Source organism: Panthera tigris, chromosome B4, assembly GCF_018350195.1.
Source record: "Panthera tigris isolate Pti1 chromosome B4, P.tigris_Pti1_mat1.1, whole genome shotgun sequence".
NCBI classification, from domain to species: Eukaryota; Metazoa; Chordata; class Mammalia; order Carnivora; family Felidae; genus Panthera; species Panthera tigris.
The window spans coordinates 118,226,253-118,514,610 of record NC_056666.1 but is presented as its reverse complement, the minus strand read 5'-3'; the positions used below and the strand labels follow the sequence as shown (position 1 = coordinate 118,514,610).

The window sequence follows — 288,358 nt, the reverse complement described above, 5'->3', positions numbered from 1 at the left end:
CATAGTAGATGACAGGTTCATTGGAGGCTCTAAGGAAACATACTCAACTTTACCTAGAGAGTTCTTGGAAGACTTCTCAGAGGAAGCAACAGTTGAGATGAGACGTTAAGGATGATGAGGAGCTCACCAGGGAAAGCCAACAAGAGGATGGAGAGGAAGGGCATACTCTGTAGAGAAAATGGCAAATGCAAAGTCAGGTATGCACCATGTGGTGCCTGGTGGGAACCACTAATAATAGAGCATGGATGGGGGGTTAAGAGGAGGAGGAGACTGATGAGTCTATTGGACGTCAGCCTGCCAGTGAAGAGAAGCCACCGAAGGGATCTTGAACAGAGGTGATGTGATTATATTTGTAGCTGGGAGAGGTCATGTGGTACAACGTGCATTCCTCATCCACTGCTCTATTGTTTGTGTTTAAAGACCACCCCGTCCTTCGGTTTCCATTGCTGTTCCTGCAGGGCTTGATCTAAACTATCACATTTTCTAGGCCAGTGAGCTGAGGAAGGCTGAGTTTAAGGGTCACAGACCAACAGGTCACCCACTCCTGGCTTGTCATAGCTAAACATTTTTAGGTTGTATCATAACTGTAGTCCTTTTATGGGCCACTTCTTCCTCCTGAACACTGCTCACAAAACCAATGAGCTGTTGATCATAAGCCTAGACTTGCCTTAACAATGGATGCAGTCCCTGAGTATGTTCATGGTCTGGTGGTGTGGGTCCACTCACTGAGACACCTGTGGGTCTGCTCTGTGTCCCAGGCTGGCATCACAAAAGAGTGAGACGTGCCTGCCACCATCTGCAGACACATAAACAATTCCAAAAGAGTACAATAAATATCACAGTAGAGAAACTAAAGGAACAGAAAGGAGGGAACAGAGACCAGGAAGCCCTCCTGCAGGAGACGGCATCTGTGTCTCCCAAAGGAGGAAGCAAAGAAGGGCAGACAGGGATGTCAGAGTGCAAGGCAAATAGACAAACAAGCTATTGAGAACCGCAAGTGCTTCAGGCCCAAGCATGGAGAAGGAGGAGAGAGCTGATAAGGGAAGGAGCCGAAGAGATCGCAGGGGACCTGGGCCTCCAGGGCTTGCACACTGTGCCACCAGAGGGTTTTGAACAGGGAGAGTTAACACAGCCAGCTCCACAGAAAGATTGTCATGAGAGCAGAGTGAGTGTGTTCGAGAGGGACAAGATGGAGACAGGAAAACTACCTCTGTTTCCCTCTCTTACTGAGCTCGGACAGTGATACCAGCAACAAATACGGAGTGCTGGGGGGCACCTGGGGGGCTCAGTCAGTTGAGTATCTGACCCTCAATTTTGGCTCAGGTCACAATCCCACAATTGTGGGAGCAGGCCCCATGTTGGGCTGTGCTGAGCGTGGAGCCTGCTTAAGATTCTCTTTCTCTCTCTCTCTTTCTCTCTCTCTCTCTTTCCCTCTCTCTCCCTCTCTCTCTCTCTCCCTCTGCCCTTCTTCCTCTCTCTCTAAAATTAGAAAGGAAGGGATGAATGGAAGGAAAGAAGGAAGGAAGGAAGGAAGGAAGGAAGGAAGGAAGGAAGGAAGCACTGTAACAAAGTTAACATCTATGGATCCAAGAGACAAAGATGGGTCTAAAGAGAGGCAAAGAGGCAAAATTGCTGGAGGTTGGAGATTCAGTGGATGTGGAGATGTATAAGAGGGCGAAGTCAAGGATGAAAAAAGATGGGCCATATAGTCCACAGATGGCAGAGTTTTTCAGTGGGTGCCACTGTTGTGAAATGGAGTTACACTTTTGGCTGCATTTGAATGCCATGTTGCTGTTGTATTACCCTCAATGTGCCTTCTGCTCCTTGGCTCATTTTTATACCTGGTCAAAAAAATGAAACTCCTTTTATAAGCCCTGTGCAGTCCTGCAAATTATTTTCACCTCTTTTTTTCCTTCAGAACCTATGAGGAAGTTTAGACAAGTGGCAACATTCTCGTTTTATAGATACAAATCTGTCATGCACAAAACACAAAGCTAGTGTGGCCGAGTGGGGTTGGAATCTTCACCCTGTTCCCTGCTTCTAGCCTGCATTGTCGGCTTTGAAGATACGTCATTAGATGATGCTGTTCCCAGCAAAGTGGAATTCATTTTTTGGTTTTCAACAAGCAGCCATTGATGACGATCTACGGCCAAGTGCAAAGTTTTTCTTGGAAGTTTGTGTCTTTTAAATGTGTTGTCTGCTCACAGTGGCTCTATTTTGGAATAGCTCACATTTATGAAAGGCTCACTGTATGCTTCATGTAGTATTAATCCATTTAACTATTTAATTCTGTGAGATAGCTACTGATGTTATCCCCTTGTTAGACAAGTGAACTAAGGCACTGAAATGGTAAGTAACTTGCCCAAGGTCGCCCGGCCACAGGCGTTTAAGCTGGAGTTTGAACCGAGGCATAATGGCTTCAGAGCTTCTCACTTAGCTTAGAGCAAATACATGAAGAGTGGACAAGTCTAGGACATGATCATTATTTTTCGAAACTGCTCAGGAGCATGTGTTTAAAAGATTTTTTTTTTTTTTAACTTTGAAAAGAGATTTCTGAAAGCAGCAACACCTTCACAGTGGCATTCCAGATCCTTTTAGAATCGGTCATGACCACACTGGAGAGAGTTCATTTATACAGAAATAGTTACAGTCAAGTTGGACCTCATTGAAGATGGCATCGGAGAGAGAAAAACGGAGAGAAACTGTCCCTACCCCAGAATAGTTCAACTGTTTTAATAGTTTTATTACTAAATTTGAGGGTTACAGTTCGTTAGGGCAAAATCCAAAGATGAGTAAAAATCAGCCCTTTTGCACCTGAAAAATTATTTTGGGGCAAGGCATATAAGGTCTCTTCATTATGACATGGTATAAGTCATTAAAATCTCTGTTTTGTATCAGCATTACAGTTCAAATATACAGCAAAGGGCTTCTAGGTGCTTTTCAGTGTTATTAATTTCTAGATTCTTTCTCCTTTTATGTGTGCATTTTTACAAATATTTTCCAAATGTATTTCCTTTTCTAAATATATAGAGTCTTATCCGGGCACCTGGGTGGCTCAGTTGGTTAAGCATCCAACCTCGGCTCAGGTCATGATCTTACAGTTCGTGAGTTCAAGCCCCATGTCAGGCCCTGTGCTGACAGCTCAGAGCCTGGAGCCTGCTTCAGATCCTCTGTCTCCTCCTCTCTCTGCCCCTCCCCCCACTCATGCTCTGTCTCTCAAAAATAAATAAATGTTAAAACACTTTAAATATATAAAAATATTCGTTAGCTTTTATTTTTCTCTGTATACAGATCATTTTAACCAAGTTTCTCATTCCTTTGTCCAATAAATCTCCACGTTTCCTGTCTGCCATTCTCACTCTTCCTTTTTCACACAACATTAAAAAGAATATTCTGTCTACCATAAAAGCAGGAGCCTTTGTGTCACCTCTTAAACACCTTCCTCCTAATGAGATTGATTGCAGTGTATTGTTACCCTTCATTTATTACCTCCTCAGTCCATGTTCAAGCCAAAGTCACTTAGTTTTGTGAAGGAAATTGTGTGAGATGTTCTTCCAAATGCTCTAATAAAATTCAAATATATCACATCTGCTTCATTCCCTTAAACTAGTAATCTTGTAATTCCATCAGAAAAGCAATCAAATTTGGCATGCCTTTTTTTTTTTTCCTTCATAAAGCTCAGCTTCTTATTACTTTTGGGTTTATTTCCTCTGGATGTTAACAGATTTTTTATTACTCTCACGATATTGCACACTTGCCAAATTACAATTTTCAGGGTCACTTTCATCGTTTGAAAATCAGGGCTCTCTTTTCCTTTTGCCTCCTTTTGTGGTGCATAAATATTTGGATTCCTGTTGATTCTACATATATTAACCAGATCCATTACTTACAGAGGATGGCAGTAAACATGAGGAGAAACAGGCAGAGGATGACCTCCCTGCTGCCAGCTGTCTGAAGCCACCTTCCCACACCATTTCCAAGTCATCCTGGCTGACTTCATCATCTCCCTCTTACTAGCCACCAGGTCTCAGCTCCATTCCTGGGTTCTGTGATCTATACCCTGCTTTCCCCTTTACATGTTCTATTCACATTAGCTCATCTGCTTTTGCTGCCCTTTAGAAGAGAACTCACACCTAGTTCAATCTGCTTGGTTTTCTTCTCTCATGTTTCTGTTTGTTGACAAGTAAAGTTATTTTTACCTCCAGGACTATGACTGTCTTTCAACCACCCATGGAGTATTATTTGAATTTTTGCTTTTTCTATTTCATGATGAGGGCGTTGTTTTCAGGTTGGATGCTGTAGGGCCTGGTTCAGAATAGCAGCCCCTGTGATTCCTTCTCTTGGGTCTAACCAGGCCACACCCAGGTATAGCCCTACTAGATTGTATTATCTTGTTCTAAGGTCTCTACTTCTTTTTTTCCATTTTCTCATCCTTAATTACTTTCTTCACTGTTTATAAACTCATCAATAGGTACTTTCTTTCTGTAGATTTTATTATGTTATTTTTTAGCTTTGTATCACTTAATACTTTTCTTCCCTCAACAAATACAACTATACTTCAAACTGTGTTGGGGACTTAATTATCTCATGCTTATTCCTGGAGAGTGGAGATCTTTTTATTTCATTTATTCATTCATTTATTAAACCAACATTTTTTTAATGTTTATTTATTTTTGAGAGTGAGAGAGACAGAGTACGAGTAGGGGAGGGGAAGAGAGAGAGGGAGACACAGAATCTGAAGCAGGCTCCAGGCTCTGAGCTATCAGCACAGATGCAGGGCACGAAATCACAAATCGCGAGATCATGTCCTGAGCCAAAGTCGGACGCTCAACTGACTGAGCCACCCAGGTGCCCCTATTAAACCAACATTTAATGAGTAAGTACCTCCTGGTGGTCAAGTGGTCAGATACTGGGCTACAAAATGATGCCTCCTTTGCAAACATTCACAGGATCAGGAAGGAGTCAGCAATGGAAACAATTCTAACGCAGTGTGATGCGTACTATGATGGTGGTATATTTACAAGGTCCAATAGGGGTGCCACCCTGAAGAGATGAAGGCTCTCAAGAAAAAGAATCTAATTGTAGTTCTGGGGGAATCAGGATGAGTTTCATAGGCAAACAAGAGAGAAGGGAAATGGTGTTTCATGGGAAGATGTAGTCTTTCAAGATGGGTACTCTCAACTTACTCTGATTCCTCTTTCCATATCTGCCCATCTTTATATTATTGGCAGATCAAGAAACTAAAAGTCTGTGGGAAACACAGGCACAGAGGCCGAGGGAAGAAAATAAGTACTACATTTCTGTATGAGTTTATAAGGGCTGCTGTAACAAAATACCACAGACTGGGTGGCTTAAGCAACAGAAATTTATTTTCTGACAATTCTGGAGGCTTAAGATCAAGATCAAGGTGACAGAAAGTTTGGTTTCTTATGAGGTTTTCTCCTTGACTTACAAATGGCTACCTTCTTACTGTGTCCTTACATGGCCATTTCTCTATGATGTTTATGTCCTAATCTTTTCTTCGTATAAGGACATCAGACATACTGGATGAGGACCATCCTGACAACCCCATTTTTACTTAATTACCTATTTAAAGGCCCTATCTCCAAATACAGTCACATTCAGAGGTACTGAAGATTAGGCTTCAGCATAGGAATTTGGTGAGGGTTTGGGGAAGAGACACAATTCAGCCCATAACAGTTTGTATTTAGTCTGTAGTAGTGTTTGAACTAATGGTATAACTGGTTTTCAGAATCACTGGACTTAACTAAAAGAATATATGATGAGCTGTTATCTGTTGAGCAAAGCTGTTTAAATGTTTTAAATTTATTCTAAGTGTTACTATAAATACCCTAGATTTCCCATGTAGCTCCATTTAGAATTAAAATATTACAGAAGCCATACCTCATTAAACACTAAACTTTGTCCCTAAAGGCCCAAGACACATGACAGTGTATGAACCCTTTCAGTACTGCTGTGGAAGCCATATCACGCTTATAATCACTGATGAATGATTATGCTTTAAATTGCTTAATCTAGTAATTTGTTCCTACTGTAGAGATAAATTCATTTATCTTTATTTAGATGGATCATTATATAGAATTTCAGTGTAGATAAGAATATAGTTTGAGAAAAAAAACAGCTTCTCAAAAATGTAACTGCTTCTTGGATCTCCTTTATGGAAAAAAAATTATGTATATATTTTGTTAGATATGAAAGAATTTGAAATGTCTTTGCATTTTAGACACTCACAATTTTTCTAGTGTTGCCTGTGGTGGTCTGACAGGAAAGCTGTGTAATGATCAGAAGATGTCAATTCTAATTTTCACTGGGCCATTCACTCCTTCATGATTTGTGCAAGGCATTTAATTTTCCTGAGCTTTTGTTTTCTCCTTGGTCAAAAGCATGTGATTATATATATCAAACTTATTTCATATTTTATACTCCTGTGCATTTTTCCAGTGTAGGAATTATGTTATTGAATTAATATGCAAGACAATGCTTAGATTTTAAATATCAGAACTTAGTTTTAAACGTTAATATAAATCTTGCGTTATGGTAGAAGAGAGAAAATTGTGGATGATAGTATTTATATGGGCAGAAAGTAAGAATGCCTTGCCAAGAAGGAATTGATTTAGAAAAAAATTTGAAATTCAAAAGGTGTCAGATATAAGAAACCTCACAGATCACCTATGTTGCATGAAGAAATGGTTTAAAAATTAGACCATTAAAGTCATTCTTAAGGTAAAGTGAAAAAGATGTCTTTGAGGCAAATTTTGAAAGGGAAAAAGACCTGGGCCCAGTTCAAAGAGGTAGGAGGAAATTTAGATCCATTGAGGAAGGAAGAAATGAAATGATGACACCTTCAGTGCCCCTACCCCAGGTCTGAGTCATCAAAGGAAGGACACAGGTGAGCACAGAGGAAGTGTCCTCTTATAAAATCTCCCATAAGGGACCATTGTTGTTATTGTCATGCACAAGTATTTTGTAACCACCACTGGCTCCAGCATGGAGTTGAGCGCAACACAAAAGAGGTCAGAGTCCTGCTCCTGCCTCCTGGATGCTGACGCAGATGCTCAAGGGTGTGATGGCTATCCAGACTGGTGGACACGGACAGCCAAGTGTTGGCGTTTGTTGAACAAGCCTTGTTAGTAGTGGGAAGTGGAACTTGGTTAGGGGACCACCACTTCCATTTCCAGTTAATTGGGGAAGATTGAGCGGATGGGGTCGAACAGCAGGGCCTGAGCCTGTTTGCTCATCATCTCACAGCTGGACTCACAGCTGCCCTAACATCTCCTCCCAGGCGCTCCTGAGCTCTGTGGCTTACTTAAATAGGAAAGAGAAAAAAAAAAGGAAGGAAGGATGGAAGGGAAGGAGAAAAAGAAAATAAAGAACACATATCCCCCAAAACCTTTTCTATTTGGTTCCTTTCTGTCTGGCAAATGACTTCTGGGATAGCCACCTTTATTGGATTGTAGACCTGGCTCTGCCCACCCCTCACCCCTGCCTGCCCCTGAGGACAGTTGCCAACAGTCCTTTCTACTGCTGAGGAAGCGTGGAACTGGCTAGAATCAACATTTGTATGCTGACCCTGAAAGCAAGCAATAAAACAATTAACATTTTTTTTTTTTTAGTATTTCTCACATGCTGGGTTTCTTCTAAGCACTTTAGATGTGTTCTCATTGTATCTCCCTACCACCTCTAGAAGCTGGGGGCATTAGTACCTTTCTGTTACAGATAAGAGAAACCAAGGTGACGGCTCTTATAAACTCCCTGCAGAGCACAGGTGACCAAGCGAGGGCTGGGGCCCAGAGTGTCCTTCTTACTTACCTACACACAAAGTGAAAATGATAGGCAGAGCCCTGCTGTTGACAAGACTACTTTCTGGTTTTCTGGATATTTTAGCATATTCCATCATGAGCTCTTCACATGAAGCAGAAGGTCTCATTATGCCCATTTTACAGAAAGAAGTGATACTCAGAGGAGTTAAATGGCAATGAGTGGCTAACTAGCCAAACTATTAGAAAAGAAGTAATGGACAAGGTTTCTTTTTTGTTTTCAAACTCAAATTTCCCACACAAGACAAAAGTTGGCAAATAACGTATTTATTTGTGTGTGTGCATGTGCACGTGTGTGTTATTTTGTGCTATTTGTAGCTCAGAATCAGAATATTGTGGAACTTTAATTGGATTGATGGTTTTTCATCCTATTAAAGATGGTTGTCACAATTCTGGAGACATCTAGATATCTGGGATTTGGGTTATTTTAATTTTTATCAGAACTGGGAATTAAACACCGAAAGATTGGGCCCTGGACGTGTATCTTTGGGACGTAGCTACATCCAGGGATTCACAGCTCCTTTGCCATCCGGGTTGACACAAGTCTTGTCCTGACTCACAGTCCTTAAACTCCTCAGTCAAAAAGTTCTCTTCCCAGGAATGTTTGGATCCATGACTGTCTCTTGCATGGATGAAAAGTGGGGCCAAAGGCAGAAATCTCCTCCCCCAGGCCTGAGTCTAGTCACTTCTCAGAAAATATTTATTGAGCACCGTGGAAGGCACCGAGGTTATAACTAACGATGAAGAAAGCATGAAAATTCACATCCTCGTGGGCATACACTCTGAGTGTCCTTGGGGACATGCCACAGGAGAAGCGGAAGGTGCAAGAATTGCTCTGCTAGAGAACAAGCCACTGGAGCCACTGTGTTGTACACCTGAAACGAAGGTCACATTGTATGTCAACTATACTTCAATTTTTTTTTTTTTTTAAAGAGAGAGAACAAGCCTCTCTGGGACACGCTGAATGGGGCTCCTGACCAATCATCTTTGTGCCCTTGGGCACACTTAACATCTCCAGAGCCTTTGTGTTTTCCTTCTACAAAAGAGGTACACAATATGTCTCTGAAAGGACTGTGTGGAAGATGAAAGGAAAGCAGCACATCAAGCTGACAGAGTGCCTGAGACATACAGGGCATGGAGTAAAGGTTAGTTCTCTTGCGTCACAAGAATGTTTTTGTTCCAGTGCAGAGGACTTTCCTATCACAGTGCTCAGTTGGTAAGAGATTGGATAACTAGCAAGAAGTCATCGTAATAATTGCCCCCATTTGTCAAGCATTTATCATTCAGGACCAGGTCACATGCCAAGTGTGGCTACTATGTCAGCCCATTTTGCAGACTTCTGCTCTGCTTGGGTTCTTCTCTTCCTTCCGGAAGATAAGCAGCACATTCAGGGAAGTCTGTTTCCTGTGTATTTGGTATTTTTTTCCCAAGAGATAGTTAGTCATGCCATCAGTATTTGAGATAGTTTGGGAAGCACTTTGTCTACACAGCCAAAGATTAATATCTGAATGCTCTATGTTCATTTAAAGCCATTAGATGGAACACCTGGGTGGTTCAGTCAGTTAAGCATCTGACTTCAGCTCAGGTCATGATCTCACAGTTTGTGGGTTCGAGCCCCACATCCAGCTCTGTGCTGACAGCTCAGAGCCTGGAGCCTGCTTTGGATTCTATGTCTCCCTCTCTGTCTCTGCCCCTCCCCCAATCACGCTCTGTCTCTCTCTTTCTCTCATAAATAAATAAACATTTTTCGAAAAATCCATCAGATGGTTTTTTGGTTGTTGTTTTTTGAGGACTTCTTTCCTGACATGTGCATCCTGCAAAAGATTTTGAAACTATGTCTCAGCAATATGCACCATCCATGGATTCTTCCACCTCCAGACAGCTGGATTCCTAGTCTGGAACATGAGGCAAGCCACTCCTGGGACGTTCCAAGCAGCCCACACCTAACACCAGTGTTCCCGTTCCATGCGCAGCCCACACTTGGCGCCTCTCCTCCAGCCCCCTCGGGCCCAGGGTGTGCTCTGCCATGAATTACAGTTTTATTTATCTGAGCCTAGGCCTTTTTCCCTCTAGAATCAGAGCACCCAGAGCTGCTGAAACATCAATGCAGAATGCATTTTAATCAGTGGTGTGAATGGAGACAAAAGGAGAAGACTGTCAAACTGAGGCATCAGGGGAAGATGTTCTAGCAGCTAAGAGAAGGTGGGCCCTCGGGAATAAAACACCCAAGTGGGATTCAGAGTCCGCTTCTAACTCAGGGGGTGCAGAGAAGGCTTCACCTCCTGTAAATGGCAGCAGCATTGAGAGGTAATATCCAGAAAGAGAGCTGACTTACAGTCCAGGAGACATAATTTGCTTTACGAAGTTTATGGAAGGAATGAAGATGACAGCTGCCTTTTTCCTACTGGTAGTTGCTGATTGCATTTGGTTGTATTTCATTTTGATTCAGCTCCTTCCTGTCTGTATGATATTACCGTTACATTTTTATGCCATTTCAGATTTTCTTTTGTTGTCACATGTTGGAAATGGATTACATTCTGCTTGTCTGTGAAACCACAGAGATTGTTTTGCAGGGAGATGGTCTCACACTGTGTGGACTGAAGAGTACAAAAGAGATCAGGTGCCAGAAAAGTCTGTTCTTGAGATGAGGTTTATTGTAATGGCTCTAAGAGGGATCAGGGTAATCCATTTGACCCGAAAGCTCATCCTAACCCGTAGTGACAGGAACAGCACAAAACATTACCCGGCTTCTCTGGATGGCTGCCTTGTGGTTACAGATCCTGCTTCTGTAAGAAATCCCTTTTCACAGGAAGTCATATGCAGTTTCTACGTTTATTTTTTCCCTATCTAATCCACCTGTATAACCTCAACTTTCCACATGGGGATTATTCATAAATTCGACAAATGTTTGTGTAGCGCCTCCTATGTGTCTAAGCCAAGTGCTATATAAATATATATAGAAAAAAGCATGCACTCCACCCTTGCTTTAAACCTAGTGGAGAGACGAAGAAATAAAGAGACCATGGAGCCACGGTATGAAATTGCTGCAGCTTTGGTGGAAGCGTAGTGGAGGGGACCTCAACCAGAGAGAGGATGGTCAGGAGAAACTTTCTGTAGGAAGTGATGCTATAGGGAGAAAGGGAGACAAGGGTGGGCTGGCCAGGCCATACTTCTTCCCAGGGGGAAGGTTGCACCTAGTGGCGAAGGAAGATTGAGAGAGTGTTCCAGGCAGAGGAAGCAGCATCCACAAAGGCGCAGGGGCCAGAGAGAACACAGTATGTTCAGTGAATCTCAGGTCACATGGCCAAGCACCGAGCATAGGTGAAGCATGGCAAGAGATGACTCTGGAGCAGTGCACGAGGAGAGGGTCCCTAAAGCCTGCTTGAGGACTGGGCACCTTGTGGAAAAACCATCATAGGTACACTGGGGAAGCAGTAAGGCCAGGATAGTTGCTTCCTTTGAGCACCATAGAGTGTGGGGGAAGATACTGGCTTTTATGGCTACCAAAGTGAATAATGCTGATGGTGTAAGCTCAGCATGCTTCCAGGCTACCTCCAAGAATATAGACTTATGTTTAAGATAAATCTGGTGCAATGCATGCACGGGTAGGCAATAAGAATATTAAAAGATATTTACCCAACCCTTTTGCATCATCTACATTACAATTAGCTCTCTGTCAAGATGACCATGGAAAAAGAATTCACTAACATATGTACCTCAAGAATTTCTCCAGTTACCCATTTAGCATTTTATTCCTCACTTGCTAATGGGCCTGTTTGTTTCTGTTCTGGTTCGTTGTCAGTGGTCCATAGTTGATATGAAAAAACAACACATTTTGTTTATCTATCAACCAAGTGGACATGACAAGAAGAATGACAGATTTTATTTATATAGAAGAATGCCCCTTTCCCCTCCTCCTCACAATGTTGAACCTATACAACCAACACACTTTGTTCCTCACTTGGCTCATATTCTGAGCCATTTGGGTTTTACAGCCAATAAGGAACATCGGCACTCTAATTTTCATGGCTTGTGTCTCCTATTCATCGCGCCTGTGGAGAGCCCATTAGCAGCAGAGGTCACAGAGGCTGGGGTCCCGCAGAGCTGCAGGAAAACCCAGCTGTTATGTTCTTCTCAGGTGAGAGAGGACAGAACCTCTTTGTTATGGTTATTATGGTTAATAAATATTTTCTAATAGGATGAGGGGGGTGAACTACACTCTCCCGAGCATAAAAACTATTACACAGGGCGAGATTGGAGTTGCTTGTATCCTTGAAGGTCTTTGAAAAAGCATATCTTTATGACGACACAGATAAGTCAAGGACCTAAGAGTTTGGTGAAAACCCGCAATGTCGTGAATGGCTTTCAGACTGCATTGGAGGTCATGTTGAATGATCTGTTGGTTTTCATGTAGGAACTATGTTGGGTCATTAAATGCAACTGTCTGTGGTCAAGGTTATTATTTTGTACTGTGGCCAAAGAAAGGTCTCTGGGAACATATTCCTATCAAAAATCTCAGTTTGCACGTCACATTTCAGAACTCTAAATGAGTCTTGAATGTGTATCACTGTATATAAATAAGATGTAAAGCAAGATTCTTCTGAACAGTTTTTTGGTGGGGAGCGGGAGAGAAGGGGATGTACCTTATTGATTCATGCTTGAGACTGAGAGCCTATACTCTTTGGTTATATATTTTCTTCAATAAACAGGTTTTTTCAGACTGCCAAATTTGTTCCTATTAATCCATTTCCCCCAATATCAAAAAGTCACTCATTGCTAAATGGCATTATTTGAGCAAAGGATTTTGTGTAAAAATGTCTGCTCAGTTTTAATGATGAAATTTCATTGTCTTGTGGTTGTAAAGCTGAGTTCCTCCTACTAAAATAAACAACAATTACATAAAATGATCTCTCAGTTTTTCTTTTTGAATAAGGATCATAAGGATAGCTGCTAGCTGTCTTGAGCACTTACTCTGTGCTGCTCACTGTTGAGATGCTTTGCCTGTATCAGCACATTTGATTCTCATCCAAACAGTCCTTTGAGCTAGGACTTCTGAGTATTCCCACTTCACAGATGAGAAAACCATAATACAGAGGGTTCCAGTAACCCTCCCACACTGCTGGGAAGCGGTGGGACAGAGTCTGAACTCGGTCTGACTGACCCCACGGTCTGTGCTCTTGCACCATGCCGAGACCAAGTCATCAGTCTTACATTAAGAAAAGGAAACTTCGATATCAGCATAACCACCCCAAAATCTTATTACACCAAGGGATGATTCAAGCAATTTAGAATAAAAGAGAACTGACACACATTCTTAACCTTTAGAAATTGATACAGCAAATTTGTCTCTCAAAAATCATTACTGTATTTTTAAAAGAAAATTAAATTTAAAATATTGATAGCATTTTAAACATGTGGAAACAGGAAAGTCAGGATTTTTTTTTAATCATCTGTCACAGTAGAAAGCTAACCTCAAAATTACATGTTATCTTATGTCACTCTTTTTCAAAGTGTGAATCTCAGATGCTGTGATTTGCAGAAAAAAAAAAAAAGTGGCATATCAGAACTCAGAAAACCCAAGATTCACTACTGGCTTTTCTGTTAACTCTGGGTGACCTTGAACACATCACCCTCCGAGTCTCCGTTTCCACAAACTTAAAACCTTTTTCTTCCAGTAATCAACAGAGTTTGTGCCAGCTCTAATATTTTATGAATATCTTCAGACTAGAAATTAGTGCAGAACTTTTACATGCTGTCTTAGAATCAAAACTAATTATGTTCTTTTTTAAGATGATTCTTGTGGGTTTTATTTTTTCTCTTGATGAGATCAACAGCTGGGCAGACATTTTTTTTCAAACATTGTTAATTGGTCACATTAACTCTACCATCACAGTAGATTTTTGGTCATTTGCTGGAGATGGTAAGGTCTTCTCTTCCTCCTCCAGAAGACACTGTCAGATCCCGCACATAGTACAGAGCCATATGGGAACCATTAGAACAACAAGCAACAAGGATGTTCCAAGAAGGTCCTCCCAGAAAATTGATAAGAGAAATGCCAAAATCAGGATATGAAGCCTGATACAACTATATTAACAACATCTCCACTGAGAGCTGGAAATTATGAAATAGCATAACTCCAAAAGAGAAGCTGTGTCAACTTTACTGAGAATTTTACCATAGCTATAGAAATGTAATGAGACTCTAATGTGAAGATATGGGATCCTTCCCACCTAACCTAACCCTGGAAATGAGAGGGGTTGGGAATGGGAGAAACGGTGAAGTGAGTCAGATCTGTCAGTGATCCTTTTTTTCTAATATTTATTTATTTGTGTGAGACAGAGATTTAGAGTGCCAGCAGGGTAGGGGCAGAGAAGGATGGAGAGAGAATCCCAAGAAGACTCTGCACCATCAGTGTGGAGTCCAACACAGGGCTCAAACCCATGAACCATGAGATTGTAACTTGAGCTGAAGTCAAGAGTCAGATGTTCAACCAACTGAGCCACCCAGGTGCCCCTGTCAGTAATCCTTTTATGGACTTAAAACCACTCTGTTCCATTGCCCCTTCACCTCTGGAAAAAAATAAAAATAAAAATAAATAAACAAATAAGTAAACTCATGTCAATGAAAGGGAAATGAAAGCAATTTTCATTGTTAGGCCCTTTAGTGGATAACCAGTTTGAGGAAGTCTTTGCCAATGCACCATTGACATTGTGGTTTTCTTCTTCCTTTGATAGGCCTACAGCATCCTGCTCTTTTTTTCCCCTTCTAATTCTGTGCACATTTTAAGTGCAGGCTGTAGCATGCTTCTTTATCAAGGTGTAATTAAGACATTAGTATTCATTCAGTTAGCGCAAGGTGTGCCTGTATCTCCAAGGAGCAGAGATAGACAACAAAGGGTCAAACTTACTGAAATAAAAGTATGGCATCTTTTCTTAAATTTCAAAGGCCCTGAGTTTGGCATTTATGTGAAGAGCGGACATAAGACAGCATCAGCATACAATGAGAAATCCATGGTCCCTTTCAACTTCCTTTGTTCATAGAATATATTTCAGTGTGTGTGTTCAGCATCCAGGTGTATTAGGACACTCAAGACTGTAAAAACTCATAGGTTTTTAAATCTTCAAGATTGCAGAAATTGCATGCATACATTAACAGAACAGGTTTTCAAAATCATCTTGGAATGAAGGAAAACGTGAGTAGCCTACAAGAAACATATGGTTCGAGCTGTTCATTCCATTTGCATTTGTTTCTGAGAGCTGTGCTTATTGCAGCTTATAAAATCAATTCAATTTAGCTTTTGCTTCTCTGTGCAATCAATTATTTTCTGTGTAATAAAGAAAATACAAGCCAAAAATATGGATCTGAAAATGTTTTTATCACAAGTCAAGATGTCAGTATATTGACCTAAATATAAGCAAGACTGAAAAGTCTCCTTACAGAAAATCCAAGATATTAGGGTGCTTTTTCCATTTTGCTTGTGCGGATCTTAAGAAAATTGGAATATGTAAATGTCAATTGTTTAGAAGACTACACAGCCTATACTTTTACATCTCCTGGGCTGTATTGATCTAAATGTTGTCTCATACATTATCAATTTGAATTTGGTCAACTACAGTGCATTGCATAAAAGATTTATTTTCCCTATTGTTGCCACTGGAAACATTGAATCAACATCCAAATTATACTTTTCTGATAAAATTCTTAATCTAACAAGTCTTTTCTGTTTGTTGTCATTCATAGCTTTACTTTTGATTCATGATTAATCACAGCTCATGTGTTCAATCGCTATAAACTGTTTGTAATGGCTTCTTTGTAGCTCTTAGGTTTCTCTAATCTCCCCACAGTGAATTACAGTAGAACTCAATTCATTTGTTGGCATTATTAAATAGTTGATTAATGCCAGGTTTTAAATTGTTAGTCTTTTCTTATTTTTATAAAGAACTAAAATCAGGATTTGCTGTTCTTGCCAGGAATCAGTGAAAATTTTCAAAATATTTCTCTTTGAAGCCTTGGGCTCTGATACCCTCACATATGTGAATGTTTTATTGAAGTCATTTTTGGTGGCTTGAGCTCCATTCTTACTTGTCAGGTTAGAAGTTCTGGCATTAGACCCAAAAGCTCTTCCAGAACCCAGCCCTTCTTTTCTTCAGGAACCAAATTAGTTCACAGGAATGAGAATGTCTTCAGCAAAATGTATCACAACAAACTAGACCCAACATTTTTTAGTAAACAGAAAGTCCATGGAAATATGCATTTACTCACTTGCTGGAGATCCCAGAAAGAGATGATAATCCTACAAGAAGCCAGAATCTTTTTAATATAATTGGGTAATATATGTTCCCCTCTTATTCCATGGGAAACAGATGCCGTGCAAGACTCACTTCCTGCAGGAAAACTAGCAGAAATGCTAACGCTGCGTTTAGTTTGATCTGCCAGAGAGCCCAGATAGGACATCGCAGTTTTCAGTGTGAAAAATCCCATCCCTGTTTCGAGGCCGTTTACTGCCGCGGTAGAAGGAAGGTCGGATTCCCTAGCAAGGATTAAGACAGAGTCCAACCCCAAACTGTTCTAGCCTCACTTCTCAAAGCACTGCTAAAAGAACCCTCTCTTCCATTCAACTGGCCAACTTTTCCTCTAAACATGCCATGTACAATCCAGCCACTCTCTTTTACTCTGAACTATGCCTTTTTGTTGATCCTGGAGCTTTCTTTCTCAGGCCCTGGGGATGGGGGGAGGAGTGCAGGGAGAAGGTAGGGGAGTGCCTTGAATTACTAACACTGCCCAAAACTGTCTATGCACCAAACACTGTCAGGAATCTGAATACAACTTAAAGTGTAACTATTGTCAGGTAGGTGGGCTATGATATTTTTTAACATTAAGAGGGGAAAAGACCATAGTGTTACATTACAAAATGTAGCTATAAACTTGTTTACCTACGTTTCCGTTTGAACACTCTCATTTCATGAACCATTCATTTAACTTTCTGTTTTTAAAATTTGTATGATATTCTCACATATGATGTCCTTATACGTGTCCTCAACTGACTTGCAAAACCTTGAGATCAGAAGCCACACCTTCATTCATTTCCTGTGTACTGATCCCCATAAATAGCTCTTCAGCTTTTATTTTAGGCTTACTAACCCTCTACCCTAGTCAGCTTCATTCATCCAATCAATCAGTGGCACTGACTTTCACCACACCAAGACCATGAAGGTAACTAGGCATTTTCTCTTAGAACGTACTGCCAGAGGGTAGGAGGAAACTTTTGGAGGTGATGGATAGGTTTATGGCATAGTTGTGGTGATGATTTCACAAGTGTGTACTTATTTCCAAAGTCATTAAGTTATGTACATTAAATAAGCACAGCTTTTTGTGTGTCAATCATGCTTCGATAACGTAGCTTAAAAAGAAAGAACTTACAGTTTCTCTATCTCTAGACATAACCAAGTAGCACCTAGACTTACCTGTGCAGAGAAACATGTGTCTCTCCTTCACTCCAAAGCTAACCATTCTGTCTGTGCCCCAGGCCCATCCCCATTCTCCCTCTCCAAAACCAATCTATTCTTCTCTCCTTGTAGCCTCATGGCTTCCTGCAGTGTCACCCCATCTCCCCACGGTTGATATCACTGTGCTTCTGCAGTATCACAATAATGGCAATTGTCTAGGCTTGGCTCACAGTATATCCCATTTCTGACTCATGCAGGTGTGTCAGTACTTAACATGCATCCCTTTTCCCTGTGGACATCCTATTTCACCTCCAAAACATAGCTTAACATATCCTTGCCTCCGAATGTCCTTGGTCCTCTCAGAAAACTACTTTCCATTCTGTGCTCCCAAGACCTGTTGTCTTTGAATATAGTACCAATCACAGCCTGACAGGGTGGTGTGTTAGGTACACACATGCTTCCCCATTAGATTGAGAACTCATTGCATGCAAGGGTTATGTCTCCATGACTCATTCTATCTCCATTGCATGGCTTTCTCATATAATTGACATTTAACAAATGTTTGTGGAATAATTATGCTTTCTTTCCTCTCACCAGGTAGGACTTGATAAAAGTAAATACTCATGTCATATCATGTCATTTGTGTTCTCAGACAGACTTTTTCTCTTGATAATGTGCCTTCCCAATGGTTCTTCTAGACATAGAAGAAAATATGCTTTAATGAGTCTTTTGAATTTTCTTCTTTGTCCCTAGCTAGTTGCAATCATCTGTCCTCCTAGGCTCACAGAGATTATTCAGTATCTGCCTGTGGCTACCCTTCCCCTTATCCTCATCTTACACCACCCGACCCCATGTAACCTCTAGAAGAAAGAAGCAAATAATTGCACTGGCCACTGACCTCACAGTCATATTCAGTAGTAAAGCATAAGGAAAGGACAATATTTATTAATCCTGCACCAAACACATGCACGCATGTGCATGTTACACACACACACATAAATCATCTCGTTTTGTTAACATCAGTTTATATACATATAGTCAATACACTATGTGCTTTCAGTAGATCTATGAAGGAGGTATTACTATCATGTCCATTTCACAGATGCAGAAATGGAAGCTGGGAAAGGTGAATATCTTCCCCAGATCCAGCTCTGAATATTGGAGCTAGGAATTAAACTCAGGTCTGCCTTGCATCAAAGCCAATTCATTCTGTTATGCAAACTGCTTCAAAAATAGGGGAAATCGATTAATATTAATGATTGTATGGCTTGTATGTGTGACTGTGTAGATTATTCATAGCTACGCTGTATATACATCATAAAAATATAAATTATTTATTAAGCCATGATGTATAAGGCCTCACATATGTTCCTAACTGCTGATATATGCACCTCACAGAAGAACATTATTCACTGGGGAGTTATTTATGTTTGTAACCTTCCTCTTAGAGGACACTCCATGATTCAGATAAGAAAATCAAGGCCCAGAGAAGAGCAGACCCTTCCCAAAGGACAGAATTCTAGAGTTCCAGAGCATCACCCCATCCTGGACTTCAAAGTATAGGTCTGACTAACTGCGCTTTTTGAAGAAACACAATACATCAACCAGTTTGTCTTTCAGGAACAAAGTCGACACTCCCCATAAGGATCCCAAACAACAGAGTAATTTGGAAGGGACACCACGCTCATACAACAATGCCAGTTGTAAAGAGAAGACGGGAAAGACAGCAAAGGCATTTTGCAGATCAAAAATATTTGAAGACCTTGTCTCTGAAAAACTCACAGGCTGAGAACCAGTTTTGAATTCCATATTCCCCCCTTCCCAAACTTTTCATACTGATTATATATTTATATAAGCAGTACAAGATTTTAAGCCACTAGAATCCTAGAAATTATATACGGGTAGAATTATGGAGGAAAAAAAACTGATTATTTTAGCTTTCCTTAATTTTCTTCATCTAGCAATACTCTACTTACTGAGCACCAGCTATGTGCTAGGTATTTCATATAGTTTGGGTGAAGAACCAGAAGCAATCATTTTCAACATCAAAAAAATAAATATGTTCCAAAATATGCTTCTACTTTCAAAAATTGATGAATAAGCACATTAAGCAGCAATAAATGACGTGTGGGGATATTTAAGGCACTGAAGCCCTTCGGAATGAGCAGATCAGCAAAATGCAACACCAGAAGAACAGGTTTGGGTACTATAAATATGGCTACTGCATATTTCACCTCTCTTGACAACCATAGCAAGGATGTAGAATTCATGTACCTATCTTTAGAATTGTCAGAGAAGGTATTTACTGAAAAATAAGTAATTTGCAAGGAGGGAGTCTGTAAAGAGATTGTTTCTAAAGGGTAAGAACTGTTTAGTAGGATTGAAATAACTCAGTGGGAAATGGGTGAAATCCTCAATGACTATCACTTTAGTTAACACTGAGGAAGTAAAACAATTGTTCCCCTCATTCTGTTTCCAAATGGAAAATGCACCCCATCACTTTTAAGCCACCATTTTTACAATGCTCTTGTGCCATCAGAAGTGTATTCCTGATTTCTAAAAGGCATGTCAGAAATACGTAAGAAAAGCCACTGCAGTATGGAACTTAGAATTCTATTCTAAACAGTCACCTGGCTTTGGCTCCATGGTAAAGAATGTGCAAGTGTTGAAATCTAACAGACCTTGTTGCTTGCATAACCTCCCCGAACCTGTTTCCTCATTTGTGAAATAGGGGATAATATCACTTTCCATACAGGTTGTAAGGATCTGATGTGATAAATTATGCATGAAGCCTGGCCTGTAAACTAGTTTTATATGGCTTTCCAGCCCTATCACTACATATCATCTACTCATTTTAAGTCTTAATTTATTTCGGTGGTAGAACTACAGGGAACAAATGCAGTTAAAGCACCTCTCCTGCCCTAAAATATGTAAATTGTTTCCTACAGTACCGTTTCCTGGAGTAGTTTCTCTTCCCACCCCCTGACACATTCCTGATTCCCCTGGCAGTCACACCACCCACTGAATGGTTCAAACACTTTCCTGGTCTACTTTGAGCAACTGTGAGTCCTTCTGTCTGCACAATTATTTTTACATGCCATACATATTTAATTAGGAGAGCACGGAAACTACTCCAGGGCTGAGGAATAGTGATGTTTGTGTGCTTCTCCTGTGGGGCTTGCGTGTGGACCAGTTTGGTTGACGTGTCTTGCTGACGAGACCAAAGAGGTGGCCTCCGTCCACATATGAGCAAACCCGTCGCTTCATTCCTGGACCCGGATCGTAACTCAGCCTGCGCGTGGAATGAGATCCGCCAGGTGTTGGGTCTTCTGTCTTCCCGTCACTTGTCTTCACCATCCCCAGGTTGGCATTATCTGTTCGTTAGAACGACAAATAGGTTCTACCAGCCTGCAACATGCCAAGCCAACATGCTAGCATGCCAACATGCTAGGTGCTGGGCTGAATCAAGTCGACATGTACCCCTGCCCTCGTGGGGCCTGCAATCTAGTTTGAGAGGGAGACAACAGATAAGTGGACAAGCAAATATAAATTCTAAAAAGAACCATGTGAGAAATGAACAGAGTATGGTAAGGGGAGTGGAGGAAGGACCTACTTAAAGAGGGTGGCCATGAAAGGCCCCTCTGATGAGGCATATCTGGCTGAGTCCTGAGTGTATAGAAGGACCCAGCACTGGGAAGTGTGTAAACAGTGTAAGTTTCAGTGACACACAGGGAGCCCTCCATGCTGGGTGCTGTGGCTACTGCGAGACGTGAGAACGCAGCCTCTGCTCAACGGTAGGACCAAGACACATTACCATACTCTCCCTGGGTCCTTGGTGGTATTGAAAAGCTTCACCCAGCACAAGGAGAAAACACATCCCACCCAGTGACCACTGGTGGGGTCACTCTCCATCCAGTGACCACCCCACCCAGTCCCCAAGGGAATTTTGTAGACACAAGTGGTATGAATGTAGGCTTATTCAAGAACCACACCTCTCTGAAAAAGGATCGGAAGCAGTAAAGTTGTAAACTGTGACTTTGGAAGGCAAAATTCATTCTTTCCCATACTTCACATCCAGATCTTCATGTTTTAGGTAAATTGACCCAGAAAGACAGAAAAACAACTCAATAAGCTCTCTCAACCATGGTTGAAAAGATGCCTTTGCTGGTCAAATGGTCCTAATACAGTATCCAGCTCCTATCACCTTTTGCACTTTTCTAGAATTCCTTAACGAGAATCTGACATATTTTCCTCTTCTTTTCTTTTCTTTTTTTTTTCAATATATGAAATTTATTGCCAGATTGGTTTCCATACAACACCCAGTGCTCATCCCAAAAGGTGCCCTCCTCAATACCCATCACCCACCCTCCCCTCCCTTCCACCCCCCATCAACCCTCAGTTTGTTCTCAGTTTTTAAGAGTCTCTTATGCTTTGGCTCTCTCCCACTCTAACCTCTTTTCCTCTTGTTTTTTTTTTTTCTATCACTTTGTTTTTATAGAATGGTTTATATTTTTCAAAAGACTTTCACATCTCTTTTGGTTCCTCATAAAAACTCTGTGAATGAAGAATACAGGTTTGAAGCATTAATGAAGCAGAAAGTTAACAGAACTTCTGCTTTGGTTTCTTTGCAAAGTATCCCCCCTCCCCAGCCATGAGTTTTCTGTGGAATACAGAATATACCTTTTTTGTTTTTTAATATGGAATATGTCTTACTCCAAATGTTCATTTTAACAGGGGAGGCAATATGATGGAGTGATGAAAGATACAGGCTTTGTGACGAAAAAGGATGGGTGGGTGTGTGCATGCGTGTGCATGTTTAATCAGGGCGCTGCCCCCCAATTAATATGCCATCTTAAGCCTCAGCTGCTGCCACTCACACCCTGCCCCCCTACCCCTGTAAACAGTGATAACAACACCAAACTTGAAAAGGGTTTTTGGGCAGTAAATGAGGTTACAAGGAAAGCACCCAGCTCAGTGCCTGTGTGAAGGTGCTTTGCCCTCCCTTGGCCACTTTCTTTCTCCTCAACACTCAGGAGAGGCTGAGCCCAGCAGCTGCGTAAAGAGTAGTACTCACAGAGGCTTGCCTTCCCCGCCAAACCCGTTCCTCCGCCTTTCTGCAACACCATTCTCCCAAGCCCAGTTTTCTGGAGTCATCCTTAAAAAACCTCCCTCTCCTTTACCACCTACAAATGATACTCACCATCCCTGCCCTTTCTGCTGCCTAGACAATTCTCAGATCCACTCCTTCCTCTCATTGCCATTCATTTACTCATTCAATGACTGTTGAGTACCTACTACCTGCAGCCACTACACTGGACTCTGGGAAAACAGGAGTGAACAAGCCTGAATTCCTGGCACTCATCCTCACTCAAATTATTTCAGTTTACTCGCCTACAGACAGTGTCTCCTTACTCCAGTCCATTCTCAGTATTGACATCAAAATTATTGTCCTAAGCAATACTGATCTCTGATCTCCTCAATTCTGATATCATCCTTTGCCTTCTTTACAACCGTGACTGGTTTGCCAAAGATTTCAACGTGGTAAAAACGGCCCGTATTTACTGAGCCTGTACTATGGGCCAGGCGTTGTTTTAAGCACTTTACATGTATTGTCTAATTCAGTTGGAAGACCAAATGCCTTTAGAATACCCTTAAATCTGGCCACAGCCCACCCCTACCACTTCCTCCCCTGCCACTCACACATCCAGTTCTTCTTGCCAAAATCAATCAGATGTTAAAACCATACACAGACATGTCATATTCTTATGTTCTTGCACGCCTCTGAGCTTTTGCATGGTATTTCCTCTGCCTGGAATTCCCTTCCCTTAGTTTTCTACCTGGAAATCCAACTCATCCCTGAAAGTCTTCCTCCGACACCATGAAACCATCTGCAGCTCCCCCTGGATCAGGTCACTTCTGACCCTCTGCTTTCATAACACTGTGTGTGCCCTACACAACCTTGCATCACTGACACAGTCAACCCTGGATGTGGATTTCTGATGAATACCTGAACACTACAGGCTGCATTGTTGGGGTCTCACACCACAACGTGGCTCTCAGAACAGAACTGCCAGTACAGACCTGGAAGTGCAGGAGTGTAACAATTCTATCAAGGGCACAGGCACCAACTTTTATAAAACGTGCCATGACTCCTTCATAAGCTTTCTTTCTTTCGTGTTTTGCACTTTAAGTAGCAAAAGTAGTAGAACTCCATGCTTGGTTAACATTGTTCCCTTATTCCATGGAAGGTTAGGTCTTGGCTAGCCTAGGTGCTATGAAAATGGGAGCATCGGCAAGCCAGGCAGAGAGAGCTGGAGAGAAGCTTTGTTTTTCCCCTAAAATGTTGCCTCTCTGGTGTCCATCACTGCCGTTATGTGGAAGATAACTTACAAGCCTCCAAAGGAAGCCTCCTGCCTAAATTTAATCAAAGATCAAACTGACCTCTTGGAAAAGGAGTATTTGCTAAAGGAAGACCAGGCACTTATAATATTTGATGTTTAATGCCCAATTATCCATCTCCCCAAAAGTCACCAGTTCTGGGAAATATGACAGTCATCAGGAAGTATGGCAATGAGAAGCTCTTCTATTTCCTGAGATGAAATTCAGCAAAGACATAAGCAACCAAAGATGTTTAATGCTGACCTTTTGGAAATTGATTTTTTTTTTCATTTAATTATGATAGGGTTCTAAATAGTAAGTATGTCATGGAGTGTCTGTCTGTCTCATTTGGAAGTCCAGTAAATTTTCTGAAGGCATGAAGATTTAATCAAGTAAACTGAACTAATCAGACAAAGCTCATTTGTTCTGTTGTCTTCGTGATGCGTTCAGATTCCCTGGCTTCCTAATAAATTGCTTGGCGGTCAATCCAAATTAACCAGAGACATACATCTGTTTGACCTTGCATATAGACAAGATATTAGCCATGAAGCCATTACAAGTAATATATTCAACTTCTAACTTTAAACATTCTTGAATTTAAGCCCTTTTATATTGAGATGAATAGTTTATAGAACCTTTTCTCCCTGCAAAAATCCTCATAAATGAGGGCATTGTTACTATTTTTAAATTAAACCCGTCTTCTTCAGTTTCTACATGACTAGAGCTTTTGCAAATAGCCATGTAAATGATTACAAAATAGAAAAAAAAATGTTTGAAAAGTTGCATTTTATTAAATTTCTAGCTAGATGTGATTTTTTTTCTCTCAAATTCACAATTTAAATTATTCAGTTTTTGGTTTGCCCAAATGCAGTCTTTTTTTAGGAAACAAAAAATAAGCTACACTTATGTAAGATTCAAGTGCTTCATAAACCACTATGTTAATAATACTTGTTTTTTAAATGTTGTGTGTGGAAAGGTAGCGTCTCTTTTCTCGCAGCCTCCTCAATTAGCATTTCTCATACGTGACATTTTCCTAAGAGACACTGCAGTTAAGGAGCAAAGAATCCTGCAATGATTTTTACGTCTGCTCATCGTTTTCCCTCAGGGAGACTTCAACATGTTCTGTCCATGTTCATGAGATATAAATCTCATTTTTTTATGAATCTTGGTAAGAGAAGAGATTAAACCTAAATAAAAACAAATACTGGGGCAAGGAAGCCCCTTTCATCTCAAAGAATTAAAACATGAGGGGCTCCTGGGTGGCTCAGTCGGTTAAGCATCCAACTTCAGCTCAGGTTATGATCTTGTGGTTTGTGAGTTTGAGCCCCGCATCAGGCTCTGTGCTGACAGTTCAGAGCCTGGAGCCTGCTTCAGAGTCTGTGTCTCCCTCTCTCTCTCCCCCTCCCCTGCTCGCTCTCTCTCTCACTCTGTCTCCCTCAAAAGTAAACATTAAAAATTTTTTAAAAAGAAAAAGAATTAAAATACGAGGTTTTAATAGTTGAAGCATCTTGCCTGAAATAAAGTTGGGAAATTCCTGTAAAAGTTGAGATTAGAATATTCTGTGGCAAACAATCATTTTTTATAGACTGGAAGTGAACTTTGGCATTTAAGGTCTTCACCAAAAATCCCAAATTACTTGAATCCTCTAAAGATTGAACCAGGGATTTCAGGAAGATTTAATTTAAGCATGGTCGGAAAAAAAAGGTGACATCAATACATATGATAATAACATTGAGGCATTTTCATCATTAATTATGCATTTCATGGATTTCAAGTGTCCACTGTGTGAATAACATATTAATTAATTAATGATACACCCATACTCTCATCATTCTAGGGCAGCATAAGAATAAATTACCAATTTTTCATCATATATAGTTTTTGTGTCCAGCTTAATGTTGTAATTATGTTGAAGTAAAAAATGAGTAATTCCTCACTGTGTGAAGGGCATTATATGTAGGTAATGAGTTCAGTGACAATTGTACATTAAACTATTTTATACCAAATACTAAATCACTGTTTATTGCTTGATTTTCATTGGAGGCTTATAAATTATAATGAATTATATTGGCAAGTGGGGATATTACTTTTGCATTTGATAGTTCATCATCTAGTTTTTAGAAAGCATTGTTCTTCTTTTTTGCTTTTTTGTCTTGAGCTCATAAAATTGATCAACAAGCTTACAAACCTTATACAAAATAAATATACTGTAGTTCATTTTTTATACAGTATACCAAGTAGATTTTTTTTTCTTGGCGCATCACTAATTTGATGCTATCATTTAAAGGTCTGTTGCTGTTATTCGTTTTGAGATGTCTTTGTTTTAGTCTGGTCTGGTTTAGTTTTGAACCACCTTCTAATATACTACCTGCTAGGAATACAAAGAGAATAAGGCTTATTGCTGCCTTCAAGGAGATTTTTGCCTAAAGGAAACACATAAACACCTAGCTGTAGCTCAATAAGATAGGTGACAGGGAATAGATGATAAGGGTATTGGTAGAAGTTTCATCTTTCACAAAAGTAGTATTTGACTTGATCTTGAAATATTGAAAGATGTGTAGGGGTTCACCAGATAAAGAAGAGGTGACAGGCATTCAAAAAGAAGGTGTAGCTCATACGCCTTAAAAACCTGAAGGTAGTGTCCCACTTTATCACAGATTAAATGCTCTAATCCCCAAAGAATCCTCCATCCCCAGAAACATCACTTCTTTACATATCTTTACAGACAGCGTACAGCAAAGGTTCTCAGCTTATCCACGGCGTGGTCAGCCTGGGCACTCACCATGACCATTCCTCTTTGTGCCGTATGGGAGGACAGGACCAGCACCATCAGCAGCTAATGATTCCGTCTTTTTAATGACTCTCTGTTCTCCAGCCTTGCTGATCATGGCTGGCCTAGGCAGGGAGAAAATTAAAAGGAGTTTGCCACCCCCAAAGGGTGATTTTTTTACAGTAAACACTCCATTAACTGGAACTTTTAGATAGCTGATATTGTCAGCCCTTGCTTTCAGTGTGAGAGACAGTGACAAACAATGACTCCCAGGCATGTATTAAAAAGAGGAAAACCTTCTGGGATGTTGCTGGGGCCAGTGTGCATTCCTCAGCCACCTTCTGTGGCAGCACTGTGGCCCAGTGACAAATTGTCTTCACAGAGCCTAACTCAGACACCATGCAATATTCCAAATATCCAGAAAAAAATTAAGGACAATCAATAAACTGCACTTAGGCAAGGGAGGAAAAGACTGTGTTTATATATATGTATTAGACATATATAGATTATATATATATATATATATATATATATATTACATATAATATATATTTATGTAATATTTAGAATTCTTCCTAAATATTTTATGTACTATATATATTGGATATATATATATATATATATATATACACACACACATATGTATTTAGGAAGAATATATGTTATATATTATGTAATATTTGGAATTACAAATATTATATAATGTATATAAAACATTGTGTGTGTGTATGTGTGTATATAGATAGATAGATGAATTCCAATAGGGATTCCAACAACGGTGAGGAAAAAAGTATCATTTGACAATAAGGTACACTAATTTAAAAAATTGAATTAAGTGAAAATTTTGTATATTCTATATGCATATCATTTTACCAAGGTTACTTAACACACCACCTCATTATCTAAAGGTAATTGCGGCTTTATCTTGTAAATATTGCAGTATTGAACCACTAATGCAGCCCTTAAAAATTACCTTAATTAAAAAAAAAATGTTTTCATTATGTGGGAATCATTACTGGCTGACACAGGTTTCCAACTGCCCTCAAATTTCCCACTACCTTTTACTGGCCAGAGCTTCTGCTTCTGGCATTAAGGGTTTTGGAACAAGAGTGAGAGAGTGAAAGGAATAGAAGAAAAATAGAATTGTTCCTGTGGTGGGTATATTAATGGATAGACTTGAAAAGACTAAGACAAACCATAGGGCCCATACTGTAATAAATAAAATACCAGTCACTTAGAGAAGCTCACAACCCTATGGCTAAATGAGTCTCTGAGAAAAGATCAACAACTTTTGAGCAGATGTGGGACAAGCACCATGCTAGGCACTTCTATTAAAATTATCTCACTTGGGCCTCATGACAATTCTGGGGGAGAAATGGCAGCCCGATAGAGTGAATATAAGGAGCATGAATTTTGGAAGTTAGAACTGGATTCAGATCCTGGCTTTGTCACCTACTTTGGCAAGTTCTTAAAATTCCTCAGCCTCAGTTTATTCATTTCTAAAATGAAGATAGTTACCAACCTTGTAAGACTGAAATGGCAAGGTAAATGGGCTGGTCTGTATTATATGTGTGTTCTCTGACCCTCAGTCTTGTGTTTTCTACCAAACCTCCTCTTGTGTTCAGCTGAAAACTCAGATATTTCTTTGAACTGTGAAAAAGTGTTATCTTCCCCCATCTTGAACTTGCACAGTTGATTTCTCTTGGAACCTTAATTACATTTGTCCCTGTTAAGTTGCACCTTTTTTATGTCAGCATGGCCTTTGAGCCTGTTGAGGGAATTTTGAATTTTGCATCAGTCTATTACCATATTAAATATCCTTCATGGCTTTATGGCATTGAGAAATCTGATAAACGTTCCTCGTACGTCTACATTGATGCCATTAATAAAAATATTGAATAGAGCAGAATCCAGGGGCAGAGCCCTGTGGCATTCAATCAGAGGTCCCCCTACAGACTGTGACAGAGTCATTCATCATGTCTCTTGGGTGTATATGTACAACCAGCTGTGAATCCACTTAATTTTTCTCTCATAGAGCCCACCATCTTATAGATAATGAAAGACTTCATCAAGTGCTTTATTGAAATCAAAGACACTGTCCGTGGCATTCTTCTGGTCTGTCAACCTCATACTAATAACCCTGTCAAAAGGGGGAAATTAAAATAGTGCAGCAAAAACTTATTTTCAGTGAAACCAATGAGGTTTGGAAAGAAGAGTGGCTGATGGCTCAGGGGTGGGTCCCAGAGGAAGGACACCTGGCCAGCTGCTGCATGCTTCTAGCTGTGGCATTGCACTGAGGAACTGACCACATGCCAGGAGCCGGCTCAGAAACTGGATTTAATCAAACGCTAAACAAAGTTAGTATTTATTGAGATGCTTTTTTTTTTTTTTAATGTTTTTTTATTTTTGAGACAGAGAGAGACAGAGCATGAGCAGGGGAGGGGCAGAGAGAGGGGGAGACACAGAATCTGAAGCAGGCTCCAGGCTCTGAGCTGTCAGCCCAGAGCCCGATGTGGGGCTCAAACTCATGGAGTGTGAGATCATGACCTGAGCTGAAGTCAGATGCTCAACTGACTGAGCCACCCAGGCACCCCTATTGAGATGCTTTTTATGCCAGACACTGCACTACATGCTTTTCATATATCTCGTTTAATTCCTATATTAAGAGGTAAATACTATTTTTAACTGTATTATTTTGACAAGTTAGTTAAAGCTGAAGGGGTTGAATAGTTGGCCCAAAGTCATAGATAGAAAGTGCCAGAATCAAGGCTCACACCCACATCACCCTGACATCCAATCTCGGCTCTTAATCACTATGCCCTCTTGAGCAGATTCTTGTGCCTCAGTGGTGGGGACAATTGACGAGAGAACAAAATTTCCAATCTGTTAACCGATGGTGGGAATAATTCTCTAACTATGATCAAAGTCTCCCCACCACCTATCTTCAGCCCTTCCTTTCCTGGTATCTGGGCATCAAGAAAATGAATTCTGTATATAATTAATTACTTATTTATTTATTTTGAGAGAGAGCAAGCACAGGATGGGGTAGGAGCAGAAAGAAGAAGAGACAGAGACCCAAGCAGGCTCTGCACCATCAGTGCAGAGCCCGATGTGGGGCTTGAACTCACAAACTGTGAGATCATGACCTGAGCTGAGACCAAGAGTCAGACGCTTAACCAGGTGCCCGAGAAAACGGATTCTGATTGTGCTACCTGGTGCATGTGGAGTTGGAGGAAAGGGAGTTTTGAAGGATAGCTCAAGTGATCAAACACGAGGTCTGATGAAATAGCCTCCATCCAGTGGCAGAGAATACCTCTTAGGTAATCAAGGAGCCTGCCTTCTCTGGAGTCAAGCCCTCTCTCCCAACAGTGCTGTCAAGGCTGGGCTTTCTAGTTGTCTTTTGTCCATTGTTTCACTGTTTGAATCTGCCGTCTATGCTTGTTTCCATGCCCGCCCTAATCTGGCACACACCTTCTTTGTTTAGCTGGGTTTCAGTACCAATGATTAAATGATAGTCCAGTTGCCAGTCTATTTCATTGGCTCTTTCTGGGCCAGAAAGCCATTCTGTCTCCATTCACATTGTTGGTGTGATTAATTGAGTGCTTAGAATGCAAGCCTGGTCCCAAGTGCTTGAGGGAATCTCATTATCACCACCTGTTACCCCTACAGAATCTATTTGGGTTCCTAGTGATCACTGCCTTCTTTTCATACCTGCACAAACTCTTGTGGTAACCATTTAGAAAGCATGAGCACTTTTACCAAACTGTCATGACTAGGAGAATTAAGACTCTTAAAATATATGTATGGTAAGTCATAAGTACTAGTGTACTAAACACATATAACAAAGAATATCCTACTCACCAAGCAGCCTATAGGACCAGCCTTGTGGTCACATTTCCTTTGAAATATACTGGACAGCATGCAGTTTCTGTGTTGCCTACCCTTTAGTCTAACTGGTAACTAGTCTGTTCCAGAAGAACAGTGGTTTCTGTCTGGTGCATTCTGAATTACAGCCTTCAGGAATGGCTTTATTTATATTACACTTATTGAATACTGAATACTGAGTGCTTTCTCCCAGTGTTTTTCTTTTTTTAACAGCTTTATTGAAATATAATTACAGATCATAAAAGTCACCCATTGGAAGTATACCTTGCAATGAGTTTTAGTAAATTTATACAATTGTCCACCAATGCAATCCAGTTTTAGAATATTTTCATCACTCTAGAAGGTTCTTTCATGGCCATTGCTGTCATCTTCGCTCCTGTTCCTATCATAGGCAACCACCGATCTGCTTTCTTTAGAAACATTATATAAGTGGAGTCATACAACATGTATGCCTTCTTTCACTTAGCATAATGTTTTTTGAGGTTCATCCATACTGTAGCATTATCTGTAGTCTTTTCCTTTTCATTATTGAGTAGTTTTCCATTGCATGAATATCCTAAATATTACTTACCTGTTGGCTAGTTGATGGAATATTTGGATTGCTGGGTTTAGCTATTATGAATAATGCTGGTCAAATTTTCATTTACAAATCTTTGTGTGTACATGTAATTTTCTTTCTCTTGGACTGCTACCTAGGAGTGGACTTGCTGGGTCATATGGTAAGAAACTGGGTCATAATGTGAGATATTGGCAGTTCTCCAAAAAGTAGATGTGTCCCCTTGATATCTCTGCTAGCAATATGAGATTTCTCGTTTATCCACATCCTTACCATCACTTGGTATTGTCAGTCTTTTTTACTTCAGCCATTCTTGTGGGTATATAGTAATTCTGAGTTGTATTCTGTTATGTGATTCTCTAGGAGATAAGGAAGCAGATGGGGTAACAAAGGAAGTAAGTGGATTATTAAAAATCTGTCCCTCACTGTCATCCTGCTTTCTTATCCTGAGCCTGTCTTTGGGACTAACAACATCTGCTTTCCTTAGAAATACTTTTTTAAGCCCCTGACATTCTTTTTCCCTCCACACATGGGCTGAAATATGGCGAACACCTGACTCTAAAGTGCAGTAGTAGCTAGCTGGGCTAAGTAAAATCCATGGATGCACTTTTTAAACCTTAATTTTAGCTAGTTTTCAGTAGATTTTTACCTCCTCCCACACCAAATTCTTTTATCAGAGCTGCTGACAAGAAACAGAATTGATTGCCTTGAATTCATTGCATCTTTCACTATTCTACCTACCCACTGATGTAGGGTGTTATGTCATTAAAGTAGCAAACAGCACAAAGGAGGTAGCAAAAGAGCAGAAAAGAAGACCATTTATAACCCAAAAATTGAATAACCAGGCCCTTACTTACCTAAGATCGTCTCTTGGAATGCAATTTGTCTTAAAGCTTCTGTTTACAAATATGTGTTTAGTCAAGTACTTTGCATATTCCGTTTAATTTACAATATGTGGACATGTTAATAATGAACTTTCTTAAACATAGTATCATTTATAATACTGAGACCATGGGTCATACAATATAATAGATCATAAGTTTTATGATCTCAAAAACTGAATGAGTAAGGTAAGTTGAAAAATACCCTCAGTAGCCATAAATATCCCCCATGGTTAGCAAAAGATAAGCCTAACTGTGGCCTCTCTACTTCTTAAGATGTAGAGTATTTTTATGTATTAATAATACTGCAAAGAGATTTGCGGTTTTCAAATGCTTTTAGCTCATCATCACATCTCCAAGAATAACTTCAGATGTGGGATATAGCGCATATTTCCCATATTCTTCTGCAACAAATTTTTTCTTCAGTAATCCCAACGATTGGGTTATTGAGCAATGCAAACCAAATTTCTCCTATGAAAACCTAATTTGCAGCAAGCTGTACTTTAAAAGTAACTTACAGGGAAATTAGTTAGGAACTGATTGGTTGGTTGGTTGGTTGCTTGCTTGCTTGCTTGGTTTTAATCTTCTGGAGCAATGTTTATGTGAAAATATAATCAGAAAATTAGTACCTTCATCAAGAGGTAATTCAGAGAGCTTTACAAATAAACCTAAGATTCTCATTGATTACAAAAGAAGGCTTTCTACTTCCAGAACCCTTAAATGCTCAAAAGCAATTATACCATTAAAATCTCTCTTTCCATGCAAAGATTATCTCATTTCCTCCTAATTAGTGTTTCCTGTTTTTTGAGACAGACTGTATTGAGAAAACCTACATTCCCTGGGACCCCCCTCACTCTCGCACTGTCCTTTGCTCTCTCTGGGGCCATAGAACTTGGAACCTCTTTTCCACCCCATAGGTTAGCACAGTTGTATTTTGGTCACATGTATTATACAAACTGGTGTTTGCTGATTATTTGGTAGTAGTTGCTCTGAAAAGTAATAGCAGAAGGAAAAGAAAATGTGTCAAATCTTGTCAGAGGGATTTTTTGAAGTGTTAGAGGTAAAGGGAAAGAGTTACAGATGGTAGGAGGTAAGCCAGTTTTCCATCACTCATGGCAAGACTGTGTAAAGGAATCAGGGGCTAAGACTCAGAAAGAACAGAAAACTAGAGAGCAGAAAGGAAAAAGCAATAGGACATGAGTGTTCTCTTTGCTTTCAGAGATAGTTCTCCCATGTCATTTGTTGTCCACAGCAGAAGTGATCAGATCTGAGATTTTAGGGATATCCCTCTAAAATGTCCTTGTGAGGTAGATGCTCTGAGGAACTCTAGGACTCAGTAACACTATACCTACCTGACTTCCAAAGCCTGCAGTCAGGTGGAACAGGTAAGACACAGACATGTACAAAGAGAGCTAGCAGTACAAGCCAAGATACATCCAGTGTTACCAGCCCAGGGCAGCCCACAGATAATACAGATATTCAGAGAGAGAGGTTGCAGTAATCCAAGGTGAGCAAGGAAAACTTTAGGTGGATCTTGACTTCATCCTTCCAAGATTCTAATGAAAAGGAGAGCGTGATATTTATATCTATATTTATAGAATATGCAGAAGTGTTGTATATTTAAGTCAAAGAAATGTCCATGGCACAGTTGGAGACCTGGAGGAGATTTGGCTGGAGTTAAAGAAATTTTAGATTAATAGGAGAGAAGGCTGGAAAAGTGAAAGGCAGGGTTCTTGATCTAGAATCTACCCAGAGTGGGGCACCTGGGTGGCTCAGTTGGTTAAGCATCTGACTTCAGCTCAGGTAATGATCTTGTGGTCCGTGAGCTCAAGCCCCTCATTGGGCTCTGTGCTGACAGCTCAGAGCCTGGAGCCTGTTTCAGATTCTGTGTCTCCCTCTCTCTCTGACCCCTCCCCTGTTCATGCTCTGTCTCAAAAATAAATAAATGTTAAAAAAAATATTTAGAATCTACCCAGAGATATCTATAGTAACACATTTAAATAACAAAGATAATAGTAAAAATTTTGCTGGTAGGTTTATTCAAGGATAGGATAAAACAAGTTTAAAGTTTCTGTTATACTTAAAAGAGAAATTATGCCTTAGTTCAATGCTTCATGGTTCCCAGAGCAGCTTCCCAGTCATTCTCATTCAATCCACAGAAACCCTTTTTAGTCTTGGCAGGCTGTGTAGACACATATATTTAGATAGATGGATGGATGATAGATATATAGGTAGATGGATGGATGGATACATGGATACATACATACATACATACATACATAATAGACAAGAAGATATACACACCTGTTTTTTAAATGTTTTTTTTCCAACTACTATATTGAGAACCCTAGAGGACTGAATATTTTTTCTTCTTTATGGCTCACAAATTGCATAACATGGGGGTTACATGTGAAAGACATCCAGTAGTTTGTTGTGTAAGATTATTATTATCCCTTTAATATCACTGCTTAAAGATATTAAAGATCACCTAGCTGGGTCATCAGTGTGGATCAGTCGGTTGAGTGTCCAACTCTTGATTTCAGCTCAAGTCATGATCTCACGGTCATGAGATCGAGCCCTGCGTCAGGCTCTGCACTGGGCATGGAGTCTGCTTGGGATTCTCTCTCTCCCTCTCTCTCTGCCCCTCCCATGCTTGTGCACACATGTACACATGCTCTCTCCCTCTCCCCCTCTCTCTCAATAATAATAATAATAATAATAATATTTAAAAAGATCAGCTAGCTGGAAGAAGAATCAGAGGAAGAACAAAATGTCATGATATTCTGCTTCAGAGGTCCTTCTATCCACCATATTATGCCAGACATGGATTATTACAGCCCAAAAAATCAGAGAGAACATGTCACAGTCAAAAATCAAATACAGGTTCAAACGAGGACTTCTGGCATTGTGGGAGTTGAAATTGGATGACACACAGGCACTTTTGCCTTGATGCTTCCAGGTGGAAAGTGTTTAGAAATTACCAGAGAGGGGGGAAAACCTTTCGCATTTAATCGCAGAATTTAGTTCTGCAGATGAGAACAAAGCAGATAAATTTTTAGCTCAACTTCCATTCTGGGTCTTTAAGAACACCAGAACTCCTCAGAACGCTTGCAGTTTTGTTAGAAGAGGCCACTGTGAAGCCAGATGCATGCTCTAGAGTTGCATAAAAGCTGCTCTCCGTAGTTAGCAAACATCTAGAAAAGGGAAAGGGGAATTATCTACCTTGTTAAAATGGAAGGAGGGTTCCAAATGCAGGATAAAGCTGTTTCATTTAAGTACCATTTAAATAAAAATCCCCCTCTAAATAAAAAAACTGGAAATAAAAAGGATGCAGTCCCATGGTGGTGATAACTGGAATCGCTCGTGTGCTCAGTGTTGCTGCATGTGTAGTCTCTGGAGTATTCAGCTACATGTGTTATTTCACGTCTGTCAGCTAAATCTGAACTCCAAAATATAACAAATGCAAAATGTGACACTGAGGAACATTATGTGGATTTGTGATTTTCCCTGGAGGACTTGGTCCAGCCAGCAATAAATGGATTGAGATTTCATGCGGAACATGGAGACAGACTGTCGCTACATGACTTTTCTTTGTGACTCATGCACATTGTCGCAGCTTTTTCCAGTGTTTTTTTTCTATGGTGTCTATGCAAACATGGCAATGAAAATGGAAATTGTAGGATGATAGGATTTTTTTTTTTAGTCCATGGAATATTTGATATCCAGAAAAGAAGCACAATCTAAATTTCCAACAATAAGGGGAATGGTTAGTAAATTATGCCATGCTTCTCTAAAGCAATAATATGGTAATATGGAGTTACTTAAAATGTCTACTGAGAGTTGGATATGTTAGGGAAGTATTTTAGCTTTAATATTGAGTGAAAAAAATTAAGGTGAAAATTGAACTTATGTTACAGCTTCTATAAAATATAATCATGGGGACAAAATGAAAGGAAGCATATCTATATGTTAATAGCCTACAGAGAACTTGTCCCCTTACTCGTTTTTCTGTATTTTCTGTCTCTACAGTGGGAGAGCAGTATTGTTACTACAATCCAAACATTGTTTAATTTTAAAAGCAGATGAAGAAAAAACATGTTTAATTTAAATCATGTTAAATTTAACGTTTAACATATATCACGTTAAATTTTAAAAGAAAAAAAAAAGAAGCCTAAGTATGCTGACTTTACCTGGTGCTGTGACATATTCTGATGCGAGCTTATTCGGTGTGAGGGTAATGGCATGACATTGTCTAGCAGAATTCCCACAGCCAGACCCAGAAGCATAAAAGACAGTGACATAACATTGCAGCATTGTCACTCCACAGTTATTCTCCTCTTGCTGGGATCTGTGACAGGATTTCTGAAGATGTCCTGTTCAATTGATGATACTAGAGAAAATTCCTAGAGGCAGCTACTGGTCTGATGAATGGGTCCCAATATGAGGAAAGCTCATGTCTGTTCAACACCACTCCTTGCCTTTGGCTCACATTTCTCATAGTAGTTGTAATAAAAACCGTTAAGAAAATATGCAGTAACTTTTATTTCATATCTGTTAGAATTCAGCAGCTGGAACCACATTCTTAGGCTCATATGTATAATAATTTTTTTCTTAGTTAATGGTTTGACTGTGTAGTTATTCATGTCCCGTTTCTCTAAGTTCCCTCTTTGTACTGCCAAATAATCTGTGGCAGAAACTCAATATCAGTGTTTGAATTGAGCAGAATTGGCTCAATATCTTAGAATAACTAAATCCCCAATATATTACCATTACTTTACCTTTTATACCCATGGGGTTTCTTTTATATGCAGTTCACTTCCACCCACACAGGAATGAAACCCGTACAGAGTTTTTCTCTACTACGGTAATCATTGCTCTGGCTTTTTGAAAACCAAAGGTTTGCAGACTGACTGGTCATCAGTTACGGTGCCTAAAGTGATAGGATTCCACTACTTCCCTGTCTGCTTCCAATGATGACCATATGTTAGTTAAGTTGTTCTCATCCAAGGCAAACCCACTTGCCTTTGGACTTGACTTTTTCATAGTGACTATCTTTCTTTGGAATATTCTGTTACTGTCTGGCCAATTTGATTTCTTATTGTTGACTTGGGAGTTTTGAAGCTAAACGTCACCCCCCACCACCACCACCACTCTAATATTAGCCAACTTGGATTGAATCTTGGATTGATGAGGACTTCCTATCCTTTGTCTATATATGCATTTCACAAGGAATTCTGTAAGGTACCCACCTGAGCTCTTTTGACCTGAAGCTTTAACACTGCTTTAGCCTTGTCCAGAATTGAAGCTATAGTATTTTAATGTTTTCAGATGATCAAAACCCATTATAAATGTTTTGAACACAATAACTCAAAATTTACAAAGGCACCATTTTAAGAAGCCTCATGACATGTTATTTATAGTGTAGCTGAAGCCAGACGGTGTAGAGATTGACAGCAAGAAGAAGAGCCTGGTAAGTGGTAAAAAGCAGGTTAAGAATCAGGTGCACATCCCCGCCATGATGCCATTAGCACTGTGACCTTAAACAAGTTACTCAGTATTTGTGTCTCAGGTTGCACCTCTAAAATGAGAATGAGAATGTTATTATAAGGATTAAATGAGATATTTACACATATATAATGTACTTGGCACAGTTTCTAGCACAACTAGACCATAGTAAATGTTAAGTAAATGGTAATCATCAGTATCTTCTGTAATGTGGGATCATTTCTAATAAATGAGAGTTACCCACATGTTTTTGACATGACTCATCACTCTGTGTTAATTTGTTCCATCTATCTATCTATCTGTCTGGACTCTTCCGGAAGGTTCTGTAGAGGAGGCAGCAGTAGAGCTCCAGTGTAGAGTGCCTCAGCTTACCTCCTTTGGGGATTAAATAATGTGCATGGGAGAATAGCATGCATTCTTTTAGATTAGGTCTAGGAATAAATTTAACAGCTAGAAACCAGACCCCTTCCTACCAGTACATGTCACTTCAGTGGGCACTTTTTCCAAGGTTAGCCAAATCTCTGCATGCAAAGCACCAGCAGACTTGTTTGATGTGATTAACTTTCTGAATATCGCATAGTCCCTGTCTTTCGGGGTCAGGATTTGCATGCATCCTTAGAGCCCACTAACTGGAAGAAGCACAGTGTGAAGGTTGTATCTTCTCTACACCAGGCCCTGTGCTGGTTATTCTCATAATCTCGCTCTTCATCTTCCCAACATTAGGATTGGCATTAACTTCCTCACTTTATAGGTGAGAAAATGGAGATCAGAGACTCAGGTATCTCGCCCCAAATTGAGTTGTTGGAGAGTAAACCAAAAGCAGCAGTGGAGGGGACACCAGCTCAGTTTTACCACAGTTATTTGTTGTTTAGTGTCAGTTATTTGTCAAAGTAATTCTGAATTCATTTATTATGATAAAAACATTACTTAGCAGGACCCAGGGGCCCAAGGCAGCAGCAGCAGCAGCAGCAGCAGCAGGTCCAATTAGCTATTGGGAGGAAGGCAGTGGAGATTTTATGGGAGGAATTTATATTCAATAGAAGCATTTGGCAAAGTAATTGAGAATAAGAATAAAAGAGAATGAGAAGAATGTAGTGTTTTTTAGACTTGCAAATACATTTGAAAAGGTTAATGTTATATTTCCCTGAAATGGAGGAATTCTTTGATCTTGGTACTCTTTAAAAAAAAGAAAGAAAAAAAGAAAAGAAACAACGCAAAAATATAAGGGCATTTCTCTGGATCGTGTAAACAATATTGCCTGCAAGTCATGGACATTGGGACCATCCTTATTAAGCATACTTCTAAATCATCTGAGGAGTGTATGGTGAAATTCTAGATTTGCAAAACTTGCTAAACTCCTCCAGGTAGTGAAATGCCATACCGGCTAATATACATGCAGGAAGATAATACAGGGTTATGTGAGTATGGAGAAGGACGGCAGATGGGTTTCTGCATGGACGACTGTAGGATAAGGAATTTAGGGAGAAGTAATACAAGCCCTCCTTCCAAGATTAAAAGGCTTTGAACTATCAGCTGTAACAAAGTTAAGAGGTTTTACAGCCAGTGTGTATTTTTGCCCCTGGTTTTTCCTCCCATGGCTGAAAGGCCAGCCAGAATCAGGAGTACTTAGAAAGGGACATTTAAAAGGGTACCTTCAAAGCAGAAAATAGTGTACTGCTCAGATGTAAAGCCATGGTTCACTTACACCTGGAATGTTGTAATTTGCTGGACAAACCTTAAGCAGCTGTAAAGGGGTAGGAGAAGGTACAGAAATTGACTAGAATGATCTGTGGGGAAGAGGAGCTGCTTTATGGGGGTGACTGCAAAGATCAGGATGCATCAGCCAGGCAAGATAAAGGTTTACAAAATCATAGGGAGGTGGTGCATGTGATCACTCACCTTGATGAACATTTGCTATCCCCGTCATCAACAGACATGGATCAGAGAGTAGATGTGAAAGGAATAGAGCATACTGCTGGTTTAAAATCTGAATCAGTGTAGGCAGAAAGTCCAATAGGCTAACTGACAAATAGGCAAATAAAAATTCAAGATAGTGCAGGAGGAATGCCAGAGAATGCCCACCTCTCCTCTTTAAAACTTGAAAAGAGAGATTTTGTTTAGATCACTTACACTATGGGTATTGTACTTGAGGAACTAGTGACCCAAATAGTTGCAGTTCTGTCCTGGAACTACACGTGGGCAGAGAAGAGGTAAATGCATTTCTTATGAATGGATTTATAATATGTTCTTTTAAAACATCAGTAATATTTGGAGATGTGCCCAAACTTTGCAGTTTACCTTCAGGTAAAACAAATTTTGGAGTCAGGCAAACCTCATTCAAATCCCAGAGCCACCACGTACTGGCCCTTAGATAGACTACTTAACCACTCTGAACTTCAGGCTCCTCTTCTGTAAAGAAAGCAGAACCCCTTCCAGAGAGGGATGTTGGGATGGTTGAAAAAGAGTAGCATTTGCAAAGCTCCAGGAAGAGGTGGGAACTGAGACTGTCTGGAACTCTTGGTTTCCTTTGTCACCTCTTCCACAGTGTGCCTTGTAGGGCCCTCAGACTCAAAATCCCATCCTGGGGAGACTTTGAGTCTTCCCCCAGGTAGGTAGTGCTTGACTCCAACCCTCCTCTGCTACCTTCATCTACATTAAAATTCATTCTTTCATATTCATTGAACCCCTGTTATTTCAAGCATTGCTTTAGGCATTTGGGAAATCATAATGATAAAGATACACCAAAGCCTTGCCTGCAGGAAGTTTATCTAGGGGAGATGGGTACACACACACACACACACACACACACACACTGAACCTATAAATAAAGTTATTTCAAAGAATGATAAAAAGAGGATCATGAAAAAAGAGTGTGATGGGGGTTGAGGACATGGTTCTTTTAGTGAGAGGAGGGAGAAGGCTTTTGTGAGGAGATAACACTTGAGCCCCAGAGGGATGAGAAGGCATCATTTGAAAATCTTGAGGGGACCATTCCAGGCAGATGGACAAAAGGGATAGAGGCCCTAAGGCAAGAATGAGTATGGAACGTTCAAGGAACAGAGAAGGCTAGTGTGGACATCCTGAATGGAGGGACACAGAGGGAGGCAGAGGGCAACCAGCCCTGTTGGACCTTGGGGCCAGGTCAGGACTCCGATTTTATTCTAAGAGCAATAGGATTCTGTGTATGGGAGAGTTTTCTGCTGGTGCGGGTTAAAGTGACTTATCCTCTGGAAAGGGTGGTGGTTGATGAGAGGAGATCTAGACTCCAGGGCAGCCCCAGCAGGAGGAGCCGTGTCTCTGCTCTTTTTTCCAACCCCCACTCCACAGCCACATTGGACTCTGCCCCTGCCATTCCCATCTTTCTGGACTTGAGGGCCCACCCTGATTTCACACATCTCTCATGGTGCAGAGGTAACTGCACAGATCCCTTCATTTTTCATCTTTTAGGACATCTTTTTCTCAGATGAAATATTTAACCCAAATATATGTCGTTTCAGGTTTTAAAAATCAATTTGATTGGCCACAGGAAACGTATTTTGGCATCTCTGGGAGACAGGCTGCACGACGATCCACCACAGAAGCCCCCTCGGTCCATCACCCTCAGGGTAAGTGCCCAGCTTGTTCGTTTCCTCCTGCACTCTTATCCTCAGAAGTTATTGTGTGCAATAAAATGACATGATCGAAGCAATGGATCGAGAAGTACAGGCTGTTTTCCATGTGGTTTACCTTATTTATATAAAAACAATCTCAGTTTTGATTGTGTTTTGTAAGATGAGATTTGTTTCTCTCAATTGGTTAAATGTATACTTTTGAGATTGAGATGTACACATTACAAACCAGCACTTTTAAAGAATCACTCCCTCTGCCCCCTTCCCACATTCCCATCTGCACCAAGTGAGAGGAGATGAGTTTTCGGTCAAACTCCTCAAACCCACAGAATGAAAATCATTCAAGGACCAAAGTTAAGGAAAGATAAATTGAAATTTAACCTTAGGGTCTCCTGTTTTTTTAGGAAGTAAAAATTTGTCAGCTTTACTTCCTTCAAAAATTATGAATAGAGAATCCAGAACATTAATAAATGATTGCAGCTATATTTTAGAATTCTGGGGCCGAAAAACTAGAGAGAAAAGTATAGAATGGAGACAAAGATAACGTGGAAGGAGAAGGAAGGCAAGAAGGGCAAAGCAGAGAGAACAAGAAAATGAGAGTTGATTGCTGGCAAAATGGCAGTGGGAAGGAGCAGCCAACAGTCACTGGTTTCCATGAGACCCTGTTGGAACTTCTCAAAAACTCATCGAAAAGCCTGGATCTCCATGACTGGTTGGAGAGTTCCAACTCTGTTCTCCTTATTTCATCCTGCACTGGCTTCTGATCCATTTTCTGCACGTGTCAGCAAAGGCAGCAATAGCAAACAGTACACACAAGCATGGCACTTAGATGTACCTGCCAACAATGAAATGCAGTAGAAAGCCTCTTATCAGTGAACTTCAGAAAACAGCAAAACTACTGCCAGGACAGCAGAGGGTCAGGTGGGAGAGAAGCTGGTAAGACTGTGAGTGTGATTCCATTTTAAAGAAGATACACAACGATTTCAGGGAATACAAGAGATGTGGCTGGAGGAGGGAACCAGCAGGAAAATTGAGCACTGGGGAAATTGGGATACACTGGGACATTTGGAGACCAACCAGTTGGGGGCTTTGGGAGCAGTGAAAGTAAAAACAGGACGTGTTTTTCTTCCCAGTAAGGGAAGCCTCAAATAAATTAGGGGGAAAATAAGACTAGAAAGTGATTATTGTCTTACCTTCATTTTGCTACACAAAAGGAGGTAAAGATGTAGGTGCCTTCAGTGTAAACATCCTAAAATGCCTCTTTAGACGAGTAACTTCCTCCTACTTACTCTGCTCTCTTTCCTTCCCCTCCTGAACCTCTCCCTCCGGCTCCCTGGAAGAGATTTAGGAGAACAACAAACAGATCAAAGACAGAGATTCCCAAGAAAAAGTGCAGGATCTTAATCTGTCACAGGAGGCCCAGAACATCTGGGGGAGAAGTGGCCTGGAGATTCAGCACAATCCAACCCTCCTCTGACTCGCAAACCCTAGAGCCCAGCCGTCTGCCACCCCTTATCTGACTTCTGACCAGTTTCCCTCAGCTTGAGTCATCTTTGACGTTGAAACACGTCCCCTGTCATTATATGCATTGCTCTGCAGTCTGCGTGTGACATGCTGTGTTTCCATACTGTGTCCTCTTTCCTGCCTGATTGCCAGACCACCCTTTGATGGAGAATCAAGACCCGTTAGGTCCTACTGGGGCCTTCTTGTCATGTGTCACTACAGTGAGGACACTCTGTCCACAGGGAGATGCATCTCTTCCCTTGTAAACACACACAATCGCATCAGGGGTGCCCAGCATACGGGTGCCTCTCTCCTGAGCTCCTCCGTAGCACTGGTGTAGGAAAACCGGGCCTGACTCATTATCCTTGAAAACTTTGACCTGAAATACTTAGGGGGGAAAGTATTGCCTAGATCACGCCATCAATAAAATGGTAGAATGTCACCCATTCCTTAGCAGGTGATTCAGAAATGACTCCCCACCCCTGCAGTGTGTCTTGTCAGTATTTCACAATTGTGAAACCAAAGGTTAGCCACAAGAACATGGTATTTATTTCATGATGTATTTCCATTCAGGATCCCAGTGGTAATCACACTCCTCCTCAGTTGTCTCCATCACTTAGCCAAAGCACTTACACCACTGGTGGCTCCCTAGACGTTCCTCACATTATCATGCAGGGCGATGCAAGGAGGAGAAGAAATGAAAACTACTTTGATGATATTCCCCGATCAAAACTGGAGAGGCAGATGGCCCAGGTAAGGTGTTAAAAGCCTCTGTGATATTTTTGCCTTTCACCCATATCGAGTAATGCATTCTGATATTGAACACTAGCTTGCAGTGAGCCGATGGATGCCTGTTGTCCACCCAGCTGGAATTTTACCGTCTTATGCTATGGCCTTCATTCCCTACTCGCTCAAACCAGACTGAAAACACACCTTCTGGGAATGGCTTGTATACCCAGGTCCTTGTTATCCATTCTTATGGGAGAAGTTGTCTGATCCCATTGCACCCAGAAAGTCTTTGTGCCAAAGGGAATCATCCCGCGTGAGAATGAAATCATAATGAAAATGAATAACAAAAGTCTGGGTTATAAAATGTAAATTGGTTAGATGACAGAGCAGAAGTTGGGGGGAAGTAGTAACTCCTCGTGATGTTGTTAATTTCCTTCCGGGTTAACATATTTGAACAGTATCACACTGTTGGGACTGGTTGCATCGTCTCACAATGTCACCTTGAGTAGTTGAAGGTGATGATGCTGCTTGACACAAAGAACTGAAAAGAGAGATCTTTCATGCTTAGCCCTCTCTGTGGTTTTGGTAGAGGTGTCCATGCCTCACCTGCCCTCAGACTGCCGCTCAGAAACATGAGTCAGCCATACCCAACAGTGGAACTGTTCTTAACACACGTCCAGGGGGGCAGCTACGGCTCTAGCATTTGTCCTCAAGATTCAAAGATTTGGATTTGTTGACAACAACTGGCAGAATCAACTGTTTTCATCCTCCTTCCAGGTTCAGACTGGTGTGTTAAGAGTTTTCTCTCTGCCTCCCACACCTAAGATGAGAATCTTGAGGTGAAAATTCGACTGTAATTGCTTTGCTTTGCTTGTTAAATATTTTTCTCAACTGTTTGGTGAGATTCTGTTTTGAAAAGCCTTTGGTAAACATTCTGTGCTGCCGCTCATGAAAGAAAAATGTGAAGAGAATGTTCTGGAAACCATGACTTTTCTGCTTGCAGATACCCTGGAGAGAGAGAGAGTCTGGTATATTGCGACTCCTTTTAGCTCTCTCAATATTGAATTGTTCTCTGGGATCTTTGTGCAGGGAATGGCAATGTTAGGATTACGGAGAATCTTTTCTTGAAGGGAGATGAAAATGTACAAGTTACAAGAAATGAATAATTTTCCTTTTCTCTCTTGTTAAGTATTATCTTTTAATCCTTATTCTTGTTTTCACTGATGTTCTTTTAGAGTCTGAAAGCTTTTTTCCCCCAAGCTGTTCATATATTTCCTGCTACTTGTTAGTATTTGTGGATCACATATACGTGGTTAAATTTCTGTAATGACAGCATTTCAGAGACATGATTTGTTTTAAGTTTGACCCATGTAGTCTTTATGTATTAGTACCAACTGGGTATTTTCTGAACCTTTCTATTTCCTGGGTAAAGGAGGATCCTTCCTTAAAGAGCATTAGCTACTGTTGACTATGCCAACTTCAAAAACAAAATCACCTATCTGAGATCCTCCTATAATTTATGACATTTCTGCACACAACACAGTTTTTTCAAAGAGGAAATTAATTACTCCTCTGCCTGCGTGTGAACACTCAGAGATAATCTAGCAAGATTTCTCCCTTAGGTCCCTTGTGAGATTCAAAGGCTAGTATTTCTTGTTGAATAGCCCAGATGTTTTTCCCATCACTCCGATTGGAAAGCATCCCTTTCAAGAATTGTCCTATCCTTGAGAAAGTTGAATGAACTTGTATCTGGCCAGGTGATAAAGGCCCAAAAGCAGAGAGAGGATAGATAAAAGGGTGGATGGGATGTGGCGAGCCACAGAGGGTCTGTGTGGATATGCTTGTTTTCCTCACGTGTACTGCTCACAGCAATCGAATGACTGATGTAGACATAGGCCAGGAGCCAGGAGCGTATTAGACCTTTCTGAAATCCTGCCGCTCAATACAGCACTTTGGCTGCAGAGAAAGCAGAGAAAATAGGAGATGGCACTACAAGAAACTAATCAATAAGGAAAAGAATTCTGGGATTGCAACTCTTTCGGTTGTGTTAATTGCAGTTTTTTGTTTGTTTCTCTTGAGAATGTTTCCTAGTCTAGAAATGCCAGAAATCGTGGAGAAATGAATGTGTACCTTTTAAAAATAGTCTCAAAGCTTTAACCTGTCAAAATATGAAATACTCTGTGATTTTGTTGTTGAACAGTTTTATTTTTTTTTTAAGTGCTTTTCTATCACTCAACCACTCAATTGGTGTTTTTTTCTTATCCTTTCTTTTCTGGTCATTTGCTAGGATGATTTTTTAAATCCATTTGCTTTTTTAACAACCTGTCATGCTCTCCCCATGCCACATTTCTTCCCCGAGGCTATGTGCTTAGCCAATAAAGTTGGGTCTTCCTAAAGACTTGGATTAGAAATTAAAATTTCGGTAGGCAAGCAGCTAGTTACACCTCCATCCAACCAGGAGCCTGGTCCCTGAGGTTCTTTCCCAGGACCTTTCTCCCAAGGGGCTTTCGTTGCATGGGTAAGGCTCACCTAACCAAACAACACAAGTCCGTCTTCAGGCTTGCTAATTTACTAAAAGAAAGGAAAATGCAATTAAGAGAAAAATCACCAGGTCAGAAAATCTGTTCTCAGCAGAGACTCCACCAGAGTGATCTGGAATTCTAGTCATAGGCCAGAAACCTCAAGTTCTTGGTGGTTGCAATAATTCATAGGAGTGTTGCCCTCTTAAGATCTACTCAGTAGATGTTTGGAAGTGTTTTGCTTAACCTAGAAAACCAATGCTTACAGTTAAATTGAGATACATTTAATGTCCGTTCCACTATGAAATTTGTTCATTGGCAAATGATTTTCAAAAGTAACACTAGAGCGATGTTTAATTATCGGTGTTCAGGTTGAACTAGTATGAAAAATACCTATCTTGGAATCCAGTGGCTTTTAAATACTGTGGCTATTGTTTGCTTTTATTCTGATATAAATAATATTCTGGCATCAAATTGTCTTAAATGAATATGTGAGAGATGGAATTGAGTTCAGTACTAATAACATTTTTTAAACCACTGAACATAATGATATAATCACATCTAGACAATGGGTTTCTGTCATGCTGAAAACATCACTTTTCTGGCCTACAGTTCTAAATTGGACTCATTAGCTCAGAAGCTCTGAAATGCTCCCATATTTCCCTGCCTCTAATAAATGAATGTCACACTCACGTTTGTATAATAATAACTTAATGCCCATAGAGCTTTTAAATTTTCAAAGTACTTTCACATCTATTATCTCATTTGAGTACAAACGAAGTATCCTACACAATTGCTCATGTGCACATAGCATGTGGCTGATCAGCTTTTCAGTCCGAGTTCTGTAGTGAGTGAAAATAAAGTGAAACTCTGGAAAGCCGATCAGAAGGGGGATAAATATTTCCAGTATTTAGGGCCTACTCGCCATCTTTAGAAATGTTCTCAAGTGATATTTATTTAGAAGTCAGAATACTCTGAAAATGAATAATAAAAGAGAGTAATGGGGCTAATCAAGTTAAGGGACCACAGTCTCCAAAGTTACTAAGAAACAAGAAATTCCCAATGTGAAACTTCCTACCATTTATAGAAGGCCTTCATTTACAGAAAACACTTATGGAAAAATGAAATGATGCTTTTAGTTTCACAAAAATAAAAAGGACTCCTAAATAGTAAAAGAAATATATATCTTTGAACAAATTTTAGCTTGATATTAATGAGGAAAATCCATAATGTAGAAGTCCTTAAGGCTCTCATCTAAATAAAAATACCAGTATTTGGGGGCAGTTACCTTATCTGATGCACACTAACCTGAGAAACAGGCATTATCCACATTTTGAAGACAAGGAAACTGAGAAACCACATGACTTGTGTGGTCTGGGTCACATAGCCAGAAAGAAACTAAATCAGAACTCACCTAGGGCGTTATGTAAGGCACTGCAAAGGCTTGGTCTGAATTGCTCCTAAATCAGTACTGTTGATACCGTTGAAATGCCAGTGTTTCTTGATCCAAACAGTATCACTTAATAAGTATGACTAGACCAATTACTTCTTTATTTGAAAGCATTTAACATATTAGTTCTACAAATGTTCATTCTTTTGATATTGTTAAAAGAAGAGAAATGGAAAGGGAGTCAGATAGAAGCCCCGCCACAGCCAAATCCGTGCCTGGGATTCCATGTGCTTTATCTTATCTGATCCTCACAATGTCCCTCCTGTACTCGAGGAACCCTGGGTGGGTAAGAGCTGTGCCTCATGGCTTGAGTCAGCACTCAAGCTCTGTCTACCTAACCGTATCCTGGTTCTTCTATGGCTCTTGATACCTTGTGGTATCTGTTTTAAATGATATAAGTATTTTTTTAAGTTTATTTATTTTTAGAGAGACAGAGACAGTGTAAGTGGGATAGGGGCAAAGAGAGATGAGAGAGAATCCCAAGCTGCCAGCGCAAAGCCCAGTGCAGACCTCGAACTCATGAAACCACAAGATTATGCATGACCTGAGCCGAAACCACGGGTCAGACACTTATCTGACTGATATAAGCCCCTGAATGGTGTAAATATTTTTAAATGACATAAAACATTTTCATAAAAGTTCAACAAATACAAACTTATATGCTGTAATAGATTATACTTATGTGGGTATAGCAAGAAGAATGACAATAAAATCACTAGTAGTTTAGTGGAACCTTATTGAATCAGCTTTTTAATGAATCATCATAAAACCCTTTAATGCAAAACTATAATGGTTATTTGTTGAGCCTTTTGGTGGAGACCCTCTCTGCACAACTTGGTAGAACTCTGCCCTGTACACATGTTTGTGAAAGCTTTGTATGTGGGTGGGGTTTACTGTGCATACAGAGAGGTCCTTGTGTGTGGTTTCTCCAAACAGTGGATGCTGTTTCCTTAGCGGCTTCTTCATTTGGAGTTCTGATTTGGTTTCTTTCTGGCTGTGTGACCTGTACCAAGTCATGTGGTTTCTCCGAACATCAGTTTTCTTTAAAATGTGGATAAATCCTGCCTCTGGGATTTGTGTGTATCAGATAAGATAAGTTATGTGAAAGCATATTTGTATGTATCAGGTAAGAAATTTATGTGTAAATACATAGATGATATGACTCTCAATTCAGATGTATCACCCGTGGGTCCCTGGTTCATCAAAGGGCCAGTTAATACCAAAGATATCAGAAAGGTAAATGCTCATTCAGATGGTTGTAGCATTCTATAAAGGCCATCTTTTTGTTCTAGTATTATCCATGCTTAGAATATATAATAGACAATGGAATTAGAATTTTCCTCTTTATTATTTTAATTATATAAATATGAAGGCTCCCAAGAAGTGTCTTATGATGGAGAAGGGATCTGTGTAGTGATCACAAAGCCAGGAGAAGCAGAAGATAGATGGAATAATTCTCTACAAATTCAGGTTACAAAAGTAGGTAGCACTCCTTAATCCCCATCACCTGTTTAACCCATTCCCTCACCCCCCCCCCCTTGTGATGAGCACTGGGTGTTGTATAGAAGTGTTGAATCACTATATTGTACACCTGACACTAATATGTGAACTAGCTGGAATTTAAGTAAAAACTTTAAAAGAAAGTATGTAGCAAAGAATATCTTACAGTAATGGCATGTTATTATTATTTTAACATGGTGAGGTAAAAACATTAAGTGACAAAGAAGGGATTATTTTTCTCTTAAATGAAATTTACAACTTGCTTGAAATGTACAGTACACAAAATTAGCTAGAGAGGCATGAATATCTCAAAAAGCCATGAGGCAAATGCTTAGCCATCTTTGGGAAAGAAGGAAGATGGTAATTGATTCTATCATACTTTTCCCTGGGAGAGAAAGTCTATTGTTTCTAGAAATACTGCCCACTGCTCTGGCATTATGGGAATTTACAGATTCAGCCTTTAGAAAATAGCACAACTATGTTAAAGGAATAACATTTTACAAAGTGATTTTTCCCTAAAACTAACAAGTTTTCTTATTACTGTGTTAACATCAGATTTTTTTTAATGCCCATAGGTTAATGGCTAGTTTTTAATTTAGATTCTTATCACCTAGCCACTACTCAGAAAGGTTCAGCCTGTCCATGACTTCAGAATTTTCTTCCATGAAGGTCTAAAGAGCAACTCCTGATACTTAAGCACAGACAGATAACATATAACCAAAAAAAGAAGGTGAAGAATAAACTCGGTAGGCTCTTCCATCAGGAGCTTCCGACTTGACAGCTTGTCGAGTTGACAAGCTGACATACCAGCTTCAGAGATAACTTGGGATGTTGATGATATCTGTGCCCAGTTTCAAGCCAGGAATTCGAGACCACCAGCCATCTATTCCCAAAGGCATCACACCAAGCAAAAGTGGAAAACATTGCTTTCATAATTGGAATTTAAACCTGATGTGTGCACCCTTTGTTTATTAACGTGGACAGCTAATTGTCTCTTCTCAAAATATATACTGCTCTCCCTGTCACAACTTTGGGGTTAGAAATTCCAATGTGCTTAGTGTCTTTTGGGAAATACTGAAGTGTTACCGTCTATCCTATACCTCAATTTAAAAAAAAATAATGGGAAGAAGTGGGAAAAGCACTCAGATGGGTTTGTTTTCAGATTTTGGTACTCATCTTACAAGTCTGGATTCTTTCATTCTCTGTCAAGTCCATCAGTGAGGCAAATTAGACGACCAGGAATTTGTTCTGACAGACTCCAGTCAGACCTAAATAGCTCTGTTCATTTTGCTAAAGAAGCTTTGATGCCTCCACCTTCCCTCCATGTCCTGGTACTTAACCAAAGGGAACGTTCCCAATTAAAAACAGACTATGGATTTTTTTTTTTAAAGAAAGATCGGTATAAAAGATCCTATTTTCAACTGAATAAATAAGAAATCTGACAATATATAAAAACCCTATTTCAGTGGAATTGACCTTGTGATATTTAGTGGTGCCTTAGGCTTGCTAACAGGGAGCAGCTTATTCACAAAGAGGCACACCAGGCTATTTTTCCACTTGTTAAATCTTTGGAATGTTTCTCATTATATTCAGTCCAGTTCTTGGGTCCACAGGTCAGAGTTTTGGCTTTTCTGATCTGACCTTGATAAATTTTCAAGGGTAGGAGAATCTTCTTATTCTCCTTCTCCCTCTTCCTTTTCTTTTTCCAATGTAAAAAAAAAAAAAAAATGAAGACAAAATTTTTTAGAAATCTGGCTGATTATGCGGTCCTGTCTCAGTTAATTCCATTTGTATATGACTAAAGTAAAATTCCAGTAGGGACTCTTCTATGTACGTGCAACTAACAAAAATCCAACTCAAGGTGTCTTCAGTTAAAAAGGGCATGTGTTTGAATTATTTCACTGCCAAGTCCAAGTAGACCTGGGTCCAGATGCTCATATGATGTCTTGCTCTTTGGCTCTTCGTGTCTCAGCTCTGCTCCCTCTGGATTGGCTCTTTTCCCAAACAGTCTTTCTCTGTATGAGGGAGTTTCAAATCCAATTCCTGTTCAACTGGAAACTATGAGAAAGAGGGCTTATCTTTCCAAGAGTTCCCCCCAAAGTCCTGTCATTGGGTCCCATTTGTTCAGATCAGCCTGTTTTGGATCACTTATCTGTCCAAAGCTAATCACAGAAGAAGGTGTGTGTGTGTGTGTGTGTGTGTGTGTGACAGAGAGAGAGAGAGAGAGAGAGAGAGAGAGTGTGAGTTTGCCTGGAGGTGGTTTTAGCTCCACATGCACCACACAGATTGAGGGGTAGAAAAGGAGCCCCCTCCCATGGACAGAGTGCCATGACCAGAAATGGGAATGTCTTCTATGCAGGCAGAAATATCAGTAGTAGGCACCTGAATAAACCCATTTTGACATTCTGAGAATGTCTGGCAGAAAAATTGTTTTATTACATAAGTATTGATTTCAGTGTTTCATACTAAACTTGATGAGATTTTTTAAATTTTTTTTTTAACATTTATTTATTTTTGAGACAGAGAGAGAGCATAAACAGGGGAGGGTCAGAGAAAGAGGGAGACACAGATCTGAAACAGGTTCCAGGCTGTAAGCTGTCAGCACAGAGCCCGACGTGGGGCTCGATCCCATGGACCGAGAGATCATGACCTGAGCTGAAGTCGGACGCTTAACCGACTGAGCCACCCAGGCGCCCCCGATGAGATTTTTAAAATACCAGATTTGGGGTTGGTTGCCTGGCTGGCTCAGTCAGTGGAGCATATGACTCTTTTTTATTTTTTTTTTTAGTGTTTATTTATTTTTGAGAGAGAGACAGAGAATGAGCAAGGGAAAGGCAGAGAGAGAGGAAGACAGAGGATCTGAAGCAGGCTCTGTGCTGACAGAAAGCCTGATGCAGGGCTTGAACTCATGAACCGTGAGATCATGACCTGACCTGAAGTCAGATGTCCAAACGATTGAGCCACCCAGGCACCCAGAGCATGCAACTCTTGGTATCAGGATTGTGAGTTTGAGCCCCACATTGGGTGTAGGGATTTCAAAATAAAATCTTTAGGGGAGGCTGAGTGGCTCTGTCAGTTAAGTGTCTGACTTCAGCTCAGGTCATGATCTCACAGTTCATGAGTTCAAGCCCCACATCAGACTCTGTCCTGACAGCTCAGAGCCTGGAGCCTGCTTCAGATTCTCTGTCTCTTCTCTCTCTGCCCCCCTTCTCTCTCTCTCTCTCTCTCTCAAAAATAAGTAAATGTCAAAAAATAAAATAAATATATAAAAATAAAATCTTTAAATAAACAAATTGGATTTGAAGTCATGAGATCAGGGTTAAAAATCCCATCTCTGTTATCTATTACTTCTGTAACCCTGAACAAGCCTCTTAGCCCTTCAAAGTCTTAGTTTTCTCTTCCTAAAATGAAATTAATGCCCATCTCACATTATTGTTGTGAGACATATAAGTAAAGTGGCAGCTGTCAAAGTATTTTATAAACTCTAAAGCTATATGTTGGGGTGGTTTTATTAGAAAGTGTCATTATTTTGAGATAACTTCTACACTATGCTTTTTCAAAACAACTGGGAATAAATGCACTGTAGAGTAAAGCTCATAATATTTATCCTAGTTTTACAAAACTATTTCTATTTTCCAACTGCTAAGCCCAAACTGATACCCCTCCAATCATATGGAAACAACAGTGCTTAGTTCGAACAAGAAGTTCCTGTCTATGTTATAACCCAATTATTATTGGAGCCCTTTGGAAAGGATTTATGGATGATATCCTTATTTAAATACCTTTAAATACTTTATGAGTTAGCATATATTAAAATCTATCATTAGATTTTATATTTTAAAAAACTATTTTTCTTTTATAATGAAGTGTATGTTGACTGTGTAACAGCAAGCCTGACTCTTCTCTCACCATTTTAAAATTCACTATAAGCAGCACTCTGTAAATACTTGTCACCAGATTAATTTACACAAGGTTATAGGCACCACAAAGCCGCAGGTTTCTAGGACTCCAGATTAGACACATATTGGGATAGCTTCAAATCTTTTAGAGAGACCGTGTGGAACAGTAGCATGCCTCCTGCCTAGCTTAGATCTGGTAGTTAGCTCATCACTACTATCGTCAGAGGCAGTACCAATTAATACAACTTATAATGAGGAGACTGAGGCATGGAGAGCTTATGTTGCTTACCCAAGGCTTCATAGATTGTAAGAAGTACAGGTAGGATTTGGACCCAGTCAGGCTTCACAACCTGTGCTTTAACCACTGTGTTGATTAACACCCTGTGCCATCTTGAACCAAACTGAGTACCAGCAGACATAACACATTCCAAAGTTCTAGAACCCCAAATGGCTCTAGGCCAATATTTTGAATCCTTGACAAATTCTGTTAATAATATTTAATGTTTTATATAAATGCAAGGTTAGTAGAGAACTGAACCTCTAAGGGAGCATGGATAAACTTTGTAAAGAAAATCCTTTGCTCTTGACATACATTCTTTACAAATCAGGAGTAGCAAACAGCTTCATGTAAACAGTTATAAAATGACATGACCCCTTTTCTCTCTTTTTAATATTGGTGTATTTATTTTGAGAGAGAGAGAGACCCATGTGCAAACAGGGGAGAGGCAGAGAGAGAGAGGGAGAGAGAGAATCCCAAGAGGCTCCATGCTGTTAACACTGATCCTGACACAGAGCTTGAACTCACAAACCATGAGATCATGACCTGAGCTGAAATCAAGAGTCAGACACTAAACCAACTGAACCACATGATGCCCTGACATGATAGGGTCTCTAATGAGGTTTGAATTCAGCATCACAAAAATTTGAAGTAACTTGTGTTAATGGCTAGAAGATTCTTCTGTACTTCTGTTAAAGAAAAACAGAGAAACTTAGAACGGGAAGGGGCCAGAAAATGTATCTAGTCTTGTAACTTACTACAGCACCCCTCCTAATACATCCTTAATAGACAGCCACAAGTTTCTACTTAAATTTGTCACTGGAAAGGTGGCCCCCACTTTGTGAAACAGCCCTATCAGCATTGTAAAATTTCTAACTGATAGAACTTTTGCCTTATGTTGAATTGAAATAAGCCTTCCTAAAACTACTACATAGTTAGTGCTATCTTCAGAAAACATGAAGGATAAATCTGCTCCCTCTTGCTGAGAATAGCTAAGACTATAGACAATTTGATGTTTTCCCCTTACTCTATTAATCGTATCTAGCTCCTTGCCAATATCATTCTGATAGTGGGATATGGGCCTCACAGCATCCTGACTCCCCAGCTCTGGGCACATCTGCTTCCTTGATGTTCATGCTCGACAACATTAACATATCATTAACTCCTACTGAGCTTTCCTTCATGAAAATTTCCCAGCCTTTACCAATGGCCACGAGCTGAGCCGTGCCTCTTTTCTCAGCCCTCGGTGGTGGTGGTGGTGATGGTGTGTGTGTAACCTTAATGCAGGACTTTACATTTACATTACTCCTTTCCAGCAAAAACAGTTTTATCAAGTTGTTTATCCAATAGTCCTAGAGTATCAATGTTTTGTAAAGCTTGATCAACACTCAGTGTGTCAGTGATCCTTCCCAAGTTTGTAATGTGCTAATTTAAAAACCTTACCTCGAAAAAGTATGCCTTTCAATTAATTTCTCCAATGTGTTGATTTCAGTGTTGAACAGGCAGAACTGAAGAAAAAAAATGCAGCCTTCTGCCAGGGACCTCTTGATGGGCATCATTTAAGATAATCATTCAACTAGACCTCATTTGTCCATATTTCACATAAGGATAATATGAGGAGATAGTGGGGTCTCAACGTTGGTGAATGAATGGCTTTATCCAATACATCTTTGTTACCAGATGCAAGAAGCAGTGTTGAGCATCTAGTTAATAAATGGGTTTAAATAAAGAAAATGACAGTGTCAGTTTACAAGAAAGGAGCATAATGTATAAAAAGATGTTGCAGGCAAAGAACAGTATTACTCTGCCAAATCCAGTTCCTTTGCAGCAATTCCTGTTATGATAAAAAAGCTGATCGCTGCTTTTCTGAATGAGTTATTAATATTTCTGGTTTTTATGTGTTTAGTTGTTCTGAAAAAATGTATCAGTAATGGTGGCATCCAAAGTCTGAGGCAGAACAAATAGCCCATATTGCAATAAGCAGCATGATCCCACTTGACTTAAATTCCCTACAATATCCAGAGAAACTGGGACAATAAGATCTGGACTGTGCAATGTTCCTTTTTTCTTGCCCTGCTTTATTTTTTTCTGAAGAGATATCATAAATAATTATGTATTGTCATTTAGGGCTACAACTGTCATATTAGGGAATGAGGGTTATACATTATCTCTACAAATGAATAACAGAAATCATAAAGCCTATAGTTCTCTCCTACTCTGGTAGCTGAGGGCTGATTTTATGTGCTGTCAGTAGCAGAATCAGTTAACAAGGAAGGAAGGGAGGGAGAAAGGAAGGTAGGAGGGGAGGGAAAGAGAGAAACCTGTAAATTTGGGCAAGCAATAGGAATTTATAATTGGAATCTCTATCGTACCAATGGACTTATGATGGGACCAAAAATGGTATTTAGTCCTTCCCACTTTTGCTAGATGGATTAATGCTGACACCAGCAATAGTGGGTCTCACACCGAGAACAACTGTTGGCCTGACTTTTCACTTCCAGCAGGTGATCTGTCCAAGAATTTCCCTGTGGACACAGGGGAAGGTCACGGTCAGGAAGGTTTGATAGGACTGCTCTTCAGAAAGGTGGAGAAATGACAGGAAGCAGGATTTTCTCGAGTCCAGCGTCCCCTGCAAATGAAACAGTCCATCTGAAAACTTTTAGAACAAGCGTTGGTGGCAAATAAATAGCAAAACAAAACAAAAAAACTTGAACTTGAGACATTCAAGTATAGTTGAAAAAGAAGAATCACATACAGTTGAGGGCCATGTGCATGGGGCAGAGGGGCACCTTTTCTGTATCAACAGCAGAGGGACAGAAGTGATCCGAGGCTGCCTCATGGCCTCTGGACAACTCTGGAGAGACAGAGGGTTCCGGTTTTCTGATTCCCAGGCAGCGTTCCGTTAGTGCCCCTGGAGGAAGGGGCTGCAGGGCCGTCACTGCTGGAAGAAAAGACAGAGGTGTTTGGTGCATTAATCCTTGCCTGAACTGAGTCCCTTTGACTCCATCTTTTGATGGATCTCATTTTAGTCTCTGCTCAAGGAGCCGCCAAGTCCGCTGGCTGTTGCCCGAGCCTTCCTTTGTTAGGGTGCCCTTTTTTCTTTTGCCTTTGAAGCTGTTTTGTTCAGTCTTCAAGTTTGTTTTTGTTTTATTTTAGAAGTGCTGGCATCCAAGAGAAGGAATGGGCTTCATTATACTTTTAGCTTTCACCCTGAACCTTTCCTATTTCTTGTTGGATTCTTTCTGGTCAATTTCTGAACAACCCGAAGTGTGAAAGAATTATGACAAAAGTAAGGGAGAAACCGAGAAAAAAATGATTTTTTTTTCAGCGCTAGAACAAGGCAGGAAATTTCATCTCTGGTAGAATCTGACCAGAGGGCTCTATTCACACACTTTTTTTTATTATTATTAAACTAACTACACAGTGTTGGCAGGTTTTCAGAGCCTAATTGGTGTTGGTGGGTAGACGGAGCTACTGTCAGCTTGCTCCATTCCAAGACCCACCATCAGCCTCTGAATCCCAGTTTACTACTGGTCCTGACAGTGGAAAAGGGATTGTGTCTGTAACAGTCTGCATTCCATAAACAGTGACAAAAAGCAGAACCGTTTCCTACTTACTTTGTGATCCATGCCTTGTGCTCAGAAGATGCAGTAGCTATCCTGGAATGATGTCAGGGTGCCAGGGAGACAGATTCCTATGCTGTAAACTTTTTTTAAACGTTCAACTTCCGCTTGAAAGAATAATCTGTTTACAGTGTGGAAAACATAGACTTAATTTGGATATAATATGCCAGATGCTCAGGGAAGTCTTCTCTGAGAAGGTGACATTGGAGTAGAGCCTGCAGGAGATAAGGGAGCTAGTCCCACAGTAGCTGGAGGAAGAACATCTCAGGCAGAAGGGGAGACACATTCAAAGGCTTGAAGCAGGAGTGTGCTTTGCTGTCCGGAACCAGCAAGAAGAATAGTAGGAGCGGAGGGTAGACAGATGAAGTGGAGATGGGTGCCAGAGGACGGAGATGCTTGCAGGCCATCATTAGGACTCTGGATTTCCCTGTGAGTTAAATGGAGCAGAGCAGCACAATGCAGCTTTCATTTCAAACAGGTCATGGCGGCTGTTGTATTGAGAGTAAGCACTAAGGAGGCAAGGGTGAAAGCAATGAGAACAGTTTGCAAGCTTATGGAATAATCCAAGTGAGAAAAGGTAATGGCTTGGATCAGGCAGTGATAGGATGAGAAGGCTGTAGAAGTGGATTCAACAGGATTTGCTCCTGGATGGGAAATGTGAGCAAAAGGATGATTCCCACTGGAAGAAGGGATTTGCCATTTGCTAAGACAAGAAGGCTTAAAAAAGAAGGTGAGGTAAGCAGGAGCTTGGTTTGGGCATTTAAGGTCAAGATGCCTATTAATCATCAAAGTAGAGGTGCCAAGAAGGCAACTGGGTGTCTGAGTCTGGAGCTCAGGAGAAAGGTGGACTCAAGTGAGGACAGGAAAAGGGAACATGGAGACGGCATAGGCATCTCTTGGGGTGTTGTGGTTCTTAAAGAAGAGCAGAAATTGAGTAGGTGGTCAAGGGAAGGAGTCTGTTGGCTTTTAGTAGAAGATGTTATAGCACTGTTTGAGATTGCTCCGGTAAAGAGGGGGGGAAATAGATGAGGAGGAAGAGAGAATATACTATAAACTACTGGATTGCTACCAGTTGAGCAGAAAAGAAGTCCACCTTTAGGAAGAAAACCTTGAAGAGGGAGAATGCGCTTTCCATTTTGTCAGTAGATTTGAATGCAAGTGTGTTGTATTTTCTGAACTGAATTCCTGGTAACCTGAGATACAGGACGGTGACAAGAATGAGTGAGCTGTGTGTTGTATTTTAAGAAAACATTTCCAGAGTGAGGAGAGAGGTCTACACTAATGATAAAATTATATACCTTCACTTCATCAAGGAAATCAACATTAAGTTATTAATTATATCTCAGTTATAAGACTACTACATATCTTTCCTTAATCCCCATTTATTTGGATATCATGGTAATTCAGGTTCAGATAAGCTAAGTTAGCCTGAGAAATAAGCAAATGAACTTGCAGAGGGATGTTTAACATCCTTTTATAGAATTGTTTAAGCTGGCCTTTAACATAGAGGTGTACTAATTACAAATGTTCCTTCTCTCTTCAACCAAGTGAGCAGCCCTTTGTCAGCTTTTATCAGGAAAGATGAGAAGTGTTCTAATAAAAAGTCTGCAAGGTTAATTTCTGGTGCCTTTTACCAGAAATACGTCAGCAGTGACGTCGTTGACGGAAGGCACAAGTGTCAACAACAAAGCGGCCCAATTACAAATGATAACGAACAGCAGTAATTAATGTTCCTGTAGTGCTTTACTATTTGCCAAGAAACTTTTGAACACATTCTGTGATTCCACTGATTCAGTAAATACATTTGACGGCCTTCTACTTTCCAGGTCCTAGAAATTTAGCTGTGAAAAAGTTCCATCTCTCGTGAAGCTTAACGAATTACAGAACAACCTGATGAAATAAGTGGGTCAAATACTATTATTATTCTTCACAGATGAAGACATTCTAAAGCTTAATCGAAGCTTAGATTTAAGTTACTAGGAATTTGGGCTCTAGATGAAATCTTATCACCAGTATTTTCTTTCTCAGAATTGTTCAAAACTCAGCACTTCAGTACAAGTTGTACCCTGAAATATTATCTTCATCAATGTAGTGAAATTCTGGGGTGGAAACTCTTTTGCATTTAAAAAAATCATTCTGGCACTCAGTCTAATAACCATTGTGTCTAGAAGAAGAGCCATTTTATATTATGAAGACACCAGTGACAGCTGATCCCCCTGAAGTAACTGCTCTTTGAGCCTGATGAATTATTTATTGCCAACAGAATTACTGCGGTATCTGAAATTATCAGCTTTTTCTTCAACAACCTCCATAACTAAAACTCAATTAACTGCATCTACTTTCAACTCTTTTTTAAAAGTCTGACTTTTTACCATTTGCATTGAGTCAATTAATTGTTGGAAATTTTAGAAGTTCTATTTTTTCTAAGTTTAAGACATAGCTTATACATGAAAATAGTTATTGTAACATCTTTAAAATGTATATAAACCATATACAAAGTCTCTTCAGTGTATGTGACTAGAGGTAGGTTTTTTTTCTTCATTGAAAAAATTTTTATATGGATTTCTAAAAATAAAATAAGTGATGCATGAGATGGTCTCTTCCCTCCTTAACTGTGGTAACTTTCTGGGACTGTTGGAAGATAATATTCGTGTAACAAGATGTTAAGTGGGAAATTTCATGTAGGTACTAAGTACCAAACATTCTCAAGAGAAAGCTGCTGAGAATGGAGCCAGATACCGTGTTCAGGATTGACCAAGAGGTAATGAGTCCTGCCCTGCCCAGTCAGCTACCTGTCTGCACAGGCAGAAGATTGGTGTTGGGAAGGGCTGAGAACTGTCTGAGCCATTGAGGAGAGCATGTGGCAGAGGAGAGAGGTGTCCCCGTGCCCTCTAAGCCTAGTGAGAAGAGCTCTAAGAGGAAGGTCTATCCAGAGTGGGGGAACCTACCAGAAGGGGAAACTGGCATCTCTTTCCACAGTTGGAATTCTGACAAGCAGATACACCAGCCTGAGCTGAAGAAGAGGGAACTGGAGGGACATCTCCTGGCAGAGAGGGGAGTGGTCACAGAGCAAGCCCCTCCTGAGGAGGTTGGGTTATACCCTCTCCCCTGCGTCCCATCCAAGGGGCCAGCATGGACGCTAGGAGGGCCGAGGAGAGGTTAGAGGAAGTCAAGCTGGGGACGTATTTCTCACATCAGGAACTGTGCAGTGGGGACCCACTGCCTTCCTCAGCAGAGCCCTCCAAAGATCTCACAGGGGTACACAGCAGAACCTGTGTGGGGGTGGGGCAGGGTGGGTGCACCAGCTACACACGGATGCTGGAAGCCGCGTTAGCGTCACCTGGAGAAGCAGTGCAGCCGACGGAGAATCTAGCCATAGCCAGATCAGAAAAGAGGCCCTTGTCCTTCTCCTGTGCTCTCCTCCCCAACAAAGGGCATGAAGGAGATAGAGCTTGGGGTCCTGGGTTTCCAGGATTGACCATTCCACCCCACTCCTCCCTGCTCCTACAGGAAGAACAAAGGAGAAGAGGACCAAGTACGAATCAAATCTCTTTTAGCCACCATGGGTTTTTTAAGCCTCAAGACTGGCCCGTGGTGAGGGAAGGCAAAGTTCGCATCAGATGATACTGGAGTTGCATACAAAATGGATTCTTAGTGACTCACGGTGACCAGGAAGTTAGGAGATCTGCGCAAAATGTCAAGTGGCCTGATGCCCATCAGGGAGGGGAGACTGGGCTGGCCCATTTGGGAATAAGGATTGGAAAACAATAAAACATTCAGGTTATTTGAACTCCAATGGAGTTGAGACTCTTCGTTGAACTGGTTCCGTTTACAGACACTTGTTCCGGGATCAGTAACACAATACATATCTCCATATAACTGGAGATTCCCTTTGCCTTCCTTGGCTTCCTGTGAAGTCAGTACCAAGCTGGCACTCCTTCCCAGCCATCCCCACAGGCTGACTTGTGACCCTCCCCTGTGTGACCTGAGCAAGCCACTTACCCTCTCTGAATGTCAGTTCAGTGCCTTCATCTGGCAGATGACAAGCGGTCCCCAGGTTACTTCTAGCACTAAAAGTCTCTGAAAGTTGTAAAAGAATTAGCTCAGAACTGTGGATGATAGTACTGAAAAGGTCAAGGATATCCTAGAAGTATGTTTTATGCCAGTTAAGATGGCAGTCCCACCAAAGCATGGAGTTAGTATATTTAAATCAGATGGCAGCTATTGTAGATGAAGCTGGGAGGTTAATGGGCAACACTTAGCTTGCTAGAGTTTTAATTTTTGAAAGGAAGAGGAAGATCCCCTGTGGAGGAAATAGCATGGAGTTTAGAGAGGGAGCTGAGAGTAGCAAACCTGATTAAACCACTTAAAGTGGGAGGTGGTTGAAGTTGCCTTTGGTCAGGCCCCCAGGGATCTTACTCCCTTAAGGAAATGCCAGTTACCTAACAATCCGTCCCCAGCAAGTCATCCAGATGACAGAAGGGATGGAAAGCAAAGATGTTTGTGTGTGGGTGGGACATGCCACTGTAACTGGACAGAGAGATGTTAAATTGCTGGTGAGCATTTCTGGGAGGGTGGAGGTAGGGAAGACATTTAGCCAGGGATAAGTTTCTTTTCCATAATTCATTTGCTGATGCGATTGTTCTTTGCCGGGCTTCTAAACCATATTGTGGTTATGTTCTTATCTCCTTCCTGCATGATCTTTGTACGGCCTGCTTGTGAATTCTGGGGATGTTCACAGTGCTTACTGAGTAAGTTTAGGCATGCTGCCATTTTCTGTGATTCAATTTCATGGTGTCTTTTAGAATGATGGAATTCAGGAAAAGAACTCTATAAAGATCAAGCCAGGAGTCTCTTCGCTTTATTTGGTGGTTCTGCTGTAATTCCCGGGAGGGGACTTAGTTTGGCATTTGGTTCTAAGCAAACATTATTGCCTTTTAATAATTGTTAATTATTTAATTGTTAATGGTGTGGTGGAGAGTTGAGATCACCGAGCTGACTCATTAGGCTCCCCAGTGCTGTTCACCAAAGCGTCTGCTTCAGTAACAGACCCCGGCTTCCTGGCCCCAACCCCTCCCTGCTCTAATCTCCTTCCTGCCTCCCCCACCACACACACTTCCGCTGCTGAGTGGCAGACTGATGCTTCTTTCCATGTCAACCGCAGTTTTGCCCTTGAGAACTCCGGAGGGAGAAGGATCTTCTAGGTTTATCAAGTGGAGCAATGACTAAGTCAGGAAAGTCATTTTATTGCATTGTTTGCTTTTGGTCATTGAAGATAAGAAAATAAAAACATTTATTCTGCGTTAAAGGCTTTTTTCCCATCTTGAACTTCATGAAACTATTTATCCTCTGAAATGAATGATGTGAAGAGGGAAGATATTTCCGTTCTCTTTGGCAAATGTAAAACAGTTTGCTTTTTCCAAGATGTGCATTTATTGGTAATCTCCCTTGATATAAAACTAATGCATAAGTGTTTTTTTTCTTACCCACCCCCCCCCCCTTCAGCCAACCCAAAATGCTTTTAAGCAAAAGAATGACTTGGAAGCCAATTATTAAACCTGGGCATCCTAAAACATTTTTTGAGTTTGTGTGTGCGCGTGCACGTGTGTGTGTGTATGTGCGTGAGTCAGTGTTTAAGAAATGTGATTCTTTGCTTTTTATTATGTTCCTCCTTACTTTCCTTGATTCTACCATGGTAGCTGCCATGTTCTAAATATTGACAAGATGAGATAGTTTTCTGTTTATATCAGCAGTCGTCTGTCTGTGAGATATGGACGAATCAGAACGCTGGATTTCCTTTCTCAGCCATCCATCAGGTTCATAATGTAAGGTTACAAATGGTTATTTTCTTTCCTGAACTTGCGCTCTGTAATGTGTTGCAAAGTGTTGTCAATAGCTACAGGTACTGTGTCCTGGGCAATGCAGAAAATTCGTGATGTCTAATGACTCCTGAGATCTTGTCTATTATATTTCATTCACTGTGCCTTGTGACTAGTTGACGTGCTAACATTGTCCTAAAATGAGAAACATACTTGGTTTTAAAGTCTGCAGTTAAAATCTGTCCCATGTGAGTTTTGACTTTCATCCCAGGTGTCTGTGTTAATTTGCTTTTACAGGAAGAAGGAAAAGGGTAAATTGATATATATTTATATATATATATACACACACATGTATATATCGGTGTTATTCTTCTTCATCTTGTACTTCCCCATGTCCATGGGCTATTCAACCCATTGTGTCTAACAGTTCTCAAAGGTTCGTGTGCTTTACTTGTGAGAAATATTGGAGTATGATTTGCATGATATTCTGTATACATTTTATGCAAGTGTGGGAGTAGTATAGCCAGGAGCTGCACTGTTACGGCTACAAAGTGGTTCTCAGCCTTTTTCCATTTGACGATTCTGAACTGATCTTTGGAAAGTGTTGAAATCATGACCCATTTTACACTGAGCCACCTAATATTCAAATATTCACATTTTACCTTTTCATACTTTAAAAAAAATCACTTTTTGTTTGGAAAGTAGACATTTTCATGTTTGGTCTTTTCTGCTTTGTATTTTAAAATACAATCCTGTTTTCACATCCTGTTGAATAAATTTTTGCCATTGGATAGCCTGCTGTCTGAGCTGTCTGAGAGGTTGAGACATTTGGTTGAGAATCACTAAGCAGAGCTCTCGGGGTGGCATGTGAGGGCCTTTTTAGGGGAGCCACATCAGGCACACCCCTCCTGTGCATGGGACTTCTGGCTCTTGGGATCTTGGGGTCTCTACGTTGCCTGGTACTGATGCTTCAGTGAACCAGTGGTCCCTCCCGAACCCGTAAATGCTAACCAGTGCTTTTTCATGTTCAGAAGTGGCCATCTCTGCTCTTTATCATCAAAAGGAACAAATTTAGTATAACCAACGGCATTTGACCAAACTAGCATTCTTTATTCCTGAAGATTTTTAAAACAACTGTTGTGGCATCCTGCTTTTATGTGTGTGAATGTTTGTAGGAGGCCTTTCTTTACATTCACATCCAAATATATGTATACATATTTATAAGCATAGAGCTCTATGTAACATTCTTCAGAGCCTTAGAGATGACAGAAAATACATGTAATCATGTATAACTTATGAATGTTTGGGTAGCCCATGTCTGATATTTGTCAGAATTATTGAAAGTGAAACCTTAAAATAACAGTTGTCATTTAAAATCATTTTAGTTTTTCATTAAGTGTTCTGAAGAAATAGAGAATAATGTTTGTTAATATTCAGAACTAAATTTATAAGCAGGTAGGTGGAAACAGTTCCTAGTATAAAAGATTTAAAAGCTTCTATTTAAAAAAATCAATTAAATCCTAATTTAAAAAAAATTTTTTAAAGAATAATACAAGGCTTGGAAAATACCGTACCTTTCTGTTCATGTTAGGAATCTAAGTGATAATAATCTAAGTCGTAATTATTTACTGACATCTTTAGGAAATTTTTTTATCAAGAAGAGAATGAGGATATCGACAGTGTTTCCCTTTGTATGCACGGAGCATATAGAATATGGAGTTTCTTCAGTTTCCAGTTTGCAGGGAGAAAGCTACACACTATGATATTTTAGCATTTGCCTTATGAATCTGGTGCATATGAACTAAAAGTCATATGGTTTTACCATCTTTTGAAATAAGGCAAAGTTTAAAAGCTGCATTTTAGACTCTGCCATCCAATAAAAATCTATCTGTAGACTTCTGTGAGTTTTTTTCTATGGTATATATACTACTTAGTATATATAGATACTAAATTCAGTTAGTGGTTTTATACCTTTCAGCTGGTGGTATGAAAGACATTTAAGTATGGCCTGCCTGTCCTTCAAACTCGGCCAGACTATGCACTTTTGGTTCGCAGTTGGTAAATACCCGTTCAACAGAATCAATTTTCCGTTTAAAGCTCTAATCTCAAATTATGTTTTTCCTTTATCTTCAAAGGTTAGTTGAGCTCAAAAGGACACTTAATGATGTTAATTTTCCTTTGTTTTGTTGATAATATCCTATACATACATACGTACATAGGCACATACATATCAAGTAAATGAGGTTTTAAGCCATGACCAAATACTTGGAATATTAAGATCATTCAATACATGAACATAAAGGAAAGGTGTAAGTATTTTCAGCTCAAAAAAGTAGCCTGAAGACATTTAGTAAGAGTGCCTTGAATCATTTCTCTTCTGTAATTGCTGAAGCCTTTAAAGGAGTATTGTCAGTCAGTAACAGTTTAAGATGGAATTTTACCCCAACCTTTTCCTCTTGTATTTTTTTATTCTATTTAAATATTGCTGCGTCATTGTTACCTGTGTTCAGATCTGTTCGTTGAGGATAAGGTTTGATTATGTAAGTTTTGATTATAAACCATTTTTTGAGGCAAAACATCTGTTTGATTTTTTTTTCATATTAACAAACGTTTTTTAAAAACTGGGAAATTATTAAATTAATTTTATTAATTTACCTGAAGAAATACAGGTTCCATCTTGATATGAGTATACTATTTGGCAAGACCTGACAATGGGCCTCACAGTGTGGAATTATTTTATAGCTAAGGAAGAAACCCTAATTTGCTTTTTGGTTTCTTTTGCTATTCCATACAATATACTGCCCTACTCAGTTCCTCCCTAGCTCATTCCTGCTGCAGTCCAGCCTCCGAGGTGGGTGAGCCTAAAGGCACCCTTGTTCTCTGGACCCTTGTACTGTCAGCTGACCAGTTGAAGCTAGAACAAACCCAAAGGCCAAGGCCATTCCTGCCCTTTGTAGTAATGTGTCACCAAGTCTGTCCATTCTCATAAAATTAACTCCAAAGAGAAGAATCAACACCTATAAATTGAGTCTCATAAATATTGTTTGATCCAAGGTTAAAAACAATAATAATAAGTTGATGAATTTCCAGGAAGAAAATAAATTTATTTTTTTATACCTTCAATCTTAACAACACTTTTCCCTCATCTGAAAATGAATTTCTGGAAATGGTCCTAAATGTGACAAAACTCAGTGTCTATTTCCAGAAAGATAGATTCAGTCTGTATAGAGAATTTAAAAATATTTGGACTGGAGCAATGTTTCAAGGCCACAAAGAAAATAAAGTAAGGACTGTGTTTACCTTCCCTATAGTTTCCTCCCTCCCCCGTAGCACGTAGGGGAGGCCCTGTCAGATCATTCTGAATTCAAAGCAGGTGGCTTGTGATTTCTGGACAAAGTGGAGTCATAGAAGAGCAGATGATGGCGCTGCCTAAACAGAGTTAAATGGATGTGCCACGAACTTCTTCAAGTGGTTATCAAATAAGAGGTCGGGATGAATTCCAGACTGAGTTGGTATGTGCTGGGGCTTGTTACTCCCAAAATGGCTGCTACGACTTATGTGGATGATGTAAATATTTGGATCAGCATTTGGCTGTAGTTCTGCTTTAAATGTACGGAACTCACATTGAAATTTAGTTATAAACGTGCCTGAGTTAATTCAACAGTTGGAGAATGAGTTTGCATATGATTTGCATGCTTAATGTACTAATACCTGAAATGTCCCCATAACCCCAGCTTCTCCCCACTTCTCCCCACCCCCAGCCCTATTCCCAACCCTTGCCCCGCAACCTGTGGTACCCCCATCTCCTGCCATGTCTGTTCAGACTGTTTTGAAAACTGCCTGTTGAGCTTGGCCAAGGTGTACCCAGCTGAACTATGACAGGTCTCATGTGAAGATCTGATGCTTGGTTTAAGTTGTCACCTCAGCAAACACTGGATCGAAGGATCTTATAACATCAACGAGCTCCTCTCTTTGTATCATTCCACAGAGTTGCGTGCAAACTTCTGTTTTCCATTAACAGTGTTACTTGTGACTTAAATGTACAACACCTGTTTGCTATGTTGTTGTTGCTTTATCAAGGCGGGGGGCGGGAAGCAGGTTAATGGGGCAGATTAGAGGACTTGCCAGATTTGGGGAGAGCTTTTAATTAAGAACTCATAGCTGCATGTTTCCAGAGCTTTAACTATAGGTATCATCACTTAAAGGTTATTACACTCACCTTCAAAATAATATCAAAATCCACATTTCCTACATTTTCAATTTTTACTAGTTTTTTTAAAGAGCAAATTACAGCCCGTTGAATTAAAGACTAGAGACATAATTAAGACCAGATGTTTGAAAGAGAAGGAAAAGAGAAGATCATAATAGGCAGCCAGAGGAAAACTTACTCCTAAAATTAATTGAAGTCAGTCATTGCTTTTACAAAATAAAAGTTCATATAAATATAAAGAGAAAACTCAAGAATGAGTCAAGGATGGGTCCTAAGGCACACAAAAACGCTAAAGTAATCATTCCAGGTAAAGTCTTAACTGTATCAACAGACAGGAGACAGGAGAACCGAGCCATCTTCAAGTACAAAGAATAGCTTAGACTAGAGCGTGAGGGAGAGCTCGAGAAAATCTGATAGGTTGCACACTCCAGTGAGAAACTAATGAGCTAGCATGATACTAACGTTGCTCTTCCTGAGATTAGGAGTGACCCATCTCAAAGAGAAAAGCTTCACATTCTCTGCCCCAGTGAAAAGGCATTCTGGAGGGGCTCTAGAATTTTCTTCCATTTTTCCAGAGCCTGTTAGAAACTTCCGAAGGCAAAGCCTATGCCTACCACTTCCCAGCATTAGCAGCCACTTCATGTAAGTCCAGACCGAACAGAGAAAACTGAAATGCTGGTCCTCTTCCCCAAAACACACATCCTATTTAAGCTATTCCTGGAGACTTGTGGTTTTTAACCTGTTAGGGTCTCTGATCCTTTCAAAGAATTTAATGAAAGCTGTAGACTTTTTCTTCCCCAAAACATACATCTCCGTCCACAATTTTGCATTCTTATCCTAGACTCCTTGAAAATCTTCCTTAAGAAACCCTACAGCATCAACCTATTTGCTAGTACTTCTATGAAACTTGGTCTCTAACCAAAGTTTTACTTGTTTTTGGAGTTCATGAGACCTATTTGTATTCTTTCAACTCCTGAGAAGAGTAATTCCTTATAATTCTACAAGACCAGCCAAGTCCAGGTTAAAAGAGAGTGGCTTTGGAAATCTGCCTGTTGTCTAGTTTTGTTAATGTCCATCTGAGAACAAAGAGCTGAATTTCAAGAAATGAGAATCTTCAGGGAAGTGAGTGAGAAATCTCCCATATATAATACCTAAATTGGACTAGAGCCCAGCAAACACCTGCCAGCGTGGACCTCTCACTTCATAGATGCTCACACTAAACCGTTATATGAGGCTAACCTCATGGAAAACGGTAAATGAAACTACGGGATGTCCTTCTGTCTCAGGTCTTAGTGGGCATATGCGTTATATGATCTGCCATCATATGTGCACGTGCTTGTATTTGTGAATCATTTGCACATATGACCAAACTTGGTATTTCAGTGTTTATTATTCATGTGTGTTTTAGGTTTTCTGAGAAAGGTAGCTGAATACATCCAAGACAGTCACAGTGGCATTTTATCAATCCAAATGAATTCAGATGAGGGAAACTAGTCATCCATTCGTAATTTTTCTTCTAAAATTTTGTTTAGAGTCACGCTTTTACTACCTTTTCTCCAGAGATATAAAATTATCCCAAGAACACAGTACATGTCACATTTGGAAACTGAAATTCATGGAACTGTGTATTCTGAATGTAAAAGCAGTTCAAACTAAAAATTTCAAATAATCAAGGTTAAAAACAGAAAAGTCTTTTCAAAGTTGTATGTTCTTTTCTGTTGTGACAGAAAACTATAAATTAGTGCCTCATTTATGAAGATCTCTATGTTTTATTTTAAAATTACTTAGCTTAGGGCGTCAATCTAAAAATGGAGTAACTTCTTTCACACCTCAAAAATTAACTCAGCTTTGGGAAATATGATGCTACCACATATAAAACCGTAATAAACAGTAAAAGTATTTATGTGCACATAATACACCCAAATGCATTTGCACATCCCAGCACACGTGTATAAGAAGAACTCAGGCTAGGTATAGGGAATGAACTTGGCCAACTGCTCATATTACGTCTAGAATAAATGTGATTTTCAGACAGGAGACTGGGGAGAACCTTCCATAACCTTGCGACCTCCAAATGAAGCCACAGCCTCCACTCCAGTACAGTACTGGCAACACCACCCAGAAAAGCTCATCTTCCAATCGTGTGATTACAAAGCTTTTGTAAGTTACTATGAATTCAATATTTGGGTTCCAGAGGGGATAGAGGGTGTGTTTCTGGCTTGTTTACTTTTATGTTGAAAATATACCAAAATGTCCCCTGCTGAAACTCTTAAAGTATTCTCCCATTCTTATTCTTTTTTTTTAATGTCTTATTTATTTACTTATTTATTTACTTATTTATTTATTTTGAGATAGAGAAAGACAGCACGAGCTGGGGAGGAGCAGAGAGAGAGGGAGACACAGAATCTGAAGCAGGCTCCACGTTCTGAGCTATCAGCATAAAGCCCAACGCAGGGCTCGAACTCATGAACCACAAGGTCAATGACCCAAGCCAAAGTCAGATACTTAACTGACTGAGGCACCCAGGTGCCCTGTCCCTTCTCTTATTCTTAAAGTAGCCTTTTCTATACAGAGAAAGTCCAAGTAAATAGAGCTTTATAATCCCTTTGAATCTTGTGAGCTTAAGATCTATTTTGTATATAGTTGTATATCTTAAATGAGATAAAGCATGATCTTTAAATGGATATGAATAAAAGTATAGCACATACAGACATCTCCACTCACTCACTAATGATCTCAAAACATTGGCTCTACTACCAGATTTTTTCACTAGAATTATAATACTGGGTATTTTTTTTCTAATAGAAGAGAGAATCAGGCTTAGCTGAAAATGCAATATAAACAGGGAGGTGTTGAAAAAATACCGTAGGTTTGGGCGAGGGCAGGTGGTGGTTGTCATGACTACAGGTGGAGAAGGAAAATCACCTCTTTTACAAAGAAATGTTTCAATTAGGACGAACTTCACTGATATCTTAAAAAACAAGGATTTCACCGGATTCATTTTTCTTAATTTGATTAAGATGTGGGCATTCTGGTTGTTGCATAGCAATTTGGCCTTTTTTTTTCATTTTGTTATCTGTCCCTCTTTTACTGCCTACTTATTGTGAAGCACTGGATTTATTTCAGCAGTAATCTTTCCAAAACTGTAGGATTGAAATGCCTCCTTCCTCCTGCAAAGCTCAAACACCAAATCCCTGAGCCTTTGGAAACTCTCCTTTCAAGGCCCTTAACCACGCCCTCTGCTCTCCAGCCCTTAAGGGCTCACCCTCTTCCAGTCGGCAATTTCCTGGTTTGCAGGCCTGATTCCCAACTGCGGTTTTGCGGAGTGCCAGTGTTTCTTCAGTCATGTCAGGAAAATAATTATTAATTCACTTTTTTAAAAAAACAACAACAACACATAAGAGCTCTTTTTTTTTTTTTTTTTGAGGGAGATTAGGGAGGGAAAAAAATGATAAAGGAACCCGACTGAAGCTTCAAAGAGTTGAAGAGGAGTCCATTGGTGGAAAGGCAAAACAGGCATTTTGCTACAAACTGCCCCGCAGCTAGAACGTGGAGCCTGAGTGGCGTTTTGTCCCGAGGCGGTGTTGGATCTGATCACCTTACCGCACGGTGGTTAGTCATTCCTGGGAGGAGACTTTTCTCATCTTCCCCCTCCCCCATTCAGCCCTCCGTGTGGGTTTGCAGCAGGGACTGAACTCTTTCTGTTCGGGAACAACCGAGATGCGGTTCTCCCTCCCCGCTGGCTCCCATCCCGCGCCCATCCCGTTCTCAGGTGGATCAACCACGGGGCGCGCAGCTGTGAATGAAAAGACCCCAAACTGCGTCTCCGCCCGAGAACAGCCTAACGTTAATTACCTACGCAGCCAAGTCAGCCCAAATGGGGTGCACGTTGCTTAGCTTCTCAGCTGTCTCACACAACCCTGTAATTACGTAGAGAGTAGTGTGATTTATTTTTGCAGACATTGCTGCCTCAAAAAAAAAAAAAAAAAAAAAGGAAAACATTTTTAGATGCCCCCATTTTGCAGTTAAATATGATTTGAAAGATGGCATCTTTAGAAGATGCTGCAGTTTTATTATAAAGAGCAATTTACAGCCCTCAGAACTGTAGTTAATTCTACGGCATTCTCTTTCTAAAGGCATTTATTTGTTAGGATTAGTTACTGTTAGTTTTTTAAAGTTATTCAGCAACTTTCAGCCAGGAAACCCAGCCAATAGGACTTCCACAGTTTGGTTTCTAAATCGCAACTCATATTTATACTCTTTTTCATAAATCATTGAAATGTTTTGTATTTTAGTATTTAGGTTCTATGCTGATAAAAGAGCTCAGAGGGACAGAATCAACCCAAGATGCCTGTGCAAAAATGAGGGTAAGTTTGCCAAACAATTTTATTTCTAGTCGCTGAAATACTAAATACCGGGTATGGTTACAAATTGCCACTTTTCAAATGACTATTTTCTTCATCTGTTGGTCTGCTGAATCACATTGCTGTTCCATAAAAAGGTGTTTGGGCTTTGTTCATGTTTATACTTGAGTTTATCTCACTGTAGTTTGAGTTGATATCCGTTGGATATATTTATTTATTTGTGCCATATTACATTTATTATTTTTAAAAATTTAAAGTTAATTGTATATACACTGGTCATTATCCAGATTGAGCAAAATGATCTTTAGTTGGTTGCAAGAAAATGCTTTAAGCACCTACCTGTCAGTCAGAACATTTACTGTAAAGACCACCAGTTAACTAAAAAATTATCAAATGCTAAAGTATTGAGAGCATATTATATAAAGCTAATGTTCTTTATGAGTATTAATTCTTAATTATTCTGGGTTGTTGTTGTTTTTTAGTATAAGAAAAAAAACCATTCAACTCTGAGTTAAATCATGTAAGGGCAGTAAACGTTGACAAAAAGGGCAATTGCAAATGCCTGTGATTGGTGATTGCTGGGTTCCTAGGAAGCTGTATTAGCCAGACCAAGTCTTACTCCTGCTGCACACCCACTTTAGCTTTTGGTTTTTTTTCTGTATCCTTTATTCTTGCTTCCTCCATAGCAGATATATAGAGGGGTGTGGCGCTGACTGACAGTACAGATTGAGAATAGTAGGCTTACTCCATATAGCAACTAACACTCAAATTTGTCAGCAAGTGAACCCTAACTCTTATTTGCGGCCAGTTTACATCATCATTTATTTTATATGAGCAGTGTTGGGTGGGAAATATTTAAAAGCATTGAATTAAACTAAAACAGTTATGAAGACAAATATGTAATACTTGATTGCTCTTGGAAGGCTGAGGGTGTGTGAATCTTCATGAAACTGAGACCTCAATATGTGATCACTGATTTAATATTTGGATCAGCTCAGTAACAGAAAGCCTGAAAATAGTTATCCTTCTATTTGATGTAGAGTTATACTTCTATTGTCAGTGCCAAAGAATCTTTATCCCAGGTACTATATTTAGATGAAAAAAGCTGTGGTATGTGTCAGGAACTCTATGTTCTGGTTTTCTTGCTGCTTACATGCTGTGGAAGTCACTCTTAGTCATAATAATAATAACTGCTAATATTTACCAAGTAGGTAAAATGTGCCAGTCTTCTATGCTGGGTGCTTTGTGTGTTTATCCCACTGAATCCTATCACAAACCTAGAGATTAGTAGTGTCCTTACCCCCACTTTACTCTTGAAGAGACTGAGGCTGAGAGAGGTTAAGTAACTTTCCCGAGGTCACATAGTGAATAACTTGCCAATCTGGAACTAGAACGCAGATCTGACTCCAGCATTTAACTACTGCACTTGCCTGCTTCCCCTGGGCCTCGTTTTCTTACTTAGAAAATGAGGATATGGGACGAGGTGCCCTGTAGGGGTCTTGGTTCATGGTTTTATAATTCTGGGAATCTGGTATTCTCAATATATATCCGATCTAAATTATGTCACCAGTGAACAATAAAATGGGAACATTTTTCAATCATCAAGCCTCATAATAATTTTAGAGCTATTTATGAATGTGTCTAAGAAACTAATTTGGCATCTCTGATTTAATGCTATTAACTCAATTATCTGAGTCCAGCTACTTCGATGCTGTAATCCACATAAATAGTGCATACAGCACATAGCACCATTTAAAACCAGATTTGTGATTTGAATTTCAATTTCTTGAAATTAAGTGGATCTGAAATTCCATTCTGATAACAGGGAAGCCATTTTAATAGTGTCAGCGGAGAATAATTTAGTTAAATACTTGTCTGTTGCTTAAAATGAAACAGAAAAGGCCTTCTGTTTAGAAGCCATTCTTCTGTTCATTGGGGTTTTTCTGGTTTGCTGCCCTTGGTGTTTATTTGGGGTAGTTTACATGAAAATAGGGACTTCATTGCTTCTTAGAATATCACAAACCCTTATCTCCCATCTTGATTAAATAAATATCAGTCTTTGGTACAGTGGCTGAAGTTGCACTCAGTGGATTTATTAGAGCCTTTCAAAAGGAGAAACTCAGGGTTGCTGTTATCTGGGACTATTGTATTGTGAATTAGAACTCTCACCAACTGAAAATGGTGTGGATCTCAACTTGCGGTTAATTTTCAGTTTGAACTTCAAGACGCTGTTTTATCTGCTTTCAACATGGTAGCATTGCAGTCAAAAGTCCCAGAATGATCAGGTCTACCCAGGGGAAATACTTTAGGACTGGTGATCTTAGAAGTTGATATATAGTAATATCATTAGGCCAAATTACTTTAGATTAAAACTTTACCTGGTTTTTAACTCTTTGGGTGTAAAAAAAAAAAAAAAGACGTTTTCAATTCAACAGTATGCATTTTAGCTGAAATCAAAACTTCTTTCCCAGTAAGAAGTAAATCTTACGGTTCTTTATTCTGAGAAATGCTTCCTTAATGTACTTTGTTAACAAAGATGACTAAGATTTGGCTCCTGCTCTCCCTGAGTTCACAGTTCAGTAGAGAAATCCTACAAGTTAACATGTAATTCCCCCAAAGTAGGAGAAGTTTCACTATAGCGTAGTCTTCATGTTTCCATCAACCTGCAGGATCATCACAGATGATCCCCAAAGTGACCTGCAGGCATGGTCTCCTAAAATCAGTTTTTCAATACTAATAGCAGTTAACACTTGACAGCTGTAGACCAGGCCCTGCACATGTGATTATGTGCATTTATTCATTTAATCATGAGTGAGTATTGCTACTGTCCCCACTTTACATGTGGGGAAACAAAAGCCAGTGAAAGTTAAGTAACTTACCCAAGGTTAGCCAGCAAGCAGTGAAACCAGGGTTTGAACCCAGGTGATCTAGCTCCACCACCGAACTCCAAACCCTAGGCTGCACTACCTCTCTAATGAGCCCTTGGAACATTTTTTGCCCGGAGTTTGAAAATAGCTGAAAATGTAGGGGTGCCTGAGTGGCTCAGTTGGTTAAGCATCCAACTCTTGATTTCAACTCAGGTCATGATCTGACCATTTGTGAGTTCAAGCCCCACATCAGGCTCTGTGCTGGCAGTGCAGATCCTGCTTGGGATTCTCTCTCTCCCTCTGTCTCTGCCCTTCCCTCTCTTTCTCTCTGAAAAGAAAGAAATAAACTTAAAAAAATTAAAAACAAAATAAAATAGCTGAAAATGTGGGTCATTTGTGTTGACAAAGAGCTTTAGGAACCCTCAAAGAGTCTGTAAAATTAGCTAAATTAAACCATGTAGGTACAGATATATATAGTAATTTGGGGTACATTCCAATGTGTTAACCTAAATAATTTTAAGAGAGTTTTTCTTGCATCTTAAGCAACTATATTTTTTTCCATAATACTTAAATACATGTACTTTGCCCCAGCACAAACCAAACACAATGTTCCCCCTTCAGAAACATTTGGAGTGTTTGGTGGTCACAATTGGTTAATTTCTAAGTTTATCTAAGCCTGTTTATTCATCTCTAAGGTCCCCTCCATTTCTGAAACCAAGATAATTCTACACTGATGTCCTGGTATTTTATTATACTCCTAGTATTTCAGTCAAAAATAGGCCATCATAAGCTAATGTATGTGAGATGGTAGTAATTCACATCATTCTGTTCAGGTCAGCCAGCCTTTTTCCTCTTCAAACTGCCTTATAATTTTTCTAACAGACTTTACTTTTTAGAGCAGTTTTAGGTTAACAGAAAAATTAAGCATAAAGTGCAGTTATTGAACATACCCCCTCCACCATTCCCTTCCCAGTTTCACATATTAACATGCATTGATGTGGTACATTTGTCACAATTACAAACAATATTGTTATTAACTAAAGTCTGTGGTTTCCATTAGAGTTCATTCTCAGTGTTATACAGTGTTTGGGGTTTTGACAAATGCAGCCATTACAGTGTCACAAAGAATTGTTTCATGCCCTAAAAATCCCCTGTGCTCTACCTGTTCATCTCTCCTCTCCCCTGCCCCCCAGCCCCTGGCAACCACTAACCTTTTTACTGTCTTCTGTCTTTTCCAGAATGTCAAATAGTTGGAATCATACAGTGTGTACCCTTTTCAGACTGGCCTCTTTCATTTCTTTAGCAATATGCTTTTAAGCTTCCTTCTTCTATGTCTTTTGTGGCTTGATGGCTCTTTTTTTTTTTTTTTTAAATGTTTATTTATTTTTGAGAGAGAGAGTGAGACAGAGACAGCATGAGCAGGGGAGGGGCAGAGAGAGAGGGAGACACAGAATGTGAAGCAGGCTCCAGGCTCTGAGCTGTCAGCACAGAGCCCGATACAGGGCTCGAACTCATGAAACATGAGATTGTGACCTGAGCCAAAGTCGGATGCTTAACCGACTGAGCCACCCAGGTGCCCAATAGCTCTTTCTTTTTATCACTGAATAATATTCCATCATATGGATGTACCACGGTTTGTTCATCCATTTACTTATTGAAAGCCATCTTGGTTGCCTCCAGATTTTGACAATTATGAACAAAGGCGCTATAAATATTTGTATGCAGGTTTTCGTCTTAAGATTTTTTTTTCCTGGATCCACACCCTCTTAAAATTATCTTCTTAATTGTGTTTAGTGAAGAAGAATCAATAGGAACTTACATTAAACCCTGATAATTTTTTTAAGTAAAATTGCAGTTTTTGTCTTCTCTTTCAGAGTTTTCTTTAATAAAAGCCCAAGAGATTAGATATGCCTTGATATTGAGGCATACTTTTAGGACGAATGATTTCTGTGAATTATTTTGCTCTTCAGTAGTACAACTTGGCTGCCTATTACCTTTACTGTGACAGCTTTACAGGCATTTCTAGTTAAAATTAAAGTCTAAAAACATATATTAGTAACATATGTGAGAAGTTGTAAGAAGTATCTATTTGATCTGAACATATTCATTTAGTGCTACCTTTTATGTTACTTGTTAGGTTTTCCAGCTAAATCTGTGCTCAGAGACAGGCTTCATTTCTGAAAGGATTCCTGAGGGGAAGCATTAGCTCTGGGATCCTGAATATGATGCCCCCAACATGCTCCCCATGGAACACAGAACCTTCCTTCTGTCACACCTCATGTCACCACTGTACAAACCTGGTTGCTCATGCCCCGTGCCCCTTAGAGGGCAGGAACTACGTATATTGTCACCCCAGGGCCTGCCATAACATAGCTACCTTTAGGGTGGTTTTGATGGTGATCAATAAAGTGATGCCTGTAAAGGGTCTAGTTCACTAAAACCTCAAAACACGTTGACCTCTTCCTCCAAAATGTTCGAACAGGTAAATTGATAGATTTGCTTTGGATTATTTCATTTATTTTTTACTCAACTATAATGTCAGTATTGCAGTCGTTACCCTGGTTTTCTGCATTCGCAATATGTAAGAAAGTGTTCAAAAACTTAGGAATCCTGCACTCTCATTATTATTTTTTTTAATGTTTATTTATTTATTTTGTGAGAGAGTGTGTGCATGAGTGGGAGGGGGGGTTGATGGAGGGAGCAGAGAGAGAGAATCTCAAGCTGACTCCGTGCTGTCAGCACAGAGCCTGACATGGGACTCAATCTTATGAACCATTGAGAACATGTCCTAAGCCAAAACCAAGAGTCGGACACTTGACTGACTTAGGTGCCCCTTAGTTCCAGTTTTTAAAGGCCATCACCAAGAGGAAGAGAAAATGATGGGAAACTGTTGATAAGATGGTAAATGTAATTTTGCAGTTTTATATTTTGGGGGAAGTAACTTGTTCCTAAATCGATTGGGAGTTAGCTTGCCTCTTTTAAATAATGTGTTCACAGGACTGAACTTTACAAAGCAATAAATAGGTTGCTTTGGCCTTTCAGTGTTCTCTTTGGTATGAGTAATTCCCACTTCAAAGATTCTAAGACGCACAGTGGTTGCTCAAATGAGGGATTTGCTCTGGCCAGATGACGTTCTATTCCTTTTTGCCTCCCGAGACTTACACATACCCCATCCCCCAGCCCCGAATTTTGCCTCAGGGTATAATTATCACTAATATACAGTATTCAGTCACTTCCCTAATTAAATATACTATTAGGAAACATCTGCTACTATAAGAGGTAGGCTATTATATTCAATTTCATACTCTAAAATCTTTCTCTAATCCCATAGTTGATGATGAGTATTGTTCACAGGTGTTTGTGCTCGAGGCAATTTCTCTTTTAAGAAAAGAAAAATACCTGTTTTCAACTACAATCAGGTAGAAATCCGCCTTCTCAATGCAAAATAGGAAATATATATATGTATATGTATATATATATGTGTATATATATATATATTTATTTTTTTTTTTTTTTTTTAATTTGTCAGGAGTAAGCAGATCTGGCAAATTTAAATTAGGGAATCTTTATTTCCCAAAGGGCTTAGATAGTTCAGACACCATAGTTCAGGTTTCTTATTGAGTCCATTCCCCTGACCTTATCTCATTTTTAAACTTTCAATCTAGAAACAATTCTAAAGTTGAATTTTCAAATCTATAAATTTCCAAATGTACCTTGATTGAAGTGTGAAGACTGTCTTTTTTCTGTGCTTGTCAAAAAAAATAATAATAATGTTGGAGAATGGATTGGAATGCTTGAAATCAGATTTTAGAATTAGATGGAAATGTCTCTATGCTCTTACAAGAGACTCAAACTGGGGACACCTGGGTAGCTCAGTCGGTTAAGCACTGAGTCTTGATTTCAGCTCTGGTCATGATCTCGTGGTTTGTAAGTTCAAGCCCAGCATCAGACTTTATACTGACAGCATGGAGACTGCTTGGAATTCTTTCTGTGCCCCTCTGCTGTGTGCTCTCTTTCTCTCTGTCTCAAAAGAAATAAAAAGAAACTTTAAAAAGAAAAAGAAGAGACTCAAAACTTAAGTCATGTTTAGTTCCTTCTACAACTCCTGTCTATTAGGATTGTTTCCAGAAATCACTTCAGGGACTACTACTTAGGAACCAGGCTTGGAAGAAATGTGCAAACAGCTGTTTTTTTAAAAGTCTCCATTTGCCCAAGTTTCAGGGAGGAATAAAATATTTCATTTTTTGTTCCCTCCCAAGTACTGCAGATCAGTACAGGTCTAAGCCCATAAATATGAGTGTATATTAAAATAACAGTATACACAAGGCAACAGCATTTCTAACTGCTCACTGCTAAGTTTTGCTCACTTGTACTTGTGCTTTGTGAGTGATTTCCTAGGGGTCCTCCCAAAGGAAGACTGAACAATTCTGATCATCTCATCCTATATCATCTTTCTACACCCTCACTATTGCACATCACTGAAAGGTTTCATGGTCCTCTTCTGCCTTTAACGCCCACTGAAGCTCTCTTTCTAAACATACTGAGTCCATTGTCATTGGTCCAGATATATTGCTCTGCTGAATATTCATTGTTGGAACCACCATTTCACCACTATCCTAGCATGTAGCCCAGAGATTATTCACTTATGCTCACAGATGTTGACTTTACTTCTACTCTCTCTTGCCAGTGGGAGGATGTACTTTGGAAAGCAGATAAGTGAAAGCATCCATCCTCAGAATAAGAGCAATGGCTAAAATTTGTTGATGCTCACTACATGCTGGGCCCTGGATTATGTAATCCTCACAGCTCTACAAAGTCGATGCTATATTAACATACCCATTTTACAGATGAAATAACTAAGACATAGAGGTTAAATATCTTGACACACAGTGGAGCCAAGACAGGAATCCAAACATGCCCTTCTGTGCTATTATTCACTGTACTGCAGTGTCTCCTGGAGAAGGAGCTTATCAGTGGGTCTCTTCATAAGTTCAACATGACCATACCTATGTGCACACAAACACACTCTTTTTTTAATTTTTTTAAATGTTTTTATTTATTTTTGAGAGACAGAGACATGGCATGAGTGGGGGAGGGGCAGAGAGAGAGAGAGACACAGAATCTGAAGCAGGCTCCAGGCTCTGAGCTGTCAGCATAGAGCCCGACATGGGGCTCGAACTCACAAGCTGTGAGATGATGACCTGAGCCGAAGTCAGACGCTCAGCCAACTGAGCCACCGAGGCGGCCCCACACAAACACGCTCTTGTTCTTATAAGTGATGGATTGAACTTATCATAAGTGAGAAGTTGGTGTGTTTTTTCACATGTTTACAATTAGCTTTTTTTTTAAGTTTTTTTTTATTTTATTGTTAATTATTTATTTTTTAATTTACATCCCAAGTTAGCATATGGTTCAACAGTGATTTCAGGAGTAGATTCCTTAATGTCCCTAACCCATTTAGCCTATCCCCCCTCCCACACTCCCTCCATCAACCCTCTGTTTGTTCTCTACACTTAAGAGTCTCTTCTGTTTTGTCCCCCTCCCTGTTTTTATGTTATTTTTGCTTCCCTTCCCTTACGTTTGTCTGTTTTATATCTTAAAGTCCTCATATGAGTGAAGTCATATGATACTTGTCTTTCTCCGACTGAATAATTTCACTTAGCATAATACCCTCTAGTTCCATTCACATAGTTGTAAATGGCAAGATTTCATTCTTTTTGATTGCCGAATAATGCTCCACTGTATATATATACCACATGTTTATCCTTCCATCTGTCAATGGACATTTGGGCTCTTTCCATGCTTTGGCTATTGTCAGTAGCGCTGCTAATAAACATTGGGGTACATGTGCCCCTTCAAAACAGCATACCTGTATCCCTTGGATAAATACCTAGTAGTGCAGTTGCTGGGTCTTAGGGTAGTTCTATTTTTAATTTTTTGAGGAACCTCCATACTGTTTTCCAGAGTGGCTGCACCAGTTTACATTCCCGTACAATTAGCTTTTTAACTAAAAAAATATATACATTTTTAAAACTTCTCATGTTATTATTATAAAAGTAATAAACATTCATTGTTATCCAGTTTTAAAACATAGATAGGGAAAGGAGAAATAAAAAGGGAGCACCTGGGTGGCTCAGTAGGTTGAGCAATCTGACTTTATCTCGGCTCAGGTTATGATCTCACAATTCATGACATCGAGCCCCACATCGGGCTCTGAGCTGATAGCACAGAGCCTGCTTGGGATTCTCCTTCTCCCTCACTCTCTCTCTCTCTCTCTCTCTCTCTCTCTCTCTCAAAAATCAATAAATAAACATTAAAAAAATGGTAATTTTATCACACAGAGATGGTAAACACCTCTCTGTTAACACCTTGTTCCTATGTAATCCTCCAAACTAATTAATCATGCATTCATAGGCATCTCTTTTCTACAAAGCAATAGGAATATACTGTGCCTACTGTTTTCTATTTTCTAATCTATTTTTAACATAACAACATATTTTAAAATATTTTTGTTCCAATAAATATTTATCTCCAACATTATTTGTAGTGGTTGAACAATATTCCAATCAATAACTGAACCAAACTCATTTAACCAGTTCCCCTTGTTGGTCATTAGGTCATTTTGAATCTTTTCAAATTATAACCAACACTGTGGGCAACATCCTTACACCTACATCTTTTGCCACGGGTCTGATTGTTTCCTTAGAATTAGCCACTAAATATAGACTGGCTAGGTCAAAAGTATACACATCTTGAAACTCTGGGTAAAAATTGCCAAACTGCCTTCTAAAAACCTGGTTCCAGTTGACACTTCTGGAAGCAGTACACGAAAGTGTGTTGGTGTTTGCTCGTCACGTCTCTCAAGGTATATACTTAATACCTTGGATGTGCTCCTAGTTGAGGGAGAACTGGGGAACTTTTATGAGAATCCATACATCTTCAGCATTAGCCCTGGGCCTGTCAGCTCTGTCTGATCAACATCTATTCTAGAAGTACCTCTAGAATCTATCTTTATGACCTGAACTCTTTATTTTATGTGAAGAATGTTTTTTACTTTCACAGTCCCTGAGAAACCATGGAAGTTTAAATAATTCTTGTTATTTGCTCTGAAGACCAAGATCTGTAACTAAGTGCTAACTAAGGATTTTTGGAAATCACTTGTCAAGTGGAGGATAGTGTGTTTTGATAAATTAGCTTCTCTCTGAATTAATGTAGGATGCAGTACAACTGAGTTTACATGCATAGCAGCAGAGAACAGTTCTGACAGTGACTTTCAATCAAAAATCAACTATTTATTTAACTTATTTATTTTGAGAGAGAGAGAGAGCACGCACAAGCAGGGGTGGGTAGAGAGAAGGAGAGACAGAATTCCAAGTAAGCTCCACACCATCAGCACAGAGCCTGATGCCGGGCTTGAATTCATGAACTGTGAGATCATGACCTGAGCCAAGACAAGGAGTCAGATGCTTAACCACCTGTGCCACCCAGGAGCCCCCAAAATCAACTGTGTTTTTAGAACAGAAGTTTTCGAACTGTGGTAGCAGCAGTAGCTTCTGGAAATTTGTTATAAGTGCAAGTCTTAGGCCTTATCTCAGACTCACTGTCTTAGTTTTTCAGGCTGCTATAATAAAAATACCATGTGACTGGGAGAAATTTATTTCTTGTGGTTCTGAAGGCTGAGAAGTCCCCAAGTCAAGACACTGGCCAGCCCTCTTCCTGGCTCATAGATGGCCATCTTCACTGCCCTCTCATGATGGAAGAGGACCCTTTTATACCTTTTATAAGCACACTTAATCCCATTCACAGCTCCACTCTCATGACCTAAGCACCTCCCAAAGGCCCCAACTCCTAATACTTTGGGCATTAGGATTCAACATAAGAAGTTTGGGAGATCACAGACCTTCAGTTCATAACACTTACTGCATCAGAAACTGTAGATGTGGGGCTCAGCGATTTGTTATTTACCAGGCCTTCCATGTGATTCCAATGCCCACGAAAGTTTGAGAACAGCTGCCTTGGTCCACTGGGCATTCCTGTTAAGTCTGCCATGCAGTTAGGTTGCCCTGGTGGAATCATTCTGCCATGGTGCCTGGAAAGCAGCCAGGGCCAGAGGAGTAGAGATAGAGGGCATCGCTTTGCGCTGTACTAGATTTGGCCAGGGTGTGTGAGTTACACTTGGCAGTACAGTAGCCGTGTCTTGTGCCAAGGGAGTAGTTAGAATGGCTGCCTGCCCACCGTCTGCTCTTGTCACATGGTCGTACCAGGCTCTGTACTCACCCAGCCCTTGTGTCAGGCTTCTCCTGGCCAGAAAAGCCCTTGAGAGGTCATCTAGCCTCATTTCCCAGCCAAATGAGACTTACCCCTAAGTCATCAGTGACAAATAAGAGTCCAGACTATTTTTAAAGACATCCAGAGGGGAAAACTTCGCAGCTGCCCCTAATAATCCTCCTGCTGTTTCAAAAAGTCTTTCCTTCTCAGCACTTGCAATTTGAACCAGTTCCCTATTGCAAAAATGAAGACCTAACCCTTCTCTCCTTGAGGCTGACAAATCACAAGGTCGGTAAGGCTTTCCCATCCCATAGGAATCTCCTGGCTTATCTCTAATCACATCTGTGGTTCTCCTCCAAGTTCTTTCAAGGCCTCCGTGCCTGGCTCTGGGCACCAGGGCTCTCTGAAAAGTCTGCTGAGCTCCTGGTGCACTGAGAGGCTGGCACTGTGTTCTTCTTTATAAAGCTGGCTTTGTGCTCGTGACCATACATTCATTCGTTTGTTCATTCACTTAATAATTATGGATTTCAGCAGCTGTTAGACTGAACCCTATGAAATTGCTGATATTTCACCATTTTTTTTGACCCGTAAAAAATGGCAGTGTCATAGGGCTAAACCTGAGACCATGTGCTAGTCATTATGGAGGAGATCAGAGACAAATCAAGAAAGATGTGGGCCATCCTCCAAGAACTCCCTGTATGGTGAGGGAGACAAACCTGAGACCCATGGCAGCGAACCCTAAGGGAGAGCGGCAGAGGTTCACAGGGCATACCTGGGGTAAGAGGTGGCCATCCTGTCAGGCTGCGAGGCCACACAAGGCTTTCCCAGAAAATGACGTTGAAACTGAGTTCTGAAGGGTAAAGGTGCATTTCAAATAGCCGATCTGTGGTCTGCTTTCTATCTCTTAGAACCTCCGCAACATAATTAGTATCACTAAATACAAAATACAACACTGCTTGTTTTCTACATTTTTTAAATCATTTGAAAGGCACTTAGGGCTACCAAACATAATTGTCTGATCCTATTTTAATTTGCTTGCTGAGACTGAATATAATAATTAAGCTTTGAAATGATCTAAAGAAAATATTATATGGCAAAATTAATAGTTACGACTCAGCACTGAATATCTAACTAGAAAGCATTCTCAGGGTAGCCATGTGTAGGTTAAAAATATACTGTGAGCTGGATGGCAGTAGCCCATCCAGAAATCTGTTCCCCAGTCTGTGTTTAAAATACACTGGAAATGAGCAGGGTATTGTAAGAATGAAGGGTTGGTGATCTCTTCCCCATGGGCTGCCTCACTCTGTTCCCTCTCTGTACTGGTTATGGGGCACAAATGACTCTCATTAGGAACATAAACATCACTCCAGACTCCAACGCAACATTACGGCTCACAGCTGAAGTGCTCCCTGTTGTAAACCTCTTTGCTCTCACTCACACTTACGAAAGCCATGCTCTGAGACCAGAGCATCCCTGCAGTCTCAAAAGGATATTCTCAGACTGTTGACTCTGCATTAGAAAAGGAGAAACTGTCCCTTCTCGGGGCATGCTATAAGGATAAAATAAAAGTACCAACAGCAATCTCTGACTTGATAAAAAGATTAAAAGATGGTATTACTTTCCTTGGTGTATCCAACAATCCCTCTTAAAAAAAAAAAAAAAAGAATAAATAAATGTAAAAAAAAAATTAAAAAAAAAAGGTTCTAAAAGTGTTCAGTTACTTTACAGTATCTCAGGTGCCCACCTCCAGATATGACATTACAGTCTGTATTCTGTGTAAATGCTTACAGATAATATAAAGTGCTAAATGTAAAGCTGGCTTTACATTTAAGATTCAAAAGTTGCACTTTATTTTGGATTTCAGAAAGGTAGGTATTTTCCCTCTATAACTAAATACTGTTTCTGTTAGAGTAATAAAAGGATGATAATCTTATTTTGGGAAACTGTGAACAAAATACAATTGAATATCACTGTAATGCTCTTAGCAGGAGAGCAAGATGCTATGAAGGTTAAGTTAATTTTGGGCATTACCCATGAGTATTCAGCTGCTCAAGTATCCAGAGGTCCTCATTACAAGTGAATCTCTCCTATAAAGCTGGCACTGAAGGGGAGGGAATTTGAGGGCTTGGGGAAGGCTCAGAAAGTCCACCAAGAATATGGTGCAGAAAAAAAAACAACTGGAAACAAAAGAGAACCATAACATAAGGTTTGCCCTGAGCATTTCACTGGGGAAAAGAGCCTGAAGAAGTGAATTCTGTTTATACAGATCAATAAGGCTTGAATGTTTAACATACGTACATATATGGGAGTATTAACTACCAGAATCGCAGCAAAGCTTGCAGATAAGTCATAGAGACCAGTGTCACCTGCAGCTGAGTGCTTTGTAACTTGAGCAGTGATGTCCAGACTAGGTGCCTCCGTCCCTGGGAAGGAGAAGAAAACAATAATTTCAACACGTAACAGAAAATGGAGACGGCGGGATGTGGGCTGTCTGTGATTGGACTGGAGCCCTGCTCATATTTCGGTATCTGTACAGCCTTCACAAAATGAAGTAGGCGCTTATTGGATTTCTTGCCTGATTATTCTCCCTGAAGACTCGGTATATTAGCTTTCTTCTATGCGTCTTCAACCTTTCATTAAAATAGCGTATGAAAAGACCTCTTTGAAAGCTCTGTCAGAGTACACCAACAGAAAGTCCCCTAAAACAGGTTGGATTTCTATCTCCTAGAATTTTAAATGCCTTAAAGAAGGGGCATTGCATTGAAGAGCTGCCAGAGTGACTCTGCGGCCAGCCAGGGTCCATCATCATCTTGTCACGGCGCGCAGTGGGAAAGAAGCTCGGTTTGGGCTCCAGATTGGACTGTGTGGCCACCCCCAGCGCTGCTGTCCACACAGCCTGCAGCGGGGGCACACCAGCGTGGCCTTCAGCTGGGAGAGCAGGGACTCTTGGCACCTAGAAAAAATGACCACCTTTTCTCTTGTCTTCTTTGTCCACGTTGTCTGAGCGTATAACATAGAATCCTTGTATCGGGACAGAAATCATCGCTGATGCCCTCATTTCAGCCTGAGAGCCCATGTCCCAGCCTGCCCGTTGTCCCAGCCCTCCGCTCCCTCTCACTGACAATCACTGCACACCCCTCTGTATTCTTTCCTCTGTCTGCTGTTCTTTCCTCCTCACGCTGCTCTTAATAAAATCAGCAACAAAGTTTTCTAGTTGCTGAAGCCCAGGATTTTGCCCAGAAGACCCAATACATGTAGCAGCCGCTTTGCCTGCCAGCCATGATGTCGGGCTTCAATTTTTAGCTTTTTTCAGCCCTCCTGGCGTCGGGCACGGCTCCCACCTTCTAAGGAATCTGCCCCTTGACTTCTGCCATACTGCGTTCAAGCACCTTCCAACTCTGTTTCAGCTTCATTGACTCTTAATTCCCCACTCCTTAAGGGTTATCTTCCCCAGACAGGGGATTCTTAGCCCTCTTCTTGTTCACTCCTTGAGCCACCTCATCTCCTCAGGCACCCCTGCTGTGCACATGGATTTCCAGATCAGATTCTTCTAATTTCCTGCTGGACATCTCCACCTGATTACCAATGTTCAAGGGGTTTTCATGCAAAAGCATGCTCCTGTGTAGTATCCCTTATCTCAGTTGAGGGTCTCTTCATCAGTGACCTCTTCTCGCTCACTCATCTTTCATAACAGATGGGTTAGCAGAGCCTCTCGAATCTTCTTCATCAGAGTTATGGCTCCCTCTTCCATGCTTGCACTTGTGTTTCAGCTTGGGTGCTTAGGGTCTCCTATTTGAATGTACCTCTCCTTCCAGCCTTGCTGCATTCAGTCTCTAGCTGTTCCAGTGCATCCGGTCACCAGCACTGGCTTTCTGCAACCCAGCTCTGTGTCACTCCCTACTTAAAAGCTTCCAGAGAATTCTAACTTGGCAGAGTAAGTCACAGCCTTCCAAACCTACTGTATCTGCCTCATCTTCCACCAATTACCCAAACCCACCCCACTCACTTCCAGGCATGTGTGTATGTTGATTCTTCTGCTAAAAAGCCTCCTTTGTCCTCTTTTGGCCCCTAGAAAATCCCCATTCATCCTCTTGGAACAGCTCAGTCAGCCCTAGCAGGCAGTCACTGCTTTGTCAAATGAATAATGAAGACTTGCCCTACTCTCTCCTGCAAAGTGAAGCTCTCTTTGCTCAGTACTCTGGAGGCACTCTGTTTCTCACTGTTGCATTTATCAGCATTTGTGTTGTGGCTTCTCTTTGTGGCAGACCAGGCCAGGAACGTGGTGTGTAGCTAGCTCCTGTGCTGCCTCTTCCTCTCCCTGTCCCATGGCAGACCTCGTTCCCAACCGTCTTTCCCACTGAGCCGAGACACAGGCTCACAATTTTCTCAATACCGCACTCGGGACGCCACTTGCTGCAGACTGTAGTTTGCACACAGCTTGAGGTCTGCTTGACGTGCCCCGAAGTAGACTCTGAGCTTTCCCAGCACAGTGGGCTGCCTACTATAACCACTCAATTGCTGAATGAATGACAGATGGTTTTGCTTTTTCCCTTTGGGGCTTTCTTAATACTAAATGAAATGTTGATCTTTTAATCTTATATTGTTCGATGGTATAGATAGATGTGTCTGAGAGAAATGTATTCATGGCAAGGAATGAGTGAGGTAATTTGTTGAAATCCATTGTTACCCTTTGCAGAGAATTCTTCACACACACATTCAGTCCACCAAGCCACTACCCGTGCCGGCCGGCTATAGCTCTCTCTTTACAGAGCTCAGCCCACAACTTTGCCTTAAAATTGGCACACTGAGCGTTACTTCTTCTAGCTTTGCCTTTGATTTACCTTGCACACTTTTAAAGTTGGTTGGATAAAGCATTAAAAAGACAAAAGTTTCTGCATCTCTTTGGCAAACACAGAAGAAAACTAACAAGCTTGGGTAATTTTAAAACTAGTTAAAAAGCACTTCAAGAGTGCTTTTTCTCTATACCGTGTGAAACACTTAATGAATACTAAATAGTAACACTCTTACTGATCCATTTGCTCCATCTTTGAAACCAGTACAGTAGCTCTCCAAAAGATGTGTCAGAACAGTCAGGAAAATGTGAAACACCTTTTCCATGGCTCAAGTGAAAGATGTAATGCAATTATGATTTTAGAGTTCAGTGAGTTTCAGTCACACTATCCAACTAAAAGCCTTCTTTAATTCTGGTCACATTTCAGAATTTTAAAATGGAAAATTGGGTAATGTTTTCTCCCGATTCCCTTAATATCCATAAGACAGGTAGGTGGTTGTGGGACACTGGAAGTGGAGGGTTCTGGTGTGTCGGTGGTGAGACTAGGCGATGCAGTAAACGGGAATTAGAAAACAAAAGGACAGACGAGGTCTGGAAAAGCCCACAGCCATTCCTAAAACAGTTTCACTGCATCTGTATGTATCGATAAAACCTATTCTCCATTCACTTTTTAATGACTTTATGCTGTTGGTGAATTATTGAAATGGTTTCCTCACTTTTTTATGTATTTTCTCTCCTATTTTGTTCCCACCTGTCTTATCTGGAAAACCCATCAGGCTAACTGTCAGGTAGGTTCTTCTTGATGTTTAATGTGATTATTAGGAGGATCCATAGTGGGAAATGAAGTACACAGACTGTTGGTGACCCGTGATGAATGATAAAGCTAAACAGAAAAGACTCATACTAAATTGTGGAGAAACTTTTTGCAGATGCATAAAACTATAGAAGCTGAAGACTCTGGGCACATTAAGCCAGTGTGAACATCCGTCATAAGAACATAGCCTAAGGAAATCTAGCAGCTCTAAATGATAAAGTAGGTTGTTACCTGGACTGTCCAGTTTTGCTGTGGCTGTTCCTGGAGGGCTTAATTGTTGTAGGGTGGTATTGTTTCCCGCATGGTCACAAGTGATGGTGCTGTAAATATATCAGCTCTTACGGATTTGGCCAGGTTTGAGAAAAATTCACAATGATGTCTTTTAAATCCCTATTTTAACCACACATTCAGACATACGTCATGCCTTGAAGAAAGAGTGACTAGGAGAAGGGGGAGCAGTGGCATATATTTTGCTAATGCTAAACTCACCCTTGGAGTTAACACTGACATGGTTTAACTCTAGTCAAAGAAGCGTTGCTTGAAATTGCAGTAGGAGACAGAGCTGTCCATTTCTCCCTTTGGTGTCGGGGAAAAGGAGTATTCCTTCACCCACGGGAGGCAGAACAGGCTGTTTTTAGATCCTCAAGTGCAAGACAGATAGTTTAGAACCCCAAACCACAGCTAAGCCCAAGAGAAGGGAGACCTACATTTAAATTAATGTGTTTGGTGTGTGTTTGTGTGTGTGTGTGTGTGTGTGTGTGTGTGTTGTTTTTAACTTGGGCTCATTTTTATCTTCCAAGAGGAGAAATTATGTGCTTCAGTTGCCATGCAACACAAACCGCTCTAACAGCTTTCTAATTTTAATTTCAGAAGTCTACAGAGCAAATGAAGAAGGTCCCCACTATTATTCTTTCAGTCTCTTATAAAGGAGTCAAATTCATTGATGCAACAAATAAGGTGAGTAGTGCACCTCTCTTTGCCTTAGACACCAGATACAGCCCTGGGAATGTGATCTAAAATCCTTGTGTCTCGTCATGCCCAGCATCTCTCATTTTATTCACTTCCTGTCCCCACCTGTCTGCTCTCTGCACATCCATAAATACACCCATGCACATGTGTACACACACACACACGCACTCATACATGTATACAGAAGGACAGATTTCATCTGGGGAACTTGATCTAGGATTCCTATACATATTTTGCTTTTTCTGTGGTGCCTTCTCACATAGACTGTGGCCACTTAGTATATGGCATTTCCCTCTGGCTCTAGAGAACATTACAAGGGGGGGATGTCATGTATAGAATGACAGTGCATTACAAGGCGGGGAGGTGTCCTGTATAGAATGACAATGCATTACAGGGGAGGGGTGTCATGTATAGCATGATAATGCATTACAAGGAGGGGGTGTCATGTATAGAATGACAATGCATTAAAGGGGAGGGGCGTCATGTATAGAATGACAATGCAACAAAGCCATCACCCCTTCACCAGAGGAACTGTCACTAGCTAAAGGACTAGGACGTTCGTCCTCCCATTTGTCTAGAGATATACATGTCCTTTCTTTGGATATATGTAATGAACACATTCTCTGACTTTTACATTTTATAATTGCATTTCTTCTCAGCGCTTGAGATGGGACAGAGGGTTTCAGCTGTATTGTTTTCTGAGAAGAAATAATCACAAAGAAGGTCAGGCCACACTGTGACTCTGTTGTGACTTTGTACTCACAGTGGAAACAGTTCATGGGCTCTAAGGTCAAGTGTGAACAGCCGGGTTGCATTTCACTTAAGTGTTCTAGAGCTCCTTTCTTGGCGAAGATGACAGAATGCCGGTGCTAGACTAGAGCTCCTGGGTGTGACCACTGTCACTCCCCACAAACAGTCAAACTTGATGGGCTCCTCCTCACAGAACCCCCAGATGTCCTTGTGTTTTATTCCTGTACCCTTCCAGATGATAAGCTCTAGAAAGAGGGGAAATGAGGTGATCCCCATTGGTGAATACCATTTCTTTTCTGGACCCCCTACCGAGTCCCCTCACCTACACCCACTCCACTTTGGAGAAAGGGAACAGAAGTTGTGAAACAGGTGAACTAAACAGTAGTAATTTAGGGCCAGGGCAACTGGATTTAGCCACCAGGGGAAAGTCCCATGGGCAGTGACTCTTGGGCAACTATAATAAACCTGAGCATCTGATTCAACCAGTTCGGATTTTCCTGATTTGTTTTCTGTAACAAAGAAGATTGCTATATCAGCAGTCAGACAAGCCCAGGCTCCCCGGATCTACTTAGGAGAGCAACCTTCCAGTTTTAGAAACAGTTCTGAAACCAGAGCAGAAAGCTTATAACCCAGCATGATTAAGTAGGCTGTGGATCTCCAAAGCACAGAGTCAGTTACCTTACGTGGAATGATAGTTTCAAGTCTGCAATATATTGTTGATAGTTACTATTGTTGGATTACAGCTGTGGAGATTCTAATCAGAAAAATCCAGACCTATTTGCTCTTTTATTAGTTGGAAGCAACTTCAGTTACCACTGCACAAACTTTCTGTATCCTTAAATTATAGTCAGTTGGTTTTTAAAGTTTTGGAACTTTATGGAAGTCTCATTGGCGATTCCTCATTGCTGTCACTGTTTCAAAGTTTCAAGAAAGGCTTTGGCATTTGGGTTTTTTCCCCTAACCTAGAGCAACTGTCTCTACCCCATTTGCATTTGAAAACCATGAATAGTAGTCTATTTCTAGTAGAAGAGTCTGAAACTCTTAGATTAACAACCTAAGCAGTAGTGGATTCTGACAATTTCTAAACAAGTGGTATTTGCCCTGACAAGTTTCCAGAGTCTTAAGGCTATCATTCTGTGAAGCTGGTGGTGTGACTGGATGCATCTGTGTCAGTAGCATCCTCTATTCCAGTCTCCATGACCACAGGCAAGAGAGCTCTGTCGGTTCTGTTGCATTTTGCTCACGGACACATCAGTGTTATAGAACTTGATCCCCCCCAAACCTAAAGGAGAGACTTCTGCTTCAGTTGCCAGTAACTAGATGAGTTAGCCATAAATCTCTGCCCACTGATGACTGTTGTCTGGAAGTATAAGCACTGAAAAATATGCAGAAGATAATTCTGTGTGAATTAGAACACTAAAGAAGGCCAGCATATCTTCCAAGTTCTTGTAGTGTGGTCCTCAGCATATTTTCAGAATCTAGAGCAAAGGCAAAGTGCCTATGTTGGTGGCAGGCAGAGCCAACCTCTCCATGACAACATGTGCCTGGCTTTTTCAGGAATTGGGGGACATTGGCTTTAACACTGACACTTATACAGTGTCCCCATCCCAGTGTCCTGCAATGTGGCTGATCTACCCCGACCCAGCAGTGGATAGGGAGAGAGTGGATGACTCAGGGCCACAGTCTGATAGTTGGTGTGTGAGAAGCCAAAGGAAAGAGATTGTATTAGAAGTGTAGAAGAAAGAAATAGTGTCAGGCTACATTGGTGGGATTTGACTGCAGAAAGCTGAGAAACTCTACCATCAGCCAGGGCTGAAGGACTGGTTCCAGAAAGCATAGAAGAGCCACTGATGAAGGACCATTCTCAAGTTGTGATGTGAAGGGCGCTGTGCTCAGACACCTAGACTCCAGCAGTGTCCTCAGCGCATCTTCGTATGCCACCTTGTTCTGTAGCAAAGGCCAACTTCTGATTAACGCTCATAACAGGACAGGAACAGAGTGATAAACTCCAGAGCCCTGATTGCAGTTTAAGCCAGAGATTTCTCCCATGGGAGGTGTTGTCTCACTGGGCCACTTTGACTTGAAGGACTTGTGGAGACATATTAGAAGACCTCACGACATGAGGTACTAGTGGCCAACTAAGCCTGTAATAAGGCACAACCTAAAGTCACAACCTAATTTTCATTATCTGATGCTTCCATTGTGCTTTATTCCTAGACAGTCCTCTCCTGACCACTGCATATCTCTTACTCTGCCCTAGAGAGGTAGAGGGGGTTGTTCATCCTGCACGGCACAGGGGGAGGAATGGAAGACCTCAGAGTCTCTGTTAAGTGACCGCCCCACAGTCATACAGCCAGCTGGTCGTGGAAAAGGATTGACTCTCTAACACGTCTTCTGTTCCTCCACAGCCACCATCCACCAGTTAATTTTGAGTGTGTGCTCCTCTTCCATTCTTATTACCGCCCATTAGACTGTGATAGATGAGCCGTCCAGCAAAGCACTTCTTTCCTTTTACTCCAATGAATAAGTGATTTTGGCTGCTTCATGGGGAAGAGTCAGGTGCCTAGGTAGAAACTCGCAAGTGTATTTATTGCCTAGAAACTTAGGAAACAATTTAAACCACTAATCCTGATTTAAGAAGGAAGAAGTAGAAAACAGTCTTGAATTAAAAATAGAACTTAGAGGGGCACCTGGGTGGCTCAGTTGGTTGGGCGTCTGAATTAGGCTTGGGTCATGATCTCGTGGTCTGTGAGTTCGAGCCCTGCATCAGGCTCTGTACTGACAGCTCAGAGCCTGGACCCTGCTTTGGATTCTGTGTCTCCTCTCTGCACGTCCCCTGCTCACTTGTGCTCGTTCTCTCTCTCTTTTTCTCTCTCTCAAAAATAAAAATAAACATTAAAAATGTTTTTTCTAAATAGAACTTGGAATAGATCTGGTCCTTAAATGTTGTAGATGAAGCACATCAACTTTTTGTAGATCCATAGCCCAGAGATAATTCTAGCATGGCATTTGGCCCAGAGGTCTCTGACTGGTTATAGACCTGTGTTGAGACCAGCAGGGTTTTGCAAGAGGTGACGCAGTCCCCATATCCAACGCTTGGCTAAGAATGGGTTGCATTTTGCCTTCCTGTTCTGACCCCCTCCTCAATCTTCCCATCAAGCTAAATTAGGAACAGTGCAGTGCTGGAGTTTGTTTTTTGTTTGTTTGCTTTTTGAATGCCAACTTCAAACAGGGCTTATGCTATTTTTTAAGCACAAAATAATTCAGAACATTTGCCTAAACAAGTGCTTTTTTTTTTTTTTTTTTTTTTTTAATAGCACATACTTCTCCCTCTAAAAAGCTCAGAGTCAGATTAAGAGCCCATTAAGCATGTGTGCTGTTCTCATCTGCATCAGCTTCTCTACAGGTCCCCTCCAGGCAGCCCTCGGCTGGGGCTGCTCCCTTTCTGTCTTACCCCTTCTCTGCAGGGGCACTGCATTCTCTGAAAAGGCCGGGCCTAAGGAAGAGACTCAGGAGAAAGGCCTGCCTGTCATAGCCATGAGTGGGGGGAGGGAGAGGAAGCTGACTTCTTGGCTGTATCACTTCAGCATCACACGCCCTTCTTAGAACCTCTCTGTTAATTGGCTAGACCAGACAATTCTACTCTACACCCACCAGCCAGGCACCTGTTTAGCTGTTTCTCAACATGATGAAAGGCAACAGACCAGAAAAACAACCTCTCCCTGTTGCAAGGGACTGGGCTGCCAAACTTTCTATCCCAAGGAAGGGGCAGGATAAGCCCCTCCTCACTCCTTCTTTTGAGTCTTTTCAAAGTGCTAGTCTCCTTAGAATGTGCTGAGGTATGAAGGCTGAGCAACATAAAAGGAATCCATCTTAAACTGAGGTACATCACCTGTACCTTATGTTGTCATCTGCTTTTAATTTATGGAGGAGCCACCAACTGATATGTAACAGGAGGTAGAAAAAATCTGTCCCTCCTAGACATCTTCTCCAAGGAGGAAACCAGCCATCCAGTCTCCATGCTGTCTCCAGCTGTGGTGTCCTTGGTCTTAGATGCGTCTTACACATGGGGAACTGGCCTCATCATTCTGCAAAGGTAGACCATGCAGAGTGGTGGCAGTGTTTCAATAGTGAGACCTCGAGCTCGCCACATCCTGGCCTTGCAGAAAGATCAGGAAGTTCTGTTCAACAGTCCCTCCCTACACAAGCCATCAATGTGAATTCAATTAACAGCATATTTTTAAAGTGCCAGTTAAGATGATTAAACATCGGTTATTCTTAATGAAATATAGAATACATTTATTAGCCACCTTCCCTCTAGATCATAGCAACAGAGTTTCAGTAGTGGGAGAGGAGGCTGATTTGGGAACATGAAGCAACACCGAAGAGGGCAGTCTCAATGGGCAGCTAAAAGACAGCCCTGGGTTCCTGGGAAATACAGAAGTGGGGGGTTCCAGAAAATTGGGGGAATGGCAAGAAAGGGAAAATGTCTTAGTCCATTTGGGCTGCTATAACAAATTAACATGGCCTGAATTGCTTAAGTAATATGCATTTATTTCTCACAGTACTGGAGGCAGATTCAGTGTCTGATGGGAATCCATTCCCTGGCTCATAGAGGGCATCCTCCTGCTGTGTCCTCACATGGCAGAGAGAGCTAGCTAGGTCTCTCTTCTTTTGTAAGGGACTAATTCCATCATGGGGCCCCATCCTCAGGACCTAACCACCTCCCAGAGCCCCCCCACCCCTCCAGATACTATCACATCAAGGCTTAAGATTTCAAGGTTCCTAAGAATTCAAGATATGAATTTGGGAAGGACACAGACATGCAGTCCGTAATAAAGAGAGATCTCCAAAGATATACTTTACCTACTTTATAGTTTTGCCCAGGGTCATGATGCTGTCACACACCACTGAAGACAGTTGAGAAGTGATTCAGGAAATTCAGTACATTGAAAATCAGAGGGCAGGGCTCCTGGGTGGCTCAGTCAGTTGAGCATCCGACTCTTGATTTCAGCTCAGGTTATGATCGCAGGTCATGGAATCAAGCCCCACATCAGGCTCCGAGTTCATCATGGAGATTCTCTCCCTCCCTATTCCTCTGCACCTCCTCCCCACTCATGCTTGCTGGCTTGCTTTCTCTCTCTCTTTCTCTCTCTGTCTCAAATAAAATTAACTTTTTTCAAAATGACAGGGAGTTTTTCAGTGTAATACTTTCCCAAGAAGTTGATCTTCCAATCTACCGAATGCTAGTAAAGGATCTCAAGAACACAAAATGCCAATTTAGTTAAAAATCACAGCGAATGTTCTATTTCTGATGATAGTGGATCTTGGATAGGTGAGACCAAATCCACACTCCCCAAGGTCATGGCAGCCCCCAATTAAAATGATGGGGGAGACTCTCAGCACTTGCAAACATCCCTGTGAAGACTTTGTAGATTCTTTTTATTTTTATTTTTTTAATTTTTTTTTATTTTTAGAGCATGAGTGGGAGAGAGAGTAAGAGAGGAAGAGAGAGAGTGAGTCTTAAGCAGGCTCCATGCTCAACATGGAGCTCAGTTTCACAACTCCAACATCATGTCCTGGGCCAAAATCGAGAGTCATATGCTTAACCAACTGAACCATCCAGTTGCCCTGACACCATGTAGATTCTTAAATTCATTTTAAGACTCACTAGCTCCTCATTTAGTTTTCTACTTGAAAACCTATCTGAATGCCAGAAGAAGATCATGGCCTTCTATTTTGAAACTGTATCTTGCAATAGAATGTTATTTGTTTATGGGATTCCAATTTCAAATTGAGTTATTTTTGACAGAGTGCTGCGTGTAGTGTCAACATACAGGGCCACAGTGAAGAATGTCTTAATTTAATTTTCTTTTATGTGTTAATTCTGTAATTGCTTCTCAGCCACACAGCTCAGTAGAGTGGGGCCATGAAGTACTTGCTGGGGGTGCTGGCAGGGAAGGACATTTTGTAAGCGTTTTTAGGCATTGATGGGTATACGCGGAACATTTTATTGCCAACAGGTTATTTAAGACTGTGCAATTAAAAAGTAATTAGCGTAACTAAAGTATTGAGGGTTTTAGATCTATGACAACTGGAAAAAACGTAAATGGGATATTATAAGATAAAAAATGCGCAATTATGGGAATTTTTTTTTTTCAAATACGTCTGTGTATCAAAAGAAATTTCTAGCAGGGTTTGCAGCCAAGATGATGCTCCTTGGTTATTTTGTGCTTTAGGATAATAATACTTAAACCTTTCTTCACTTACCTCCCACCAGTTATTCTTAGAGGCACGTTGGAATGAGGGGGCTGGCAGGGAGATGCCATGAAGAAATGCTAGAGAGAAAAAAATGACATTATGTTAAACCAGTGAGGGAGAGGTGGCAATGAGGGGCCCTGCAGTGTGTGAAAGAGCCTGAACTCTACAGTCAGACAACCTTACATTTTAGTCCTAACTCTACCACCTCTCCTGCATAAGGCGCTTACACTGAGTATCAGCTTCCCCACCTGTAAGATAATGATAGCCACAGCGCCCACTCATAATTCTGGACAGTGGGTATAATTAGTAAGGTATTGTCATCCACAGGGCCCTGCATCAAGCAGGGAATCCAAGACCTGAATAATGCAGAGTGGTTGTTTCCCTCATAGTACCTCTACACCTTAGCCTCCACAGAGTCTTTAGGAGGGAGCACCTTGAACTGTTGGTGGGAATGTACATTGCTGCAGCCACTGTGGAAAACAGTGTGGAGTTCCTCAAAAAAATTAAAAATAGAAATACCATATGATTCGGTAATTCCACTACTATTTACCCAAAGAAAATGAGAACGCTAATTCAAAAAGATATATGCACCCCTATGTTTATTGCAGTATTAACAATAACCAAGATATAGAAGCAACCTAAGTGTCCATTAATAGAGGATTGAATAAGGAAGATTGTGCGCACGCACACACACACACAATGGAATATTACACAGCCATAAAAAGGATGAGATCTTGCCATTTGCAACAACATGGATGGACCTACAGGGTATTATGCTAAGTGAAATAAGACCAAAAAGACAAATGGATAGGATTTCACTCATGTGGAATCTACAAAATAAAACAATTGAATAAACAAAAGGCAGAATCAGACCTATAAATACAGAAAACAAACAGAGTTGTCAGAGGGAAGGGGCTGAGGGGATGGGCAACATGGGTGAAGGGGAGTGGGAGGTACAGTCTTCCACTTATGGGATGAGTAATCATGCGATAAGAGGCACAGCATGGGTAATATAGTCAATTATGATATAAGGGCTAATGTTTAGACTTAATGACAAATAGGACTATAAGTGGCATAATACCGTAAGTATGTCATTACAAGACTGATTCTGAGTAAGCAATTCAGAATTGTTTATCAGTGTCACATTGTATGGTGACAGATGGTAGCTATACTTGTGAACATAGCATAATGTACAGAGAAGTTGAATCACTACATTGTACATCTGAAACTAATGTAACAGTGTCAACTAAACTCACATTTAAAAAAATTAATGTTTATTTATTTTGAGAGAGAGTGAGAGCATGAGTGGGGAGGAGGGGCAGAGAGAAAGAAAGAGAGAGAAAGAGAGAGAGAGAGAATATCCCAAGTAGGGTCTCAATCTCACAACCTTGAGATCATGACCTGAGCCGGAATCAAGAATCAGATGCTTAACCAACTAAGCTACCCAGACACCCCCCCCCCCCAAAATTTTTTTTGAAAGATAGCACCTTGACATTTCCACCTGCCCGTTTCCTTCTATACCTGCCTTTGCTCTGGGGCAGTAGGAGCAGGGCACAAGACAGTGAGCAGCAAGATGGGGAAGAGTTTCTCCCAGCATGCAGAATGTGGCAGGTGATCCTTTCCAGACAGAATTAGCAGAAGGCAGCACTGCCTATCTATAGGTGTATATGGGGAATCAAAACACTAAAATGCTTCATAACTACTATTTTTTTAAGGAGTGTCTGCCACCCAGACTGCTTCTGCTCACAGCACCTGGTGAGAACCACTGCTCCAGGATATGACTATATTAGGTTGTTTTTAATTAAATGAAAACATTCCTTCCAGATCTGGTATTCATTTACCCACAGATAGCATGTTGGGTCACCTTGAATGTTGCTGGTCTAGAACATTCTAGAAAGGGGGAAGGCAACTGATTCCCAAGTCATTTGCCTTGGTTCTAAAATTTACTGGTTTGCAAAGGAAAATAATGGTCACTTATGTCATTTCTTCCAGAACATAATTGCCGAGCATGAAATTCGTAATATCTCCTGTGCTGCCCAGGACCCAGAAGACCTCTCAACATTTGCTTATATCACAAAAGATTTGAAGTCCAATCACCACTACTGTCATGTGTTTACTGCCTTCGATGTGGTGAGTAACTACCATCTTTGAACAGATTAAATATTTCCCCCAATATACCTGCATTTTAATGAAAGCTCAACTTACAGTTAAGATACTTGGTTTGTTTATCAAGTGTTCAGATATGCCTAATGTAAGGTACTTTGCAGACTAAGTTTTTCTGAGCTTTTTCTATATTTTCACTCACCCATTAAATTTAGAATTGTATTTCTCCTTGGTATCTGAACTGCTATTGCTCAACTACTAACTTGATTTTTCATATTTGACAAATCCCTTTCTTTCTTTGGTTCCAAAACATAGTAATGTCTGTTGGTTTCTCTGGTGGCCATTTTTAAATAGTAGGGCATAGTAGTCCAGATTTGTTAGGAAGAAAAATAAATTTCAGTGCCTCATACATTATTTGTGGTTTTCTATATTGAAAAGTAGTCAAACAGTTTTTATACCTACAAATTATAATTGAGAACACCAAGGTTTGGTTCATCTGCTTATTCAGAATTAGTCTGGTAATGACATACTTATATTATACCACTTATAGTCCTATTTGTCATTAGACTAAACATTAGACCTTATATTACAAACTTGAAAAATGAAAGCAGTGGTAGAAAACAAGTGTTCCACTAAGATAAACAGATACCCTCAGTATGGTACCAATTCTTGAGGATATCTCTAAGAATCTCTAATACAGTACACTGGCCATTCAGCATTTGAAGCAGCGAGAACAGATATGGTTGCAACCATGAAATAATCTGTAATCAGAAGAATCCTAAAATGTCACTTTAACTTGACAGTTTTGCCCTGTTCAATGTGTTTGAAATATACATATTTAAATAATTACACAGAAACTGCAATATAATAAATATATTCTTGGGAGGCCGGCCCATAGTTCTGTGTCATGGGTGAAACTTCTTGGAACAATCTTTTTCATCTCTGGCTAACACTGAAGGACCAACGACCACCATAATCCAAAATGTACACCATTCTAAGGTACATCAGGCTCATGCTCAGAGCATTTGCTCAGAGCAAGTGGCACATGTCTTTCAGTTTTTGAAGACCGAAAATAGGAAAGAATGTTCATGTGCTATTAAAAACTTCCCTCTATTTTGGAAGGTATGTGGAAGTGGTATGTGATCATAGTAAGGACTAGAAAGCAAAGCCCTTGAAAGCTGCTTTTGAATATCTCTGGTTGTGTTTGTTTACATGAGATCAATGGTGTTGATTAAAGTCACTTCAGCATTAGATTTCTGGTGCCTTAAACATAATTTCCATTCTTGTGAAATGCAGGTGTTGCTGTAAAGAGCAAAATTCCATTCTATCCACACATATTTTGGTTTGCATGAAATACCTTTCACTATGGGAGTTGGATTAGTGTCATAGAAAGAACAGGCAGATCAGGGTTCACACCCCAGCTCTGCTTCCTGCACCCTGGTCTTAGACAAGTTGTAGGACTTTTCTGAGCCTCAATTTCCTTTGTCTATAAACCCAGGTACAGGGATTTGTACCTCACAGGTTTTCATCAGGATTGAAATGAAGGAACATATGGAGAGTGCCTCCTAAATAACAGGTGTTCAATGTTCCTTCCCTACCTCTTCCCTCTCCTTGCCTGTTTACATCACAATTGACAGCCTGGCCCTCTTTCTGCTAAAAGACATAAAATAGATCTGCCAAAAGTGTATTTATGATCCAGAGTTTTTCCACTGCTCTTATAAAAGAACTGAAAAAATAGAAGTGATAAATAAATAAAATAGAAACAAGAGAAAGAAAATATTGACTCTGCAGGCCTTATAATGGTATATTGCCTTCATGCAATGTTTTCACTAAGTGTTAACATTAATACTGTGATACTCTTCAGGATGAATTCCAGCCTCTCATTGAGTACTGCAGCACTTCTTTCTAAATTAGTTCTTAAAGTAACATATAATTGGCCTTTATGATCATACCCCAAATATTGTCCTATATTCAAACTAAAAATGATACCTATAGGTCATCTGCCCCCTTGAGTTTTTAGCAATGTATGTGTGATGCCAGAATACCAAGGTGAAATGTGGGGGAAGATAGGCAACTGTTTAGTTTCAGTTTCATGATGGCCCTGATACATTTGGAAAGCACGCAAAGAATTGCTTGATCTTTTAGCTTTTCACCCAGATGTTTGATTTACTGTAGATATTCACAGGCTTAGGATTCTGGCTGGTATCAGCTCCAAAGGATTTTCATCATCTACCACAAATCCACCATTTTAATCCTCTCTAGGTGAACACAGTTTGTCTAACTTCAAAAATAGTAACAAAGGCCACCAGACTTGACCAGGGCCTTTGAGCAATTTTGAGACGCAACAAGCTTTGCTTGCAGTAAAAAAAAAAAAAAAAAAAGAGCCTCTTTGAGCATGGATTTTGTATCTTTATATAGGGCAGTTCAATATTCAGTCTAGTCTTGGAGCCTTAAAATTTTTTGGTATGAGTCATTCCCCTGGGCTGCTCAAAGTGCACACACAAAAAAAGCTGTAAGTATACATGTTATCTTTTAGCTGATATATATGAATACATACACATTTTTATTGCAAAGTTATTGCTGCTTTGACCTTGCAAAGCTTTTACAGGTCAAAACAATGTTTTTATGAGTATCTGCCATCAAGAAAATTCAGTGATGTCTAGAACACTTCAATTTATGGGGAATTAGATTTGAAATTCAGAGTGTTTTCCCATAGAAATCTGGGAAGGAAGGCCCAAGTCCCCCTACAAATCTACCATGTGAGTTTAACATAGTTCACTTACTAAGGGACGTTGTCAAGCCTTTAATATGCTCAGATGCCAGGAGGGGGTGGACTGCACCACGTCTCCCCAGCTCACCTGACCATGGAACTGTTTTCAGAGAGCACTTTGCATGGGTGGTGTTCTACAGAACTTTAGGAAATGTTATACTTTAGGATCTCTAAGCCTGTTTCCATTACTTAGAATCTATGATAAGTTATTCAGCTTGTGATTGTTTCAGTTTTAGATGACAGGTAGATCGATGCAAATAAGAAGACTAGAGCAAAAGCAGAATTAGGGGGCAGGTCCCCATGAAAAAAAGCCAGGATGTACCTATTAGCAAGCACCAACCTCCTTGCATTCTAGACTCTCACTGTCATGGCAGCAGATTTCTATTCCCATCTCTTAACTTGGAAGGCCCAGAACACATCTCATCTGCCATAGAACAGAAGGCTTCCCAAAGCCCACTGTCCAGGCAGTGAGAACTTAGAGGAGGAGGCAGCAATACAGCTGGGCAGAAAAGAAGGATGTGTCATGAGACCAGCTACAGGGGTTGAAAACAGGGATCCCACTTTCCCTCCCTCCTGCCTTATCTCAAGTGGCTGAAGGGGAATAGCATGCAGGAAGGATTGCAAGGGGGGAATGAGTGTTTCAGTTGGCCACCAGATCCCAAAGCTGCAGTGATCATCCTTAGGAGGATGCTATAGGTAAGAAACAGATACAACCAAGGCCACTTGGAAACTGTCATCTTCTATATACTGTTCACTCATTCTAGATTTCTAAGTAATGAGAGGGGTAAATCAGAAAGATTTCAATGCATTCTCTGTGGAACTATCAGATTTATTGTAAAAATCTAGAAAGGACCTCATTTAATACTTTTAAAATATGAAAGGGGTTTTTTTTAATAGAATTAAAAGCCATGACTTGTTAGACACTTGCTAATTCTCATTTCTCTATAAAGAATATATTTGCAGTCTTTGGTATTTTTAACCATGCTCATTTGCTCTTACGTGCAACTCCCAAATTCTGTAATCTTGAGCATGCAGCACGTGGTATGGCACAGACTGGCTCAGGAATGTGCAGGCAACGTTGGAGTCATGATGCTGGTGGGTGGTGGATGTGGGAGACAAAGCTCCCTCTTTCCTGTGCTTTCTTGGCTGAATGTGGGCCATGAGAGGAACTAAACTGGAGAAGGAGAAATGATGAAATGCAGGCAGACAAGTTTGGCGGACTGTGTGACAGCATCTGATAGTACTGTGCCACCAGTATGTCCCAGCAAACAAAGCATAGACAGAAAAGGACAGTCCAGTCAAGCACACTGTCCTGACCAATGAGACCTATGCCAGCTTCTGACTTCAGCTCTGCAATGAGTTTCTTTCTTGGTTTTCTCATCTGTTTAATGAAATTAAAAGTCCTGAGCCCCCTTTTTTCCAGTTTTATTGAGATATAATTGGCATAGAACCTTATATTCGTTTTAAGTATTCAACATAATGATTTATGTGTATGTTGTGAAATGATCACCACAGTAGCTTTAGTTAATATCCATCCACCTCAAAGTTAAACAGTTTTTCCCCTTGTGATGAGAACTTTAAGATCTACTGTCTTAGCAACTTTCAAATATACAGCATAATATTGTTAACTGTAGTCACTGTGCTAGACTTGACATTCCCGAGAACTTGTGACCGGAAGTTTGTACCTTTTGACCTCCTTCATCCATACTGCCTGTTTGTAAACCGTGAGAATATACAGGGTAGCTCAAAGTTCCTGGTGAGAAGTATTTAGGACTTGTGTTGCAGAGGTTATCCAACAAAGTGGGAACTTAGTGCAGAAAACTGTTGGTGGTAGTGGTGATGATGTTAGTTGACCTCTGACAACTAAGTTAATATTGTGTGTGGAGCCAGGCTGTAGCTGGCATTCTGTTTCTCATTTTCTCCACCTGAAAATGGCCCTCAACCTCTTTGACTATGAGACTATGAAATACGAAAGTACATGGCAATAGAAGGCAACTTAAAGGGCATAGAGTCCTTTAGATGGAACTCTACCACTTTCCCTGCCTTATTTCCCACTTATGATAGCAACCTAAAGTGAAAGTCTGGTTCTGAAGCCACTGAGACTCCTCGGCAAGTCAGTGTCAGGAGGGATCCTGCTCCCAAGAGCAGTGAGTGGCTCTAATTGAATATAAAAAGGCAGCGTTCCCAGCCCAGTGGTCCCTATACACCACCACCTGTTCCCTCACCAAAAAAAAAAAAAAAAAAAAAGGAATAAATTAACACTGTCAACGTGCATTATATCTGTATCTTTTCTCCATTGGCATAAATCATTGAGAATTAACCAAGTCACAAAGTCAAAGGTGGGTGGATATTCAAAGAATAATAATCACTTTTTTCTCTTCATCCCTATTTTTTGTGGGGGAAGAAGGGATGGATGTTATTAGTGCCTAAAATCAACCCCATTTTTTTGTAAAGTTAGATCTAAGAAAGGCACTCTGAATTTTTTTTCGCAGATTGTCTGGCAGCATTCATACCTGTGTCCATATAGCCTCCCTGCAAAGAACTAAAACTCAGGTGTTCTGTTTAGAAGTGTAGCGTCTAGAATCAGGTCAGCACTTCTTAGACTTATAGTCTGGCCAAGAATTAATCCTGTTTCCTCATCTGTAAAACAGAGCTAACAATAGTACCCACCACTTACGACTATTGTAAGAATTAAATGAGATAATGTGTGTCCACAGGGTGTTCAGCTATTCTCAGCTGCTGAGGACAGGAGAGGGGTAGTAGCAGTTGTATTCTTGTCGTGAGAACCCGTATGAAAAACCAGTTTTTCATTTACAGCATGTGTTTGCTGCAGCAGCATTCCACACTTGAGGAACAAAGTCAAAGTCCATTTAAGTACATTTATTGAGTGCCTACTATGAGTCAGGCACAGGTCCCTGCTCTCTAGAAGCTCATAGTTCAGTAGGAGAAGTAGGGACATAACAAATAGCTGCCATGAAATCATACCCTTGCTGCCCTGGAGTTGTGCCAACACCTAGCAGGGCTGGGGCTCTCAGAGGAGGCGTGCTCGGGCTGGAAGCTGAATGCTTACTTTGTGTGAACATGTGATAAGTTTGGAGGCATGACAACTCATTAATTCACTTGGGAGTGGAGAGCTCAGAGTATTACACACACCTGCAATAAGCAAGAAGCCATTTATATTTACTGTTTTTATTAAGCTAAGGAAATGGACTTGTCCATTTGAGAAAGATTTTCAATGAGAAGCGTTAAAATAAAAAGGGTTTTGGATTTGGGAAGTGCACCTTTTCAAAGGCATCACAGTTTAGTAAAGGTTTACTATAGCTTCCACTAGGAGCATTTACTTTTGAAAAGTGGGGAGAGGTTGAAATCGGGCAAATCTCTCTTTTGCATACCCTTTCTCCAAGTCCCTGTGGATGCCTGCTATCCAGCCAACTCAGGCTATGGTTTCATGTGGACAGGTGAACACAGGGCACAGGTGCATGATCTCCGTGGAGAACCTTGAATGTTACAAGAAAGCAAGTCATGGCTTAAGGAAGGAGGGCCCAACCTCCTGGCTAATTAGGTCTTTGCTAAGCCAGTGTGCCCTCATGTACTCAGGATGAGGCATGAAGTTAAACCTTAGCGAGTAATGCTGGAATAATGCCCTGCCACCTTTAAAAATCTGATTCTTGAAGAACATTTGGTAGCAGGCAAAAACTATTCATGATTTAATGTTGCATGAGAAAGAAGCTTATGAAACCACATATCAAGTGTGATTTTAATTTTTTTAATTCACATATGTAAATATTCATATATCATATCAAAGTATTTGTATATATATGAATGCAAAAAGAAAACCAATCAAAACGCAGTATTGGCTATATTCCAGCAGAATTTTACAGGTGATTTTCTATTTTCTTCTTTATATATTTTCAAAATTGTATACATGTACCCCTGTTATAATTAGGGGGAAATATTAATTTCATGATTCTTTTGGTGAGCTGAAATTACCCCTAAAGAGGTTATCTGTATATTGGTCAGTCTGCATGTTAGCCCTGAACCAGATAGACATCTTAGCCAAATGCCTAACGTTTATTTCTAAATACTAAAGACTGTGATTGGGCAGTATTTACTTTTACAGATACAATCTATTGAGATTAATTTCTGGCTTGTACTTGAGAGAACTAACTATAGGTGGAGTTAAAGAGATGTCAATGAATTCTGTGAATATGCCCAGAATATTCTCAAGAGTTATTTTTGCTTCAAGATGTGGGTGAAGCAACTTGTAGATGAAGCTTACCCTAGGTCTTAAAAAACAAGAAGTACAAGCAAAATACAGCCAAAAGAGAATTGTGGCTTCCTTCTGGAGACCCTGCTGAGGACCCAGATTAAAAATAACTCTCCTCTGTTTTCAGGGCCCTGATGGCATTGCATGTATTTGTTTGGCCTTTGTTCATCCAGGTCTACCTGCGGGAGAGAAAAGAGAAGGCAAGAATTGGCTCTGGCCATCCATAGTCACCCTTATCTAACCCTTAAAGTGCATGTCCTCTGATCTTAGGGACCTACCAGGCAGCTAATGTACCCTAAGCCCTACAGACACAAAGACAAATGAGAGAAAATACTAGTAAATACCATGAAGTAGAGCTGTGTAAAGATGCTGCAGGGCTGTCTGAGAATGTGCACCTTGCTTAGCCAGAGGGTCAGGAAAGGGGATTACGAGAAGGCTCCTGGAAGATACAGTGCCCCAGGTGAGCATTAACTTACCAGCCAAAGATGAGAGATGGGGAAAGGGTGTTTTGCTAAAAGAGTCATTTTATAATAGACAAAATACTTGAGCATTTGGAATAGTTTTAGGGGTGATTGTTGCAATGAGGACATCCTCTGGGAGGAAGGCCAGCCCCTTGGTTATAGCCTCTCTAAGCATTGGCCGGTGGATTGTCGAGGCCTGCAGTCTGGTCTTTGCGTAATATGCTACAGTTTAACATGGGGTCAAGTATATGTACATCTCTAAACTGAATCCACAGTAAGAGACATCAGCTTCTAATTAGAATCCTGGATCTCTCAGGGTGGAAAGGGACCTAAAGGTCACCTGGACCAGACCCCGTTCTCAGTGTCGTCCCCTCAGTGGCAGTGATTGGTGCCACAGGTAGGTAGCCCATGGTAGCTTTAGCCCATGCAGGTGATGTAGGCATGGTCTTTAGTCACCAGTGCTGGTGTGGCAAACCTCTGAAGCTCCTCATGTTTGTGACTCCTCCGCCCTGTCTGGGGCTTCAATGCCCAGAGATAGCCCTTTCTTTGAATGTTTCTGTTGGCATCCTCTTCAGGCGTGGGTAACCTTTGCTGACCTCAGGAAGTAGTTCTGCTGACCCCCAGAGTCCAAAGAATAGCCAGGTATGGGCCCGTAGTTTCCTAAGGCTGTGGAACTAACATTTGTTTATTCCTTCAATTCCAGTTACTGAAATGTGGTGGTTTTGTGTTTTTTTTAATGCTAGCAGAAAGTGCCAGAAGATAGATCAGAATGGTCTACTTGCAAACAGTAGCTTACCAGCCTGGACCAACAGGGCCCTCTCTCCCTGTGGTGTCCCATCCCTTCTCAGCTCGCTCACTTATTGAGGTGTCACTTTCACCAGGTGATGAGAAGGCCACATATGATGTAGCTTGTCAGCCATTTTGGTAGTAACGGGTTAAACAAAGTGAGCTCGCAAATGTATGCATGAACAAATGGACATCATTTATACCATGCCTTCTTCCATCAAGGATTTAAGGCAACCTACATAAATGGGTATGATAGATCTAAAAATAGAGGTACACACAGATCTGAATTAGGTAAAATACAGACTAAAAGGAAGATCAACACCAAGGGAATAGATTTAACATCAGTATGCAGACCACAGAATTGTATGTAGTTATTAGAGCCAAGCCACAAATTTGGCTCTGAGCTTCCTGGAGGTCAAAGCAAATAGGGAAATACATGTCTCCTGTATTGGGGAGTATAGCCCATCCTCTCAGAAAACAAAACTTCAGTGAGACTGAAGTCTGAAAGAACTTTTTGTCCTGAGTCTCTCCATGACACAATATTGTCTGATAGTATCTCACTAACATTCATACAGTGAATCTCCAAAACACAAGTTTCCCTCAGTGAAAGCAGAACACCAGCAGATTCACAAAAAGCAACAAGGCAGGGAGCTGAGTGGCACAAAATACTGGCTCATCTGAGGTCAGATCTGGGTTTGAATCTTCGCTCTGCCCCTTACTAGCAGTGTGAATTTGGCCAGGTTAATCAATCTCACTAATCCTGAACCTCTCACACATAAAATTGGGGGCGATAATTCTCCCTCTCTAAGGTAGCTCTGAGAGTTAGGTAATCTACATCAGACACTTAGCAGGTCCCTGGGACATAGTAAGCAATGTCATGTGCTAGTTGCTGCTAGGTCTGCTTTATCATCTCTGAGATGAAATAGAATGTGGTTCAGGTTCACAGGTGGTCTGACTCGGTACAGCAATAAAACCTAGCACAGCTGCAAGAATGTACTGAGTGTGTATCTATAAGTTAATGTCCACATACAACATTTTTCAGCTGATCTTGATAGAAATTAGACAGTAGAAGGTTCAACTCTTTGTACTTACAAGAGTAGAAAGAAGTATTGGGGTTCCAGGTTAAAGGAAGAGCTAGGTAGTCTAAAATTCAACTGAGCAGATGTTAGAATTGACATCCAGTGTGAAAACTGAAGAGCCTAAATTAGATTCTTGGCCTAATGGATGGCCAGCCCTACTGGTACATGGAGGTGAGCCACGGTAACATCTGCAGTAGGGCCTGGGTTTTGCTTGGAATAGTTTCCGACCCTCTCTGCCAGAGAATGCAAAGGCACTCAGAACCCCAAGGTGATGGGTAAAGAATAAGTAAGATTTTTTTGAGCTAGACTATTTTCTTTTTTTTTTTTTTAATTTTTAACGTTTATTTATTTATGAGACAGAGAGAGACAGAGCATGAACAGGGGAGGGTCAGAGAGAGGGAGACACAGAATCCGAAACCGGCTCCAGGCTCTGAGCTGTCAGCACAGAGCCCGACGTGGGGCTCGACCTCACGGACTGAGAGATCATGACCTGAGCCGAAGTCGGCCGCCCAACCGACTGAGCCACCCAGGCGCCCCATAGACTATTTTCTTTTAAGTATTAAAATTGACAGGCTTTTATTTTTATGACTATAAAATTATTCAACTTCAGTTGAATAAAGTTCAAAACATAAAGAAACATAAAAACTCATTCATCATCTCAACACTCCGTGTTAACCATTAGTAACATCTTAATATATATCCCTGTTTTCTGTGCACATAGATACCATCTATGTTTGTATATATCCATATATTTTTAGAGTCTTTTAACCAGTTTTTTTTAATGACTGAATTTTCATTTTAATTGGCTGCCTAGTGTTCCACTGTGTGGATCTATGCAGTATACCTAATCCGTCCTCTATTTATGAAAATGTTAAATATTATAGTATTCTTGCAAATATGCCACTGAACCCTTCAGCTTAAAAAAATGTTCAAACCCCCACTTTATCTAAAAATGCTTGTTGTTTTTTTTTTTTTTTCCTTCTAAAAATGAAAGAATGCTTTTGTTTCCAATCCCATCCCAGGCCACCTCCACAGCTGCTCCTCCAGGCCTGGCAGTGGCCTGGCTCTTAGGGATGGAGATAAAGCTTATTGCTAGAACAGAATCAAAAGGCACCCCTGAAACAGGGCATCCCAGACAGAACCCCAAACTAGATAGATGCAGGAGGACATGGTGGATTCCCAGGGCAAGCAAGGTCAGGAACCAGGCTCTTCCTGAATTTGTTTGGAGCTTTTCCAACAAGGAAGGAAGGATGAACTCTCATAGGAGGGAGGGGGTGCAGGCTGAGGCTGCGCTTACTGGGAGAGTCATTTTAGATCCCACCTGCCGATGTTCTGTACATGTGGCAAGAGCATATTTACTGTCCAGTGTGCTTAAACATTTCTAAGTTTTGGGCTCCTGGATGGCTCAGTCCTTAAGCCTCAGACTTCGTCTCAGGTCATGATCTCATAGTTGGTGAGTTCAAGTCCCAGATCAGGTGAGTTCCAGCCCCACTTTGGGTGAGCCCCACTTCTCTCTCTCTTTCACTTTCTCTCTCTCCCTCCCTCTCTCTCTCTCCCTCCCTCTCCCTCTCTCCCTCTCTCCCTCTCTCTGCCCCTTGCTCACTTGCTCTTTCTCTCAAAAAAATTTCTAAGTTTTATGATCTGGTTCTTCCTTTATAAGCTATCTGATGTATTCACTTCTTCCTTTGTTATAATGATTATTATATTAGGGAAATGATAAGTACTAATTTTTCAAATAAAACACAAAATTATAAAGCAGAAAAAAAAATCCTAGTGATGCATCAGTCAATATAAATTAATTACCTGAGTGGCCAGAATTTTTCCTAGGGGACAGATTGTCCATATCTATGCTGAAATTTTTCTAACACCAAACTGATGAATGTGCTAGGCACAGCCTCAGTGACTAGGATGCAGGAGGACAATGGGGACATCTCTTTGTCTCTCCATGAGCCTCCCCTCATCCACGTCATTCAGTGAGCACTTCCTGGACACTTGCTACAGACCAGGCATGGGCTAGGCATCAGGAGCTCAGCCCCTGACACATGGAAGAAGCTCAGTAAGTATCCAAGGTGATGGTCAACTATACTCCTGACTGCCTAGAGCTCACAGTAAATGCAAGCTTGCCTATACATCTCCAGTTTGTGTCCCTTGATTACGGTTAAGATCTGTCCTTAAAATACAATGGCTCTGCAAATTCCTCTAATGTAGTAATTCTTAATTCACAGATCAAAGACCCCAGGAGAAACAGGAAGGGGTTTAGAGATTGTGATGTTTCCCTAGGGGTGGTAGTCCCCATTGACTTGGGATTCCCTGCCTTCATCCTAAAGAGCCTCTGCTGGAGAGGGAGTGTTGCTTGGCATCCCTCATCATGAAAGGGACACTTCCACTGGTTGAGAATCCCTGTGATGATGGATCGTGTTAACTCACAAAGGACACCCTTTCCCGGGAAGCTGCCTGGTTCTGGCATGAGACCCAGGCAAATTGTGTACCTTTAGGTACCCTCATCCCAGCCAAGATGCATCAACCACCCGGGAGCTTCTGTATTTAATGTTTTTATGCTTTTTCTAACAGTTTGCAGAAGTCATTTACCTTAAGTCTAGTTCTAAGGTATAGTGGTCAAGAGCATAGCCTGTCAACACCTGGATTCAAATCCCAGTTCTGCCTCGTGCTAGCTTCATGGCCAAGTTATTTAACTGTTCTGAGCTTAATTCTCTCACATGTAAATTAGGAATAATAATAACCCCAAAGTTATTAATAATGCCCACAGAGTTGTTGGCAGGATTCAATGAGATAGTCCATGTGAAGCATGTCATATAATGTGCATGGCACACAGAAATCATGAGTGTTGGCTGAATTGTCATTGGGTAAGTGTAATCATGAGTGATTCTCTAAACAATCCAGCAAGATAGATACTGCATATTAAGAAAAATGAGGCTCAGAGCATGCTCTCCCCAGTAATCATTGGCTCAAGGCCAATTGCCATAATATGATTCTGGAAAGAGACTCCTGCTGGAAAAGCCAAGGCATGTATTTTCCAATAAGCTAGAAGGAGCAGAAAGAGCCAAGGTCAGAGACCAGCCGAGTTACAGCATTTGAAAGGTGTAAGGTAGTGAATGTAAAACTGAAGGAGTTTGAATTTATGCTCAAGGGAGTTAGTGGCTAGAGATGAGCACATCGTTGTGCCAACTTAAAAGGAAATTCCAGCACTCTGTGGTTTGGGCTAGCATGTGTGAAGGGACACCTTAGTGCCTACATCTAGCTTCTCCACAGCCAGGGCTGAGGGTAGGTGGCTCCAGGAGTAACTCCCCATGACTACGTACTGTTCATCCCAGCTCAAGGCTGGAAGTTCCTCTTCCTACTACCTGAATGAGGATCGAACCAGCCTTCTGTAGCATTGTGTGGTGTTCCAGTTATCTATTGCTGCTTAACGAACCACTCCAAAACTTAGTGACATAGGAGGACATCCATTTCATTATGTTTATTATTCTGTGAGTTAGGGGTTTGGGCAGAATACTGTAGTTCTGCTCTTCTCTTCTGCTTAGCAGTATCTGGGGCCTCCACTGAGGTGGCTCGGATGGGACAACTCTATTGGGGCATCTGTCTGGGGTCTTGGGCCCTGTCTCTGTGGCATCTCCTAGGGATTGAATGTCCAGTATGACTCCTTCACTGTGTATCTGGAAGCTAGGCTGGGATGACTGCAACTGCTGTTTCTTTCCAGGCAGCCTCTGCCTTTGACCAGCTTGGACATTCACATAGCATGCTGACCTCGGGGTGGTCAGATGTTTTACACATGGCTAGTTTCCCTCAGAGCAAATGTTCCAAGAGGCCTGGGTAGAAACTGTAAGGCTCCTCGTGACTGAATCTCAGAGGTCCCCCTGTGTGTGACTTCTTCCACATTCTGCTAGTTGGGAAAATCAGTAAAGTCAATCTAGATTTAAGGAGGCAAAGAAACAGACTCACCCTCTTAGGAGAAGGTCATGGCATGTACACAGAGGAGAGGAACTGATGGCAGCCATTCTGGAGACAAACCACCACACATGGGTAGGGTTAAGAATATGGGCTTTGAGTCACAAATATTGGTTCCTATCACAACTCTGTAACTTTCTAGCTCTGTGATGTCAGGCAAGTTACTTAACCTCTCTAAGCCTCAATTTCCTTACCTGTAAAATAAGGATAATGATATTTTGCAATAACTGTGATAATATTTAAATGAGATAAATCTAGTGCTTGGCACAATTGATTCCTAACACCTGTAAAGTCCTCACTTAATAGTAGCTATGCTGCCTATAATAATACCATATTACAGTGTAACTTTAGTGTAACTATAGTAGTGCTGTTTCTCTGGTTTGTCCTTTGGATATTCATTCATTCATTCAGCAAGCATTTACTGAGTGCCTGTGGTATGCCAGGCACAGTTTCAGGCACTGGCCTCCCAACAGTTGCAAAGATAATAATACATTGAAAACAGTAATTGGGTTGTCAGGTGTTTTGAGCAACATCGCTGGCTCTTCAGTGCCAGCCAGCATCGCTGGGGTTGGCAAGCCTGGCTTCAAGGAGGAAGCAAGGGATGGCCACCTAAGCCTTTCTGATATTGCAGTATTAACTTCTGGCTTCGTCCTAATAGAGACTCCTACTCCCACAGTAACTCTCCTCTGCCATTTAAATAGTGGGAATGTTACTAAGGAGAGGCAGGAGATATGAACCTTCCTCTCCATTCAAACATGTGTCTGCAGATCCCATCTGATGAGTGTCTCTTCCCCTCAGGGGCCCTGGTATGTCAGTAACATGGCACTCAGCATTCAGAAGCCCCATCAGAACCACTGCTCCTCTGTCTCATGCCCATGGACCCTTCCTGGCTTCCATAATCACCACCTCAAACATTGAAGTGATAGAAAAGATAGGAAAGGAAAGGTAACAGTGTCCAACTCTTTACATAATCATAGGAGAATAACTCAGTAAAGCATTCTAAAATGAAATGAAAAGCAAGATGTCAAGAGAATGCAAGCCAAATCAGGAGAGGCCATTTGGCACAGTCTGGTCTCTGTGTCTTATTTGAGCAGTTTCCTAACACCAGGAACTAATTAAAAATGAAAAGGCAGGGCTTCTAACCCAGTACCTTTCAAAATCTTTAGGCTTCCCATAATAGTCATGTGAAAAATCTCACTTGCTCAAATGAGCATCTTCAACTTTGATTTGAAAACACTGGAGCTTTAAGTAAATCTCACTTTCAGGAATTTGTTTTTAGGTTAGTGATAAAGGAATTCACACTCATTAAGCTCCACTGTTCCAGGACCTAAAAGCTGAACATTACAGAATTGCTGAATCTGCCATCTTTCCCTTAGTCCATTTGCCCACCCAGAGCATGAATATGTGCTACATGGCCCTGACAGATGGACATCAACCATCTCCACAGTTGTGCTGAACAAGACCAAGAGCCTGTGGCTTCACATGGAGACTGCAGAAATCAGAAACCCCAGTCTGCATTTCAGAGGGGTCCCATCTGCACACAAGGAGGCAAGGCTGACGATGACATGAGTGTCAAGTGTAGGCAGACGAAGGGTTCAGCCCTCTTTGTACAATGATGGCCGGAGCTGTCTGCCAGCCCTCCTCCACTATCATTTGTTGGTGCACTGCTAATTTACTAGTCTGACTCATCCTTGGAGGCAAACACGGGATCAGTGTTCATTGCAGGAAGTGCTCAGTTGGCTGTGCGAGGTTCAGTGTCTCCAGCAAGCACACGTCTGTCTTGTGGGGCCATCATTTCATAACACGTCACTCGAAGAAGAAGACACCGCTTCTGTCAAAACAGTTTTCAAGCTCGGAGGCATTCTCCGTACTTGGGTCCAAGACCACAACAGTCTGGCATTGATCTGAAACCTGGTCTGTCCAGAAATCCACAGGCTTCTTTCACATGGCCTCTGAAGGCGATCCTGTATCTCCTTCACCATCTTCAAGTGGGAATAGTCCCAAACAGTTCTCCCCAGAATCATGGGGATTGAGCTGTTCCATGTGCTTGACTAGAGGGGCTAGAGATGGGCACAGTTGCAAAAGCAGCATAAGCAGAATGCCATTTCTGTGTTTTGAGAAACCATGAATACACATTCCAGGGACACTGATCGGAATGAAAACTTGGGACAAACCATGCCTGCTCTCTGCTTGTGCAGTGATTTTAAGAAAGCTCTCTGTGACTGATAGGCATCTACCTCTTCGGTGCACTTGTGACCTCAGGGGTGTTGTCGAGACCCTGTCTCCTTGGGGTCACACAACATCATGTTTTCTTAGTGAGAGAAGACGGGGTGGAGCTGTGCTGGGAAGAGAAGGTAGAAATCGAAGATACGTATCGGGAGAAGAGAAAGGAAAGCTAGAAGTCATCTTGAAGGAATGATTGAAGGTCTGACGAAAAGAACCTTTCTCCCAGGCACTGCTTGGCATGGCATTCAGGCCTGACACCGTCTCCTGTCTCTTGCTGATTTGATGATAAAATATGGAGTGGACCCACAGGGAGAGCAAGCGCCTCAAGAAATAGATGGATAATTGGCTCTGTTTGCATGCTGGCTGCTGTAACTGTGAGACGCCACACCAGCATGACTAATGCCTCTTCCCTCCGCCTAAATTAGATTTTGATTGTGCTTTAGAGATGTTCACTGAATCACAGATGTTTGAGGTAAAAAGACCCAAACTTCTCAGGAACACCTCCTGTGGAGTGTGTGGGCTAGTCCTCACAGGCACAGCTGAGGCGCTCCCAGAACTAAGATGAAGGACCAGAGTAACCCCTTATCTTCCAAGGCCTGGGAGCAAACCAGCTGCCCATGAGGAGGCTCAGAATGGAGTAGGTTCCTGGGGCCAGTGGGTGGGGGCCTGCTCCCTGTGGAATGAAGTTGGGGGTCGGCTCCTTAGCATGGCTGAAAGAGAGGCATCTCATTGCTGATTAATGACATATAGACTCCAAATTGGACCTAGAGTTTCCTGTTTTTCACAGATTTCCACTGACTCACTGCCACAATAAGTAGAGTAGTTCAAGGTCCTTGCTAGTTCACCTCCCACAGTGCTCCTCAGCCACTCAACTTGGCCACCCTGTAGTACAACCTAATAAACACTTTCTCTTTACTCTTGCAGAATTTAGCCTACGAAATCATCCTAACACTGGGACAGGCATTTGAAGTCGCCTACCAGCTTGCACTACAAGCAAGAAAAGGGGGGCATTCCTCTACACTTCCAGAAAGCTTTGAAAACAAACCCTCCAAACCCATCCCCAAGCCCCGTGTCAGCATTCGCAAATCAGTGGTAAGTAGAAAAGATAACAGATGTTCTGAAAATCTTGAGCTAGAGGGAAAGGAGGTTGCTAAGTGGGCCCTGAGTGGTGTGGGACCTGCATTTCTGTCTCCCTTGGCCTCCTCCTGGCATGCATCCTTCATCCTCCCAGCCTGGTTCCTGCAAAGTCTTGGGGGACCGTCTGCCTGAACCTAGAGGCTCCCAAGAAAATTCCACTCTGTCACCTGTGGCAGCCCTGTGAGGGGGGTACTGGGTGTTGCTGCTTCCTTGACGAACCTTTCCTAAAGGTCCAGTAAAGCTTGGGAATGATGTTCCCTGAGGCTCCACTGCCATCACAACAGGGGCCAGAGCCTCTTGCAAGTCACTGGCCCTTGGAGAGGTTGACAGAGGTTCATGGCAAGGTGTCCCGGGTACCCAGCTAAAGGAAGCTAGGTGCACAGGCTGTGCGTGCATCACAGCAGAGCAGCCCTCTTCCCCTTCACTGGAGGCCTAGATGCCAGCTTTAGGCAGGCTTTCTCCCAGCAGCTGAGACTTCCTACAGAGTGGTGACTCTTCAGAAGGTGCAGCCCCTCCTTCCTCCTCGTCCTCTGCCTTCCTCCAGGAATTTCCTCCCCCTCCCTCCCACAAGCTCTGTAGACATCCTGTCCTAACAGACTTTTCATGACTTCAAAGCGACCTCCGCTGGTAGTAGCAATACCCAGAAGCTGGAGCATTCCCAACCAGCCTCCCATCTGGCTTCTGCTCCAGCTGCCTTATGGCATCCTAGCAACTCTGTGGCATGGGGCAGGCAGGCGCCCCCAGATGCCCTGCTCTCATATCCATATATCCCTCTAACTCTCTTCTCCCTACCATTACTGCCCAAGGGGTCACAGGGAAAGTGTAGAATCTTGAAGCTCCTCCCTTTGTGACCATGTGGCTTCTTGTTTACAATCTTCTTTTGGGCCTCTACTCCTGTCACATTCAGCATCCATGGAGACAGTCCCTCCAACATCTGGCCTCTCTCCTTGAGGGTTCACTGCCACTCCACCCCAGCCATTAGCTCCCATGCTTATCCTTCATCTGAACATCACCAGTTACTGCATGTCCTCTGAAAATCTTCCCTTCAAACACCATGGTCAAAACAAACAAACACACACACACACACACCATGTTCTCCCTACCTCTGCACCTACCCAGCCCCACTGGCTCCCAATCCTGATGCACTCCCACAAATCCAGATTTGTATGTTCAATTTCTTTTTTAATATGTAACAGACATCTGAAACTTAGCATGTCCAGAAATAATTATTTTCATTTTAATTCCAGTATAATTAACATACAGTGTTATATTAGTTTCAGGAGTATAGTGTAGTGATTCAACAATTCTGTACACTACTCAGTGCTCATTCAAATACTCCTAATCCCCTTCACCTATTCTCCCCATCTCCCCCCCCGCCCCCAATCCAACTGCCCCTCTGGCAGCCATCAGTTTGTTCTCTATAGTTAAGAGTCTGTTTTTTGTTGTTGTTCATTTGTCTTGTTTCTTAAATTCCACATGAGTGAAATCATATGGTATTTGTATTTCTCTTATTTCACTTAACTTTATACCATTTATTTATTAGTGTTTATTTATTTTTAAGAGACAGAGTGTGAGCAGGGGAGGGGCAGAGAGAGAGGGAGACACAGAATCCGAAGCAGGCTCCAGACTCCAAGCTGTCAGCACAGAGCCTGACGCGGGGCTCAAACTCACAAACTGTGAGATCATGACCTGAGCCGAAGTAGGATGCTCAACCGACTGAGACACCCAGGCGCCCCTCTACCCTTTAGATCTATCTATGTTGTTGCAAATAGCAAGATTTCATTATTTTTTATGACTAATATCCCATTGTGTATATATACCACTTTTTCTTTATTCATTCATCCATCAGTGGACACTTGGGTTGCTTCCATAATTTGGCTACTGTAAGTAATGCTGCAATATATATAGGGGTGCATGTATCTTTTCATGTGTCTGTTGGCCATCATGTCTTCTTTGAAGAAATGTCTGTTCATGTTTTCTGCCCATTTTAAATTGGATTTTTGGTTGTTTTGTGTCGAGTTGTGTAAGTTCTTTATATATTTTGGACACTAACCCCTTATCAGATATGTCATTTGCAAATATCTTTTCCCATTCAGTAGGTTGCCTTTTAATTTTGTGAATTGTTTTCTTTGCTGTGCAGAAGGTTTTTATTTTTATATACCCCCAATAGTATATTTATGCTTTTGTTTCTCTTGCCTCAGGAGACATCTAGAAAAATATTGCTCTGGCTGCTGTCAGAGAATTACTGCCTGTGCTCTCTTCTAGGATTTTTTATGGTTTCAGGTCTCACATCTATGTCTTTAATCCATTTTGACTTTATTTTTGTGTATATATAAGAAAGTGGGCCACTTTGATTCTTTTGCATGTAGCTGTCCAGTTTTCCCAGCACCATTTTTTGAAGAGATTCTTTTCCACACTGCATATTCTTCCTTTATTGAAGATTAATAGATCACATCATGGGTTTATTTATAGTCTCCCTCTTCTGTTCCATTGATCTATGTATCTCTGTTTGTGCCAGTACCATACTGTTTTGATTACTACAGCTTTGTAGTATACCTTGAAATTTGGGATTGTGATACCTCCAGTTTTGTTCTTTTTCAAGATTGCTTTGGCTATTCAGGGTCTTTTTTGGTTCCATAGAAATTTTAGGATTATTTCTTCTAGTTCTGTGAAAAATGCTGTTGGCATTTTGATAGAGATTGCATTAAATCTACAGATTATTTTAGGCAGTGTAAACTCCCAGTCTGTGAGCATGGAGTACCTTGCCATTTGTTTATGTCATCTTCAATTTCTTTCATTAGTGTTTTATAGTTCAGGGTATAGATCTTTCACCTACTTGGCTAAGTTTATTACTAGGTATTTTATTATTTTTGGTGCAATTTTAAGTGGGGGTGTTTTCTTAATTTATCTTTCTGCTACTTCATTATTAGTGTATAGAAACGCAGTGGTTTTTTGTATATCGATTTTATTAGTTCTAGTAGTTTTTTGGTGGAGCCTTTAGGGTTTTCTATACATGGTATAATGTCATCTGCAAAAAATGAGTTTTACTTCTTCCATACCAACTTGGATGCCTTTCATTTCTCTTTCTTGTCTGATTGCTCTGAGGCTAAGACTTCCAGTACTAGAATAAAACTGGTGAGAGTGGACATGCTTATCATTCCTCATCTTAGGGTAATAGCTCTGTTTTTCAACATTGAGTATGATGTTAGCTGTGGGTTTTTCATGTATGGCCTTTATTTTGTTGAGGTATATTCCCTCTAAACCCTACATTGTTCAGAGTTTTTATAATGAATATTGATTTTGCACTTTGTTAGATGCTTTTTCTGCATCTGTTGAAATGATCATATGGTTTTTATCCTTTCTCTTGTTGATGTAATGTATCATGTTGATTGATATACAAACATTGAAACATCCTTGCATCCCAGGGAAAAAATACCACTTGATTGTGGTGAGTGATTTTTTTAAATGTATTATTGAATTCAGTTTGCCAATATCTTGTTCTCGACTTTTTTATCAATGTTCATTATATTGGCCTGTAGGTCTCTTTTTTTATAGTGTCTTTTGGTTTTGGGATCAGCATAATGCAGGTTTCAGAGAATGGATTTGGAAACTTTCCTTCCTCTTCTATTCTTCAGAAAGGTTTAAGAAGAATTGGTAACTAATTATTCTTTAAATGTTTGGTAGAATTCACCTGTGAAGGTGTCTGGTACTGGACTTTGTTGGGAGTTTTTTGATTACTGATTCAATTTCATTGGTGGTAATTGGTCTGTTCAAATTTTCTATTTCTTCCTGATTCAGTTTTGGGAGATTATATGTTTCTAGGAATTTATCAATTTCTTCTAGGTTGGCATATAATTTTTCATAATATTCTCTTATAATTCTTGTTTATCTCTGTGGTGTCCATTGTTATTTCTCTTCTTTCATTTTTGAGTCCTATTTTTTATTTTTGATGTGTCTGGCTAAAGGCTTATCAATTTTCTTGATCTTTTCAAAGAACTAGCTCCTGGTTTTATTGATCTGCTCTGTTGGTGTTTTAATTTTCTATCTCATGTATTTCTGCTCTCTTTATTATTTCCTTGCTGCTACTGGTTTTAGGTTTTGTTCTTCTTTTTCAAGCTCCTTTAGGTGTAAGGTTACATTGTTTAGTTGAAATTTTTCTTGCCTCTTGAGTTAGGTCTGTATTGCTATAAACTTCCCTCTTAGAACAGCTTTTGGTGCATCCCAAAGATTTAGAACCACTGTATTTTCATTTTCATATGTATTTTTTTATTTCCTCTTTGACTTCTTGATTGACCCATTCATTATTTAATACCATGTTATTTAACCTCCACATATTTGTGTTCTTTCCAGACTTTTTTTCTTGTGGTTGATTTCTAGTTTCATAGTGCTGTGGTTGGAGAAGATGCATGGTATGACTTCAGTATTTTTTAATTTGTTGAGACTTATCTTGTGGCCTAATATGATCTATTCTGGAAAATGTTCATGTGCACTTGAAAAGAATGTGTATTCTGCTGTTTTAGGATGGAATGTTCTGTATATATCTGTTAAGTCCATCCAGTAAAACCGTTTCCTTATTGATTTTGTTTGGGTGAACCATCCATTGATGTAAGTGAAGCATTAAAGTCCCCTACTACTATTGTATTACTATCATTATGTCCTTTATGTTTGTTATGAGCTTTTTTGTTTTTGGGTGCTTCCATGTTGGGTGCATAAATATTTACAATTATTATATCTTCTTGTTGGAGTGTTCCCTTTATGATTATATATAGTGTCCTTCTTGTCTCTTGTTACAGTATGTTTTGAAGTCTAATTTGTGTGATATAAGTATTGCCACCTCAGCTTTCTTTTCACTTCCATTTGCATGATAAATGCTTTTCCATCCCTTCCCTTTCAATCTCATGTGTCTTTAGATCTAAAATGAGTCTTTTGTAGGCAGCATATAGATGGGTCTTGCTTTTTTATCCATTCCACCACCCTGTGTCTTTTGATTGGAGCAATTAGTCCATTTACATTCAAAGTTATTGATAGGTATGTACTTATTGCCATTTTGTTACCTGTTGTTTTTGTAGTTCTTCTCTTTTCCTTTCTACTCTTGCTCTCTTGTCTCATGGTTTGCTGGCTTTCTTTAGTGATATACTTAGATTCTTTTCTCTTTATTTTTTGGATATCTATTACCAGCTTTTGATTTGTGGCTACCATAAGGTTTGTATATAACATCCTGTGCATATAGCAATCTATATTAAGTAGATGGGTACTTAAGTTTGAACCCATTCTAAAAGCAGTAAAATCTGGGGTGCCTGGGTGGCTCAGTCGGTTAAGCTTCCAACTCTTGATTTTGGCTCAGGTCATGATCTTACGGTTCATGAGATGGAACCCCACATTTTTGGGCTCCATACAGACAGTGCAGAGTCTGGTTGGGATTCTCTCTCTCCCCTTCTCTCTGTCCCTCCCCTGCTCATGCATGTTCTCTCTCAAAATAAATAAACTTTAAAAAATAAAAAAAAATAAAGGTAGGAAATTTTTACTCCTAAAGAAGGAGTAAAATTTTACTTTCTACTCAGAGTCCCCTTTAACATTTCTTATAGGGCTGGTTTAAGTGATCATGAATTCCTTTTTAAAAAAAATTTTTTTTTTTAACATTTATTCATCTTTGAGAGAGACAGAGCATGAGTGGGGAAGGGGCAGAAAGAGGGAGACACAGAATCGGAAGCAGGCTCCAGGCTCTGAGCTGTCAGCACAGAGCCCAACTTGGGGCCTGAACTCACGAACCGCGAGATCATGACCTGAGCCGAAGTTGGATGCTCAACCGACAGAGCCACCCAGGCACCCCGTTATCATGAATTCCTTTAAAAAAAAAAATTTTTTTTAACGTTTATTCATCTTTGAGAGACAGAGCATGAGTGGGGAAGGGGCAGAGAGAGGGAGACACAGAATCGGAAGCAGGCTCCAGGCTCCAAGCTTTTGGCACAGAGCCCAACAAGATCATGACCTGAGCTGAAGTCAGATGCTCAACTGACTGAGCCACCCAGGCGCCCCGTGATCATGAATTCCTTTAACTTTTGCTTGTGGGAACTCTATCTTTCAATTCTGAATGATAGCCTTGCGATTAGAGTACTCTTGGTTGCGGGTTTTTCTTCTTTCAGCACTTTGAATATGTCATGCCACTCCCTTCTGGCCTGAAAAGTTTCTGCTGAAATACCAGCTGATAGCCTTATGGGGCTTCCTTTGTATGTAGCTATATTCCTTTCTCTTGCTGCTTTAAAAATTCTCTATCACTACTTTTTGCTATTTTAATTACTATGTGTTTTGGTGTGGCCCTCCTTGGGTTTAGTTGGGGGTGCTCTGTGCCTCCTGGATCTAGATTTCTATTTCATTCTCGATATTGGCCAAGCTTTAAGCTATTATTTCTTCCAATAAGTTTTCTGCCCCTTTTTCTCTCTCTCTTCCTGGGATTCCTATAATGCAGTGTTATTACACTGGATGGTCTCACTGAGTTCCCTTAATCTACTCTCATTTTTTATTAAGCTCTTTTCTTTCTCTTGTTCAGCTTGATTGCTTTCCATTACTCTGTCCTCCAGGTCACACATCCATTCTTCTGCTTCCTTTAGTCTGTTTGTTCCCTCTAATGTACTTTTAATTTCTAATTGCGTTCTTCATCTCTCTGATTGGTTTTTTTGTTGTCTATCTTTGTTGAGGGTCTCAGGTTCTCTACTCTTTTTTTAACTTTTATTTATTTTTCAGAGAGAGAGACAGAGCATGAACAGGGGAGGGGCAGAGAGAGAGAGAGAAGGAGACACAGAATCTGAAGCAGGCTGCAGGTTCTGAGCAAGCTGTCAGCACAGAGCCTCATGCGGGGCTTGAACCCACAAACTGTGAGATCATGACCTGAGCCGAAGTCGGATGCTCAACCGACTGAGCTTCCCAGGTGCCCCTGAGGTCCTCTACTCTTAAGTCCAGTATCTTTATGACCTTTAAAGTATTAATCAGGCATATTACTTATCTCCAAGATTTTAGCTATTTTTCTGTAACTTTGTCCTATTAGTTCATTTGGGACCTATTCCTCTGTCTCTTCATTTTGCCTTTGTGTGTCTTGTTTCTATTAGGAAAGTCAGTTATGTCTTCTGCTCTTAAAAGTAGTGACCTTAACAAGAAGAGGTCCTATAGTGCCCTACAGTGTAGTGTCCCCTGTTCACCAGAATCTGGCACTTCTGGGGTGTCTCCTCTCTCTGTTGCATGTGTCTCACTGTTCTGGCTGAGCTGTTTTTGCCTTCAGTCCAGTTGTCTGCTATGGCTCTTTGCCTGCTGTGGGCAGGGTTTGGTCCCCTGTGTTAGGGGGTTAGTCTGGGCTGCCTTGGGCTTAAGTTGGAACAGACCAGGTATTTTCCAGAGCTACAGGAGCACCACACTGCAAGGCACTCTGTGTTGTCTCCTGAGAAGTTTTTGTTGGGGGATGGGGCCTATAGTCAGACTAAATATTCCTAGCACACTCCTGGGGCCACAGACTGCTGTGTGTGGTTTTCTTCCCCTCTCCCCGGGGCAGGAGTTGCTTTGGGGTGGTGCTGACCCCTGTCAGGGCTGCTTGCATACTGCCATGCTTGTGGCATTGTTTTGGATGCACTCAACAAGGCCAGGTTGGGAGGTGGGTCTACAGGAGGCGATGGGGCAGGGCATGCTGTTAGCAAGCTAGGTAGAGTGCTGCACTGGTTCACACGGGTATACCTGTATGTAGGCTGGGGGTTGGGGGAAGGAAATGGTGCCTGCCAGTTCGTTTGTTCTTAGAGAAGTCTCCCAAAGATCTCTGCGCCTCTAGCACATGCTCAGAGATTAGTTAATAAATCTCCCTCCCTTCTGTATACTACAGGCATTTTTCAAACTGCTGCTTCTATGCTGTATCTTGGTGGGGCTATTTGTTATGCTGTCTCTTTAAGGGCAGAGACTTAGTTTCCTATCAGTCTCCGGTTCACTGATTTTCAAAGTTCAAGGTGTGTTAAGCCCCTCTGGTTTTCAAACCCAGATGTTATGGGAATTCATCTTCCCCAGGGCAGGTGCCCTGTGCCTGGGTGCCTGGTGTAGGATCTGCTCCTCTCCCCTCTGGGCCCACAGCATCCCTCCCTCAGGTACCACAGGCCCATTTGGCTTCCAACTGCATCTCTGCCTTTCCTCCCTTCTTCAGTGTGGCCTCTTTCCTATATTTAGCCGTGAAAAGTCTGTTCTGCCAGTCTATAGATCATTTTCTGGGTTATTTACACTGATGTGGGTATTATCTAGGTGTATCCATGGGATGAGTTGAGCCTAGGATTCTCCTTGGCCACCATCTTCCCTGGAAGTCCCCGGAATAAAATTCTTGATTTTCCCCTTAAAGCTGTTTACACTCTCAATCTTTCCCAGCTCGGTAAATGGCATAACCATTTACCATATTGTTTAAGCCATAAATCCAGAGGTCATCCTTAATTCCTGTCTTCCTCTCACCACCATGTACAACCATGAGCAGGTTCCATCCACTCAATCCTTAAAACATAGATCTGTCCACTCCTCTCTATTTCCTCACTCTTCTCATCCAGGCTACCACCACTGCTTTCCAGAACTACTGCAGTACATGTCCTAACAGTCTCTCTTCTCCATGCAACCAGAGTGATCCTAAAAAACATTATCAGATCATGGCACCACTGCCCCAAGTTCCAAAAGCTAATTCCCACCACACTTCTCTATGATGCTCAGGCCTTCCTATTCCTCAAACAGACCAAAGCTCACTCCTACCCAAGACCTTTGTGCTACCTGTTCCTTCCACCTGGCATAGTATCCCCCATATTTTCTGCACAGCTGACTCCCACTTGTCATTCAGGTCTCCACTACATGAAGCTTTTCCTGGGCCGCCCAATCTAAGGTAGATGCCCAGGCACACTCAAGCATATACCCGCTTTTAATTCTGTGTAGTATTTATTGACGGAGATTTGTTCATAATCTATCTTCCCCCACAGAACTGTAAGTTAAATGTCCAGTTTTCAGAATATTTTTTGGATTATCTCTTAGACTGTTGTAATTCATTCTCACATGGGCTGGATAAATCTGTTCAAGGCAGGTGCCTCCATCAGACTTAACTCTGGTCCCCAAAGACTTCTTCCGAGAGAGCACAACTGGGATGGATGCCATGGGGGCTCATAGAATATGCATCTAAAACCCTTCACTGAGAAATGATGAAAATATACAGTGAATAATACTGATGTTCTTTAACTGCCTCAGCATCCCATCCCCCTCAGCTGGTGTCCATGTTCCATCTCCCTCAGGTCTATTTGTTTATTACTCAAAAATATTCCATGATTCCTAAGAACATGTGAAGTCCTCCCCACAGCTTTGTGGAGATACAATCAAATCATGCTGGAAGGTAGCCAAAGGGCATGGATCCCACAGCCTTCCAGCAGGCACGAAAGTTCACAGTGCAACAGAAATGAGGCCTTCCCAGGCTACCTTGCTCCAGCACTCCTGAGCCGAACACATAGCCAGGGCCGGGGCAGATGTGGAAAAGATGAGGCAGCAATGTGGGGGAAGAACTCCCTGCGAAAGCCCCGCCTGAGAGCTCACAGCTCAAGCCTTACCCACGAGTGGCCTTTTTTGACTTTGTATGCACAGGGGCTAAAATGGTTTTAACTGTTATACAGCTCAGCTCAGTTTGGTTCAAGGCTCAGCCTAACTTGGCCCTGCTTACCTATTTACCCTCCTGTCTCCCACTCTGCAAACTGCAAGCTCTCAACCAGCTCTTTCTCCTTGCCTCAGGGGCTTTGCACATGCTATTCCCCCTCTCCCTGCCCCCTTGCCAGGCAAACTCTTGCTCATCCTCCAGCTGTTCAGATATTACCTCATTATTTTATAATATCCAATAAGTATGTATTGTGTGCCCACTATTATTTACTGGGTTGCCAGGAGCTTTTCTAAGTTTGGGGGAAACAGTGACAAAACAAAATCCTACACTGCAGTGTAGGATGAACTAATAAACATGAGATAATGTAAGTGGCACAAAGATTATAAAGAAAAGAGCAGAAGAAGAGAGCAGAAAAGTTAGGATGCTATTTTATATGGGGTGAACAGGTGAGGAGGTGGTGTTCGAGCTGCAACCTGAATGACATTAGGGTATAAGACATGCAGGTGTCTGGAGAAAGGCATTCCTGCAGAGCAGATGATGTGAGTAGAGGCCCTGGGTATAGGCTTGGCATGCAGGGAGAAGCAAAGCCAGAGTGGCTGGGCTTCACCTGAAGGACTTAGGGTTTACTTTGTGATGGAAACCACTGTAGGCTTGAGAGGTGGGGAGTGACATAACCTGGTTCACCTCTTCCAGGAAGTCCCCTGGCTCCTTGACCACAGAGCACCCTCTCTTCCTCCTTCCCCCTTCTCAGTACTGAAGTGCAGAATTCTGTGTTTGCTCTCCATCTGTGTGCCTTCAAGAGCAAGGGCTCTCGTTCACCATCCACCCCTTGAGTGCCTTGCATATAGTCCTTATACAATAAATGTGTATTAAAAGGACAAACACAAGATTCTCATGTATTAATATCCCTGCAGTCCTGTCAGAGCATAGCATTGGTTTCCAAAAAGTTTTAAGAAGCATGTTTGCACCCGAGTACAGGTACCGTATAACAGGCATCAGCCTTTCTGTTTTAAAGCAGATCGACCCCTCTGAACAAAAGACTCTGGCCAATCTGCCGTGGATTGTGGAGCCAGGACAAGAAGCCAAGAGAGGAATTAATACCAAGTATGAAACCACAATTTTCTGATACTCACCATCCTCCTGTCCTCGCGGTGCCTTGCACGCTGAGCAGTCCCGGAGCAGGCTTCCCTTCGCGCCTCCGTTTCCACCCAGCCCAGGAGGAAGACTGCTCTGTTTGTGTGGCCTTGTCACGGGCGAAAGGCCGCTGGCCATTCCTGGGGATGTTCTTTCTGCACCAGTAACAGAAAGTGTGCAACCAAGACTTTCCAGCCGTAACCCCTGAGAGGCACGAGTTGAGGTTTTTTGCTGACTCTCCCGACTCCCCTCCCTGCCACCACCCAAGGTATTTCTAATGACTCTGCCCCCAACACTGCTTTGCTGAATTTGGGGATAATACCTTTAAAAAAAAAAAAGTACAGGGGATCTCTAATACTGCCTAAAAGTATAAAAATCTTGGATTTTTCAGTCAGCAGTTTTAAAGGTAGAATCAGAACAGAACTACCCCCATAAAACACCTGTAAAATCATATCACTGAGCATCATTTCATGCATAAGGACAAAAACCACCCCCATGATTGCCAGGAAATCCTGTTTCCCAATTTCTATATTTGTGGATTTTATATGTAATAAACCATGTCAGATAAAGAAAAACTTTACATCTATGGATTGATTCAAAATTTAAGAATGATTCAAAACAGGAATTTATTATGCACAGAAAAATGTGTCTTGTATTAAATATTTTTATTAAAAGAATGTTTCATTAATGCACTGATAAGAAAAGTAGGTTAGTTGTGAGGGATGTTTCTGGTTTCATTTCAAATGACTAAATTTTTACTGCTACCAGTGAGAGGACTGGCTTGGGTGTGGCAAAGTACTGATGACGCTCCCCAGAGCAGGAGATTAGGGCAAGCAGACTGGCATCCAACCGAAAGTGCTGATGCAGCCATAAGCTGCAAAGATTGTTTTTTTTTTTTTTTTAACCTTCACAGTGTTTTAAAGAAAACGTTAAAAAAAAAAAAATCTAGGGCTCCTGCTGTCAAGATTTCTGTCATGGAAACCTTGTTTGAGAAAGGTGTTAATAAAATTCTATTGCAAAAATTTTTCTAAAAAAAGTACAAAAAAAAAAAAAAGAGATTCCAAAGTAATAAAACTCTTTTCTTGAAATAAATGTTTGCTTACTATTTGATTAAATAAAATTTACTTACATTTCTTTAAGGTATTTTAATTTTTTTAATGTCTCTGTGGAGTATTTGTATGATACCATAATGTATATTTATGTAGAATCAAATTATATAAACAGTACCAATATCATTATAGAAAAAAATAACATTTTAACGTATATTGTTCTAACTGATCATATTGTGAATCATTTTGAAGTTCATTATAGCGATATTGATAAATTGTGGGATTGTCTTAATGTTTTTTTTTATTAACCAATATTATTTTAAACTTGAGGCTTATCAGTTATTCATCAGTTGGTGAGTTTTAAAGAAGGATAACTAAATTTTGTTTCAAACTGACAAATGTATATGGATTTAGTTCAGTGTTGAAGAATTTTAATACAATATTAAATTACTTGACCTGAACAGTTCCTTGTATATATTTTGCCTATTCACTGTTGATATGTATGTAGTAAATGGAGAATAAAATAACACTGAAATATGGTACCAAAAGGTAATTGTATAGGAGCAAAGTAAATAGTAGCTTTGCTGAAACAGAAACATGTGTAAATATGCTTGGGCTTCCAGTTATAAATTTTGTAATTTTTGTCATTATTTATATCCTATTAAAAAAAAAAAAAGCACACAAAATAAAACAAATTGTACAGCCACCGGTGCTTGGCATCGTTCTGTGAGCACCTTCCCACTTCCATTTAGAATCAAAACCAAAGGCCTAGTCTCCTCAGCATCCATACTAAAGGTATTTTTTAATTGGCCAAATTGAGAAAACTTGCTCATTTCTAAGTTGAACCAGTCTGATAAGGATACTTTCACCTTTAAAGCTTAGATTTCAGCCAAAACAATCCCCATTGCCTTTAAATATTAAAGTAGGCTATAAAGAGGAATCGCCAAATTTCTGAAAGAGCAAGGGCCACCCAAGTAGATTGCTTGTCTCAGACAATGCAGATAGCACGTTTGGAAAAAATCTACATGTTTATCTCTGTCAGCCCGGGGTACCATAACAAAATACCACAGACTGTGTGGCTAAACAACAAACTTATTTTTCACATTGCTGGAGGCTGGAAAGTCCAAGATCAAGGTGCCAACAGATAGGTTTCACTCCGAAAGCTCTTCTCTTGGTTTGTAGGCATCTGCCATCTTACTATATGGTCACATGACCTCCTCTTTTTATGTGTGCAGAGAGTGGGGGAGCAGCAAGCTCTCTGGTGTCTACCCTTATAAAGGCACCAATCCCATCCTTGAGGGCCCCACCATCATGACTCCATCTAACCTAATTATCTCCCAAAGGTCCATCTCCTAATACCATCACACTGGAGGATTAGGGCTTCAACATAAGAATTTTGAGAGGACAAAACATTCCATACACTTCATCCATCCTTCCATTTTCCTAAAACATACGTGCCAGCTGCAAGTCAAGTGATATAAGGCCACGCTAGAGAAACTGGAAAGATCAAAGATTCACATTCCATATCCTATGACTTTCAGGAGATCTCCCCTGCACTGCTGGATCTGTTACTCTGAAACACTAAAACAATCTTGGGGTGCTACAAGCCTGCCGTGCTTGTAGCAGACGCATGCACAGGGCTTTGAAAACGCTAGAAACAATCTGAGATGGGGTAACATTCAGAGAGGCAGAAAGGACAGGTCTCCTGAAGAAAGATTTGGGCTGGGGTTTTGGATGGTAATGCTTCAGGGTGCCTGGGTGGCTCAGTCAGTTAAGCGTCCAACTTTGGCTCAGATCATGATATCATGGTTTGCGGGTTCGAGCCCCACACTGGGCTTTCTACTGATAGCTCAGAGTCTGTGGCCTGCTTCAGACTCTGTGTCTCCCCCTTTCTGCCCCTCCCCCTCCCTCTCTCCCTCTCCCTCCCTCTCTCTCTCAATAATAAACATTAAAACAATTTTTTTAGATGGTAATGCTTCAACTGGGCTAGTTTGCACTCCCCCCCTCCTTTTTTTTTTTTTTAAATCTTTGCTAACTACCAGGTCAGCAGTCCTCCTCTCTCTGTGGATCAAATGCTTATTTGTATCCATTACGGTCCCAGCATGAAGCAGATGGCACACTCCAATTGGGATTATTTTAGAGTTTAATAAATAGAATACTTACATAGGTGTTGGCAGCATGTAGGGAAACAGACGGGTGAACAGTGTCCCTGGGCTGGTAATTGCCTAAGGGAGAATGGGAAGGGAGAAGGCTGTGTGGAGGAGGCTGCCAGACAGGCTGAGGGACATGGCCAGCTGTGGTGGCCCTCTAAGAGGGAGCCAGGAATTAAAACACCCTGATCTCATTCTCCACCCTGCATTACCTGAACCCAGAAGCCCAGGACAAGGAGCCCACTGATATGGTCTACACAGGGCAGGGAAGAGGGAGGAGAGCTCTAAGGGGCAAACAGAAGAGTGCTCACATAATGAAGAAAGGATTTGCAGCTAATTTCTTGAAGGAGAAGTCTGACACATCACTAACTGCAGTATCCATAGGGGATAGGGATCCCTTCCAAAAAAGGACTTAAATAACTCATTTTTTTCTTAAATTATATTCTATGATAAATTTGGGTGAATGAACCCTATAAAAATTATGCCTAGTTAATCCATTAATAAGTTATGGCAGTGATTCTTCTCAAGATATACCAGATTTTGTTGGACTAGTTAGGAATATTCCTGGTGCATATAATGCTTGGATACAATGGGGCAGAAAACAGTCTTAGATAACGAACACATGGCCAAAATCTCAAAAATAAAAATTCACAATTGGACCCCAAGTAACTGCTCCTAAACTACTTCTGGAAAGAAATGAAAATCTGATAAGTGGGCTAGCCTCCAGAGTTCATTCTTCTCCCACAGAATTGGAATATAATAACCATGTTCAAAAGTCTATATGGAATAAAGCCTTTTTAAGACATTAAGTTTTTTAGTTCTTTTTATATAAGGTATTCACTGAGTAGGTTTCCTATGAAAATTAAGAGATCAGACAGTTAGAACACATTTTCTTAAACTATAATTGGAGAACCAGCCAACATAGGCCAGCAGAGTCTACCTGCACCAATGCTCCATCAGGCTGGGCCCCTACTCCATTCCTGTCTCCCCCAATACCCAGCACACCCCACACTCATTTGCAGCTATCTGTGCCCCAGCTTCCCCCAGAAACCAGCTCCAAAGCAGGCAGAGATTCTCCTTAGGCCTGTTGCCCAATCACTATCCTGCATACTGTGAAATTCCATTAGTATCCAAGAGACAAGACTTATTTTTGTGGTGGTATTAACCCTAAGAATTTGGTGCGGACCTGGGAATGCCAGTTCTACTGTTTCCTCTCTGCATCCCAGGCCAATCTACTTACTGAGAACTTGCTCTGTTAAGCATGGCACCATTTTACTTAGAATTGCTAATGCAAAGATGATCATTCCTGACCCAACATACTGTACTCTGTATAATTCATAAAGAATCAGAACTATAAATTATTTATCATCAAAATAGCTTTTGTTTTACTTCCCAAAACCCCAAAGAACTGTTTGTAAAAGCTACACGAGCATTTAACTTTCCAAGTTAATGACCAAGGACATAAAGACTTACATCAGACTGAAACAGAGACTCTCCATTTAACAGCTGCAATAGGGTCACCCCAGCTGAAGGTGGCAGCCATAGCAGCTGAGGTTTTCTCAGGGGTTCAGACAACTGAGGAGCACATGTGTCGCAAAACAGACTTCACAAGCACAATGGAACTAATGCACATCTTCCGAGTCCTGCCATTTAGGAAACCTCTAAGTTATGTCTCAGAGGACATAATGTAAAAGCTGAGCTGGAGTCATTCTTACTCGTGACATGGTAATAAAAGCCATTCAAAAAGCCATTCAAAAGCAATCCATATTCAATACTCAATTTAATTGTCCCCTGGATGTCTCAGTGCCTCAATCAAGCATCCCAACAGCTGCTCCCTGAGGAGCCTGCAGCTCTCCCTCTTACTGCCTCTCCTCAATAAGACATGTGAGAAGGGAAGTCAAGATGCCTCCAAGAAGCAACATCAGCTGTTTTCTGGCATTTGAGAGGTTGATTTCTCTCCAATTCTCAAAAGTGCATGCTAAGTTTTCTGAGAAAAAAAAAACAAAAACAAAAACCCCAATGTGTTAAGTGTTGAGTCAAGGGAGATGGGGAAAGGAGAAAGGCACAGAAAATTCAGGAATACCATTTTAACAGGCCATTCCTCGGGTGTGTGGCTGGGTAGGGAGGTGGAAGGTTGCAAACTCAGCTGCCTTCAGGGCCACACAGGTGACATGAGTGAAGGGGGCATTGTGGTGATCCACAGAACACCTGCCTCATCTCAGAGGGCAGCTGCTACTTACTTTCAGTGGATCGTTGCCAGGCAGAAATGACCCTGGGTCAAAAGATTTTCTAAGAAATCAGGATTTATGCAAAATCACCAGGTTTTCAAATGGTGGCAACAAATTCAGGATTATAAAAAATACATGTGGGCCAAATACAACTCATCTGTGGGCTGGGCGTGATCCATGCCTCACTTCTTTGTGACTTTCTGAGATTCCATCAGGTTTCAACAGCCTCACAGCTAGATGTCCAGTTACTTATCAGAGGAGGAACAGTGTGTTTGTGGCTAGAGTGAGGGGGTGGAGGAGGCAGAGACACAGAATCACTGACATTTGTTGAACTACTCTTATACACCAGGTTGGTTTATTCAGTAGCAGGAACTGAATTCAGGGACTAGTAGCAAAAACCAGAAATAACAGGCTCTTAAAACATGGAAAGGTTGAATTTTTTTTCTCTGTAGCTTGAATTTCAGATACAGTACAGGGCTGGGATGGCTGGAATGGTAGCTCCACAAGCTACTTCTACATTCCTACTGTATCAATCCTTAGCATATGGCATCCATCTGGAAGGTCACCTCATGATCACAAAATGGCTGCCGGAGGATCATCTAGCACATCCACATTCCAGACAGTAAAAAGAATGGTAAGGACCAAAATTCTCTTCCCTCCCAACTGAGTAAGGCAATCTTTTAAGAGCTTTCCTGGAAGCTTCACCCCACAGCTTCTAATTACATCTCATTGGCCACCCCTACAAAGGCAGCTGGAAAATGTAGCTGTTGATTTTAGCTAAGCACATTGCAGCTCCCAACAATCCAGGAGTTGTTAGTGAGGAAAAGGGAGAGACTGGATATGAGGATGGCCACCAACAGTGCCTGCCATGATGGGAATCATCACATCCCTAGTTAAAAAGTGAAAGCAAGCACACAGAGGTGAGACATCTGGACAGAGACATCATGACCAGAGAAGGAATTGATGGTAATAACCCTGTAAGAGTTGCTCTATAAATTAGCCATCAAATCCAAGTAGGAAATATCCTCACATCTGTGTTAATATAATATGCACACCAAACGTCTGTGCTGCCCAGCAACACGCCTGAGAATGTCATGGCAGAGCAGGTGTGAAGGAACACACCATAAGCAGCCATCACAAGTGCAGTGGCAGTTGGACAGGAGTAGAACTAGCAATGGCCTGGTCATCAAAGTTCTCAACCTCCACTGCACTCTGGAATACTGCACTGGGGAATTTTAAGACAATACGGACGCCTGGGTCCCATCTCCAGAGATTCCGAATTAATTGGCCTGGTTAGATAAAGTCCAGGTTTGAGGAAGTTTTTAAGTTTCCCAGGTAATTCTAGGTGCAACAAGTATAAGAAGCTTCACTCCTGGATGGATGAGGCCCTCCTGATCCCCTGAGATGTTGGGCAATCCATGTAAGTCTCCACACCAGAGGCTCCCTAGGAAATAGGTCCTTGAGACAATTAAAACATTTGCTGAAGGTCACACAGCTAGGAGGTTATTACAGTCAGGATTTGAATTTGGATACACTTGACAGCCAAAGCCAGAGTTCTACCACACGCCCAAGCACCAGCCCAAGCAACAAGCCCAAGGTCTTCCCATTCTCATTCCCAATCCTCTATCACTCACGGGTGCATGCATATCCAAAGAGAAGAAAGTTTGAGACAACTCAGAAGAAAGCAGATGACAGCTTTCCTGCTGAGCAAAGTCTGTCTCCTGGGTGCTAATAGCCAAGAAGACAGATCTACCATGAGGTAGAAAAGGATTCCTAGAGAAAGCAAAAGTCATAGGGTCCCACCTTGTAAACCATGGAAATGTGGGCAGCAAAGGAATGGTGTTTTGTAGCTGAGACCGAAGATGATAATGCCATTGAGACCTATGTCAGGTGCTTGACATATTTTTCAAGCTTCACAAAAAACTCTGTAATTAAGTGTTGTGGTCCCTATTTTACAAATAAGGAAACAGACTCTGAGAGGCTATACCTTTTCAGATGAAAGGAAAAGGAGAAAAGGAAATGAAATTAAGGTGACAGGCACATGGATCCACTAGCTCCAGGGCTGCCACTAATTTGAAATGAACACCTTAAGAGTTCCAATGTAGAAACAGGCATCTCCAGGGAACAGACCATGGTAGGGCTGCCACCTTCCCTGCTCAATGTCGGAATCATCTGAAAATTGAGACCAGGTTGGGTAGTGGCCAAGTGCCGACAAATCCAAAGCATTCCCCAACCTCTGCCATGCATTTGGCTGTCAAATTCTTTTCAGAGAACAATCTCTATTGACATAGAGATGGGTTAACCAGAATACCAAAAGTAGAAGGTCCTCAAGTACAGGGACCACCTCTGACAGCTCAGGACCTAGGATCAGTCACAATGCATGACGTGAATGGGTGAAATGAATAATGAATTAAGTGCATAATTGAAATGACGTTCCTGGATCCTCTCACCCAGGAGCTTTGGTGAGGAGGCCAACTACATGGACCAAAACCCTAGCTCTACCACTTTGCTGTGGCTGTTTCCACATCTAGACAACAGAAATAATACCTTACAGCCTTGTTGTGAGGATTCAATTAAATAATATGTATAAAGTGCCTGGCATAGGGCCTGACACAATAAAATGCTGGTAAAAAAATAAAAGCTCCTCCCTGTTTCCTTGAAAAAAAAAAAGGATTTATTAGTTCTCAGAAAGTTATTTGACAGAATGGGGCAAATCAACACAAGGTGAAAGGTTTAGAATCACTACTAATTGAAGATGAATCAGAGATGAGAAACACAGATCTCTCAAATCTTCCCCAGCTGCTGAAACCTAAACCTTGACCCCTAGGACTGGTGTTCATCTGCCATAAACCCAGGAGGATTCCACTTTCAACTGAAACCGCCACTCCACTTGTAGCCCAGTGGGTCTGGGTCTCTCTATAAAGAAAAGAAAATCAGATTTGGACTGTGGCCCTGGCTTTGTCGCTGATTAACTGCCTGGGGTGTAGTTCTTCCTCTATAAGCTAGGACTGCACCGTCTGCAAATCCACTCAAAGTACTGTGAAGATAAAATAACAGCTGGGCAGTCCCCTGAGTGGGGACAAAATGGAGATTTGAATGGATGGTGAGAATCTTTGCTCCAACTCACAACAGCCACCCTGTACTAAGCAGGAGGCTTCATTCAGCTGTGGGTGCTTTCCAGTTTGATCAGCTGCTCGGAACCACCAGATCCAAACCTGGGCCTGGCATTCTCTAGTTATTCTTGCCCTGGGTGATGGGAAATTACAGAGGTAGATTTCTGTTTTAATCACTGTGATAAGCAGTATTCCCAGTTCTGAAGGCCTGACCTCATAAATGAATTTACAGTGAACACCAGCAGCTCATTTTCCTGAATCATAATTGAAATGAAAACTCCCCAAGTTTTGGTCTTCTTACATCATCTGACTTAGAAGTAATACACTATTGATGCCAAATGACTTCAAAGACCTGGTCTCTGATGAGTCCCACGTTTGATGCATATTTTTTTTTTTTTTGCCCCTTCCCTATGAATATACACAACTACACAATAATTCTGTGGTTGTAATTCTATGGTTATACTCATAGCCCCATAGCAGTTGATATTCTAATTCCGGCATTTAAATAACTGTATAGTATCTCCATGGTCTTAAGGGCAGGGGTTATGAGCAAGGAAATCTATTCAAGTGACAATCTTCAGAGACCAAGAATTATTCGAAAATCATTTTCTCCTTCTCAAAAGGCCGCTAAGTAAATTATAATAACATAATGTTGAATAATAGATTGCCATACTTACCAACTTAAACACTTCAGGGAAATGTTTATTCATTTCATATAATCTAGGAGCAAATCTTTTATTCAAGTGAAGTTTTACTTTCCTCTAACGATGCTTCACAATAAAATGCCAAACTAAAACAGAAAGATAAAGAAAATGCTAGTGACATGCTACTTTTTAATTAGCCTCTTGATATCCTGGCGCAGAGGGAGGACAGAGAATGTGCTCTGGACATGCAACCGTATATACAAGAATTTCAATCATTCAACAACTATTTACTGAGGCTCCAACTGGAGCCAAGGCTTATGTTAAATGTGGTGTAAAAGACACAGACCTGGCTTCATGGAGCTTATGACCTAATCGGGGACTCCAATAAGTAAACAATACAGGGTGATAAAAAGTCATGGCGGAGAAAAGAAGGCACTATGAGAGGGCAAGGCAAACCTTCAGCAGAAGGGTCATCTCAAAATATATGAAGGATAAGAAGGAATTAGGGAAAAAAATTAGGCTGGAGAAAGGCAGTATAAGAGAGAGAACAGCATATACAAAGAAGCAAGAGAGCACAGAGCAGGTCCAGGGTTTTAAAGAGAAGCGACAAGATTAAAATGAGCACTTTGGAAAAATAAAGCAGAGTGGCACAAGAGACAGCAGTCAGGGAACTGTTGCCAGGCCAAAGATGACAAGACCCGAATAACACCAAGAAATGTTCATTGAGCACTTTCTTCATCCAAGCATGGAGGTAAGTACCTCATGAGCATTACCTTATTAAATCTTTATGACAACCATGAGAAGGAAGAACAGATACCCATTTTACATATAAGACAACTGCTGATATTTTTTTTTTCATATTATCCATTGTCTTCAATCTCTCCCAACAACTAAAATGTATTTCTTTATTGCCTTGGCTGCTGCTTAAAATAGTTCTTGGCACACATTAGATACCGAAGCCATTCAGGATAGGCCGGTGGCTGAACAGACAAACCACTAAAGAAATTTTGCCCAAGACCACATTAAGAGACCCATGCCCACTGCATTCACTATACTTACCACATCAAGCTGCAATTCTTAGTCTTTCTGGTCCTTCTCAGTCTCCTGTGCTGGTCCTTCATCTCACCAACCTCACACTGTCCTGGACTCCAGCTTAGGACTCCAGTCTTGTCTATCAATACCTGTTTCACTGCTGATCTCATCTGATCCTGTGGTTTTAAATACATTTGATGTATTTAAAGTCACTGATAACTCTCAGATTTGTATCTGCATCACAGATTTTTCCCATGAACTCCAGACCCTTTTATTTGACCACCAATACTCAATCAACATCCCCACTTGGATGCCTAATGGCCATCTCAAACTTGCTATGTCCAAAACCCTGCTCCTTTCATAATCGTTTTCATCTCCATTAAAGGCAATTCTAATCTTCCCATAGCTCAAGCCAAAGTGGCTAAAACCTTGGTATCATTCTTGTCTTTCTCACAACTTTTATCCAATCCACTGGCAAATCCTATTATCTTTAAAATATATCCAAAATCCAACTGTCACAACCCCTACTGCTGCCACCCTCGTCTGGCTGCCTTCATTTTACCCGAATTATTGCGCAAGCTTCTCACTGGTATCCCTGCTTTCACCCTTGTCTGTGCCCCTTTACAACCAATTCTCAATTGGTTTCCACTGCCAGAGGAACCAATTAAATCTTGGGGTACGGGGGTGGCTTAGTCAGTTAAGCATCTGACTCTCCTTTTTAATTTTTTTTTTTTAACATTTATTTTTGAGACAGAGAGAAAGCATGAACAGGGGAGGGTCAGAGAAAGAGGGAGACACAGAATCTGAAACAGGCTCCAGGCTCTGAGCTGTCAGCACAGCGCCCGACGCGGGGCTCGAACCCACGGACCATGAGATCATGACCTGAGCCGAAGTGGGACGTTTAACCGACTGAGCCACCCAGGCGCCCCAAGCATCTGACTCTTGATGTTGGCTCAGGTCATGATTCCAGGGTCGTGGGATCAAGCCTTGCATCAGACTCCATGCTGAGCATGGAGCATAATTAAGATTTTCTCTCTGTCTCTCTCCCCCTCTCCCTCTCTCAGGGCACCTAGATGGCTCAGTTGGTTAAGCATCCAACTCTTGATTTCAGCTCAGGCCATGATCTCACAGTTTGTGAGTTTGAGCCCCATGCTGAGTTCTGCACTGACAGCATGGGACCTGCTTGGGATTTTTGCTCTCCCTCTTTGTCTGCCTCTCTAAATAAACAAACAAACTTAAAAATTCTCTTTCTCTTTCTTCCCCTCTCTCCTGCTCACACTCTCTCTAAAAAATAAAAGAAAATAAAGCTTAAGTCAGATCACTCCACTACCCAAACTCCTCCAGTAGGTCCTATCTCAAAGTAAAAGTACTTACACTGGCCTAGGAGGCCCTACATGGTGATGCACCTCTTGTTACACTCCCCTCACATAGTCTTTGCCAGCCACACCAGCCTCTTGCCAGCTCTGTAACAGACCAACCCATCCACTATTCTGTCTTTGTGCCTAGTGCACTCTGCTTGGGAATCTCTCCAGATTCCTGTATGACTCACTCCTCCATCTTTCAGGTCTGTACTCAAGTGTCACCTTCTCAGTGAGCAACTCCACCTAAAACTGTAACGCTCCCAACCCCTCATTTATACATACCATATATACATACTATAATACACTATAGATTTTACTTTTTGTCTGCCTCTCCCTGGCTCTGAACTGAAGTAGGGCAAAGACTCACTTTTTTTTCTGCTCACTTTTATATACCTAATTTCTACAAAAATGCCAGATATGGTAGATCTCAATAAATATTTACTGAATGAAAAAAAATTAATTAATTCTCTTCTTTACAGGATCTTCACCATGCACCATGACAGCCACACCAGGTAGCAATCATCAGAGATAAACTGAGGAGATAAAACTTTAATAAAATTGAATTAGACATAGTTGATAAAGCAATAGAAAGAATGGTAGCTTTAGTTTGAAGAATCTTTCACATCTGTTTTCTAACCAACAAAGGACAAGGAGCCTGAAATAATCTGAAAATGTTTTTCAAAAATATTTTAGGAATTTTATTTTTTATAAAATTTTTTAATTCATGTATTAAAATGTATACCAAGGCAAAAGAAATTGTGTGACTTGTATCATAAATATAAAACTAAGAATTTTCAAACCATACAAGACACATACAATGTAAAAAAAAATCCTTATATATACAAAATGCAATGTAATTTCCATTACAAAAAACAAAGCAAGGGAAAATGCTTGAAAATGCTCATCTGCAAGTACAAAACAAAATCCTCCCCTTGACTGACCACTTGAGCTGCCATGAAACATATATCTCCCTCATATTGGGTTTCTCTTCTTCCCTCAAGTTACCTTGTCTTCTCATCTTTTTGATATTGCCTTTTTGTCATTACCTTTTCTTCCCACTTTTCAAGGGCCAATCAAAGGTAAAAGCCAAATGTCTGTTCTATAGTTTAACAGTCAAGTGGCTTTTAATTCCAAAAGTTAATACGTTATAGTCTGAGCTATAGTTTCTAAACATTGTATGCAAATCAAACTATGGTTTACTCTAAGTACATCATTTACATAATTTTTTTCATAAAATTAAGATCTTCACATCACATTTGCTGAAATCACAGTAAGCCTATAAATTAGTACCTCAACCCATCATAAAAAACCAAACAGCTGAACCTCCTTAACAATGTAAAAGATTGTATTCGTTATACTTATGACTGCCTCAAATGCTAAATAGTAATATCTAATCTAAAATACATCCGGAGTGGTCTAGGCCCCCTATCTATACCACATCTAATACACACCAACAACAGAAACTGGCTCACTGCTTACCTGTTAACACTAATATTCATTTGATTTACTTTCTGCTGCAGCAGCAAAATTCTTGAATTTTGGTTATTCTTATGTGAACCACATCTATTAATTTATTGCCATTTCCCTTAATAATGTATTGTCAGGCAAAAATGCAGCTTTAATGCAATTAAAATTCCTAATCAGGAAGTCAAAAAAGCTAGTTACTGATGCTGATATACTTTTTCTCTGTTAAGAGCTACCTTTCCTGATTAACCTTGGAGGGAGGGAGGGAAGGAGGGAGGGAAAGAGGGAGGAAGAAAGGGAACAAAAGAGAGAAGAATACCAGTTGGAAGACAGACCAGTTTCCAGATTCACGAGGACTCTTCTGTTACTACATAGAAAAGCATAGAGAATTCTCTCGAAATTCATCTGAGTAAACAGATGCCATTCATCTGAGTAAGCAGACTTAGAAGAAAATGATTTTTTACTATTTTATATTTCTTAGAAAAATTCTGCTAGAACATAATGAAAATTGGTCCTCTCCAATTATTCTAATTTACAAAAATTCAACTGTAAAAAAAGAAAAGAAGAAAGTTGAGGATTAAGCAACGTCGAGTTCAGGGGTGTCTGGGTGGCTCAATTGGTTAAGTGACGACTCTTGATTTCAGCTCAGATCATGATCTCACAATTCATGGGACTGAGCGCCTGCATCAGGCTCTGTGCTAAGTGTGGAGCCTGCTTGGGATTCTCTCTCTCCCTGTCTCTCTGCTCCTCCCCTACACACACACATGTGCATATGCTCGCTGGCTCTCTCTCTCACTCTCTTGAAATAAAAAAAAAAAATTTATAAAGGAAGGTCAAGTTCAGTCAAGTAACAAGTCTGGTTAAAAACCAGAGCAAGCAAGACAGCACCCAACTCAAAGATTGACAACTAGAGTCCAGTGGCAGCACAGGGCTGCCATTAGCTAGTGAGAAAAAGGTAGTCCTATGATTTTTGCTTCACAAGAACTTTTGAAATCCAACACTCACTTATCTAGTGAATTTAAGGAAATGCTGCAAACTATGCACACAAACATAATATTTTTAAAGCAAATTTAAGGGGTGCAAATAAGCTTCAAGATTGTAATTGGGAGAACTATACCCCTTGGGGTAATGTGGTTCAGAAAGCAGGCCTGCTACCCTGAGGCACAGCCTGCATAATAATAGCATTAAAATACATATTTCCTTCAAATTATTCTCATTAATTATGTCAACCAATTTGAATGCATCAAGAGAGAATTTTACCAACAGTATAACAAGGTACATATTTACATTTTCATTTGCATCTTAAGGACAAACTGTTAACAATAATGATGATGATTATGAAAAACAAGATTAAAGGTGTGTTCGTTTGGGAAAAGGCTACATTAATATTATTCACCCAACCACAAACACTTTCATAATGAATGCAGTACTGCAAAACAATTCACAGCTTTATAAAAAGTTGAAATACAGAAGTTTCAATAGAATTTTTTTCCAATTCAAAATTAAAGAGTTCAACTACATTATTCCTTAACTACTTTACTCTAACATCTGTAAAATATATAAAATACCAAGATTATCAACAGTCACATATGTTTTGAAGTCAGGAGACACGTGTATTTTCTTAAGATTGGTTCCATTTGTGTAGAAGGTCTGTGAGGATTCCCCAGTGTCAACACTCCACCACTGTTCAGAGAAAAACAAAATTCTCATTAGACTGGTAATTACTCTGTGTGACAATTGCAGTTAGTGCCAGCCAGGTCCTTCACTCTATCATCTCCCCACTCCCAAACTTCGGCAAACTGTAGGAAAAATGTCTGAGGTTTAATATTAACAACCTAGTCACTATTTCCTGATTAATCCTGGTGACTGCCCCACAGTTATGCAACACCTAACCCCACTGCAAGGTATGCTGGAAAAACATGCAGCCTACAGAAAGCTACAAACACAAGGCTATACAAAGTAAACTATGGCCATGACTGCACTGAACTCTGCCGCCTGCATATCTTTCTTAGTAGAATGAAAAGAATAACCCTGTTTTCTTTAAAAATGCCCCTTTGCAGGTGTGCCTGGGTGGCTGAGTCAGTTAAGCCTCTGACTTCGACTCAGGTCATGAACTTGCAGGTCATGAGTTCAAGCCCCGCATCAGGCTCTGTGCTGACAGTTCAGAGCCTGGAGCCTGCTTCAGAATCTGTCTCCCTCTCTCTCTGCCCCTCCCCGTTTGCACCTTGTCTCTCTCACAAATAAACATTAAAATTAAAATTAAAAAAATTAAAATGCTCCTTTGCAGACACAGACTGGTATTCTGATAGACACTGAGACTATTTCTTATTATAGGACACCAGACAGAATGTTCTCTCTACTGAATCTTCATTTTTAAATTTTTTTTAATTAAAAAAAATTTTTTTAATGTTTATTTATTTTGAGAGACAGAGAGAGACAGAGCACAAGTGGGGAAGGGGCAGAGAGAGAGGGAGACACAGAATCTGAAGCAGGCTCTGAGATGTCAGCACAGAGCCCAAAGCAGGGCTCAAACTCACGAAATGTGAGATCATGACCTGAGCCAAAGTCGGTGCTTAACCGACAGAGCCACCCAGGAGCCCCAGCTTAATCTTCCTTTTAATCAGGATGATTCAAGAGCCTATGACCATGTTGCTCTATATAAGAGTCTATACATTTATTTGCTAAATAAATATTAAACATCTTAACTGCATGCAGCAGGTGCTCTGGCCAATCCTTCCTTTCTCCTCCTGATCACTGAATTTGGTCAAATTATAATAGTGTTTACAGCTATTTACCAAATGGAGATATTAATAAAGCTTACCCATGTATCTCACAGCTAAAATGAGGGTAAAAGAGACAATGAACATAAACACCTTCTGAAAAGGCATCAGGTACATCAAGATTCAGAGCATCATGAACAAAATAATGGTGTCACTCATTTTTGTAACTGGGGGCAGTGCCTAACATTCTGTGCTTGACTGGGTAAACTATTCGTGTTTCCTCAATAATAGTAACTGGTAAAAGTATACCCCATGGACTTTAGTAAACCTCACTAAAGCAACTTGTAGTAACTTGAAATTTTCCAAAAGTGGCAATTTTGCTTTATAAAATAGCAATGTAATCAAGACTGCACAGGACACATTCCACCTACTTGAGAGAAAATTCATTACTTTCCATTCCCTAGAAACAAATCACACAGATAGTAAGGCCCTTAAAGATCACCTAGATCAACTGCCTCATTTACAAATACGGAAACCAGGGTTCTTAGAGAAGAAAGGCCTTGTCACCTAAGATGATACTGCTAGCAGGTGGCAGAAGCAGAACTGTTTCTGGTACCTAATCTAGTGCCACTACCTTTCCCTCTACTGAAACAAACCACTCTGCTTAGAAACATTGTATCAAGCCACTAAGTTGAATACTGACTAAAAAACAATGACATTAAAAATAGCTAATATAGGGGCGCCTGGGTGGCTCAGTCAGTTAAGCGTCCAACTTCGGCCCAGGTCATGATCTCACAGTTCGTGAGTTCGAGCCCTGCATCAGGCCCTGTGCTGACAGCTTGGAGCCTGGAGCCTGGAGCCTGCTTCGGATTCTGTGTCTCCCTCTCTCTTTGCCCCTCCCCAGCTCATGCTTGCACTCTGTCTCTGTCAAAAATAAATTTAAAAAAATTTTTTAATAAAAGAAATAGCTAATATAGGGAATTTTTAGGGCAATGAAACTATTCTGTATGATACCACAATGGTAGACACATGTCATTATACATTTGTCAAAATTCACAGAATGAACAACACCAAGAGTGGTACTAATGACATGCCAGTGTAAGTTCATCAACTGTAACAAATGTACCACTCTCTTGATAATCTATGGACAGTGGAGGAAGCCTGTGCATGTGTGGGGGCAGGAGGTATATGAGAACTCTGTACTTTCTGCTCAATTTTGCTGTGAACCTAAAACTGCTCTAAAAAATAAAGTGAATTTGAGGCGCCTGGGTGGCTCAGTTAGTTAAGCATCCAAGTTGGGCTCAGGTCATGATCTCGTGGCTCGTGAGTTCAAGCCCTGTGTCGGGCTCTGTGCTGACAACTGAGAGCCTGGAGCCTGCTCCAGATTCTGTGTCTCCCTCTCTCTGCCCCTCCCCTGCTTGTGCTCTCTCTCAAAAATAAATAAAACATTAAAATTTTTTAAAAAAGAAATAAAGTGAATTTTAAAAAATATCTAACATTTACTCAAGGTACACTATGTGACTCTATGTATGAGTGCTTTACATGCATTAACTCCTTTAACCATCCCAACTCTATGAGCTAGAGTTTATTATTATACCCATTTTTACAAATAAGAAAATCAAAGCATAGAGAGATTAAATAATCTCATGCAAAATCACAAAGCTAATGGGTGGCAGAGACAGGCTTTGCCTTTGGGCAATCTGCCCTGGCTCACTCTCCTATTACATTCTCTTTCCTCTATATAATGGCACACCTGCTTTTATCACCATGTATTCCACATTTCAAACCAGCTTTCTTCTCGTAAGTATGAATTAATGTCGATTTCCTATCATTCTAACTTATGTATTCTATGGCATTACACAAGTAAACAGCTACATTATATTATTTTTTAACTTTATGATAGAAATAATTTTGAGGGCTGCCTGGGTGGCTTAGCTAGTTAAGTATACAACTCTTGATCTCGACTCAGGTCATGATCTCATGGTTTGTGAGATCGAACTCCGCGTTGGACTCTGGGCTGATAGTGTAGAGCCTGGTTGGGATTCTCTCTGCCCTTCTCCCACTCGTGCTCTCTCTTTCTCAAAATAAATAAACTTAAAAAAAAAAAAAAAAAGAAAGCATTTTGAAAGTTAAGAGCTTTTTAGCTACTGGATATCTACTTTACCCTACTGACATTCGATTTATATAGCTTAGATTCTTTAGTAAACAGACTCAAAAGGCTCATACTCAAAAGGCTCATTCCTTTGGACACTACAGCAGCTGTTCCTTTTTACTTCTAATTTGCTCTGTGCTTTTGATAGTCTCATTAACATGCTGAGTAGACGCAGGCTGGGCTATATCATAATCAGTTTAACCATGCTAGTAATCAAACCAGAGGGAAGAACAGCTTGACTGTCATTTAAATATACAGACTGAATGTATAGGCTATGGGTTCTTACTCCCTTAAGACATAGCCTCTACAGTACAGACATCTATTCTGTTGCTCTATTTCAAGGTTCTCCAAGAACTCTGGGAATCCTGTCATTGACTGCTATCACACCTTATAAGCCAGATTCATGATTATGTGACAGCCTTCTCTGGGGCCCAGAGTATCAAATGACATAGTCTCCAGAAGCTCAGTGTCAAAGTTGAGCAATTATGTTTTTCAACAGGTAATGGACTCAAGGCCCCCTGCTTCCAACCCAAAGATCACAATGCTGCTCCTCCAAGCATCATCCTCAGAGCAGACTAAGAGTCTCAGTTTATCTTTACATTAAAGGAAAATAGATGGTGACAGTTTCAAGATCCCTCCCAGTAACTAAATAAACTATACCAAAAAGGTATAGTTTAATGCAACATTTTATAAATAGCAGTGCATTCTCAATGCAACTCAAAAAGGGTTTGTAACAAACATCCTCTCACAGAGCTAAAAACTGCCTTCTTTCTTATAAGGTACATTTTTATGTTGAGTAAAACTGTAATTATGTGGGTCTCATATAACCAAAAACTTAAATTCATTTATTCAAATATTTTTGAACACCTATACTGTGTTAGACAATTAATCAGAATCATTTCCTACACTTGAATTTTTTCAGTAAGAAATAAAAGTATTATAAGATCTAATTTATTAGGGATCTATTTTAAGTGGTCAGTACTATAGTATCTTCAACCCTTTCACAAATGTACCACCATTCAAAAGACTCACTGCAAGCATCCCCCTCCCTACGAAGCCTCTGCTAACTCCATCTTTATGCACACATGTCCCAGAACCCTCCTATACTTTACAGACTATTTATTCACTATCTGCTTTCCCCAGACTATACGTCACTGAAAGGCAAAACCAAGTCTTAAAACACTGTGCCATATAGCAGTGTCTTAGCACACAGTGGGCACAGAACACATTCGTACCGAGTGGATAAATACATGCAAGCACCAAAAAAGGACCCGGAGGCACCACAACACATGCAATGAACACCAGTTTCCTCATCTATAAGCCAAGGATAATGAAATTTAAGCTTACAAAGCTGGCTTATGAGATGATGTAAGTAAAGCATTTTGTAGGCTATAAAATAAAGCAATATACTGTTGCTACTATTATTACAAATGCTACTAGTAGTACCTAAGAGATTTCACAGGGTGTCTGGGTGGCTCAGTCAGTTAACAGTCCGACTCTTGGTTTCTGCTCGGGTCATGATCTCACAGTTCGTGAGTTCAAGCCCCACATTGGGCTTTGCAATGACAGTGTGGAGCCTGCTTGGGATTGTTTCTCTCCCTCTCAAAATAAATAAATAAACTTAAGGGGAAAAAAAGGAAATTTCACAAATTTTTTTCACAAATAATTCAAGACTTTCAACCAAAATAGTTAACCATCAGTGGAAAATAAAATTAAGTTAAACACCCAACTTTCTAGTCATTCTGATCATCTAAGTATGGGGCAGTATGAGAGCTGTGTACAGAGAACATCCCTAACACTGTCATCAAAACTTCCAAGAGAACTGAGGAAAGTAGCCTTGCAGATCTGTCTCATCTAGGCCAAATGAGGATAACAGTCACTGCCCTTCCATTCTGCTGGGTTGTATGAGGCCCAACTGAGAAACAGGAAGTGAAAATAGCTTGGAAAGTAGTACACAGGCTGTTCTTTTCTTTCACAGTCTTTGAGGAACTCTTACCTTAAGATATCCTCCAGCAGAGACAAGCATTTTGCTATCTGGTGAAAAGCAAAGGTCAGTCACCCAGCCTCCATGGGTAGCAGCTCCTTCTTCTACTGAAATCGGAGCGCATAAATGAAGCAGCTCACCATTTGAGACATTCCATATCTACACAAACAAAATACACAATGCATTAACAAGGTCACCCAGAAGTTTTATATATCTATCCATCTAATCTGGAACATATTTGGAAATCTTTCTCAAAAATATAATTACAATTCAGTGATACCTTAGGAATTTTTTTAGATTGCATTCTCTCCTGTTCAATTTTTTAAATGCCACTCACTATAATAAAAATGTAATTATTATAAAATAATAAAATATTTATCATTAACCATATTCCAAAAAATAAAACAAGAGAACTTAGAACAATTGGTCAGAATACTGTGATCCTTTTCATTTAGTAAGAGAATAATGGGAGAAGCAAGGAGTAAACAAAAAAGGCTTAACAAACTATTAAAAAAAAAAAAATAGAATTCTAGGGCAGGATCTACCATGAAAAATGCTGACAGAGGTCATTCAAACACCTAAAGTCATTCAAACATATTTAAACACTAAGTGCCTTAAGGTTTTACGTGTGTGTGTGTGTGTGTGTGTGTGTGTGTATACACATACACACATATATAAAGATACAAATATATATAAAGATTTTACTAGATCCTTATGAACAACCCAATCACAGATGCTAATATTTCCATTTATTTCCAGTGATAATTAATACACGGGCAGTACTCTAATAATAAATGCACAACAGAGTAAGAAAAAGAGGCATAAACAGCAAAGGAAAATGACCAAAACCATCATTTGTAAATGTTTTCCTAGAAACATTTGATCCAAGAAAATCAAATGGACAGACTCATTAGAATTTAGTAAGATAGCTAAATATCAGAGATACATATATACACAGAGAGAAAAAAATTACTACAGCTACATTTTAAATAATCAAGGAAAAAAACTTTTTGTTTAATGTATTAAAGAAAAAATTTTAAATGACATGCATTTAAAGAAAGAGAATTTGGGGCAGCTAGGTGGTTCAGTGGGTTAAGTGGCCGACTACGGCTCGGGTCGTGATCTTACAGTTCTTGAATTCAAGCCCGAGCCCACATCAGGCTCTGTGCTGACAGCTCAGAGCCTGGAGGCTACTTTGAATTCTGTGTCTCCTCTCTCTCTCTGCCCTTCCCCCAACACACGCTCTCTTTCTCTCAAAAATAAACATTAAAAAAAATTTTTAATTAAAAAAATAAAAAAATAAATTAAAGAGAATTGGTTTCCTCAAGCGTTTCTGAAAAATGAAATACTCCTTCATAACCAGTAAAGGAGCCCTTTTCATCTAAGATGAGAAGTCAGAGCAAAATGAATGTTCCCAAAGCAGCCCTGCCACTTCAGTTGACATGGCATTTATTAGAACAGTACAGAGAAGATTGGTTACTTAGCCCTCAAGCAGGAGAATCTTAATTTTCCTGGAAAGACCATCTGATAATTCCTCTATTCCTGCAAACTGAATACTCTCTCATGAATTTTAAATCTTCCTTTGTAAAAAAAGAAAAAAAAAAAAAAGACGTTCTTCAAATACACTGGTTACTAAAACAGCCATCCCAACACCCAAATTTTTCCCATCAACTGCCCAATCCTTCTAACACAACCAGAGGCAGGCAATCCCATGAGGACTGTAATAGGCCACACTATAAATGTTGACTATCCAATGGATATAGTTCCATTAAGTGATTCTTTCAGTGCTCAAAAGAGCAGAATTTGCAATTCATTTATAATCTACTTAATGATTTATAAAATTATTTTATTCAAATTCTGCCACTATAAACAACCTTTGGTTCAGGTCCAAGAATCCCAATGAATCATTCTCAAGCTAAAAGCAGACAACCAAGTGCAAACAGCTCAGGAATTTGCATCCTCACATTCAGAGACTGTATTCTTTTTTTCTTCTTCTTTTTTTTTTTAAGTAGGCTCCATGCCCAGCAGAGCCCAACATGGGGCCTGAACTCACAACCCAAAGATCAAGACCCAAGCAGAGATCAAGATTTGGATGCTTAACTGACTGAGCCACCCAGGTGCCCCCACAAACCCTAACTCATACACTTCATTCTAACTAAAACTAATTCTTTCCTGCAGAGGAGTGCAGCTGTGAACACACTGTGCACAGGAAATAAAGCAAACAAGGTCTCACCCAACCAGAACCCCAGGGCCTGTACTTCTCAGTCACATTAACAAAGGTCCCCCATGTGGTACAGAGCACTAACCAAAGCTACAGAAAGAGCAGCGCTTTTTCATGTCAGCAAACACCCTACCCTGATTTCTCCATTGTCATCTCCAGTAGCCAACAGGGTACTGTCCACAGAGAAGGCAGAGCAGCGCACACAGCCTTTGTGGCCCCTCAGCTCATGAAGAGGGGAAAGAAGTTCAAAACTCCAAATCTGGAAAGCAATTAAGATTGTTTAAGAATAGTAAATACACTCAAAGTAAGTACCTGCAAACCCTGTCTTGGGGCTGACTAGCCATAAATTCAATCATATGGAAGTTCTAACATTCAACAGTTAAATAAATTTTCATTAGAGGCCCAAGTCTCAACTTGCAACATTGTTTTTTCCTTATCTTCCCTGTAATTACTTATGTTAATAACTTAAGCTCAAGGACCAAAATCACAGCTGCTTTAACTTTAGACGTAAAAGGAATAGCAAATCAGTTAAGAACAGTCTACAGAGTAGAGCCAACTTGAGTGTGAGTCCTGGCTCCCTTGTACTGACAACTCATATAAGTTTCTCTAGCTTTCGTTTCTGCACCTGTACAATTGGATAATAGTACCTATGGTGTGAAGATTAAGTGAGATAATAGTGAAATTCTAGCACAAGGCCTAATATATGACAAGTGTTCTTTAAAGATCACTATCTTACTGTCTTGGCAGCCAAAATACTGTTTATTTCTTTCCAATATTCTTTGTGGTTCAATGTCATCACCATTTAATAAGAATGTACTGTAATTGCCATGTTCCAGACACCGTGAGCTAAGAACTGGTGGTATAAAGATGAATTGGATACCCTCCCTGTCCTTGAAAACTCTATAATCAGGTATACAGACTTACGAATCATTAAGTGAATAGTTACATGAAGTAAATGCTCTAAGAAACTGGAGTAATCTGGAACACTGAAGGTAGAGCAGCTAACCCTGCCTGACAGGCAGGAAAGGGTTCACTGAAAAGCGGACATCAAACCTACCTCTGAAAGAATGAGTCATAATGCTTCGAGGTAAAAAAAGAGAAGTTGTGTCATGCCAAAGTTAACTGAGTGCACAAAAGATGGAGTTAAAAGTAGCCTGGCACAGAAGGAACAATGCGGCAGAAAGAGACGGTCAAGGGCATAGGAGTCTGGCATAAAAACCATCAAGTCACAGAAGGTATTTCAACAGGAGATACAGGCAGTAGTAAGAAACATAAACTGGAGGAGGCACAGACCAAAGAAAGGTTCACCAATGAAGGAGGAGACCAAATCTTATGGAGTGGGATAAGGAGGAGAAGAATGAGCCAAGAAACACTGAGAAGTAATCAACAGAACGTGAAAGACAGGACAGAGTCCAGCCAATTCCAAGGTTTGTAGTTTGGAAAAATGGGTAATGAGGTCATTAACAAAGATGGATAAAAAAGAAGAGAATGGATAGTCAATGTCCCCAACCAGGCAGCATTTCACTGGAATGTTATTTTCCAAAGTATCAACTTACATTAATTTCATAAACTTTTACAATGGATACGCAATTAAATGTAAATCCCTTTCAGTGCTTTTTCCCACCTATAATATATGGTAGAAATTGCATTTTATCAGTAATAGATAAAAAAGTCATTAGTAAGGCAGAAATCAAAAGTCCTCAATGTTATTCATTTAATCTATTTGACACACTAAACGTCAATGGGCATCTGTCAAAAACCCACAAAACGGGACACACACATAGACACTTACTGTTTTATACATCATTTGGACTCATAATAAATAACCAATACCTAACTTTTATACATGCATATTTCAACTAACTGACCTACCTTTGCAGTCTTGTCAGCAGATGTAGATGAAAACTTAGTAGCATCAGGAGAAATATCACAAGAAAGTACTGTATCTTGGTGACAGACAAAATCTTTTTCTATTCTTCCAGTAATAATACTCCACACCTTCAAAAAGAAATACAGAAGTTGGCACTTTTAAGAACATTTTGAGGGCACCTGGGTGTCTCAGTCGGTTAAGCATCTGACATTGGCTCAGGTCATGATCTCACAGCTCGTGAGTTGGAGCCCCGTGTCAGGCTCCGTGCTGACAGCTCAGAGCCTGGAGCCTGCTTTGGATTCTGTGTCTCCCTCTGTCTCTGACCCTCCCCTACTCACACTCTTTCTCTCTCCTTCAAAAATAAATAAACGTTAAAAAAAATTAGAAAAAGAACATTTTGTATTACTGAGCATAATCATCTAGAATATATTATCTATAAAATAAGAGCTTTAGCACAATGGTTGTTCTGACCTCTTTAAGTGCCCTTAAACACACAGATGAAGGTGATCGCAGTAAACAGAAAACAGCCATGAGAAAATAGAAATTTAAAAATTTAGGTAGTTACTTACCACCCATCTGCTTTTAGCTATCACAATATAATCATTACAATATCAGAATACTTTAAAAACAAAAACAAAAAAACCTTGTGCTTCAAATTACCTTCACTGTTCCATCAAATGACCAGGAAAGCAGTCTTGAATTTTTCAAGAGCCTAAAGTCTTTCACTGTTTCCTGATGGGCTTGTAGAAAGACATATTCCTCTGATTGCCAATTCCACACCTAATTATCAAAGAAGTAAGTCTGTTATAACCCTCTTCCCATGATATCCCATTGGAGGAGTGGGGTAGTATGTGCTCAATAGCCTAACATCTTTTATCCTCATGGCATTTCAGTAAAATAAAGAAGAATACTGCTAAGAGAAATTACTCAGGGAAAGACAAATAAATATCATATGACTTCACTCATATGAGGACTTTAAGATACAAACAGATGAACATAAGAGAAAGGAAGCTAAAATAATATAAAAACAGGGAAGGGGACAAAAGATAAGAGACTCTTAAACATAGGGAACAAATAGGGTTGCTGGAGGGTATGTGGGAGGGGGGATGGGCTAAATGGGTAAGGAGCATTAAGGAATCTACTCCTGAAATCATTGTTACACCATATGCTAACTTAGATGTAAATTAAAAAATACATAAATTATTAATAAAAAAAAAAAACCGAAGAAGAATACCAAGAAAAAAATAGGGTGTTCCCATTTTAGAGACCGAGAAGAGAAAAGCTGGGATTAATTAACCTAAGTGACAAAATAAAATATGTTTCCTCCTAAATAAAACTCATTTTCCGTGCCTGGGTGGCTCAGTCAGTTGAGCATCTGACTCTTGATTTCAGCTCAGGTCATCCCAGGGTCATGGGATAGAGCCCCATGTTGGACTCTGGGCTGAGTGTGGTGCCTACTTGAGATTCTCTCTCTCTCCTCCTGCCCCTCTCCGCTGTTCACACTCTCTCTAAACAAATTAAATCTTTAGAAAAAAATCACTTTCTTCAGTTTCTTGGAGAGCAATTAATTACACCAGAAGATAGAGAAAAGCCGCAATATGCTAGTGAGCTCTCCATCCAATTAAATTTTCCAGAGAAAAGTATCCCCATTACATATTCACAGTTTCCTAAGCCCTGCAAGTTAGGCCAAGACTGAAGATTCTAGCTCCACTAACAAACAATCCTAAAGTATATATGGAAGCAGAAAAAGATCCAGAATAGCCAAAGCAATCTTGAAAAAGAAAACCAAAGCTGGAGGGATCACAATCTCGGACTTCAAGCTATACTACAAAGCTGTAATCATCAAGACAGTATGGTACTGGCACAAGAACAGACATTCAGATCAATGGAACAGAATAGAGAACCCAGAAATGGACCTACAAATGTATGGCCAACTAATCTTTGACAAAGTAGGAAAGAGTATCCAATGGAATAAAGACAGTCTGTTCAGCAAGTGGTGCTGGGAAAACTGGACAGCGACATGCAGAAAAATGAACCTGGACCACTCTTACACTATACACAAAAATAAACTCAAAATGGATGAAAGACCTAAATGTAAGACAGGGAGCCATCAAAATCTTCAAGGAGAAAGCAGGCAAAAACCTCTCTGACCTTGGCCACAGCAACTTCTTACTCAACACGTCTCCAGTGGCAAGGGAAACAAAAGCAAAAATGAACTATTGGGACCTCATCAAAATAAAAATCTTCTGCACAGCGAAGGAAACAATCAGCAAAACTAAAAGGCAACTGACGGAATGGGAGGAGATATTTGCAAATGACATTATCAGATAAAGGGTTAGTATCCAAACTCTATAAAGAATTTATCAAACTCAACACCCAAAAACCAAATAATCCAGAGAAGAAATGGGCAAAAGACATGAATAGACACTTCTCCAAAGAAGATATCCAGATGGCCAACCGACACATGAAAAAATGCTCAACGTCACTCATCAACGGGGAAATACAAATCAAAACCACAATGAGATACTACCTCACACCCGTCAGAATGGCAAACATCAACAACTCAGGCAACAACAGATGTTGGCGAGGATGCAGAGAAAGAGGATCTCTTTTGCGCTGCTGGTGGGAATGCAAACTGGTACAGCTACTCTGGAAAACAGTATGGAGGTTCTCGAAAAATTGAAAATAGAACTACCTTATGATCCAGCAATTGCACTACTAGGTATTTACCCAAGGGATACAGGTATGTTGTTTCAAAGGAGCACATGCACCTCAATGTTTACAGCAGCGCTATCAACAATAGCCTAAGTACGGAAAGAGCCCAAATGTCCATCAACAGATGAATGGATAAAGAAGACGTGGTATGTATATGTGTGTATACACAGGCACGCGCGCACACACACACACACACAAATGGAGTATTACTCGGCAATCAAAATCTTGCCATTTGCAACTACTTGAATGGAACTAAAGGGTATTATGCTAAGCAAAATTAGAGAAAGACAAATATCACACAACTTCATTCATATGAAGAATTTAAGATACAAAACAGATGAACATAGGGAAGGGAAGCAAAAATAATATAAAAACAAGGAGGGGGACAAAACATAAGAGACTCTTAAATATGGAGAACAGAGGGCTGCTGGAGGGATGGGGGGGGGATGGGCTAAATGGTTAAGGGGCATTAAGGAATCCACTCCTGAAATCACTGTTGTGCTATATGCCAACTAACTTGGATGTAAATAAATACATACATACATACATACATACATACATACATACATACATACATACTAGCTCCACTGAAGTTACTGAGTCCTACGGGCCCTAATGCCTGGGAAGGTCAGCTGACTAGAGCAGCTTCAAACCAAGTCACAGAATGTCTAAGTTTTAGAGATATTAAATATCCCCTTAATGCAATCCTCAAATTGACAAAGTGATATAGTACATTATTTTCCATATGGAGCTCCAGGAAGAATTCCTCAAGCACAAAAGGAAGAGAAGAAATTGAAATGATGGAGACAGTGCATTCAAAGTAGGCTTGAGGTAAGGTATGGGCTGGAAGTATGATTCACAACCTGAGAAGGGCTTTTCAAATAAAGGCAATGAATGTTTAAGTTAAAGCACAGGAACAGGAAAACATGGAAAGATTATGAGGACCAGTTTATAGCTCAATCTGGCTGAAATACAGGATATGCAGAAGAATCAGAAAAATAAGGTTGGGAAGATATTAAAAAAATAATAAGTCCAGTGGGCTTGATGAAGTTGGACTTCTGAGCTGTGGGCAATCAAGTAGACTAGAACAGATTTTTCTTCTAATTTTTAACATCAGGAATAAAAAGATAAAGAAAAATCAGTAACCACCACAGGTATGCACATTAGTGATAGTCTGGGTCAAGTTTTTGACTGGTGAAGGTTCAATAGTAGAAATATCCTTAGGCTTTTCCTGTCAGGCTTAGGCAAAACTATAAAAGAAATGACACTTCTCTTATCCCCTTTCTTTACTCCTTTATCCTCCACACTTAAGCAGCCCCCCCGCACCCCCCACCACCACCGAGCCCTGGCTCTCAGATCTCTATCTCTTCTGTCTCCAAGTGCTCATTTACAGAAGGAGGATATCAGGAGCAGGGTATCTGTATGAGAGCAAGGGGACCCTAGAAGAGGAGTTAGAAATGAGAGGAATTTTGAAGAGAATGTATTAGGAATTTCAGCATTTTAAGAACTCAAGGAGACATGTTGAGGAGGAGGAATAAAGAGAGGTTTCTCTGGCTCCCCAAATCATATCAGAAAAGAAAGGCACCCTGTGTGACTAAACATAAAATACACCTAGATCATTTCCACTAGGAACTTTCTGGGTTGCTCCTACTTTCTGGGCATTACTGCAATTGAGAATCAGTGACTACTATTAACAGCTCTTCCTCAGTGACCAGTACTGCCATTCCCAGCTGTGTCTGATTCAATGTTCAATCTTGAGTTGGGTTCTTACTGCTGCCCTCCACGTCAAGAAGTCAGAGATCCTTCCTGAGCAGATAGAACAAAAAGTTTGACAATGACTGAGGAAAGATTAAGAACAGCCTTAGCGGTTTGTTGCAAAAGCTTTCTGATAAGGCAGTGATGACAGGGACACCTTTTTTACTGGACTCAAACACACTGTACTAACTGAATTACCTTATATAACAGCTAAACTTTCACCAGCATTAACCAAATGTATTGAGTTTGGGGATGTCCCTACCATGAGCTATAATTTTTGCAATGTATGTACACTACAGAATGTTTTCAGCTATATAAATGGTAAAATTTAAATTTTAAAAATGCTGAAGAATCTTCTTATACCTGTAAGAATTAATATAGTGTCATAGCTCAGGTGAACATGGCTGCTACTTGGGCTATATTTATCTCAAGAAAAAGGATCAAAAACTACCAAAGGTAGACCTCAATTTTTACAATGCTAGGTGCTATAATCAATCAAGTGAATTGATTTTTAAATTTTGGAAATAACTTTGGTTCAGCTCAACAGAGATTTACTGAACTCCTGCTAAATTCTAGGCACTGGGGATACAAAAATGAATCAAATAAACCTCCAAGATGATAACTATGTGATGTGTGTAGATTCATTAAATAACTTGATCACTGTAATTATTTAACAATGTGTGTATATCAAATCATAATGTATGTTCAAAACATATACAATTTTGTCACACCTCAACAAAGAGGGCTGTGGCATAAACTTCCAATTAATTATTTATTAAAAAGTTAAAATAAAAACCCAACCAGTCAATTCTTCAAAATACCCAGCAAGAGTTTTGTTACATGAATATATACTAAAAAATTTAATTTTTTTTTAATTTTTTTTAACATTTTATTTATTTTTGAGACAGGGAGAGACAGAGCATGAACAGGGAGGGTCAGAGAGAGGAAGACACAGAATCCGAAACAGGCTCCAGGCTCTGAGCTGTCAGCACAGAGCCCAACGCGGGGCTCGAACTCATGGACCACGACGAGATCATGACCTGAGCCAAAGTCGGCCACTTAACTGACTGAGCCACCCAGACGCCCCTATACTAAAACATTTTAAATGTAAGAAGTATTCTGGATAGAGCAGAAAAAGAGGATGAAACACCACTTAACTCCTATTTCTAAAATAATCTAACTCTGAACCTAAAAATATTCCTAGAAATTATTTCTCTCTCTGGCTGAGAATACCTGATGTTCAAGCAGGTCATTAAACCTATGATTTTAGCTTCTGACAGAAAAACTATACAAGGTCTATACAAGGTCTATACAAAACTATACAAGGTCTCAACAGAATCTCATCAGATGTAGTTTAGTTTCACCCATTTCAAAGCAATCTGGAGAGGAAGAAAGGTGAATATTACACTGAGTTTCATAGCTAATGCTAATAACAATATCATGGGAGCCTATATTAACTTTCTGCACTGAAACCAAATTTCATTCCAATCATATAGAACTCACAAAGACATAACATAAAAATATTTTTTTCAAAATAGTTTTTATTTATTTAAGTAATCTCTATCCCTGATGTAAGACTTGAACTCATGACCCCGAGCTCAACAGTCACATGCTCTTCCAAATAAGCCAACCAGGCACCCTGTCAAAAGAGTTTTAAATACTGTAAATATTGCTAATGCAAGAAACACATGTTAAATGAAAGAACATACAGTAACTTCTATTGAACATATGTATTTATATCTCCTTCACTTCTAAAACCCTACTACAATGACAAGCTAAAGGGAATAGGAACAAAAATGTTGGAGCCTGAAAAGCAGAATGATAGAACCAAGAAAAGAGCAGAACCAAGAAATAGAGAATAGCAGAACCAAGAAAACAGAATCCTAAAAGCATTAGGGAAAAACCGAAGCAACAAAACTGACAGTACAGAATTCACCAATTGTTCAGAAACTTAGGTCACTGAGTACATCCAGAGGTGGGAATGAGGATGGGCATAGGACCAGAACTATTAGGAATTCTGGGAAGATGGCAACAGTGCAGGTGAGTTTTGTTTTTTTTTTAATCTCCCTGAAGCCTCCATTAAAAGTGGGCAAAGCAACTGCAATACCAAAACCAAAAATGCACAGACAACACTGACAACAAGACCCTGTTAACTGACAAAGTATTCCCATAAACCCCAAGATACAAGTGAGTAGGGACAAACTGAGAGCTGCAAGACTTGCATCCCAGCATCTATGTGGAAAGTATAGAGAAGTATGGAGAGTCTGACAAACCTAAAAAGAGAATTCCAAAAGAGCCAAGTACATTCACTGGAAAGCTCAGTGGACCAATGGGACAGCAGCAGCAGACACTGAATGCAAGGCAACTATGGTCCAGTCTGGAAGGGATGGAGCAGTCTGGGACCTATGAACTCTCAAAATTAACCAGGATAATCCTATACTAATGAGGAGAAACTGCTGGGAATAGAATCCAAATTGAGTGGAACAAGGATTTTGGCAGCAAAGGAAAGTGAAGGTGTTAAAAAAAAAAAAACAAAGGAAGAGGATAGAGCAAAGCAATCTCATAAGAACAAGGCCATGTTTTTAATGTTTCATGAAAACAACAGAAGGAGAAGCTGTAGAGCTATAAAGCTAGAAACGTTGGCCTTATCTACTCCTTCAAAAAGTTCAGGAAAACTAATTTTGTGTAAAAAAGAAAAGAACAATCATTGAATGAAACAAAGTTACTATGAAAAAAGAGAGAGAGAATCAAGTGTAGAAAATGCTCCTACAGACAATGGGAATAGACCAGAAAGAAGACTCTAAATTAAAGGGCACCAGCACAACTGAGGACAGAATTATAGTTTTGAGAACAGAGGGATCCAGTGAAGGTTTACACACTAAATGACGAGACCCTACAGCTACCCCCCAGGTCTCCTCCCCACTTAGCTCTAAGAACCTGTCAGCCAGATTTATAACCTCCAGGCAGAAAGACCAGAAGTTTCTTCTCTAGTAATCTGACAAGTACATGACAAAACACCTAAAGATACTGACAACAAAGATTCCCCATCTAGACTACTTTTCAGAAAAGGTCTCAGTCAACATGCAGAGCTTTCAATCAGCCTTTTAGTGTCCACCTCTGGTAGCTAGTATCACCACACAGCTGAGGAAGACATTTAAAATAAGAGGCCAAAGCAACCACACAGAAAAAAAAAAAAAAAAAAAAAAAAACTTGGAAGAAATAGCAACTATGCAGGAAAATGCAATTTTGAGGAAAAAATTATGTGTGTGTATATATATATATATATATACACACACATATATACATATGTGTATTATATGTATAATTTGTACATTATTTATATATCCACCCATCCTCAAAGAAGGTATTACATCTCTGAAACAAGAACACAGTGCTCTTCTAAAGAAATAAGAATGGACTCTTCAGCATTAAAAATAGTAGAAATAAGGAGCGCCTGGGTGGCTCAGTTAGTTGAGCATCCGACTTTGGCTCAGGTCATGATCTCGCAGTCTGTGGGTTCGAGCCCTGCGTCGGGCTCTGTGCTGACAGCTCAGAGCCTGGAGCCTGCTTCCAATTCTGTGTCTCCCTCTCTCTCTGCCCCTCCCCTGCTCATGCTCTGTCTCTCTCTCTCTGTCAAAAATAAACATTAAAAAAAAAAAAAAATAGTACACATAAAAAAGTCAATTAAAGGCCTGGAAGATAAAGCTGAAGAAAACCCAGAAAACACAGCATGGTTTAAAATCATGAAATGCAGAAAAAGAAAATTACATGATCAGTCCAGGAGATCCAATATCTGAATAATGGTTGTTAAAGAAAAAGAAAGCATATTGGGGTAGGGAGGAATCAAAGAAAAATTTAAGTTTACTTGCATTAAAAAATGTTTCCAAATTGAGAAGGGACCACAAATAGGCAAAACAATGGATAAAACAAATACACACCAAGGCACATCATCATGAAATTTCAAAATTCTAGGGACAAAGAGAAGATCCAAAAATCTTCCAGAGAGAAAGATTGGGAATCAGAATGGCTTCAGACTTCTCAGTATGAGCTTTGGAACCTTGGGAGAAAATGGAACAACGTCTTCAAAGTTTTAGGGTAAAATAACTGCAAACTACATCCAAAGGTAGAACTGTCCTAAATTGCATTAAGGCAGGAAGCACATTCATAGTACACTTAGTCTACTTAGTTCTGATGACACTAATGACCAAAACAAAATTTTATTATAACTGTATTAGAATAATGGGGTGATAAAAAGGGGTGTGCCTATGTCAAAGGTAGCACAGGTGGGAGAAGAAAAAACTACATTTTCATCTTAATTTTCAGAAGATAAGTTCTCAAACATAGAAATTAAAAACATTATAAGCTTGAGATATGGGGGCATGAAGGTAAATATCAAAAGAAGTATCTAGAAGCTAAAAGAAGTGCTTCTAGAGAATGAGTAATGGGGATGTCTGTTCTCCATAATGAGCTCTGTAATACTATTTAAGTTTTAAAAGTATGTACATTGGAACTTTGATAAAAACAAAGTTAATTTTTAAAGAACATACAATAGGCGTAAGGCCTCCATATCCACAATCCTTCATTATGGCAAACTATTCTTTTTTTAAAGAATTTCATCCCTATAATAAACATCTTTATTCTTAAAAGAATAAAATTATTTCAGATTCTACAACTTTAAAGAAAAGTAAAGAGAAACTACATAAATGTGGCAAAAAAGTTTATTTATTGATGCAAATCCAAATATAAGGCAAGTGGGAGAACTCAAATGACTCCTTGATCTTCAAAATAAACAACCTTCCAGTAGAGGGTTCCCAAGTCAAATTGCCTGCCTCACCCACAGAAAAAATATGAAACGTGAATGGGTTTTATCTAAATCTATGTACATAATCTGAATGTATCCCCAAAGTAATATGATCTTAAAGAAATATTTAAAATGCACACCAGATATGAGCCACAACCAGTGTTCCTTTGCTAGAGTCAGCATGACATATGTTGGAAGTTAATTCTCCTCACCTGAATTGAAGAATCATCAGAGCTTGAAATAAGAGTTTTCCCATCATCTGTGAACTGGATGTGCCGTACAGTTTTCTTGTGCCCAATCCTGGATTGGAAGATTCTGTTGTTTAGGAGTTCTAAAATCTTCAAAATAGAAAACCACAGAAAATTAGCACCAAGAAATTCAGCAACACCCAGGCATTACACCCCAAAGATATTAAATTTAAATTAGATACAGAAGGGTATAGAATTTCCATCTCATAGTGCTTTCATTTTAATTAAAGACACACAAATGAATGGAACATACATATGCACAAGTGTATCCACACACACACCCTAAAATAAAACTCACTGGAATGACCAGATAGCAGTAGGAACCAGTGGTCCTTCTGAGAACTCAACCACCCAATTCATCAAACAAGTGGCAGCCTGAACTCAGCCTCCAAAAAGAAAAGGACATGCAAGATGGATGAGAGAGAAGAAAAATTCTGGATGACTGACAACACAAGCTCTTTATAAAACACCAAAGACAAGGAAAGAGGGGGGTAATGAGAGAGACAGGAAACAGACAAGAGAATAAAGAGTAGGTTTCGGAAGTATATCAAGAACACATAAAGGATCTAAAGATGAATATGCCTAATGCAGAGATTAAAAAAGTGGTAACAGAACTCAAAAACTAATGACTATGTCAAAAAGGCTTTCAAGTGAACTGACCAAAAACAAAACAAAAAAAGTAAATATGGTTCTCTTGTCCAAATTAAAATGTCTCAAGGAAGCCTAAGGAAAATAGAAATGATGCTAATATAGGAAATGGTAGAAATTCAAGCCTAACCTGCATGTCTGAAAAAATGCTCCTTTTAGGGGCGCCTGGGTGGCTCAGTCGGTTAAGTGGCCAACTTCGGCTCAGGTCACGATCTCGCGGTCCGTGAGTTCAAGCCCCGCGTCGGGCTCTGTGCTGACAGCTCAGAGCCTGGAGCCTGTTTCAGATTCTGTGTCTCCCTCTCTCTGACCCTCCCCCGTTCATGCTCTGTCTCTCTCTGTCTCAAAAATAAATAAATGTTAAAAAAGATTTAAAAAATAAAATAAAATGCTCCTTTTAGAAGGCAAACGGGAACTGTGTGAGAGCGTTCCCCAATGAGCAGAACAATCTTAGAACTGCTGTAGGGAAAAGGCAGGCAAGCATCATAGCACAGCAGCTCAGAGACCAGGGCTTAAATCCTAGCTCTGCCACTTACTGATTTAATCAAAGTTATGGAAACTTGGAGTTTAGACATCTGTAAAACAGGAATAACAACATCTAACATCCAAGTATTATAATAATTCCATGAGAGAATCTGGTTGATAAATACCTAAAAATGGTAGCCTTTATTATTTGATGATACTAGACTCAACCACATGAAAATGCTATCTTACAAGTTAAATACAGTCAAATACTGGTAATCTCATATGATTCATTTTATATTATTTATATTATTTGATGACTCTGAGGACAGGGATATGGATGAGGTACATGTGTGTTTTGTGAATTATTTCCTTAAACTAAGGTTTATTTCAAGATACTCAGATCGTAAAAACAAAAAGAATGTAGCGCTGGCTTGGCAACAAGGTAAAAATAAAAGAGGAAGCAAGGATCCTTTAAGAATGAATAATAGTATACACCAGTTTGAAAGACGAGACCGAGAGGGAAGACTAAGGTGCACTCATAAAAGGAGAACCATCCCTTGCTTAAAAAACATTCACAATACACTTTTTTCAAAATAGCACTCATCTTCATGATAAATAATTTTTCACAATGAAAAAAAACACCTTAACTCTGAATCCATGCCACAATGGCCACGACAAATATATAATAACACTGGCATCACTTTCTAAAAGCTTCTTCCTTCATTTTGTGTGTAAACATATAGTCTCCTCTTTGTGGGGCAATATGGACTAGAGAATATTTGTGTAATTCCTTATGAAAATAAATCCAAAGTAAAACAAATGTGGCTTGTGTCACAATTAATAAATTAAGAAATAATCCCAAAAAGCTTGGATGAGAAAAAGGTGAGAGAAGGAGCAAATGTTCTTTGGAAAACCATTACACAGCTAAAGACAATGTGCTTTGTGATGAAATCATTTTATTACACATTTTTGCATTTTTTAAGTTATTTGGTCTTCTTTAATAAGTTAAGGATTCAGGTGGTGAAGAGGTATACTTCTAATACCAAAAGAGTATCAGAAGGGTTGGTGAAACAGGTAAGCAAACGACAACCCTGCACAGACATTTCCAAGGAACCTTATCAGTACCAAAATGGAAACTTACACCAAAGGCTGAGTTGCTAAGGAGAGAAAAAAGTGCTATTTACATGGTCAGCTAAATCTCTGACAGTGTTTGATATTCTTGGAGAATAGCAAAACAACTAGATAGACCATAAGAACACAAAAAGACAAAAAGTATGAGAAACCATAGTAAAGGCAATCTGAAAAATATATCACCAACAGGATTTTAAGATTTTAGCCTAGCAGAAGAATGACTGATATACCACAAAAAGATTTATTTAGTATAAGTCTACAATGCCAGACACACAATTTTAAATAAATAAGTCTCCTGCACAGAAGGATTCTGAAGACTAGAACAGAATAATACCTCAATGGCTCCATCTTCGCCTCCAAATGCAATGTACTCAAGATGTGGACTTAAGCAACAGCAACTAACTTGAGCTTCTGTCAGATAATCAGTCTGACCTGTTTTTCCATTAATGAGCTAAGGAAAAATAAGGCACAATCAGTTGTTAGGCTGTAAGAGCAGTTTCTGTTCTTTAGAACAGAGACTTCAATTGAAAACATAAAGTGAAACAGAAAACAACCAACAAGATCTCCCAGGGGAACAACAAAGTCCTATCCTAGTCTCAGCAGCTGCATTTAGCACTTCACGCTTTCATTTCATTTCACTTTTGTAGTTCAAATACATTTTCATAAAATAAAATGAGCTTTAAAAGGTTTAAAAAGCAGCTGCTGTGCCCACCACCTGAGACACATGAATTTATAATCCCACAGCTAACTCTGCACCCTGTTTTCCATTTCTTTACAAAGCCCATTTCAGTAAGGCTATCATTTGCTAAAGTATACTTTTCTGATATTTTTCAAGGGGGCTACTGAAACGGGACTGAGATAGACATCATATAAAAAGCCAAATTCAATTTAAAATGAGTTTTAGGAGCACCTGGGTGGCTCAATCGGTTGGGCAACTGGTTTTGGCTCAGGTCATGATCTCACACTTTGTTGAGTTTGGGCCCCACATCGAGCTCACTGCTGTCAGTGCAGAGCCTGCTTCAGATCCTCTGTCCCTCTTTCTCGATGCCACTCCCCTGCTCATGTTCTCTCTCTCTCAAAAATAAAACATTTTTAAAAAAATCTTTAAAATGAGGTTTATATCCTCTAATCACTCACAAAACAGTTTAAATTAAGATTCTTTCCTTTGTGAAGCAGGGGAGAAGGGAGCTTTGGAGAAGAACCCATAAGCATAATATGGGTGACTGGACTTATAATGCTTAATCTAAGGTTAGCTAATTTTATAATACGTACCAATGCTAACAATTACTTTAAGTCTTATTAACAAAGATGGCTTATTGCTCAACTAAACCTATTTCTCAAACTTAAATCAATTGTCTGCTACCTCTCTCTCTTACAACCTAAAAGTCTTAACTCATTTTTTACCACCATGAACTAATGGTCATATTTGTTTCAGGCACAAAGATTACAGGGTATCCATCAAGGTAGCCTTTTCTTCACAATGACATTCAAAATAAAGACTGAATTGCTAAAAGCTGAATTTATCTTCTTTCTCTCAAAAATAAATTTCCACATTTTTCTAATAGTGACTAAAACATGTTTTGTTCACTTAAATGGAACTATATTTGTCAGTTTAACTATCCCCTAAACTCTCCCATAATCACTGACAGAGAATGAAATGATACTTTTATAGCTGTATGACTTCTTTTTGAAGTCTCACAGTTATGACAACTATTAAAGAAAGGTTGCACAAATTTAATAAAGGTAATATAAGCTTGAGGACACTGAACTTGACAAGAAAACTGCAACAGAAAATATCCCAAGTCTGCTAAAAATCAGTAACGAGGCATGCACATTCAATTTCACACATCAATTTATCCCAGAAATACAGGGCATTAGGAGCTCCCCATCAATATATTAAGGATGATAGTGTAGCTTGTAAAATACAGAACAAGCCATATTAATGGGTGCCTCACACCTTGACTCTGACCCCCGACAGGAGAAATTACCACATGCCATAGACTGTTTACTCCCAGATATCTGTCTCCTGAATCTGGATTCCACCTTCACCCTATAACCAGCTCAGACTTCTCAAGATAAAAAGGACCATATAGATGAAGAAAGTGAGGCTCAGAGGAAGTGTATAATTTACTCAAACATCACACAACTGACAATAAAGCCTAAACTGTACATGGGTCTCCTGAGTGAACAGTCACTGTTCTTTCCATCACATCAAGCTGGGCTTTGCAGCTCCAGAGCTTGTGAAGCTCTGTCTTACCCTCAGTCACTCCGTCTCAAGTTCTCCTCCCGGACTCCATGAAAATCAAGGAATGTGATTACAGATACCAACAGGAGAGGAATGAAGTGAGGCAAAGTTCACTTTTTAAAACTCTAAATATTAAGCATATTTAAGCCTCAGCTCAAGACCCACATATTTATTCAATTAATACCTACTGAGCACCTATTAGATATCACACATTTGTGCCTGATTCCCAAATTCAAAACTGAACAAGAAAAATGTGAATTGGAAGTTCAATCAAAATTTTTTGGGGCGCCGGGATGGCTCAGTCAGTTAAGCATCCAACTTCAGCTCAGGTAGAAAACTCATGTTCATCAGTTCGGGCCCCACATCAGGCTCTGCGCTGACAGCTGAGAGTTTGAAGCCTGCTTCAGATTCTCTGCTTCAGATTCTGTGTCCCCTCTCTCCACCCCTCCCCTGCTTGTGCTCTCTCTCAAAAATAAATGAATAAACAGGTCGCCTGGTTGGCTCAGTCGGTTGAGCATCCAACTTCGGCTCAGGTCATGATCTCACGGCTCGTGAGTTCGAGCCCCACGTAGGGCTCTGTGCTGATGGCTCAGAGCCTAGAGCCTGCTTCAGATTCTGTGTCTCCCACTCTCTCTGCCAACCCACTTGTATTCTGTCTCTCTCTCTCAAAAAAAAAAAATAAACATTAAAAAATAATAATAAATGAACATTAAAAAACACACACACACACAATTTTTCCAATTGTTTTCTAAAAAATACTCACCTGCAGATGTCTTACATTGTCAACTGCAAGAACCATCACTTCATTTTCTTGAAACACAACATCTATTTCTTGCTTTAACACTATAGCAGAGTTCTCACATACTTTCTTTGTCTCCCAGAGCTAAATAAAAGATTAAAAAAACTAAAATAAGATAGTCATATCCTTTGAAATATGTAAAGAGAAGCCTTAGTCTTAAAGCAAGATACAAACCATGATTCACACTCAAAATACATATGATGCCAGGAAGTTTTCAATTATTAGATTATAATTCAATAAATACTTATTAATTATATGCTACATGGGAATGCAAGCTGGTATAGCCACTCTGGAAAACAGTATGGAGGTTCCTCAAAAAACTAAAAATAGAACTACCTTATGACCCAGCAATTGCACTACTAGGCATTTATCCAAGGGATACAGGTGTGTTGTTTCAAAAGGACACATGCACCCCCATGTTTATAGCAGCACTATCAACAATAGCCAAAGTATGGAAAGAGCCCAAATGTCCATCAATGGATGGATGGATAAAGAAGATGTGGTATATATATATACAATGGAGTTACAATGGAGTATTACTTGGCAATCAAAAAGAATGAAATCTTGCCATTTGCAACTACGTGGATGGAATTGGAGGGTATTATGCTAAGTGAAATTGGTCAGAGAAAGACAAAAATGATATGACTTCACTCATATGAGGACTTTAAGAGACAAAACATATGAACATAAGGGAAGGGAAACAAAAATAATATAAAAACAGGGAGGGGGACAAAACAGAAGAGACTCATAAATATGGAGAACTGAGGGTTACAGGAGGGGTTGTGGGAGGGGGGATGGGCCAAATGGGTAAGGGGCATTAAGGATTCTACTCCTGAAATCATTGTTGCACTATATGCTAACTAATTTAGGTGTAAATTTAAAAAAATAAAAAATGAAACAAGATAAAAAAAATCTTTTTTCACTAAAAAAGAAAAAAAAAATTATATGCTACAGTGAGTAGTAGTTAGTATTAAGAGTAATGAGTGCCCGACCATGAATTCTAGTTCCACCTAAAGTTGTGACTTTGGGAAGGTTACTTAATACAGTGCTTCTCACAATAAGAACTCCTGCCAGTCTTCACACTGATACCAAGATAAGGAACTGGTACTAGAATTTAAATCAACTATATCACTAACACACCATTAACAGTATGCTTAGTGATATGACTGATCTTTTTTTTAAGAAGACTTCTTGATGAAGAAAGAGGTAAGTTGATTTACATTGTGGCTCAAGTTTATTGAGACTGGCACTATAAGCAAAACTGATTTAACCTTTCTGTGACTGTTTTCTCACCTGCAAAAAGGACTGCTATCAGAACTAGCAAATATAACAGCAGTACTTCTCACAATGTCTAGCATACAGTAAATACTAAAAAAACTTTAGCTACAATGTATATAAAGTACTATATTAGATGCCACAGGGTCCCTGGCCTCAAAGGCCTTGTAATTTAAGATGTGTAGGGGCGCCTGGGTGGCTCAGTCGGTTGAGCGTCCTACTTTGGCTCAAGTCATGGTCTTGCAGTTTGTGAATTCGAGTCCCGCGTCGGGCTCTGTGCTGACAGCTCAGAGCCTGGAGCCTCCTTTGGATTCTGTGTCTCCCTCTCTCTCTGCCCCTCACATTCTCATGCTCTATCTCTCTCTGTCTCTCAATAATAAATAAACATTAGAAAAAATTAAAAAATAATAAAAAATGTGTGAACAAGTTAAGAGGAGCAGTGGAGAACTAAAGGTGAGACGTAAAGCAAATCTGTACTTAACACTCAAAGCAGAATTTGGTTAGTACCATAAGAAAAGGACATAGAGTTATATGGCATTAAAGGGAAGATACATTCTCCCAAATGGATTATTAGGAAGGGCTTTGCAGAAAGCCTGGGGGGAATGTGTAAGACTGTTAGGATTCCAACAAGGAGAGAGACAGGGAAATAGAGTATTCCAAACATAAGAAACCATAAAAGCAAAAGAAGCAAGGAACTACAGGGTGTTGGGAAAATGTGAGCAGTCCAGTATAGGTTACCTGTAGGAATAAACCAAAAGAAAGACTGGAGCAGAATGAAGCCATACTGTAGAGAATTTCAATATAAACTTAGGACTACCTACTTACTTTTAGTAGTTTTTAAGCAAAAATGACATGGCTGTATTGTACATGAGGAAAATAGCTTGGAAGCAGCATGTAGAAAACCAAGAAAGAAAAGACTGTGGCACACACTAATACATTAAGAGAGACAACATGTAATGATCACCTAAATTTGAAATGAAAAGGTAGAAACAAATGACAGAAAATGGAAAGGCAGAATCCATTAGAATTGGCAAATAACTGGATGGGGGAATTTAAGATGGAGGAAAGAGTCAAAAATTAAGTCAATGTATTATCTAGTAATATATTTTTAAATGAATCAAAATAGAATATAATCAATGGACTTCAACATTTGGCCCATGATAATACTCAATGAACACATATGGAATGAATGAGACTGTTATAGTCCATGTAATAGCACTTTTCAAGGATAAATATGAATCTAGTAGTTTCTTGTTTTACTGCCCCCAATACTGCCCATCAATTTCTTAGTTTCTAGGAGGTTTATGATCAGTAAATGTCTAGAATGAAAATGTCAATATTTCTCACCCTGATTGTCTGGTCATCAGAAGATGTCAAAAATGATGATCCATCAGGAGAAAACATCACACAATGAACCCAACTTAAATGTCCTCTGCAGTCAGCCACTTTTAAACATGAGTCCATATTCCACAACTACAGAATATATAGGAAATCACATTCATAAGAATTTTGAAAATATCAAGAATACTGAAAATAGCAAAAGTAAACCAGTATCCACTTCTATGAATATAGTCCAAAATAAACTAGCAAAAATACAGAATGACTTGTGTAAAAATTATTCATTGCATCTTATTTTTAATAGCAAAAATTGCAAACAACCCAAAGGATCATCAATATGGAACTGACTGGGGCGCCTGGGTGGCTCAGTCAGTTGAGAGTCCAACTCTTGATTTTGGCTCAGGTCATGATCTTATGGTTTGTGCATTCAAGCCCTACATCAGGCTCCGCATGTCAGTCTCTGTCTCTGTCTCCCTCTTTCTCTGCCTTGCCCCTGCTCATTATCTCTAAATAAATAAACACTAAAAAAAAAAAAAAAGAGAACTGACTGAATAAACTACATAATGGAATATTATATAGCTATAAAAAACACCCAGACAATGACTAGTCACTGAGATAGATTTACAGAAAATAAGCAAAGAGCATATATACTTCTATGTAAAAAATATATATATTACACTATATATGTATATGTATATATTTACACACACACACACACACACACACACACACCTGGATACACACACTATACTGTGTAAGAGATGAAAAACAAATACCGATATATACATGGATATAGACATGGAGATTTTGTTTATACAAAATACATACAGATATCTGCTTATATACACAAAAAGAACATTGGAATGTTAAACCAAAAACAAAACCAGCTACCTATTGGCAGGAGTTAGAAAAAGGGATAGGGATAGAAATGAAAACAAGACTTCTCTGAATATAGCTTATTACAAAACTTTGATTGGAATCATGCATTTTATCTATTTTTTTATAAGTCATCAAAAAATAGACTATTTTCCACTGTCATCTAATTCTCATTTCAACCAATGGCAAAACCGTACAATAAATGAATATACTAATTGTACATGTACACACTTCTGTTATTCATGGTTATTATCAATTGTAAATGTCTGCCACCCTGGCTATATTTTGTCCTGAGTTCTGCTATAAATTATTCAAATATATTCCAGTCTAATGAAGTACCATATGTGCCCGAGTTCCTCTCATTACACTCTGAATGACAGACCCACTTTACGATTTCAGAATAAGCATGGACAAAACAAGTACTTCATCACATGCCCAGTGGGTTTCAATCAGTGAGTTCTATGGTTACAAATTAATTGTATGAAATTTTCTTTGCCTTATCACTAGAGTCCAAGCTCTTGTGGACATACAAAGCTAAAGGCCACAAATGACAATGGTTCCATAACTAAGAAATCTCCATTGAAAATCCTTCCCTTTTCCCTTCTAGTTCTACCCCATCATTTATTAGAGCCCCCATTTTAGGAAAAAGGACAATGTTTCCTCAAGCTTTCTAATAGGAAAGGGTAGGGATTTTAGAAGTGACAGAAAAGGCTGAAAGAAGAGTTGCTCCTCCACTCCTTCTAAAATCCTGACAAAAACCCACAAAGAGGAAATTTCCAACCACATCTACCTTGAGGATCTATAGATAAGGTGAAAGATCTAGCACATCTGAATTTTTCAATTCAAGGACTCCGCTGACAAGAACACTGCCCACAGCACCCTACTTCTTCCCATCATTTCAAATAGGACTGGAGCCTGCCCACACTCACTGCCTCTGCTTCCAATGGGAAGATTCTCGGCAGGGAAGTTCTTCAGTGTTAGTTGCATTGCTTCTGTACTTGGAGGTAAGCAGACCTTACAGAGCTTACCCACTCACTCTCACCTATTATATCTCCATGCTGAAGACATCTCCATGCTGAAGATACCTCCATGCTGAAGATACCTCCATGCTGAAGGGCTATAGCTCAGAAACTCTCCCCAACATCTTCACAGTAAGGGGCAAGATTGTCAAACTCACTAAAAATTGCTGAAATAAGCACAGAACACTAAAGAAGTGCTTGCAGTAGTCAAGCTTCCTTTGAGAAGACCCTGTGAACCAAGTGGATTTGTCTATTTTCCAGATAAAAGCCCATACCCACCTTCTTAGACTGTCATCACAAGGGTCTCCAAATTACCTGATGGTAAGACCCACTCAAGAAATAAATAGTAACAAAGCTTGGAAAAACTAATCCATCTTTGGAAAACAAATATAAGGAACTCACTGTTTTTGAAAAAATTAATACAGCCACTCACTTAGTTCTCAAACATCCTCAGTAGTTAATGGTTTAAGTAGCCCATTCTTTGGCATCCTTGTACCTCTGGAGACTCAAACTTCACAGAGTAAGTGAACTACTCACCTCTACACAGCACTGGGATAAAGCCACCACTGCCAAGTGATTTTGTGGGGAGAAGTCACAGTACTGGATGGTGCTATGATGGCCTGTATGGATTTCTGCCAACAGGCCACTGGCATGAATGTCAAAAAGCTGTCAACATAAAATAGGTTACCTATGAAAATAAAATACTTTTAAAAATAAGCTATATTCAAACTGAATATAAATTTATAAGTCCTGAGAAAACACAATTACTGATAGTTAACAGTCATAAATAAGATATAAATCAATATACACATACTTTTAAAATACTGCTCATCTTGTAACATGTTTCCTATAAAGAAAAATTTATCAGGGCACCTGGGTGGCTTAGTCAGTTAAGCATCAGACTTCAGCTCAGGTCATGATCTCATGGTTCATGAGCTTGAGCCCCACATCAGGCTCTGTGCTGACAGAAGCCTGGAGCGTGCTTTGGATTCTGTCTCTCTCTCCCTCTGCCCCTCCCCACTCGCTCAAGTTCTCTCTCTCTCTCTCAAAAATAAACATTAAAAAAATTAAAAAATTAAAAATAAACATTAAAAAAGAAAAATTTATCATGGATGAGGTCTCAAGCTGACCTAGGGAGAAATAAAACCTTTGTGAATAAATGAATGGACTAGCCAAATTAACATACAGAGAAGTTCTCCTGAATGCTTATTTATTCAAAAGAGGAAAATGGATACTCATAAATGAAGATGATCAAAATAATATAGAGCAGAGGCTTGCTAAAATTAAATTAGTTCAACCATTTCTATTTCTCTTCAGTGCTATCAAATTATTCCATTTTGATCATTTTCCCATTTTTGAATTAAAAAAAGCTATTTTTGTGTAATACAAGCTTCATTTCAACTTTTGAAAAATTTTTAAATGTTGAATATGCTCTTCTGAAGTTTTTGCTAAACGATAAAAACATTCATAGCAATATATAGTATTGTGATTTAAGACCAAGGTATAGTCTTTAGGAGGGAAAAAAAAAAAAAGCTTCCAGCGGGAGCCATAAATATGCACACAGCCCTGCAAGTATGCACAGATGGTAAGCAGCACAGCATCGGGGGCCAACAACAAAAGATAGTAAACCATATTTAAAATATAGTTTTCCAGGATAGATTGTTCTTAAAAATTAATGGTGGAGGGTGACAGAGGAAACTGAGCATGTATGAAATAGGCATCTGTCCTATTACCACCAATTACTAAGTGGTAAAAAGGTAAAGCCCTAACAATTGGAATAGGCCAACAAAAGAGTTTGAAAGAAACCAGAAGGAGAATGGAGAAACCATAGAGTAAGAAAAAGGGATCTACATGTAATTAAGGGTAATTTTAGGGTACTTTTATTTTAGCAGGTAAAATAAAAACCTCGTCTAGATTTTTAAAACAAAAACATATTTCATGCAATATAAAGTTGTTTTCTTCTATCACTGGAACAGATCTTTTAAAATGTTCAAATTCTGCTTAACACTATTAGTCATTAAGGAAATGTAAGTCAAACAACCATTAGATACCACCACTTCACACCTAATAGGATGGTTATAATTTTTTAAAAAATGGAAAATAACAAGGTTTGGCAAGAAAAAAGTGGAACCCCTGTAACACTACTAGCGGGAATACAAAATGGTGCAGATAGTTTGGTGGTTCTTCAAAAAAGCTAATTTAGAATTACCCAGTAATTCTATGCCTAGGTGTGTACACAAAAGATTTGAAAGTGGAGGCTCAAACAGATACTTGTACACCATGATCACTGTATCATTATTCACAACAGCCAAAAGGTGAAAACACCCAAGTGTCCATCAACAAATGAATGCATAAACAAAATGTGGTATATCCATATGATGGAATATTATTTGACAATAAAAAGGAATGAAGTTTATATATGCTACAACATGGATGAACCTTGAAAATATTACACTAAATGAAATGAGCCAGATACAGAAGGACCAATATTATATGATTCCACTTATATGAAATATCCAGAACAGGCAAATTCATAGATTAAAGGTTACCAGGGGTTGGGGGCAGAGAGGAACTAGTTTCTGGTTACAGAATTTGTTTGGGGGTGAAGAAAAAGTTTTGCAAACAGTGCTGAGTTACACAACACTGTGAATGTAATTAATATTACTGAATTATACATTTAAAAATGGGCTAAAGTAGCAGATTTTACATAGATATATTTTACAACAAAAAATTTTTTAATCTTCAAATCTTATAAATGCAATGGTTCCTTTTCTGTTCCTACAAATTTTAACAAACTTTAAAAAGTTTGCTATTTTTTTCTTCAATTGCATGCTAAAGGAGTATAAACCGACATGCAACAAAGATCGAAGGGTCACAGATCAATGACTAGATCAAAAACAATATAAATGGGCCCTCAGTCAGTTTTTATGTAAATATACAGTATATTTCAGTTATATTCTTTAAAATTGTACTATCTCAGGGGATTTGAGGAGCTCTCAAGAGACTTAAAGGCCTCTTCCTAAGCTAGCACTCTCACCAAGAAGAGTGCAAGTTCAAGAAGAAGAAGAGTGCAAGAGTGTTCAGTTCAAGTGCAAAAATCATGAAGCCCAATGGCGAGAAGCTGGACAAGTCCAAGTGCAACATCTCCCAGGCTCTCCTTGAGCTGGAGATGGACTCAAACCTCCAAGCCCAGCTAAGGTAGCTGAATATAACAGCAGCCAAGGAAATTGAAGTTGGTAGTTGTCAGAAAGCTATCATCATCTTTGTTCCTGTTCCTCAAATGAAATCTTTCCAGAAAAATCTAAGTCTAGCTAGTCTGTGAATTGGAGAAAAAGTTCAGTGAAAGCACACTGTCTTTATTGCTGAGAGAATTCTACCTACGTCAACTCGAAAAAACCATATTAAAAATAAGGAAAAGTGACCCAGCAGCCACACTTTGACAGCCATGCATGACACGATCCTGGAGGACTTGATTTTCTCAAGCGAAATTGTGAGCAAGAGAACCATGTGAAATTGGATGACTCATAAAGGTTCATTTGGATAAAGCACAGCAGAACAATGTGGAACACAAGATTGAAACTTTCTCTGGTGTCTATAAGAAGCTCACACGCAAGGATGTTAATTTAGAATTCCCAGAGTTTCGGTTGTAAACAAAAATGATTAAATAAAACATTCACATAAATAAATAGATAGATAGATAGATAGATAAATGATTAAATTGCACTATCTTGGGTGTGGAGAATAGGAAGAGGTTGGTAAAAGGATATGAACTTTCCGTTCAAGATAAATGTGATCTGAGAATCTAATGTATAAGACGGTAACTACAGTTGATAACACTGTATGGTATAACTGAAATTTGCTAAGAGTAGAAATTAAATGTTCTCTCACACACACACACACAGAAGGTAAATACGTGAAGTGACAGATATGTTATTTAACTCCTTGTGGGGAGAATCCTTTTACAATGCATACACATATTAATTCACACATGTATACCTTAAATATCTTACAATTTCGTCAACTGTACCTCAATAAAGCTGAAAACAGAACTGTAGTATCTCTTATCAAGTCTTTTAAAATTACTATTAGAATGAAATGTCCCTGAGCCATAAATCAGAATATCTATCTTTCCAAATCCATGGTATAACTTGGGACAAATTATTTGGCTGCTCTGAACCTCAGCTGCCTCATTATTAGCATAGGTATATTGTAATCTGCTGCATCTCTTGGACATTTATATCAAGAGAAACATGTGAGAGCACCCTGAATACTACAAATGTAAGCTATTACTACATTTCCTTGTCATTCACTATTTTAACATATTGTCCTCATTTACATCATAGAAATCTCACAATATTCTTCAGTTGTTGATAAGTTTTTCTATCACAGTCACCAAATCATAAATTTGAGGAGTAAGGAAGCACTTTGAAAATCACCTAAATCAATGTATTCAAAATTGTAACAAAAAAAAAAGTGATACAGAAAGTATTCCATATTTTAAATCTATTTGAGAAACACTGGACTAACCAACATAAATTATTTTTGTATTATAGGACTTATGGAGGCCTTAGGTATGTTAGTATACACTGACTCTAATAAGGAAAGGAACACACATTTCTCAAACCTGTGTGACCCTGGAAACCTTTCCACACAAAGCCAATCAACATCCCCTAGAACACAATTCTGAGAACTAAGAAGTTAGGGAGCCTATCCAAAATCATATAGTTATACTTTATTATTTATATCAATGAACAGTATAAAATGCAAAAATCAATAGATGTTTTCATTTTCTTTAAATCAGGCTAATTTTGGTTTGTTAAAATATGGATACTTACAAAGATCTTATTTTTTGCTGCCACCATTATCCTAGCACCATCAGCAGACCATGAACAACATTTCACTATCACTTCCATATCCTCTTGAGGCTCCTCTGAATTTAGGAAGAATTGCTTCACATTAATGCTTTCCCTCTCGTTTGCTGATTTCACATCCCAAAGCTTCAGATTGTAAAAATTAAAAAAAAAAAAGTTTAAGTTTGTTTTAATCTCAAATCACACATCTAGAATTCTACCGGGATTAAATGTCATACAAATTATTCACTTTTTCTAATGAACTGTTTTCACTTATGTGTGACTTTTTATAAAGCTTTCACATTAAGTACTCGTTTCATTCAGCACCTTCCTAAAAAGAAAAAAAAAAAAAAAAACTAGAAGCACTGCCTGAAATGCAAAATGCAGAATGTAAAACTAAATGCTAAAAAACCCTTGCATGGTGTGGAGGAAGCTAAAGATTAGGTGGTGACAATAAGAATGAGAACAGGAAGAAAGGTGAGACTCACGATTTGCCACTGCTGCCCTCTGCTGTGCCAGGCATGAAGTTTGCTTCCCATCTATCTACTGCATGCACAACCTGGACACCACACAAGGCCCAGTCTAAGCTAAGTTATAAACGTAGCAAGAGTATCCAGGGACATAAGGAAGTCCCTGAAAACAAAAACAAAGAATATGCTAAAAGGAAGCAAGGCACCTTATGTGTTTGTGGGACCATACACTTAAGCGGCACAAAAGACAAAGGCCTTCAAGAAGACCCATCTCCACTCCCCTTGGCCTTAAACAGCAACCGAGCTTCACAGAGTGATAATGACTACCATGCCCAGACCAAGGGTTGGTCAAGGACGACCAAAAAAAAAATTTTGTTTAATTAAAAATTAAAACAAAAAAACAAAAAACCTGCTTCTTAGGCTTTAACTCAGCTTCCAAAGAACACCTCCAAAGTAAAACCAGGTTTGTTTGACCAAGCACATTTTTAAAGCTCAAGTTTAGAGGGGCACCTAGTCAGTTAAGCGTCTGACTTCAACTCAGGTCATGATCTCACGGTTTGTTGAGTTCGAGCCCCATGTCGGGCTCTGTGCTGACAGCTCAGAGCCTGGAGCCTGCTTCGGATTCTGTGTCTCATTCTCTCTCTGCTCCTACCCAACTTATGCTCTGTCTCTGTTTCTCAAAAATAAATAAATGTAAAAAAAAAAAAATTTAAATCTCAAGTTTAGAGGCACATTATATACACTAAGGAATATAACCAATACCAAAACCTTTACCCTTGCAGCAAATGTGGATAAAGTGGATGAAGTAAAAGACATCAGATAATAAAATAGCCTTCCTTGGTACTTAAAGAGGAAAAAAAAAAAAAAAGCCTATACATAAATGCCAGAAGTTTCAGTCACATCAACTACATATATGAGAAATCACATTGCTTCCCAAGCCACCACTGCCGGGATTTAAAAAAGAAAGAAAGGGGGCACCTGGGTGGCTCAGTCGGTTGAGCGACCGACTTCAGCTCAGATCATTATCTCACAGTTTGTGAGTTCGAGCCCCTCGTCGGGCTCTGTGCTGACAGCTCAGAGCCTGGAGCTTGCTTCTGATTCTGTGTCTCTCTCTCTGCCCCCTCCCCCACTCATGCTCTGTCTCTGTCTCAGAAACAAACATAAAAAAAAAAAAAAGAAAAAAGAAAGAAAGTAAGAAAGAACGAACCTAACAAAACCCAATTTCATTAAACCTGTCTAAACTACATTCTGCATCTGGATCTGACTTCAGCTCCTATCCAATGAATGATGAAATTCCACACATCGAGGGACCAAGTAAATACAAGCATTTGATTTTGAGCAAGTCACTATACTGTATCAAGGGCCCATGTGCACCCTGGGCTTTGTGTGGTTTACATGGCAATTTTAAATAAAAGTCACATTTTGAAACAGTTTATCAACAGGGCCTGAAAAACACATGCTTATCAACATGATACCCTGCAAAATGCTTAAAAGATTACAGAGCCATTTGGGGCAGGAAATAATTTTACAGTTCTTCATCCTCTCAGAAGGCAACAGCTTTGCGAAGACTTTGACCTTGAGATGCTGTTATCCAACATCATTTTACAGGACCTCTGCTTACTACACGTCACTGTATCAGCACGAACTAGCTAACGATACTGCCTTAATAGCACTGTGGGAAAGCTGCCACAAACACGGCAGTTCTCACCAAGAGTGCAATAATGTCTCTCCCCTGCTGCTACTGCTCTATGCTCTACAATCACATTTTGATACTCACACATGATATCAAAATCCTGTCCCTGAAGACTTTTAACACTTTTTTCTTTCGAGTTTGGAGAAGTCTTACTTTGATTTGAAGGGACACAAAAAAGGTTTATCATTGTGAACACATTAACCACTATGCTCATCATTTGGAAGATTACATAAATAAATCAGGTATAGATACCTCTCTCTCAAGGAGTTTACAGGCCATTAAAGGAGGTAAGACAAGCCCATAAGTGACTCTAAGACAAAGTACATCGGATGTGTCATTTGAGAGGAAAAGATAAAGCACAGTGGAAATGCTAGACCCAAGCTGTGGGCTTGAGGGAACAGTTTTTGCAGAGGTGGACATCTCAGTCTCCTCCCTGAAGATTAGCCTACAACTTAGGATGGAGAGATTTTCAACACTAAAAAGACAAAAGGAGCACTCTATGGCCTAGACTCTAGGCTAAAGGGTCAGCATAAGCTAAAGTGACACATAAAATGGGATAACAAAGATCATGAAAAAGGAGAAAAGGTTACAGTTTGGGTGCAGCACCAGGTGCCTGAACACATCTGGACACAACCCTCATCTGTTCTCAGAGCACCTTTGCCATTTCCACAGCTTGTCTATTCCCTTACCACTTTCTCCAACTGGAATTTGAACAACTTCAGGCCAGGAAATATTTCATGTTTTGTTTGTTTTTTTCTTTTTAGTATTTAAAACCCAAATGCCTCGTGCAGTGTCTGACACATATTAAGTATTCACTAAATAATAAAAAAATGCATTTTAAGTGAAAAGACAGATTCTTCTCATGTTTCAAGCATAGGTGAGTAGAAACAATAGTGTTACTGAAGGAAATAGGATTCAGATTAAAGATGTAGATAGAATACAAACATTCATCTTCATACCCTCCCAAAACCACATAAAACAACAGTAAAGAGAACTTTTCTCCATAGGCATAGTTCACAAGGCAAAGGAGAAAGGAGAAAGAGATAATAGCAACAAAACTATAAAGGGTAAAAAGCAAAAAGGCAAGCAATAAGGAGACTCCTAAATACTGAGTCCTGAGCCCACTACAGGGAAAGCCAAGAAGCAGCCCAATTCATACTACAGAACTCCTAAAAGGCGAAGGAAGTGTTGCACTGGGTACCTTCTAAGGGTAGAGCTAAATCAAGAGAAATCACTACAAATCCCTTGAAACCCCCTCCCAAACTATGCAATCCAGGTTGCTGTGTCCCTACTTTGGCTGAAGAGTAGAGGGTTTTTCTAGACCCATCACAGTTGAGAGCAAAGTCATCATTCTGAAAATTGGGAAATTAAAAGAAAGTCTATATTCCAAATTTTGAGATCTCTACCTCAACATCGTCTCAGAACTTGCCAACCAGACTTATACCCTAGAGGTAGGAGACTAAAGATTTTTCTCTGAATATCCAACGAGATCAAGAGGAAAGATCTAAAAAGTCTGACATTAGAAGTTTCCCAGACAACCCTTCAGGGAAACTCATAATAAGCAAGGTTACAATTCCCTATCAGCTTTTTGGTGCTACACTCCTAAATAGGAGCAGGATTTATATATCTAATACATATACAGATCTTCCTCAACTTAACCATGGGGTTACATCCCAATAAACCCATCATAACTTGAAAATATCATAATTTGAAAATGCATTTAATATGCCTAACCTACTGAACACCATAGCTTAGCCTGGCCTACCTTAAATGTGCTCAGAACACTTACATTAGCCAAAAGCTGGCAAAGATCATCTAACAAAACCTATTTTATAATAAAATGTTGAATATCTCCTGTAATTTATTAAATACTGTAGAGAAAGCAAAAAAGAGAATGGCGATACAGATATAGAAAGGCTGTAAGTGTATCACCCTTGTTCACCCTTGTGATCTCATGGCTGACTGGGTGCTGCGGCTCCCTGTCACTGCCCAACATCACCAGTATCAGACTGCATATCGTTATCCAAGGGAAAGATCAAAATTCAAAATTCGAGGTACAGTTTCTACTGAAGGTATATCACTTTTACACCATCATAAAGTTGAAAAATCCTAAGTCAACCACCGTAAGTCAGAAAACATCTGTAGCTATACCCAAGGATCAGATAGCAGACGTATACCTCTAAAATACAGACAGAAACTGAAACCAACAAAGAAAACAGCAACTATACAGGAATATGAAATTAAAAAAAATACTATTCACAAGGGCACCTGGGTGGCTCAGTTGGTTAACATCCAACTCTTGATTTCGGCTCAGGTCATGATCTCATGATTCCTGAGATTGAGCCCCACATTGGGCACTGTGCTAACAGTGCAGGGCCTGCTTGGGATTCTCTCTCTCTCCCTCTCTCTCTGTCCCTCCACCACTTGTGTACATGCTCTCTCTCTCTCTCAAAATAAACAAACTTAAAAAAAAAAGATGCAGCTCTTAAAATATATATTTACAAAATAAAAAATAAAAAACTGTTAACACCACAAAAAGATTAAAGAAACTCCATCTATGACAAATATAGTATAAAATCAAAAAGGAAACTGATCATAAGAATGAGTACTTTAAGATACGACAAGAGAAATTAAAAATCCAATAGAAGGATTAGAAAATAAAGCTAGAAAATAAAGCTAAAGAAATCTTCCAGAAAGGAGGGCAAATAGACAAAGAGAAGAAAAATAAGAAAACCACCAAAAAAACAGACAGCCATTCTAAGAAGAAAAAGCAGAGAAAAATTACATCAAATAATTAAGGGAAGACTACAGAACTGAAGTATATGAATTTCCAAATTGAAAGAAGCCACCAAGTGCCAAGCACAATAAATGAAGACAAACCCACACCAACGCAGCACGTTATCATGAAATTTTTAAAAAGAAAAAATACGGGGCATAAAGAGAAGATCTTAAAAGAATCTCTCAGAAAAGGGTTGTCTTAACCCATCCAAATGTGTTCTGAAAAACCTCCTCTGATATGGATTGTCCTAAAGAAAGAGACAGTATTTAATATTTGTAGATAACATGTCATAGAGGTCAAAATCTATTTACTTGAATATTCTACCTAAGAATGCTCCCAAAATCTACTAATAGCTAGAAAATTCTTTAAAGTAGAATTCTAACCAGAAAGCGTTCCTAGATGCCCTGAAGTAATTTCTACAAAACAAGTTATCTTCAGCCAACAAAGATAAATCAAAGATTCAACCAGAGAATCAGCATCAAGAGATTTCTGTAACTTTCTGTAACTTAGGAGTTACCTATCAGCATTAACGAATCTTCTCTAGTGATTCTAACAAACAAAATAGTGCCCAGGAGGGTTCAAGCATTTCTCTGGAAAAAAATATGTCAAGAAAATTTACTGAGTGTGTGTTTTGAGTACAATTCTGTACTATGAACTGCAGAGAGTACAAGATGCAAGGTCTCTGCAGATCATAAATCTATATGCAATCTTATCAAAGACATATGAAAATGATTGAACTGAACTGCACAACATATTTACAAGTGGAAATGAGAAGATCAACTGAACAGTTCCTATCAATATACATAAATATAGATAGAAGGATGGGTGGTGCACTCAGAACCAGAAACATGGATGTTATAAGAGAACACTTTCTGAAGAAGTGGGTTTTTAAATTTTTAAAAAATATTTATTTATTTTTGAAAGAAAGAGACAGCGTGAGCAAGGGAGAGAGGGCCAAGAGAGGAAGACACAGAATCTGAAGCAGGCTCCAGGCTCCGAGCTGTCAGCACAGAGCCCAACACAGGGCTCGAACTCCAAACCATGAAATCATGACCTGAGCTGAAGTCGGACACTTAACCGACTGAGCCACCTAGGCATCCCTGAAGAAGGTTTTGCATAAAGGTTTAAGGGTCATTAAAAAATATGGTTAGGGGCACCTGGGTGGCTCAGCAGGTTAAGCATCTTTCTCTCTCAAAAATAAATAAACATGTAAAAAAAGGTTTTTTTAAATATGGTTAAATGAATTGGAGGCCAAAATTCTGCCGAAAAACTACTGAAATATATATATGGAAACAGTACCAGACATAAGCCCCCAAATTATCTTGCCCAAAACAATTAGTGTTAAGTGTGTTAGAAGAAACAAACTGAACAGGAACAGAGGTGGCAGAATGATGATAGGTAAAGAGACTCAGAGGTGCACCTGATAAGCCTGGTTTATCACAATTTATAATGTGGGACTTTTGTGTTCCAGCTTAAAGTGGCAAGAAGAAAACAGAGGTAAAGTTATTCTAGCAGTTCTGTGCCAGAATTAGGAGGGATGGAGAATACATCTTAGAAAGCTGCTATCAGACATAAGGAGATGACAGCATGAACCAGAGCAAACACTATAGAATGGGAGGGGGAAAAGTAGACAAAAAGATGAGGAGGTCAAAGATAGATTGGACTTAAGACCAAAGGAAAAAAGGAGAATCAATAAAGAGGAGGCTAGAATGATGGTGGAGACAGGAGTAATAAAGAAAGTAGGATTTGGATCTTATTTGAGAAGGTAAAAATGTAAAGAATTTAGTTTTTTTTAGGACTATAGATTTCAGGAGGTTGAATAAACTTTTTTTCCTAGCTCTCAAAAACAGGAGAATATAAAATAAAAGGGAGAATAAAGAATAAATAAAGCAGGGCCTTTACAAATTCGACCCCACAGGTCTCAATTTTATGAAGTCTTAAATAGAATATATGCTTAAAAAATTAAGATTTCAAATTATATGAACTTTAAACCATAAGGCAGTAAACCATTCATAAACAATCATTATGACAAGCAATTACAGTTATATTAAATATGCTCCTGGAAATTAAAGAAGCTCTTCCTGTAGAAATGTGAAAAACAGAAACCTATCTCTATAACCAAATCATAAAACTACAAAATTACAACCAATTTTAATGATAAACAAAAGCATACCTTTAATGTTCCATCAGCTGAACAACTAGCCAAAAGTTTATCATCTGGTGAAAATCTGCAGTGATTGACTGAATTTGTGTGGCCAAACATGGTATTTCGACACTCTTTTTGGGTCAAATCCCACAGCTATTTGAGAAAGATAAAAAGATAACTACAAAACTAGTACTGAACAAGGAAGTTAGAAACCACATAACATTTTTTCTTCCCTCCCATTTAAGTTTTTTCAATTACAGAAAAATGGTCATAGTAACACAAAGGTATCAAATACAAAGGTGAATTGTGATTACCAAGTAATGGAGCCGCCCTTAGATCAGCACCTACATCTATTAAAGGACCAAAGGTTATGTAAATAACTAATCACTGCCCATTTTAACAAAGTAGTTTGGAATCATTACTATTTTTACTTAGATCTATAATAAATAATTTGTAAAATAAAATATCCCCAAACTTTTTTAGATGCTAGGTTACCCAAATGGTCATTTCTAAGATTTCCCCATGCAAACCTTGAGTATACTAGCTAGGCTAAAATCTATTAATGCTCTAAAAAATGACTAAAAAAATACAAAGATAGCAAAGATAGACATAAATGCATTTGACATGACATGTAATAGGCTTGAAGACCAAGTAAACACCTCTAGGAAGCAACCAACCAAATTCAGAATCCACAGGACAAGTGACTAAAGTTCTCATCAATGGCATAAGAAAAGAGGAGGAGAAGGGAAACTTCTACAGATTAAAAGGGATTTAAGACATAGAACAGGTAAATGTCACCTGAAATTTTTATTTTGATTCCAACAAACTCATGGTAGAAAGGTATGTTTTTAAGAATAATGGGGAAGGGGCCCCTAACTGGGTCAGTTGATCTTGGGGTTGTGAGTCCAAGCCCACATTGGGTGTTGAGATTACTAAACATAAATAAACTTAAAAAAAGAAAAAGAATAATGGGGAGAAGTAAGCACAAACCAGGTATATTACAAAACCATTGTTAATGTTAGGGGTAATAATGCCATGGTATGTATGTTTAAGACCTCAGATACGCATGCTGAAGGATTTTGGGTGAAATGACATAATACCTGGGATTTGTTGCAACATGCCCCAGCCACCACCTCCCCCCCCAAAATGGGGATGGGGGACCGGGGAGGACAATAAAATAAAATTAGCAAAATACTGATAATAGTACAGTTAGAGCTAAACAATGGATACCACAAGGGTTCATTATTGTACTCTTTCCTTTTGGATATGTTTGAAAAGTATATAAAATGTAAATTAAAAAGGGGCTCCTGGGTGGCTCAGTCGGTTGAGTGTCCGACTTCGGCTCAGGTCATGATCTTGCAGTTTGTGAGTTCGAGCCCCATGTCGGGCTCTGTGCTGACAGCTCAGAGCCTGGAGCCTCCTTCGGATTCTGTGTCTCCCTCTCTCTCTGCCCCTTCCCCGCTCATGCTCTGTCTCTGTCTCTCAAAAATGAATAAACATTAAAGAAAAAATGTTTCTTTTTAAATGTAAATAAGGACTAGTCATCTCTGGTGATTTATGCTAACTATATTAAACACAGAAGAAGAACTCATTCATCCCCATGATTAACCTTGGTAAAAATCCTTTGCAAATGACCAGTGAGATACGTCCTATTCTTCATGTCCATCTCCATCCTAGACTCCTTTTTATCCCAGTCCTAGGTAAATCCAATTTTTCAGATAAGGCAAGTTACATGGGGGCAGCTTCAATTTTACATATATTTTTTTAAAGATTTCATTTTTGGGGCGCCTGGGTGGCTCAGTCGGTTAAGTAGCCGACTTTGGCTCAGGTCATGATCTCGCGGTCTGTGAGTTCGAGCCCCGCGTCGGGCTCTGTGCTGACAGCTCAGAGCCTGGAGCCTGTTTCAGATTCTGTGTCTCCCTCTCTCTGACCCTCCCCTGTTCATGCTCTGTCTCTCCCTGTCTCAAAAATAAATAAATGTTAAAAAAAAAAAAATTAAAAAAAAAAAAAAAAAGATTTCATTTTTAAATATTCTCTACACCCAACACGGGGCTCAAACCCACAACCCTGAGATCAAGAGTTGCAAGCTCCACCAACTGAGCCAGCCAGGCACCCCCAGATTTACATATTTTCATTGGCTTCTCTCAGTTCAAGAGACACAAGAAGTGAGTTCTAATTGTCTACATGGTAATACAGGTGTGGTATGGCAGATCTTAAAGCATAACTTGTCCTTAATTAAAACTGTTGACTAACCAATAGACCCCATAGATCTCTCTTTGTTCTCACATCCTAGAGGTTTTTGTCTGTAATTAAAATGAGGAAATATTAACTTCTTCACCCTCTAAAATATTAAAAAGAAACATCAAAAATTAGTCATAACAAAAGGTCTTAGGTTTTTAGAGCTGGGATTGTTCAAATAGAGCAAAGCTTTTCTTAAATAGTACAATAGTCTTATTTTTTAGAGGTGGGTTTATTCAGTAGGGTAAAGCATATCTGAGTAAAAATGAGCTAAGACTGTAAGACTATGTTAGTTTGTTATTTTAACCCAATCCAGTGTTTCAAACTGAGCTGTGCAGGGCCCTGGGGATTCCAGAAACGTGTCTGAAAGGAACTACTGGGGGAAATAACCTGTGGGTATAGGGGGGACAACTTTCAATATTTTCTAAAGTTGTTCAAATACCTTAAACGTCAAACAGAATGTATGAGGTTTTCCAAACTGAAATGTTTTGCTGAACCTTCCCAAAAATATAATGTCCCATTACAAAGATAGTGTGACATTAAAAAAGAAAGGGCACAGGGCACCTAGGAGGTTCAGTCAGTTAAGCGTCCAACACTTGGTTTCGGCCCAAGTCATGATCTCATGGTTCATGAGCTCAAGCCCCATGTCAAGCTCTGTGCTGACAACATGGAGTCTGCTTAGGATTCTCTCTCCCTGTCTTGCTGCCCTCTCCCCGCTCTCCCAAGCTTGTGTACTTGCTCTTTCTCACTCTCTCAAAAATAAACATCAAAAAAAAAAAAAAAAAAAAAAAAAAAAAAAAGGAGGAGGAGGATGAAGGGCAGAAATCAATCCAAAAAAGACTCTAAAAGAAGTTAGTGAATCTTTCTGGGACCCCAGAAAATTCAATCTAGCTATCTTTAGTATGGCACTTAACAGGGGAAAAAAGAGCCTGCCTGGAATTCGCTCTCTCTCCTTTTTCTGCCCCTCCCCTGCTTGCTCGTGCATACATGCTCTCTCTCTCTCAAAATAAACTCCAAAAAAAAGATAAAATCTTTTATAATTTATAATTATAAAGCATTACCAAACATACATGAAATGAATATGTTTTTGGTTTTAGCTTTTTTTTCCTGTCAGCATCTCTTTTTCTTCCTCCTAATAACAGAACCTCTCTTTTGAATCAAGCCCCTCTTATATAATTCAGTGGAGCTGACCTCACCTCACTTGTCCCATTTCTACATGGCTACACTTGTGATCCTTGGCCAATCCACGGATTCCATCCTACAGGCCACTAGGATTATTTAACAATGAGCATATAAGCCAAACAAAGTCAAATAGTCTTCTTTAAAATGAAATCTATGGGATCTGGGAAACAGTAGATCCTATATGTATGTATGTATGTATGTGTGTTGTATATATATAATACGTATATGTGTATTACATATATCATGTATATAATATATATGTATATACACACACACACACACATATATATATATATACACACACATATATAACATGACTTCCTCTGTGACTATAAACTATAAGACCCATGTAAGCCTGGAGGTGAGAACAGCCATATTTCCTGCCACACTGAAAGAACAACGCCTAAACCAAACAAAGAGGGAAACAAAGTCTAGAGATAAGAGGTAGAGTCTAAGAACATAATTTAAACATCTGGAATCAGCTATGCTTGAAGCCATGCTCCCTCTATACTCTTCACTTACATAAACCAATAATATCTTTTTTTTTTTGCTTAATCTAATATGGAAGTTTCTATCACTGCAACCAGAAGAACCCTGATTAATACATGAGAAAATCAAAAGAAATGTTCTAATGCATCTATCAAATTTGTCTATGTAATTCTCATTATCCACACTTACTTTGAGGAAACAGTCACTTGACGCAGTGGCTAAGAGAAGGTGATGACTGTTGTTGGTAAAGTGGCAGCAATTGACTTGCTCTGAGTGCTCATCATAGATATGTACTAGTTCCCCAGTCATAGAATTCCAAATCTAAAAAGAATAGAGAAAATAAAACTTACAACTACCCCTTATTTTCAAAGGGAGAACAGAGGAGCAAACAAGCATCACCTGTTTTGTGGCAGATTTTCCCAGACATGAGGCTAATGAACACCTCTGCCTTCTCTAAAATATGTATTTTTCCAGGTTTAAAAAAAAAGTTACTTGCAAGTGTATACATGTGACCTTTCTATAGCATAATTAGAATCTCATGAAAACATTACATTCTTCAAGGGCAAGATTGCACATGTTCATATGAATGACAGCAGGCAGAGATGTAACTGCTATAAAAACTATGGAAGGCGCACGTGGGTAGCTCAGTCATTTGAGAGTCCTACACTTGATTTCAGCTCAGATCATGATCTGATAGGTTCAGAAGATCAAGACCCAAGTTGGGCTCTGCGCTGACAGCAAAGAGCCTGCTTGGGATTCCCTCCCTCCCTCCCTCTCTCTCTCTCAAAATAAACAAACTTTAAATAAATAAGAAGTATAGAATAATGGACTTTAGATCAGAAGGATTAAGTCCAAGACCTGGCTCTACCATTTATTATTTGTGTGTCCTTAAGTCCTTAATTTATCTGCATCACAGTTCAATCTTCTATAAAATGAGGATACTTATACCTGTCCTACACAATTCAAGGTATCAAATGAGATAAAGGATGGGGAAAACTGAGAGCTTTCCCCTTAAGGTCAGGAACAAGACGAGGATGTCCACTCTCTCCATTGTTATTCAACATCGTTTTGGAAGTCTTAGCCTCAGCAATCAGACAACACAAAGAAACAAAAGGCATCCAAACAGGCCAGGAGGAGGTCAAACTTCCACTCTTTGGGGATCACATGATACTTTATATGAAAAACCCAAAAGATTCCACCAAAAGACTGCTAGAACTGATCCGTAAATTCATCAAAGTTGCAGGATATAAAATCAATGCACAGAAATCGGTTGCATTCCTATACACCAACAATGAAGCAAAAGAAGGAGAATTCAAGGAATTGATCCCATTTACAACTGCACCAAAAACCATAAAATACCTAGGAATAAATCTAACCAAAGAGGTGAAAAATCTATACACTGAAAACTATAGAAAGTTTATGAAAGAAATTGAAGAAGACACAAAGAAATAGAAAAAGATTCCATGCTCCTGGATAGGAAGAACAAATAGTGTTAAAATGTCAACACTACCCAAAGCTATCTACATATTCAATGCAATACCTATCAAAATAACACCAGCATTCTTCACAGAGCTAGAACAAACAATCCTAAAATATGTATAGAACCGGAAAAGACCCTGGATAGCCAAAGCAATCTTGAAAAAGAAAACCAAAGCAGGAGGCATCACAATCCTGGACTTCAAGCTATACTACAAAGCTGTAATCAAGACAGTATGGTACTGGCACAGAAAGAGACACTCAGATCAATGGAACACAATAGAAAACCCAAAAATGGATCCACAAACGTATGGCCAACTAATCTTTGACAAAGCAGGGAAGAATATCCAATGGAATAAAAACAGTCTCTTCAGCAAATGGTGCTGGGAAAACTGGACAGCGACATGCAGAAAAATGAACCTGGACCACTTTCTTATACCATACACAAAAATAAACTCAAAATGGATGAAACACCTAAATGTAAGACAGGAAGCCATCAAAATCCTCAAGGAGAAAGCAGGCAAAAAACCTCTCTGACCTTGGCCACAGTAACTCCTTACTCAGCACGTCTCCAGTGGCAAGGGAAACAAAAGCAAAAATGAACTATTGGGACCTCATCAAAGGACCTCATCCTTTGCACAGCAAAGGAAACAATCAGCAAAACTAAAAGGCAACAGACGGAATGGGAGAAGATATTTGCAAATGACATATCAGATAAAGGGTTGGTATCCAAAATCTGTAAAGAACTTATCAAACTCAACACCCAAAAAACAAATAATCCAGTGAAGAAATGGGCAAAACACATGAATAGACACTTCTCCAAAGAAGACATCCAGATGGCCAACTGACACATGAAAAAAATGCTCAACATCACTCATCATCAGGGAAATTCAAATCAAAACCACAATGAGATACCACCTCACACCTGTCAGAATGGCTAACGTTAACAACACAGGCAACAACAGATGTTGGCGAGGATGTAGAAAAAGAGGATCTCTTTTGCATTGTTGGTGGGAACGCAAGCTGATGCAGCAACTCTAGAAAACAGTATGGAGGTTCCTCAAAAAATTAAAAATAGAACTAGCCTACAACCCAGCAATTGCATTACTAGGTATTTATCTAAGGGATACAGGTATGCTGTTTCAAATGGGTACATGCACCCTAATGGGTTTTTTTAATATGAAATTTATTGTGAAATTGGTTTCCAAACAACACCCAATGCTCATCCCAAAAGGTGCCCTCCTCAATGCCCATCACCCACTTCCCCCTCCCTCCCACCCCCCATCAACCCTCAGTTTATTCTCCGTTTTTAAGAGTCTCTTATGGTTTGGCTCTCTCCCTCTCTAACCTTTTTTTTTTTTTTCTTCCCCTCCCCCATGGACTTCTGTTAAGTTTCTCAGGATCCACATGAGAGTGAAAACATATGGTTATCTGTCTTTCTCTGTATGGCTTATTTCACTTAGCATAACACTCTCCAGTTCCATCCACGTTGTTACAAAAGGCCTTATTTCATTCTTTCTCATTGCCACATAGTATTCCACTGTGTATATAAACCACAATTTCTTTATCCATTTGTCAGTTGATGGACATTTAGGCTCTTTCCATATTTGGCTATTGTTGAAAGCACTGCTATAAACATTGGGGTACAAGTACCCCTATACATCAGCACTCCTGTATCCCTTGGGTAAATTCCTAGCAGTGCTATTGCTGGGTCATAGGGTAGATCTATTTTTAATTTTTTTAGGAACCTCCACTCTTTTCCAGAGCAGCTGTACCAGTTTGCATTCCCAACAGTGCAAGAGGGTTCCCATTTCTCCACATCCTCTCCAGCATCTATAGTCTCCTGATTTGTTCATTTTAGCCACTCTGACTGGCATGAGGTGATATCTCAGTGTGGTTTTGATTTGTATTTCCCTGATGAGGAGTGACGTTGAGCATCTTTTCATGTGCCTCTTGGCCATCTGGACGTCTTCTTTAGAGAAGTGTCTATTCATGTTTTCTGCCCATTTCTTCACTGGGTTATTTGTTTTTCGGGTGTGGAGTTTGATGAGCTCTTTATAGATTTTGGATATTAGCTCTTTGTCCAATATGTCATTTGCAAATATCTTTTCCCATTCCGTTGGTTGCCTTTTAGTTTTGTTGATTGTTTCCTTTGCTATGCAGAAGCTTTTTATCTTCACAAGGTCCCAATAGTTCATTTTTGCTTTTAATTCCCTTGCCTTTGGGGATGTGTCAAGTAAGAAATTGCTACGGCTGAGGTCAGAGAGGTTTTTTCCTGCTTTCTCCTCTAGGGTTTTGATGGTTTCCTGTCTCACATTCAGGTCCTTATTCCATTTTATTTTTGTGAATGGTGTAAGAAACTGGTCTAGTTTTATCCTTCTGCATGTTGCTGTCCAGTTCTCCCAGCACCATTTGTTAAAGGGACTGTCTTTTTTCCATTGGATATTCTTTCCCACTTTGTCAAAGATTAGTTGGCCATACTTTTGTGGGTCTAGTTCTGGGGTTTCTATTCTATTCCGTTGGTCTATGTGTCTGTTTTTGTGACAATACCATGCTGTCTTGATGATTACAGCTTTGTAGTAGAGGCTAAAGTCTGGGATTGTGATGCCTCCTGCTTTGGTCTTCTGCTTCAAAATTACTTTGGCTATTCGGGGCCTTTTGTGGTTCCATACAAATTTTAGGATTGCTTGTTCTAGCTTCGAGAAGAATGCTGGTGCAATTTTGATTGGGATTGCATTGAATGTGTAGATAGCTTTGGGTAGTATTGACATTTTAATAATATTTATTCTTCCAATCCATGAGCACGGAATATTTTTCCATTTCTTTATATTTCTTCAGTTTCCTTCATAAACTTTCTATAGTTTTCACCATACAGATCTTTCACATCTTTGGTTAGGTTTATTCCTAGGTATTTTATGGTTCTTGGTGCAATTGCGAATGGGATCAGTTTATTTGTCTTTCTGTTGCTTCATTATCAGTGTATAAGAATGCAACTGATTTCTGTACTTTGATTTTGTAGCCTGCGACTTTGCTGAATTCATGTATCAGTTCTAGCAGACTTTTGGTGTAGTCTGTCGGGTTTTCCATGTATAATATGTCATCTGCAAAAAGTGAAAGCTTAACTTCATCTTTGCCAATTTTCATGCCTTTGATTTCCTTTTGTTGTCTGATTGCTGATGCTAGAACTCCCAACACTATGTTAAACAACCCACACGCTTCTAAAACTCAAACGGGAAGAAATAGAAAGCTTGAACACACCCATAACCAGCGCAGAAATTGAATCAGTTGTCAAAAATCTCCCAACAAATAAGAGTCCAGGACCAGATGGCTTCCCAGGGGAATTCTACCAGACATTTAAAGCAGAGATAATACCTACCCTTCTCAAGCTATTCCAAAAAATAGAAAGGGAAGGAAAACTTCCAGACTCATTCTATGAAGTCAGCATTACTTTAATTCCTAAACCAGACCTAGTAAAAAAAGAGAACTACAGGCCAATATCCCTGATGAATATGGATGCAAAAATTCTCAATAAGATACTAACAAATCGAATTCAACAGCATATAAAAAGAATTATTCCCCATGATCAAGTGGGATTCATTCCTGGGCTGCAGGGCTGGTTCAACATTCGCAAATCAATCAATGTGATACATCACATTAATAAAAAAGATAAGAACCATATAATCCTGTCAATCGATGCAGAAAAAGCATTTGACAAAATTCAGCATCCTTTCTTAATAAAAACCCTAGAAAAAGTCGGGATAGAAGGAACATACTTAAACATTATAAAAGCCATTTATGAAAAGCCCACAGCTAATATCATCCTCAATAGGGAAAAACTGACAGCTTTCTCCCTGAGATCAGGAACACAACAGGGATGTCCACTCACCGCTGTTGTTTAACATGCACCCTAATGTTTATAGCAGCACTATCAACAACAGCCAAAGTATGGAAAGAGCCCAAATGCCCATCGATGGATGAATGGATAAAGAATATGTGGTATATACATACAACAGAGAATTACTCAGCAATCAAAAAGAATGAAATCTTGCTATTTGCAACTATGTGGATGGAACTAGAGGGTATTATGCTAAGTGAAATTCGAGAAAGACAAATCTCATATGACTTCACTCATATGAGGACTTTAAGACACAGAACAGATGAACACAAGGGAAGGGAAGCAAAAATAATATAAAAACAGGGAGGGAGACAAAACATAAGAAACTCTTAAATATGGAGAACAAGCAGAGGGTTGGTTACTGGAGGGGTTATGGGAGAGGGGATGGGCTAAATGGGTAAGGGGCATTAAGGAATCTACTCCTGAAATCATTGTTGCACTATATGCTAACTAACTTGGATGTAAATTTAAAAAAATAAAAAGTTTTTTTTTAATGAGATAAAGGACATGCTAAGATTTCTGACTTCAACTTATAAATAAATAAGTAAAGACAAATAGCTCAGTGAAAAAAATAAAGGCTTCTGATTCTGAGGGAAACCTAAGCTTTCAACCCTGGCTCCATTACTTATCAGTTGATGTGAGCCTGGACAAATGACTTCATCTCTGAACTTGTTGCCTCATCTGTTAAATACTTACTTTACAAGTTGTAGTGAGAAACTGATAATGTAATACAACAAAGTGTTCAGTATAAAGCTTCACAAGGTGTTAAATTCCCAAGTAAAAGAATAATCATTTTAGTTACTATGTAAGACAACTAAGCAGTGTGTTCTATCTAACAACAAATGAAAGAAATAAATTATCTAATCTCACTGGGCTCTGGACTTTTCAGAGGTACTAATTTGCCTCTTATAGCATTTTGTTTTTAATTTTTAAGTAAGCTCCATACCCAAATAGGGCTCAAACTTACAACCCCGAGATGAAGAATCATGTGCTCTACTGATTGAGTCAGCCAGTCACCCCACATTTTATCTTGTCAAAGCACTCCCCAGAGGCCCAAAAAGTTTATTTTTATTTAATACACATTTCTGCCTCTTGTTTTGTTTTTGAGTACTTAGAAAGTAGAAACACAGTGTTATTTCCTTTTACTCCATTTGGCTCTGACTGTGGAACTACAGGAATGGCCAACTCCAAGTCTGACTCAGAGTAGAAGCTATGGAGTAAATTAACAAGTTGGTTGTAAAGCCACTTGGAGTCCATTCTATCAAGAAGTAGATTTTTCCAAGGCCTGAATTTAGTCTGAAAACTCCAAAGTCTTCTTCAAGTGGATCCAGACCCTAGGAAAACTTCCAAGCCAATTTTCTTGCTCCCAGGTCCACTAAGACCCAGTTACACACCTAACCAGTTACGACATTCTTTAAAAAAAAAAAAAAAGAAAAAGAAAAGAGAAAAAGAAAAAAAGAAAAAGAAAAAGGCTGGGGCTTCTGGGTGGCTCAGTCAGTTAAATGTCCAACTTTGGCTCAGGTCATGACCTCACAGTTCGTGTGTTCTATGCAGACAGCTCAGAGCCTAGAGCCTGCTTCAGATTCTGTGTCTCCTTCTCTCTCTGCCCTACCTCACTCATGCTCTTTCTCTCTCTCTCAAAAATAAACATAAAAAAAATAAAATTTAATTAAAAAAAAAATTTTTTTAAAGCCTGAAGTGAGGATCCCCCTCCACTTATCAGAAAAAAACATTCCCCTGGACTTCGGTCTCTCCTAAATTCCACATAAATGCTCTGGCAGAAAGCCAAATTTAGGAACGAGACAAGAAAGAATTAAAAAAAAAAAAGAAAAAAAGAAAAAAAGGAAAAAAAAATAACAAAGATAAAAATTAACCTATGTTTACTTTTTTTTCTCTATTTACTTTGTAGACTAGTAACTGCATTGCTAGTTTGTTCATGCATCTAGATTTGCAGTGAATGTAGTTCATAAAGGTTAAAAAAAATTTTTTTTAAAAACCTGGGGGGCGCCTGGGGTGCTCAGTTGGTTAGGCAACTGACTTTGGCTCAGGTCATGATCTCACAGTTTGTGAGTTCGAGCCCCACATCGGGCTCTGTGCTGACAGCTCAGAGCCTGAAGCCTACTTCAGATTCTGTGTCTCCCCTCTTTCTATCCCTCCCCTGTTCATGCTCTGTGTCTGTCTCTCAATAATAAATAAACGTTAAAAAAAAATTTTTTTTTTAATTAAAAAAAAAAACCTGGGTTGCCCTTCACAGACTAAGCATTTTACAACAGGAATCCAATCTCAGACAATAATTTTGTGCAGCAATACTTCCAATCACAATACATTCAAAGATTCCAATTGGTATGTATCTCATAGACTGATCAATAAATGACAGACATATTCATTAATTTGTAATTGTTTCTCTTAGCTGCCTGGTAAATATCTCAGGCTGAGAAACCTAGGCATTTTGCTGGTGCTTAAAAATAAGGACTATTAGGGGCACCTGTTACGCATCTGACTTCGACTCAGTTCATGATCTCAAGATTCATGGGCTCAAGCCCCGCATCAGGCTCTGTGCCAACAGCTCAGAGCCTGCAGCCTGCTTTATATTCTGTGTCTCCTTCTCTCTGCCCCTCCCTTGCTCACGCTCTCTCAAAAATAAACAAACATTTAAAAAAAAAGATTTTTTAGACAGTGTTAATTTACAGTTGAAACTGGTTTGCCTCAAGTTAGTAATCAATAGGCAAGTCTTTTATCCCTACTTACCCTAGTCCCTCTAGTATGGAAAAAGAAAATGAATTCTGTGGTAATTACAACTCTAGAGAAAAATACTTCCCTACCTTCACTTTTTTATCCACTGAGCAGGTTGCTATGAATCTGTCATCTGCAGAGAATGCACAACAAAGCACTTCATCCTCATGAGCCTTGATTTCCAGAAGTTTCTCTCCTGTTTCAGCTTTGAACACCTGCACAAGCAAAAATAAAATCTTTTTACCATAAACCACTGGCTACCATTCAATAAAAATCTTTCTTTTAAAGATCTTATTCAGTATTATTTTGCAATAGGAATGAACGTTGGCAAAAACAGTCCAAACAGCAGAAATATCCGTCAGAATTTATATGCCTGAACATAGAGAACTATCCTTGTTAAATGTTTTTAATATCAATAAAAAGAGCTAGCAGAGTATAGCTTCAGTTCTTGAGATTAGTTTGGCAAATTCTTTTTTTTTTAAATAATGAAGTACACATATAAAAATAAGGTTTCCAGTCATAATCTTATAAAGACTAAACCTAGTCTGAAAATCAAAGTTTTAACTAATTTGATCCTGTTTCCTTCCAAACCAAAAGGTACAGTACAGATTTAAAGAAAAGCATTCATTCATGTATTCTGAAAAGAAATGAGAACTTAAGAAATTCCTTCAAGCACCTTAGAAATAATCTAGTCCAATTCCTATTTACAGTCAGAAATCTATGCCTGAGCCTGTACTAAAATAAGTATTTTATTAAATAACTTTTTAAATCAAAGCCCAGTTCACTATGCTAGGGAGTCCTTATGTCTTTTAACAATTTTCATTTCCTCATTACCCCTAGCTGGTACACAGATGACAGAAACTTATTGCTAGGGTAAAAGGTACTTTCATGCCACTTGGCAAATTTAAAATAATGAAAATGCACAACCCTATCTCTTAAATCTCCAGAGAAAGTTTTCATAAAATATTCCAGAGAGTTAGATTTCTCTATTTCTAATGTATAATTTTCTTCAATTTTAGTATTTAAATATATTCTAATATGCACAGTATCAGGTACATGCCTCTTCCAATTTTTCTCAAGAGATTTGTTTTACCTGTAAGGTTTTATCAACTCCACAAGAAGCTATTCTTTGACCATCCTCAGAAAAGCAAGCATGGTAAACAGCATCTGTATGGGGGCGGACAACTAAGCGGGAAAGATTCTTGTTGTTTTTTTTGTTTCTACATACAAGGAGAAAATGAACAGAAACCCAATAAGTAAAAGTAATTTCTTTCAATAATGAAGTAAACTGTCGTTTAACGTTGTATTGCCAAAAATACAAAATTCTTAAAATTAAGTTACCAACTTGTAAATGACAGCATAGATCTCCTGAAGGAAAAAAAAGCATAACAAAAGTGGCTTTTTAAGAGAAATTCTACCGTCTATCAAGCAACCTGTCATATGTTGCAAATGACAGAGTTGGGAGAAATCTAATCAAATACATGTTGCTTTCTATTTCCCTTGATACATGAATGATAACATGTGTAGAGAAAACATTATATAAGAATACTCTCAAAAAAATCTCCATTTTTAAAAGGAAAGAAGCCATACTAAAGTACGACACTACACCCACTGTTAGGATGATGTACTTTAAAACTGTTCTTCTCTAACCACAATTAGGTATAGAGAAAAAAAGATCAAGCAATGTCCTTTTATTTATATTTTAGTCTGCTGAATACTATTCCACTAGTACAGGTAATATGTTATTTCTCATGGGCTAAAGGGGTAAAAGAACAGTGCCAGAATTTCATATACATATGCCCCAGTCACCTTGAATACAATTAAATATGTTAAATGGCATCACGCTTATTTTAATAGTCAGATAAACCTAATGAATAACCCTACTTCTACTACTTATTAAGTGTGTAAACTTAAGCAAATGACCTAATACATTTCCATTTTCTCATATGTACAATGGGAGTAAGGGTACCTGCTCTAAACAGTTTCTGACACATAAGGATGCCATTGTTATTATTCTTTAAAAAAAATTAATCACACACAAGTTAGGCCAAATGAAATAAGGGAACACAAAAGGTAAATCAGATTTAGACCTTACTTAGAAAGTATTATAATTCAGGAGGTGCCTGGGTGGCTCAGTTGATTGAGCGTCTGACTACTGCTCAGGTCATGATCTCATGGTTCGTGGGTTCAAGCCCCACATTGGGCTCGCTGCAGTCAGCGCCCAGCCCATTTCGGATCCTCTGTCCTTCCCTCTTTCTACCCCCTTCTACTCACACTCCCTCTATCAAAAATAAACATTTGAAAAAAAAGTATTATAATTTACTAGAAACAACAAAACAAGTAACTGTAATATAATAAGAAGAACTAGAGTAATGAGAACCTGGAAGAAAACCAGGTAAGTTACTATCAAAGTTTATAGGATTAGATTAAAAATACTCTTCTCTCTCCCCTTGATCTAACTACTCAATTCCCCAAAAAAGGGTCAGAAAGTGACCTGTCCCAGTGATGGGCATACAGTGGATGGCCAAAAAAGTATTAAAGAAATAACAAATGAATGCATGAACAAATGATTTCTCTGAAAGCTAAAATTAAGTTAAATTTAAGCTGCTATCCACCTAAACCGTTCTATAGAAAAAGAAATTTTCTAGTACAGGAATAAGGCATTCTTTAACTATGATCTGGTCAAACCCACTTAAAAAATTTAGCTATGAATGACTAACGATTCTGTGAGAGAACACCATGGGTTGAAACACAGTTGACAGAATGGGGAAAAAACCAACAAAAATAAAACAGCAAGAAACATTAAAAAAAACAAACTCAACAACGCAAGAGAACAAGAACTAAACCTATGCCCATTTGACATCAGACCTTGTATTAAAATTCTATTTCAACCACTCACCAAAACACCAATGCCATCAATCCTCCACAAATTTCGAGTGCGTACCAACTATATGGGCCAGGCAAAATGCTAAATGCTATTCTTAGTAATTAACTATTAGATATTAAACACTTTCTATGAATGAGGTACTGCTCTAAGCACTGTGTGTGTGTGTGTGTGTGTATGCACATAGTCATTTAATCTTCTCAATAACGCTATGAAATAGCAACATTAGGTGAGAGAAGTTGAATAAAATTCCCTGGTTATATACAACTAATAAAGCAGAGCTGCATTTCATGCCTAGGCAATCTAAAGCCAAAGTCTGTTATTTTAACCTCCAAACTATTCTAGAGTACAGAATGTATGGACTAGTAACAGAAAAGTAGGCAATCACCATAAAGTGAGATAAATGCTATGATAAAGTGTGCAAGTATTCTAGAATACAGACAGGTCTACCCTAGCCTCAATGAGTTAAGAGACTGCTTCAGAGAGAGAGTAAACTTCTTCCCAGGAAAGAATTAAAAGAGTAGTTAACTCCAGGAAATGAGAAGGTGAGAAAAGATGGGGAGTCTGTCTTCTTTTTTTTAAGTTTGTTTATTTTGAGAGAGAGCGAGCGAGCATGCGTGCAAGTGGGGGAGGGGCAGAGGGAGAGAGAAAGAATCCCAAGCAGACTCCACACTGCCAGCACAGAGCCAGATGCAGGGCTTACACTCATGAACCGTAAGATCATGACCTGAGTTGAAATCGGACGCTTCAACAACTGAGCCATCCAGGCATCCCTGACTTTTCATTTTATATCCCTCTAGTATTATTTGATTTTTAAAAAAAGCAGAAACACAGATTACTTTAAAATAAAAATAAAACAAAAAATTAATATTTAATTTTAAAAACACTTTTTAACGCTTTTGTGGAAACTTCCCAGAATTCCTCACCAATCCAAGTTAATAACCCACTTCTCAGTTCTATGTTATACACATTTCTGTTGTTGCACTCATCACATTATGTTTAATTATTTGCTTCAACTTTTTTCTTCATTAATAGATTATAAGTTCCTTCAAGAGAGCCTTAGCACCTAGTAACAGTGCTTAATATTAGCACATTAGACAAACTCAAATATTTGCTAAACTAAGCTGAATTAGGGCAATCACCCATGGCAATCTGACTTATTTGGAAAGAGGGCCCAGGACTAATAAATATTGCAGATCAACCTAGAGTTCTATTCAGATATAAATTATACATGTGAAAAGTCAACCATTCACATTCATTATCTCTAGCTATAAGAGAACCATGGCATATAGAAGGTGCATAGAAAATAAAATGAGACAGGGGCACCTGGGTGGCTCAGTCAGTTAAGTGTCTGACTCCTGATTTCATTTCAGGTCATGATCTCACCATCGTGAGATAGAGCCCCAAGTGAGTGTATAGCCTACTTGGGATTCTCTCTCTCCCTACCCCTCCTCCACTCATGCTCACACTCTCTCTTACTCTCTAAAATAAATAAATATTAAAAAAAGAAAGCTAAACAGATCCAGGTTTTTTTTTATTATTAAATTTTTTTAATGGTTATTTTTGAGAGACAGAGATAGTGTGACAAACTGCGAATGGGGGAGGGGCAGAGGGGGAGAGAGAGGGAGAGAGAGAGGGAGAGAGAGAGAGAGGGAGAGAGAGAGGGAGAGAGAGAGGGAGAGAGAGAGGGAGAGAGAGAGGGAGAGAGGGAGAGAGAGGGAGAGAGGGAGAGAGGGAGAGAGGGAGGGAGAGAGAGAGGGAGGGAGAGAGGGAGAGAGGGAGAGAGGGAGAGAGGGAGGGAGGAGGGAGAGGGAGAGGGAGAGGGAGAGGGAGAGGGGGAGGGGGAGAGAGAGAGAGAGAGAGAGAGAGAGAGAGAGAGAGAGAGAGAGAGAGAGAGAGAGAATCCGAAGGAGGCTCCAGGCTGTCAGCACAGAGCCCAACGTGGGGCTCAAATCCATGAACTGCGAGATCATGACCTGAGCCAAAGTCAGACACTTAACCAACTGAGCCATCCAGGCACCCCTAAACAGATCCAGGGTTTAAATCCCATTGAACTAACTACATGAGCTTAATCAAGTCTCAACATCTCTGCAATTTTCTCATTTGTAAAATAGAGAATATTTATCTTATAAGGTTTGAAGATAAGTAATGTGCACATATCGTGTGTAACAGGCATTAAATAGATGATAGTTTACCCTTTCATTTTTCTAATTGGTAAGATTAAGGCAAGAGTAAAACTGAACAGCCTCTTTTAGGAATAAGAATCAAAATTCAGTGGAAGTTTTATTAGTGCTATGTGAAAAGCAAGTGTTAATCACTATATATCCAAGATCTCATTTCAATCTTCACAAAAATAATACTTCAAAAAACTGTTATCTCTATTATATATGAAAAAGAAAAGCAACCTGTAACTTATTCAAAATCACAAAAACATATCAGGTTTTATTTTTATTTTTTTTAACGTTTATTCATTTTTGAGACAGAAAGAGACAGAGCATGAATGGGGGAAGGTCAGAGAGAGAGGGAGACACAGAATCTGAAACAGACTCCAGGCTCTGAGCTGTAAGCACAGAGCCCGACGCGGGGCTCGAACTCACGGACTGCGAGATCATGACCTGAGCCGAAGTCGGACACCCAACCGACTGAGCCACCCAGGCGCCCCAAACATATCAGGTTTTAGAACTGAGACTCAAACCAATGTCTGAGGTTTCAAAGCCCATATTTTTCACTAATATACTAGGTTATAGTAAGTAAACCATTTGATGTTAATATTTAGTATAACTGGTCAAAATGCCTATAGGCAAGCATCTATTTCTATGGACTCTGAAAATATGCATTTTTCCAATGCTTACTTCTCCAAAACTTTTCAGTAAGTAAGAATGCTTATTAAAAGTTCCAGCCTTTTCCAAAGTAGTTACATCTTCCTGGAGTGAACTTATTCACTACCTGAAAAATAATGACATAATTAGCACTCTGCTCCCCTTTGGTTTCTCTCCTAACCTACTTACATCCACTCCAGGTAAAGCATTCCATTATCGACCTCCTGCTTGGCCTGCAGCTTAGCTTGCTGATAAACTTCTGAAGTTTCTGGTTCACAGAGACCCAGTTGAACAATATTAGGAAATGGCTGTCGTCCAAGAAGGTGTCCATTTAATGATAAAAACTCTTGGAAATTTTCACAGACTGCACAATCCTACGAACAAACTGAAATCTCTTAGAAATATAACCAGAACCAAGATCTGACATTTTTCTGTTTCTGTGATCTTGTCAGTTTGAAAGCTTAAATGAAGATATTCTCTATATGAGCTAAAATTAAATAGCCAACCATTAAGTAATAAATACCTGGTGACCCTCTCTAAACTTTTAAACAAAGTGTAACAATGGAATACTATTTGGCAATGAGAAAGAACGAAATATGGCCTTCCGTAGCAACGTGGATGGAACTGGAGAGTGTCATGCTAAGTGAAATAAGTCATACAGAGAAAGACAGATACCATATGGTTTCACTCTTATGTGGATCCTGAGAAACTTAACAGAAACCCATGGGGGAGGGGAAGGAAAAAAAAAAGAGGTTAGAGAGGGAGAGAGCCAAACCATAAGAGACTCTTAAAAACTGAGAATAAACTGAGGGTTGATGGGGGGTGGGAGGGAGGGGGAAGTGGGTGATGGGCATTGAGGAGGGCACCTGTTGGGATGAGCATTGGGTGTTGTATGGAAACCAATTTGACAATAAATTTCATATTAAAAAAATAAAATAAAATAAAGTGTAAAAATCTCATTATCCAACTATTACTTTCTTAATACATTGTTTTGTAAAAAATACCACTGAACACTTCACTTCCCCAACTTTCAAACCTCAATCCCATCCACATTCCCAACAGGCTAGGAAGGAAGCAAAATAATTAGAGTAATCAAGGATCAAAAAAAGGAAATTATCTCTGTTTGCCCCTTCTGTGCTGCTCATCCCCACTATTAAAACTAGAATTAAATGACAAAATGAGATGCCCTTTAGGGACTTATTCATACTAATTTATACCTTTTCATCCAATATATGCCTATATTCCACAAACTCATGAATCAGATGGGCAGGGCCTACGAGTTCAGTTTTTGCTTTAATCCAATCCAGGGAAAACATTAAAGCACAAAGTTCCTTTAAAAAAGAAGTAAGAGAAGGACATTGTTAAAGACATCAAAGAATTTTAACTCTACCACTTTATAACTCTATCCTAACACTACTGAAAGAAATTTAGCAGATAACTAGAACTTAAGGACAAAAAAGGAAGTTTTTTAAAAAGAACCAAAGAAACATTAAAAACTTAAATATAAAATAGAAAGCCTCAAAAAATACTACAAGATACAGGCAAATATTTTTGTAACCCTAGAATGAAGGAAATGGTTGTAAGCATAACACCAAAGCAAAAATACAAAAAAAAAAAAAAAAGAGAGAGAGAAAGAAGTGCACTTAACTACCATAAAAATTCAAACCTTTAATATAGTTGCAAACAATATAAATAAAATTTGACAAAAAATAAAAATATTTATTTATAACACTTATGATGAGGGCTCAATATTATTATTTTATAGAAAATTCTAATAAAATAAGATAAACACCTCACCAGAAAAATCTGGTAAAGGCAATGCACAAAATAAAAGGTCAAATGGCCAAAAATCTCACCAATAATCTAAATGAAACAACAAAGATTCAGCATTTTTTTTTAAACATGTTCTTTTTTTTTTAATTTTTTTTTTTTTAATGTTTATTTATTTTTGACACAGAGACAGAGCATGAACGGGGAAGGGTCAGAGAGAGGGAGACACAGAATCTGAAGCAGGCTCCAGGCTCCGAGCTATCAGCACAGAGCCCGATGCGGGGCTCGAACCCACAGACTGTGCGATCATGACCTGAGCCTAAGTCGGACGCTCAACCGACTGAGCCACCCAGGCACCCCAATTCAGCATTTTTTTAGTATCAAATTTCTAAAGACTAAAAGCAGTAATAAGAGGATTAGCTGGAATCAGAGGAAATGAACATTCTCACATACTGTTGGCAGTGATGTAACTCAGAGCATCCTTCTGGGGGGCAGTTTGGTAATCTATATTAAAATTCAAATTGCAGGGGCATCTGAGTGGCTCAGTCAGTTAAATGTCCGACGTCAGCTCAGGTCATGATCTCATATACGGGTCTGAGCCCCAAACTGGGCTCTGTGCTGACAGTGCAGATACTGCTTGGGATTCTCTCTCTCTGTCTCTGTCCCTCCCCCACTTGTATTTTCTCTCTCAAAATAAATAAATAAACTTTAAAAAAAATACAAACTCTACATACCATTTGACCCAGAAACTATGCTTATAAAAATATGTCCTGGGTCACCTGGGTGGCTTAGTCAGTTAGGTATCCGTTCATGAGCTCACGGTTTGTGGGTTTGAGCCCTGAAAATCAGGCTCTGTGCTGACCGCTCACCTGGAGCCTGCTGCAGATTCTGCGTCTCCATCTCTCTCTGCCCCTCCCTCACTCTCACTCTCTCTCTCTCAAAAATAAACATTTAAAAAAATTTTTTTTTAAATATGTCCTAAGAAAATAATCAGACAAGTGTCCTTCGGCAATCTAATTATCTATAAGCCAACTGGTCACTATACAATGAAACAGTATGAAGCTTTAAAAATTTTGTCACTCTATGAGGCGCCTGGGTGGCTCAGTCAGTTGAGCATCTGACTTCAGCTCAGGTCATGAACTTGTGGTCCGTGGGTTCGGGCCCCGCGTCAGGCTCTGTGCTGACAGCTCAGAGCCTACAGCCTGCTTCAGATTCCGTGTCTCTCTCTCTCTCTCTGCTCCTGCCCCACTCATGCTCTGTCTCAAAAATGAATAAATGTTTAAAAAAAATTTTGTCACTTACATAAATTGACATAAAAAGATGACCATGAAATGTAGGTTAGTGGAAAAAAAAGATATGACTATTTCATTTTTTTTTAATGTATACTTATTTTGAGAGAGGGAGGGAGAGAGAGAATACCAAGCAAGCTCCACACTGTCAGAGCAGAGCCCAATGTGGGGCTTGATCCCACAAGCTAAAAAAGATCATGACCTGAGCCAAAATCAAGAGTCAGATGTTCAACTGACTAAGCCACTCAGGCTCCCCAAGACTATTTCTATTATGATCCTATTTTCGTTTTAAAGAATAAGTATATGTATCTGGGCAGAACAACTTAGAAAATTATACAAAAAAGCATTAACAATTGCCATCTTCATTTTCTTTTTAGTTTTCCTAAAGTTTTCCAATGAAAAACATTAAATATTAGAAATTACCTTTAAAAATCAGGAAAAAAAGTCTAAAATGGTGAGAAAAAACTGAATCCTGTCACACTATCAGACATGCCAAATTTTAAAAAGATGCACTGACCCAATAATCCCACTTCAAAAAAATTTTTGAAGGAAATAATGTAGGTACAAAGACAAGCAAGATTGTTCATTAAAGCATCATAAAGGCAAAAATCTGAAAACCTAAATGTGCAACAATTAAAGCAAATTTGGCACAGATATTTATCAGAATATCTTCATTCCAATGCAGATTATTAAATGTAAACTGTATTTTGCTAGGTGAAAAAAAACAGGGTACAATACACCCTTTTTTTAACCAAGAGATAACATATCTAAGCATAGACAAATTACTCAAAGTACATACAGTTTTCCAAAATGTTAACATTTTGAATTAGTTGAAGTAATGACTTCAAATATCATCTATGTGGTGATGATACCCAAATGTTATCCATAATGTTATGGATACGTTAAATTAAGTTATATTAAAATTATGTTAATCTATAATTTTTCCCCAGAAATTCATATTCATATATCCAACTACATATTCATTATTTCCAGTCAGATGTCTTAAAAGTATAAGAAGCAGTATATTCAAAATGAGTTCCTAACACTCCCTTCACCCCCTGACAGACATCCGAATCTCAGTTCATATCAACTCCATTCTTTCTGTTGTACAAGTCTGGAGTAATCTTGTAATACACACCAATTCCATCAACAAATCATGATGATTCTGTACCATCACTTTCTCTTTCCATGCTTTTTTCTTTCTCTGAGCACTTACTACTCCCAAAATAGCATAAATTTATTTGTCCACTATTGGTCTCCCTAGAAAATGTAAACTCAACGAGAGCAGGGACTTTGTGCCTATGGTATATCCTCACAATGGAAAACAATACCAGTACCTAACAGGCACTCAATAAATATTTGCTGAATGAATGAATATACTTTCCCATTCTTCATTCCTCTCAAAGTTTAAAATCCATACTGCCCAAAAAAGAAAGCTACTGGTAAGAAAAGAGTGAATTTTTAGGTGGTTCATTTACTAGATTTACTAAGGTACCTTTTTAAATCACTGTAGGTAAAAAGAGTAACAAAAACAAAAATACTTACATAGACTTTAATCTTATTTTTACAGGTAAAAGAAAATTCTAAACATAGGATGAAATAAAAGTGAGATAAAAAATAGTAATTTTTAAATGGGTCATCTTACTTTGTGCATGTTAGCACTAGCCATGTGGTAAGCCAGAAAATTGTACCAATACATGCAGTCCTCCTGATCTGGTGAAAGAGTATGTGGCTGGTGATGTCTCTGGAACTGAGTGACTAACTTCTTATGTAGATCCTGAAACACAAATGAAACATTTTAGAGGACAGAAACAATTTCATAACCTAAACATCACTATAGCTTACAAAGCTATTTAAAAATGTGCAGAGAATCAACCCAGAAAATACTTAATTACAAAAGGAAAAGATAGTAGCTTTACACTGGAGAAACTAGCAGGTACCACTTTAACCAAGTGATCAACATTAACATCACTGACAATAAGAAATATCGACTTCCTAATATGATGCACTGAAGACACAACATAACTTTTGTGGTATTCTTGACAAAAAAATATAACCTTAATATAGCCAGGAGAAACAATCAGACAAGCGAAACTAAGAGACTCTATACAAAATAACTGAGTAGTACTCTTCAAAAGTGACCATGAAAGATAAAGAAAGCCAAGAAATTTTCATAGATTTGAGGAAACCAGGGAAACATGACAATTATTATGCAATATGGGGTCTTGATCTGAACCACAAGAAGGGCATTAGTGGGAAAGCTGGTGAAATCCAAATAAAATCTGTAGGTTAGCTAACAATATCCTGTGATTGTTAATTTTTTGGTTTTATTATAGTTACATAAGATGTTAACACTGGGGGAAGCTAGATGAAGGTACATGCATAAAACTCTCTTTAACCCTAAAGACAGTTTTGCAACTTCTATAACCCTAAAATTTCAAAGTTAAAAATTAAAAAAAAAAATGCACAGAGATGCAAGTACCTGAAGCTGGTTGCGATTCTTTTCTATAAGGAAATCTACTTGAAGATCATGTAAATAATAACAAAATGATTTTCCATTCCGATCACAGAATAAGAGAGACTTATTAACAAACTCCTGCAGTATGTCTTCAACTTCTTCAGTTTCCATGTCCCAGAGAATACATAACACCTGGGAATCATTTTAAGCATTTAATGTATCACAAAATTACAATTACCAGGATTGCAGATAAGATGTTAACACACATAAACATACACACAAATCATATCATAAAGCCCTGAATAACAGCATCTCAATTTCATATGAAGAAGCTCAACTATTTGTCAAGATAGAAAAGAGAGATAACAAAGTCAGATGCTTCTCCAGCTTCACTAGAACTGAGAAGTAGGAAACTAATCTGAGTTCAACACCAAGCTCTTGATGGAGACTAAGAGCAGTAGGATTTTTACATCCCCCACACCTCCTCAGTGACATGGGTCTTAACCTTCCAATATCCTCTATAACAACATCCTTGGTACTATATCAAAAGTTCCATGTCAAAAATACCCAATGATGAGGATTGCTGGTCCTTCTATTACCTTTGTAGGCACCTTAACATCCTTTTGAAGGATGGAAAGATCTGTATAATAATCTTTGATGTCCTCTCTGAGCATTTCAACACTTATAGACATGGCTTCATCCAGAGCCTCATAATCATAAAATGAAGATTTCCTTATTCTCTTAAATTGCTTATTCTGAAGTTGCCTAAGGTAGTAATCCCAACGGTTGGGAAAATCACGTAAAAGTGCACCAATTAAAGACACTACAAGAGGAGAACCTAAAAATAAAACAAAACAAAAAACAAAGTCACTGGGTTAATACTGTGTCATTTCAAAATTACCACTAAGAGTCACATTATTCTTAAAAAACAATTTCTGCTGCATGTTACCCAAAGCCTTAAAATATTTATAAAACTTGGATTCACTTTATGCATTTATTCTAAAGAAGGCATTAGAAATAAGAAATATTTCCTTTAAGGATATCCATCACAGCATTATTTATTTATTTTTTACTTTTCTAATGTTTATTTTTGAGAGAGAGACAGAGTGTGAGCAGGAAGGGGGGAGGGGGGGGGACGGCAGAGACAGAGGAAGACGCAGAACTCAAAGCAAGCTCCAGGCTCCTCGCTGTCAACACAGAGCCCGATGCAAAGGCTTTGAACTCACAAACTATGAGATCGTGACCTGAGCTGAAGTTGGACATTTAACCAACTGAGCCACCCAGGTGTCCCTCAACACAGCATTATATAAAATAGTGAAAAATCTGGGGCGCCTGGGTGGCTCAGTCGGTTAAACTCAAAGTTTGTGAGTTTGGGTCTCGCATCAGGCTCTGTGCTAACAGCTCAGGGCCTAGAGCCTGCTTTCGATTCTGTGTCTCCCTCCCCTCAGCTCCTCCCCTGCTCATACTCTATCTCTCTCTCAAAAATAAAGATTTAAAAAAAAAATTTTTAATACTAAAAAATCTTTTTTTTTAAATGTATTTATTTATTTGTGGGGGGCAAGGAGGAAGAGAATCCCAAGAAGGCTCCCTCTGCACTATCAGTGCATGGAGCAGATGTGGGACTTGAACTCACAAACCATGAGATAAAGACCTGAGCCGAAATCAAGAGTTGGTCACCTACCCAAATGAGCCACCCAGGTGCCCCTGAAATAGTGAAAAATCTTAAACAACAATAGAGAAATGACTGAATAAATTGAAGTTATCACAATACTATGCCACTAATAACTTTTTTCAAAACATAGTTAATGACATAATATTCAAGATTTGTTATATGAAAAAAGACAAGATTCAAATTATGCATACCATTGTAATCTGAATATTTTTTTCAAAGTTTTATATGTCCTAAAAGACTGAAATACTCTCGCGATGATAATAATTATCAGGTTTATGGATAATTTCTCTTTTTTCTTTATCATTTCACACATCTTTTAAATGTTTCAAAATAGGGGCATCTGGATGGCTCAGTTGGCTGAGCGTCAGACTTGGGCTCAGATCATGATCTCGCAGCTTGTGAGTTCAAGCCCCGCATCAGGCTCTGTGCTGACAGCTCAGAGCCTGGAGCCTGCTTCGGATTCTGTGTCTCCCTCTCTCTCTGCCCCTCCCCTGTTCATGCTCTGTCTCTCTCTGTCTCAAAAATAAATAAATGTTTAAAAAAAAAAAAAATTTTTTTTTTTAAATTTTTTTAAGTCTTGAAAAAAATTTAAAAAATAATAAATGTTTCAAAATGGACAAACATCACCTTCACAATTAGAATACAAATGAAGTATTCTTTTCTAAGATATTTTTTAAAAGTCAATTAGCTCAGGGGCACCTGGGTGACTCAGTCGGTTGAGCGCCCAACTTCGGCTCAGGTCATGATCTCACAGCTCGTGAGTTCAAGCCCCACGTCAGGCTCTGTGCTGACAGCTCGGAGCCTGCAGCCTGCTTAGGATTCTGTGTCTCCCTCTCTCTCTGCCTCTCCCCTGCTCATGCTCTGTCTCTCTCTCTCAAAAATAAATAAACATTCAAAAAAAAATTTTTTTAAGTCGATTAGCTCAAAACGAACTATCTGATAGCAGAATGAAAAAACAAGGTCTGTTGAAGCATTAACAACAGTGGAAGAAATAATCTTAAGAACTGATAGGACTATTTACAATTTTAAATTTCTGTATGTCAAATAAAATACTACAAATGAAATTAAAAAGCAGACAAAAAACTGGGGAAAGTATTTACAAAAAATGGCAAAGAGCTAATAGCTTCAATAGAGTGCCAAAAGTCAATTAAAAGTCTGCTATCACAAAGAAAAGTGAGTCAAGGATAATTTCTTAAAATGCAAATATTCAATAAACAAGTAAAAGGTTTAACTTCACTTAACTTCATAAAAAATGCAAATTAAGAGAACACCATGTTACATACAAAATTAGAATACTATTTTTATAAAATCAACCAAAAAAAATTAAAACTCTGATTCTCATATTTTTTTATTCTTTGACAAAGTCATGTCTTTATCTAATGTCTCCCACTAACATATCATGGGTGTTCATTAAATATTATTTTAATGAATAAATGAATACCAAAATATTATTATCTATTTAGGGTATCAAAGAAAAACCTAAAATACTCTAGGTTCTAGAATACAATATTCTAGTAAAGTTTCTGGATGTTCATGTGCTAAATTGTCATACTTATTAGCTTAATTTACAAAAGGATAAAATTAGTATCTCTATAACCCTCTCATACACAAAATAAATAACCATACCTTTACATTCTTTTATAATACTGTGAGCTTGTTCTGGCAAATCTGCTTTCTTCATATTAACAAAAAGGGATAAAATTTCAAGTCCTTTTTCTTTTCCTAAGCCACTCTCCACAGAGACTACATATTTAGGGCCTGTAACAAAATCACACGATATAAGTAATTTGGTTAAAATATATATAAATCTAATTGAATTAAAACATAAAGGTAGTAAAAAGCATATTAACCCTTACCCATTACTGAATCTGTAACACTCTTGTCTCTGGTTGTAATAAGAATCTGACACTGATTGTCAAAAGCTTTTAATACCCAAGGATCCCAAACATCATCCAAGATCAACAGAGACCTAATTTTAAAAAAACAAAAACTTGTATTAAGTCACTAATGACATTTATTTAAAGCTTCCTTCTAAGGTCTTTTAAAATTTACAAAATAAAAGATATGTATTTCATGGCTCCTCCCCTTTGCTATATTCGTTTCACAATATACTGATACAAATAAGGGAAAAAAAATTAGACTTTCCTCTCTTCCAACCCAAAACAATGAATGCATTTTATTATTTTCTTAAGTTTACTTATTTATTTTGAGAGAGAGAGAGAGAGTGTGTGTGCGCAGGGGAGAAGGAGAGGCAGAGAGAGGGAGAGAGAGAATCCCAAGCAGGCCCCACACTGGCAGGCTCAGTCTCATGAACTGTGAGATCATGACCTGAGCCAAAATCAAGAGTCGGAAACTTAACTGAGCCATGCAGGCACCCCAATGAATGCATATTAAAGTTAAGAAACCTATAAAAACAGAACCGTGTAGGTATTAAAAGTGGTTACCAAGTGCCTTAGAAGAAGTTTCCAAGTAATGAGGTTTTTCTAATTTAGTCTTTAAGTACCAAAACCAAATGAGAAATGAGCTCAAGGTTAGCATTAGAATCAATCATATAACAATGACCATTTTAGCCTTTTTTTTTTACCTACAAAACTAGCAATTTCATATGTTCTAACATAATGCACTAGCAAGAATATTACCTTTCATTTGGTACACTAGTGGGGGTTTTTTCCATCTATAAGTCAGTTTATTTATTCCTAATGAACCTCTGTGCCAATTCTTAATTGGTTTCTCCAAAAACTTTTTTGAACTCAGCAGAACATACAGAGAAAAAAATACAACTAAAAGCTGATAGGGTAATTATACACTAGCATTTTTATACTAATGGCACATCACTTCTGTGCATTACAAAAAAAGACTCTGGGTACACATACAGCCTGGCAAATTGCCAAAGCATAAACCACAATGATGTTGATAAACAAAACGAATGACAGGGTGCCTGGGTGTCTCAGTCAGTTAAGCATCCTACACTTGATTTCAGCTTAGACCATGATCTCTCAGTTGGTGAGACTGAGCCTCATGTCAGTCTCTGCACTCACAGCACAGATCCTGCTTGGGATTCTCTCTCTCTCTGCCCCTCCCCCACTCATACACATCCACACACACACTTTCTGAAAATTAAATTAAAAAATAAATTTTAAAACAATTTAAAAAATAAAACAAAATGAATGACTTTACAAGCCATGGCCTGATACATGTGTTAGCATTTACAGTATTTTCCTAAACAGAAATCACTTTTACTTTCATAGGGAAGGGAAGCAGAACTAGGGAGAAGTTACTACACAAGAAAAGAGTATTAGTTAGTGGTCTCAATCGCATTTCCTCCAGGAAAATAGATACCAGTGACTATCAAGGGAAGGGGGCAATAACAGAGGGATCTGGAAGAGAAAGAAGCCAGAGAGAAGGGAGCTTGTCCTCTGTATTATGCATCCATTAAGAATCAACTACGAGGCTTTTCCCAAATTACTACTCTCACTCAATATTCTGATATTAATCCCTTACCAATTTAAGAATCACTGCCATACTCACCACTGTTACATATGAAAGTGTACTGCATCATCAGCTACACTGCAGCATTAAAAAAAAGTCCAGAGCCATTACCTAATTCTCACCCAATTTACTGCTGAACTCCCAAGGAAGGCTTTATTCATCATTGTACTTGCAACACTTGACCCAGAACCTGGCAGAACACTCAATGTTGGTTAAATGAACCAATGAAAGAATGGTTGTTAGATCAGGGAAATCCAAGTGATGACTGAATCCCAGCTGGTTAACTATTGATGATTATATTGTTAACATAAGCAGCAACCACGCTATTGTCTCCCTTCTGGCTAATGAAAATTGCAAAACAGTTGATAACAGCGCCTGGCACATAATTATAATCTTATTTATTGAATGAATTATTTAAATAAACAAACAAAACACACTCTTGAAGTACATGGAAGTAGAAAAGTTAGATATACATATATCCAAAATTTAATACAACACAACAGAAGGGTCCCATTAAATAAATAACCCTTTTACCAGGTGCCTATATTTATTCGGTCTCTTGTTCAATGTTATCCGTCAGAAACAACAGATTCAGGAGCACCTGGGTAGCTCAGCTGGTTAAGCTTCTGACTCTTGATTTCAGCTCAGGTCATGATGTCATAGTCATGAGATCAAGCCCTGCATCTGGCTCTGTGCTGGGTGTGGAGCCTGCTTGGGATTCTCTCTCTCTTTCTCTCCCTCCCCCTCTCATTGCCCCTCCCCTGCTGGCACACACACTGGTGCACACATATGCTCGCTCTCTAAAAATAAACATAAAAAAATAAAAAAAAATGGATTCAAGGTAAGAAGCTTGCATTTTCTAGCAAAGATCGCTAACCAACTCACCTTCTTAAATACTTCTTGAGCACCCCAGTGGTAGATAAGAGACATAGTAGTAGAATGCAAAGAAAAGTAGCAATTTTTGCCCAGTGGCAGCCACTTTTGTTTTAATACAAGACAAAGAACAGCAGAAAAGCAACGGTTCATTCTTAGATCTCTACTGAGGAGCAAGAAAAGGGTATGATGTTCTCAAACTGTCAGCAGTTAAGTCTCATTGGGACTTCATACATTAAATTTTTCTATCTGTACCGTGGGTGTTTACGCAGCATCAGAATGCGAAGGCGGTCTTTAGCCTCTTCAATATTGAGTGGAAGCCTCTGGGAGAAACTCTCATCCTGATCCAACCGTGCGCAAAGATTCTGCAGTTTCATCAGAAGCCCAGACTTGTCTTGTTTCCCAACTGAAACCCAGTGCACACCCCCTGGGAAACAACCTAGGAAAATAAATAATAAACTTAAGGCCTTTGAACAGGTGTCCTCCTTTGAAAGATTTTGGTGATTAGATTTGCTCCAATTTCAACCTCATCCTATCTTTAATTTCTCTTGATTCAGTGTATACATTTCGCTTGTAGAGTACTGTCGAGCTTTATAACCTGAATCTAAGAAGAGCTGAAGATGTGAAGAAACTGAAGTTTGAAATAAATCCGTTTATCGGTAAAATCTTACCAAACTAAAATTTAGTTTTTGTCCTATGTCATCAATGATCACTGTAAAACATAATTTCTCAAACTCAGTACTTTTGACATTTTGGGCCAGATAATTCTTTATTGTAAGGAACTTTCCTGTGCATCGTAGGATGTTTAACAGTCTCCCTGGCCTCTACCCACTATATGCCAGTAGCATTCCTCCTCCCTGGTTATGACAACCAAAGATATCTCCAAACATTGTCAAATGTCCCCCTGGGGGCAAAATTGCCTCTGACTGAGAACCAGATATCCAGGAACACATAACTCACTCATTATGGTTCTCATATAGAAACTTAAAGTAAGAAGTTAGGTTCAAGTCTGGCTCTACTGCTTACTAGCTATGCTATCTTTAGCAAATCACTTAACCTCACTTTCATTTGTTATACTGACGTATACTAAGGTATTATTTACCTTACCTATTTCAGAGTTACACTGAGAAATTAATAACATGTAAATTTGCTATGTTGTTAACCGTAAGGTATTATAACAGACAGGATTACTAGTGATATGGATCTGAGAGCACCTTGCAAATATTAAGCTTTGAAGTAGTAGGTACCATATAAGAATGGAAATTATTATTACTGTTACTTTCAACTGTTAACATCATTATCATTGCTAATTAAGCCACAGTATATCTTACAATACATATTTTTACTTACATAGGTATCAGGAGCCAAAAATCTTAAGCCTTCATAGACTATACTTAATCAGCTCCGTGTATAGATTAAAAAAAAAAAAAAATGCAAGAAGGGTCCCTATGTGTAAAATATGGTGAGCAGTAGCATTAGACCATACCAGTGGCATTAACCATAAAGATTTATATTAGGTAATCATAAATAGTATAAGAAAAAACAGAAAATAGATAAAGATTAATAAGTTATAACATACCAAAGGGCAATTTTTGTTTACTGGTATTTACAAATAATTAAGTACAAAAATCACTATTATAAAAACTTAATCATCCAAAAGAAAGATCTGTATAAATGCAAAGACCTACTTATGACAGATATTCTAAGGGTTCTACATATTAATCTATTTTTAATCCACATAGTAAACTCTCAGGAAGACACTTATTTTCCCCATTTTATAGATAAGGAAACTGAGGTATAGGAAGATTGAGTAGTTTGTCCAAAGTTACACAGGTTAATAAAGTAGAGCTGGGATTCAAACCTCCAGCACCACTGCTCATTCTAAACTATTCTGCCTCCTCAAGGATATTTACTGCAGCACTATTTTAACAGAAAAAATCTGGAAACAACCTGCAATGTCCACCCTAACCACCTCTTCCCAAGCCTGAGGCAGGACCAACTGAGGAAAGAGAAAACCTTACATATAAATGAAGTTTGGAATATTAAATAGGCCTTGACATTTTAATTATTGAAATTAGATTGCTGGAATGCAAACTGGTGCAGCCACTATGGAAAACAGTATGGAGATTCCTCAAAAAGTTAAAAACAGAACTATCCCATGGTCCAGCAATGGCACTGAGTATTTACCCAAAAAATACAGAAACACTAATTCAAAGGGATACATAGCAGCATTATCTACAATACCCAAATTATGGAAGCAGCTCAAGTACCCATCGATTAATGAATGGATAAAGATGTATATATACACAATGGAATATTATTCAACCACAAAAAAAGAATGAAATCTTGTCATATGCAATGACACGGATGAAGCTACAGAGTATAATGCTAAGAGAAATAAATCAGAGAAAAACAAATACCATAGGATTTCACTCATGTGGAATTTAAGAAACAAAACAAATGAGCACAGGGAAAAAGAGAGATAAACCAAGAAACAGATTCTTAACTATAGAGAACAAACTGATGGTTACCAGAGGAGAGGTGGGAGGGGGGATGGGTTAAATAGGTGATGGGATTTGTTTGGGATGATGTATGGAACTGTTGAATCACACTATACTGCATACCTGAAATAAATATAACCTTGTAAAGAATAAAGTTACAGTTACATCAAAAAAAATTTTAAAAGAAGTACACTTGTGATGAGCACCAGATGATGCAGAATTGTTGAATAGCTGTATCATATACCTGAAACTAATCCAACACTGTATGCTACCTAACTGGAATTAAAATAAAAACTTAAAAAAAAATTAGATTGTTTTTAAAATTTGAAGTGACCTGGGGACTCTGAACCTGTACAAGGTGAGGGAAAGAATCAGTCCCAGGGAAGTTTTGAACAGGCAACACGGGAAAAAAGTTGTTTTTTGATTACACCCTATAAACTTCAATGCAATAATTATACATAACTAAACCTAGCAAAATTGCCAAGGATTATGGTCATAAATTTACACTGGAACTAAGTTGGGTGATTTTCTTCAGCAAAGAGGAAGGAAATTATGGTCTGGATGAAGCAATGTGGAATAAGCAAGTAACTGTCTGGATGAAGCAATGGGGAGTAAGCAATTAGATCCCATCTCCTAGCAGAGAAGAAGCAATCAGCTTTTACCCAAGTAAGGAGAAACTAAAGAGCCAAGAGCATGTGCTGAGAAGCAACTGAATAATGGGCAATAAAAACCTAGGTCTGAGCCTAGGAGGGTGCTAATGGGATAAATAGTGAGGATATTATGGAATCAAGAAGAAATAAGTCTTGATAGATCAGAAAACTGTAGTAGTGAACTTGAAGAATAGAATAGGTGGAGGTGGGCAAAGGGTAGAACAGGTTTAACGTTAAGATTTCAAAAGTAGTATAATTTCCGGTATTAGCAAGGACAAGGGTCCAGTCTGTGATCAAAGAAGCAAATGGCTAAAGGAAAATAAAAACAACGGTCACTGCAGATAAAGAAATCAAGAAACTGAGAGGCCAAGGTTTTGGATGACTCATCTATATAAATGTCAACTGATCTTACTAAGAGTGTCAACAGAAGAAGAGCTTAAATTTATAATTAAGAACTCCAATCATCAATGAATGAGAACAATATCATAACTGGGAAGGATCAGAGAAATGAACTTCAAAGGACAAAGACTTTAGCTGGAAAAGGGAGTATTAATGGTCTGGATGAGGCAACAGAAAGCAAGGACAACATCAAACACTTCCTAGTGCTTAAGTATATAGGGTGTAAAGGGAAAAAAGTTGCCAAACCATGGAAGGTAGCTATGGAGAATGTGGAATGGGGGGGGGGGGGGGGAAGCAGTGGGGGAATGCCCAATTTTAGATAAGGCAAGGAAATAAACATTCTCAGAACAGGTTGATAAGATAGAGTAAGATAGAGGAGTTTCCTGATCACAGAGGAGAAAACCTAGGGGATAAGACAGAAAAGCTTGGGAATGAGAGGAGGAAACCTAGATCAGAATTGGCAATGTACTAACTAGTAACCGCATGAGAATCTAAAAGATAACAAATGACCGGGAGATAGAGAATTCTGCAAGGAACTAGGGTAAAGACAGTGCTGTGAAGCATGGTTTGATTATCAGTGAAAGCTTCTGCAAGCTCCCTTAGACTTCCCTCAGTATAAGTCTACATTTATGAAATAGTAAATCCCTGAGGTTTCCCTTAGTGTTACAGCTGCATTCTGTGTGTGCACAGGTTTGTAAATGTACAGGAAAAAAGTTTTGGAAAACTTCACTGTAAACTGTTAACCACAATTACCTCTGCTAAAGGATTTAGAATTTAGGAGAAAGGAAAAAAAAGCAAGTGAAAAGAATTTTTACTCTTTTTTAAATGAAAATACTACTTTTGTAATTTTTTTAAAGATTTTATTTGTAAGTAATCTCTACACCCAATGTGGGGCTCAAACTTACAACCCCAAGATCAAGCATTACATGCTCTACTGACTGAGCCAGCCAGGCACCCCTACTTTTGTAACATTTAAAACAGATTTTAAACTACCTGTTGCTCCTAAGGTTTTATGTTTTGTTTTTTTTTAATGTGTGCATTCCATTTAAAATTTCTTAAAAATCGAGGCACCTGAGTGGTTTAGTTGGCTAAGCAGCCGACTCTTTATTTCAGCTCAGGCCATGATCTCAAAGTCCACACTGTCAGCACAGAGCCTACTTGGGATTCATTCATATTCTCTCTCTCTCTCTCTCTCTCTCTCTCTCTCTCTCCGCACCCCCTCCCCCCCCACGTTGTGTTCATGCACACTCTCCCCCTCTCTCTCTCTCTCTCTCAGAATAAAGGAACTTAGGGGGAAAAAAAGTCATCCCAGAGTAAAAGACAATGGAAAGTGTCCAGATGTAACTAGCTAATAAATTCCTCAGATTTAAATTTAAGTACCTATTACCTAGACCAAAGGTCTTTCTCTCCTAAAGACAAATACCATATGATATCACGTAAATGTAGAATCTAAAAAATAAACAAACAAAAAGCATAAACAGACCCATAAATACAGAGAACAAACTCATAGAAGGGAGGGGAGTGGAGACACTGGGCAAAATGGATGAAGGGGAGTGGGAGGTACAGGCTTCCAGTTATGGAATGAATAAGTCAAGGAGATGAAAGGTACAGCATAGGGAATACAGGGAATGGTATTATAATAGCACTGTATGGTGACAGATGGTAGCTATACTTGGGGTGATAATGTGTAGAGTCCTCAAATCACTATGTTGTATACCTGAACCTAATGTAACATTGTGTCAACTATACTTCAATTAAAAACAAAGTTTTTAAAAAATAAAGGCACAATAATATGTTCAAAAGCAAAAAAAAAAAAAAGTCTTTCTCTCCTAAATTTAAAACAAAAACATTAGGGCATTAGAAACATATCCAGGGGGCCCCTGGCTGGCTTAGTCGGTAGAACATGTGACTCTTGATCTCAGGGTCATGAGTTCAAGCCCCATGCTGGGTACAGAGTTTAATTAAAAAGAGAGAGAGAGAGAGAGAGAGAGAGAGAGAGAGAGAGAGAGAGAGAGAGAGAGAGGCAGAGGCAGGCTTAAAAAAAAAGAAACACATGCAAGAAAAAATAAAACACTGTTAGCTTTACAAAGAAAAACAAAGAGACCAGATGACCAACTCATCTGCAAATCTCCTACCATCACGGTATAACAGTATTAATTCCACATTTCAGAAAGAATGTAAACATCTTGACTATGGGCACAAGAGAGAGCAAGTCAGCCTTGAATGAGGCTTACACCTGTAATTCATTCAGGGGAACTTATTCACAAAAACACTGCCTTTAATCAGAGAAAAGTAACCCCATCCTACTTTCACATGTGATTTGTCATGGTAGCAATTAAAAATCTAATAGCATCAAAGAAATCTTAGGAAGGACAGAACGAATAGTAGACAGCCTCCAGATAAAGCTTCCATGCTTTAAAAACTCAGCATATATACACAGCGATATCAATGGTTTATAAACATGTTAACTCCTCCAGGCACCTGGGTAGCTCGGTAGGTTAAACGTCCGATTCTTGATTTCAGCTCAGGTCATGATCTCACAGTTTGTGAGTTCAAGCACCACAGAGTCTGCTTGGGATTCTCTCTCTCCCCCTCTCTCTGTTCCTTGCTCTATCACATATGCTCTCTCTACCTCTCTCTCTCAAAATAAATAAATAAACATTAAAAAAAAAAGGGGGGGGGGCACCTGGGTGGCTCAGTCGGTTGGGCGTCCGACGTCAACTCAGGTCATGATCTCACAGCTTGTGAGTTCAAGCCCTGCATTGGGCTCTGTGCTGACAGCTCAGAGCCTGAAGCCTGCTTTGGATTCTGTGACTCCCTCACTCTCTGCCCCTTCCCAGCTCACACTTTGTCCCCCTCCCTCTCCCTCTCTCTCAAAAATAAACATTAAAAAAAAATTTTTAAAAACACCTGTGAACTCCTATTTTCCTACCCACACCCAAAATAAATAAAGGGTTGAACATTCGAAAGGAAACTGGGTTACTCGGGGCACCTTGGGTGGTTCAGTCAGTTAACCAACTGACTCTTGGTTTTGGCTCAGGTCATGATCTCACAGTTGGTGAATTTAAGCCCCGTGTCAGCTCTGTACTGACAGTGCAGGGGCCTGCATTCTCCCTCTCTCTCCCTCTCCCTCTCTCTCTCCTCTCTCTTCTCTCTCTCTTTCCCTCCCCTACTCAAGCTCTCCCAAAATAAATAAAAATGAACTTAAAAAAAAAGGAAATTGGGTTATCTAAAAATGTATAGGCATAAATAGTTAAGAATCTAATATTCTTTATTATTTATAATAATTTCTTTAAACACCACCCTAAGACAACAAAAATTCTATAAGAACCAGTATTTTTTAAATTTTAATGTTTGTTTATTTTGTGACAGAGAGAGAGCATGAGCAAGCATGAGCAAGCATGACCAGGTGAGGGGCAGAGAGGGAGACATAGAATCCAAAGCAGGCTCCCAACTCTGAGCTGTCAGCACAGAGCCCGACATGGGGCTCAAACCCATGAACTGTGAGATCATGACCTGAGCCAAAGTCAGACACTTAGCCAACTGAGCCACCCAGGTGCCCCCAGAACCACAGTGTTAATAAAGTTTGTAAACCTTACAGCTATCGACACTTACAAAAGAAAAAAAAAAAGGTTTCATACTACAATTAAATGGCAAAAATCCAAGATTCCTGTATTTTAGAATGGAAATGAACTCCAGTGACTAAAATTTATCTTCAGTAAAGTATCTACTCTTGAATTAGTGGATATACTAAAGCAGACTCCAAAAACATTAATGAACTAAATCTGAATAATAATACCATTTTAGAAGTACTTAAGCAAAATTCAAGAAGCACAAATTAGAAGACACAAAAATTCATTAATTTGACTATATCAGAATTAAAGATTTCTGTTAAAGACATCCAGGGCAAAGTTAATACAGACAAATAAAAAGAAGACATTTACATAATCTAAAACCAACAGCATCAAATATCTAGAATATAAAAGAAACTCCTAGAGAGCAAAGAGAAAAAGAAATCTCAATGGAAAAACAGACAAATGATACAAACAAAATTAAAAAAAGGAAACCCAAAAAGCTAAAAAGCTTCCTTAGAAATAGTCAAACTCAAGTTATCAGAGAAATGCAAATTAAAAGATTATACTTGCTGACCTAGCAAAAAATTATAAATCTAGATACCTAGTGTCAATAAGGAAGTGAGATTATAGGATCCCTCATACACTACTCATGGCAACATACAGATTGGAGGGCAATCAAATCTGATGTCACCATTTTCTGTAATTTAGTGATTCTGTTCCTAGATACATACACTCAAAAAATTCTCACTTCTGTAAAAGTTCAGCCCAGCTTTGGTGGGGCTGCAAAGAGTTGGAGACCATCTATGTATCTATTAACTAGGGGAATAAACAATAAAATGTGCTAGATGCACCCCATGTAGGATAGCAATCAGGTGTAACAAATAAGATATATACCCAGCAACAAAGATAAATCTTAAAAACAGTGTCAAGAGAGGTAAGAAATAGAATAATTAACGCTATAACATTTACACAAATTTAAAATACCTGCCTACAAACAACACGTTTTACAAGAAAACATACATTACAAATATGCTTACAAAGAACATACATTAAATACACTGGAAGGATCACCTATGGGGAGGTGATACAGTGATCAATATATTTGGTCTTCATCACTGTTCCCGGCACATAGCTGTAAAACCCTTGTAATTTCCCAAATAAGAGCCATAGGGACACCTTTTATAATATTTAGTTTTGTTCCCAGTTCCTGAAATAATGCCAGAGGTATAAAAGTGAAAATTATTCATATAAGACACTTTCAACCACACCTGAGTTTGTTAATAAAATTACTTTTGAAAAGGCTCAATATAATGGAAAAATGGGGACTGCTGCCAGGGAACCAACCATATAGAGGGTTGGAACTTCCAGCCCCATGCCCCAGATCTTCCAGACCTCTAGAGAGGGAAGAGAGGCTGGAAATTGAACTCAATCACTAATGGCCAATGATTTAATCACCTTCATTTTAATGAAGCCTCCCAAAAGGGGGGTATAGACAGCCTGTGCAATGAAGGTGTAGACAGAGTGGTATACTAGAGTTGTCAGGGAAGCTCAACACCCCTTCCCACATACCTTGCCCCTACTGCATCTCTTCCATCTGGCGGTTCCTCTTTTATATGCTTTTATAATAAACAAGTAATCTAGTACATAAAACGTTTTCCTTTGAAGCTACACTAGGGACACCTGGGTGGCTCAGTTGGTTAAGCATCCAACTTCAGCTCAGGTCATGATCTCACGGTTCATGGGTTTGAGCCTCGCGTGGGACTCCGTGCTGACAGCTCAGAGCTGGAGCCTACTTCAGATCTGTGTCACCCTCTCTCTCTGCCCCTCCCTCCCTTTCTCTCTCAGAAATAAACATTAAAAATATATATATATTGAAAGTCACTCTAACAAATTAATCAAATCCAAGAAGAGGGAAAGTCCAATCTATAGTCATTTGGTCAGATGCACAGCTAACAACCTGGCTTGTGATTAGCATCTGAAGGATGGGAGGGATGGCAGGAGGGCAGTCTTGCAAGATCAAGCCCTTAACCTGTGGGATCTGCCACTATTTCCAGGTACATAGTGTCAGAATTGAGTTAAACTGTAGAACACCCAGCTGGTCTTAAAGAATTACTGTGGAGATGAAACAGAAGAGGAGACACAATGGAAAAGTGTGTATTAAAGGAATGGATGGAAAGTGAGAATGGGAATTTTTTTTTTTAATATATGAAATTTATTGTCAAACTGGTTTCCATACAACACCCAGTGCTCATCCCAAAAGATGCCCTCTTCAATGCCCATCACCTACCCTTCCCTCCCTCCCACCCCCCCACCAACCCTCAGTTTGTTCTCAGTTTTTAAGAGTCTCTTATGCTTTGGCTCTCTCCCACTCTAACCTTATTTTTTTTTTCCTTCCCCTCCCCCATGGGTTTCTGTTAAGTTTCTCAGGATCCACCTAAGAGTGAACACATATGGTATCTGTATTTCTCTGTATGGCTTATTTCACTTAGCATCACACTCTCCAGTTCCATCCACAGTACTACAAAGGGCCATATTTCATTCTTTCTCATTGCCACATAGTACTCCATTGTGTATATAAACCACAATTTCTTTATCGAGAATGGGAAATTTTTAAAAGAAAACAAACATAGTAGCTAAAAGCTAAGTCTTGTACCAAAAAAAAAAGAAAGAAAAAGAAAATAAAGAAAAGAAAAAGCTAAGTCTTACACAGACCCAATATGAAAACAGGTGTGAACTAAACAATGATTAATTCAATCCTCTATATATGAACATGAAATCTCAAAAAAGTATATGAAAGATATTAACTACATTATAAACTGGACTATTGCCAGTATCTTTGACATTTTCTCAAAACAAGGTGGTTAAAACTCTCAGACCACTATTTATACCATCTGATTCCTGGGTAATTAATTCCATAAGTTATTGGTCAATTTTAACCCCTAAAATTGAAAATTCACTTCAGTAATCTAGAGTGATTTAAACTGAGTTGAGCGGCATACTTCTAACCTTTAAATTAGTAAGCTATAAATATGTTTTTAAAAGGAAATTCATCATAATATTGTAAGGAAAATGCATTTCTTCACACTAAAAGAACTTAAACCAAGTTTTACTCTGAAATACCCTTAGTGATCAACTTTGCAGTAGAGTGAGCGAATGAATAAATAAGTATTCAAATAAAACCTTAGCCATAAGACTTGGATGGAACTGAATCCCACAAACTTCTCTCTAATGACAACAGGGAAAAACCAAGGAATTGGGCATTTTTCTAACAAAAGAAGATCAATACTATTGACAAGGGCTGTGAAGTATACACCAAAGCAGGGTGAGTACAACAGATGTGCCCTAGCCTTCATCTTTCTAAATCTCTTAAAGGCTTACTATTTATTCCATCATTAATTTTGTCATCTCATCATAAACTCTTTTAACTGCTTATTATGTATTATAAACAAAAAAGTTATTAACAACTAGAAGTCAAGAACCATCTTTAAATTCCACTTGAAGTCACTAATGAATGAAGGCAACCAAAGACTGATGGAGCTGTCTATGAATACCTTGAGAACCCACCACATTCATTAAGGTCAGCAGTACACCTGCGACATGTCCTAAACACTCTTCTGTACAGTATGTCCTTCCCCAGTCTATTCAATACCTTCACTGCTCTCCCAACCCTACCTAGTCTACCTAGCAAACTTCTATTATTCCTCCAAACTCCAGCTAAAATGTCATGTCATTAGAGGAGCCTGTCCTGTTCATCCTCTTCCCCCAGAGAGATAATACTTCCTTCGTTTGTTCTAACTTTGTACCACATACTTGTTTCTACTGCTCTGTTTGTCACATATAATTTGTTTACGTGTCTGTCTCCCCTACTTGACTGTGAATAAATTTCTTAGATGCACAGACTAGACCTTCCTTTTTGCCAAGCTCCATAGTAGGCTCTCAAACATTTGCTGAATACATGAATACCTGAAGCAAGAAGTCAGTCACTAGATGTCAAATGAATCTATAAAGCCTATCCACAGGGGCGCCTAGCTGGCTCAGTGAGTCGAGCATGGGACTCTTGTATTTATTTTATTTTTGAGAGAGACAGAGTGCGAGTGGGGGAGGGCAGAGAGGGAGACACAGAATCCAAAGCAGGCCCCAGTCACTGAGCTGTCAGCACAGAGCCTGATGCAGGGCCCAAACTTGTGACCAGTGAGATCATGACCTGAGCCAAAGTTGGACGCCCAATTGACTGAGTCACCCAGGTGCCCCATGGGACTCTTGATCTCAAGGTTGTGAGTTCAAGCCCTACAGAGTGTAGTGATTTCTTAAAAAAAAAAAAAAAAAAAAAAAAAAAAAAAAAAAAAACCTAGGGGTGCCTGGTGGCTCAGTCAGTTAAGCATCTGACATCAGCTCAGGTCATGATCTCACGGTTTGTGAATTCAAGCCCCACATGAGGCTCTCTTGCTTTCAGCATGGAACCTGCTTCAGATCCTCTGTCTCCCTCTCTCTCTACCTCTCTCTCTCAAAAATAAATAACATTTTTAAAAATAAAAAAAAAAGTAAATTAAAAAAAAGGCCTATCTGCAAAAACCCATTGGTTGCCATAGTCAATTCCCATTTTTTTCTTTTTCTTGGGGATTACATATAAGGTAGACAAGTTACTAAAAATTTTTTTCTTAAGAGAAGCCAGGATTTTTTTTTCCCCTCAAGATTTTTTAAGTAATCTCTATATCGAAAATCCAATATAGCGTTCAAACTCCCAACCCTGAGATCTAGAGTTCCATGCTCTACTGACTAAGCCAGCCAGGCGCCCCTAAAGATTTTTAAAGATAGACCACTGATGGAAGTAATTACAGAAATGGAATTAATAGTTTAATATAGGATGCCAAATACATGGGAGAATCACCACTAGGAGAATCATTAATGGAAATGAGTTTCCAAAACTCTCCTTCTCTATAGCACTCAACTGACAGGAACGTGTAAGTCCAATACTGCTTAAAAGACAGGGATATAAAGTAGACAACCTTTCAAAATCCTTTTTCAACTCTACAATCCCCTCAATTATTAAGATACAAGGGAACTAGATTCAATCCAGTAATAATAAGTGCCATCTAATAATGAATTTATTAGACTGGTTAGCCAAGCCTCTTTGTCTGGCTATTGGAGAATATTGGCCTGGAATTGGAGAATAACAGCTTCTCCAAGATGTTCACATCCTAACCTACAGAACTTGTAATCATAGTACCTTAAATGCCAAAAAAGGACTTTGCAGATGCAATTAAATTAAGGATTTGGGGATGATATTATTCTGGATCATCCAAGGGCCCCTAGAAGAGGGAGGCAAAAAGGTGAGAGTCAGAGAAAGAGAGGCAGTGACAGAAGCAAAGATCATAAAGAGAGAAAAAGATCTGAAGATGCTATGTACCACCAGCTTTGAAAATGGAAGAAGGAACCATGAGTCCAGGCCACCTCTAGAAGCTGGAAAATGCAAGGGAAAGGATTTTCCCTAGAGCCTCCAAAAGAAACTCAGCCCTGCTGACACCATGACTTTAGCCCAGTAAGAACTACTTTAGACTTCTCACTTCCAGAACTGTACAATAATAAATTTGTGTTGTTTTATGCCACCAAAGTTCTGGTAATTTGCTACAGCAGCAACAGGAAACTAATACCATGCTTCCTTAGCCAGCAACACATGGTAATCAAACTTACCATCTAAGAAAGAATGATCTCGAACAGTTTCTGCAGCTAAAACAGACTTCCCACAACCTGCCATTCCGTATATGATGACCCATCCTGGTTCACCATTTAGTTTGAAGAGGTTCTGCTGAATTGAGTTCACCAGTTTCTTCCTAGTAACAAAGACCACCGGTCTCTGTGGCACTCCACCTTCACACAGGACTGTCCTTACTGAAATCCAAAACAAAACAAGTATGAATGAACAGAACTTTGAAATGGTTACTCAGGTCATACCATAAAAGCCAAAGAAAGCAAGGCTGGGGCTTTAACCTCAGAACTTCCAAGAGAAGATGTGGCTAGCATACTAACCTCAATGCTCTGATTTCTCAGAACATAACAAAAAAAAAAAACATAGGCCTTTCAAGATGACTACAGATAATGGAAAGCTCCATCTGCATCTGCCCTTATACACCCTATTCCTCCTTAACTCTCCAATCTCTTTTTCTCATATTAAAGACTGGAAAGGATGGTGTAAAGGAATATGGAGTTCCTTTCAAGAACATAGATTTCTAAAGATTCTTATTCTTTCCTATGCATGAGCTCAATAAACACAGAACTGGAGAAGAGCTTAAATAAAAGCCTAAAAATTGTCTTTTTAATCCCTAAAAATGTGTATTGTTCCCTCAGCAGTAGACAGCTCCCTGGGCAAGAGGAAAATGTGAGTTAACATAGGTACAAGTAAATATATTTAAATTGGAAAACCTAACTATAATTTTTTCACATGCATTTTCAGTGAACCAGTCTCTTCAACAGACTCCATTTAAAATACGATAAAACTGCAGCAATGTAGCACTGTCATAGCAATGTGATATAAGATATAATGAATACAAACCATATGAAGTTATTCCACCAACTGAATCTTTGCCACCATTCGAAGAAGAGATGACAGGAATGCCAGCATGAAGAAGGCCAGCAAGATCTTTATACCCTTCATGTATTAGAGCATTGTAGAATGATATGTAGGAATCATTATCTTTTTTAAGTATCATTTTAATTAGGAGAGCTGCTCGTTGCTGCTGAGTGGGCTAAAAAAAATAAGTAGTTTAGTATACTACAAAGAGTATGTTTGCAACATAAATTAGTGGAGACCAGTGCAAGTTCTGAAATAAATTTAAGAAAACTTTTTAAAGTCATCAAATAATTATATCAAACATTTTAAATAAAAATTGGAAAGAAAAAAAAACTTTATAGCAAAGACTGCTTCAGAGGGCTTTACCTCATTTTTTACTTTTTCCTCCTCTGATACTGTTAAAACTCCATCATTAATCATACAATCCATGATGTAGGACGTTTTAATGTCCTTTTCCAGGGCTTCTCTATGTTGAAGCAAACAGTTTCGAGCTTTTGCATCCATCCTCTCTCAAATTTTTCTCTAAGCTGTCAACCATCAGCTATGGACAAAACATCAAAATTTTTGTCAGGTCAATAAAGATATGAAAAGATGTGCAACATTACTGGTAATCAAGAAATAAAAGATTTTTTTTTTGGCAAAGATTTTTAAAACTGGACAAAACCCAACGCTTTCAAAGGTGTGAAAAAATGAGTTTTCATATGCACCACTTGAGGAGAGTACAAAATAGATATAACTTTTCTGGAAGGCAATAAGATATAAAAGCATTTAAGGTGAGTATTGTCTCTAACCCAAAAATCTCACTTCCAGAAATTTACCTTAAGGAGACATTTACATACGTATGCAAAGATATAAAACAAAACAAAACAAAACACAAAAAAGAGTTAACAGAGCTGTGAGTTCAAGCCACAAATTGGGTGTGGAGCCTACTTAAAAAAAAAAGTTAAGAGAGAATGTTTGGGTAAGAAAAAAACATGAAAACAAAACAAAATTAAAAACAAAAAAGATGAGGGGCACCTGGGTGACTCAGCTGGTTAGACGTCTAAATCCTTGATTTCCACTCAGGTCACGATCTCACAGTTTGTGAGATCGAGCTCTGTGTCAGGTTCTGTGCTGACAGCAAGAAGCCTACTTGGGATTCTCCGTCTCCCTTTCTCTCTACCACTCCCCAACTCGTACTCTCCCTTTCTCTCAAAATAAATAAACATTTTAATAGACACACCAAAAAAATGAAAACAACCTAAATGCCCACCAAGTATGGATTTAAAAAATTAGAGTATGTATGTAAAGTGGAATATTATACAACCATTTAAAACAAAACACATCTCTATGGAGTACCTGGGCAGCTGAGTTGGTTAAGAATCGGACTCTTGATTTCAGCTCAGGTCATGATCTCACAGCTTGTGAGTTCAAGCCCAGCCACCGGCTCCACATTGACAACACAGATGCTGCTTGGGATTCTCTGTCTCCCTCTCTCTCTGCCCCTCCCCTGCTCTTTGTCTCAAAATAAATAAACATTTAAAAACAAAAAACAAGACACATCTTCACGCACTGACATGTAAAGATGTTCACCACAAACTGATTTAAAAAATGAGAAACATGATCCCCAAAACAGCACAAAATATGTTGGTATCATATAAACATATTGGGAGATGTTAGGAAGTCTATTCAACGAAAAACATTTTGGGTTACTTCCAAGTAGCAAGATTTGGTGCATTTCCCCTTTTTCTTTTTTGTACTTTTCTATATAGTCTTAATTTTTTCAATACACATTATCATTTTTACAATTTAAAAAACTTCTTAAAAGGTGCCTGCGTGGCTCAGGTCATGGTCTTGCAGTTCATGGGTTTGAGACCCATGTCAGGCTCTGTGCTGAAAGTTCAGAGCCTGAAATCTGCTTCAGATTCTGTCTCCCTCTCTGCCCTTCCCCTGCTTGCACTGTCTCAAAAATAAAAATAAAACATTTAAAAAAAGAGTTAAAAAAAAATTTATGATTTTTATAAACAGTGATCATACTAAAATCCTAATGTTTAGAAACTTGTATTAAACATTAAGACTAACCACAGCATTGTTGGTATTGAGCATTAGTTCTCACTCAAGGTGAGTGTCAGCTCTAGATCTTCATCTAAAACATATTTCTCACATGCTTACTCCACTGATGTTTTGGCTGTGCTAAGTATGACAAAGCAACAGAAAATATGCTTTGGTGTCATTCCTTGGATTAAGAGGACACAAAAAAAGAATATTCTTTACAGTATAATATTCTAAGTTCCTACCAACTTTATTTCAAATACAACACAAATTTTTCCATGGGTATAAAATCCAGATCAGAATGTTCGCAAGTTTTTAAAACATTAACAGAACTCTATCCAATGTAATACAGTGAGTGTCTAAATATATTAATTTATGGATTCAGTAAACATTTGAGCCCCTATGTGCCAAGCCCTGAAGTCTACAGAGATTAAATCATATCCCTGAAGGAATTCACAATCTAGTGGGAGAGAAAAATTTAAAGAGATAATTAAAAGACTCACAGAAGTTTTTTTTTTATTTTTTATGTTTTTAATGTTTATTTATTTCTGAGACAGAGCACGAGTGGGGAGGGGCAGAGAGAGGGAGACAGAGAATCCGAAGCAGGCTCCAGGCTCTGAGCTGTCAGCACAGAGCCTGACACGGGGCTCCAACTCATGGAATGCGAGATCATGACCTGAGCCCAAGTCGGTCGCTCAACCGACTGAGCCACCCAGGCGCCCCTTAAAGAGATAATTAGAATGTGATGTCCTAAGTGCAAAAATACAGGTAAGTACAAATCATTTGGGGTGCACAGAGAGGAGGGATAATCATTAAGTGTCAACAATGACTATATACTTTTAAAGTCACAACTGTGGCACTTGCAACATAGGGAAATAGAGCATGTGCCTATACTTGGCAAGGTTCACCTTGACATCTCATGTCCAGCATGCTAATGTCCAGTATTAGCATGAAACTGAATAGAAAGTTATGATTGGAATAAAGCTATGATATTTTTTAAACATTAATAACATTTTATGATCTCAATTTAAACATAAATGTCCCCTCTGGGGCCTGGGTGGCTTAACTGGTTAAAGCCTCCAACTCTTAGTTTTACCTCAGGTCATGATCTCTCTATCTGTTAGTTCGAGCCCTCATCCAACTCCACACAGACAATGCAGAACCTGCCTGGGATTCTCTCTCTCCCTCTCTCTCTCGCTCTCTGCCCCTCCCCTGTGTTCTCTCTCTCTCAAGATAAATAAACTTTAAAAAATTTTTGAACATAAAACGTCCCTTAATTTTTAATTTTTTAGGTTATTTCGAATTGCTAAGCAAATTGACAACCTGAAACTAATTTCCAACTTTACCCATCCCCATTATGTAAATTTTAAACACGTTTTTAAACTCTGCACAAATCATAATATTCTGAAAAAATTCAGTGTCCCACTTTTGTAACCGCATCAAAATGTAAAAACAAACTCTTCAAAGATGTTAAACAGAAAGAAAGTAAAGGGCAATTTCATCCAGGAAACCAGTAATAGTTGGCTACTTCCTCTCTCAGTAATCTCTCTTCCTGGTACAGGAGCAGGATGGTTAGTTACTAATTATTCCTTGTCCCAGAATTCTGCGTCCCTGAAATCGGCTACTGAACCTCCAAAGAACCCAGCTCGGGCAGAAAAGCGAGGCACAAACTTACCCAAACCTGTGCACCATGGTCTTACTGGAAAGAGCAGCCCTGCGGGGACAGACTGGGAAGTCAAGGTGGGGGTGGCGGTCTGGGGAGGGAAGCAATGGGGGCTTCCTAAAAGGAATGTAGGGCGCGGCGCACAGCCCCGGGGCAAGTCCGGGCCTCACAGGTGCCTACCAGAGCCTCCGTAGCCCGGGGCGCCTGAATGAATTTCGACCCCCCCCATCCCCGGGGACCTCTGACTGGCGGAAAGGTAGATGTCACCCCCGCAGGCCGACCACACAGGCCCGGGGCGCCGAGGTGAACCCGGGTCCGAGGGCCGCCCTCTGGGTGGACCCCACCCCAGACACAAAGGGAGGAGGGCCACTCGGGCAGTCGCTCTTTCCCTTCAGCGGAGCCTGGCGTCCCTACGGACGCCGCCGCGGCTTCAAGTCCTCGAGGGTCGCTGATGGCCGAGACTCCTCACCTTCCGCTCCCTCGCCCCTTCAGGCCAGAAATACAGCATCAGCGTCCACTTGGTAACTCCCCCTCCTCGCCTCAGAACCGCGGAGCAGTCAAAGCCCGCTCCGCCCGCCCAGCCCGGACAGCGCGCGCCCGCGCACGCAAATAAATAACACTCCGAGCGCCCAGGACAGTACGCCTCCGCGCGCGCTCCAGCTGCTGCTAGTGGCCGCGCGCGCCTAAGGATGCGTCCTCCGCCCCACCCCATGGCGGGGGCGTGGCTAAGCCACGGGGGCGCGCCGCCGCCCTCCCTTGACAGGGGAGGGCGGCGGCGCGCTCCACGTGGCGCGCGCTGCCCCTTCCCGCCCCCTCGCTTCGGGGCGCGCCGCGCGCGCCCGGAATCCACGATTTCTTCAGGTTTGTGGCATTAATGCTGAGGAAAGGGGAAATAAGGTCTCCAGGTGCCTTAGCTGGCGGGAGGCTGGAGGAGTCTGTGAAGCTGGAGAACGGCCGGGAAAGGAGGGGACAGGTTTCTGGGCGGCGCTAAGTCCAGGAGGGGGCGCGGTCACTGCTGAGGCGTCCCGCTCACCCAGGGTGAAGCTCCCTTCTCTGGGTTTGTCGTCCTCCGGACCTCCAGACATGTTCGAGGTGAAGAGCCGGAAGAAGTCGGGACCCAAGGGAGCCCCCTCGGAGCCGGGGAAGCGGAGCGACGGTGGGAAGAACCCCGAGGCCCGGGGCGGTGGAGGCGGGGGCTGGGCGGACCCCCGGACCGGCGTGAGCCTGCTGTCGCTGGGGACGTGCCTGGGCCTGGCCTGGTAAGTGGACGCGAGGCTGTCTGGGCCCTGGGTCCGGCCTCCGACGGTCGCCCCGCTCTTCCCTGGGCGCCGCGCGGTTCAGCATCCCGCTGACCTCCAAACCCCAGACGTGCGGCTTCGGTTCCTCTGCCTCAAAAAAAGGACAGCCCAACTTTTTTTTTTTTTTTTTTTTTTTTCCTTTTCGCTCGTTTCTTCCAACTCATTTTTACTTTGTATTAGTAATGTGCCCTGATCACTCAACTGGAGTTGAAACTAAGGCCTGGGAACCAGTCGGCCATTTCTTAAGAGATGCAGATTTGGCCAAACTTTATTAAGCGCTTGCTACGCGTCGAAAGCTTTTCCGTTCGTGTAACCCACCATTTCCTGTCCGCTGTACATTTATTTGTCTTGGACGCAGTTGTCCCACCTTCACCCCATAACTGCCTAATGGCAGGGTTTGCAACCATTAAAGAAGTTATTATGATCTCAGGGCAACAAGCGGTTAATGATAACCTCAGAGTTTGGAGGATTTCTCATGTGTTGATCATCGTTCATGCGTTATGAATTTAAGGTGTATTCCTAAATTCCAGATTGAATTTGACTACTGTGAAATGACAAAAGTGTAGTTCTGGTGTTCACCGAAAACTGAACATCTATAGTTTTTAAACCAAGCAAATAGCCATACATTGTTATAAGAACAATGAATATTAGAAATAACCTTAAAACCAACTTATTAATTGTATTTTCCCCATTTTCTTGAGGAATAACCTGTTTCATCTTAATAACAGGACTGATGCTTTAAATTAAAATTTCCTCCACTTTTAATTGATTTTTAAAGTATTTAGAAGATAGTTATTCATCTTCAAGAGTAAAAGAATTCTAGAAGGGACCCTGGATGTCCTTTAGACCATTTTTGATGGTACTAAATTTTGAATTATACTCTACTGGTGACTGAGTTGAAGTTAAAAGATTTGTTACAATAAACTGAATGTTATTGAATGTGCTTTTTTAAAAAAAAGACATTATTCATCTTAGCAATATGATATTTTGTTTATGTAATATTTTGATTTTAAAGACTAAATTTATTCTTGTAAATAAACTGCTCTTATGTCTTAAAATACATGACTGTCCCGCACCTGGGTGGCTCAGTCAGTTGGGCTTCTGACCTCCACTCAGGTAGTGATCCCCCAGACGGTGGGTTCGAGCCCCAGCGTTGGACTCTGCTGGCAGCTCAGAGCCTACTTTGGATTCTGTGTCTCCCTTTCTCTGTGCTCCTCCTCTCTCTCTCTCTCTCTCTCTCTCTCTCTCAAAAATAAAAACATTAAAAAAATTTTTTAATATAAATAAAATGCATGAATTTCTTTAGATAAATAAGAACCCTTTTTTACTGAGAAAGCTATTCAGTAATAGGCTAAAAGATACAGATCTTTCTTGACTTAGGATGGGATTACTTCCCAGTGAGCTCATGATAAATTGAAAATATCATAAGACCAAAATGCATTTAATGCACCTCACCTACCAAGTATTATAGTTTAGCCTAGCCTGCCTTAAATGTGTTCAGAATGCTTAACATCAGCAGACACTTGAGCAAAATCATCTAACAAGCCTTTTTTATAAGGAAGAATTGAATATCTTATATAACTTAATACTGAAAGTGAAAAAACACAATGGTTGTACTTGAATCAGTTGTATACTCTCTTAGTCACATGGCAGACAGGGAGCTAAAGGCTGCCACTGCCTAGCATCAGGAGAGAGGATCCTACCAAGTAGAGGATCAGGATCACATTGCTAGCCCAGGAAAAGGTCAAAATTCAAGGTACAGTTTGTACTGAATGACCAAAAAGTCAAAAAAATTTAAGTCAAACCATTTTAAGTTGGGGATCATCTGTACATGTTGCTTCCTTCTCTCTGAAACCTAATACAATTGGTTTTAGTTACTGAATTTATTCTCATTAATTATCCAAAGACCCATATTCATATAAGACAAATTACATCATAAAATGTTCAACTTTTCAGTAATTTGGTTACTATTCTGGGAAAACACACTAACAGAAATCTATAAAGGAAAACTTGAAAGGTAGACACTTTAGTGCAGGAACTTACTGTCAGTGCTCACAATAAAAACACAAGTTACATTCAAAATTTTCACTAACCTCATTTTTCATCTTTTATCCGTTGTTTCTTGTTAGTGAAGTTTTATCTGAAAGGGTTATGCTTTAAATGCCTTGATTTTCAAAAATGGAATATGGTTACTATTTTCCTGAACATTCAGTATTGTGCCTGAAAATGAAGCTGTAGTATGAAACAGAAGGCTAAGTGGATACTGACCTTAGTGGCCCTGGAACTCCCTTTCTTGCATAAGGTCCATTATAACAACTTCCTTTGCTTATTTGCCTCTTTTTCATTACTAAGTTGAAACAAAGCCAGAGAAACCCTGTTAAGTCCTCAGTCAGCTATCTGCCACCATCTAAGATTACTAAAGGAGCTACGTAGAATCAACACCCTAAGGAAATGAACACTTTTTTGTGCTACAGGGCCCTGAATCTGAGGTGTCTGTAGACAACAATAGATAGATGAAGGAGTTGATGGTGAAGTGTTGTAAGGCCAACACTAAAGTAGCCAATTAACCTGGGTCCCTTTCTTCTGTATCTTTTCCTATATGATAATGAGAAGAGGCCAAAAAACAATAAGGGTGTTCTTCTCTTCCTGTAAGGGGTCTAATCCATCCATTCCATCTTTCATTTACTATAAACCCAACCCTGGTTTCAACAGTGAACAGATGTGGAACTTCCATCAGCTGTAAGCAGTGGAGAAAGCTGATCCTTTATACTACTATAGGCTTGTCATAGGGATGAAAAGCAGCTGCACAAAGCAGTCTGAAAGAAAGGGCCAGCATATAAGAGAATAGCTGATGTGTAGTGTCCTAACTGCATAAATTTGTAGAGATTAAATTCTCTACAACAATCTTATGAAGTCACTTTACAGATGAGACTATAACAAAGATAAATAACTTGCCCAAGATGATTATACAGCTAGTAAATAGCAGAGCCAAAGTTGCTCAGCTCCATACCTTTTTTTTTTTTTTCTGAGAGAGAGAGAGCATGTGTGATCAGGGGAGGGGCAGAGGAGAGGAAGAATCCCAAGCAGCTCTGCCAAACCTGACATGGGGCTCAAACTCATGAACTGTGAGATCGTGACCTGACCCAAAATCAAAAGCCAGACACTCAACCAACTGAGCTACTGAACCAGCTAGGTGCCCCTCAGCTCCATGCTTTTAACCAGTATGATATGCTTCCTCCCTTTGATACTAATCCTTAAGAGGCCAAGATCCTAGAAATAAAAATCCCTAGTCCAGAACTATTTATAGTCCTTTTCTAACTAGAAGCTATAGCCCTTAGTAGACCCTGTCTGTCTCATCTAAACTGAGGAAGATTGGGAATAAGGGGGCCTTGAACTTCTGTTAGAATACGCCTCTGACAAAGCCCTTTGGACACTACTCTGGATGCCAATTTCAAAAATTTAGTTTTTCAGGATTGAAGCTACTTTCTGTCAGCATTGACTTCTAGAAAATCATCCTTCTCCTTAATGTTAAAATGAGTTAATATTTATAAATCATTTTAAATTTTTTAATGTTTTTGTTTTGTTTTTTTTTTTTTTTTTTGAGAGACAGAGTACAAGTTAGGGAGGAGCAGATAGAGAGGGAGACAGAATCTGAAGCAGGTTTCAGGCTCTGAGCTGTCAACACAGAGCCCGATGCAGGGCTCAAACTCATGAACTGTGGTATCATGGCCTAAGCCAGTCAGATGCTGAACCAGCTGGGCCATCCAGGCACCAATATGAATCATTTTAGAATAGTGCCTGGCACATCTAAGTGAAAAATAAAATAAATGTATTTTAACTCAGCACCATTCAAACCACTTTTCATTTTTTTCATTACTAGCACAAAATCAGCTTAAAAAAATTTTTTTATGTTTTTATTAATTTTTGAAGGAGAGAGAGAAACAGCATGAGTGGGGGAGGAACAGAGAGAGAGGGAGACACAGAATTCGAGGCAGGCTCCAGGCTCTAAGCTGTCAGCACAGAGCCCGATGCAGGGCTCAAACTCACAAACTGTGAGATCATGACCTGAGCTGAAGTCAGACGCTTAACCGACTGAGCCACCCAGGCGCCCCATCTTTATGCTTGTTTTTACTTACATGCATTATTATTCATATGTAGCAATGTCTTTTTTTTTTTTAATCTGTTGAAAAGCTAGCCATGAAAAAAAAAACTACAAATTATCATCAGAGATATTTGCACTAATATGACATAGTTGTCTCCAAGGTTTTGCTTAATATTTTAATGTTAAAGAGAAGTCCAGAAATAGCCAGCATTAAAAGTTTTAATAAAATGAAAAGTGCTATAATGTGTTATAGTAGTGGATCAACCTTCACAAAAGTCTCTTCTAATGATTTTATTCTGAATAAACACATGGATCTACAGGATAAATCCTTGTAGTAACACTGGAGTAAAGGATGATAAAACTAATCTCTGAAATTAGACTTATTTCATTAGTGTATTCTCCATCCTTGGTCTCTGTCTAATCTCAGTAAGCCTATACTCTGAAAAGAATCTCTTAAAATCCAAGAATGAAACAGCCAATATAAAAAAGAAGTCTATACATTCATCTTTGAAAATTAGGATAATGGCATTTTCTAATAACCAGAAATTTATTTAAGTCATACTGGGGGGTGGGGGGCGCCTGGGTGGCTCAGTCAGTTAAGCGTCCGACTTCGGCTCAGGTCATGATCTTACAGTCTGTGGGTTCGAGCCCCGCATTGGGCTCTGTGCTGACAGCTCAGAGCCTGGAGTCTGCTTCCAATTCTGTGTCTCCCTCTCTCTCTGCCCCTCCCCTGCTCATGTTCTGTCTCTCTCTGTCACAAAAATAAATAAAAACATTATAAAAAAAAGTTAAAAAAAAATAATGTCATACTAGGGGGGTGCCTGGGTGGCTTAGTTGGTTAAGCGTCCAACTTCAGCTCAGGTCATCTCATAGTTTGTGAGTTGGAGCCTCACAAACAGAAAGCAGGCTTTCTGCTCTCCCAGTCCATTTTGGATCCTCTGTCCCCTTCTCTCTGCCCCTCCCCCCCATAAACATTTAAATAAATAAATATCATATTAGGGACACTTGGATGGCTCAGTCGGTTGAGCAACCTGCTCTTGATTTCAGCTTAGGTCAGGATCTTACAGTTTCACGGGTTCCAGCCCCGTGTTAGGCTCTGCACTGACAGCATGGAGCCTGCTTGGGAGTCTGCCTCTCCTCTGCCCCTCCCCTGCTCGTGCTCTCTCTGGCTCTGTCAAAATAAATAAAAACTTTAAAAAAATAAAAATAAAAATCATATTAGCACATAGGAGAAAAGTCAATCTATGCTAATTATGTAACCTGGGCTTACTCAATTCACTGTTATCTCATAGGACAGAGATTAGCCATCATCAAAAGAAACTTATTTCATTCAGTATTGTAAACATTTGTTCAAAAAGCAAAAAGTTCATTTTAGTTTTGGACAGTTTTATAGCAAGTTAGCCTAATAATGACATTTATGAGTCTGAAACATCACCTTAGCGATGGTACGCAAACCTCAGAAGTCTTTCATCTTTCTTTTGAGTTTTGGGATCTTTAAATGTTTGTCTTTCAATGGAAGTCAATTTCATAAAACACTATCAATTAGTAGTTCTCAGCTTGACTGAATACTCAGATAATCTGGGGAGCTTTGAAGATTTCTGATATCCAAGTCACATCCTACACCACATAAGTCAGAATTTCTGTGGGTGGGATCCAGGCATGAGACTTTTTAAAAGCAGACAAGTGACTCCAATATGTAGCAAAGCTTTTGAACCACTGGTCTATGTACTATAATTTAAGTGCTTTCTTCATATGGTTCTGCTCCACTGCTTTTTGATGACTCAATAAATAACACAAAGAATTTTAACCGCTGCTTTTTCTGAGCCCAAAGAATTGAGTCAAAGTAGATGAACCAAAATGGTATTAGATCCAAAGCATTTCTTTTGTGTTTGCTTATTTCAAGTCCTATACAAACTCTATTTATTGTTTTTAAGATTTGGATAACTTTTTTATGCTTCTACCCTTTGCTACTTTATCAGATGAAGAATACAATCCAATTTTAAAATGGCATCTATCTAAAGTACACTTATGTAGAAAATAAAGTACACCTATATGACTCGCAGTGTTGAGTATAATTAATTGTAGAGCTTATACTCCCGGCATTGCATTATATCACCACTTTGACAATGACTCCTGTTTTCATAGTTTTAACTATTGTTATTTTGCGACTTCTAATCATCATCTCTCTGTCCTATTCCAATTTTATTTTCTTTTCTACATTTTAGTTTAAAAATACCTTTTTGGGGGGGTTGTCTGGGTGGCTCAGTCGGTTAAGCGTCCAACTTCAGCTCAGGTCACGATCTCACAGTTCATGAACTCGAGCCCCACGTCGGGCTCTGTGCTGATAGCTGAGAGCCTGGAGCCTGCTTCAGATTCTGTGTCTGCCTCTCTCTGCACCCCCCCCCCCCCGTTCATTCTCTTTCTCTTTCAAAAATAAACATTAAAAAAAAAAATTAATACTTTTTTTATATAGGTAACTCTTCTACATTTCAGTATGAAAACACTTATTTTCTAGATATTACCCATATATAGCCTTGAGAAAAATAGTAGGGATCCCATATCTTGTTCTAGATAATTCATCGTTTCTTCCTCCAAAATATTTCTTGTGCATACAACTATCACACCATCTCACTCCTGAACTTAGACTTGAACAGGAATAGTTTTCACTTTCTATTAATTTGTTGAAATAAACTACTAAAGGCTGTCACCACTCATACCAGAATTTATGTTGTCCTTACCAGAAGTATAAAATGTTCCTTCAGAATTCAAACTTGGGGGCCTGGGTGGCTCAGTCAGTTAAGCATACGACTCTTGATATCAGCTCAGGTCATGATCTCAGGGTTCATGGGATCAAGCCCCAAGTCAGGCTCTGACTTGTATGTGCTGACTTGTGCTGACAGTATGGAGCCTACTTGGGATTGTCTCTAACCCTCTCTCTCTCTGCCCCTCCCTCACTTGTGCACACACTCACAATAAATAAATAAACTTTTTTAAAAAATTCTAACTTAAATGGATATAAATTAGGAGGTAGTGAATTTTTTTTTTCTTTTCCAGGTTTGTATTTCAGCAGTCGGAAAAGTTTGCAAAGGTGGAAAGCCAATACCAGTTACTGAAAATAGAAACCAACAAGTTCCAAGGACTTCAAAGTAAAATCAGTTTAATTTCAGAAAAGGTAATTATTAATTGGCTTATTTGGGAAGATTTTCCCATTTTTCTTCCCTACTACCACACTTCTACCCCAGTTCATAATTTCCTTTTTCCTGCCTTTTAGACCATTACTGTCTTAACTCTCACTGGTTTTCCTACATCTTTACATTCTCCCCTTCAATCCAATTTAGACTCAGATTATTTTGAAAGGAAAGGATTCTTTTTAATATAATATATGTTACTGTTTAAAAAGACCAATATTCTCATATTGATATGACTCCAAATTTCTATTTAAGTGTCTAGGGTACTGAAAATATAATTGTTCTTTAGGTAGGTACAAAATTAGAATAGGAATGGACTTTTTGGGCAAAGATCCATCAGTTGCTTTTTTTCTTCACTTTCCAGCTCGTAAATTTATATACATCTGCATATAATAATGACTAATATAAAAATAAATATTGATTCTGTAGCCAAATGAAAATTAAAATCCATGTGTATGTTGTGTTTCTTAAACCTGCAAATGTAGATGCATTATTGCTGGAATTCTTAGATATGTGAGACAGATAAAAAAATTTTAACTGCCATGCTTCTCAGGAGAAGTCAGCTGCAACCAATAAAGCATCATGGAGGTCTTGTCTGGCTAACAGAAATCAAGCTATCACTGGGAAACATGCCTTCTTTGTTCATTTATTCATTCACTAAACCTTTACTCATGTCATAAGGTAGACAAGGACTTGTGCTTGGCACCAAGGTGAACAAGGATTTACAAAATAGACAAATGAAATGGAGGGTCTGAGTTCCTGCAGCCTCATGCACAGAATTAGTATATAATCCCCCAGAAGAGAAAAGCCATGGATGAAAATTATACACCTCTCACATATGTCAGGGGATTCCGTAGAGCGTAAGCTTAGGGGCCTTGGAAAGAAGCTGCATAGGGCTGCAAGAATGGGTATTTTGACATAGGGCTCAAGTTGGAATCTGGTTGTACTTGTTGGGGCTATAAAATTATAAAATATGTAATGGGGCTTGAAACCACGAACTGTGATATCATGACTTGAGCCAAAACCAATTAGATGCTCAACCAACTGAGCCACCCAAGCGCCCCTGAAAATTTTATTTTTAAGTAATGTCTACACCCAATGTGGGACTCGAACTTACAACCCCGGGATCGAGAGTTGCATGCTCTATATATGTATATATATATGTATACACACACACACACACACACACACACACACACACACATATTTATAGAATTAGAAAAATTATGGAAAAAAAAATCCCAGGAGATAGGAACTCCGTGTACTTAAAAGCTATTGAAAATAAATTTTGAAGAAAGACTTCCTTTTTAAGTGAAAAATTTGGTGGCAATTAAAATGCTTTTTGAGGCAGATTTTTAAAATATCATCATGGGATCCAAGAAATATTCAGTCTTCGCAAAACTCTTTCTCTCCCAGTCTTCCCTAGGAGTAGTTCAACAATAGCTGCCTTTTCGCAAAGCTGGTCCTAAAGGCCAGCATAATCAGTAGGAGAGGAAAACAACTAGATGTGGGCTCTCATCACAACTGTGTGACCTTAGAAAAATAACTTTAACTTCTCTTGGCCTCTATTTCATCATTTATTAAATGAGAATAACAGGATTTTTATGAGGATCAGATGTGATATAATGTATATGCAAACTTTTGGAAAACTTTAAATAGTAATAAATTTAAGGTATTAAGCCCTTTTTCAAAAAATATGAAAAAACTATTAGGATACATTGACAGCCCCTAAATGCAAATTATTGTAGCATGCTAAACACCATGTATTTTTAGATTAAATCTTGAGACCTTTACTATGGTGAAAAGTTGATCTTGTACTTGGTTGGGGTCTACTGGGATATAGTGCGTCCAGATTACAATGATGGTCTGATAAACAGCCTAAATAGGAAATTACCTTCGGTGAAGATAGGCTTACGTCTTCAAAATGCTGATATTAAGACAACTAACAGTATTACTGATGTACAGATATTTCTCAGAATTAATTTCTAGGGGCGCCTGGGTGGCTCAGTCGGTTAAGTGTCCGACTTTGGCTCAAGTCATGATCTCACGGTTTGTGAGTTCAAGCCGCGCATCGAGCTCTGTGCTGACAGCTCAGAGCCTGGAGCCTGCTTCGGATTCTGTGTCTCCCTCTCTCTCCGCCCCTCCCCCACTCACACTCTATCTCAAAAAATGAATAAATGTTAAAAAAAATTAAAAAAAAATTTTCTAAAGGATCTTGTATTATAGCTACATGTGTACATTAAAAATAATTTTTTAAAGATCTTATTTTTTTTTTAAGTTTATTTATTTTGAGATAGAGCATGTGAGCAGCGGAGGGGCAGGGAGAGAGGATCCCAAGCAGGTTGTACACTGCCAGCACAAGAGTCCAACATGGGCCTCGAACCCACGAACCGTGATATCATGACTTGAGCCGAAACCAATTAGATGCTCAACCAACTGAGCCACCCAGGCACCCCTGAAGATTTTATTTTATTTTTATTTATTTATTTATTTTTTAATGTTTATTTATTTTTGAGATCGAGAGAGACAGAGCATGAACGGGGGAGGGTCAGAGAGAGAGGGAGACACAGAATCCGAAGCAGGCTCTAGGCTCCGAGCTGTCAGCACAGAGCTCGACGCGGGGCTCGAACTCACAGACCGTGATACCATAACCTGAGCTGAAGTCGGACGCTTAACCGACTGAGCCACCCAGGCGCCCCTGAAAATTTTATTTTTAAGTAATGTCTACACTCAATGTGGGACTCGAACTTACAACCCCGGGATCAAGAGTTGCATGCTCTATTGACTGAACCAGCCAGGCACCCATAAAAATAATTTTTAAACAAGGCTTCAGAGTGGTTTTATTATATTTGGTCACACATTGTTCCTAGCTTTCACCTGGGATTGCTTCAGATCTTGACTGGGTAGGCCTAGAAGGTTTATGGCCATTCTTCCTAAATATCAACAAACATGTTTTTTATACCATAAGATACAGGGGCTACAAAAAAGCATTAGACATGCTTTCTTCCCCAAGGAATTTAGAAGCTTTCATATCTTCACCTAATAACATCAGTCTGTTGAAGAGTCAGATTTCGGAGTCACTTCTAAGCCTTTCCTCATTTCAGACTGCTGATCTCCCCTCAAAGCATCCATTCTCCCCATGCTAATTCTGTCATGACACGAATCATAATCTATTGTCAGTTTTTGTTGTCATTAATTTGCCTCCTTTACTGCTCTTTAGAGCCAACACTGTGTTTTTTATCTCTATACCCCTGATGCCTAATAATGGAACAGAGGATAATCAAGAAATCTTTTATTTTTTAAGTTTATTTATTTATTTTGAGAGAAAGACAGCATGAGCAGGGGAGGAGTAGAGAGAGAGAGAGAGAAAATCCCAAGCAGGCTCCGCATTGTCAGCGCAGAGCCCAATGCAGGGCTGAAACTCACAAAACTGTGAGATCATGAGAGCCAAAACTGAGAGTCGGACGCCTAACCGACTGAGGCACCCCGATGATCAATAAATCTTAATAGATCTCCAGAATGTGATGTAAAAGATCCAAAGTGCTGTCTCTTCTGTCCTGTTATAAAGTCAGGAACCATATTATGTCTATATTTTCATACCTAGTGTGTAGCACAAGGTCTGGCACAGAGCGAACACTCAAAAATTCTTTAATTATGTGTGCTAAGTACCAAACAGGTGTCAAATTACACAACACAATAGGTGCTCCAGGAGTTTGGGCTGTCAGGGCTAGGGCTGTGGAGGAATGCTGCACTGAGGGGTGAGATCTGGTCTGAACCTTAAAGGAAAGACAACTTAGCTAAGCAACAAGGAGGGAAGAATAGCATATAGAGATAAATTTAGGACTTTATCATATTAGAAGTATTAGGAAACATTGTGGGTTTTTTAATGTTGTACCATCATGTTCATGGCAGTTTTTAAAAGCTTAATTTGGCTCTAGTGTGTAGGATGATTTAAAAAAGTAACTAGAAGCAGACATTAGATAATACTTCTGGAATATTTTCCTTGATCATTGAAGTCTGGTTTTGGTGCCCCATGTAAGTGCTTCCATAATTCTTCCCCTGTCATAACACACGTAGACTTGGCTTTCTCCTCAATTAAACTAAGCTGCCTAAGGGCAGAACCATGTCTTTTATAGTATTATGTCTTCAACACTATGCTGAAATATTTAATAAGTTAATGATCATTCTAGACCTTCCTGTAGTCTCTAAGGCTGTTATCTATACGTAAGTTTAGACTAAAAGAGGTCCACAGCTTGACCTGTCTCTATTCTAGGCACATATGAGGAGATGCCAGAAACTTTACCGAAATATACTTATTAGCACAGATTACTATTTGATGTGAGTTGCCTCACTGAACATGATTTTTATTCATTTTTGCCTTTGTTATAGCTATAAGATCTGATTCTGGTACCTTCTCTGTAAGAGGTCAGTCAAGAAATTTTCAGGCACAAACTCTTCCAGAATCATAGAACTTAAGAAATAAATCTATGATTAACTAGAATTCTATGATTAACTAGAATTCTGTGATTAACTAGAATTAACTAGGTTACAGTTTCTAAAAAAAGCCAAATAACTATAAAAATGACAACTAGGTTGCTCTCCATTGGAGTAAGAAAAGAAGGAAATGTGATATACTTCAGGCTTCTTTGACATTATTTCTTTCTTGAATATCCTTCCATGAAAATGTGCAAATATTTAGACTTATAAATTCAGGTGCATGTTTTTCTACCATAGTGCTAATCTATCGCATTTATTTAAAATGTTTTTCTGTCATTATGCTTCTGATATAATTGGATATCTCAGACATATTCAGAATTTGAACTGGGGGTGTGATTGTTAAAGTGTGTTTCCCTAATATAAAAGTTATTAAGTAGCTTTGGGAATTGTTTTGTGTTATAAATACAGCTTGAGTCTACTGAAAGTATCCTGCAGGAAGCTGCATCATCCATGTCCTTGGTGACCCAGTTTGAGCAGGAAGTATCCAGCCTGCAAAGTACCATGCATGACATTCAAAATAGTGAAGAGCTGCTCACCCAAAAGATGCAAAGCCTTAATGAGAAATTCCAGAATGTTTCAGATTTCTGGAAAAGAAGCCTAGATGAAATGAATGTTAATACAGACACTTTCAAATCAGAATCAAAACACATACATTCTCAAGTTACTGTCCAAATTAACTCAGCTGAACAAGAAATAAAATTGCTCACTGAAAGGCTAAAAGATTTGGAAGATAGCACACTAAGAAATATTAGAACAGTAAAAAGACAAGAAGAAGAGGATCTTCTGCGAGTAGAAGAGCAGCTTGGCTCTGATACAAAAGCAGTTGAAAAGTTAGAAGAGGAACAGCATGCTCTCTTTGCCAGAGATGAAGACCTGACTCATAAGCTTTCCAGCTATGAACCCAAAGTTGAAGAATGCAAGACACATTTGCCAGCAATTGAAAGTGCTATTCGCTCTGTTCTCAGGGTCTCTCAGGATCTGATAGGGACAGAAAAAAAAATAGAAGACTTGACTACTCAGATGTTTAATATGGAAGATGATATGCTGAAAGCAGTATCTGAAATAATGGAGATGCAGAAAACCCTTGAAGGAATTCAGTATGATAATAGCATATTAAAGATGCAAAATGAACTGGATGTTCTAAAAGGAAAAGTTCATGATTTTATGGTATATTCAAATACAAGAGAAAAGGGAACTTTAGAAGAATATAATCCAGAAAATAAAGGAATTGATAATGATTTTTAAATGCACTACATTTATTTTGATGACCATATTGTTATACGTAAACTTATTGTTTCCATGCTTTTATGTTATTTTGATATGCCTCACTTTATCCTACATTAGCAGCAAGTAAGTGAGATATTCACACACTTGGATTATCCAGATAATCAAAGCTTACCCTTTTAAGCAATAAAATTTATTTCATTTTGGCCATTTTAAATAGAAATATTTCCAAAATAACTTCTCTGCTTTTTTAAAGCAATATACTTAATATTTTTAAATGTTTTTCTAATAATTAATGGGCATTACTATGAATTTCACCTATTATATTGGACCCAAATATATTAACATGGCTAGAAGCTATTGAGGAGTATTTCCCTTCTCACTAAATGACCCTAGTTTGCTATATTTTCAAACCTTATGTCTATTTCTTATACCCTTATTACCACCTAAAGATGCGACCCATTGGCCCGAGGTTGGGTGGGAATGTGCCTGCCCTAATCAGTTCTGCATTTGCTTTGTAATTTACTGCAAGCCAAGATCCAGACCACCAAGTGCATAGGGAATTTGTCTAAAATGAAAAATAAGATGCCCAAGGAGGAACTTAAGGTGCTTTGCTATGAATTAATATGTACTTTTTGAAAACTATGGAGCCTGGGAAACATTTTTACTTTTTATTAAGGTTCTAAAATATGTTACAGATACTTGTGAGAATTTTTAAATAAGAGTAAATATGGGGGTGCCTGGCTGGTTCAGTCCATAGAGTATACAACTCTTGATCTCAAGGTCATGAGTTTAAGCCCCATGTTGGGCATAGGGATTACTTTAAATTTTTTTTAATTAGAAAAAAAAAAAAGTAAAGATGTTTCTATTGAAGTTTTTACCCTATGAATTAAGTGTGTATCCTCTGAAGTATGGACTATTGGAATATCTTTGTATACCTGGGCTTTCTTTGTTTTTTCAAAGGTTCTATCTGTGTTACAGACTCTCGAGTTTGCTAGATACATGGTCTCTAGATAAATTATTTTATCTACAATAAAAATATACCAATACACCTGTGGCCTATTTTAAAGAGGAAAAAGCAACATAATGAGAAATTATGGTAACTATAAGGTAACTAAGCATATGTCATTGTTTTAAAGAGCTCCCAAACTACCCAAGCCAATTTGTTTTACATGGTGATTTTATTTTATTCTAACTCATATAATGGAGTCATAAGGAATAAGATGTAGACATACTGAGATGTGATTAAGGGGAGATCTAGTCAGATTTTTCAAATAATGATAATCGGAAAATGTTCAGGGTTGGGGGAACACATAAGACTCTTATTGGTGACTGATGTATCAAAGTGTCCAAGCTTAGCATTGAAAACTGAGTCAATTGCATATGGAAGGAAGTACTATTCTTACTTGTGTCTTCTTGCCAATAACCAACTATAGTCCCAGTTTTATTATGTAATATCAGTGGAATTAAACACAACTTGAGGGGCACCTGGCTGGCTCACTTGAAAGAGCATGTGACTGTTGATCTCGGGATTGCGAGTTTGAGCCCCATGTTTGGTGTAGAGATTTTTTAAATAAATTAAAATGTTAAATAAATTTTAAAAAATAAGTTTAAATGCATGATCATAGTTATAAAAAATAAACACAAAGAACTTGAAAGCAGTCAATTGCGAAAAGTAGTTGTGGTCAGGTAGTTTTATTATGTAAATTTGCACATTTTTTAAAAAATCCCAAACAAGTTCTGTTTTGGGTTTAGGAGGTCCTATGGTAGACAGCCATGGGTCATAAAGATAAGCCTGAAAGAATGCTACTATTAAAAGCATAGCATTAATTTCTGGAATCTTAACATTAAATCCCTTGACTTCTGAATGTCTTAAGTTCTTATCTGTGTGCACTGACAAAATTGTTTTTGTTTACTTTTATTTTAATGCTAATAAAATAGATTCTGAACTTCACTAGAACTTTGTTATTTCAGCTTCCAACCCAATATCTCAGATGTGATCTTCACTTTTATTTATTTATTTGGCCTATTACCATATTTGATACATCAGTATTAACTTGTATATACCATAGTACTGGTTACAGAAAATGAATGGAAACAAGATGGCCATTCTGTTCTATAGTGACAAGGGAATCAAAAACTGCCTTTCTCTAAGTATTTCACGAGAAAACTATTGCGTACATGTATATGCATATTATGTACATGTGCATATGTATATTTTCCTTTATTCAGTTTTTCCTATAAAAACCTGTCAGATTTAGATGTACCTGATTTGTCTTCTGTTTCTTACATTTATTTATATAACACAGATCCTTGAAATTTCAAGAACTTCCTGTGTATCAAATATTAAATTATACTGTTAGTCTTTCCTTTAAGGAAGATTACCATATTCTAAAACACATTTTTGTATCTTTGTAATTGATAACAAATTTTATATCAGTTAATTTCTGATAGTACTGGGTCCATTTTTTTAATTTAGTACAAGTAAATCACTTATACAAAACAAACACCTAATTTTTTTAACTTCTGGATGCAAAGTTTAAAAATCTATTTATGGAGTGCCTGGATGATTCAGTAGGTTAAGCGTCCAACTCTTCAGCTCAAGTTGTAATTTCATGGTTCATGAGGTCGAGTCCCCTGTCGGGCTCTGTGCTGGCAGTGCAGAACCTGCTTGGGATTCCCGCTCTCCCTCTCTCTCTCTGCCCTTCCCTCACTTGTGTGTGCTATTTCTGTCTCTCAAAATAAATAAACTTAAAAGAATCTATTTATGTCGGTTAAGCATCCAACTTTGGCTCAGGTCATGATCTCACAGTCCATGAGTTTGAGCCCTGCATCGGGCTCTGTGCTGATAGCTCAGAGCCTGGAGCCTACTGCAGATTCTGTGCCTCCCTCTCTCTACCCCTCCCCCATTCATGCTCTGTCTCTGTCTCAAAAATAAATAAACGTCAAAGAAAAATTTTAAAAAAATGTTTCCTTAAATTTTGCCTAATGATTGTAAGCTGTTGACTAAGTGTACTTTTATATTTTATAATGAAAAATAAAAATGTTGATTTATTATCCATATGGTTTAATGGAAAACTAGTAAGATACAAAGTCAATGGCATTATTTTTCATCTTAACCTGATTACCTTTCTATGAATCTATAATCTCGATCCAAGATTAATATGTCATTAAAAATAATGATACTGCAAATTCACCAAACACATGGAAAAAACTCATTTCTCTATATACTTACTTCATATTTGCACAGGTGGCAAAAGCTCTGCAAATTTGCCCATCATCTGTTTTGTTTTGTTTTTTTTTTAGTTCAGCTATAAAGTATTAATTTAATATGATTCAAAATGCTCCATCGCAGCTTTCACAGCAAGGGAGGAGAGAACTAGCATTTTGAGTTATTATGTGTCAAACGCTGCTAGGAAGTCTGTGTTCATCATTGTCAACAGTAACAGCTCTGTGTATTGAGTACCTACCATGACCCATATTATCACTACTTCCCACTACAACTTTGCTAGCCTTGACACCCATTATTCAAATGAGGAAATTGGGGTTTATCAAGGTTAGGAAACTTGTAGTCACACTGCTACGTCTGTCTAACTCCAGAGGCTACTGACCTCCCACTATACAATGCAACCTGCTACTGTTCAATCATGGGGAGAAAATCACAAGAAATCTATCAATAGAACCATCTTGAGAATTCAAAAAACTAATTCTGCCAAATGTGTCTCCTCCATGTCACCATTAAAGAAGACTGTAAGTCACCCAAAGGTTGTAACTATGACCTAAAATTGTTTGGGCCTTGGGCATAAGAAGGAACTGATAAATGTTTAGGCAAGAGTGGGAAAGCAAGGTGGAGAAAAAGCCTTAGGCCAGAATCTTCCAATCTAGGCTCTGCCACTAACTGTGTGTTCTTGGGCACTTTATTTGGGGGCTCAGTTTTTTAATTTGTAAAATGAGGGAATTATATCAAAAAATCTCTGGGGCGCCTGGGTGGCTCAGTCGGCTGAGCGTCAGACTTCGGCTCAGGTCATGATCTCACAGCTCGTGAGTTCGAGCCCCGTGTCGGGCTCTGTGCTGACAGCTCAGAGCCTGGAGCCTGCTTCTGCTTCTGCTTCTGTGTCTCCTTCTCTCTCTGCCCCTAAACCACTTGCATTCTGTCTCTCTCTCTCAAAAATAAATAAACATTAAAAAAAAAATTTTTTTTTAATCTCTAAGACCCCTTCTGGCTTTACATGGTTTTAAATTTTAGAGATTAATAAAATTTCCAGGTCCTTTAGTTACAGTTCAAAGATCTTTTATCAAAGTTTTTGGAAAACTAGTTGGACCCACATCATTCCCTTGAACCATTTTGCTCCACTTGCAGATTGAGATAATACTGACCATTACAGGACAGCATCTAGCTTAGTACCTTGTATATATGATAGGAATTTGGTAAATATTTAAATTTCTGACTGAATCTTGTGAATCTTTTTGGTAGACTCTCCAACTCTTCTGTCCATTCTAGGCAAATAATTTAAACAAGCCCTAAGTAATTCTAAAAACAATTTGGTGAAACAATTTCAAGACTATTCCTACACTGTGTTCAGTTAATATGTTAGTAAAGATCAATAGAAGTTCATGATAAATTGCTTTTATAAGCTATCAAGTGAAAGAGAGCCTTACTAGCAGTTTCTTAATGATCTGATCCTTATAAAAATAAAGTTCTGGAGCGTCTGGGTGGCTCAGTGGGTTAAGCATTCGACTCCTGATTTTAACTCAAGTCATGATCTCATGGGCTCCTGAATTTAAGCCCCATGTGGAGCCCCTAGGCAGGCTCTTCCCTCACAGGGTGGAGCCTGCTTGGAATTCTCTCTCCCCTCACTCTCTCTCAAAAATAAATAAATAATTAAAAAATAAAGTAAGCTCTTTCTGAGGACTCTTAACTGTGTAATGCTGGTAAGCTACATTTACTCTACCAGAGTAAATATGTTAATAAATAATAACCTAATAATGAAATAGAAGAAATAAGCCATCTACTTTCTTCACCCTTTGGAGGCTCTGTTTCAGCAAATACACTTGCAAAACCTTTCCCTTAAAAAAAAACAGTGTTTTTGCAATCACTACTTGATTTCCTTCCGGTTTGTGGTTACTCTTTAATGTCACACCAATAATAACATTTTCACATTCTAACTTCACTACCAAAAAATATTTTGGGCCACCTCTCCCCACCATTAAATAACATAGCATAAACCTACTGAGGAGAAAAGTCCTAAAATATGTTTTGAAATCAAACATATGGGCAAGGAGGGGGAATCACTACTATGAGTTAACTATTCTACATTTCAGCTTGTCATAGCTGCCAGGCAGTTATGTGGCTCAAAATGTTCATCAACTAGGGGTTGGATGGGATGGGGAAAAAATGTTCAGCAACTAATGTATCCAAGTTAAACCAAAATGACAATTTATAGATATCAGTATTACAATGGATGGTGGGGAAGGAGGATGGCATGGAAATATACAAAAGTTGAGAACCACTTGTATTTGAAATCACAGGATTTTAGAACTTTGGAGATCGTTTTTTTGTTCTCTGGTTGTTTTGCTTTTTACATATCTATCCTCTGCTACACTGAGTTGAGGTCACAACCCAAGCTGTACTCATCTTTATGTCCCTCACACTTGGTATGCCTAAAATACTAGGAATTTAAGAATTAGTTAATTGAATTATTCATGGATAGATAACCCAGGAAATTATTCATAAAAGTAATAGGAGAGGGGAACCTGGCTTTTTCAGTCAGTAGAGCATGTGACTTGATCTCTGGGTTGTAAGTCCAACCCATGTTGGGTGTGGAAATTACTTAAAAATAAAATCTTTAAATGTAATAGGACAATAAAGATATGCATATGGAGTCTTGGGCATTGGTCCCTTCATTCTAGCACTTGAAATAGCTACAAACTTATGTTTCAAAAATTATGGAGGCGCATGGGTAGCTCAGTCAGTTAAGCATCTGACTTTAGCTCAGATCATGATCTCGTATTTGGTGAGTTCAAGCCCCGCATAGGGCTCTGTGCTGGGCGTGGAGCCTGCTTCAAATTCTGTGTCTCCCTCTCTGCCCATCCTCACCTCACTCTCTGTCTCTCAAAAATGAATAAACATTAAAAAACAAAATAAATAGCACCTAAAATTTAAGTTGAATTTTAAATATTAAGCTTTTAATCAAGTTAATTATTGTGGTGTTATATTTTCTTATAGTGTCAGAAGTCTGAAGCTATCGTGGAACAGTGGAAGTCTTTTCAAATAATTGCCCATCTAAAGCGTCTACAGGAGGAAATTTATGAAGTGAAAACCTGGTCCAACAGGATAACTGAAAAACAAAATATACTGAACAACAATTTGACAACTCTTTCTCAAGATGTAACAAAAGTTGACCAAAGTACAACTTCCATGGCAAAAGATGTTGGTCTCAAGATTACAACTGTAAAAACAGATATACGACGTATTTCAGGTTTAGTAACTGATGCAACATCATTGACAGATTCTGTGCAAGAATTAGAAAATAAAATAGAAAAAATAGAAAAAGATACAGTAAAAAACATAGGTGATCTTCTTTCAAGTAGCATCGATCGAACAGCAATGCTCCGGAAGACAGCATCTGAAAATTCACAAAAAATTAACTCTATTAAGAAGATACTTTCAGAGCTAAAGAATGATTTCAACAAGCACACAGATAGGTTTTTAAGCTTAGAAAGTGACAGAGCTAAAGTTATGAAGACCGTGACTTTTGCAAATGATCTAAAACCAAAGGTGTATAATCTAAAGAAGGACTTTTCCCGTTTGGAACCATTGGTAAATGATTTAACACTACGCATTGGAAGATTGGTTACTGACTTACTACAACGAGAGAAAGAAATTGCTTTCTTAAATGAAAAAATATCTAATTTAACAATAGTCCGAGCTGAGATTAAGGATATGAAAGATGAAATAACACACATTTCAGATATGGATTAGTTTGAAATTATTTAGATTAAACTGAAATAACTTTTTTAATAACATGACCTTAGTCATGTCATAAAAATACTTATGACTCAGAAATAATGAAATTTTGGAGCAAATATCATTTTGTATTTGATTTGTGAAACTCAATAAAGGAAACCTCATTTAAATGGAGTTGAGAGGCCAGAAGGGGGAGTTCTCATGCCGTACAACTCCTTGCAGCCCTTTGCCAAACAGGAAGAAGCCTATACTTGACTACCCCAGCAGGAGGAAGGAACATTTTCTCCCTGAGGCAGCAGCCCAGCCAGTGAGAGACTGTCACAACTCCATCAATGAGAAGCCACCACATTTCAAACTCCCAGGTTACTCCAATGGACTATTTGTTTATAACAATCCCTCCCAACAGCCCCCCTTCCTCTATAAAAAGTAGTCCTCTCCTTTGTTCTCCAGGATTGCCTACCGTTTTGCCATAGCTTGCATGTCCCAAATTGCAATTGTTATTCCTGAATAAACCCATTTTGCTGGTGAAATAACCGGCTGTTTTATTTTTAAGGTTAACGGATTCTGTTTTGTACAGTAAAAACAAAATATTTTAAAGGGTTGAGCACTTGATTTTCCAAAATTAATATGCTAATACATATACTTGCAACTTTATATAGCAAGAACCCTATGCATACCCAACACGCGTGCGCCCACACATACACACACACACACACACACACACACATTCAGACAAGTGCGGAGAAAGGATCTACCAATCTACCACTGGGAAATCTAGATGGGGCAGGATCTGAACCCCACTTGCCCTCATTGACCTTTGACTGTCAGGGAAGCATAGTATGTATGGTTTGGGCCCTAACTGGAGAACTGCCTATCAGGATCAGAACTGTAGCATTCATTATCCATTTAGAAGGGAAACTAGAAAGGTCATAGCCAGGGAGCTTCAGGAAAAGAATCATGTAAGCCTTCCTGGGTCTTTCATGGCTTTAAGAAACAAGTAAAGATTATCTAAGATAGAGTAGGGAAGTGGCAGCTAGAGCAGTTTAAGGGAGAGGCATCACAGATTGCAAGGGGTCTGCCAAGCCTCAGATGGAGAGTGCTCCAAAGGAACACAACTCATATGGTGATGATGTGACCAGAGCAGCCTAAGCAGAGAAGAAAATTCTAACATTTAAAACAGCATTATGTAACTCTACTTATATGAAATTCTAGAAAATGCAAACTATAAAGGCAGAAAATAGATCAGTGGTTGCTTAGGGACGGTGAGAGGTACAGATCACAAAGAGGCACAAAGAAATCTTAAGGAGTAAAGGGTATTTATTATGATGATGGTTTCACGGGTATATACATGTGTCAAAATTCATCAAATTGTATTCTTTAAATATGTGTTTATTCTACATTATTCCTCAATAAAGTTGTGAAATAAAGTACAATAATCTTAAAAAAAAAAAAAAAACCCACATACCATTAGTCCCAGTTTCAAATGCCTGTCATGAAAGGTGTGCAGATGGACAGAACTAGTCAGAGTATGTAGCTAACTTCCATGACAAAAAGCCCAAGGCACAGGGACCAGCCATTCTAGGATAAGAATTCATAAACTCTGAGTTGACTAGCTCATGTCTGATTTAATTTAGTAGAAACATATACAGTAGAAACATAATAGAAATATAGTAGAAACAACATGAGACTTTGAAATCAGAGAGATCTGGGGTCCAATCTTGGCTGTATCACCACAGAGCTCTGTGGCTTTAAATAAATTTAGTGTATATGAACTTTAATTTCTTCATCTGTAAGTAAAGACAACAATTTCTGCTTCACAAGACTGCTGTGAATATTACCATTAACATACCTTTTTTAAAAGATGTTATTCCTTTTTTTAAGTTTATTTTATTTTGAGAGAGAGAGAGAGAGAAAGAAACACAGGAGAGGTGGGGGAGAGGGAGGGAGAAAGAGAACCCCAAGCAGGCTTCATGCTCAGCACAGAGCCTGATGCAGGGCTTGATCCCATGACCACAAGATCATCACCTGAGCCGATTATCAAAAGTCAGATGCTTAACCAACTGACCCACCCAGGAGCCCCACCATTAACATATCTGAAGTGCCTGGCACATCTAATAAAGGGCAAAGCCATTAACTAATACAACAAAAGTTACATGGTATGTAACTATTTTTTTGGAAATAGCTCTACACCCCACAGGGTATCACAATAGTACATCCTAATGCAGTACAATACATATAACTTACAAAATATATGTTGACTGTTTCAATAAGGCTTCCTGTCAACAGTAGGGTACTACTAGTTAAGTTTTGGGGAAGTGAAAGCTGTATATGGGATTTTGACAGTGTATGTATGGCAGGGGTGGGGGTGTGGTGGAAATCAGCACCCCTAATACCACCACCCTGAGTTGTTCAATGGTCAACTGTATATAATTTCTTATGCTAAAGAAACAGTATGCAATTCCTAATTTAGCAGCAAGACTGCTATGCACCATAAACATTTTGGACATTTTTTCTATCCCAAAAATGGTATCCCAGAAATGTTAAACTCATTTTTCTAAGTTTCTTTTTTTTTTTAATTTTAAATTTTTGTTTAAATCCAAGTGGATTAACACACAGCGTAATAGTGATTTCAGGAGTAGAATTTAGTGATTCATCATTTACATATAACACCCAGTGCTCATCCCAACAAGTGCTCTCCTTAATGCCCGTCACCTATTTAGCCTGTCCCCCTACCCACATCCCTCCAGCAACCTTGTTTTTTCTCTGTATTTAAGAGTCTCTGGTTTGCCTCTTTTTATCTTATTTTTCCTTCCCTTTCCCTATGTTCATTTGTTTCTTAAATTCCACATGAGTGAAATCATACATGTATCTTTCTCTGACTTATTTCACTTAGCATAATACACTCTAGTTCCATCCACGTTGTTGCAATGGCAAGATTTCTTTTCGATGTCCGAGTAATATTCCATTGTATATATATGCCACATCTTCTTTATCCATTTGTCGTCAGTTAATAGACATTTTGGCTCTTTCCATAATTTGTCTATTGTTGATAGTGCTGCTATACACCGTCAGGGTGCATGTGCCCCTTCGAATCAGCATTTTTGTATTTTTTGGATAAATAGCTGGCAGTACAATTGCTGGGTCATAGGGTATTCCTATTTTTAATTTTTTGAAGAACCTCCATACTGTTTTCCAGAGTGGCTGCACCAGTTTGCATTCCCACCAACAGTGCAAGAGCGTTTCCCTTTCTCTGCATCCTCGCCAACACCTGTTGTTTCTAGTGTTGTTAATTTTAGCAATTCTGACAGCTGTGAGGTGGTATCTCATTGTAGTTTTGATTTGTATTTCCCTGATGATAAATGATGTTGAGCATCTTTGTGTGTGTCTCTTAGTCACCTGGATGTCTTCTTTGGAAAAGTGTCCAGGTCTTTTGCCCATTTTTTCACTGGATTGTTTTTTGGGTGTTTACTTTGATAAGTTCTTCATAAATTTTGGATAACCTTTTATCAGATGTCATTCGCAAAGTCATTTGCAAATATCTTCTCCCATTCTGTCAGTTGCATTTTAGTTTTGTTTCCTTCACTGTGCAGAAGCTTTTTATCTTGATGAGGACCCAATAGTTCATTTTTGCTTTTATTTCCCTTGCCTCCAGAGACAGTTCTACTAAGAAGTTGCTGTGGCCAAGGTTAAAGAGGTGGTTGCCTGTTTTCTCCTCTAGGATTTTGGTGGTTTCCTGTCTTACATTTAGGTCTTTCATCCATGTTGAGTTTATTTTTGCGTATGGCTTAAGAAAGTGGTCCAGTTTTCCCAACACCATTTGTTAAAGAGACTTTATTCCATTGCATACTCTTTCTTGCTTTGTAAGAGATTAGTTGGCCATACATTTGTGCGTCCATTTCTGGGTTCTCTATTGTTCCATTGATCTGTGTCTGGTTTTGTGCCAGTACCATACTATCTTGATGATTACAGCTTTGTAATACAGCTTGAAGACCGGAATTGTGATGTCTCCAGCTTTGGCTTTCTTTTCTAACATTACTTTGGCATTTGGGGTCTTTTCTGGCTCCATACAAATTTTAGAATTGTTTGTTCTAGCTCTGTGAAAAATGCTGGTGTTATTTTGGTAGGGACTAGTAAACTTGTTTTAAAACATGGTGAAACGTTTCAAGCTTTCACACAATAAAGATGACTTGATTCAGCTGTTACTTCTGTTCAATTTTGTTGTCATAAGGTATTCATAATTTAGCAAAAATCAAGTTTTCTCAGTTTTAATTGCTTTTAAAAACAATTTGAAACATATCTGACCCTCCTGGAAACTACTAGGCAATTCTATCTTGTCCTAGCATTACAACATAATTCTATTAAACTAATCACATATACTCATTCCACTGAGTTCTGCTTTATGGAGTGGACATTTTCTTAAACCAAATGTGAAAAACAATGGTCTTAAAATGTCATATTATTTCAGTATGAATAAATTTTAAAATGTAAAATGAGAATCACAAAACTTTAAGTGGGCATTTTTCTTGAATTTCTAGGCTAAATGGCTTTCTCTCAGAAATAGCTTTGAAATATATCTCTATACAGATAACAAGTGACTCTTAACAAGTTGAACACAGTACACTTGTAAATACCCTCAAATAAAATGTCTTTCTTGAAAATAAAACTCTTGTGGTGCCTGGGTGGCTGTCGGTGAAGTGTCCGACTTTGGTTCAGGTCATGATCTCAGTTCATGAGTTTGAGCCCCACATCCGGCTGTCATGGTGGTTCTCACTTTGGATCCTATCTCCCTCTCTCTCTGCTCCTCTCCTGCTCACGCTCTCTCCCTCTCAAAAATAAACATTAAAAAAATAATAAAATAATAAGGGGCGCCTGCGTGGCTCAGTCAGTAAGCGTCTGTCTTTGGCTCAGGTCATGGTCTCACAGTTCATAGGTTCAAGCCCTGTGTTGGGCTCTGTGCAGCTCAGAGCCTGGAGCCTGCTTCAGATTCTGTGTCTCCCTCTCTGCCCCTGCCCTGCTCATGCTCTCTCAAAATAATCAAACATTGAAAAAATGTATTTTTAGTAAATAAAAATAAAACTCTTACAGGGAGAGCTGGCTGAACTGCGTATCCTGTTTTCAAGTCCAGTCTATCTTTGGATTGGCTTAAAATATGTGTATTTCCATCCCTACAGGTTCTTCTTACATGATTGACACTCCTCCCAACAGGAGAAGTTCCTTTCCCCTGAAGCTGGGATTTAGTCTTCCGAGACTTCTGATGTCATGACAGAGTATAGTGAAGTGATGCTATGACTTCCACAGTGCTAAGTACTAAAGAAGATCCAGGTTCTGCCCAGCTCCACCTCAAAGCCCTGAAATTATGTCCAAATGCCCTGGAGCCACCATGCTGTAGATCTTAAGGAAACACTGAGCCAGTAACAGAGAGATGATGGTTAGAATAGCTCTATAGCCCAGATAAGTCAAAAAAAAAATTTTGGGGGGGGGGCACCTAGGTGGCTCAGTCAGTTGAGCATCCCACTTCAGCTCAGGTCATGATCTCACAGTTCAAGCTCTGCGTCGGGCTCTGTGCTGACAGCTCGGGGCCTGGAGCCTTCTTCAGATGGAAGCTCTCTGCTCCTCCCCTGTTCACACTCTCTCAAAAATAAAGATTAAAAAAATTAAAAAGGAAAAAACTTTTTTTAAAGCTCTACATCCAACGTGGGGCTTTAATTCACAACCCTGGGATCAAGAGTTGTATGCTCTACACCACTTGCAACTACATGGATGGAACTAGAGGGTATTATGCTAAGGGAAATTAGTCAAAGACAAATATGACTTTGCTCATATGAGGACTTAAGATACAAAACAGATAAACATAAGGGAAGGGAAGCAAAAATAATATAAAAACAGGGAGGGGGACAAAACATAAGAGACTCTTAAATATGGAGAACAGGCGAACTGGAGGGATTGTGGGGAGGCTGGATGGGCTAAATGGGTTTGGGGCATTAAGGAATCTACTCCTGAAATCATTGTTGCACTATATGCTGATTTGGATGTAAATTTTAAAAACATATTAAAAAAAAAAAAAGAGTTGTATGCTCTACCAAGCCAGCCGGTGTTCAGCGTTAAAGCTTTTAAAAAGGACCTCAGAGCTACCACCTATTTAACTTTATAAGACCCAAAGCAGAGAGTCCAGCAGAGATGCTCCTGAATTCCTGACCTGAGATTTTAAGTCTCAAGCCATTAGATTTCAGCTGATTTGTTACACAGCAATACTAACACACACTGGTGATGCCAGTTATGTGGGTTCAGACTACACCTGTACCTTTCAAGTCTGGCTCACACTGCACCCACAACCCTTTCTCTCTGCAACATTGGTCAAGTAAGTCTATAATCTTAAACAAAACAAGTGATGACATAGAGAAGTTAACACACAACTCAATGTATCTGGTTCCTAAACTTAGTTCACTCACCTTACAACATGGGTTTGTAGTGAAAACATCTCTCTCCCTCAAGACTCCTTATAAGTTTTTTCCTGAGGCCCCATCTATATACTTTACACAAGGGTTGTCAACTCAATCCAGATACTGGAAGCCCCAAGGTAAATTATAATCAGACTTGAAAAATGTTAGATTGGGCTGTTACACTTCCTAACCAAATATAAGCGGAACCTGAGCAGTGGGTTACTTTCTAGGTGTTTTTACAGCTACACTTTTTGTAATTTAGGAAGTCAGGTTTGTATGAAGAGAATTGTTACCTCAAGTAGTTTTGGCTTTCACGTGCTTTGGTCCTTTTAAAAACTATCATTTTAGGAGTGCCTGGCTGGCTCAGTCAGTAGAGCATGTGACCCTTGATCTTGCAGTTGTAAATTTGAGCCCCACACTGGGTGTGGGATTAGAGACTACTTCCAAAAAATAAAATCTTGAAATAAAATTACAAAAAATAACTATCATTCTAACAATCAGTCTAATTTAGATTAATTTCTACACCCAATGTAGGGCTCAAACTCACAACCACTCCTCCAACTCCCCACCAGGGACCCCTAGATTTACAAATGAGGATTAGTTGGGGTGCCTGGGTGGCTCAACAGTTAAGCTTCCTAACTCTTGATTTTGGCTCAGATCATGATCTCAGTCATGAGACTGAGCCCTGTGACAGACTCAGGGGTTGAGCTTAGAGCCTGCTTAAAATTCTCTCTCCCTCTCCCTTTGCCCCTTGCTCACTTGCACTCTCTCTCCCAAATAAGATAAATAAATAATAAAATAAAAACAAATGATATTAGCAAACTCATTAGGAGTTTTTAAAGTATAGTACGTGTTGCAAAAATCTGATTATATGCTGAAATTTACTTCTCAAAATATAACCACAAATATTTATCCATATTTCAATTTAACTACAACTAAATCAAGTTTTTTGAAAATTCAGGTATGTTTCTTAAAAATATAGGAACTCTCGTTTGACAAAACTTGAAACACACAATTTATGAGTAGGGATCAGAGTACTAAACCAACAGTGGTTAATTTGCATTTTTTTCCTTGAGGTTTTAACACTTAATCCTTTCCATTTTAGCATTAAATCTTTAGAAACTAGTTTTAAAAATAACCATCAAGTCACAGACAAATCATGAATAGCTGGGTTTATTTCAACAGTAAGTTTGAAACTCTCGCCTTAGGCAAGAGTACTACAGTAATTCTATCAGGAATAGACAATTTCCTACACTGTCAAATATATAAAAGTTTCTCTTGCACTTTCCTCAACACTGATCAACAAGCAGATCCAGTCCACATTTGCTTTGATCAATCTACTGAGTTAACCCGAGCTTCTTCTTCAGAGACTCTGGCATCTCAGGTGGAGGAGGGCGAGGGAGCCTGAAGTAGACCTTCACAGAGTCATAGATGAACCACTGTAGTGCAGTCAGAGTGCCAATCATGATGATACGGGCAAAGAGTCCCTTCCATACACCTGGTTGAAACATAACACATGAATGAGAAATGAAATATACCTAAGTGTTACTCTTGGTTTAGAGGAGCAAAAAAGAATCCTACCTTTAAATCCAAGTCTCTGGAGGACTTGAGAAGCACTGCTACCTTTCTCTTTATTCAACACAGATACCACAGAATCAGCAGGGTGAGAAACAATTGCACAGAAGACTCCAGCTGAAAAAAGTCAAGATAAATAATCCAGCATGGGATCAATTTAAAAAATTCATTAAGACAACCAACAACCTTTTCCTAATTTTTAGTTATTAAAAAAAAAATGAAATTTAGAGTGAGACGGACAAAAGTTATATGGCAGTCTACCCCATGTAAAACAATCCTCCAAAAATCTTTATATTCACATTTTAATCAACACTTTCTTTGTGTTAAAAATGTATTCTTGAGGGGCACCTGGGTGGCTCAGTCAGTTGAACGTCTGACTCTAGATTTCAGCTCAGGTCATGATCTCGTGGTTCCTGAGATCAAGCCACACGTAGGGCTCTGCGCTAGAAGTGTGGAGCCTGCTTGGGACTCTCCCTCTCTCTCTCTGTCCCTCCCCCGCTCACACTCTCTCTCTCAAAATAATTAAAAAAAAAAAAAAAAGTATTCTTGAAAAACAGACCAAAAACCCAAATGATGAGGGAGTGAAATCAATACATGCCAAAACTTAAGACATGCAAACGAGAAAACAATTCTTTCAGAAGCTAACAAGTATTTATGAATCCTAGAAGGCATATAAAATGCTATGGGAAGACTTCTTTGGAATACTTTTTTCCTCACAAAAAGAGGCCAATAATGGAAATGATTATTTGTTCTTAATTTCATAAACATGCTCTAAATAATTCATACCTATGTAACCTGCCACAAATGTTACAACCAGTTGCTCTGGCTTTGAACATTCACTTCGGGGCTTGGGAACCACAAACTTGTACAATGCTTCAACAGTACGTTCAAAGCACGCAAATTTCATCATGGTGTATGGTATCTGTCTCATCCAGAGAGGAGCAACTCCCTTGTAGAATCTAGGAAATCAGGAGACTTATTTTACTCAACTGTCTTTATTCACCTAGCAGAGATTTTCATTATTAACAAAAGTGTCCGCACACCAGTCGAGTCCTGATAGCAAAAAAAAATGGCAGCACAATTGCATGTCATTTCTATCAGAACCTAGGACTAACATGCAGGTATATTTATCTCACATGCCAATGACTCAAGCACCTTTGACTATACAACCGAAGAAGTTGCTGGATGTTTCTCTGACTGGAACTACAAGAAACAGAAAGTTTACAAGTAGAACTCAGTTCAAGATTAGCATCCACAAAGGTGGATCTAAGGAAGCATGTTGTGGCCAGACTATATGCCAATTCTTAGCTGGTAAACACAGATGACAATTCTAACAAGCTCTTCCCAGAAGTTAACAGTTAATGTCAAATATCGAGTTATCTGCAGACTGACCAGTTCTTTCTTAAGAAAAACCTGTAATTCAGGGCTCATGCTATGTATCAACTTGTCCTTGCCCCTGTTACGTTCTACTTAAGGGAGAAACAGACATTAAATAACATAATAGTTTAAAAAAAAAAAGTTTGGTAGGTTTATTGCTAACAAAAGCACTTCCCTTCTTATACTATAACTTTAGACAAATGTTTACTTACGCTTTTAAACCTTCTTCTTTATACATTTTGGGAGCTGCATCCCTCAAAGTGTTGGCATAACCTGGTTGGGTTTGAATTCGAACCTTAGCAGCTTCCATAGGAGCCAGGGCAATGTCAGCAAAGAATTCAGCACTGGCAGAGGCAGCCAAATACAGTGATGTGCGCCAGAGATAGGCATTCTCCTAATTGAAAAGCGTAAGAAGGAACATGTACTGCTGCTGCATTGGCTGTTTTCAATTAAGGGACAATTCAAGGAAATAGTTACATTTCAGGATGAGACTGAAAGTTTATAATCTCTCATAACCTTATCAACCATAGTACAATGTGAATTATTCTTTGAACATCTAGGTGCCAACATCTAGTTGGCCCTTGAACTACACAATGAATCCGAGACCTCTTTAAAAAACTCAAAATCCAACTTACTTGGGAATGAGCACAGTAGAATAAAAACAGCACTGAAATTTTAAAAAATGTATTTTTTCTCATTCGGTCTCTCCTGATTTAAAGCATGTTGCTTACCCTTTTTGAGACCATTTCTTCAGTTCTAAAATAAGGTGAGCAAGACAAAAAAAAAACAAACAAAAAGATCCTTTTCGGTCTTAAACTTTAAGTTAAAGCTTAGGACTTCAATTTCAAAGTTAAATTACATACCTCTCCAAGCATGTTGCTATACAAGACTTTGAAAACTTCATAAAAGCCAAACTTGCAGAGCCCCTGCATAGAGTAGCCAATGAAAGTCGGAGCCCATCCTTTAGCCAAACCACGAACACCATCCTCTTTCAGTGTAACTGAGAATCCATTAAATATGCCCTTGTACTTTTGGGGGTCCACCTTTATTTAAAACAAGAAGAAAAAAATTAATTTAACCAAAGAGCTATCGCTTCTCATAAATATTAAATTTTGCTATTATTAGTCTTTCCTTTTGGCTCTATAATAAACTTCAGTAACTACACAAAAGATAGGTTATTACAAGTTCACTGCATGATATCAACTGAATATCTAGAATTATCTTTGTAAATGTAACTTTATACATTAAGGTCTTTCAGTCAGAATTAATTTGGAGGGTTACTTAAGATGGTAAAATTCCTAGAAACATACATAAAACTGACTCAGATTTTTCACCATCCAACTCTACCACTTTAAAAAATTTAGTTTTAAAGCTACTGCCTAGGTAATAAGTAAGTCTATATCCCTAATGTATGTTAGCCTGTTAAGCAGTTTATACTACGAAGTTTTATGAAGTTAAGACAAATTTAAAAAATACAAGCTACGAAGGTACATGGACATAATGAGAATTTATCTTTTGACTTAAGAAATTAAATTCACTTCAAGAGACGTGTGTAAGTTTCAGCAAAGGTATATTTCATATCCATTCTATTAACTAATGGGAAAAGAAAAAAAAAATCTTATTTCACTATATCTGCCAGTACTAAAATGGCTGCTATACATCACCTTCCTGCCTGCTAACATTATTTCACTTTCCTTTACTTCACCTTCCTCTCTCTTTTAGGTAAGTGGACTTCTAATCCTGTTTGGGACAAATAAATTTTTGACGTTTGATTATTTTTTTTCAATAATCCTAATTTAAAATATTCTAATTGCAAAAAACTTTTATGTAAATATACAAGAAGCTATGCCTACATAATTTTAACACTAAAATAATGAGTATTTTTTTAATGTACATAATGTTCTGCCCTGATCTTATCAGTAAACAGGGACATGAAGTTACTTCAAAAATACACAAATGATTACCCACTCTGTCATGTAACTGCTTATAAAATGACAATTTGGGAGCATAAAGAACCGGCAGGCCTTGAAGAGGAACTCTAGTCAAAACAGCCCAGCAGCAAAAAAAAAAAAAAAAAAAAAAAAAAAAAATTTATAGCCAGGGTTTGGGATCCAAAAATCTGCCTACAATTTTATTTTTCAAAGAGAGGCATTCCAGGGCATCTGGCTGGCTCAGCCTATGGAGCATGCAACTAACTCTTCATTGCAGGGTTAAGTTTGAGCCTCATGTTGGAGGTTACTTAAAAATAAAATCTTGAGGCACACCTGGGTGGCTCAGTCAGTTAAGTGTCTGACTCTTGGTTTTGGCTCAGGTCATGATCTCATAGTTTCACAGGTTCAAGCCTCACATCGGTTTCTGTGCTGGCAGTGTGGACCCTGCTTGGGATTCTCTCTCCCTCCTCTGCCCCCCACCCCCTGACTCAAGCAGTCTCTGTCTCTCTCAAAAAATAAACAAAACAAAACAAACAAAACCAATTAAAATAAAGATCACGAGTTAAGAAAATTTGGGTTTGGTTTCCTGAAGTTTCTAGCAGTTGTAATGTCTTCAAATTTGTGAAGCTCTTTAAAAGTATTTGCAATTAAATCACACATGGAAGATACATTCAATGTTGCCGTCTCAATACAAACCTGCATACGGCATTTCACTAAATCCAGAGGAACGACAGCAGTGTGTGTCAGACCACAACTTAAGACCCCACCAAAGCCACACAGTGCATAAAACTTCATGGAGCCATATTCGCAACTGTACTCTGTAGTAAGACAAGACACACCATGCATTTCAATATAAAACTCATGTTACTGGTTATCAACTTACCTCCTGGACAGTTAGGTTTCCACACAGCTTGTTAGATGCTTACGTTTTACAACTTAAAAGCCATGCTTCAAAAATACACTTTTAGTCCAGCATGCAAAACAAACCTGCATTCTGCATTTAACCAGATCTAGAGGAACCAATGCTGTATGTGTTGTGCCACAGCTAATAATTCCTCCAAGTCCACAAAGGATAAAGAATCTGCCAGATCCATAGTCACAGCTATACTGCTCTGTTTGGTTGAAAAAAAAAAAATCAGGTAAATATTTCTTCAGAGATGACTAAGGCCACGGGAATGAAAGAGAACTAAGATTCCCTGGGAGATAATGCTATCACAACTGAACAACTTTGGCCACTGTTTACAATTAAGTTGAAAGATAATTTTCCACCTAGTTTAACAAGACATTTACTACCAAAATCAAAGAATCATTTAGATTATGAAGGTACTATGAGACATTACCTATTACCTATTTTGCCATACTAAATGTTTCCTACAACATTAATAGCTCTTCCAATTAAAATTAAACTTCAAGTTATTAAGTGCTAATGAAAACACACTTCAGAGTACAAACTCAGAGCACTGGACAAGTAAAAAGCTTGCAAACTTCTAAGTATACCCCAGCCACTAACCAATACTATCTCCACCTATGGATTCATGTAAGTATAAAACGAAACAAATTCCTGCAAATACATTTACTACTACGCAACAGTATAAGGACTTTTTTATCCACACCAAAGACATAACAAAACACATAAAGGATTTAAAAAGTTTAGATTTTACAGGCACACGATATAGATAACATCTACAGGACTCCTATAATTTGGTGTTTGGATTTCTCTGTACATTACACTCCGCTGGGATTCAAAACACACAATTAAGCTAAAGTTGAGTCTAACCAAAAAGAATCCGGAGAGATAAGACTAAAGGGATCCCTACCAATTACTATGGCCTTTTAATAGCCTATCTGGGGCTGCTGTCACCTCCTCTACCAATTACATTAAAACAAGAGACCCAATTATCTCTTACACCTTGGGTCAAGGAATATTAGACTTTGGGAATACTTATGAGAGGAAGGAGCATTTTTAATAACCAAAGTCAAATCAAGTAACAGACAATACAATTAGAAAGAACTGCAGGTGGCCTGCAGCTACCAAGGAGAGTTCACCCAATACTTAGCCCGCTGACCGGGCAGGTTACTGAGGAGAAGATAAGACGCTAGTGACGGCCTCTATAGCTTTACTTTCTCGAGGACGTGGAGGTCACAGACGGAACTGTGCCTAGGCCGTTCCACGCCCTTGAGAGAGGGCCAAGGATCCGACACACGGCCTTAGGGCGGAAAGGGCTGACATCCTAGGGCAAGCAACTGGGCGCCGTCCTGTGGTGCAGAAAACCAAGTGTGTCCTTCTCCGTCCTCTAGGCCACTAAAGCCGAATGAGCCACGAGGAACATAACGACCGAATCGGGCTAGGGTCTAAACTCACCTTCCACAGCGGCTGCTGCCAGATTGCGGGAGCGGCGGGGCGGACCCGGAGGCCCCGCGGGGCTGCTGCGGGGGCCCGCGAGGCCATCGTGTACCAGCTGCAAGTGGGGCGCGTTGAAGGGGTTTGCCCGCGCCAGATGCGCCACAGACGAGAACATCTTCCTAAGGGAACAGGGAGCAGCGGTCAGAAGAAAGGCAAAGAGACCCGTCAGACCGCCAAAGTCACCGGCACCCTAGGACCCCGACAAGGGCCTTCCTTCTGCCCGCCTCCGCGCCCTTGAGGAGGTCATGGCGGCCTCCACAAGGGAAGAGGTCGACCAGGCCTGCAGTCTAAGCAGCTCCCCACAGGGATTCCATTCCCCGCACCCACTGGGGGGGGAAGACCCGGCGCACTCACTTTCTAAGATGGCGAACACACAACCGCTCCTTCGGAAAGGCTGCGGCTCACAGAGGCCGAACGTCCTCCTGGCCCTTAGATCTGTGCCCTTCGCGCGACGTCAGCGTGACGCACGTTACGCGTCACTACAGCTGGGGCACCCATTGGCGGAGAAGAGCGCCGGTGCCTTGGCGTCATCACGTTCACCTAGCAACCGTATCCCCGCCCCCGCCTGCCCCGGCACTTCCGGCCCGGCTTCTGCACCGGAGCATTCGTTCTGCGCAGGCGCACATTCCGGGGCCGGATTTTTGAGTGGTGTGCGGTAGTGCTCGGTGACCTCCTGTTTTTGTCTGCCTTCACCTTCAAGAGTCTTTCTTTGACGCAGGAATTCCAGACTTTTACATTTAGATGAGTCCCAGGGTGGTAGTCATTTAAACAAACAGAGAAAAAAAAACCCTGAATGCTTGATGATCCATTATTTCGGTGTTGCTGTTAGAATGTTACTGCAGTATTTTGTGTTAACAACGTCTGCCATTAAGGTACTTTTTTTTTAAGTTCCATACATTGACATTACACATAGACATGTCTGCATTTTCCAATAGACTACAGGAAAGTATTTCAAAAGAAAATGTGCAACAAGAGCTCTTTAGACAAGACAGGTTGGGGGTTCATCACAATAGTTTATATGACATATTAAAACATTCAATAAATGCATTTTAACACTACTTGATAAACCAGATTGAAAGTGATTGGCAGAAGATTTTTTCAATAAATTTAGAAAACCATCATTAGACTCAGTTAACTGGGGGAGTTTAGTAGTTTAAACTCCTGTTAGAATTCTGGCTCTGACCTTGTCCTGGCTCTTGATAAAGTAACTTTGGGAATTCACTTGATCTCTATAAACCTGTTTCTTCAAAAAAAAAAAAAAAAATTTTTTTTTTTTCAACGTTTACTTATTTTTGAGAGACAGACAGAGACAACACATAAGGAGGGGAGGGGCAGAGAGAGAGGGAGACACAGAATCCAAAGCAGGCTCCAGTCTCTAAGCTGTCAGCACAGAGCCCAACGCAGGGCTTGAACCCACAAACCATGAGATCATGACCCAGGCTGAAGTCAGACATTTAACTGACTGAGCCACCCAGGCACCCCTGAACTTGCTTCTTCAAAGTAGCATGGAAGCAGGGAGCAGCCCCATCGGCTTGTACCGTTGTACAGAGCCTGTGCTTGATTTAATGCTCTGTTGTCACCATTTTGGAATTCTTAATAATTTGTGAACAAAAGGCCTTCATTTTGCACTGAAATTACAAATTACAAATTACCTGGTCCTGGGATGAGAGTAACATCCATCTTGCAGAGATTATGAGAACTCAATGAGACAATGTCTAAATATGGGGATTTTAGCCAAGAAGCAGAGCTGGTGAAGGGGTCACTGGATGGTAAGTTACTAAGAAGGTAGGGGAAATCTTGCTAAATTGACCTAACAGGATTCTTACTGAAGGCAGGCCAAGATAATCAGATATTACTTGGGGGATGATGAATTTGATAAGGTATTGAGGGTGATCAGATATCATGCCTAGGTGGGGTGCCTGGCTGGCTCAGTTGATGGAGCATGTGACTCTTGATCTCAGGGTTGTAAGTTCATTCCCCATATAGAGTGTAGAGATTACTAAAAGAATAAGTAAATTAAATAGATAACAAGGTTGGGAGATTTTTTGCTAACCTAAGTTACTAAAGTGACAATTCTTTTTTTCCCCCCATTTTATTTATTTATTTATTCTTCATCATGGTAAGTGTTCTCTTTTAAACCCCAATCCTATTTCACCCATCCCCACACACACCTCCCCTCTGGTAACCATCAGTTTGTTCTCTGATGTTAAGAGTCTATTTCTTGGTTGTCCCTCTCTCTCTCTCTCTTTTTCCTTTGCTGATTTGTTTTGTTTCTTAAATTCCACATATGAGTGAAATCCTATGGTATTTGTCTTTCTCTGACTTATTTTGCTTAGCATTATACTCTCCAGCTCCACCCATGTTGTTGCAAATGGAAAGATTTCATTCTTTTTGACAGAATTCTTGCTATAGGTGGGCTCTTGGAGGACATGTCCAAGGACAGTCCTAATTGAAAAGGAAGCTCAGAGGAGCCTAACTAAGGTCTGGTCAAGGAGAGAATCTTTGTCAACACTTTCCTATTCAGGGAGCACCTGGCTGACTCAGTTGGTAGAGCATGTGACTCTTGATATCAGAATCATGAGTTTGAACCCCACCTTGTGCAAGGAGCCTGCTTATAAAAGAATAATAATTAAAAAAAAAAAATCTTTCCTATTCAGTGTACCAAGTCTGACATTTTAATTTCATTTAATATGAGCTACCAGTGAATTTAAATTTCAGCTAAACTGTCAAAGTCCCTCTCAGCCATTTGAGCTAAAACGATGGACTGAGACACTGTTTACTGTACCCATATCAGTAAGTTTGGCTTGGTCTGGGTGCCTGGGTGGCTCAGTCGGTTCAGCGTCTGACTTCAGCTCAGGCCATGACCTCACAGTTCATGAGTTTGAGCCCCACATTGGGCTCATTGCGGTCAGCCCGGAGCCCGCTTTCTATCCTCTGACCCCCTCTCTCTGTTCCTCCCCCACTTGCGATCTCTCTCAAAAATAAATAAACATTTAAAAAATAAATAAAGTGGGCTTTATCTACCATTATATTCATTCTGTTCCATTTTAGTTATCACTACTTATAAAATTGTCTCCAAATTTAAGAGCATAAAACAATAAACAATTATTATCTCACATTTTCTGAGGGTCAGGAATCTGGGAGAGGCTCAACTGGATGGCCTGGCTCAGGGTGTGTCATGGGTTCGCTGTCAAGTGTTGGTTGGGACTGTGGTCTCTAGGGCTGGAAGACGTGATTCCAAACCCCCTAACTTGGCCATTGGCAGGACACTCCAGTTCTTTGTCAAATGGACCTCTCCATAGAGCTGCTTATGTCATGGCTCCCCCAGAGTGAGTAATTCAAGGAAGACAGATAGCAACCAAGAGAGAAGCTGCAGTGACCTTTATAACCTAATCTCAGAAATGACACACCAGCACTTCTGTGTTTTATTGATCACAGTCCAATCCGGATACAATGTGGTAGTGTGGTAGGCATCTTTGGGCCATCCTGGAGGGTGACTACCATGCAGCCAACCCAGCATTCTTTGTCTCCATCCCCATACATGTTGCCCAGGTTTCTGTCAATATAAATTTTGCATACTATTTATCTTCTAGGATCCCCTGCAATGGGTATAAAAGCTGTGAGAGGTGCTGATAATAAGTCTTGAGGAGGATCAGCAGACCCTACAAGGCAACTAACTACCTCAGGATGGGTCATTACAGATTTTACAGGTAAGGAGAGACTAAACTCCTCAAGCAAAGGAGGAAGGGCTGTTAATGGCAAAAGAGGTCAGCAAATTTAGAAGTTCACGATCTTAGTGTCATCAATCTGCCCATAGGTGCCCATTACCATTCCAGTATTCAGGCTCCCACTGCTGCTTAAAAACAAAAACAAAAACTAATTTTAACATGAGACCTTCAAGATTGGAAATTCAGTTGTAAATCAGGAATAGATTTTGGATTTGGTAAGATTTCTGATCCTTCACTAGAACTGAACATTTAAAGCCCTAAGCTCATCATTTCTTTTCCCGCAGTTATCCAACATAATTAGGATAAACCAACCAACTCCATTGTATTTCTTATTTTTGTTTAAAAATTTATAGAAGCATCTACATGGTTATCCAAAGCCTTGCCTTATTTAGGCACTTGATTACAGTTGTCCATCACCATAGGTGATGATTTAAGAAACTGTTTTTCATAATGAATCCCATGCACAACCAGTGTCACCTTTATCATTGACAACTGGTCATCAGAGCCTTTAAATCCAATCAGATCAGATAACCCAGAACAAATTCATAGAACCCATTTTGAAGGTTTAGTTTTTCTGGAATTACTTCCAATACCATTGTCTGTATCAGAGTTTGACCAGAGAAGCATAATCACTATGAGTCATATGAAATAAGGTTTATTTTAGGGACTAGGTCTTTAAAATTGTGGGAGCTGGAGAAGAAGTTTCCTCAGTGTCTGGGGTTTCATCTGAAATTGCAATAAATCGATAGAGCGTACAATCAGGCAGGAAAGCTGGACATGAAGTGAGGATGAGCAGGGACAAACTGGAACCCACAAAGACAAACTGGATCTCAAGAGGATAAACTAGACCATGCATCTGTTTCTTACTACCTACAATGTCAAAAATGCAGGTACCTGCAGGAGCCATGCTGCAAGTGCTCATAGGAGCCAAGGTGCTGCACATGCATCTGGGCCAGGGCTCAGAGAAACTGAAGAAGGTCCTGGAGTTGCTGAAAGAGTTCCTCACTTGGCCACTGCTCCACTCCCAGGTAAGCCAGCAGATCAACATCTGTGTGCGTGGGCTGCTGTAGCGCCTCACATCTTACGCTGACCTTCAGAGCGTAAGTGCTTCACTTCTGCCTTTGAAATCCTGCACAGATTTCCCTTGTGGCCAATTCTAACACAGAACCATATTTGAGAGATAAACAGAATTGGAGATGCTAGAGAAATAGGACATTCAAATAGAACTTTCCAACAGGCGCTTGTAAACTTACTAGAGGTTAACACTTATCGATTTGAGGATCATCCCTGCATGGGCAAATCACAGAAAATCCTTACATAATTCCTACCACAGCCATCTAATAGAGCGATATAATAAATTATGCAAGGTAGACTGAAGTTCGTTTTCCTAAAAAAGGGAAAAAACAAGTAATATCCTCAAGCACCTTAGATACTGTCTTTTTTATTAGAAAAATTTTTTAATTTTTTAATGTTTATTTATTTTTGAGAGACAGAGACAGAGCACGAGCAGGGGAGGGGCAGATAGAAAGGGAGACACAAAATCTGAAGCAGGCTCCAGGCTCTGAGCTGTCAGCACAGAGCCCAACACAGGGCTCAAACTCACGAACCCCGAGATCATTACCTGAGTCAAAGTCAGACGCTTAATTGACTGAGCCACCCACGTGCTCCTGATTAGAAATCTTGTTTGTTTATTTTCATGTCTCCATAAAGAGAATAGGGAGAAATTTATCTTTTTCTACCTGAAATAAGATAAAATGGACTTCACAATGGGGCTGTAATTTCCATTCTGAAAAGTTTTAAAAGTTCCAATGATCACCATCCTTCTTTGGAAGGGTATCCTAGGTTGAGCCTAGAGTACCGTGGTGTAAGACTGGGGGCTATCCCTTTACCAAAGTACATCCCAAGAGTACAAAGTGCGCCCTGAGCTCTGGCGCCCAGGTAAAGACACTTGAAGTTACCCATCTTGGTGCAGGGGAATGAAAACTGTGGCAGTTCTATCTGCATATTCAGGGATATTGTATTTTATAGGAAATAAAGGCAGGGGAATACTCTTACCTAGTCTTTATCTCTTGATATTTTGAAATTTCCTTCTTTCTGCAATTAAAAGCATAAAATATGTTTTATCTCAGAGGAGAAGCATACTTAGATATGTCAGACCCTAAAATAGTCCTCATAGAAATTGCACATATAGATGGCAACTTTAGTCACTCAGTGGCTATAATCTACTACCCTGACAACTTTTTAAAAACTTTTTTTTAAAGTTTATTTATTTTTGAGAGAGAGAGAGAGAGAGAGAGAGAGAGAGAGCCACAAGCAGGGGAGTGGAGGGGCAGAGAGAGAGAGAGAGGGAGAGAGAGAGAATCCCAAGCAGGCTCAGCATGGAGCCTAGTGCAGGGCTTGAACTCACGAACCAACTCGTGAACCATGAGATCATGACCTGAGCTGAAATCAAGAGTTGGAGGCCTAACTGACTGAGCCACCCAGGTGCCCCTACCCTCACAGCTTTTAAAGTTTATTTATTTATTTTGCAAGAGAGTGAAAGTGCAGGAGCCTGAGCAGGGGAGGGGAGAGGGAGCATGAGAAGAGGAGGGGAGGGGCAGAGGGAGAGAATCTTAAACAGTCTCCTCATGGTCACCGCAGAGCCCAGCGCAGGGCTTGAACACACAAATCCTGAGGTCATGACCTGAGCTGAAATCAAGAGTTGGACGCTAAACGGACTGAGCCACCCAGGTGCCTCCACCCTGACAACTTTTAAGTGAGGCCTTGTGGTCACAAGTTAGAAGTTACCAAATATGGTTTCTCATCAATGCACCTGGGGGGCTTTTTAGACACAGATGTTCTCAGACCTCAAAAGATTCTACTTACTAAGTCAGATGAGGAGTCCTGGAATCTGCCATTTTTTTAAGATCCCCAGGTGATTCCTATAAACAGCCAGGTTTAGGAACCAATAACCTAAGGAACTCAAAGCATGAGCCCATAGAACGAGTCTGACACAAGTTTCCTATCCCTAAAATGAGAGAACATCCTGAGTTACCTGGTTTGCCATGGATGTAAAGTGCTCAGTTACTACAAGGGAATCTCCGTTGATCTGGTTTGCTTCAAACTGTTCACATTGTTGTCGCACGCACAAGAACCACGTGCACAGTTGTGGTGTATACCATCAGTGCTCCGTACAAAATGGGGCAACTGCTTAAGTATAAAAGGAGACAGGGCATATCAGTGGTTCAAAGATGGACAATAGCCACAGGCTTAGTAACAATACAAGAAATTTTAGAGAGAAATATATATACTCAAAGGACAGCAAATATGAAAAGTAGTGAATAGGGGCGCCTGGGTGGCTCAGTTTGTTGGGCCTCCGGCTTTGGCTCAGGTCATGATCTGACAATCTGTGAGTTTGAGCCCCACATCTGGCTCTGTGTTGGCAGCTCAGAGCCTGGAGCCTGCTTCGGATTCTATGTCTCCCTCCCTCTCTCTCTGCCCCCCTCCCCCTCATACTCTGTCTGTGTGTCTCAGGAATGAATAAGCGTTAAAAAAAAATTAATAAAAAAGTAATGAATATAAAATGAAGGAATTAAGCTTTACTGAAAGGAGTAGAAATAGTTCCATTCAGCCTTAGAGATGTAGGACAGAGTATACTTAACAGCTAAGTTTATGCAGTGGGTCATCATGAACTGAAATGTGTTGTAGTTTTGTTGTAATTCAAACCTCATGTCACTTATGAAATATTTTTGCTCTAGATAACTAAGGGGCCTATTCACAAATGAGTACAGTTGCATTGTAGTCAACCCTAAATGAAATTAACCTAATGTCAACCCCTAAATGAAATTAAAATTTGTAAACATAAAGAAAGTTCAGGGAAAATTCTGCTATTATATCTCTAAACTTGGAAGGGAGTCCATTGGGAATAGCTTTAGGGAATCAAACACATTGTTTAGAGAGCTATGACTTCAAATGTTAGTGGAATTAACTGACTGACTTTATTCTTCTGAAGGAAACTGAATGTTGCTGACTGTTAACACAATCACAGTTAACTTACATAACACTAGCAATTACTCAAATTTTCTATCCTTTGTGTTGCTTGGAAATGTGGGAAAGAAACTTTTTTCCTTCTTTTGATTTCAAGAATGTCAATTTGAAAAATATTTAAATCATCTATCACTTAAATTACAAAGTAGGAGAAAATCAAAATAGGGTTTTGTCAACTGCCTAATTTACTTACCTAGGAAATTTATATGGTGGAATAATTTGTTCCTGGGTGTTTGATCAGACTAGATGTCTGAATTAAATAATCAATATTATTCACTTCATTATTTAAGTGGTATGGCTGAAGCTTAGGAACCGACTTTTTATTTTTTTAAAAAATATGATGGGGCACCTGGGTAGTTCAGTCGGTTAAGCGTCCTACTCTTGGTTTCAGCTCAGGTCATGATCTCACAGTTTGAGAGTTCAAGCACCATGTCGGGTTCTGTGATGGTAGCACGGAGCCTGCTTGGGATCCTCTCTCTCCCCTTCTCTCTCTGTCCTACCCTGCACTCTCTCTCTCAAAATAAATAAACATTTTTTAAAAATATGAAAAACACCTGAAGTCTATGTACATAGAAATATAATTACTCTTAAAATTTTTTAACTTATTTATTCTTTAAAAATTTACTTATTTATTTGGAGACATGGAAAGAGAAGTGGGGGGAGCAGCAGACAGAGAGAGGGAGAGGGAGAGAGAGAGAATCCCAGGCAGGCTCCGAACCATCAACCCAGAGCCTGAGCCCGATTTGGGCTCAATCTTACAAACAGTGAGATTATGACCTAAGCCGAAATCAAGAGTCAGACACTTACCTGATTAAGCCACCCAGGTGCACCAAATGGCGATTTCCTAACTCTATCAGTCCTATATTTATTATTCTACAGTAAGGAAGTGCTTTACTTCCTCTTCATTTATTTATTTATTTATATTTCTTTCATTTATTTAATTATTTATTTATATCAGTGTGGACTAATGGATTCCTGTCATATTCAATGAGTTATAATCTAATACAAACATTCTTTTGGTGTTTATATTAACACAGATTTGGCCTATAAAACCCCTTTAAGCTGATCCTGTATTCTTTTGATAAGTCCCCATCAGTTTTTGAGCACTTTGTTACTTTGTGGTACAGCAAGTGTACCAGATTCCTCCTATTTATTTATTTATTTATTTACATTAAAAAATATTATTTTTAGGTTTTTACTTAAATTCCAGTTAGTTAACAGTGTAATATTAGTTTCTGGTGTACAATATAGTGATTCAACACTTTTATACCACGCCTGGTGCTTATCACAACAAGTACACGTCTTAATCCCCATCACCTATTTCACCCATCCTTCCACCCCTTCCCCCAGACTCATCTACTTTTTTCTCCCCCAGCTCTTGAATCAGCCTTTTCTCCAAAGAGCTCTGGTTCTCTTTAGAGGAGAATAACATTTGATCCGAGACCAAAATGTGCTTATTGCTCTGGGAAGTTATTGCTTCTAGGCTCTCTCAGCATATATACATACACACACAAACACATTTAAATCAATCTATCATATTTTCTTTTAAAACCATGAGTTCATGCTAATATCTCCAATTCCAAACCAGAATACCACAGGATTCATTCTAGCCTTTTTTCCTTTCCACATTTATAATTCCTGTCTCTGATAGAGATGAAACTGGTTTTCATTATCTTCAATATATTGCCTCTTATTCATTCATTCCCCCTGAATGTAACCAACTTTCCAGTCCTCCCAGCTGCCTCCTTGGCATCAACCTTACAAATCCTGTTGACCCTGGCTATATGAAGTGAAGAAAACACACACACACACACACACACACACACACACACACACACACACTTTTATTTATTTTTTTTTTGAGAGAGAGAGAGAAAGGGCGTGTGGAGGAGAGGGTCAGAGGGAGAGAGACTGAGAATCTTAAGCAGGCGCCACACTCAGCAAAGAGCCTGACACAGGGCTCTATCCCATGATGCTGGAATCATGACCTGAGTTGAAATCAAGAGTCCAGCGCTTAACTGAGTGAGCCACCCATGTGCCCCTTGCTGCAACCACTTTAAGTTTCTTTTTAATCTATCTATCCATCTATTGATGCCTCTGCCCATCCATTCATCTATATAATCTGAGCCATTTCAGAGTAATTTGCAGACTTATGTTTTACCTCTAATACTTCAGAATACATTTCTTTTTAAAGTTTACTTATTAATTTTGAGAGGGAGTGTGTATGCACACACACACAAGCCAGGGAGGAGCAGAGAGAGGAAGAGAGAATCTCAAGCCTGTGTGGAGCCCAACTCAGGACTCAAACCCACAGACTGTTACATCATGACCTGAGATAAAACCAAAAGTTTGGACGCTTAACTGACTGAGCCACCCAGGAGCCCCCAAAATGGATATTTTCTAAATCCTTGTTCCTTCACATTTTTTGTGGTTGACCATTCCATTCTAACAATGAGCTTTCCTTGTTTATTTATTTACTATTTGTTTTTTGTTGGTTTATTATCAGTGTAAACTCTGGATTCTGTTACCATGGATTCTGGTTGTAGCACATTACTGTTATTTTGATGTTCAGATTATCCCAGTGAGGGCCCCTCCAACCTGGCTTTTGTGTTCTTTTAACATGTTCCATCACTTTCTGAGTACATCTTTACTTTCTGATGCAACATATTCCTGGCTCACTTGTTCATTTTATGCCCTAGTCCTGGAGTTAGTCATTTCTCCTTGAATCCTACTTATTTTGGGCATTCTCAACTGCAGAACTGAACTCGTTCCATTTGCTGAGGCTGAGAAAGCATTTACCTACTTTACATTGTCTATGAGCTCATACGTTCTACAAGGGTCTGTTTTGCTCATCAGTGGATTCTCCACACCTAGAGCACCAGCTGTGCATATAAAAAGTGTTCCATAAATATTTGCTGAACAGTTTACATGCTGCCAAGCCTGTCTTAGAGAAATCTATTAGAGATATGGTTTCAATTTTAAGTTCAAGGATCACTACAGAGTAGTCACATTCTTTGCATTCATTTGTTATAACCACTTGTCATGCGACAGATTCATAGCTTAAAATAGATTATGTGTCTTGCCATTTACCTTGATGTTTTTATATTATTTTTAGAAGCCAACAGTTCAGTCTACAAAAATTTTTCATTGTCCCTTTTTCAAGACTGTCCTGTTTTCAAGATTTTCTGGATAGCTAGGAGTGATTTCAATAAATGTCATTCCTTTTACTGAGAATGAGGCAGTATGGACATTTTATAAAGACTGAAGTGTTCATTCAAAGTGGATGGTTGAGTATTTTATGCTTGTTTTCCTTGATGAACTGAAACTACAGTCATTTTATCATTAAAAAAAACCCACATGAGTTATTTTAACAGAATATTTAATATGGGAATTGGTTAAACAGGCACTGGAGAACTGAAAAGGCACAAAACACCGAAGTCACAGATAATAACCACAGAAAGCATTTACTACCCCTGTTGCTGGAGGAACACAGGAAAGAGGCAGGGGATATTAGAACTTAACAGCTAGGAGGAGGGGCCTTCTGGAATTGGGACCCAAACCTCTGAGAAGGCACTGCCTGACTGCTGCTGGTGTCTCTGAGGGGACTCAAAAAGGCTGGTTCTGGAAATGCTAGAAAAAACTGGGAACAGGAAATAACTCTTGCTGACAGAGTGAAGGAGTGAAGATGTGAAGGATTCTAACGGGAACAACAGCAAACTCCCAACTCCCTAGTCCTGCCTTTCATTCTGTTCTAGCACCCCCTACTGGTGGAACATAAAATAGTTTTTTGCTCCTGTCAGTACTAGGGCTGAGTGAGTGTAGAGAAGTGGATTTAGAGCCAAGAGACAATCACTTGGTAGCACAACAGTTATAGAATCATATTGATACACTTCTACTCTGAAATGCTATGCTATCTATAGAACATTTGAATGTGTACTTGATGGATTTTACATATATATTTAAGTAATCTCTATACCCAAAGTGGGGCTAGGCTAGAACTCACGATCAAGAGTTGCCATGCTCAGGGCGCCTGGGTGATTCAGTCGGTTAAGCATCCAACTTCGGCTCAGGTCATGATCTTGCAGTTTGTGAATTTGAGCCCCCATTGGGTTTTCAGCTGAGGAGCCCGCTTGGGATCCTCTGTCTCCCTCTCTCTGCCCTTCCCTTGCTCACACATGCACGCACTCTTTTTCTCTCTCAAAAATAAACATTAAAAAAACATAAAAATAAAAAAATAAGGTGAATTGATAATCACTGGCTGTTTTTTAAAAAGAAGAATCGCAGGGGCGCCTGGGTGGCTCAGTCGGTTAAGCGGCCGACTTAGGCTCAGGTCATGATCTCACGGTCCGTGAGTTCGAGCCCCGCGTCAGGCTCTGTGCTGACAGCTCAGAGCCTGGAGCCTGTTTCAGATTCTGTGTCTCCCTCTCTCTGACCCTCCCCCATTCATGCTCTGTCTCTCTCTGTCTCAAAAATAAACATTTAAAAAATAAATAAATAAAAATAAGAATCGCATGCCCTTACGACCGAGGCAGCCAGGCACCCCAATTTGATGTATTTTTAAACTCAACTCTTTGTGTTTAACAATTGTTAAAGTCACGTCAAGATATATATGGATAATTTAGAAAGAATATTAAGATATAGAGCTGTCTTACTGTGAAGGAACTACATATAAAAAATCTGAATAACTCAGATTACAGATTCAAAACGAAGGTAGAATTCTGATCTCTGATTTGAGAAACAAATTATGAAGTTAGTGAATATAGTTTGATCTTGACAGAAACCTAATAAACTTGGAGACTTGCTTTTTAAGCTGCTGAAAGATTAGAAGTGAGAATAGGAGGGGGCAACAGAGAAGCTGTTATACAAGTCAGTTGACAACTACAAGGAGGGACAAATGACAAATAATAGGTAATAAAGGGAAGAACTAGAATAAAACCCGTAAACTAAAAATATACAGCTGACTCCAGTCCCACTTAAGATTAAATGCCTTTGCATGGTACATGGTTACACATACAGTTTGACCCTTGAACAATGTTGGGGTTGGGAATGCTGACCCCACACACAGTCTAAAATGAGAGTATAACTTGTAACTCCCCCAAAACTTAACTACTAATAGCCTTCTGTTGACCAGAAGCCTTACCAATAAAATAGTCATTTAACACATACTTTGTATATGTATTATATACTATCTTCTTACAATAAAGTAAGCTAGAGAAAATATTAAGAAAATTGCAAGGAAGAGAAAGTATATTTACAATAGTACCCTGTATTTATTGAAAAAAAAAATCCTCTAAGTAGACCTGAGCAGTTTAAACCCGTGTTGTTCAAGGGTCAATTGTATTTTTGTTTATCTCACAGACATACTACTAAAAGGAGGTGCAGAGAGAGAGAGGAAGAATACCTTAGCTATCAAGACATATCCTGACAATGTCCATCTATTAAAAATCACAAATGCATCTACCTTTTAGTCCAGTCGTCTCACTTCTAGGAACAAAACAATGTATGCAACAAGATGATTCATTGTGGTATTAGTTATAACTACAACAGATTGGAAACAATGCATAAGTCCACCAATAGGGTTAAATAAATTCAGGTACAGCCATACATGGAATACTGTGCAACTGTGGATGAATGGAGGGATAGATAGATAGATAGATAGAACTGGAAACTTTTGTACTGATGTAGAAAGATCTCCAAAATACTGTTAAATGAAAAAGTAAGATATATACACAATAACACAATATAGTATCATTTGTGTTAAAGAGGGGTAATTGTGTGTGTGTGTGCGTATAATGTCTGTGCAAAGATATACACACAGAAACTAATAACATTGGTTGCCTATACAGTAGAAAATTGAATAGCTGGAGGTCATGAGCAAGAGGGAAGCTTTTCACTATATCTTTTTTTTATATATTTAAACTTTTGAACCATTTATATGTATTAGTTTTTTAAATCTTTAATTTTTTTTTTAGAAAAAAGAAACAAAAAAAAATGATTACCCTGATGTTTTGGATATTCCAGGATTTACTATATGTAAGTTAGTAATGTAAATGGCTCTGGCTACAGTACACTACTGTATTTATCGAAAAAAAATCCTGTAAGCAGACCTGCGCAGTTCAAACCTGTGTTGTTCAAGGGTCAATTGTATTTTTGTTTATCTCACACCCTAAAAGGGGGTGCAGAGAGGAAAGAGGAAGAATACTTTAGCTATCAAGACATATTGTCCTGGGCCGCTTGGGTGGCTCAGTCAGTTAGGTGACGACTTTGGCTCAGGTCATGATCTCTCAGTTTGTGAGTTTGAGCCCCGTGTTGGGCTCTGTGCTGACAGCTCGGAGCCTGGAGCCTGGAGCCTGCTTTGGATTCTGGGTCTCCTTCTTTCTCTGCCCCTCCCCCACTTGTGCTCTGTTTCTATCAAAAATAAACAAATAAATAAATAAAGACATATTGTCCTGATAATGTCCATCTGTCAAAAATCACAAACATAATAAAAGAGTTATGCTGTCATTAGTAAATTATCCTAAATTGATTTTAAAATCTTGATAATCAAGTTATATTATATTGGAAATTATAAGGCATCATTAAGGCTGCTTATTTCCTATTTACTGACTTTCTATTAGTCTACCTTTATGCTCATTTTAGTGTAATGATGATGAACATAATGATTGGAATGTAATAGCTTTGTAAGAAAATTTTAAGTAAATTCCATGCCACAGGTGGGGCTCAAACTCACAACCCCAAGATCAAGACTTGCATACTCTACTGACTGAGCCAGCCAGGAACTCCCTAACACATTTTTAATCCAGCATGGAATAATAGCAACTCAACATTGTTTTTAAAATCTTATTTTTGGGGCGCCTGGGAGGCTCAGTCGGTTAAGCGTCCGACTCCAGCTCAGGTCACGATCTCACAGACCGTGAGTTCGAGCCCCGCGTCGGGCTCTGGGCTGATGGCTCAGAGTCTGGAGCCTGCTTCCAGTTCTGTGTCTCCCTCTCTGTCTGCCCCTCCCCCATTCATGCTCTGTCTCTCTGTCTCAAAAATAAACGTAAAAAAAAATTTTTTTTTTAAATCTTATTTTTTTCAACATTTTTTATTTATTTTTGGGACAGAGAGAGACAGAGCATGAGCGGGGGAAAGGCAGAGAGAGAGGGAGACGCAGAATCGGAAACAGGCTCCAGGCTCCGAGCCATCAGCCCAGAGCCTGACGCGGGGCTCGAACTCACGGACCGCGAGATCGTGACCTGGCTGAAGTCGGACGCTTAACCGACTGCGCCACCCAGGCGCCCCTTATTTTTAAGTAATCTCTACACCCAATGTAAAACTCAAACTTACAAACCGGAGATCAAGAGTCACATGCTTTACCAACTGAGCCAGCCAGGAACCCCTAGCAAATCAACATTTTAAGTGTTATTTACAAGTGACAGACTCTACTTAGTAAAGTTCTCCAATAGTAAGAAATACAGGTTTCCTCCTCTACCCAAAAGTTTGCTTTAGGCCACTTTGCTTTTACAAAATACCTGCCTTTGTGCCTGTTTTTCCCTAATCAAAAGAAATCCAAAGGGGATTTCTGTTTTTACAAAATGGTAATGGCTTCTTCACTTTAAGCCATAATGGTTTATGAAAGGTTTGATAGGAAACCTTTTGGATGGGGTTGGTGGCGTGCAGGGGGCAGGGCAGGGACCTGTATTACAAACTACAGTGAGTTCCACAGCGAGATCTAGTGTGTCCTTCTTGTAAAATTGCTTGGTCTTGCATATTTCTGATAGAGTAGCTTGTGGCCATATGACTAGGCACTATTTTTGAAGTCTTGAAGGAAACAGCCTAACGAAAGTCTGTTTATTAATCCTTATTATCATTTTTTAGATTATAGTACAGAATGTGGTATTGTTTGGGGTTCTCATGGTACATATTGTAGCTGGACTAGAATTTACTACAGCAGGTGACACTGCAGTGTAAAAGTTATGTTTGATTGTTTTACAAATTTACTGTAAAATTTACATAGTTTATTGGGAAAAAATTAAAGAAGTTTTAGTCCATGTGTAAATGTTTAAATTATTAAGAACTGTTCAGTTCAAAGCTGCCTCATTCAAGATACTGTAATAGGAAAATGTTATAAAAGGGACCTCTGTACATTCAACAAAAATTCTATTTGTAGGGGCTCCTGGCTGGCTTAGTCAGTGGAGCATGTGACTCTTGATTTCGGGGTTGTGAGTTTGAGCCCCCTGTTAGGTGTGGAGATTACTTAAAAAATATATGTTTATATATATTATATATATAATATATATAAATTCTATTTGTAGAATGTTGAGAAGCTTCTAAGAAATCACCTGAGTGACTAATAAAGGAGTAACAGACAGTAATAGATGTATGCCTTGGCAGTACTAACGTTCTATTTAGTATGATAAAAAGGTCCAAATAGCTCCAAAGTGATTTGTTTACAAAGACAAAATGATCCATAAATGACTATTTACTGATAATGCCATATAACTTTTTCCTGTTATAGTTATTTGGAATTGTCTTAGGAAAAGTGTCGCTGTTACTATGATAACTGAAAAACGAATACCTTAGTGTTATGTGTCCAATCCAATTTAACTGAACAAACTTCCCTTGAAGCCCTTCTGCCCCCTTAACCAAAGAGAAAATTGGATTTATTCTGTTATCTGATTATGGCGGCCCTCATTCTATTAATCAAAGCTATCTACCAAATCCTCACTTAACTAAGGAATTGAGTCTGAATGTTTGGAGTTACTTGGTTGTGCCTGGTTGAACATTCCTTCGTTGTTATCACAAGTAAAAATATAAACCCTTTGGTTAGATTCGCTTTCAAAATTCAGTCTTGATTAGTACCTATGTGGCCTCTTGATAATTACTTACTCCATTTGGGCTGTAGTTTTCTCAGCAGCTAAATGAGGATTTAATCAGCTTTCCTAGAGATCAACAAGTAGTGATGACAGTAAGCATTCTTATTTAGTTCCTAAAGTAACTGTTTAGAAACTATTTTTTAGTTCCTATTGTTTTACTTTTAAGTGTAGTATTTCACTGTGGGTTTTTGTAGGCTTTTGATAGTTAACCTTTATCAGTTAAGGACCCTCCCTTCTTTTGCTAGATTGAAAATTTGTTTTGTTTTTTAAAGTTTTGGTTTTTTTAAGATTTACTTCTGTGGGGGGAAGGGGCAGAGACAGGTAGAGAGAGAGAATCCCAAGCAGTCTCCACACTGTGAGGGCAGAGACTGATGCAGGGCTCGACCTCACAAACCATGAGATCATGACCTGAGCTGAAATCCAGAGTTGGACGCTTAAATGATTGAGCCACCCGTCTCCCCTGGTTTTTGTTTTTTTAAATAATGAGTGGGCATTGAATTTTATTGAATGGTTTTTCTGTATCTTTTGAGATTGCATAGTTGAAATTATAAGGAGCAACATGCTTAAAAAGATACAGGATTATGAGTTCATGCTTTTTTGGACCAAATAAAAACAACTCACAAAACCGGCCAAACTTTGAAAACATGGTATACCATTTGTAATTAGAACAAAAATTGCACAATTAGCACAGAATAACGAGAGAATATTAAAATAACATCTTCTATGCTTGCCCCACTCATTTTCCTTAGGACACAATTTCAAAATTCATTGATTCAGATGCAACTGATTTAGTTTTTTGGATTTTTAATTGTGGTAAAAAAACCCACATATTTGTGATCTTTTTTTATTTTAGTTTTATTTTTTAAAACCTAACAAGTAGTACTTTTATAATTTTTTTAATGTTTTATTTTTATGTTTTTGAGAGGAGGTTTGGAACAGAGGATCTGAAGCAGGCTCCACGCTGACAGCAGAGAGCCCTATGAGGGGCTCGAACTCATGAACTGTGAGATCATGACCTGAGCCAAAGTCAGATGGTTAACCGACTGAGCCACCCAGTGCCCCTTAACCATTTTTAAATGTACAGTTCTGTAGTGTTAGGTATATTCACATTGTTGTGCAATACATCTTCAAAACTGTTTTGTCTTGCAAAATTCTGTATCTGTTAAACAACTCTTCGTTACCCTCTCCCCCAAGCAGCTTCTGCAACCACCATTCTACTTTCTGTTTCTATTAATTTGGCTACTTCAGATACCTCATATAAGTGGAATCATACAGTATTTGTCTTTTTGTGACTGGCTTACTTCACTTTGTACAATGTCCTCAAGTTTCATCCATGTTGTAGCATGTGATGGGATTTCTGGGCTTTTCAAGGTTGAATAATATTCCACTGTATGTACATCACATTTTGTTTATCTATTCATCTATTTTTCTGGATATTTGGGTTGCCCTCTTCTCAAGGCTATTGTGAATAATGCTGTTATGAACATGGGTGTGCAAATATCTTTTCAAGATCCTGCTTTCAATTCTTTTCAATATGTATCCAAAGGTGTTTAGATCATATGGTTAATTCTATTTTTAACTTTATGAGGAATATCCATACTGTTCCATAGTGGTTGTACTATTTTACATTCCTATCTATAGTATGCAAGGGTACCAACTTCTCCAAACCCTCACCAACACTTATTACTGTTTTGTTTTCATTTTATTAAGTTTAAAATTTTTTTAATGTTTATTTTTGAGAGAGAGAGACAGAGAATGAATAGGGGAGGAGCAGAGAGAGAGAGGGAGACACAGAATCTGAAGCGAGTTTTAGGCTCTGTGCTGTCAGCACAGAGCCCAGAGAGGGGCTTGAACAGTGAGATTATGACCTGAACAAAGTCGGACGCTTAACTAACTGCCTGAGCCACCCAGGCACCCCTAATTTTAAGTTTTTTAATTTTAATGCTAGTATAATTAACATACGTGTCATATTTGTTTCAGGTGTACAATATAGTGATCCAACAGTTCTATACATTCATTACTCAATACTCATCATGATTAGTGTACTCTTTAATCCCATAACCCTCCCACCTCCCAAACCATCTGTTTGTTCTGTATGGTTAAGAGTCTGTTTCTTGGTTGTCTTTTTCTCCTTTGTTTGTTTGTTTCTTTTTGTTTGTTTTTAAAGTAGGCTCCACACCCAACGTGGGGATCAAACTCATGACCCTGAGATTAAGAGTGGTATGTACCGACTGAGCCAGCCAGCTGCCCCCGGTTGTTTTGTTTCTTAAATTCCACACTTAATGAAATCATATGGTATTTGTCTTCCTCTGACTATTCCATTTAGGATTATACTTTCTACATCCATCCATGTTGTTGCAAATGGCAAGATTTCAGTCTTTTTTTATGGCTGAATAATATTCCATCATACATATATACCACCTCTTTTTTATCCACTCATTAATCGAGGAACACTTGGGCTGCTGCTATATCTTGGCTATTGTAAATAATGCTGCTGTAAACATAGGGATGCATATATCCTTTCGAATTAATGTTTTCATATGTTTTGAGTAAATACCTGATAGTGTGATACCATGTCATAAGGTAGTTGTATTTTAAAACTTTTGAGGAACCTCCATACTGTCTTCCACAGTGGCCACAATAGTTTGCATTCCCATCAACAGTGCACAAGTCTTCCTTTTTTTTCCACATTCATGCCAATACTTGTTATTTTACATAGTGGGGTTTTTTTTAATATATTTTTTTAAATATTTATTTATTTTTGAGAAAGAGAGAGACAGACGTGAGCTGGGGAAGGTGAGAGAGAGAGGAAGACACAGAATCCAGAGCAGACTCCAGGCTCCGAGCTGTCAGCATGGAGTCCAACATGGGGCTTGAACTCACAAACTATGAGGTCATCAGCTGAGCCAAAGTCAGACGCTTAACCAACTGAGCCACCCAGCCACCCCAACATAGTGGGGTTTTTTTGATAATGGTCATCCTGATGGGTGAGAGCTGATATCTCATTAGATTTGCATTTCTGTAGTGATTAGTGATATTGAGCATCTTTTCATATGCTTCATGTCCATTTATATATCTTTTTGGAGAAATATCTATTCAAGTTCTTTTCATTTTTAAATTGGGTTACTTGGGGTTTTTTGTTGCTGTTGAGTTGTAGGAGTTTTAAAGATATATATTTTGGACCTTAACTTCTTTCTTTTTATTTTTTTTGATGTTTTATTTTATTTTTTGAAAGACAGAGACAGAGTGTGAGCAGGGGAGGGGCAGAGAGAAAGGGAGACACAGATTCCAAAGCAGGCTCCAGGCTCTGAGCTGTCAGCACAGAGCCCGACGCGGGGCTCGAACCCATGAACGTGAGATCATGACCTGGGTCGAAGTCAGATGCTCAACTGACTGAGCCACCCAGGCACCCTGGACATTAACTTCTTATTAGATGTATGATTGGCACATATTTTCTCCCATTCTGTAGGCTGCATTTTTACTCTGTTGATTATATCCTTTTGTTTTGTTTTGTTTTGTTTTGTTTGGAACTGCACCTCTAAAAGACATTGAGATGCTGTTTGTTTATTTTTTTTTAACTTTATTCATTTTTGAGAGAGAGAGAAAGAATGCGAGCAGGGGAGGGCAGAGAGGGAAAGAGAATTCTAAGCAACTTCCACTCTGTCAGAGCAGAGCCCAACATGGGACTCGAACTCATGAACCATGAGATCATGACCTGAGCCAAAGTCAGATGCTTAATTGCGTGAGCCACCCAGGTGCCCCTGATTATATCCTTTCATGCATAGAAGTTTGAAAGTTTGGTTTAGTCCCGTTTGTATGTTTTTGCCTGTGTTGCCTGTGGTTTTTGGTGTCATTTCCAAGAAATAATTGCCAAATCCAATGTCATGAAGGCTTTCCCATATGTTCTCTTCTAGGATTTTTACAGTTTTATATCTTACATTTAAGTATTTATTTTGAATTATTTTTTATATATGGTGTAAGGTAAGGGTCCACCTTCATTCTTCAGTCATGTGGATACCCAGTTTTCCAAACTCTATTTATTGAAAGGATTTTCACCACTGAGTCGTCTTGGCAACCTTGTTGGCGATCATTTAACTATATGTGTGAGGATTCACTACTGGACTCTACTGTATTCCATTGGTCCATATGTCTGGCTTATGTGGGTACCACACTGTTTTAATTATTGTAGCTTTGTAATATATTTTGAAACCAGCAAGCATGAGACCTCCAACTTTGTTTTTTTTTTCAAGATTTTGTTCAGGGTCTAAATTTTAAAAAACCAAGTATGTAACATTTATAATTGCTAAAATCACTTTCTCATGTTTATGATCTCCAGCACTTTTCTTTTTTAATGTTTTATTTATTTTGTTGGGGGGGGGGTGGGGCAGAGAGAAGAGAATCCCAAGCAGGCTCCATGCTGTTAGCACAGAGCCCAGAGCAGGGCTTGATCTCATGAACTGTGAGATCATGACCTGAGCCAAAATCAAGAGTCAGACACTAAACTGACTGAGCCACCCAGACGCCCTGATCTCTACCACTTTTTAGCTAACTTTGGAAAGCTTTTTGGACTTAAAAGAATATGAACTATACCGTAAAGAAGGTACATACAATAAATAAACAATTTCATGACCATAAAACCACCATCCTCATCAAGAAATACAACACTACCCCCAATTGCTTCCCTGCCTCTGTGTTGTTTCTGGATCACAATCCCCTCCTTCCATAGGAGGTTACCACTATTCAGCCTTTCCTGAAAATTATTTCCTTCTCCTTATAGTTTTAAGACTTAAATATACATCTTTAAACAATGTAATTTTACCTGTTTTTGAACTTTAATTTGAATCATATTATGTATTATTTTAACTTGCATTTTGTATATAAAATTTTTTCTCATTTTATTTATTTGAGAGGGAGAGAGAGACAGAGACAGTGTAAGCAGAGGAGAGAAGAAGAGGGAGAGAGAGAGAGAGAGAGAGAGAGAATGAGAGAATGAGAGAATGAGAGAGAATGAGAGAGAATCTTAAGCAGGTTCCAAGTTTGGTTTGGAGCCCGAAGCTGGGCTTGATCTCACGACCCTGGGACCATGACCTGAGCTGAAATCAAGAGTCAGAAGCTCAATGAACTGAGCTACCGAAGCACCCCTTAAGTTGCATTTTTGGCTCAACATCATGAAATTCTTCTGTGCTGTCTAGCTATAGTTCATACATTATAATATTCCATTATATAAATATACCACAATGTATCCATCTATTTTACTACTGACAGACAGTTTTATTGAGTTTCCAGTTTTTGGTAATTACTCTCAGTATTATTTATACACCTTCTTTTTTTAAAAAAAAATTTTTTTTAACGTTTATTTATTTTTGAGACAGAGACAGAGCATGAACGGGGGAGGGGCAGAGAGAGAGGGAGACACAGAATCGGAAGCAGGCTCCAGGATCTGAGCCATCAGCCCAGAGCCCGACGCGGGGCTCGAACTCACGGACCACGAGATCGTGACCTGAGCTGAAGTCGGACGCTCAACCGACTGAGCCACCCAGGCGCCCCTATACACCTTCTTTACATGTATCTTTTTTTTTTTTTAAGTAATCTCTATGCCCACCATGAGTCTTGAACTCACAACCCCAAGATCAAGAGTTGCATGCATTACTGACTAAGCCAGCCAGGCACCCCTTCATGCATCTTGATGCTCAAGTGTAAGAGTCTATCCAGGGTATATATTTGAGTAGATTGCTCATTCTTAGGGTACATGTATATTCAACATATGTCAGCTTGTTTTTCAAAGTTGTACCAACTTACAGTCTCATCAGTAGCTCATGGACATTCCCATTATTTCACATGCTTTTTTGGTGTAACACTATTTAATTTTTGGCAGATTGGTGAATGTGTAATAGTATCTGTGGTTTTGCTTTACACGAACCTAATTACTTACCAATGATGCCAAACATCTTTTTATGTTTATTGCTGATGTGTGAACTCCCTGTTAAAGACTTTTGCTCATTTTTGGCAAAAGATGGTCTTTTAATTTATTTGTAGGAATTCTTTATGTTCAGGATTGCCTTTTGTCACCCATGTATGTTGTAAATATTTTCTTTCGTGTTTGGTGCTTTCTCTCTTTATGAGGTCTTCTCATGAAATGAAGGTCTTTATTTTAATGTAGTCAAAATTATGTCTTTTTGTTTATGGTTAAAGTCTATATATATATATGTATATATATATATTCAATATATATATTAAGTCTTAATACACACACACACACACACACACACACACATAGGAAATTTGGGCATATTGCTTTGTTAAATGCTTGTATTTTGCCCATTTTTCTATTGGTTGCTTTTTTTAATTTTAATTTTTTTAAAGTTTATTTGTTTTGAGAGAGAGAAAGAGAGAGTGCAGGCAGTGTGTGCAGGGAGGGGCAGAGAGAGGGAATCCCAGGCTAACAGTGTGGAGCTCAATGCAGGGCTCAAACTCACCAACTGTGAGATCATGACTTGAGCTGAAATCAAGAGTCCAATGCTTAACCGACTGAGCTACCCAGGCACCCCTTGGCTGCTTCTTTTAAAGATAGATCTTTAGGAGCCACCTGGATGACTCAGTCAGCTGAGCGTCTGACTTCAGGTCATGATCTTGCAGTTTGCGAGATCAAGCCCCACATCAGGCTCGCTGCTGGCAGCCTGTTAGCATAGAGCCCGCTTCAGATCTGCTGTCCCCCTCTCTGCCCCTCCCCTGCTTGTGCTCTCCCAAAAATAAATAAATATTAAAAAATGTTAAAGGTATGGGAATGCAAGCTGGTGCAGCCACTCTGGAAAACAGTATGGAAGTTCCTCAAAAAACTAAAAATAGAACTACCCTACGACCCAGCAATTGCACTACTAGGTGTTTATCCAAAGGATACAGGTGTGCTGTTTCAAAGGGACACAGGCACCCCCATGTTTATAGCAGCACTATCAACAATAGCCAAAGTATGGAAAGAGCCCAGATGTCCATTGATGGATGAATGGATAAAGAAGATGCTGTATATGTGTGTGTGTGTGTATATATATATATATATATATATATACATATACGTATATATATACGTATACGTGTATATATACGTATACGTGTATATATACGTATATATATACGTATATGTGTGTGTGTGTATATATATATATATATATATACACACACATACATAATGGAGTATTACTCGGCAGTCAAAAAGAATGAAATCTTGCCATTTGCAACTACATGGATGGAACTGGAGGGTATTATCCTAAGTGAAATTAGTCAGTCAGAGAAAGACAAATATCATATGACTTCACTCATATGAGGACTTTAAGAGACAAAACAGATGAACATAAGGGAAGGGAAACAAAAATAATATAAAAACAGGGAGGGAGACAAAGCATAAAAGATTCATAAATATGGAGAACAAACAGAGGGTTACTGGAGGGGTGTGGGAGGGGGGATGGGCTAAATGGGTAAGGAGCACTAAGGAATCTACTCCTGAAATCATTGTTGCACTATATGTTAACTAATTTGGATGTAAATTTAAAAAATAAAATTAATTTAAAAAATATATATATTTAAAATGATATATTTAATGTATATAAAATTTCTATGTATATATAAAATACTAAAAAAAATTTTAAGGTAGATCTTTAGAAATTCTTCATATACTCCAGATACGAACCCTTTATCAGATGCACATATAGCAAATATATCTTCCACCACTCTCTGGCTTGCCTTTGCCCTCTCTTAATAATGTCTTTTGGTGAACAGAAGTTTTTAATTTTACTAGAGTTCAATTTATCAATTATTTTATTTATGGTTGGTGCTTTTTATGTCTTATTTAAGAAAGCTTTACCTACTCAAAGTTCATAAATATATTTCCCTATACTTTCTTTTAAAATCTTTATTGCTTTATCTTTCTAATTTTAAGGATAACCCATCTAGAATTTTTATAGATTGTGAGGTAGGGATTAAGTTTAATGTTTTTTCCATATGGATATTCAGTTGACCCATACTAAAAAGACCATCCTTTCTGCACTACACAGCAAAATGTAGTCTTTGTCATCTATCAGGTGACTCTACTCAACCTGTGAACTCTGTTCTGTTCCATTGACTTATCTGTCCATTGTTGGAACAAAACCACATGTCTAAATTCCCACAGTTTTTATAATATGCTTTATATATATATATATATCTTTTATAATAGAACTGTTATTTAGCCGTGTGGTTGTTCAGCTTTGTTCTTCTTTGAAATTGCCATAGCTCTTCTTAGCTCTTTGCATTGCCGTCTAAATATTACAATCAGTGAAATCAAAATTTTGTGTCAATTTTCATATCAAAAAATCTGCTGGGATTTTGAATGGGATTATATTGAATCTATAGATGAGTTGGGGAAGAACATCTTTGTGTTAACTCTTCCAATCTATGAGCATGGTATTTACTTGGACTTCTATTTAATTTCTCTTAAACAGAGAAGTTAGTAGTTTCCAGTGAAAGGTCTTTTACATTACTTGTTAGATCAAGTTCCATGTTTTTTGATGCTTTCTGTATTATTATAAGTGGTATTTTTTCAAAATTTCATTTTCAATTTTTTTCTTGCTGATATACAGCAACACAACTGATCTCAGTGCAATAACATTATATTCAGAGGTGTTGTTAAATGAACCTATTAATTCTAATTGTTTTGGTTTTTCTACAGTCATGTCATCTGAGTAATTAGTTTTCTTTCTTTCCAGCTTTCCCTTTTTATTTATTCTGCCTTCTTGTTATTTAAGAACTCCAGTGCAATGATGAATAAAAATGATGATGGTAGACATTGTCTTAATTCTTGGTTTCAAATGGAAAGCTTTCAAAATTTTACCTAATCACTGATTATACCTCACAAGTTTTCCTAGTTATATCTTTAACATCACTCAGGTCAAAAATTTTCTAATTTCTATTGTACCCTTTTTTGATTCATAAGTTATTTGAAAGTACATTGTTTAATTTCCAATAACAGATTTTCTCAGTACTGTTCTTTATTGATTTCTAGCTCAAATGCACTATAGTCAGAGAATATGCTATGAAATATTTCAGTCTTTTAAAACTTTGAGGTTTTTTTGTTTTATGGCCCAACATTATGGTCAATTTTGATTAATGTTCCAGTTCCAGTTGAAAAGAACATGTACAATAGGCAGAATTTTGACTCCTCCTTCACCTCCTCGTGTTAATTTGTGGATATGTTACATTATATGACAAAGGGACTTTGAAGATATAATGATTAAAATAGGCAGATCATCCTGAATTATCCAAATAGGCCTATCATCACATGAGCCCTTGAAAGCAGAACAAGGCAGAGTCAAAATGTGAGGACTCAGCAGTCTTTGCTGGCTTGAGGATGAAGACGGGCCAGGTGCAAAGCGTAAGAAATTGAATCCTGCCACAATCTTGAAGGTATTTGGATGTGGATTCTTCCCCAGAGACTTCCCCTACTGAATCCTTGATTTTGGTATTCTGAGACCCTAAGCAGAGAACTCAGCCTGGGCCACGCTGTGCCCATACTTCTGACTCATGGAAACTGAAATAATAAATGGCTATTTTTGTTTAAGTAATCTCTGCATCCAATGTGGGGCTCAAACTCATGACCTGAGATCAAGAGTCACATGCTCTATGGACTGAGCCAGCGGTGCTCAATAGCTATTGTTTTAAGTTGTTTAAACAATAGCTATTGTTTTAAGTTGCTAAATTTATGGTTATTTGTTATGGTAGCAATAGAAAATTAAAGCAACATGCATTCTGTCTTTGTTGTAATGAGGTGTTCTATAC

General features: G+C 39.3%; 4 protein-coding genes, 2 long non-coding RNA genes and 1 other non-coding gene across 39 annotated transcripts in view; 3 read left to right on the top strand and 4 right to left on the bottom strand.

Annotated features, from left to right (window-relative positions):
- ANKS1B (ankyrin repeat and sterile alpha motif domain containing 1B) overlaps positions 1–125,109 on the top strand; it is a 1,065,991-nt gene extending 940,882 nt beyond the window's left edge. For 14 of the 22 annotated variants that reach the window (XM_042992980.1, XM_042992988.1, XM_042992991.1 and 11 more), the window contains 8 exons: positions 40,757–40,864; positions 42,944–43,123; positions 68,428–68,556; positions 70,692–70,763; positions 87,464–87,475; positions 88,372–88,458; positions 97,474–97,611; positions 114,064–114,994. In XM_042992980.1, the coding sequence (XP_042848914.1) occupies positions 40,757–40,864; positions 42,944–43,123; positions 68,428–68,556; positions 70,692–70,763; positions 87,464–87,475; positions 88,372–88,458; positions 97,474–97,611; positions 114,064–114,408 (1,071 nt within the window). In that variant the 3' untranslated portion in view covers positions 114,409–114,994. Of the gene's footprint in view, positions 1–40,756; positions 40,865–42,207; positions 42,497–42,943; positions 43,124–68,427; positions 68,557–70,691; positions 70,764–87,463; positions 87,476–88,371; positions 88,459–97,473; positions 97,612–114,063; positions 114,995–124,912 lie in introns of those variants that run through there. The other 8 variants (XM_042992982.1, XM_007085652.3, XM_042992983.1 and 5 more) reach the window with 8 other exon arrangements.
- Positions 125,110–139,139: 14,030 nt separating this feature from the next.
- Positions 139,140–227,607, bottom strand: APAF1 (apoptotic peptidase activating factor 1). 9 transcript variants are annotated; one of them, XM_042992971.1, is made up of 27 exons: positions 227,409–227,605; positions 223,612–223,786; positions 223,228–223,420; positions 222,369–222,566; positions 209,808–209,991; positions 207,047–207,159; positions 206,817–206,948; positions 204,118–204,356; positions 203,543–203,710; positions 202,706–202,837; positions 199,219–199,332; positions 198,191–198,375; positions 193,392–193,518; positions 192,388–192,513; positions 184,384–184,515; positions 180,313–180,438; positions 173,183–173,344; positions 168,885–169,013; positions 166,462–166,587; positions 163,804–163,923; positions 161,130–161,246; positions 158,519–158,644; positions 149,696–149,815; positions 149,038–149,163; positions 147,299–147,424; positions 144,957–145,103; positions 139,140–139,771 (listed from the first exon to the last, which is right to left on the bottom strand). In XM_042992971.1, exons 2-27 carry the CDS (start codon positions 223,747–223,749, stop codon positions 139,625–139,627), a joined length of 3,753 nt encoding a protein of 1,250 aa, XP_042848905.1. In that variant the 5' UTR covers positions 223,750–223,786; positions 227,409–227,605; the 3' UTR covers positions 139,140–139,624. The 9 variants fall into 9 exon arrangements, with proteins under 9 accessions (XP_042848905.1, XP_042848907.1, XP_042848906.1 ...); XM_042992973.1 differs by lacking the exon at positions 227,409–227,605 and adding an exon at positions 226,952–227,388; XM_042992972.1 differs by lacking the exon at positions 227,409–227,605 and adding an exon at positions 224,584–225,066.
- Positions 227,608–227,727: 120 nt separating this feature from the next.
- LOC102964052 (IKBKB interacting protein) lies at positions 227,728–248,760 on the top strand. Of its 3 annotated transcripts, XM_042992969.1 has the most exons (4): positions 227,728–227,800; positions 227,977–228,198; positions 235,394–235,511; positions 240,433–242,024. In XM_042992969.1, the coding sequence occupies exons 2-4, from the start codon at positions 228,023–228,025 to the stop codon at positions 241,267–241,269; spliced, it is 1,131 nt and encodes a 376-aa protein (XP_042848903.1). In that variant the 5' UTR covers positions 227,728–227,800; positions 227,977–228,022; the 3' UTR covers positions 241,270–242,024. The 3 variants fall into 3 exon arrangements, with proteins under 3 accessions (XP_042848903.1, XP_042848904.1, XP_042848902.1); XM_042992970.1 differs by lacking the exons at positions 227,728–227,800; positions 240,433–242,024 and adding an exon at positions 247,475–248,760 and having other exon boundaries at positions 227,808–228,198; XM_042992968.1 differs by lacking the exon at positions 227,728–227,800 and having other exon boundaries at positions 227,808–228,198.
- Positions 248,761–255,812: 7,052 nt separating this feature from the next.
- On the bottom strand, positions 255,813–262,398 carry SLC25A3 (solute carrier family 25 member 3). 2 transcript variants are annotated; one of them, XM_042992966.1, is made up of 8 exons: positions 262,297–262,398; positions 261,901–262,061; positions 260,526–260,650; positions 258,471–258,650; positions 257,820–258,001; positions 257,017–257,189; positions 256,237–256,347; positions 255,813–256,153 (listed from the first exon to the last, which is right to left on the bottom strand). In XM_042992966.1, exons 2-8 carry the CDS (start codon positions 262,055–262,057, stop codon positions 255,993–255,995), a joined length of 1,089 nt encoding a protein of 362 aa, XP_042848900.1. In that variant the 5' UTR covers positions 262,058–262,061; positions 262,297–262,398; the 3' UTR covers positions 255,813–255,992. The 2 variants fall into 2 exon arrangements, with proteins under 2 accessions (XP_042848900.1, XP_042848901.1); XM_042992967.1 differs by lacking the exon at positions 260,526–260,650 and adding an exon at positions 260,235–260,356 and having other exon boundaries at positions 262,297–262,397.
- Positions 257,261–257,511, bottom strand: LOC122240677. Its single transcript, XR_006220449.1, has one exon. It is a non-coding gene; the product is annotated as a small nucleolar RNA SNORA53 (small nucleolar RNA).
- Positions 262,399–262,622: 224 nt separating the features above from the next.
- LOC122240433 lies at positions 262,623–266,644 on the top strand. The gene is made up of 3 exons (XR_006220172.1): positions 262,623–262,814; positions 265,536–265,652; positions 266,561–266,644. It is a non-coding gene; the product is annotated as an uncharacterized LOC122240433 (long non-coding RNA).
- Positions 266,645–267,307: 663 nt separating this feature from the next.
- LOC122240142 lies at positions 267,308–268,788 on the bottom strand. The gene is made up of 4 exons (XR_006219498.1): positions 268,705–268,788; positions 268,536–268,591; positions 267,726–267,764; positions 267,308–267,409 (listed from the first exon to the last, which is right to left on the bottom strand). It is a non-coding gene; the product is annotated as an uncharacterized LOC122240142 (long non-coding RNA).
- Positions 268,789–288,358: the final 19,570 nt, after the last annotated feature.

Bases quoted from the DNA above. Each gene is read 5' to 3' on its own strand.
- APAF1 (XM_042992971.1), bottom strand. From the start codon at position 223,749: ATGGATGCAAAAGCTCGAAACTGTTTGCTTCAACATAGAGAAGCCCTG. The intron at 209,992-222,368 runs GTAAGTTTGATT...TTATTTTCCTAG, and splicing joins AGATCATTCTTTCTTAGATG to GTTGTTTCCCAGGGGGTGTG. The intron at 169,014-173,182 runs GTAAGTATCCAT...TTATGTTGACAG, and splicing joins CAGCAAAAAATAAGATCTTT to CTTTTTGACATTCATGCCAG.
- LOC102964052 (XM_042992969.1), top strand. From the start codon at position 228,023: ATGTTCGAGGTGAAGAGCCGGAAGAAGTCGGGACCCAAGGGAGCCCCC. The intron at 228,199-235,393 runs GTAAGTGGACGC...TTTCTTTTCCAG, and splicing joins ACGTGCCTGGGCCTGGCCTG to GTTTGTATTTCAGCAGTCGG. The intron at 235,512-240,432 runs GTAATTATTAAT...TTATAAATACAG, and splicing joins TCAGTTTAATTTCAGAAAAG to CTTGAGTCTACTGAAAGTAT.
- SLC25A3 (XM_042992966.1), bottom strand. From the start codon at position 262,057: ATGTTCTCGTCTGTGGCGCATCTGGCGCGGGCAAACCCCTTCAACGCG. The intron at 260,651-261,900 runs GTGAGTTTAGAC...TCAACCAAACAG, and splicing joins GGCAGCAGCCGCTGTGGAAG to AGCAGTATAGCTGTGACTAT. The intron at 257,190-257,819 runs GTAAGTAAACAT...CTGATTTCCTAG, and splicing joins AAAGAAGAAGGTTTAAAAGC to ATTCTACAAGGGAGTTGCTC.